The sequence below is a fragment of the Equus asinus genome, chromosome 2 (genome assembly GCF_041296235.1).
Source record: "Equus asinus isolate D_3611 breed Donkey chromosome 2, EquAss-T2T_v2, whole genome shotgun sequence".
NCBI lineage: Eukaryota > Metazoa > Chordata > Mammalia > Perissodactyla > Equidae > Equus > Equus asinus.
The window spans coordinates 168,501,060-168,776,276 of NC_091791.1; the positions used below are offsets into that span (position 1 = coordinate 168,501,060).

Here is a 275,217-nt window from a genome sequence, read left to right on the forward strand (position 1 = left end):
GGCCAGCTGGGCCTGGTGGGTGAGGTGGGAGCAGGGAGAGGGGTCTTCACACACAGATCAGGTCAGGTCACCCCCTGCTCAAAACACTTCAGAGCTCCCCATTTCCCTCAAGCTAAAAATCTGACCTCCTGACTCAGCTCTTTGTGACTGGGCCCTGCCTCATCTCCAGCTTCTTCCCCTGCACTCTCCCTCTTCCTTTCTGTTCCTTGAACTAGGCAAGCTCTTTCCTACCTCAGGGCTTTTGCACCTTCTGTTTTCTTTACCCAGAATGCTTTTCCCCTGACTGGCCCTTATTCATCCTTCAGTTTTGCTTAAGTTTCCCCTTCTCAAAAAGTTCTTTTCTGCAGTCTTCTCCCCAGCCCATTCTGTGTCTGTCTCCACCCACTGTTTCCTTTATAATACTTTACACTATTTGCCTGTTTACTTTTTTATTATCCATTTTGTCCCTGACACTAAGCCCTGTGAGAACAGGGACTGCTGTGTTCCTAGCCCTGCCATAGGGCCTGACTTGGAATCAGTCCCCAATAAACCTACATTGAAAGAACTTCCTCCAAAGCCTCATGAACACAAGGCAGCCCTGCTAAGGTCTCCCACAGAATCTCCTTTACGTTCTCGCTTCCCAGGCAGCATCCCCCACAAGCAAAAGGTTAGATCAAGCAGCTGCAGAGACCCCTCATCCTGAGAGACGGGGAGAAGGCCAGCCCGGACAGTGCCCAGGCCGAGGGAAGAAAACAGAAGCCAAAGCAACTGTTTTGTTCTCAGTCTGAGCAAATAAGGTTCTACCGGAAGAAGTTGAGTTTACCATGGAGAAGAGAAAAGTGTATATGCCTCTGTGTGTGTGGGTGTGTGTATGGAGCGGGGCTGGCGGACCAACCAAGAGCATTTACCAGCCTGTTTCCAGTCCTGTCTGGTGGGGACATCTAAGCTTTTACTTTCAAGGGTCATACGCTCAGGTAATAAGTGACAGGTACAAGCAAAGAATATGTATCCAGACACCTTGCAAATCGTTGCACTCATCACCTCATCTCATTTAATCCTCACGACCACCTTAGGTGTGAGGAGCCGTCCTTCTCCCCATTTGGAAAGGAAACTGACCAGAGAGGTTAGTACTTTGCTCAACAACACACAGCTGGAGCAGCGTGATTTCCACCTGCGGCTGTCGGATTCCGAGCCCGCCCTCTCCCTCACTCCTCAACTACTTCTCCACAATCACCAACACAAGGACCTACTTTCTTCTTATCATAGTAACAGAGCTTCAGTCTAGAGGGTCTATGACTCAATCATGACTCAAGCGCATGTGCAGTCTTCATTAAACCCAAGCTCCCTTCACAGGGCTCTGGTCTCACGAGGTCCTTTGGTAGAATCGAGCTTAAACCACTCACAATATCAAAATCTACTCTGCCTCAGTTGTGTCTGTTAATGACCGCCCCTGGCAGCAGGACCTCGGGCAGTGGTGACGGAGAGCAGGAAGGCAGGCAGTACTGTGCAGGTGGCCTTGTGGGCTGACTAATTCAGTAGACATCTCAAGCTAAAGGTCTCGGGCAGGCTGGGTTTGGCCTGCAGGCCCTGGTGGCCACGTGTCGTGTTGCCCTCAGGCGAGAGGCTGTCCGGCCCTTCATGACTGGGTGACTTTAACAACAAACAGACTTCTCCTCTTGCCTGATTCCAAACTCACCAAACCATTTTCTGATTATATTTTGGCTTCTAAAGGATATTGCCCCACAGAAAGAAAACCTGCTAACCAGATGATGCCCATTCCTGGCTAGCTCGGCACCTTGCTTTCTAACTGTAGATTCTAAGCGTTCTGGGTCTGTTCTGCGGTAGACACACGTGGGGTGGGTTTGAGTCCTGGCTCTGCCTCTTTCTAAGTCTCACGGGATCATTCTGAGGACTGGATGAGATAATGTGTCAAACAATAAGGACAACGAGGACGAGGACAAAGCTTAGGGCCAGTAAGCGCTCAATAAATATTGGCTGTTATTAGGATCCTGAGTCTAATTACCATAAATACCTCTCCACACCCACCCTCTGGGTGGAAAGGAAAATCGAACTCCTGGGACTACAAAGCTGACCGGCCCGGCTTCGGAGCCAGCATCTTTCCGTCAGAGTCCCCCCACTATTTTCAGGACCTCTCCTGGCTCCGAGCTAGGGTCTTCTCACCATCACATAGTTTGAGGAACTAAAAGGAGTTCGGTCTGAGAAGGAGTGGAACTCGAACTCGTCCTTGAGGGTTACGGGAGGATGTCAGGAGCTACGCTTCTCTTTCCAGCCTCACAATCCTCCTTCCCAGAATACCCTTCAGAGGGGCCAGAAAGCAAGAGGCAGCCTCGCCTTTCCTGGGAAAGGGTGGAAGGGGGCCAGGATTGCTTGGATTCAGGCTACAAGGAGTGCAGGGCAGAAAGCAGAGGTGGGGCTGTGGAGAGCTCCTCCCTGAGTTAGGTTTGAATTCTGTCCAATGGGGCCAAAGCTGTGCAGCTCACGATGTCAGAACCCAGGCCAGAGCTGCTGTTAGACTGATGGATGTTGGGTGTGGCCATCCCTGCTCTACCCCCTCCTCAGGGGCCCAGCTGACTTGTGAGGGAGTGGCTGCCTTGATTGGGGTGGCAGTGGGCCACAGGCTCTCCGGGAGGCCTCCTCCCACTGTCCCATCTTGCCAGCTGTCTCCTCCCTTTGTCCCCAGTCCCCGGAAAGTGGCCAGAGGCTGGCTGACATCACCTCCCCTCCTCCCTCTATATTCTCTTTCTCCCTGTCTGATCTCCCTCCTGCTCTATTTCCCCCCTTTCCTCCATCCTTCCTCTAGAGAAGGGCCTCTCCCATTTCCCTGGAGCCACCTCTGTTCTTTCAGCTCCCTCCCAACCTTTTACTTGCCTCCCAATCACAAGCCCCTGCCAACCACCAGTGGCCATCTGTTCCCGCCCATAAAAGAGCAGACAGGACTCGGGCTGGTCTCGCCCCCTCCCCTCCATCCAGGGGCAGCCTCTAGAAAGAAAAAGAGGAGAATGGAGAGGGGGGCAGAGAAGGGGGAGCCCAGACCCAGAAGGAGCTAGGGGTGAGGAGTGGGAGGGAGAAGGGGAACAGAAGTGAGAGGCGGGGGACACAGGCTCCTGGAGAAGAAAGGGACCAAGGAGAGAGACAAAGAGAAGGCGGAATAAAAGTGACAGGAGTGCAGGGCAGGCTGTGGAGGTCTCTGCCCGGCAGCCTCCTCTCCCTGGGGGACTCACCGACGTGGCTACCGCCATGGCCTTGGCCTCGCGCGCGGCCTGCTCCGGGCCAGGCTCGGTTTCGCTGACTTCAGCAGCCGCTGCCCCGCACCATGGAGGCGGCCCCCGGCTGCGGCGCCTGAGTCGTGGCCTCCGTGGAGGTTGGAGGAGGAGAAAGAAAACCCACAAAACTCCCCAAATGGGAGGCAGCTTGGCCGGGCAGGAGGAGGAGCGGGGCGGGCCGGGGCGTCGCTGCGGGACCTCATCCAAGGGCGCGCGCTCTACTGTCCCCGCGGCCTCCCGAGGGCCGCAGGGTTGGCCAGGCCCGGGGGGCTGGCTGCCCTAGGCCGCGGGGGAACCCCGGGTCCGCATGGGCCGAGAGCCCCCTTCCAGGGCCGGGGCCGGCGAGGCGGCGGGGGCTGGGGCTGCGCTCGACGTCTCTGCAGGCCGCTCAGGGCGGCCCCGAGGGCAGGGAGAAGCCGCCGGGGCGGTTGGGCCGGACGAGCGAGTTCAGGGCCCACCCCTCCACCAGGGGGCCGCGCCGGCGAGCGGTGCTCCCAGGGCTGTGGTCGGGGCCCCGGGCGCCGCGGCGGCCCCGCTGCGACGGGGGCAGGGAGGGAGGGGGAGCGAGAACTGCGACGCTCGTCCCTCTTCAGACTCGCCCAAGTTGGCGAAGGAGGCCGGGCTGGCGCCAGAAGCCCCCGAGAGCGCGGCCGCTGGGCTGGGCTGCCCGGGGGGCTGCTTTCGGCCCGGACGCTCGCAGCTGCGGCGGAGAGGGGGGTGCGCTCTCACGCACTCGCCCTCGGCCCGCCCGGGGATCCCGGGGCCCCGCGACGGCGCCTCGCAAGTCGCACGCGGCCCGGCTCGAAGGGGCGGGACGGCCTCCCAACGCCGCCCTCCTCCAGCCTCGGCGCGGCGCGCGGGGCCGCGAGCTCCCCCGCCTCACTGCCCTCCCCCAGGCGCCGGCCCCCCGCCCCGCTCACGCGCACCCTCGCAGGGCCCCCCGGCGCGCCCCAGAGCTCAGGGCAGCTCCCCGTGTCCCTGGGAAGGGAGAGAAAGGCCACAAAGCAAAAGGAGGAGCAAAGAGGAGGCGAAGGAGGGGTAGGGGTCAGGGTCCTGCGGACTCGCCTGGAGGTGGGGGGCACTGAGCGGGTTGGTAAGTCTCCAGGGTCGCGCGTGGCCTTCAGGCTCCCCCCACCCCCCGCTCGCGGCTCCCCGTCCCCGCCCCCCGCACCCGCGCTCCCACTCCCTCTCAGTGCGGCTCCTTTCTCCTCCCCCGGGCCCTCTCCGCTCCGGCGCGGGGCTCGGTCCTGGGGATTAAGAAAGGAGGGAGGGGAAAAGGGAGGGGAGGGGAGGGAAGGGGCGGAGGAGAAAGGAGGACGATCCCTCCGAAGGCGGGTGTTGAGTTTCAGCTCGGGACCCTCGGGCCAAACTGCGCGTCCCCTCCCGGCCCCTCTCCTCGGCGCCTTCTTCCTCCCGACGGCGCGGCGGACCTCCCCGCGGTCCGATCCTCTCCCTACTGGGAGCTCCTGTCCCCTGCCGCGCCCCCGCAGCCCCGCGCCTCTTTCTGCCTCCCTTTTATTAGCCCCACATCTGTCTTTCCCGTGGGAGGGAGCGCGCTCCTCCCGCCTTTCTGGGGTCCTCAGCGGAGCCTCTTTTCTCCCTTAGCGTTGTCTCTGCAGGGGTGGCAGGGTTAGCCTGGCCGTTCCTGCCGGGGACAGGCCGGGGGGTCTGGGGCTGGACGGGGACTCTGGCCCTGGCGAGAGAAGGTGAAGCCTGAGCGTCCCAGAGCTGCGGGCGGGCGGGTTGTGCCGCCTCTTACACTCCTCTGCCAGTCTGGGCCTGTCCCCTGCCCTGGCTCTGGCTCACTTCTGCTGTCACGAGCAGGAGTGGGGACTGTGGGCCCATCAGGGCAGGACTCTTTCAGCGGAGCTGGATCTTCGCTCAGGAGTTTCAGCTGGAAAGACAGGCGATCTCGGGTCGCACGCCTTTCCTGCACTCTTAACTTCTTAGTGCGCGCTGCCTGCCTCCAGCTACCCCTCCCCCTGGCTCTTCCTTTGGGGGCACACATCAAGGCCTCCAGAGGCTCTAGGGAAGCCTTCCTTCTTCCGTTTTTGAGGTTCCTGGTGTTTAAAAGTGAGAGGCCAAACAGGATTGAAAAGCTGTAGTGTATTTTCAGTGTTTACATAGAACAAATTAACATTTCAAACACATGGAACAGACAAGGACTCCATGTATAACGTCATTTGGAGATAACATCAGAAGTCTAATTTAAGCCCCTTTGTGAACCTGGGGCCTTGGGCACATGCTCCCCTCCTCCCTCCCCACATTCCACAGGCCTATAATCTAGGCATTTCCAGGAGGGGAGGGGGAACACCTGTCCTGGAGCCTTCCCCTCCCTGCTGCCTGGGCACCTATAAGAGCCCTCTGCAAAGGGGAAGGGTGGAATTTATGGGTGGAATAGAGAGGGATTCTGGGGTGAATATGGGGATGGACAATATTGGTTCTGGGCTTGGCTCAGAGATGGGGTGCAGACATGGGCGTGGGGCTGGGAATCCTGTACAGACCTAGGCTCCCTTAGGACGTAGAGGAACTTTTAAATTTCCAGATGCGTCTGAAGGGAGAGCTTCCCTATTCCAGCTCCATCCTGGTCCAACCTCCTTCAGACCCCAGCCCTGGCAGGCCTGGCTTCCTGCAAGACAGACATTCAGCTGCTGGAAAGTGACTTGATATGATCTCTGCCCAGGGGACTGCCAAGGCACACTGGGGTCCAAGATGGAGGTGGGCGGGAAACCCAGTTCCCAAAGATGAACGCTCTGACTGGCACCAGGGGGAATAGATGGAGGCCAGAAAAGGCTTAGCAGGAAATAATTGCTGGGACCAGGTAAAATGGTGGTTTGGGAGGTGGGTGATGGGGCTCCCTGCTCAGAGCTCAGTGCCTGGAGAAAGGTAGTGGGGGGAGCAGAGAGCAAACCTGACGGAAGACAAGACTGTGCTGCTGGCATGCCCACACATGGAATGGAGCTAGTCGGACTGGGGAGTGAATCCTGGTTTATTAGCTGGGTGACCTTGGACAAGTTATATAACAGCTGAGTCTGATTCCTCATCTCTAACAGTCACTTCGGTGAGGAGTGCCCAGCACAGTGATGCCCTCCTGTCTTTTCAACTTCACCTTGGCTCCACCCCCAACTCCCCCTAATTGTGCTTTCATGAAAGCTGACAATGTTTCTTTGTCCAGGGCAGAAGGAGCCTTTTCCCTGTCCTTATGCTTCATCTCTGCCCTCTCCTTCAGAGGAGTTAAAGGTGATTCTAACCTGTTCAGGGAGAGTTCTGGGCTCTAGGCAAGGTTGGGAAAAAGCCAGGGTGGGCCAGTCACTAAGACTGTGGGTGGGTGGCAGCCTCAGGCAGCCAGGCCCTCAGCTTCGGGTCTTGCCCCTAACGTACTCAAGGGGTAGAAAGGAAAGGAACCCCTCCATCTGGCTTTCTGGGTCCCAGGCTTCTTTCCCCTTCCCAGCAGCGTCCACTGGCTGGTCTCTTCCTCTTCCCCCTGTGCCTTCCTTGACCTGTTCTGGTCTCTCCTGCTAATCAGAATGTCTCAGGTGCTCACAGATTCTCCCAGTTCTCCTCTAGAACTGGGAGTGCCTGGGTTCTAATCCTGATTCCGTCACTAGCCAGTGACCTTGCAGGCTCCATGACCTCTTGGAGCCCCTGCTTCCCTGTCTGTGAAGTGGGACAACTATGGAACCGACCACGTGAGCTTGTTGTGAGGGTTCAGAGAATCCTGAGAAGGTGCCTGGCCCATGATGAGCAGATGTTGGATCAAAGCAACTGTCAGGATTGTTATTTGATGCCAGCGCTGTGCAGGCAGCAGAATGTTGAGGCGAGGGTGCCCGCCCTCGAAGAACTCACATCACGGATATCATGCTTGATTCTGGTCAATACCTTCCCACTGACTTTGGAATAACAACCAAATGCTCCACCGCAGCCTCTAGGATCCTATGTGATCTGGCCCTGCCCACCTCTTCATCTCATCTCATCCTGCTTTCCCCTTAGTCTTTGCTCTCCATCCCCACTGTCCTTTCTGTTTCTCAAATACGTGGAGCTCTTCCCCACCTCCAGGACTCTACGTGCCCTGCTCGCTCGGCCTGGACCACTCTTCCCTTTTCCCTCAAACGTCAAATTCTGCATCCTCAGGAAGGCCTTCCCTGGCTCTCCAAGTTAAAGTAGCCCCTCCGTCTTCTCCCTCCCCCTCATAACTGCTTATCTCCTAACACTGTTTCATTTTCTTCATACCACTTATTATTATCGGAAATTGTCTTGTTTCCATGTTTATCATCTGTCTTCTCCTTAAATGTAAGCTTCACAAGGCAAAGACCTTATCTGGCTCGCCCTCCTCTGCATTCCCAGGTTTTAGAATAGTGCCTGGTGTGTAGTAGGTACTCCATAAATATTTGGTGAATGAATCAATGGACAGGGCTGCTGTGACTGGAGGACGAAGCTGAGTAAGCCGAGGGCTCTCAGTGGGGAGGCACGGGGCACATGGTGGGGGAGGGAGTCGTGGGGCTTCTTGTCCTGTTCACTCTGATTCTCTGGGAGTTTCCCAGGCCAGCCTGGGTTCTCTTTGAAGGTAGGCTTCTGAGCCTCAGCATCTTTGTAACTAAAGGGGATACTACAGGTAACTAGCAACCAGTACCATTTTCACCCACCAATCCTGGGGCATGGGAGCAGTGTTCTGGAGGCCCCCATCTGGGCAGGGCATTCACCCTTTAGTTGCTGGACCACAGGGAGGTTGTGATGGGGTTGCCCCAGGGCTGAGGACAACATCAATGTACCAGCAGAGGCGGAAGTATGGCGGCGTTTTAACCACCGGTGCCTCCATCTCACATCAGGTGAGTGTGATGAGCTTCAGCAGACCCTGCTGAGGCCTGTGGTTTCAGCTCTACCTCAGGAGCCGAGGTCCAGAGCAGCTAAGCTGGTTGGTGCTTTTGTTTTCGTCTGGATTACCCCACTTGCCCCCCAAAAAGCACATACACACTTCTATAAATGAGGAAAGAGGACCAGAGAGGGCCCACAGTCTAAAGCTGATCAGAGGCAGGGTCAGGACTTCCTGGCAGCAGGTGGGGATTTGAATGTCCTTCTGAGAAAGGGCAGGACCCCCATATTCTGGCTTCCTGCAAGCCTCTTGAGCCTTTCGTGGTCGCAGGTGGGAGTGTTTTCCACCCCTACGTCTTCCCTGCCCTTTCCTGCCAGGTGCACGGCGCTCCTCCCAGCACTCCGGGGTGGGACTCCCAGCAGGTCCCCTCTGGTTGCCAGGTCGGGTCCAGGCAGATGAGCTCACAGTGGAAGGCACCCTTGATGTCAGGTGCTGGGCGAACTTTCCTTTGCTTCTGCCTCCACCATTGTCCCCTTCGCCACCCCCGTCTCCCCACACCCCCAGGGATTCTGTGGAAGCCGACGTGACTCAGGGATTCCAAAACTAGTCACCCCAGGAGGAAAACCCTCTGGAAAATGTTTCTCATGGCAGGGAGTCACCCCAAGGAGTTCCACAGAGATGCCACTGAGATAAGGGCAGAGCCTAAGCAAACGGGAGGACGCAGGGGGCGTGTGGCTCAGAGCACAGGTTCCCGGGTCAGGCCTGATCATCACGGGGGGGAAAGGCCAACCCTGGGGGAGACTTGTGCTTGGAGGGGCCCTCCCTCTGCCTTTTGGGGCTTCCTCAGAGGAGGTCCCGGTACAGAGGTAGGGGGACCCCCCAAAGGCCTCTCCTAAGGGCAACATCCTGGGCAACAAATGTGGGTCCTTTTGCAGCATCAGCAAATGAAACAAGTAGCTGGGGTCCCTTCCAGCTCTTTCGAGCACCCCTCCTGGATGGGGGCCAAGATCAGGGGAGCTGGGCCAATGTCAGGCTCTGAGGCTCTGATTGGTTTGGGGGAGACCCATAGGGATCCAGCTCTTCTGGAAGAGCACTGCCCCCTCAGAGGCTTTTCTGGGGTTAGGGTCTTCTCCGGAACAGCAGAAGCCATCCTGGGGCCACATGCCAGACCAAAGACTGGGGAATAGGAAGCTGGAGCAGTGGACCCCAGCCAGCAGGGCAGGACGCCTGAGTGGGCAGGTGAGAGCTGTCCCAGCTCCAGCCCGGGTGAGTGGGAAAACACTTACTGAGGGGGCTTCCCTTTCACATGCAGTCGACCAGGGGTCAGCACAGTGTGGTGCCTCCACGCCAGGAGCTCAGATGTGGAGTTGGTCAGGCTGGAGTGGAAAACTGGCTCTGCCTCTTCCTAGCTGTGCAACCCCGGGGAGGTTGCTAAATTTCTTTGGCGTCTTAGTTTCCTCACCTGTAATATGGGGATAATAGTTTCCATCTCATGGTTTATTGTTAGGATAAAATGAGCTGATGCATGTGCGGGGCTTGGCACCAGCCTGACACATGACACACAGGAGCTGAGGTCGTGGCGCGTGGGAGTGAACGGGCGTGGGGGGCTCAGGGTAGAGAGCAGGGGGCGGGGTGAGGTGTTCCTGACCTCAGGACTCTTCTTGAGTGTCCTGCTCCCCCAGCCACTGTCTGTTTCCCCTATGTCTGCACCCCACCCTCACTTCTGGCCCCCCAAAACTCACCAGAGCGGCTTCTCTCCCATTCTCCAGCATGCCCCCTGACCTCATCCTTCCTCTGCTTTGGGGCCACTTTGCCATAAAACCTTCGAGGGATTCCTCCTCACCCTGCACTCTGGGTGATCCCTGGTTCCCGTTGTTTATGTCCTGAGTCCTTGGTTACCAGAGGAGTATTTTCTAAGGGAAAGCACATGCAAATCAGGAAACAGCGTTCTAGAGACGATGTCTGTGTCTGAGTGTGTTGGGGAGGGGGGTCAGGGTGGGGGTGCGGGGTAACGGGGAAGGATGAAGGGAAGGGAGGGAAGTAGGCTCTGGGCTGCTTTCAGCACTGCGCCTCCCAGGTGAGGTGGCCCCTGGCTGACCGGCGTCTTTGGGGTCAGGCCCAGCTCTGAGCACACATACCTGCTCCTGGCCAACAGTGGCCCATGGAGCTGGGGGGCTGAGGCTGGGTGGGCTCACCCCATGGCCTGAGAGTGGCAGCTTTGCCTGCTATGGCCCTTGTCCCCAAGGCCCTGTGAGTGGGAGTGGGGACAGGCTGGTCTTGGAGCTGGGACCTCCCTGGGTCTGAGGTGAGGCTGCCGGTGCCTCTCCTCTTCCTGGTGTCACCTTCTCATTTGGGCAATGGGACAGTAACCAGATCTTCTTCCATAAGACCCTGTGCATCCAGCCAACAAGCTATGGGGTTGGGGCCTTTCTGTGGTGCTGTGGGGTTAGGCCTATATCTCTAGCCCAGAGGAGGTCAGGAAAAGGGCGGGGATGGGTCGGAGTGGCCACTGGAGAAGACAAGGGGAAGTTAGGGAGTCAGTAAGGGACAGTGGAGAAGAAGTCATAGATGAGGAGGTCATAGAAATTGGGGTCATCCAAGATGAGGAAGGGGGCAGAGAACAGAAGGGTTGAGGGTCAAAGGAGATAGAGGGGAAATGTTCACTAAGGTGGGTGATCAAGGGAAGTCTGAGAAGGGGAATGGTGGAGACAAGGCCCCGGGTGGGAGCAGCAGAGACCACGGAAATGAGGCCTCTTAAAGATAGGCCAGATCTGTTCCCTAATTTTGGGTACCAAGCCAACCAGCTCCCAAAGGCTCCAAATAGCAGGATACTATTGCTTTGACACCTGAAAAAAAATGCAAAGAACAAAAGTTTACCCAATACGCTTCCAGGGTAACAATAACGTTAATCACAACTTCCATGAACATTTTAAGCAGCTTTTGGAAACACTTTCAGCCTTCTTCTTTTTTTTTTTTTTTTTGGTTTTGTTTTTTAATCTCAGGTCACTCCCTCTAAAGGTAGTGGAAATAAATTTGAATAAACAAAACAGGTTTGCTGAAAATAAAACCAGGACTCCTAGACTGCTCCAGTCAGCCTGCTCCCACAAGGCCTACCTGTCAGCCAGTGTGACACCAGGGCTGGACCAGCAGCAGAGCAGCATCCGGCATGTACCAGGTGAGGGTGCAGTGGCCTGGCCAGGCACTGACAGCTCACAGGAAAGGAGCAGAGAGTTGCTGAGGGTGGAGGGAGGCTGGGCTCCTAGTTTTGGGGCTGGGGACCAGGTGGAGGCTCGAAACCAGGATCTCAGGGAACCGCTGGGGGAGCTGCACTGAGTTTAGATGAGAGCGGTTCCCCCCCTGGGAGGAGGAGGGAAGAAAAGGAGAGAACCAATATTTTCTGTACTGAGTACAGATTTTACATATATTATTTCATATGATCTGCCATTTTCCCACAGGTGGTTGTGTTTTTGGCAATGGTCATGGGAACCCCCACCCTCAGTTTGTGGCACAAGGAATGCACCCATTGGCCCAGCTGCTGCCCCAAGAAAGGACAGGACCCCATTGAGGAGTGGCTGAAGTGGAGCACTGCGCACGTGCCTCCCCCAGAGACTGCTAACCTTGCCCACCACCCAGAATCCTGCAGGGCCAGTGAAGACGGACCTCTCAACAGCAGGTCCATCTCCCCCTGGCGATATGAGTGAGTCTGCTGTCCCCTCCTGAATGCCTGCACGTGTGCTGGTCAGGGTGTGTGCCAGGGCCAGGGCGGTTCCACCCAATGCCAGCCTACCTGCCCCCTTTTATCTCGGAGAGGCCATAAATATTTGGGTGTTAGACAAGGCCTAGCCTGGGTCCTAGCTCTGATATTTATTGGGTGACCTTGGGCCAATTACTCGAGGTTTCAAAGCTCAGTTTTCTTTCATCTGGAAAATGAGATAATACCCCATAGGCTAATGTGCAGATCAAATGAAATAATATATGTAAAATCTGTACTCAGTACAGAAAATATTGGTTCCCTCCTCTTCCTCTTCCTCCTCCTCCTCCTCATTTTCCTCCCCTCCTCCCCCTTTTCTTCTTTTGTCCCTACAATGGCCTTGTTTTTCTAACTAAAATATCAGAGAATAATGATATGATACAGTCACGAAGCATCCCAATACTAAACACTACTGCCTGGCCGTGATTGGGTTGTAATGGTGCCAAGATAGGGAAACCGTCAATGCCTGGGGGCAGCTGGGTGGCTGAAGCCTTGGGCTGGTTATCTTTGATCATGAGCAGTCTTATTTTTTCACCCAGTGTGCCACACAAATATTATATTTCTCTATTTGTGCCATGATGTAAAAACTATTAGGAAGCACTGAAATTGGGACAATGACACCAAATATTAAAAATTAGGCCCTTAGGGATCCCAAACATATTTCTCCTTCTGTCTTGTGTCCTCATGGGCAGTGTGTGTTCCCACTCCCCGTTAAGTCTAGTTCTGTGTTAGCCCTGGCTTTGGAGATGGATGGAGAAGCTCAGTGGGGGGCGGGTGGGGGGGGGGGCGTCAGCTCTGATTGAGACTAGATCTGGGGTGGAGACTCCAGGTCACTGTGCTTTGAAGTGGTCTCAGAAGGCTGGCTGAGGGGCCGGCCCCGTCGCTGAGTGGTTAAGTTTGCGCGCTCTGCTTCGGCAGCCCAGGGTTTCGCCGGTTCGGATCCTGGGCGCGGACATGGCATCACTCATTAGGCCATGTTGAGGCGGCATCCCACATACCACAACTAGAAGGACCCACAACTAAAATATACAACTGTGTACTTGGGGGGGGTGGTTGGGGATAAAAAGCAGAAAAAAAAGAATAAAAAGAAGATTGGCAACGGCTGTTAGCTCAGGTGCCAATCTTTAAAAAAAAAGATTTTTTTTAATGTTGGCTGGGTTCTGGGCTAAATTCAAAGAGGTGGGAACCCCTTTGGGGAGGCCGGGTGCTAGAGGGCTGACTGGGCTGAGATCCAGACCTCTTGTTGGGAGGCTGTGAACCCCTGATAACCATTTGGCTGGTCTTCCCCAAAGTGTTTTCTTTGCAACACTCATCCCACAATCTGCTCCTCAGAAAAAAGTGACGATGTCAAGTAAGTGTGGGAAAAGATGCTCCAGCCCTCACCCCTTCAGGATTCACAATGTACTCAGCACATTCAAGTCTGGAAGAAAAGAAAGTCCCAGAAAGGAAACCATTAAACTCAGAGTTTCCCAAACTCATTTGGCCACAGACGCCTTCTCTTGCAGGATACTTATTAGGGAACCCACTTTGGGAAGGGCTGCACTAGCTGAGCCCGGCTTGTGAGGGCTTGTCTGTATGGAGAACAGCCTTACAACCCAGCAGCTGTTTCCTGCCAGCCTTTGGGGGTCCCAGACCTTGGGATCATCTACTTTTCAAGTTGTTTTTGGCCATGAAGTCCTTTCAGAATAAGCCTCACCGTGCACCCTTGTGTGTGCTTATAATATGTGCGTGGGAAGTGTCTGGAAGGATGCGCAGGAAGTGGTTGACAGTGGCTCCCTCTGGGGTCTGGGAGTGGTGGGGAGACACACTGTTAGTCTTCACTTTATACTTTTTAATTCTTGGGTGTAAGAACAGGTTTTACTTTTATAATAATAATAAAAAAAAACCCTGAAACCGTAATAACAATTACAAAAAAGAAGCCTCGTGCCAGAGCCCAGCGTGTGTATCAGATGGAAGGCGAGCTGGTCTGGCGAGGCTCAGCCAGGAGGCTGCTCACCTTCCCCGGCCTCCCCAGGGCTCCCAGGACCAGTTGGAAAGCCGCTCTTCCATTCTCCACATTTGCTTACAGTTGGGGAAAATAAGTCTGGAGAGGAGGGGGTGACTTCTTCAAAGTCACACACAGCTGGGACAAGAAGTCAGCTGCCCCCCCCCCCGCCCCCCACCCCCCACATTTCCTTCCTCTGGCATTTCTCCCACCTCCCCCAGGGCTCCCTGCTTTTGGCCCGTCCCCTGTCTGCCCTGCCAGCCTCCCTCCCGGGCCTGACGAGTGCCACCCCCACAGGTTGGACAGGGACTTGAACCGGCTCCCCCAGGACCTGTACCACGCCCGGTGCCTATGTCCGCACTGCGTCAGCCTGCAGACAGGCTCCCACATGGACCCCCTGGGCAACTCGGAGCTGCTCTACCACAACCAGACTGTCTTCTACCGGCGGCCGTGCCCTGGGAAGCGGGGCGCCCACGATGGCTACTGCCTGGAACGCAGGCTCTACCGCGTCTCCTTGGCTTGCGTGTGTGTGCGGCCCCGTGTGATGGCCTAGTCGTGCCACCCGTGGCCGGTCCCTGGTCGGAACGCTGGAGCTGGGTGTACAACCACCTGCCACGGTGAGCCAGGACGCCTGAACGCTCAGCCCCTCCAAAGCGCCACCTGGTGCAATGGGATCGTGGGACAGGCTGGGGGACTCGGGGGCAACCACACTTTGCACTTTTGGGAGTGGATGGAAATGCAGGGTGAAGCAAAGGGAGCCCAGACTGCTATGGCCTCTGGAAGCTGGTGTCCTGGCATTTCCTCTCGGGAACGGTGTTAAATCTGCCCATTTCTGGAGGCCACCACCTGACTCTCTTACTTTCCTCCCATCCCTGACTGCCCTGGTGTGGCACGTGGACTTTCTTGATATTTTCCCCATTGCTAATGGAGAGCCCCTCATTTCATTTCTTCATTTGTTCATTCATTCATTCATCAACCACTCAGTGAGCATCTACTTTGCACACATCCTGGTGTAGTTACTAGTCTTTTGGCATGGGCAACTCTGAGGAAAAGGCTGTTATTGAGCATGGAGAGACTTATCCAAATAAATAATCTGTATTTAAAAGTGGCCTAATTTGTCTTCGGCATCCCTGGTGCCTGAACAACTTGTGGTCCCCAGCCGGCTCCCTTCCTGTCCCCTCCATCAGCTCTCACCTACTGCCCTCTCCCTCTGCGCTCCCGAGTTTCCGCTGCGGCCTCCCATCCCTCCCCTTCTCTGGCTCCCTGGCCCGCCCCTGAACACCGGGGTGGGGTCCGGCCCCCCTCCTGGCATGCTGGAGGGACAGAGGCCCATTGAGGCACTGCAGCAGGCACACAGCGCCCCCTTGTCCCCCCAACAATCTGCCTTTGTCCTCAGTCTTGGCTGCTACAGCTCGGTCTTGGGGGTGCTGCCTGGGCCGGGCTCCAGCTCCCACCCTCCCTAAAAGGAAAAGAGAGAAAGGACCGGGCCAGGAAGAGGGTTAAGTTTAGGGGAGGGGGACATAAACTTCAGGCTCAGGTCCTTGGGGGGCTCCTACCTAGTCCAGCCCGTTTCTCAGCTTACCTCCCAGCTCCTCCCAGTTTCTCCGTGGATCTCCTCCTCTCCCCTCTCCTCCCTTCTCCCCTTCTCCAGGCTTGGTTGGGCTCTGACCACTCCCCTTCCTTGGCCCTCCCCTCTCCTCCCCATGTGCCTCCTGGGGGGCTGGTGCAGGCCCCGGCAGGGCCACTCTGGGCAGCTGGGTGAAGGCCCATCTGGGTGAGCCTCCCTGGGCGGCCCCACGGCAGGCCTGCCCGCTTCACTTTCAGGTTTCTCAAAGTGCCTTCCTGCTCCTGTCTGCTTCCCCATCCTGCCAGGTTTCCGTCTTCCTGTTTCCCTTCCTGGGCTGGTGGCAGTGGGGGGCTGTGCCTGGTGGGCCCCGTGGAGATGCTCAGTGCTTGGGATCGCCGGGACCGGCCCCCTGAAGAGGGGGCAGCTGCAGGGCTCCAGGGCTTCAGCGTGGACAAGACCTTCCTCTCCTCCCTCAAAGGCATCCTGCTGGAAACTGAGCTGGTAACAGCCGCCTCCCCACCTGGTGCCTCCATCCCTCCCGGGATGACCCGCTGCTCCCCTCCCCCAGGGCTCACCCCTCGGCAGGCTCCCTTCCCAGGCTTTCTGGACCCCTCCTGCGCCTGGCCACCCCGCCCTCGCCCTCGTCTCCTGCCCTGCCTTCTTGCTGCCTCTCCATCTGGAGGCAGTTACTGAAGGCTCAGCAGCAGCAGGAAGGAATGAAGTTAGAAGAGCTTTCTGGGACCCGGGGGGAGTGTGAGGCACAGGGATGGGACGCCAGCCTGTCTTTCCCTGGGCTCTAAGATGGCCACTTCTTGGCCTGTCTAAGAAGTCCAACTATCACAAAGCTTCCTGCAGCCCCATGTTTATCCGTCGTCCACTCCCCACGAACATCTGTCCTCAGGAAAGGAACTTCCCCATGTCACTTAGCAAGCCCTTAGTGTAAATGCCATCCTATGTCGCCAGAGCTTCAGGGACCCCCAGAGTCCTCCGTGGAGCATCTGCCTCCTATGTCTTGTCTCTCCGTATGGAACCAAAGGCCCTTGGTGCTCGTTAGAGGAGTTTTAGGCATCTGGGGGTGGGGAGAGTATTATGGGGCAGCGGGGCTGCTGCGGGCATGACCCTGGGAGCTGGCGTGCACACTGTACTCTGTGCATCAGCGGGAGGGACACGTCCTTCGTGGATTCCTTAGAATGGTGCCCCTGGAGCTGTGCAGCTTGGCCAACGGCTGCGGCTGCTGGGACCCCAGGGCAGGGGCGGCCTGGGCTGGCAGAGGCGGGAGGCTGGAGACGCCCTGGCATGTGGCTCTCACCACAGGGATGGGGAGACCTCCAAGGCGGGTGGGGGGGCCAGCCAGGGGGAGCTCCCGAGGAGGGGAAGGCAAGGCCTGGCTGTGCCTGTGTCCCCTGCCTGGCAAGCTCTGTACACTCCGTCCCGCAGGCCCTGACCTTCATCATCTTCATCTGCTTCACGGCTTCCATCTCGGCCTACATGGCCGCAGCGCTGCTCGAGTTCTTCATCACGCTGGCCTTCCTCTTCCTCTACGCCACCCAGTACTACCAGCGCTTCGATCGGCTGAACTGGCCCTGTCTGGTGAGGGATCCTACCTCCCCCACCTCATTCTGGTCTCTTTCTTCTCTGAACGCCAAGTCTCCCTTTCCTCTCCCAGCCTCTCTCCTTTCCCTGGGTCAGTAGGGGGCCCAGCCCCCACACTCCAGCTGGGCTTCGCCCCAAGCTGTGCCCCACACTCAAAAACTGCTGTGATCTACACTGATCTCACAGCTACTGGGTCACGGACATCGAGGACGCACATCCCTTAGGTCTGCTCTCCCACTCACCAAAGGTCTGGCCTCAGCCCCAGTCCCACCCCAGGCCCCTGGCTTCTCACCCTGGTCGCTCTGCACTTATCTTATCCCTTCCCTGGGGAGCAGTGTGGGCCTCTCTCCTCTTTCTCTCTCAAGTGCTTTACATTGCGTCCAGGGATATCTCCACGTAGAGATTCACAGTACCTGAGGCCCAAGCCACTGACTAGCCTAGAAAACCTCGGGGTGATGCTCCCCTGCCCTCTGACTGCCCTTTGACCCTGCATCCCTGACCCCCTAGGACTTCCTCCGCTGTGTCAGTGCCATCATCATCTTCCTGGTGGTCTCCTTTGCGGCCGTGACCTCCCGGGATGGAGCTGCCATTGCTGCTTTTGTGAGTCCAGCCCCACGCAGCTCTCTAGCCCCCCGAGCACCTCTGCCTGGTGGTTGCACACTTTCTGTTCCTCCCCCAAGTCCAACCAGTGCCCAGGGTTCTGGCTCACATCTTGTCCCATACCACCCGCCTCCCTTTCCCTAATATCTGATGGCCTGATGGCCTTTGTTGTGCCATCCCTGCCCCTACTCCTACAGGTTTTTGGCATCATCCTGGTTTCCGTCTTCGCCTATGATGCCTTCAAGATCTATCGGACTGAGATAGTGCCCAGGGCCACCCAGGGTGAGTGGCTGTGCTCTGGGGAGAGGAGAGGTCCCCTCTACCCCCTGCCCCAGCTACCCTATCCTGACATGCCCTTCCCTGCCTGGCTCCATCTTCACAGCGGACCAGCAGTGACCCTGGGGCTACCTGGCTTCCGGGCTCAGCCAGACAAAGGGGACGATGAAGCCCAGACACATCTTTGGATTTGCTGGCACCCCAGCCTACTGCCCCCCACCCCAGGCCTGCAGAGATGGAGCCTGGTCTGAGAAGTCACCGGGGACTTGTCTGTGGAGCCTGGCGCTCTGAGATCTGGCTCCTGATGAAGCTCAGCCAGGGAGGGGGTGTTGTGGAGGGAGGAGGATTCAGGAGGAAGCTCGTCATTCCCAAATTAAAAGATTCGAATCCTACTGGTGAGTCTTTTTCTTCCCCAGAAATTAGGCAGGTCAGGCATGCCAAGGAGTATTCACGGAACTGTTGCCTGGAGCAGGTCATGGTCCCTTCTCTGGGACCAGGGTGAGCACTGAGGACGTGGGGGCCTAGACTGAAGATGCTGAAGACGTCCCTCAACACAAAACTTCTGTACCGCAACTCTCAATGTACAAGGCCACTTTGTGGTGTGCCTGGTGGCTGGGCATCCGGAGTTCTGTGTCTGAGAAGGCACAAGCCTTCCCGATGTGAGTAAGGGCCCACCACCATACCTGTGCACACACTTAGTGGGTATAAGGCGAGGTGCTTCCCAGGGGCTTGTGTAGAGCGCCCCCTTGTGGTGTGGGGAGGACTTGGCCCACAGGCCACATGGGAGAAGTCAGCCTGTGGCACCAGATGAGGGTGGAGATTCACAAAAGGCCAGCGCTGGAAGAGCCCTTAGACGTCAGCTGGTCCAGTGCCCTCATTCCACGTAAGAGAAAACAGGCCCAGTTAGGGGAAGTGACCTCCTTACTTGTGACAGACCTAGGGCTAGAGCTCAGCGCTCCTAACACCCAAACAGGTGTTCTGGATGCTGTCCTGAGCCCCTCGTAGCTCAGAAAAAATGGCCCAGCCTCATCTCCAGCTCCCTCCACCAGTGGGTCCAGCTTCCCAGCTCGCCAGCACCTCAGCAAGCATTTCCTGAGCATCTCCGGTGTGCAGACCCTGTGCTGGGCCCCAGGAATGCAGAGGCGACAGGCGGGCCTATCTTGAGCACTCACAGACCAGGGAGACAGGCTGGTGAAGGGCAGCCATGGCTCCCCACAGCGAGCGCCATGGAAGAACTTGGCTCAGGGGGTTTGCAGCAGGCACCGCTGCAGCCTGGGAATCAGCCCTGCCTGGCCCATGACAGTCCAGAGCAGCCAGGACATCCCTGCCCCACCCCACAGAGCCCAGCAGGGCCCAGCTCAGGGGCTCATCCAAGCTGACTTGCTGTCCCCTCTCCCCACTGCCTGTGTGTTCCTGCCCTGAAATACCTTCCTTCTTCTGGGGTGCTCCTTCCCAGAAGGAGCCTCAGCCCCCAAGCCCAGCTGAACCTGGAACTTTGGTAGTGATGCTCTGTTCCCATTGGTGACAACCGTGAGTATCTCCTGGTCTTTTTCCTGCCTCCCACTTCCTGTTCTCTTGTCCTCGTGTCCTGGCTCCTCACCAGGCCTGGCAGCCCCTGCAGGGCTAGAACTAACTGGATTTTGTGTTTCTCTGGTCTCCGCTCACAATTCTCAGGGCTTTATGCACAGTCCATTCTCATGACTGGTGACTGACCTTGGAGGAGGTGGAGTCAAGGCCTCTGAGGAGGATAGAAGGAGCTTAGCTGGGGGAGGCCAGGAGACGGGGAGCCAGGTGAAGGGATGAGAAGGTGGTCAGGAGAGCCTGGCTGTAGAGCCCAGCAGGCGGCAGGGAGTTGCTTGGGGCAGAACGGAGTCAGGACCAGCCCTGGCCCCAGAGCAGCTGCGTGATCCGGGCCAGACTGTCCCTGGTGGGAGCTCAGAGACAGCAGAGTGTGATCTGCGTGGTGTGTACCTGCACATACACCTGTGCTCGTCTGTGTCTGTGTGAGAGGTCAAAATGAGACAAGCCATGCCTGGTTTTGGTCCACATTGCACCCGGGTTTTGGCTCAGCATTAGCTGGCCTGAGTCTCAGGATGCTGTTGTGGTGAAGCGCTGACCCACAGAGGCTGGCGTGAGAGCCAGGTCCCGCTGATGTACCTGGGGATGATGGGAAGGGGGACTCCCTGTGGGTTACTTCTAAGGGGCTGACCAGAATGCGACCAACCCCTTTATCTGCACCTCCCTCCCCAGCCAGCCCTGAGCCTCTCTTGGCATCAGTGGGAAATTCATTTTGGAGGGACTGGGTGTCTCAGGACTCCTTTAACCCCTGCAGCCTCAGGTGGGGTACGGCAGCTTCAGCCTCAGCTGTAAAAACCTCTCTCCCGGCGGCTGGAATTGGCCCACCTTCTGTGTCTTTGTTTTCTCCACTTTTGAAACTTCTCCCTCCCTCCATCATATGAGTGACCGAGCAGAACTGGAACCCATGGCTGTGCCGCCTCGGGAAGGACACCTCCCTCCTCTGGACCTGGATTTTCTCCTCTAAGGATGTGGATGCCTCGGCTCCCAGGGCTCTGATACAGGGGCGGCCCCCCCTCCTCCAACTCCTGGCTGGCCGGTGCCGGGGAAGGACAGGAGCTCAGGCAGCGTCTGGCACTCGGATTTATTATGGGTTAGCAAGAGCGAGAGCGGGGTTCTGGAGGCAGCATCACTCCTCGTCGTGCATTTTTTGCTGAGAAAGGAATAAGAGGTGTGAGGGGGCAGCTGGCAAGAGGGAGGAAGGGTGAGGCGAGGAATCTCTAAGGCTTTCGGGGGCCTGGGGAGATGTCTTTAGGGGGAGAGGTTCTGGTCTCAGGGATCTTGGGGTCCCTTTTAGGGGTCTTGTGGTCTGGGCAGTGGGACTGGGCTTTCTGCAGAGGATCCAGTCTGTAGGGGCTGCTCGGAGCAAGATGGGGGATTCTCAGGTCTGGGTGCTATGGGTCCTGCAGGGCTGTCCAAATACAGGGAAAGAAGTGTCCGCTCGGGGGGCACTGATGGCAGGGGGAGGTGAGCTGCCATAGGGGTGACTAGCCAGTCCTGGGGGAGGGACCCACCTTGGCACCGATGTCACGGCTCTTGGCCCTCAGCTTGTTGACCTGGGACTCGGCGATGTCCGCCCGCTCCTCTGCCTCATCCAGCTCGTGCTGCACCTTGCGGAACTTGGACAGGTTGGTGTTGGCCTGCTCCTCCTGCGAGGTCCAGGGAGTGGAGAAGGAGGTGAGACAGGGTCAGGAGGGGGGACTCCCAGCCTCCTAGTGGGTGGGACTCCCTGTCCCTAAACCAGGGGCTCAGAGATCTCACCCCTCACTGATGTTCATGCAAGAGCCTCACCAAAGGTATCCTGCTCCTAGCTTAACACCCTTGTCAACTTGCCCCGCACTCCGAATTCTCCGTGGCTACCCACTGCCCACCATGGATCCCGTGCTGCCTGGTCCAGGCCCCTCAGACTCCAGCTTCACGGCACCTGTCCAGCTGTGACTCTGACAGACCCTCCCCAGCCCTGGGGTTTCCTGCACAGGTGTGCTCATCAATTCCTCACATCCACACTTTTCTGCCCACCCAGAGGTCCTCCCCACTGCCCTAAGCCTGGTCAGGTCCCTTTCCAGGCCCAATTCCACTGCCGCCTTCAGCACTGGCTAGCCACCCATCCTGCATTAGCAGCTGGGCTACCTTCTCTTGGGCTTAATGGTGTACAGATTATAAGCAGATTGTGGGCAGGCCCTGAGTTAAATAAGCTTTGCTTTCGTTAACTCAGAGTGCCTGACGCAGCTCTGAGCCCACTGGACACGTGTAACAAATGTTTGAGAGGTAAAGTGACTCTTTGTCCAGGCCCCACGTGGGGGCAGACACTCGTCAGTTCTCACCCATAGGAGGTGTGTTGATGAAAGAGCGGAGGAAACCACGAACTCACCGCCTCCTCGGCCTGGCGCTTGTAGGCCTTGACCTTTAGCTGCAGCTTGTCCACCAGGTCCTGCAGCCGCAGCAGGTTCTTCTTGTCCTCCTCCGTCTGGGGGTGGATGGGCGGAAGAAGGCAGTTTTGGGGGAGGAGTGAGTGGTATCATCTTCCCCTCCCTCACCATCCACTCTCCTGTGCCTCAGCTGCCCCTCCCTCCACTGGGCCAGGTCAAAGAGGTGGTGGGCAAGAGAACATCTCTGATGCTACTTGTAGGTCAGAGCCAAGGTCCTCAGTCCAGGATCTAAAAAGCAATGAGGGCTGTGGCCCTAGAGCTGGAAGTGGGGGGAGGGGCTCAGAATCAAATGGAATTCCTTCATGTGATAATAAGGAGACATCGGGCTGTTCTAGCTCCAGCCTATCAGCTCCACCACAGATGCTCTTGGCCTGTGGTTCTAGAGTGACCAGAGAGGAATAGTGAGGAATGCAGAAAGAAGGGGTATTAGCATAGCCCAGCTCATTCTAATCTATCATAACCCAATATTCTAACATATTGTGCTGGGCCAGATTTGGGGCATCAAGATCACTGGCTCCCATGTCACTTGATCAGTCTTATCTCCACATTATTGTATGTACTCAGATGCCATTTCCAGGTCTGTCCACAATACATCTGCATCTCTTTCCTGTGCCTCTCATATCCGGCCTTCAAATGGACCATTACCCCTTTCTCTGTCTTTCCTTTCCACATACCCTGTAAAAATAACAGGTCAAGGGCAAAAGCTCTGAGCTATGCAAATAAAGGTCTTAGAACATTCTGGAATCTTCTTTGTCTAAGGCCTTGTATCTGTTGTCCCAGAAGTTCCATGGAAGATCTGCATCTTTTCCCATCCCCAACTTTTATCCCTAAAGTGCCACACCGTGTCTCTCCCTCTCAGGCAGGTGTAAAGTGGAAAGATTCCTTTTTCTGTCTCATGCCTTCATGGTAGCGCTTCAGGTTATTAAAACCCTGGAGAAATGCTGTTAAAAGAGCTTTCAGGAGATACAAGTAGATTCTCCATTTGCTAGAAAAATTCATGGCCCCCAGCCCAACTGACTCCAGAGAACATGAAAGAAAATTAATCTAAAGACAGCTTCTCAAGGAGCAGGTGCCAGGAGGGCGGGGTGGCATTCCTGGAAGGTGGTTCTGGAGGAGCCCGTGTGGGCCAAGAGGTGGGGCTAGGGAAGCGCGTTCACGGCCACTCCCAATCACCCGCACCTGGTAGGTGAGCTCCTTGATGCGCCGCTCGCTCTTCCTCATGCCCTTGACCGTCTCCACGTTGCGTTTCTGCTCAACCTCCAGCTCATTCTCCAGCTCCCGCACCCGGGCCTCCAGCTTCTGCAGCTGCTTCTTGCCGCCCTTGAGGGCGATCTGCTCCGCCTCGTCCAGCCGGTGCTGCAGGTCCTTAATGGTCTGCTCCATGTTCTTCTTCATGCGCTCCAGGTGGGCGCTGGTGTCCTGCTCCTTCTTCAGCTCCTCCGCCATCATGGCGGCCTGTGGGTGGAAGAGAGCTGATGCACCGGCGGGCTAAGTCCTCACGCACTCACTGCCCGATCCAGGGACACCTGGGCCTGGAGCCGGCGGGGGCGGCGGGGGCGGGGCGGTGTGTGCTGGGTGGGGGGACTCACGTCTGTGATGGCCTTCTTGGCCTTCTCCTCGGCGTTCCTGCACTCCTGCACCATCTCCTCCACTTCTGACTGGAGCTGGGTCAGATCCGACTCCATCTTCTTCTTCTGGTTGATGAGGCTGGTGTTCTAGAGATGAGTAGAGAAAACTCTCACATCTATACTTTCTTTCTCACCTGACTCTACACCTCTATCCAGAGAGAATTAAAACTGGTCATTTCTTAAAAACACGCCTTGCTTTTAGCATAGTCCTTATTTTGCATGTGCTTCCCCTTTTCCTGTGAAAATAGATATGTTCGAGATGTTATATCTAAAATTACTCAGCTCTGAAGAAAGACGTGAAGCAGGAAGGGTCTGCAGTTCTCCTGAGCTCTTTAGTAACATATCTATGCAGGAGCATGGAAATATTCTGAGGAAAATGGGAGCAACTTTTTTACCAGGACAATATGCTGGAGATGATTGTAGTTACAGAAAGAATGAGGTGGGGGAAGGAGGAGAGAACCAGGTCAGTGGAGGACATCATTCTCACATATACTAGATCATGGAACTCCTCGGGGCACTGCAAGAGATGGGCACAAAAACTCCTTGCAGAGCGTAGCTAAAGATAGTGTTGATGCGATTGCAGAAAAATGGTCTTCTATTGAGAATCTGGTTTGCAAGTAGATGCAAACTGTACTTCCTTAAACTGCCAGAGTCCCATTTTCACAGAGTGAGCTGGAAGCTGTCTCCTACATCAAGGATATTGAATAATGCAGGCATCCCACTACTTCCAGATTTGTGACTTTGGCAGGCATCACCAATCAATTGTGACACTCTTAGCTTTTCAGTGTAGACCCCCCTTCTCAAGGTGGTGGTTCCTGCAGCCACAAATAACAGATGAGAGTTGGCCTAAGAGATGAAATAATTTGTGATCCTGGTTGGACATGCTCACTCAGAGCATCTGGCTCAGAACAACTATAGATGTCCCGGGCTCTGGCACGCAGCAGGTTATACTGTGGTGGCCCCTGACCTCCTCACCTGGGAGTGCAGCAGCTGCACCCGCTCGCTGGTCTCGATCAGCTCCTGCTCGGCCAGCTTCCGAGACCGCTCCGTCTGCTCCACCACGGCCCGCAGCTCCTCCAGCTCAGACTGCAGCAGGGTGTTTCGCCGCTCCACGATGGCGATGTTCTCCTTCAGGTCATCGTTGGCACGGACTGCGTCATCCAGCTGGATCTGGGTGTCCTGTGGGGAAAAGAGTGATGTAGAGAGGCCTGGACCCCATCCCATCAGGGACTCCCATTCAGGATCTGATGCTCCTTATCCCACACTTACAAACCTCTTGTCAAGTGGAGGGCAAAGGAGCACATTCCCTCATCTCTTCTCTAGGCCTAGAGGCTGGACTGGTCCAGGACATGCTTTAGGGTCTGGTCAGTTCTCCTCCCTTACGCCTCCAAGTCCGGAAGGTAGGTGGCTCCCACTTTCTCATATTTGTTAGCCCAGGACCCTTTTCTCTGGCCCTCACCATTCCTCTGGGCTCACCTTGCTTCTGAGAGCCCCAACTTCTGTTACCTTCAGATGGCCTTGGGCAATCTTCAGGTGCTTCTGGGCCTCCGAGGCTATCCTGTTAGCCTGGCTGAGCTGGATCTCCATCTCATTGAGGTCGCCCTCCATCTTCTTCTTCACCCGCAGCGCCTCGTTGCGGCTGCGCGTCTCCGCGTCCAGGGAGGTCTGCAGCGAGTCCACCACCCGCAGGTGGTTGCGCTTGGCCTGCTCCATCTCCTCGTCCTTCTCTGCCAGCTTCCGCTCGATCTCTCCCTTGATCTGGTTGAACTCCAGCTGTGCACGGAGGATCTTGCCCTCCTCGTGCTCCAGGGAGGCCTGGGAGAGGGGTGGGGAGAGAGGGTCTGAGGCAGGCAGTCAGGGCACAGGGCCAGGGGAGGGAGGCAGAAAGGATGCAGGGTGTCAGCCAGGATATAGCCTGGAGAGGACGAGGTGGGAGATGGGACCTGCCTCCCAGCCCACCTGGGTGCTGTGGGGAGGAAGTGCTGGATGCCATGGGCTTCCTCTGTCAAGGACAGAGTTTACACCTCACAATTGCCAAGGTCCTCCAGCCCCAACATTGCATGAATTCCTGACCCATCTAAAATATCATAGAAAAGGGAGGGATTTTTATAACCACAAATTCAAAGCTTTATCTTTGTTTCCCAAGTCCCTCACCCTTTAGTGAAAAAAGTTAGAAATCCCTAAACTCAAGGCTATCCCTATGTTCTTAAAAATGAACAGTAACAATAGCTAATATGTATTAAGTGCTTAAGGGTGTTACCTCAGTTAATCTTCATAATAATCCTACATAAAAATCTTAGGAGGTATGTACAATTAGTTCCTTTTTTTAAAAGATTGGCACCTAAGGTAACATCTTCTTGCCAATATTTTTTTTCCCTTCTTCTCCCCAAAGCCCCACCAGTACATAGTTGTATATTCTAGTTGTAGGTCCTTCTGGTTGTGCTGTGTGGGACACCACCTCAGCATGGCCTGATGAGTGGTGCCATGTCCACGCCCAGTATCGGAACTGGTGAAACCCTGGGCCGCCGAAGGGGAGTGTGCAAACTTAACCACTCGGCCAGGGGCCCGGCCCCAAGTTAATTCCATTTTACAGATGAGAAAACTGAGGTACAGAGAACTTAAAGAACTTGCCCAATGACACTGTGGAGGTCCAGAAGCCGAGTTTCAAACTTAGGTCTGTTTGACTCTGGAGCCCATGTTCCCACCCACTGTCTGAGGTGTTAAGATGATGGACAGATCTCAACTTTTTTTTTTCTGCTTTATCTCCCCCCTCCCCACCCCCGTACACAGTTGTATATCTTAGTTGCAGGTCCTTCTAGTTGTGGGCTGTGGGACACCACCTCAATGTGGCCTGACGAGCGGTGCCATGTCCGCGCCCGAGATCTGAACCCTGGGCCGCCACAGTGGAGCGCGAACTTAACCACTCGGCCACGGAGCCGGCCCCTCAACTTTATAAACCCGGTGGGAAACAAAACCTATGGCCTGTGATCAGACTATGATGTTTTCCTTTGTGCAGACACTAGCTCTGGAAGTGGTCATGGGTAGTGGGTAAGTGTGTAGACGACCTTGGATTAAGAATAAGGAGCTAACAGAGTCAAGGTCACCCCCAGGTGCAGGAGAGATGGGGAGTCAGAGACAGTAGAGAGGGTGGGCGGGCTGTCCAAGGCAGGGGTGCGCGCAGAGCCAGGCCCTCACCTCGGCCTCCTCCAGGGCCGACTGCAGCTCCAGCTTCTCAGCCTCCAGCTGCTTGCGGACCTTCTCCAGCTCGTGCACAGTCTTTCCTCCTTCTGCCAGCTGCTCAGTCAGGTCAGCGATCTCCTCTGGGGGTCAGAGGGCCAGAAAGCTCAAATCCTGTCTTTTCCCTGCCTCAGTGCTGCCCTCCCTGCTCCCCCCCCCGCCTCTCGGGCCCCAGCGCACCCTGGAGGTTCTTGTTCTCCCGCTTGAAGGTCTCCAGGTGCTCCAGGGACTCCTCATAGGCGTTCTTGAGCTTGAAGAGCTCGGTGCTGAGGGAGCGCGCCTCCTTCTGCGAGGCCTCCAGCTCCGACTGCGACTCCTCGTACTTCTGCTTCCACTCGGCCAGGATCTACAGGGATGGACGGGGCTCACTTGCAGCCTCAGACCCCGTCCCCACCTCCAGGGGCTGCCCAGGCCCCTCATCTGGGCTCAGCCGCCTCCCCAACGGAATGTCCTCCTTGGAGGACACCAGCCCCCCTGCTCTGCCTCCTGGCTGTGGCCCCCGACCCCAGCCCACCTTGTCGAAGTTCCTCTGCTTCTTGTCCAGGGCCGCGGCGGCTGCGTTGGAGCGCTCCACATCCACCATCAGGTCCTCGATCTCATTCTGCAGCCGGTGCTTGGTCTTCTCAAGAGACGAGCACTTGGCATTGACGGCCTCCACGGCCTCCTCGGCGTCCTGCAGCCGCTGTGCCAGCTTCTTCCTGCCCGGGGAGATGGGTGTGTGTGTGTGACTCTACCTGGGAACAGCGGGACCTTGGGACCACCCTCTCCCCACAGCTCCTTGGGACGCTGAGCAGCCCTTCAGGCCCTGGAACCCCATCCTCAAGGGAGCCAAGGCTGCAGGTGCCTAGAACAGTTTCCTCCCTACGTGCAGCAGCATCTGGGTGGCAGACCTCACCTCTCCCCACCCAGGCTGATCGTCGATAGCTCCTCTGACCAACAAGCTTTTTGCTCGTCTTATACGTGAGCATCAGGTATAACCCGGGCCAAAAGCTCGCCCGTCACAGGAAGTGAGTAAGGGCCAGCGGGGTTCACTCAGAGCGCAGGATCCAGGCTTCCTTTCAAGCACCTCTACTGCCTAATACATCTCTTCCACCCTCCGTTCTCCCCCCTCAAACCATCCCATGCCCACTCTGCCTGCCCCACCCCAGGTCCTCTTGCTCCTTCCTCTCTTAGAATCAGGGCGAGGGCTGCCTGGGACTCACTTGGCCTCCTCGAGCTCCTCGGTCCTCTGGATGGCGTCTGTCTCATACTTGGTCCTCCACTGGGCCACCTCCGAGTTGGCCTTGGAGAGGACGCGCTGCAGCTCGGCCTTGGCCTCTATCTCCTCCTCGTACTGCTCCCGCAGCAGGTCACAGTCGTGCCTGGCCGACTGCAGCGCGTGAGCCAGGGCATTCTTTGCCTGCAGGGCAGGCACCGGGAGGTGGGCTCAGCTCCCAGGAAGGTGGGAGGGAAGGCCCTCCCCCCATTCTCCAGGTCATTTTCATGTCTACAAACTTCAACCAAGCCCCAGCCTCTTTCAGGATGAGGGCTGGTGTGGAATCTCAACTGTCCTGGAGTGGCTTCCCAGCTAGCCCCCTCGACCTCCTTACAAATAAGAAAAGAGGCTTTAGATGACTTTCCAGTGTGGCTTAGCTGAAGCGGAGAATGACCTAGCCTGGAGGTCTTTCCATTACAGAGGCCTCTCTCCAGCCTCTGGGCTCCATTGCTGGCATTGATGTTAATGGCCCCAGGGCTGCCATCAAGCCTGCCCTACTGCCCTCTAGCTGGGCCTCACCTTGCCCTCCTCCTCCAGCTGCCTCTTGAGGTCCTCCATTTGCTGGGTGTAGGAGAGCTTGCCTCGGGTCAGCTGGGAGATCAGTGCCTCCTTTTCCTCCAGTTGCCGAGACAGCTCTCCTGGAGGTGGGCATGGGGGTTTGTGGGTCACAGAAGAGGGCAACCAGTGCCCTATCTGGGGCAGGTACAGGGCTGGTTAGAAGCACCCACCGTTCTCCGTCTGCAGCTTGGCTCGCTGGGTGGTGAAGTCGTTGAGGGAGCGTTGGGCCTCTTCCAGCCTCGTGCGGTACTCGTTGGCCTGGTCCTCCAGCGTCCGGGACACCTTCTCCAGGTTTGCCTTCAGGCAGGAAGGGACACAGAAAGGGTGAATGCAGGAGGGGCTGGAGTTGTTGGGGAGAAGGGGCTGGGTTGAGCAGAGGAAGGAAAGAAGGGCTAAGGTGGAGAGAGCACAGAGGGCAGGGGGGTGAAACGGGTCGGTGCTGGAGGGACACAATCTGAAGAGGGCACAGAATTGAGGAAGGGAGGGATGGTGAGGAGACAGACTGGGTGGAGGGTGAGGGAGGGACAAGGGAGAGAGGGAGAGGCTGAGAAGAGAATTCTGAGAGACGGCAACTAGAGAAAGTGGAGGAAGGCGCATTGTGAGGCTGTGAGGGAGAGGAGGGTGAGGAGAGGTGAGTGGGTAGCCCACCTTGGCCTTGATGATCTGCTCCATGTTGGAGGTGACATCGTCCAGCTCCAGCTTGAACTCACTCTTCTCCTTCTCCAGCTTCTGCTTCACGCGCTGCAGGTTGTCGATCTGCTCGCCCAGCTCAGCCACGCTGTCGGCGTGCTTCTTGCGCAGGGCCGCCGCCGTGGCCTCGTGCTGCAGCGTGGCCTCCTCCAGGTCCCGCCTCATCTTCTGGAACTCGGCCTCGCGCTTCTTGTTCAACTCGATCTGCACGGATGTGGCCCCGCCAGCCTCTTCCAGCCGCTCGCTGATCTCCTCCAGCTCCCGGGACAGTTCTGAGCGCAGCTTCTCCACCTTGGCCCTGGCAGTGCGCTCAGCCTCCAGCTCCTCCTCCAGCTCCTCAATGCGTGCCTGGGAGCGGACACAAAGGGCTCAGCCCCACCGCCTGGAACCCTCTCTTGGAGCCCCCTCCCAGGGCTCTGGAAATCTCCTGGCCCAAGCATCAGGTCCTGTAGAGCAGTGTCCCCTGCCAACCCCAGGGGACAGTTGGCAATGTCTGGAGACATTTTTGATTGTCGTGACTTGGGGAGGGGGTGTTGCTGCTGGCATCTAGTGGGCAAGGCCAGGCTTCTGCTAAACATCCTATAATATACAGCCATCAATAGGAATTTGGTTGAAGCCAAATCTTCAAGCACTTCCCAGGGGCACCTTGGACCCAGTCTGAGCATCTACAGCCCTGAATCCTGAGAATCTGCATTCAGAGGAGAATCTTGAGATCCCTGAAACTCAGAGATTCCTCAGATGCACTAGGCTCTCCTCTGCTAACCATAAGGCAGGAGAGCAGGTGCTTTTATTTTACAAGTATTTGCAACAATATGCATCAAATAATCAAAAATTTTTGTAATCTTCTGAGTTAACCGCAAAGTCCACAAAGTCAACCATATTCCTCACTCTCCACAGCTTGCTGTATTGATGCCCAGGGCTGGGTTCCAGCTTGACTGTTCCCTTCCAGGCCAGCCAAGTGCTAGCAAAGTGCTCCCCTCTGCGTCATCCTCTACCTCATTTTTCTGGCCTTAGCCTTGGCCTTGACTAAATTGGGAGAAAGTCTCATCTGCCATCTTAATCTGTTGTCTGACTAGCCAGGAGCCTCAGGGAGGATCACTAAGATCCCTTCATCTGTGGCTGTGGACAGTGTTAATGGAACGTGCAGGGTGGTCCATGCCTCTGCTCCCAGGATGGAGAAGGTGGGATTGTGTGCAAGAGCTTGGGCAGGAAGAAGGAGGAGCCACAGCCCATGGCCAAGCCCTGATGGAGATGACAGTACTATTGTTCTGAGTCTAAGAGTCAAAGTTGCACAGAGCCAGGTAGAAGAACCTGGGGATGTCCTAATATTCTGGCTAAAACCCAGAAGCGGCGCCAACCAGACAGGAGGGCAAATTATCACTGACGGCAGGCCAGCCCCTGAGCAGCCCCCAGGGGAGTGGAACTGTGTTCATGCGTCATTTGCAGCCTGGGCCATGGGCCCTGAATACCGAGAGGAGGTTAGCTCTCTTCCTCAGCCGCAGTCTGATGAGAAAATGACAGGATAAGGCCCTGCCCACAGTAGCTGAGTGTCTGTTGCCCTTGGGGTCATTATGTCCAGTCCTAGCCATGCAGGTTCTGCAGCTAGAAAATGAGGATGACAGTACCTGCCTTCCTTGCGTCCAGGGCACTTTTGACAAACATGGGACCAAGAGTGCATTAAAATTCAGGGTGCATTAAAGGTAAGGGAGACTATGGCTGTTAATTTAATCTCCTTCTGCAGAGGGAGGAGAAAGCTATGGGGAAGACAAAAGAACACCTCTTTGCTAGTGGCTTGCTGACTTCTCTAACCTGGACTATATTAAAATAACGTTTATATAGGGCTTCCTAGTTGACAAAGTGGTTTCCTACACATTATCCCCTCTTGTCCTCTGTAAGGCAAGGGTTATTAATCCCATTTTACAGATGAGAAGAGAATCTGTGGTTCAGGGAGGGGAAGCGAGTTGCTCAAGGTTGTGGGAGTTGACTTAATCATGGGGACTCCATGGGGACTCAGCCTGGGTGAGGGGCTGGGTCAGGACCCGGGAAGAGTATGAATGGAGCACCCCAGAGGACAGTGCTCCATGAAGCTCCTTCTCAGCCCCAGGCAGCGAGAAGTGTCAAAGGAAGGATTAGAAGAGAATCGAACCCTAGCATTTATCCCAGAGCAGAAAACCCATGAAGCAGAGCATAGCTCAAAAAGAGAAGTGCTTTTAGCAGGTATGAGAACCCCCTCTACCCCTGCAATAGCCTTGTTGAAGCAAGACTTTATTGCCCTAATGGGGGAGGGCCGGTGTTCCCAATGCCTGTGAGTCAGGGCTGGGGGATCTCTGGGGCGGCTTGGAGTTCCAGATACTGTCTAGAACCCTAAGCAGCTCCTGCAGCCTCAGCTGACTCAGGGCCACTGAGCTCCCCCTTGGCTGTGCCCCAAAGAACTTCACCTGGTTTTCCTTCAGTTTCTTCTGCAGCTGAAGGGCCAGTGCCTGCTCATCCTCAATCTTACTGTTCAGCTGATTAATTTCAAACTCCTTCCTGGAGGAGAAGGGAGGTGACAAGTGGCCTTCCTTCCTCTGTGCCCATTCTCTTCTCTGGCTTCAGCATGCCAGCACCAGTCGTCGCCCCCTCAACCCACCCTGGCCCAGAGGGTGAAGGTGGAGGGCTGTGATTGACCTCCTCATGCCCACTGTGCCCAGGGCAACCACGGCCAAAGAGGGGCAGAACCCCGGGCTTTAACCCTCAGGGCAGGTGCCTCCATTAGCCCCTCCTGGCCCCTACAGGCTCCTACTTCTTAAGCTTTTCTTCCAGCTGCAGCTTGTCATTCTCCAGGTCCATGATGCTCTCCTGGGTCAGCTTCAGGTCACCTTCCAGCTTCCGCTTTGCTCGCTCCAGGTCCATGCGCACCTTCTTCTCCTGCTCCAGGGACCCCTCCAGCTGGCGGAGAGAAGAAAACAAAGAGGGTGTAGAAAACCTGAGATCCACAGTGCATGCTCTTCTGCTCCCTTCTAAGCTCAGTCCAGTGGGATTGGAAGTCAAACCAGCAGAGAAATCTCTGCAAGCACAAAGAATTCAGAGTCGCAGCCCAGGGAGGAACTGCAGAGAGAAAAAGGCCCCCGGGGTCAGAGAGGTTAATTCTAGGGATCAGGGACCCCTTGGCCATTGTGTTGCCTACAAAATCCTGATCTGAGAGAGATGGAGCTTGGTTTTTACTACTCACATCATCCACCTGCTGCTCCAGCTTGACCTTGGCCTTGGTCAGGGTGTTGACCTTGTCCTCTTCGGCCTGGAGGTCATCCAGGGCCTGCTGGTGGGCCTCTTGCAGAGCTTTCTTCTCCTTGGTCAGCTTGGCGATGATCTCATCCAGCCCAGCCATCTCCTCTGTCAGGTTCTTCACCTGCCGACCAAGAACCCCGTCCCCTTTAGGTTCAGAGGTCACCAGCCTGGAGATATCTATGGGGACCTCCAATGCCAAGGACCAGGGCCACATCCTGGTCTGGGAATACTGGAAAGACCTGGGCTGGAGTCACAAAGAGCTGCCCTCACCTTGTTCTCTGTTGCATGCTTCTCCTTCTCCACCTTGGCCAGTGTCAGCTCCAGGTCATCAATGTCCTTCTTGAGCTCAGAGCACTCATCTTCCAGCTTGCGCTTCTTGGCGGTGAGCTCAGCGTTCATCTCCTCCTCATCCTCCAGCCTCTCGGTCATCTCCTTCACCTTGGCCTCCAGCTGGATCTTGTTCTTGATCAGCTGGTCACAGCGCTCCTCCGCATCATTGAGGTTGTCTTGTTCCTAGAAGAGGAGGACAGAGAGCAGAGCTGGTGGTTAAAGAGATGAGAGATCCAGGGTCTTCTTCTCTGGTGATGAGACGGGCTATAATCTAGGGGAAGGGAGAGGAGAAGTGAAGAGACAATCACGTGGCCTCACCGCCTGCACTTGGAGCTGTAGGTCATTCTTCTCCTGCAGCAGGGACACCATCTTCTCCTCCAGCTCCTTGCGGCGAGCCTCAGACTTCTCCAGCGACTCTTTGATACGCCCAAACTCCTCCTTCATGGTGGCCATCTCCTTCTCTGTCTCTGCGCTCTTCAGCAGAGGCTTGATCTTGAAGTAGAGCTTCATCCAGGGCCAGTTCTTGACCCCCATGAAGGCCCGAATGTTCCACTGGATTACCAGCAGGGCATCCCTGGCAAGGAATCATGGAGGCGGGGAGGAGCATTATCAACGAGCACTTCCTAGTTATGGGGCAACTGCACTCGGTTCCCAGCCTGTCTGAGCAAGTTTGTAGGCACCTGAGGGCAGGAGCCCTGTCTCGTAGCCTTGAGATGCACCCCACCCCAACATTACCACATGGAACATGGAACTGCTCAATAAATATTAATTGATAATTCAAGGGTAGTTTATATCTGCCATACTGGGGCATTAGTAGTAATGGAAGCTACCAGCTATAGAGTGTCTATTGTGTTCAGTGTTTCTAATCTCATAAGAACCTCAAATATGTTAAAAATGGTGGTATTTTATAGATAGGAATATCCATGATATATACATAAGTTGCAAAGCATGAAACAAACTGACTCTCCGTGAACCTATTGCCCAGACAGGAGCTAGAGCATTGCCGCTGCTGGCTCTGCCTGTGGACTCCTCTCCGTCTCCTTTCCTGGTCCCCGCACCAGAATCTTGTGTTTTTCATTTCCTAGCTTTTTCGAAAAATACTTTAACCATATATGTCTAAATCTTTAAACAATACGCTGCTATTTTTTGTTATTATTTCTCAGCTTTATAAAAATGGCATCACATTGTGTGAATCCTTCTGTGACTTGCTTTAGTTCACTCAACAATCTGCTTTTAAGGCTCAAACACACTAGCAGGTAGTCGTAGTTCCCTCCTTTCATTGCTTTATAATATTCCACTTAATGACTATCCTACTATTGACCCATGCCCCTGTGGGTGGAATTTGGGTTATTTCCAGATCTTTGCTATTTTGGCCAATGCTGCTATGAAGATTCTTTTTCATCCCGCATGTACTCTTGTGCACGTGCAGGAGTTTCACTGTGGGAGGGCACTCAGGAGTGGAATCAAAAGGTATGCAATCGTTCATCTTTAACAGATGATAAATTCTTTTCCAAAGAGGTTGCACTAATTTACACACCTGTAAACAGTGGGCCAGACTTGTTGATTTTTGTCAATCTAGTGTCTTAAAAAATAGTATCTCATTGGAGTCTTAATTTGCATTTCACTATGGGAATTTTCTTTTTTTTAAGAATTCAAAATGAGACCCAGAGTGGTCAAGTCACTTGCCCAGACCAACTGGTAAGTGGTGGAGTCAGGATTTGAACTCTGGTCTTCTGACCCACGCCGGTTGGTCCTGCTTGTCTACCTCTGACATCTCCGGGAGTGCCTCTCCCTTCCCTCGTGCCTCACCTGCGCTCCAAGATCTTCTTGAACTCAATGCGCATGAGCTGGCCCCGGGACTGGGCTTGGATGCGGGTGAGGATGCGGCTCAGCCTCTCGTCCCGCATCTCCTCCAGCAGTCCCAGCAGCCCCGCCTTGAAGAACACCTGTGGGCAAAGGGAAGACCAAGGGGCCGCAGCCTCAGAGAAGGGTAGCCAGCGTGTTGGAAGAGGGCAGGAGACCCCGGCTGAGCTCCCAGGGCACCCACCACCTGTGCGTCCTAGACCTGAGAGTGAAATGTGACAGACAGCAGAAGGGAAGCCTGGGCATCAGCCCTTGGGTTGATACAGGAAGCCAGGAATCAGGAGTCTGCCTTCTGAGCTCCCAGCTGCCCCACTCAACATGCCCACACGTTCTGCAAATCCACCCCATGGGGCCCTGGACTCACCTTGGTGTGGCCAAACTTGTACTGGTTGTGGTCAATGTCCAGGGAGCCCAGCAGCTTCTCTGTCCCTTTCCTGCTGTCAATGAACTGACCCTCAGGGATGGCTGCTGGGTTCAGGATGCGATATCTGGGGAGGGAGGTGCCTGGAGTCACCCATAGTTCTGCATTGATCTGCTCTGCCTGCAGAATTTGGGGCCACCTGCAGAGTCCTCTCCCCAACAAGGCCACACAGGCTTCCTACGTTCCCTGAGTTCTGGGACACCCCCTACCCACCTCTGCCGGAAGTCCCCATAGAGGATGCGGTTGGGAAAGCCCTTCCTGCAGATGCGGATGCCCTCCAGCACACCGTTGCAGCGCAGTTGGTGCATGACCAGGGGGTTTTCCATCACCCCTGAGGCAGGAGGGGAAGAGAGAGGTGTCAGCTTCAGGGCAAGTGGAAGCCAAGTGCCCTCCTCAGACTAGACCGTTCTCCATCGCTCACCCGGAGCCTTCTGTTCATTGGGGATGATGCAGCGCACAAAGTGAGGGTGGGTGGTCCTCAGGTTGGTCATCAGCTTGTTCAGATTCTCCTGGGGGTGGATGAGAGTGGGACGTCAGGAGCCACAGGGACCATCCTTTTGGTTCGTGAGCTCTGGGCCCCAGACAGCCTGTTGCCAGCACCCTCCAAGGGAGGGGGAGCTGACACATAATTTACACCTTGAGTTCAGACTTGTGTAGAGTTTATATGCCAAAAACGACCATGTAGCTCTAGCTTCTTTCCTCCCCAGACTCAGAGCTTCAGGTCAGGGTGCTGCAGCCAAGGGGCTGGGCCTGCCCATTGCAGGTCTCCTGGCATCTCTGGGCCCTTCTTACCCGGTGGAGGGCCGACACGGTCTGAAAGGATGAGCCTTTTTTCTTGCCTCCTTTGCTTTTACTGCTGTCCACTAATAACAAGAGAAAGAATGATGAACAAGAGCTTGAAAATGGAGGAGCCCTCGGGCAGGGGCAGGGTTCTGCTGCTCACTGGCTAGGTGATTTCATGCAAGTTATTCTCCAAGTTTAGGTTTTCCCATGAGGAGGATAGGAACTACCTCTAAATGGTGTGAAGAAGATTAGATAAGACCGAGTGAGTAAGGCCCTGAGCAGTGCTTGCCACAGAGCAGGCGCTGAAATAACAGCGTTCTTCCGCCACCCTCGCCTCACCCCACCTTCACTCTTGGCATCTTTCCACCTCCTACTTTTCTTCTTGTGCTTCCTCCTCCTCATTTCAATCCACACCTTTTCCCTTCCTTCTCTGACCTGCAGGCTCCTCTGTTCTACTGTTTCTTCAGCGATCCTCTTGGGGTTTACTGAGACCTCCTGCGGGCACAGCTGTATGCTGTGCCAGGTACAGAGATGCCTATGTCCCCTCACTGACCCCCAGTTGCTCACAGTATGGAGAAGACATGTGACACATGCACCAATATCCATAACCCAAAGTGGAAAGTGGCACTTTCACAGAAGGGGTGCAGATGGACTGCTGTGGGATCTCCTGACCCCCACCCCTGGCCCACGGGCTCCGTCCTGGCTCTAGAGTCATGTGCTTTACAGCAGCGGGACCCTGGCTTCTTATACCTCCAGAAGTTACCTTCTTATACTGGCCCAGTACAGGGGCTGCCCTCTTACCAGAATCAGCGGAAGTATACGTGGAGAAGAGCGTGGCCAAGAGCTTGAGGGAGGACTTCTGGTACAAGCCCACCACTGTCTCATTGAGTGGGTCTTTGTTTTTCTCCAGCCAGCCCAGGATGTTGTAGTCCACGGTGCCAGCGTAGTGGATCAGGGAGAAGTGGGCTTCTGGCTTCCCCTTAATATTACGAGGCTTCTGGAAGTTGTTGGACTTTCCAAGGTGGTTGTCGTACAGCTTGGCCTTGAAGGTCATGTCGGTGGCCTTGGGGAACATGCACTCCTCCTCCAGGATGGACATGATGCCCATGGGCTGAGAGCAGTGTGGGGAATAGAGAGCATCACTCAGTGCACCCCCAGGCTTCCAGTGTCCCACACTCTGACAGAGGAAAGACTACAGCCCACTGGCTGGCGTGCCACAGAGAGCCTCTTGTCCCAATATAGGTAGTCAATATTCCTGGAATTAACCTAAATCCAATTACATTCAGATCTGGCCTATGTAACCTCTTTCTGCCCCAGGGAATCCAGCAAAGAGCCATGTACTCCCAGTCATCCTGCAAGGCCCCCATGGCCTCGCAACACAGCCCCTTCTTCCTGGATGGCTCCCCGCCCCTGAGTGGGGTCAGGGCAGGGACAGATGTGTGTCAGAGATGCCAAACTGCAGGGCAGACCAGACCCCTGACTATATGATAGGCAACACTTCTTCAAGGGGTGGTTCTGCACATCCTGCTCTTCAGAAAGTGTGGGGGTTCTTGACTTTTCTTGGGGGAAGAATCCCGTTGAAAATTTGATGAAGCCAAAGACTCCCTCCCCAGAAAAATGCATGTACACACACACGCATATGCACACGCACACACACACACACACACAAACATACATCCACGTCTCTTTTCCATACAGTTTCAGGGCACTCTGAGGCCTCTGGAAGAGCAGCACCCTGGATAACCACCCAACATTTTCTGAAGGGCAGTGGCTGGACTGAGTGAGGGTCAGCCACTGCAGGCTCTGGCTATTTCAGCAACAAACACAGGTGCCCTGAGAGCAAGGCAGTACTTTGAGGCTTCCGCCAGCTCCATCCTTGTCTCCTGAGTCTACAGGCAAGAGTGGCTGAGGACGGGCTTATTTTCAGAGAACAGGGAGAAGATGGGAAGCCAATGTTTCAGCCTAGGATCTTTCCATGAATCGCCCTTCTCTTGGGGTGTCAGAAGTGCTAGGAGTCCTCTCCTTCACTACGTCCCCTTCTTAAGGCACTATGAGGTGACCACCCTAGAGGACAAGGTCTTAGGTCCTGGGGAGAGAAGGAAGGGGCTCATCCTGTGTAGCCTGTGACTGCACGGTGGGTGGAAGCTGGGCCTGGAGAGAGGCTGGGGATTCTGGGGACTCTAGTTTCTTGGGTGTCGAAGGGGTGGGGCTGCCACTTTGTCTGGGATGGCAGAGGATGGGACGCAGGTGGTGGGGCCAAGGCAACACCTTCTCGATGAGGTCGATGCAGGCCTGCAGGTCCATGCCGAAGTCGATGAACTCCCACTCGATGCCCTCCTTCTTGTACTCCTCCTGCTCCAGCACGAACATGTGGTGGTTGAAGAACTGCTGCAGCTTCTCGTTGGTGAAGTTGATGCAGAGCTGCTCAAAGCTGTTGAACTGCAGGGAGAGGGAGGGAGGGCAGGAGCGGTCAGGTAGGCAGGTGGCTGAGTGGCCAATGGGGTCAGCCCCAGCCCAGCAAGGGGTGTGGCTGGTCCCCTCCCATGTCAGGGCAGGGAGGCAGAGGCCCCCTGAAGACAGGTTAATGACTGCCTCCATCACTGCTGAACCCCCCTGCCTTTCCCACGCCCGGCCTATAGCTGGCTCTACAAACAGTTGTTGCATGTGTGAACGAGTGAGTTACTGTTCTCACCACCCGCGGGGCTCCCCTGACTCACGTCAAAGATCTCAAAGCCAGCGATGTCCAGGACTCCTATGAAGTACTGGCGCGGCTGCTTGGTCTCCAGGGTGGCGTTGATCCGCATCACCATCCAGTTGAACATCTTCTCGTACACTGCCTTGCCCAGGGCCCCGATGGAGTAGTACACCTGCTGGACATTCTGCCCCTTGGTGACGTACTCATTGCCCACTTTCACCCGAGGGTGGCACAGCCCCTTGAGCAGATCCGCTGAATTCAGCCCCATGAGGTAGGCAGCTTTGTCGGCATCTGGTGGAGACAGAAAGGAGTAAGCAAGCACTTTCGACAGACCCTCCTTCCTGGTCCCAGGGCCAGAGCCTTTCGGATGCACTAGGTCCAACCCCCTCTCATTAAAGAGTTGCAGATCAAAGGCCTGGACCAGCACAAGGCTTGCCCAGGGTCACCTTGTGCCCAAGGTCACACAGCCAGTGTGTGCCCAAGTCAGGCTGGAGCCTGGGCCTCTTCATCAGCCCAGGACCTCCCACCACACACAGGTCCTCCTTTATGTCTGCTGCATGTCTCTGGACCAGCCCTTGCCCAGCACTTCTGTAAGCCTGTCCCCTGCCCTCACTGCACCCTCTCGTCTCTCCAGGGCAGGGACTGGCTGATGGGACCGGCTGTGCTCTGCTCCCTGCCTCCTTTGTTCCCCACCCCAGGATGTAGCCCGGGACTGAGCACGCTCTACTCTCAATCCACGACCACCAATTTGACTGGCTGGGAAATCAAGGTTCCCAACAGCATGTTGGCCAGCCACCCTCATCCCAATCCCAGCTCTCCAAAGATGCTGTCCAAATACCATCTCTATTTAGAGGGAATTTACTTGGTTTAATTTGAAGAGTTTTGTGATAATGTGGCATGCTATCATGAAACCCAGGCTTGGCATTTTGATTTGGGCTGACACAGAGAGAAGGGATCCTCGAAGGTAAGTCAAGAGGAATGTTGTTGAGCATTTGTCTAGCACTGTTTACACCTTCACATCTCCTTCTCAAAGGATTGTCGAAACAGCCCTGCCTGGGAAGGACTGTCACTCCATTTCATTGAGGAGGAAACTGAGGCCCAGGGAGGTGGGTGGCATACCAATGCCCTCAGCTGTGTCCTGACCCCTGACCTGCTCCTCCCAAACAGAAGGTGGCACAGAGCCTGCCGGGGGGCTCACAAGGGCTGGGTGGCTCACAAGGGCTGGGCGGCCTCCCGACCCTGCATTAATGACAGGGAGATGCAGAGCTTGGCGTCTGCCCTTTCCTGGACTTGGGTGAGTCTTGGGCACGGGAGGAAAAATCTCCAACTTACTTCTGGTCAGTGCAGCTGGGCTTGAGAAGTTGGTGGGATTGTGGGGGGCCCCTCGGTCTGCCCTCCTCTCCCGTGTTCCTGCACACCCCAACCCTCACCCTACCCATCTACCCCACAAGCCTCAGGTCTTCCGGGAGCCAGCTTGTCTGCGGATGGTGGGTACTCAGAGGCCTGGCTCAGCTCCAAGGGAGGAGAAAGCCTGGAGGCAGGGCCGATGGGGTGGGGTGGGGGCAGAGCCTGGCCCTGGGAAGAGGCCCCGCGCTCTGACCACTGCTTCTCACACTTTTGGTTTCCTCCCACTTTCTCTGTCACGGTCCTGACAACACTGGTGGGAACCTAACTCCTTAAGAATTGTTGAAAGGCACCAGTTTTGGATGCAGCATGGGAGACCCTGCTCCCAGGGGGCTGCCTTTGGCATGACAGGTAAACCAGCACCTCAGGTCTTTCTGGCCCCTGCCTCCTGCCCCTCAAACCTTCGGTGCCGTCTGGCTCAGCCTGCTCCTCCCGCTGCTTCTGCTTGAACTTCATGTTTCCGTAGTGCATGATGGCGCCCGTCAGCTTGTAGATGCCAACTTTCTCCTCCTGAGTGAAGCCCAGCACGTCAAAGGCATTCTGGGATGGGGTGAGAGAGGCAGGGAGGGCGGTTGGAGCGGGTGGCGCATGGGCCCTCGGGAGCCCTCACACTGCCTCCTCACTCACATCTGTGGCCATGAGCTCCTCGGAGTCATCGATGGAGGCCACGGACACCTCTCCCTGAGACACGAAGCCGTAGTCGTAGGGGTTGTTGGTGAGCAGCAGCATGTCTGTCCAGGCAAGGAACAGGGCAGGGGACAAGGGGTGGGAGAAGGCAGGGGATGGGCAGAGAGGGGTCAGGAGAGGGGCGCAGGGAAGGGAGAAGAGGACCGGAAGCAGAGAGAGAGGTGGAGAGTCAGCCAGGACCAAGGAGAGAATCCAAAAGAAATGAAAAAGTAGGAGGTAGGGGGTACCTGGGGCAGGAAGAAGCAAGGTCCTAGGCTGAAAAGCAGAGGGAGGATAGTGGGGGAATGGCCCCTGGGAGAAGGGGAGGCACATATTGAGGAGCAGGAGGAAATCCATACGGAGGAGGAGGAGAAAGATGACAAGGAAGGGTAGAAAGGGAGGAAAGGGGAGCCGCAGGCAGGTCCAAGGTGGGGAAGGAAGAGAGAGGCGCTGAGCAGATGCAGGGAGGATGGATGAGCAGGGCAGGCAGAGTGGGGAGGAGGAGGGCGCCCGCCCTGCACACAGGCGGGCTCAGCGAGGGCAGCGGGGCAGCACGGACATCAGTTCAGCTCACCCAGAAGCTCTGGCTTCTTGTTGGACAGGATCTGGTAGAAGATGTGGTAGTTCCTCTCAGCCTTCAGCTGGAAGATCACCCGGGACTTCTCCAGGAGATCTGAAGAGAGGAGAGAGGAGAAAGGAAAGAGAGTTGATCCAGAAAAAGGGTGCAGATCAGGGGAGAAAGGTTCCTACTGCACGATAGAGAGAACCAGGAGAAAAGACATGGTTTAAAGAAGAAAGGATCCTAAAGCCAAGAGGCTAATGTAGACAAAGAGGATGAAGGGGAAATGATGACATAGGGCCGCCCGGCTGGGAAAGAAGGCAGAGGTGGGGACCCGGAGGGTGGGCAGGGCTCCCTGAGTACTCACAGGTCTCTATGTCTGCAGAAGCCAACTTTCCAGTGGCTCCGAAGTGGATCCTGATGAACTTCCCCTGGGGGCAGATGGGACAAAGTGTGAGGGAACTGGACAGAAGGGACAGAATGGGGATCTTGGACCTCAAGGCAACCCAGAGTGCCCTGGAAATGTGAACGACCTATTTGGCGTCCCAGTTTAACACGAGTCAAACAGGGAAAAGATGCCCATCTCCACATACCACCAGGGTTCTCCAAGCAGACACAGGCTACGGATGAACCCAGATAGAATCCTCCTGTTTGTACTTCTGATAGGATCTCGTGTAATCCTCCCAATAACCAGCAAGGTATATATTACTACTCTGTTTCACAGATGAAGGAACCGGGGCTCAGAGAGGTGTGGGGACTTGCTGGGCAAGTGGAAAGCCAGGAAATTGGCTCCAGTGTTTATGCTCTCTTCCCACTTCCAATGTGGAAGAGCTGTGGTAATAGTCATAAGGAAAAATCTAGAAAGTGATTGAAATCAGTTCCATTACTTGGCTATGGAACAGCTGTGGTGACTCTGGGTCTCTTTTCTTGAGTTCCCAGAACTCGAGGAGCCAGGCTGAGTCGGGAGGGTTTAGAGTGAGAGTGTGTGTGTGTGTGTGTGCGTGCGCACACACACTGATATTCCAAAGCCAAATAAAGTACAATTGACTGGATGTGCTGTCTGTTGGCAAAACAGCACCCTCCTTTTTTTGTCAAGGCCAGACGGGGCCAGTTGGCAGTGGTCAAGGGCACTCACGAAGCGGGAGGAGTTGTCGTTCCGGACGGTCTTGGCATTGCCGAAGGCCTCCAGGGCGGGGTTGGCCTGGATGATCTGGTCCTCCAGGGTGCCCTGTGAAGGGAGCAGAGCAGAGGGGGTTCATCTTCTGTCCACCTCCAGGTGGTGGTGGGGAGGGCAGGGGGCTGCTCTGGTCCTGGGGGATGGGGGTGGGGCTAGATGGCCTGCTGATGGGTCTGAGGCACCAAAGGGCCGTATTTAGACCACAGAGTGCGTCTCCTGCCAAGAAGGTCTTCAGTACTGGGCTCAGTGGTTCTGTGCCCACCTCTCCCCAGGACAGGGCTAGGGATCACCAGGTCAGTCTGCCCTCAGACCCTCTCTGATGAGCCTGTGGCCCACCATGAACCTTGTTTGCATTGACGTTGTCCTTCTTGCTGCGGTCACCTATGGCTGCGATGCTGGCAAAGTACTGGATGACACGTTTCGTGTTCACAGTCTTCCCTGCCCCAGATTCTCCGCTGGAGGCAATAGGGACTGATCAGAACCCAGATTTCCACTGTTCCCCGTTCGGAGCTCAGCATGCACCCTCCTTCCTGAGTGCCCCGGCCATCTGACCTCCTCACTGGGGTCCAGCTCCCTGCGGAATTGGCCCATCATCGTTGGTCACCCCTGCACCCCTCTAATGAGAGCCAGCACACCACACTCCTTGCAATCACAGCCTAAACTTTTCCTCCTCCCTGCCCCCCAAGGACTCAGCCTGGGTCACCCCTAAGCCTCTCTGTGGATGACAGCGCCCACTCACGTGATGAGGATGGACTGGTTCTCCCGATCTGGAGGAGGAAAGAGGAGAGGCTGTGGGTCAGGGCTGTGGGCCCAGGTCCACATGAGCGTGGGGTGAGGGGACACAGGTCGGGGCTGCCCGGCTCACCTGTCAGCATGTACTGGTAGGCGTTGTCAGAGATGGAGAAGATGTGGGGCGGCGCCTCGCTCCTCTTCTTGCCCCGGTAGGCGGCCACCACCTCCGCATTGTACACCGGCAGCCACTTGTAGGGGTTAACGGTGACGCAGAAGAGGCCGGAGTAGGTCTGGATCAGGAGACAGGGCAGGCATGAGAATCAGGAGGGGAGAGCCCAGGATGAGCGGTGGCAGCAGGCAGGAGAGTCCCTGGTCATCCCAGCTGGCTCCTCTCTTTCTGCAGCTGACCAGGAGGGAGGGGTGGGGGAAGGTGGGGGGAGGGGAAAGAGGGAGGGGGGAGGGGGGCTGGCGGGGCGGGTGGGAGGTACTGGGGCCCCTTGGCAGTGTTCTGACTCCTCCCCTTGAGAGAGTTCCCTGGCCACTTTGCTCTCCGTCCAGCACGGGGGCCCTGCGGTGTGCAGGCTGCACTCACATAGATCATCCAGGCCGCGTAGCGGTCCTTGAGGTTGTAGAGCACCGCGGGCTCGTGCAGGAAGGTCAGCATGGCCATGTCCTCGATCTTGTCGAACTTGGGCGGGTTCTGCTGCAACACCTGATCCTCCTTCACGGTCACCGTCTGGGGAGGAAGCATGGGCAGTGGGTCAGGATGACCACACTCCCACCAGGACCTTGCTGGTCTGGCTTGCCAGCCTTGCCCACTCACCTCCTCCCAGAACATGACCCCCGCCCCCACCTTGCTCCCTGGCTCTTCTCTGACCTGTGCCTGGCCTTACCCCATAGTTCCTCCAGGACACTGTCCCCAGATAATTTACCCACCCGCTGTCTCTCCCATCCTGGGGACTGCCCGAGAGTCCCTGTGTCTTGTTAGCACTCCAGATCCTGTGCCCATGAGCATCACCTTTCAGTCTCTGCCTCAAGTGTCTAGGGACAAACTCAGAGGGGCTGGCAGCTCTCCCATCTGCCAGCTTTATCCTGACCCCAAGGCTGTCTCCTGGGAGCAGTGCTTGAGGGCAAACCTTCGTCCCTAGTGGAAAAACATCTCGCCCATCTACTCTATACTCCCCATCAGTCACTGTCGGTGTGGTTTGATTGGCCCCATGGAGTTTTCCATGCCCTGACATCATTAGTTCCTGCAAGTAGGTATTCTAGAATTTTTTTACAGTAGAGGAAGCCGTGGCTTGAAATAATTAAATGAATTGTTGGCACGGTGGTGAGTTAGTGGCAGAGTCGAAGTCCCCGGCAGGTTGTGGCCTGTTATTTCATTCCTCAAAGGGACACGAAATTCAGTCAGTATGTCTGCAAGGCACACGGTTCTGAGCCACTGCTGGTGACCAGTGGCAATTCTCACGGCTGGCGTGAGGGACTGGGGACTGGGCACTTCTGAGTGCCAGTCACCAGCCCAGGACTGAGCATTCTGCTCAAGAGTTCTCTCTCTTTGTGTTCATCTGGGTCTAAGAGTTTGCTCTTGGGTTGGGTGAGGGGGATTTGGGAAAGTTGGTCCATGGAGGAAACCAAGGCATAAAGGAGTGGGGTACAAGTATGATAAGGGAGTTCCATTCGATGATGTGTCTGTGCCCTCTTTATCCACAAGACCCACTGAGGAGGAAACAGGCTGGGGCTCTTGCCAACATCCTCTCTGGCAAGGGGTGTGCTTCTCTGGGGTGGCGCCCTGTTGCACCTGCTCAGGTCCATCTGAGAAATGTCAAGAGTTCACCCTCAGATGCTGGACTCTTTGAGGGGGGCATGTCCTGCACCCCCGATGGCTTTGGCTCTTCTCCAGGGTTCCTCAGATCCCACTGTAAGTGACTCCACTCCTGCACCCTTCTCCCAAAACCTTCCCTCCCCTCCCCGGGGGCTGTGCTCCACGCACCTTGCCATTCTCAGTCTCGGCAGTGACCTTGCCCCCCTCCCGGGACACGATCTTGGCCTTGACAAACTCCTCCTTGTCATCGGGCACGAAGCACTCAGTGCGGATGTCAAAGGGCCGGGTCTGGGCCTCCAGACGCTCCTTCTCTGACTTGCGGAGGTACTGGGCCGCTGCCCCAAAATCGGCCATCTGGCTATCGCCCATCTGGGTATCAGTCATCTTGTCGCTCCTCTGCAGCTGAGACACAAGAACCCAGGTCTTAGTGGGTGACACTGCCCTCCACACCCCATTCCATGCCACATCCCCTCACCACCTGGGTCCTACTGCTCTCTCTGCCACTGAGAAGCACTTGGCCTGGGTCCAGTCTTCCCAGCTCAGGTTCTGCTTCCCTTGTCCTCTGACTGGATGCTGAAGGAGAACCCCTGTGGGGGTCTGTGTAGAGTGGAATTGGCTGGAGTTTGCTAAGGGGAGGCGCTGAGCTGCTCAGAGGAGAGACAGTGGGACCCTGGTCCAGCACCCTGGCTCCTAGGAGGAAATTGGGGTGGTTCTCACCTGGTTATCTCTTCACAGAGAATCCTGAAGACTCTGGACCATGAGTGGAGCCACAGAGGTACAGCCAGGTAGAGAGAGGAACGGAAAAAGAGAATGAAGAACAATGGAGGGAGGCAGTGAGAAGTAAGCCAGCGGGCTTGCCCCAGAGAGCCAGACAAGAGCAGGACAGACCAAAAGGGGGAGGCAGGGAGAGAGAGAGGCAGAGAGGCAGGAAAAGAAAGGATGCAGAGTTAGTAAAAGTGCAAGGGGTGGATGTGGGCTCAGAGTCGGAAACAGAGAGAGGCAGGGAGATTAGAACACACAGCCAAGAAGGACGGGCAAGAGGGAGAGACAGAGAAAGAAGTGTGACAGCGATGAGTGTTGACAAAGACCAAGAGGTAAAAGAAAGCCGAGACAAAGAGAAGTAAGCCGTCCAAGGAGGGAGAAAGATGGAGACAGTGTGCAGAGGATACAGAAAGCAGGAGAGGACAGATGCAGGCAAAGAAACACAGATCAGAGAAGAAAAGAGTGTTCTGGTTTTTCCCTTGGAACCTCCTGTCTGTCAGCAGGAACTCCCGGGGGGCTGGAGAAAGACAGTTCTAGCAGAACCCTTGGGCCTCTGACCGACCTTCCCCCCACTGCTGGTGAAGGCAGAGCCCCTCAAGGTGGGGCCCTGAGGGCTGGCCACAGAGCCTCTGCAGCTAAACCCTCTCTCACCTGGTCCAGAGGAGTGTCTGTCCGTCCTCGAGCCACTCATTTATATCCTGCTGCCCCCACCCCCTGCCTAAATTTGGAGTCCTTCCGGAGGGACCCTCCCTCCCACCTCTCTCCCCTCCCAGCTCCTCCTCCCTTGATCCCTTGGCTCTGGAGGTGACAAGAGGACAGCAGGGCCTCCAGATTTGCCCATGAAAGGTCTGTCGCCCTAGCCCCTCTGGCTCCAGGGCCTTTTTTTAGTCCTTGGGCACATTCCTCCTCTCCAGAGTACTGATGGGCAGAGAGTGGGAAGACAGGGCCTTCTCAAACCACCTCCCCCACCCACCCAGGCCCTTACCTTGGTTATTTTTAACCTGAAGGGTGAGTTGAGCACACTGGGTGAGGGTCACCTTATCCCGCAGGCCAGAGGCTTGTCCTACCCCCTAACGGGCTCCCCTCCCTTCTTCTCGCCTTTCCTTTCCACTCTGGCTTGTCCTCACAAAGCCCCAGGCTGGGAGCATCTCCCCACTCTCTAGGGCCTGGAGTCCCACAGTGTGAGGAACTGAGAGCTGGAGCCAAGATGCCCAGGGAGGGGATCTTCTGCCCAGTGCCATGACTCAGTTTCCTTTTTTTAGGAGAAGAATTTCTGTACTGCCCTCTCTCTCCACAAATTCCGTGCCTGGCTTCCTTCTGGTCCCCATGTCTCCAGGCAGGTGTCCTCCTGCCTGTGCTGAGGCTGTGCTGCTTTGGGCACACATCTGGAACCCCTCTCCTGATGCTCCTGATACAGTGGCCACATCCAACCCCCTCCAATAGGGGAAGGTATTCCCCAGTGCCACAGCCAAGGATTTGCACTCTGACCCACAGTCCAGTACCTTCACATGTCCATTCTCAGCCACACACACGCAGATTTGCACGCACATTCAAGCTTGCGGATTTTCCTGCTTGCTCTTATGCACACTGATAAACACATTTGCACAGTCACATTTGCACACATAAACTTTTACCCTCCCACTGCCACCTTCTGCTCCTGGTGTGGGGCAGAGCGGGGGTGGGCAGAGGCAGGAGGCGTTAATCCGGGGACCTGAGGGAGGAGGGGTGGGGGTAGGGGGCTGTTCCCTCGTGCCTCTCTGGGCTGCCAGAGGGTACAGGTGCTGCTGAGGCTGGCGGGGCTGCCTGGCAGGCCAAGGGATTTACACCAGCTTGGCCCCAGGCTCTGCATTCCATGGGGTGGGGGTGGGCGTGGGGCTCTGCTGCCTGCTCCCCCTCCACAGGTAGAACTCTGGCGTCCCTTCCCCCGAGCCTCCTGGAGCTCGTACTCACATACCCTTCCTTGTGGGTGACCCCAAGTGCCCCAGGCCCTCCCTTAGCCTCCCATGATGCCACCTTTCAGAGGCTGTAGGTGTCCGGTCTTCAGCAGGCCGTGCTTGTTATGACTAAGTGGACATTGTGTTCATGAAACAAAGCCAGACTCCCCGACTCTGGCTTTCCCTCACACCCTCACACCCAGGAGCACTGTCCCAGCTTCCCCCTCCCACCCCATCTACTGTCACCTCTCAATATAGCTCTAGAGTGTGGAGGTGGGTAGGACAGACAGGGGTCAGCTTCTCCGGGTAGAAGAGCTTTCCACTAAATATATGGCTTCTCCCCCAAGGTCTCCAACTGCTTAGCACCCTCCACAGCCCCATTACTGGACTCAGGAACACACATCTCTCTCCAGGGGACTTGTACCCTGTATCCAGTATCCTTGGAGGGACCTGAGTGAACCCCACATCCCCATCTCCTGCAGGTGTCTAGGCCAAATCATTACTCCCAGGGGATGCAGGCCACCTGTCCCCAGCTCCAGGTCACTCGAGGCCCCAGTGTGTAAGCTAGGGGGTTAGCCCATGGCCAGTGCGTCACTGCCTGGTTCCCATTGCCCTGGAGACGTGATAAGGGGCTGAGAACACCAGGTCAGGCTGGGTCAGGTCCAGGTGACAAAGACCAGGCTTTGTCCTCAGGGAACCCTGTGTTCCAAGCTGGCCAGACTCAGTATAGATGGAGAGGGGGTGTGGGGTAGGCAGGCAGTAACCCATACCGCCTGTAGAAGGAGGAGGAGGGATGGGGTTAACTTGGTTCCAGGGCTCTGCCCCCTGTGTGGTCTGGTTTGCCCTCCTCTTCCTTTCTGAGGCCCCCTTTTCTCCCCTGGCTCTCACATCCATCCCTGCTCTCCATCCTCCCTCAGCTGCTCCCAGACAGCTCCTCATTCTGCTGGAAGTCCTGGAGAGCGAGGGCACGGGATGGAGACTCCTGCCGCAGGTGAGGGGACAACGAGGCAGGGGCAGCCTCCTTGGCACCGCGTCGCCTCTCTTTGCCTTGCTCCCTGTATCTCTGTCTGTCTGTGTCTAACCTTCCTTTCCCTCTGCCTGGTTCCCTGTCGCAAAGTCGGACCTGGCCTTCATGTTTCTGCCTGTCTCAGGGTCTGCCATGCCCACATTCCCACTAGCGTCTGCCTTCTCTAAGCCCGATCTCCGCCTGACTGCTCTCTGCCTCTATGTCTTGCTCCAGGGTCTTGTCCACCCCTCTCCAATCAGCTTCCCTGACTTTCCTTGCATCTGAAGGTGACCCAGGATTCTTTCCTTCGCCCAGTATCGCCCCCTCGGCTCTTCCGGCTTCTCTCTCCAAGGCTCACCCGTCTTTATCCTCTCCCATCCCCTCTGGTCACCCTCCTTCTCCTGGGGCTCAGCTGCCAGTCTTTTCTCGCACCCCCCTGTCTGCTGTGTTCTCTCAGTGTCTAGATCTTCTGCTCTGGGAGCTTAGATTCTCTAAGTGTCCCCTGCATCCCCCTTTTCAAGTGTGTCCCTCCCTTTTCTCTACTTATCTCCTCATTGCTTTCCAAGTCCTTGAGAGAAGAGGAGTGTCCTAGGTCGGGAGAGTGGAGGGGGTGTGAGGAGGGAGGTGGGACCGCCTCTGGACCTCTCCTCCTCACCTCCTGTACCTCTTCTCTTTGTGGGTTCCCTTGGTCACCGTCCTCCAGTTTCTCAAGCTCTCTCCCTCTCTCTCCACTGCCACCCTCCCTAGGTCTTTCCTTTTCCCTCCCTCATTTCCTTTGTCCCCCTCTCCTCTCCTCCTGTTCTCTAAGACTGGCATCCCCTCCTTCCTGGGATAGGCCCTCACTCTTGGCTGCTGCTCAGAGTGGGGGATGGAGCACGAGGTTGGTTGGGAGTGGCTGTGTGTGGTGGGGTGGTGGTGGGGAGATTCAGTCCAGGGCTGCACCAGGGTTCCAGGAGTCCCAGGGGGACAGTCCCATTGCCTCCCAAGCCCCTGCTCTCTATGGCCCACAGTCCCAGGCCTTCCCTAAGCAGCCCACCCATGTGTAGTATGACTCTAGGGGAGCTGGGTTTGTTCAGTTGGAGGGGGCGCTTACAATTTCCTCCACTTCCCAGCCCTGCAGAGCCCCTTCCCCAGAGTCCTGCTCGCACCTGTGACTCTCCCCAGTCCCGCATCTGCCTGCCTCCCCTCGAGATGGTCTGCCATAAATGGGCCAAAGAACCCCCATCTTCCAGCAAGCCCAGACGAGAAGGGTCTTGGCAACAGAAGTTACCGTGGGAAGAAACGAGGGAAAGAAAGGAGCACCCTGGACGGAGGGGCCGACCCGAGAGGAGACGAGGAGGAGAGGGAGGTGGGCTAGGGTGCAGTGCCCCGGGCTGTCGGGGGAGGAGGTGCGGGCCTCTCTGGGTGGTTGGAGATGGTGGTGGCCGTGTCTGGAAGGATAGTTGGCCACTGCAAGTCCTCAGCCTCTCAGAGACTTGCCTTGAACCAGGACTTGGGGGTCATTACTCCACCTACCCAGGTGGCTCACACCTCAGAGGGCACCCCTACAAATGTCCTCCCCACAGCCGAGCCCTGGGTGTTATCAGGTGGGGCTAGTGTTCATCAGAGCCAGGGTGCCAGTCGGGGCAGGCTCACATGATCTGGCGAGCCTTAAGTGTTTTCCTAAATTTCCTTCAACCCAGAGTGTCTCTGAGCCAGAGAGGGGCTGGGAGGAGAGGGCTGGGAGGGGGAGGGGAAGGGGAGCACACGGGCAGTGCTGCACCAGGGGTCTCAGAGCCTCACAGGCTCCCCAAGGAGGCCTCCTTGGTCTGGCCTGTGAAGCTGTCCCTCCTCCTCTGGAGCCCCACCTCCTCTCACCCCTGTGTCCCACCCGCATGTCCCTGACCCCATGTTCCTGTGGCTGGCAGGCAGTGAAGAAGAGTCTAGAGGCAGGATCTCACTTCAAGGAAAATTGCTTTATTCTGCTTCCTCCAAAGGGGCTGCTATTTGCGTTCCGGGACTGGAACTCCATTGGCACCCTCAGGACTGGGCAGGTCAAGAAGATGTGGCACAGCTACTCCTCATTCAAGCCCTTTTGAAAGGAAACAAAGTCCAAATTAGTGCCAGAGAGGTGGGTGTGGGGCAGAGCTGGGCACAGAAGACAAAGGGGGGCTGGGGAACCTGACGGGTGGAAGGATGCTGTGTGGCCTGATGGGCCCCCATGGGTGGCGGATGTGCCCTAGGGATCAGTGTAGAGGGAAAGTTCCGGAGGGTAGGGCTCTGGGGCCAGCCGGAGGGAGCTGCCTGGGTGAGGACAACGGGGTTCCCTGGGATGTCCATTTTAGGTTTGAGTTGTGAAGTTGTAAGCCAAAACTGGGGGGAAGAGAAGTGGAGACTAGCAGTTGGGGGAAATTGAGACACCCTGGGTCCTATCAGTTGGGGTCATCGAGGGGAGGGTTCCCAATCACCCGAGGGCTGGAATTCACAAAGTCATTGAGAGCTAGAGCTGGAGGAATCTTCAAAATCCCAGAGGACTGAATTCCCTCCCCTCTGGGGCTTTGCAGTCAGTTCTAGGGATGAATGAAGAGGCACCCGTGGTGTGAGGGGGCTCTGCCTGAGGACACTGATGTTGGGGGGCGGGGATGCTGCCATGGGGGCAACTTGCGAGACCTGGGGTGTGGGACGACCCACCTTGGTGCCGATGTCGCGGCTCTTGGCCCGCAGCTTGTTGACCTGGGACTCGGCGATGTCCGCCCGCTCCTCTGCCTCATCCAGTTCGTGCTGCACCTTGCGGAACTTGGACAGGTTGGTGTTGGCCTGTTCCTCCTGTGGGGCCAGGGAGCAGAGAAGGAGGTGAGACAGGGTCAGGAGAGGGGATTCCCAGCCTCCTAGTGGGCAGGACTCCCTGTCCCAAACCAGGGGCTCAGAGATCTCACCGCTCACCAACATTCATGCAGAGGGGAGCAGAGGAGGAGGTGAGAGGGCACCCAGGGTGCTCAGCCCCCCAGCCTGGGGCACCGGCTCCCCTGTGTCCCTTCTCCAGGTTCAGGCCCCGGCGTGGTCACTCACCGCCTCCTCGGCCTGGCGCTTGTATGCCTTGACCTTCAGCTGCAGCTTGTCCACCAGGTCCTGCAGCCGCAGCAGGTTCTTCCTGTCCTCCTCCGTCTGGGGGTTGGGGTGGTCAGGAATGAGGACAGGATGGCACCGTCAGAGGAGGCAGCATGTCCCCTCCCCCCACCTGTCGTCTTTACCCTGAATGTAATATCCTGACCCAAGTCTACTTTCTGACCCTCACCAAACACTTGGATTCTCGTAATTTCTTACCAAAAAAAAGATGAATATTTTTAATGCTTTGTACCAGGAAAGAGTCTAGGGAGCTTATGGGACTCCTGAAATTGTGCACAAAACCGCATGTGCACACTGTGCCGGGAAGCAGGGGGCACGCCGTTGGGAGTCCTGGGGCCCCATGGAGGATAAGCTCCCCTGTTCTAGAACCCAGGAAGCACTGGTGGTAACTGTGGATGGCAGGCGTGAGGGGATTTCCTTGGCTGCAGGGAAATAACACAGACTGGATGGAGGTTAAGGACAAGTGTGCATAGACAGAGGGTTACTTTCTGGACTGGAAGAGAAACAAAATCGAACTGAGAGTCTGATTCTAGAAAAACACTATGGAAAGCTCAAGCCTACACCTCCCTGGATAACTGAAAAGTTTGGAGATTTGTTTTAATGACTTTGGTATATTTTTGGTGTATTGAGGTGGTGATGGCACCAGGCCAAAGCTTGGCCACATATTTGCTTTCTGGTGATCTGTGCTGGTGAAGGGCTGTCGGAGCTCCGGGTGTGCCCCCAGGGGACAAGCTGAGGGTGAATGTTGAGGTGGAGCTCACAGGTGAGGAGACTCAGAGACTGACCAGGGGACACTCAAGGTAGAACAGGGTTAGGCAGAGTGGAAACCAGGCCACCAGGGGCTGTGCTCCCACCCCTAGCCCTGGAAGAGGCTGAGGGAAAACACAACATTCCTCTGAGGGGGTTGCCCCCCTGGCTTCAGGCCATGATGCAAAGGGCCCGGCCCCAGAGCAGCTGCTGCGCCCGCACCTGGTAGGTGAGCTCCTTGATGCGCCGCTCACTCTTCCTCATGCCCTTGATGGACTCTGCATTGCGCTTCTGCTCAACCTCCAGCTCATTCTCCAGCTCCCGCACCCGGGCCTCCAGCTTCTGCAGCTGCTTCTTGCCGCCCTTGAGGGCGATCTGCTCCGCCTCGTCCAGCCGGTGCTGCAGGTCCTTAATGGTCTGCTCCATGTTCTTCTTCATGCGCTCCAGGTGGGCGCTGGTGTCCTGCTCCTTCTTCAGCTCCTCCGCCATCATGGCGGCCTGTGGGCGGGAGAGAGCTGATGCACCGGCGGGCTAAGTCCTCACGCACTCACTGCTCGATCCAAGGACACCTGGGCCTGGAGGCGGCGGGGGGGCAGGGGGGTGGGTGAGGGGACTCACGTCCGTGATGGCCTTCTTGGCCTTCTCCTCGGCATTCCTGCACTCCTGCACTGCCTCCTCCACTTCAGTCTGAAGCTGGGACAGGTCTGCGTCCATCTTCTTCTTCTGGTTGATGAGGCTGGTGTTCTGAGGAGTGGGGTAGGCAGAGCATGAAAAGCGCTGAGCAGGCTTGAGTAGCTCCCAAACCTCACCTGCTGGGAACTGCCAGTGGGGCTTCCCTCCAGGAATGCCCAGGGGAGCCACTCACCTGGGAGTGCAGCAGCTGCACCCGCTCGCTGGTCTCGATCAGCTCCTGCTCAGCCAGCTTCCGAGACCGCTCTGTCTGCTCCACCACGGCCCGCAGCTCCTCCAGCTCAGCCTGCAGTAGGTTGTTGCGCCGCTCCACGATGGCGATGTTCTCCTTCAGGTCATCGTTGGCACGGACCGCGTCATCCAGCTGGATCTGGGTGTCCTGTGGATCAGGAGGATGGGAATGAGAGAGGGAACTGACCTTTGGGCCCATCAGAAGGCTGTTAACGCCAAACTGGATGCTAGTGGAGAGCCCATTGCAGTGGCTCAGGAGGGTCCAGTGGGTTGTCTCTGCAATGGCCCAGGGGCAGGAGGGATCTGGTGCAGTGAGGGGACACTACCACCTAACTGGGCCACGTGGAGGTCAGTCCCTTCTCTAGGTGAGGACTTCCTGCTTCCAAGAGTCTCCATGTACCTTCAGTAAGCTCTGGAGGCTCTTGACTTGCTTCTGGGCCTCTGCAGCCATGCGGTTGGCATGGCTGAGCTGGATCTCCATCTCGTTGAGGTCGCCCTCCATCTTCTTCTTCACCCGCAGCGCCTCGTTGCGGCTGCGCGTCTCTGCGTCCAGGGAGGTCTGCAGTGAGTCCACCACCCGCAGGTGGTTGCGCTTGGCCTGCTCCATCTCCTCGTCCTTCTCTGCCAGCTTCCGCTCGATCTCTGCCTTGATCTGGTTGAACTCCAGCTGTGCACGGAGGATCTTGCCCTCCTCGTGCTCCAGGGAGGCCTGGGAGAGGGGTGGGGAGAGAGGGTCTGAGGCAGGCAGTCAGGGCACAGGGCCAGGGCAGGGGTCTGTCCATGAATCGTGGATACAAAGCGAGTTCAAGAGTGGTGTAAGTGGTTCAGTCAAAGAAGCAGAAGGGAGAAGAAGAAAAGAGAATTTAAAAGAAAAAAAAAAACAGGCCCAAGAGAAGGTGATTCAGGCCCTCACAGATGAGAGCGAGCTATGAAGACAAAGAGGAAAACGAAGAGAAAGGTGTTGCCAAGGAAACAGAGGCAATCAGGCAGAGAATGTAATCCGAGGAGGGAGGCGGAGGAGGGAAAGGGGAGGGGAGTGGAAGCAGGAAGTCTTGTCTAAGACGGAAGCGGTAAATGTGTGGAGGGAATGGAGTGAGTCGTTCATTCATTCACTCCACAACCTTGTCAAGGGTCTGCTGTGCGCAGGCACTGTTCTAGGCCCTGAGAATGCCACAGTGAATAAAACAGGGGCCACAGCCTGGAGCTCGGCCTCCTCCGCCCCCAGGCCCTGCGCAGACACACCTCAGCCTCCTCCAGGGCCGACTGCAGCTCCAGCTTCTCAGCCTCCAGCTGCTTGCGGACCTTCTCCAGCTCGTGGATGGTCTTTCCACTGGAACCCAACTGCTCAGTGAGGTCGGAGATCTCCTCTGCGGGAGAGGCCAAGTGCCTCAGTTGGGGGCTGCCACTGTCCAAAGGGGGGGGGGGGCACGCCTCTTGGAGCCCCTAGGTGGCACCATATGTGGACACTACCCCTGGCCCCTCCCCGGCCTCTCGGGCCCCAGCGCACCCTGGAGGTTCTTGTTCTCCCGCTTGAAGGTCTCCAGGTGCTCCAGGGACTCCTCATAGGCATTCTTGAGCTTGAAGAGCTCAGTGCTGAGGGAGCGCGCCTCCTTCTGCGAGGACTCCAGCTCCGATTGCGACTCCTCGTACTTCTGCTTCCACTCGGCCAGGATCTACGGGGATGGACGGGGCTCACTTGCAGGCCCAGCCCCCGTCCCCACCTCCAGGGGCTGCCCAGGCCCCTCATCTGGGCTCAGCCGCCTCCCCCACAGAATGTCCTCCTTGAGGACACCAGCCCCCCTGCTCTGTCTCCTGGCTGCGGCCCCCGACCCCAGCCCACCTTGTCGAAGTTCCTCTGCTTCTTGTCCAGGGCCGCGGCGGCTGCGTTGGAGCGCTCCACATCCACCATCAGGTCCTCGATCTCATTCTGCAGCCGGTGCTTGGTCTTCTCAAGAGACGAGCACTTGGCATTGACGGCCTCCACGGCCTCCTCGGCGTCTTGCAGCCTCTGCGCCAGCTTCTTCCTGCCCGGGGAGATGGGGGTTGGGTGGGAGAGGGTGGGGAGGATGGAGGGTGCGGATTTGGACAAGGGGAAACCATGTGAGTCTTCTAGAAAACAATCCTTGAAAACTCAAGCATTGTTGGAGAAGCCTGAGGACAGGTAGGCAGAGGGTCTCCTGACAGACGTGAAGACCCACAGCACCCAAGAGGGCCTTCTTGTGGCGTCCCTTTGACCCTGGGCCTGCCTCTGGTCTGCAGACATGGAGGTCACACGGGCTTCTGCAACTCACCCACCGCCCTCTGCCACAGCGCCCTGCCCCGGGTGGGAGCACTCTGCCCTCAGACAAACCTTTTGTTCGTCTTATATTCGGATGAGAAACATAACGCGAGCAAAAAGCTTCCCTGAGAGGAGAAGGAGGGGGCAGGGCAGGGTCCTCCCGTGCTGTCAAAACCTCGCTGAACCTCCATTCCGGGGGGCCAGATCTACTGAAGCGGGCCGCCCAGGACTCACTTGGCCTCCTCGAGCTCCTCGGTCCTCTGGATGGCATCTGTCTCGTACTTGGTCCTCCACTGGGCCACCTCTGAGTTGGCCTTGGAGAGGACGCGCTGCAGCTCGGCCTTGGCCTCCGTCTCCTCCTCGTACTGCTCCCGCAGCAGGTCACAGTCGTGCCTGGCCGACTGCAGCGCGTGAGCCAGGGCATTCTTCGCCTGGGGGGAGGCGGGCCGTGGGAGGTGGGCTCAGCTTTCTCCATAAGACCACCCTAGCCCTTGCCCATCTCCTCAACCTATTTCAACATCCTCCCCATGGCCTCAGCCATCTCTACCTCCTCAGTGGACCTGGAAGAGTTTCCTGAGTACTAAGAGCTAAGAAGGCCCACGCGGCACCACATGACTTAGGAAACGCTTCATGCCCACCACCCCTGTGCCCCTCCCTGCAGCGGCCATATCACCCTCACCCGCCTTTACAGGGGAGGAGACAGAGGCTCAGAGAGGCTAGGTGATTTCCCTAAGATCATTAAGCTATAAGAGGTCCTGGCCTTTCTAAAGTCATATTCTTTCCCCTTTTTCATGAGCCCAGCAAAGTGCTAGGAATAAGTTCAGTTGAGTTTCTTTCTCCAGTTTTCAGATTGCTCTGCTAATCCCAGGACCCACTTGTGCATCTAGCATCCCGTGCCTGTGCCCAGCCAAGGCCATAACACATCTCCCTCGTTTATTTCCTCTCCTCCACGTCACTTCCCCTCGACCAAGGCACCCTTAGCCCATGCCCTCCCTCTCTGTCCAGGGAGGCAGCAGAAAGGCAGAAGGCCTCGCCTGGGGAATAGACTTAGGAGGTGTGTGGTGGGTTCTGGGATATTATTTCTTTTGGAATTCTGGGAGAATCAGACAGCAAGCCTCATTCTTGGGAAGAGAAGTGATGTGGATCAAGGCCAGCTGGTGTGCTCCTTGCCTGGGCCAAATGGCGTGAGTCTAGGTCTCACCTTAACCTCCTCCTCCAGCTGCCTCTTGAGGTCCTCCAGCTGCTGCGTGTAGGTGAGTTTGCCTCGGGTCAGCTGGGAGATCAGTGCCTCCTTCTCATCCAGCTGCCGAGACAGCTCACCTGGAGAGGCACCAAGGCCCACTCAACTCTTCAAGGTCAGTCACTCGCCTCTCCCTCCAGCCACTCCCCTAACCCTCAGGCCCCATTCTCTGGAGAGGGGTGACTGTGTGTCTACCCAGAGCTGGGGTGGCTCAGGAAGTCAGGGGAAACTGAGGTGGGGCTTACCATTCTCAGTCTGCAGCTTGGCCCGCTGGCTGGTGAGGTCGTTGACAGAACGCTGGGTCTCCTCGGCCTTGCTCCGGTGCTCATTCATCTGGTCTTCCAGGGTCCGGCACATCTTCTCCAGGTTGGCCTGAGAGAGGAAGGAGAGTCATATGATGGCTATAGGGGACACTGAAAGGGGTGCCATTGAAAGAGACAGGAAGAGGGAAGGCATGGAAAGCAGGAGAGGATTGAAGAACCGGGTAGAAAGGAAGCAGGAAAGTGGACCATCAGAGAAGACAGAAAGAAAGTGGAGGTGGGTGGAGGGACATGGAAGAGAGGAGAGGCTGACAGGCTCACCTTGGCCTTGATGATCTGCTCCATGTTGGAGGTGACGTCGTCCAGCTCCAGCTTGAACTCACTCTTCTCTTTCTCCAGCTTCTGCTTCACGCGCTGCAGGTTGTCGATCTGCTCGCCCAGCTCAGCCACGCTGTCGGCGTGCTTCTTGCGCAGGGCCGCCGCCGTGGCCTCGTGCTGCAGCGTGGCCTCCTCCAGGTCCCGCTTCATCTTCTGGAACTCGGCCTCGCGCTTCTTGTTCATCTCGATCTGCACGGATGTGGCCCCGCCAGCCTCTTCCAGCCGCTCGCTGATCTCCTCCAGCTCCCGGGACAGGTCTGAGCGCAGCTTCTCCACCTTGGCCCTGGCAGTGCGCTCGGCCTCCAGCTCCTCCTCCAGCTCCTCAATGCGTGCCTGGGAGCGGACACAAAGACCTATCACCTGGGACCCTCCCTCAGAGCCCCCTCCCAGGGCTCTGGAGTCTCCTGGCCTGTGTGGAACAGCAAGTCAGTTTAGTTCTCCCGGTGGAACTAAGTACTGAGAAATAGAAATAAAAAGATTTAGGGGAGGTGGTTTGGACAGCCAAGGTAGCCTTCCTTTAGGCCAGAACGTCATACTTTTTCTTTATTGGAGGAAAGTGGTTGAGGCTTGCTCTTGAAAAGGGACAGAAAAACCTAGGTTCTATGGATATTTTAAGCAGTAGAGCAGCAAAAATTATAAAAGTTAGAATGAGAGAGCCCTGTTTGTCTGACCAGACAGCTAAAGACCTAACAGTGTCTGCTCTAAAGGTAAGAACTTAAGTCATAGACCATTAGGGATAAAGGGACCATAAAAGCCACTAGGTAGCAGGGGAGGACATGGAGACTCAGAGATCTGGAGCGGGCTCCCCATAGTCACTGGCTAAACCCAAGCTGAGAGAGGAAGCCGGGATTTCTGCCCTCCAGACCTGTGAGGTTTTCAAGGTCTCTTCCTAGGTCATCATTGGATCGCCCACCCCTCCTGGAGGGGCTCCGTAAGGTTACTGTGATGGCGAAGCATCTCCCCCATAGACACATAGCAAGTGCCTGTAATGCTGGGGAGAGGACAGCATGGAGGAGGGGATTGGGAAGTTGAGAACCAGCCTGGACTCCAGTGCCAACCCTGGGCATCTCAGACCTTACCTGAAGCTCTTTGAGCTTCTTCTGCAGCTGGCTGCCCAGAGCCTGCTCATCCTCAATCCTTGCATTGAGGGCGTTCAGCTCAAAGTCCTTCCTGTGGGGGAAGGAGGGAGGGTGAGGCAAGAGAGGCCCATTAGGCTCCAGGGGGCCCACCAGCGATTGGAAATGGTAATAAAACAAACGAAGAGCAGGATTTCATCATAAAAGCAGCTTCCAGGGGTGACGTAGGGTCCCTAAAGGTATATCACCTGCTGGAGAACTGAAATCCAACAGGAAATGTACTGGGGAAAGCACTGTAGGTGGAGCACCAGGCCCTGGGCTCGGAGGGGCTCCCTCTTTGGTCCGTAAACTGTGGGGGCTGGACTAAATGGTTCCAAAAGCCCCTTTAACTCCGATGATCTTTAATTCTGTCACTGTTACTTTGGGCAATTTGGTGAAACTTTCTGAGCCCTCGTTTTTTCTTTGATAAAGTGGGGCTAAAAATACCATCTTTTGAAGGTGGTCTAAGGCTCAGGGGGTCCTATACTTGTTCATCCCTTCAACAATACCGTGTCTGGGGAAGTGTGGAGACTCCTGGGCAGATGCAGGCCCGACGAGGATGGAGACCATGATGCTTCACAGAGCCTTGCAGAGTCCCTGAGCCCAATGAGCTCCTCGGATCATTCAAATATGTCCTGCAGGCTCGCTGTTTACCAAGTCTGGAAAGTGGATCTATACATTTTGGAAGGACTTGCAATAAGAATCGCAACCTTGAGTTCATCGGAACAAAGAAATGGCCCAGCCCCCTGCACTGCTCAGGCTGCGGCTGGCCCAGTTCTCTGTGGCCCTCTGGGCTCTCTGGGAAGGACCCTGAAGGGACTTTCCTGAGAGGCTTTTGTGCGGATGCTTCCTCTGTGTTGAGCAACTAGTCTCCAAAGAGCCTTGTGTACTGAGGGGGCGAGCTGTTATTGTCCATCCCTTTTGAGCGCCCAACAGGAAGAAAGGGCTTGAGGGATCCAAGTTAGACTCTCTCTAGGGAGAACTGCCAGGCCCTGATGTGTGTGTCTGGGGAGGAAGGCCCTCCTCTTGTAGGCCTTTGCCCACTTATCGAGGCTGCATGAGGCTGTTGGCTGTGAGAGGGGATGTCTTGTGTCAGCTTGTTCTGCCCACAGAACAGGCTGCTGGGCCAGGGAGGGGGGAAGGCGAGAGGGAGGGGGAACACACTACTTTTTCAGCCTCTCATCCAGCTGCTGCTTGTCGTTCTCCAGGTCCATGATGCTCTCCTGGGTCAGCTTCAGGTCGCCCTCCAGCTTCCGCTTAGCTCGCTCCAGGTCCATGCGCACTTTCTTCTCCTGCTCCAGGGATCCCTCCAGCTGGAGGAAAGAAGGACCAGCGTGCCCCATGAAGCCAAGTATCTTGTTTTGGTAATCTGGGAGCTCAGTTGCTTGAGGGTTGAGGAATCCTAAGAGATGTCCAGGACTTTGGAAAGCTTCCCCAAAGTGGGCCACACATTACCAGTGAGCTGTGAGACTGCCCAGCACGGAGCAAAGCTCAGTAACTATCTGATAAATGAGGGAACAAATGACTGTAGGATGAAACCCCAAATCTACATGAATTCACTCAGCATCCTCTAAACACCCACTGGGGTCCAGGCTCTGTGCTAGGTGCTGCAGACACAAAATTGAATAAATCCAAGTTCCCACCTAAAGGCAGCTTACAGTCTTATGGCTGAGACAGTTATTTCCATAATGACAACACAGAGAGATACATGATTCAGCAGAGATATGCACAAAGGACTATCTGTGAGAACAACGATCACTGACAATCAGATCATGCCTAAACTCTTAGAAGTCCAGAGATCCTCCTTGAGGAGCCTCACAAAATCCCCAGAGAGATGTATCATGTTCTTATGAGATAACCCTCTAAATTCTGTGTTTGAAGGTAGAGATATACAGGCTTGAACCTAAATCGAAGTAAGGAAGCCCATCTCTGTTGTTGACCTTATCAGTGAGATGAGATACACAACTCAGAATTGACCATCCTTCCACTGTTTTATTCCCCAGCTCCCTTCTAGAAAGGCATCAGAAGTAGCACTCCCCAACTCCATCTCCCAAACACACAGACACACACAAGCACAGATGGACATAGTGTAGTTAGGCCCTGTGATAATCTACTTACATCGTCCACGTGCTGCTCCAGCTTGACCTTGGCCTTGGTCAGGGTGTTGACCTTGTCCTCTTCGGCCTGGAGGTCATCCAGGGCCTGCTGGTGGGCCTCTTGCAGAGCTTTCTTCTCCTTGGTCAGCTTGGCGATGATCTCATCCAGCCCAGCCATCTCCTCTGTCAGGTTCTTCACCTGCCGACCAAGAACCCCGTCCCCTTTAGGGTCAAAGGTCACCAGTCTGGCGATATCTTGGGAGACCTCTAACATTAAGGACCATGCTGCTATCAGGATCTCCTGAGTGGCCTGGCCTGGGTTAAGGTCAGTGTGGTCTTGGAATCTTGAAAAGACCTGGGCTAGAGCCAGAAAGAGCTGCTCTCACCTTGTTCTCTGTTGCATGCTTCTCCTTCTCCACCTTGGCCAGTGTCAGCTCCAGGTCATCAATGTCCCTTTTGAGTTCAGAGCACTCATCTTCCAGCTTGCGCTTCTTGGCAGTGAGCTCGGCATTCATCTCCTCCTCATCCTCCAGCCTCTCAGTCATCTCCTTCACCTTGGCCTCCAGCTGGATCTTGTTCTTGATCAGCTGGTCGCAGCGCTCCTCCGCATCTGCCAGGTTGTCTTGTTCCTAAAGGCAAGGCCATTCAGTGGGTGAGGTACTTGCCCTGGCAGGTGGAGGGAGGGGGAGGCTCAGGGCTCAGGATAGGAGGGGATCTCCAGGATATCCTCAGCTAGAAGAATCTCAGAAGGATGAGGATAGGAAGAGTTCTAGGGAAACATGATGGGAGCACTGGGGGACAGGAGGAGAGAGGAAGGGAAAAAGGAGTCTCTTTATCTGGCCCTCTTCTTCTGGTCTCCCCCATTGAAGGAGGAGAACTGCATCTGTTGATGCAAGCATGTTACATATTTCCAACCGAGTAGGATGGGCAGCTTTATTCCCTGTCTGTCTAGAGATGAGGACATTGAGACTCAAAGATAATGCATGGTTTGCCCAAGGTCACAAATTATTAAGCTGTGGATCCAGATTGAACCCAGATGGAAAGCCCGTGTTTTTAAAAGTTGTTTTCTTTTCCCCCTTCCCTTTCCTTCTCTTGAGGGATTTCTTTGGAGGTCTTTGGAAGTGGTGATTCCAGAATCCTCCGCCTGTGAGGGGCAAGATGGTGAGCCCCTGGGTTGGAGGCGCAGGGTGTGTGGGAGACGCAGGCAGAGCAGGGTGGCAGAGCCAGCAGAGACCCAGGAGCCTCACCGCCTGCACTTGGAGCTGTAGGTCGTTCTTCTCCTGCAGCAGGGACACCATCTTCTCCTCCAGCTCCTTGCGGCGAGCCTCAGACTTCTCCAGCGCCTCTTTGAGGCGCGCAAACTCTTCCTTCATGGTGGCCATCTCCTTCTCTGTCTCTGCGCTCTTCAGCAGAGGCTTGATCTTGAAGTAGAGCTTCATCCAGGGCCAGTTCTTGACCCCCATGAAGGCCCGAATGTTCCACTGGATTATCAGCAGGGAGTCTCTGCAGAGGCCCAGCAGGAGGGGTGGTGAGAGAGCCCTCCTCCCTCTTCCTGTCCCGAGGCCCTGACTCCTAGGTTACGGCCCCTTCCTTCATCCACCTCGCACTCCCACCACCTACCAAGCCCACCCTGTGTCCGTATGAGCTCCTCTTGCCGGTCTTGCTATTGAAGACCAGATGAGCTCTTTCTCCTGCCCCTGACCCAGCCTGGGCCTCAGATGGCTGGGAAGCTCCTTTTGAGATCTCTCACCTGCGTTCTAACAGCTTCTTGAATTCCATTCTGGCGAGCACACCCCGGGACTGGGCCTGGATGCGGGTGATGATTCGGCTCAGCCTCTCATCTCGCATCTCCTCCAGCAGCCCCAGCAGCCCTGCCTTGAAGAACACCTGCGAAGAAGGTGTGTGTGGGCATGACCAGGACGGGGCAGGAGGGGAAAGAGGAAGGGGGTTACCTTAAGGAAGACAACAACCTAGGAAAGAACTATGGGGAGAAGGTCAATGGCAGCTGGGCCTGGGATGGGGGAGTGGTGAGCATGGTCCATGGGGAGGGGTAGCATGTGGTTCAGAGATGTTCCTGAGATGATTGGTAAAAGGAAAGGAGCCATGAGCTGAGGAGTCAAAGGACAAGAGAGGTCTCCCTGTAATCAGCTTGTCTCCTCCTTTCCTCACCTTGGTGTGGCCGAACCTATACTGGTTGTGGTCAATGTCCAGAGAGCTCAGCAGCTTCTCTGCTCCTTTCCTGCTGTCAATGAACTGGCCCTCGGGGATGGCCGCTGGGTTCAGGATGCGATACCTAGGGAGGGAGGTGCCTGGACTCACCCATGTACTGCATTGATCTGCTCTGCCCACAGAATTTGGGGCCACCTGCAGACTCCCCTCTCCACAAAGGCCACCCAGGCTCCCCCTGTTCCCTGAGCCCCAGGGCACCCTGGTACGCACCTCTGCCGGAAGTCCCCGTAGAGGATGCGGTTAGGGAAGCCCTTCCTGCAGATGCGGATGCCTTCCAGCACGCCGTTGCAGCGCAGCTGGTGCATGACCAGGGGGTTGTCTATCACCCCTATGGCAGGAGGGGAGGGGAGAGGAGTGTGTAGAGAGAGCACTGGACTAAGAGCCAAAATTTCTGGGTTCTGCTCTTGGCTCTGCTACTTATTAGCTGGAAATCTTAGCAAGTCTGTTAATATTGATCCTTTATTCTTTTCACTTTTTTCTAGCCATACTTTTAAGAGTAACCAGAAGGTTGTCACATTCTTAATTTTATATGGTTTATGCCTATTATCATAGGCAGTAGCCAGGGCAGATATATCCCATTTTCTAGAGAACAAACTAAGCCCAGAGAGGTTAAGGGACTTGACCAAAGTCACTCAGCTGATCAGAACAGAGCCAGCCCTTGAACCCAGGCCCCTGAGCCTCCATCTCCTTATCAGTCCAAAAGGGATAAACAATGCTTATATGTCTCATTGGGGATTGAAGGGCACTCGTGAGGTAACGTCCATCAAAGTGCTTAAGCATTACCCTGAGTTACACATTCCAAGTGTTAGGTAGCACGTAGGGGGAGGGAGGTATAATCTCTGAGACCTCATGGAGGATGGGGGGAGAAGAATGTGGCTTGGAGAGCACCATGGTGGGAGATGAGGAGAATTTAGAAGGCCTTGTCCCTGGCAGTGCACTTCCAGCAGTGGGCTGGGCCCAAGTCTGGGGCTCACCTGGAGACTTTGTCTCATTGGGGATGATGCAACGCACGAAGTGGGGATGTGTGGAGCGCAAGTTGGTCATCAGCTTGTTCAGATTTTCCTGTGGCCCAAAAAAACAAAAAGGAAAAGTAAAGAAAGTCAAAGAAAGAGAAGTAACAAAGACAGAGCAGAGGAATGAAAGGGAAGAGGGATGAGGAGAATGCAAGGAGCTAAAGAGAGTGAAGGAATGCTGGGGGAGGATAGAGGAGACTGGGCTAGAAGGCGGGAGGGAAAGAGGAGAGGTAAGATGGGAAATTGAGTAAGAAAGGACGTCAGCAGTGAAGCAGAGGAGAATGGAGAGGACGAGAAGCTCAAGAGTGAAGAGGATCAGGAGTGGACTGAGGAGCCAGGCATGCGGGAAGGCAAGGACGAGCAAGGCAGGGAAGAGCCGGGCTGGGCTGGCTTCGGGAGCTGCATGGGGCTGGGGCTGGGTCACACTCACCCTGTGCAGAGCTGACACGGTCTGAAAGGATGAGCCTTTCTTGGCCTTGCCTTTGCCCTTCTCAATAGCTGAGGGGAGGAGAGTCAAGAAAAGGAGCGTGAGTGAGGATGGGGGGGCGCCAGGGCAGGGTGAAGAATCACAGCCTCACTGGCATTAGGCCTCCAGGTGAGGGTTTCACTGTGGGTGCCTTGGCTTCTCCACCCAATTCTATCTCACTGAGAGTATAAAGCTTGGGGCACAGCCTGACATGGAAGTGGTGGGGTATAGCCATTGACCTGCCTCAGAACCATGGCAGAAACCCTGCTCCTCAGTCCCCTGGGTCCCAGTCTCGACTTACGTGCATCAGCCCCAAGATAGTTGGCAAACAGGTTGCTGAGCATCTTAAGGGAGGACTTCTTGTATAAATCCACCACGGTCTCATTGAGTGGATCTTTGTTCTTCTGCAGCCAGCCTAGGATGTTGTAGTCCACAGTGCCGGCGTAGTGGATCAGGGAGAAGTGGGCTTCTGGCTTCCCCTTGATATTGCGTGGCTTCTGGAAGTTGCTGGACTTTCCCAGGTGGTTGTCAAACAGCTTGGCCTTGAACGTCATGTCGGTGGCCTTGGGGAACATGCACTCCTCTTCCAGGATGGACATGATGCCCATGGGCTGAGGGTGAAGGGGAGAGCATCAGTGAGCATGCTTCATGCAGATGGAGATGGATCCTGCTCTAGGGTCAATATTTGCTTAAGGAGATACCCCTTTGGGCATTAACATGTCAGGCTCAGCTCCGAGTACAGTTATCTACAGAGTGGCACCTGTTTAAGCCTTCCCAAGGTGAAAGACTTTGTTTGATTTCAGAGGGACCCTTGTGAACATCTGGGGATGTGGATGCCATAGGTGCCTTACACACCACTCCATCCCCCAGATATTGGGGTTGAAAATAGGTGCACTCTTACGATCTCCTACCCCACCTTCAACTTCCTGCTCCTTGGATGGGTAAACCAGGGCCACTAAACACATTGGTGTGGGAGGTCATCCTGGAGGTGCCCATCCTCCATGTGTCCGCTCTCAAGCCCCTGAGATGGCTCTCCCAGATGCTACTCTGTCTTGGGTGGCCAGAACAAGACAGGGCTCTGGAAACTAGGCCTCTGGATTCTTCTGATATAGATCATGTTCCCCAGAAGGGTGAGGGGCTTCCATTTTGTCTGCAAGATTCCTGTGGGGTGTGAGTGAGGAGTTCAGGTGGTGGGGCCGGGCAGCACCTTCTCAATGAGGTCGATGCAGGCCTGCAGGTCCATGCCGAAGTCGATGAACTCCCACTCGATGCCCTCCTTCTTGTACTCTTCCTGCTCCAGCACGAACATGTGGTGGTTGAAGAACTGCTGCAGCTTCTCGTTGGTGAAGTTGATGCAGAGCTGCTCAAAGCTGTTGAACTGCAGGGAGAGGGAGGGAGGGCAGGAGCGGTCAGGTAGGCAGGTGGCTGAGTGGCCAATGGGGTCAGCCCCAGCCCAGCAAGGGGTGTGGCTGGTCCCCTCCCATGTCAGGGCAGGGAGGCAGAGCCCCCCTGAAGACAGGTTAATGACTGCCTCCATCACTGCTGAACCCCCCTGCCTTTCCCACACCCAGCCTATAGCTGGCTCTACAAACAGTTGTTGCATGTGTGAACGAGTGAGTTACTGTTCTCACCACCCCCGGGGTTCCCCTGACTCACGTCAAAGATCTCAAAGCCAGCGATGTCCAGGACTCCTATGAAGTACTGGCGCGGCTGCTTGGTCTCCAGGGTGGCGTTGATCCGCGCCACCATCCAGTTGAACATCCTCTCATACACTGCCTTGGCCAGGGCCCCTTTAGCATATGCCACCTGGCAGGCAGGGAAGAGACCCAGATGAGCAGAATTGTTGGGAAGAGTGAATTCAAAAGCTCCCACTGCACCATGCCAGCCCCCCACCTTATCTTCTGAAGATGACCCACCTGCTGGACATTCTGCCCCTTGGTGACGTACTCATTGCCTACTTTCACCCGAGGGTGGCACAGCCCCTTAAGCAGGTCGGCTGAGTTCAGCCCCATGAGGTAGGCGGACTTGTCAGCCTCTAGAAGGAAAGGGAAGGTAGCGAAGTGGGTAAAGGGATGACTCCTCTGCAGACATGGCCCCCAGTGACTCCACAGTCGCCCCCCAGCCTCCAAGAGCCCTACCTTCGGTGCCATCTGGCTCAGCCTGCTCCTCTCGCGGCTTCTGCTTGAACTTCATGTTTCCGAAGTGCATGATGGCGCCCGTCAGCTTGTACATGGAGTTCTTCTCCTCTGAAGTGAAGCCCAGCACATCAAAGGCGTTCTGTTGGCAGCCCCGTGTTGGTAGACCCCAGAAAAGGAAGTATGGCAGGTAAATGAGATCCCTCTACAGTTGGAGAGAGAGCTTGTCTCCTGACTCCCTATGGGTTCTGAGACTCCCATACCTGGTGGGGAACTCTAAAACAAAACTTGGAGGTACTGGAGCAGGATGGGGTGTAGACAGCCTCAGCCAGGCATCAGTGGTCACAGCTGTCCTTTGGAGCTGCTCTGGGTTACCCGTTCATGTTTCCTCCTGTTGCCCCCCTTCTAGGCCTTACGCTTGCTTCTCTGCCTGGACTTTCCATACCTGGGTGTATCTGTTCTTCACATAACAGCCTGCCCCAGCCCCATGGCATCTGCATGACCCTCCCCTTCCTCTTTCTCTTGGTGATGCCTTGTTTCTTGTCTTATCTGCTTCTCTGTCCCTGGCTTTCAGCCTTCTCTGGTGAGAATGAACAGCAAATACTGGCTAGCCCCGTCTCATCACACCCATGCCCCAGCACACCCAGGTCATAGGGCACATTCTGGCCCTTGGACAGGGCCATACCACTTTGAACAACAGGCAGCCAGTGTCTTAGCTGTACTCCTGGGCCAGTGAACCGGCCTCATTTGCCCCTCACCACCAATCCCCTCACCTCTCAGCTGTGTCCTCACACACTTACATCAGTGGCCATGAGCTCCTCAGCGTCATCAATTGAGGCCACAGTGGTCTCTCCTTGGGAGATGAATGCATAATCATAGGGGTTGTTGGTGATCAGCAGCATGTCTGTGGGGAGAAGATATGGTTAGGATGTGGGCACAAACCCCTGGCTCTCATTGGGGCTGCCTCCCACAGCACATGGCCTGTGGGAGAGCACATGACAGAACTTAATGGGGTCCTACATCCCCCAGAACTGAATCCAGCAGTGCCATAAACCCAGGGCATGCCAAGAAGCAGCTGCAAGCAGAGGGAACCAGGTTGCCATGGAGATGGTTGGTCTCGATTGGTAGCTCTGACTCACCCAGCAGCTCAGGTTTTTTGTTAGACAGGATTTGGTAGAAAATGTGATAATCTCTCTCTGCCTTCAGCTGGAAAATAACTCTGGATTTTTCCAGAAGGTCTGTGAACAGTAGGGGAGAAGAAAGAGAGAAAGAAAAGGTTAGAATTTAGGTACAAGGAAACAGAGGAAAATGAATGATAAATGTAGCAGCAAAAGGCAGAGAGTGAGGGAGAGACAAAGAGAGAGACTCAGACACAGACACACGGAAATCACACTCAGAGATGGAGATGGAGACAGAGACCAAGGAAGAGAGAAATAGTCTCAGAGAAAATTCCCAGAGAAGGACACAGACATGAAGAGACAGAGGAGAAAGGCCAGAAGGAGTTTCAGAGAGAGACGAATATATAGCCCTAGGGACATAGAAAGACAGAGACAGAAAGAGAGGGAGAGAGACTGAGGGGCAGAGACCTAGAGAGAGATAGAGACAGAGAGGGAGGAGAGAGCGAGAGGTTGAGCTTGAGATAGTTAGAATAAGGGAGAGCTCAGGCTGAGCCCCAGCAGATTCACGGCACTCACAGGTCTCTATGTCTGCAGATGCCAACTTTCCAGTCGCCCCAAAATGGATTCGAATGAATTTCCCCTGGAGAGATGGAGAAGAGTGGTGATGAGTTGAGGGAAGGCTCATATTTGATACCATCCCTTGACCAGCCCAGATCTCAAATCCAAGGTCAGGGACCACTCACGAAGCGGGAGGAGTTGTCATTCCTGACGGTCTTGGCATTGCCAAAGGCCTCCAGGGCAGGGTTGGCCTCGATGATCTGGTCCTCCAGGGTGCCCTGTAGAGATCAAGTAGGATGGTAGGTGGGAGGCCTCCCCCTCCATTTTTCAGTGCAGGCCCTTGGAGGACAACAGGCCTACCTTGCCTGAGGTCTGATCCTTTTTGCTGCGGTCCCCAATGGCGGCGATAACAGCAAAATACTGGATGACTCTCTTGGTGTTGACCGTCTTCCCTGCCCCGGATTCTCCGCTGTTGGAACAGTCAGGGGCTCATTAGGCAGTGAACAAACACTGCTTGAGACCAACAAGCCTCAAGTCAGGAGAGAATGCCTGGCCCTACTCAATAGCGGAAACCCTGACGCAGGAATCTGCCGGGTAATACTCATCCCAAACACACAGCTGGTCTCTGACTTGTGTAGGGTCAGAGTAGCAACCAGGAAGGATGCCACAAGGAGGGGCTGGGTTTGGGCAGGTGGAACCTGGTCTTAGCTGGACCAGGTCAATCAGAGGATATGGGCCAGGGCTGTTTTGGCAAAGAACGGGTGGGGCTGGCAGAATGGGGAAGGTTTCTGAAAGGAAAGACAAAATAAAATTAAGAGGTGAGGAAGACATGGTGATCCTGGGCTTATGGATAAATGAGTGTCGAGTTGGAGGAGAGTGGGTGAAGGAGATAGGAGAGAAAAAATAAGAGAGGGATGGGAAGCAGAAAGGAAGGGGGAGAGCAGACAGAAGGGAAGGGGAAAGGGCAAAGAAGAAGTCGGTGCTGGCATGAAGGTGGAGGGAAAGAGAGCTGTGGGTCTAGGCACAGGGGCCAGGGCCCTGATGGGGGCTGCGTCAGGGAGACTCTAGAAGGGAACAGGGTGGGAGCCACACTCACGTGATCAGGATGGACTGGTTTTCTCTGTCTGTAGGGAGAAAATGGTTAGGGAAAGTCAGGAGCTGCACAGGATGCTCTCCTCTGGCTTCCCCCCACCCCATCTCCTGCCTCTGTCCAGGCATCTCCCAGCTTTCCAAACCCCTTGGGAGGAAGGAGAGAGCTATTGTGTGTGTTCCCTCCAAGGGGGCCCTCAGGAAAAACCTTCGCTTGGGGCCTGTCACCTGTCAGCATGTACTGGTAGGCGTTGTCAGAGATGGAGAAGATGTGGGGCGGCGCCTCGCTCCTCTTCTTGCCCCGGTAGGCGGCCACCACCTCTGCAGTGTACACCGGCAGCCACTTGTAGGGGTTGATGGTGACACAGAAGAGGCCGGAGTAGGTCTAGGGTAGAAAAAAAGGAGTGAGTTGCCAGGGATGAAAGTGGAGGGATGGCAGTTTTCAGAGTTAGAAAAAGATCCCAAGAGAGGAAGGAGAGAAAGGAAAATCTCTGACTGCACTAAATCTGAGTAATCCCAGCTCTGGGGTATTAGAACTAAACCGAGGAGATAGGATAGAGTGCAATACTGCCTGGGCGCAAAGAACAAACTCTTGGCTCCAGGAGGTAGACATGTATACACCAGGAAGCTACCAGAGTCAGAGGGATAGCGTAGGTTTCGCACTCACGTAGATCATCCAGGCCGCGTAGCGATCCTTGAGGTTGTAGAGCACAGCGGGCTCGTGCAGGAAGGTCAGCATGGCCATGTCCTCGATCTTGTCGAACTTGGGTGGGTTCTGCTGCAACACCTGATCCTCCTTCACGGTCACGGTCTGCAACAGCCCACACAGGCCCTCCTGTCAGCCCGAGCTTTCCCTCCTCCCTCAGCAGGGATAGGAGTTAGGAGAGTTATAGGACAACCATGTTCAGGAGAGAAGGAACCAGGTCTCACAGAGAAGATGGACTGAATGTCGGGAATGAGCAGGGCTATTTGGAGAGTTTGGATCCCTACCCAAAGGAAGGGGAAATTGGACGGTCCTCAGGTCTGAGTGGGGTGGATCCTGGTGTGACCCCTCTCTGTCTACACTAGGTGTGGGGTGCGTCGCGGGTGGCCTCTCAAGCCAGCCCTGCCACCTACCTTGCCATGCTCAGTCTCGGCAGTGATTTTGCCACCCTCTCGAGATATAATCTTAGCCTTGACGAACTCCTCTTTGTCATCAGGCACGAAGACGTCCTTCTTGAGGTCGAAAGGCCTGGTCTGGTCTTCCAGCCGCTCCTTCTCTGTCTTGCGCAGGTATGGGGCGGCGGACCCAAACACAGCCAACTCCGCGTCCCCCATGGCTGCACCTGCAGTGGATGGGAGAAGGGGCTGGCTGCCCTCCCTTCCACTCCCCTCCTCTCCCTGGGCTCTCCCCTTCAGTGGGAGCCTCAGCGCCTGGCACCATGCTCAGGAGTCAGGAGGGGTCACTGGCGAGTCCCTCTTTCCTTGAGCTTATCCCTTAACCCAAGAATGGCCTAGAAAACCTGTCAGGGCAGACGGGGAGGCTAACTTTTGTTCCACTTGGGGCTCTCCTGGAGGAGGGAGGAGCATTCTGGGCTTCTTGTGGGAGCAGGAAACTGACTATACCCATCTCTGACCCTCATCCTCCCCGGCCCCTCACTAGTCACAGGTAGGGAACTCTTGGTCACCAAGACATTCTCCCCAAGGCAAGATAGAAACTAGAGTTCCATATCTTCCCAGAATCCCTCACACCCCATCTTCAGCTTTCCTTACCTTGGCTTCTCAAATGTGTCTACAAGAAAAGAAGCTCAAGCCTGCAGGTGACCTGGAGAGAGGGAAGGCTGTGTCAGGGCCACCTCTCTGCTGCTCCCTGGCTCTCCCCCTCAGCAGCCACCCCTCCCCCAGGCCTGAAAATGGGTGGGAAGTGGTGGTCAGCTTCTCTGGCCCTGTCACCTCTCTCAAACACTATTTCCTTTTCCCCCTGAGCACTAGTTCTAACAGTTTCCTGATATCAACCCAACTCTGAGTCCTAATCCTCCTCATTCCTGTCTACCCTCTCCCTACCCTTATCTACACCCATGTAGTGTGACTTGTCTTCTTTGAGCCACCTAAGGAACAACTGATGGTCACATTTGTTCGGGGCTTTACAGCCTACAAAGCAGTTTTATGTGAAATCTCTTACTCAATCCTCACCCCATTCTACAGATGAGGAAATCAAGGTTAATGGGCTTGCTTGTCTAAGAACACATAACTATATGTGGTGGAGCCAGGACTTGAACCCAAGTCTCATGACTCTAAAGCCAGTTCTCTTCCATCCTGTTCCCAGTTGGTTGGCCATCTTGGTGGACATTCTCAGAGAGCAGACCCTGTAGGCATCCTCTCAGAGACACATCCATCACGCAGCTGAATGCTCTCCATGTGTTCTCTGATGAACACCCACACCCACTGCTTGTGCACACAGTTCACGCAGACACGCTTCCTTCCTATACCTCGGCACACACACCTCCCCCAGTGTGCCATTATGCCTCGGCAACAGACTTGCACGTTAAATATGTGTATAGCCTAAATAGGCACACATCGCTGTACATTGTCGAATATACAAAGATCTGGAATTGTGAGCTCCTTTTGCAAGGTGTACATACACTGTGGCAGTTGCGACTCCTAGATGTGTACCCGAGCACCTCCATGGCATGGACACGGGTAGTTACACATTGCAGACCTCACAGAACCAGCTTTAAGCCTACATACTCCCTAAGTAATCTTCTCTGCCATCCTCTTCCTCCTTTCCCCAAATAGGCCTGCTTGTCCTCAGGCATGATCATAAACATGTCTTCCATTTGATATTTCTGTGTCTTGGGCAGTGAGGTACATACCCTCCCTCACCATGCATTCAGACCGTGTGTGCTTGTACACAACACACACACACACACACACCTCTAATGCATTCTGTCCCACACACTCAGATGCAGATACTGCCCCCCCCATAACACACGAGCCCCCTACTCCCACGGCACATACACGCATGTTTAGACCTGCACATGTGTGCTCAATGACCAGACCTGGTAGTCCACATGAAGGCTGCTATTCCTAGAGGAGGCCCTTCCTAAACCTGGGGTCCCCTTATCCCAGAGGAAGGCCTCCAGCTCCACACTCCTACCTGAGAGCGGCAAAGACAGACAGAGCACAGGAGAGAGCTGCGGCGCCAGACCTGGTCAGGGGCTGTATATATGGGGCAGCAGGGCGCCCCCACCCCCACCTGCGCCCAGTCCCCAGCCGGATTTAGAAAGGGCTGTTGTCACTAGAAGCATTTCCCCCAGGCTCCCCCCCCTTCCCAAACAGTGCTCCCCCCGCCCCACCCCAGCTAGGAAACAATTGGAAGTGGTCGTCATTGTTATGGCATGGAGTATGCAGGGTCTGAGTTCCAGGGGGCGGGGATGGCTCAAACCGCAGCCAAAATATCTCCCAGGCCAGGCCTCGCATTCCACAGCTGGCAGGAGAGGAAACTGACCACGACCACCGTGACCTCAGGCAGGCAGGGCCCTGGCCCTTCCCCACGGCTCTCCTGGACCCTAATACTGCTGCCCGGTGGGCCCCCTGCCCCCAGTGCTGGCTTAGTCCCACTCGTACAGTGTCCACTCTGCTCCATGGCCTGGGTCCTACATCCAACTGTGGGATGGGAAGGGGCTCATTGTCAGCAGCAGAGGGATGGGGCAGAGCTGGGGGCATGGCCTCAGGGTGGGGGCTAGATGAGGCAGCTGGGAGGAGGTTTCCCAGCCAAGTGGCAAGAACAACGACTAGGGAGCTTAGAGATGGGGACTCTGTCTCAGGCACTGATTATCTGGAACCAGCCGGGGGATATGTTGAGGTCACTGAGCCTCGAGCCAGACAGGCTGTTAGTGATGGGTCCAAGTCCTTCATTTTATGGAGAAGGGAAGTGCCTTCTTTAAGGTCATGCAGCCAGTCAGGGCAGCAGGATTCAAGGGGGGAAGCTTAGCAGATGGGAAACGGAGCCCAGCCTGTGGAGGGAGTTCTGGGAAGGAGGGCTGGGAGTCTAAGGAGGTGGGGACCCACTGCGTGTGGAGAGCAGGACCCGTCTGCCTGATGGTCCTAGTTTGTAGCCTTTGCTTGGCTTGTTTTCCCAGCTCTGACTGCAGGTACCAAACGCCCTAGTCCACAGTCAGACACTCTCGGAGCCATAGATAATACAGCTCCTCTGAGTAGGAGACTCCTAAGCAGAACAGCTGTGGCCTGGCCCACCCACCCTCTCGTGTTCTGTGGGGCGATCTCTGTCCAGACCTGGTGAGACTGGTGTTCTGGCGAGTGGGGCAGAGGTTCAGGAAAGATCTCCCCCTTTCCTATAAGCCTTAGGAGCAGCCACAGAGGAGGTGAGGAAAGAGAGTTGGGGCTCAGCCTGTGAGCACAGAACATAGCCGACCGATGTCACACTCTTCCAGCAACGGGGTTCCGTGTCCAGGCAACCACTGCGGGGGTTTGGTTTGAAATCCCCCCTCCTTCCTGGGCACAGCTTTTCAGCGCATGCGGGTTAATCCATCTGATTAGCTGACAGCTTGGAAGGAGAGCGGCAGACCTGGGGGATGGGTGCAGAGAAGTTACACTTTGAAGGTGGGGCCAGCACAGCAGGGAAGGGCACATCCAGGTGAGGGCTCAGCAGGGGCCGCTTGGAACCAAGGCGCAGTCTGAGGGCACTGAGCAGATGTGGGGGTGGGGGAAGGACGCACGCAAGTGTGGGGTGGACCAGGAACCGCAAGGGCAGCTCTGTAGTGCCGGGGTACACAGCTGCTGCGGCAGCCCCGTGGGCCCCAATGCTAACACATGTAGCAGAACAAACTCGGGGTGGGGGTGGGAGTCCAGACCAGGCCCTGCCAGGTGCTGAGAAATTAGGCCCACCTTTAGGGACCTCAGGGATTGGCGATGAAGGGCAAGAACTCTTTTCATCTACCCCTTCCAGCTTTCCAAGCTCAAATCTGCCTCTCTCCCTGATTTCCCAGGGCTCAGTCACAGACGCAGGCAACTGAGATGCACAAAGGATGCTTGGGACGTGGCTGAGCCATTTCAAAGCCAGTGTCTTCACCACAGGCCAGCCTCTTTGGCTGTGGAGTTGGGAAGCCACTGAGAGTTCTTCATATTTAGCAAATCCATTGCACTTTGTTCCCTCCTGTCGGGTTTGGGGGTCGCTGGCCTGTTGGTGGTACAGTGTTTCTATTCTTCATGCCCCCTTGCAGAATAGAACTCACCTCCCTGCCCCTAGGCTCCCGCTCCCTGTCTCCAATCTGGAGACAGAATGGAGAGTCTGATGTCCTTAAAGACTCCCACTCATTCCCAGCCTCCGGCTCCTGCTCTTGACTTCACCATGCTTCTCTTCCTTCTACTCGCTACTGTCTGAAGACTGATTCCTTCATTCAGCAAGTATTTATTGGGCCCCTACTGTGTAGCAGGCATTGTTCTAGTCAACAAGAATCTAACAGTGATCAAAATGAAGACCCCTTCCTCTGGGCAGCTCTCTTCAACTGTGTGTAGAAGTGAAATCCAGGCCTGAGCTTACAGCCAGTGCCGTTGCTCACACTCACATTCCTGCGAGGGGGAGTGGGGGGCCAGGGCCCCACTGTGTGGGGGTGGGTGGGGATGGTGCAGAGTGTACTACAGAGTGATAGCAGACAAGACAAAGGAGGGCAGAGCAAAATGCTAAAAATAAAGAGGGGCTGGAGGGAGGGCAGCTTCACCAAGGTAGACCAAATAAGGCCTGGAGTGGAAGGAAGGTGATCCAGCTCCCCTACCCTCGCCTCTCCTCCCGGCATCGTGCCTGCTTTGTCTGGGCTCTGTCACCAACCTGATCAAGTGTCAGGCCCGAACAGGAGCCATTTGCTGTGAACATGCCAGCGGGAGTTCAGAGGAAAAGTTACTAAAATTACTACCAGGAACGGGGGGCGGAGGGTTGCGCTAGGGTGAGTGAGAGGAGGCCTCAGCATGGAGAGAGGGAAGTCAGGAAGGAGCCCCAAACTCAAAGGGGCAGGAGAGAAGAGGGGCGGAAGAAGCAGGGGGCTTGGCCCAGGAAGAGGAATGGGGCACCAGCTCTTTGCTCCCATGGGAGAGGGGACCCACCCTAGAGTGGGGCCAAGCGCTCCCACCAGCCTGCCCCTAGAATCCCTGACCTTGGGGGGGCCCCTACCCTGGCTCCACACGAGCCTGGGATTAGGGCCTGAGCTTTGTGCCTGTCTCAGGTTTCCCTTTACAAACAGCTGCTCCTTCTTGTCACTCTTTTGTCTTCTTCCTGGCTCCAAAATCTTTTGTATCCCTCTGCACCCTGCTCCCACTCCTTAGTCCAGAGTCTCTGCTCTCTGAGGGACAGTGGACAGCTGGAAAGAAGGGAGAGGAGGGGGTGGGGCTGGGACTGGCACCGTTGTTTGGGATGTTTGGGAAGGTTCATCTTGCCTTCAGGGAGTGTTTGGAGGGGCCCAGCTCACCAAAAGGGAGGCCTTGTGTGCGTGGCCATCCTGGATCCAGGGCTAGAGGCCTCAGAGGGCATGCGAGGGGCAGCCTGGTGAGCTTTGGGGTCAGTCACAAAGATCCACTTTGAAAGCCAGTGCCTCTATTCTCCAGCTGTGTGATCTATGTCAGTCACAGAAACTCTCTGAGTCAGTTTTGTCATCTGTAACATGGGGACAGTCACATTTACCTTCTGGGGCTATTAAGCCCACTAGAGTTTGCACAGGTAAAGGGTCCAGCACAGCCCCAGGCACAGTGGGCCCTCACTAAGTGGCAGCCTTTGTTGTTAGGAACACAGACTCGACTGCAGGTGGGCAGGGAGGGTTACCTCAATAAGTTCTTTGCCCCACATCTCCATCAGCCCCACTGAATCAGCCTGGTTCAAGGGATGGTTTGGGACAGGGTGGCTCAGAGATCCAGCAGTCCTATGATCTCTTCTGATCACATCGTGGCTGCTCTTGGGAACATCATGACCAGGAGGCCAAGTCCACAGGCCGTCCTAGGCTCAGTCCAGGCTCACCGCCCTGAGGTGGGCGAGCACCACTGCCTGACTGTGGCCCATGGACTTGCCCTTATAACAGGCCAATGTGCTGAGCTGAGGCCCACCAGGAGTCACCCGGCGTTAGCCAAGGACACCTGACAGGAGCAGAGGCCCTAAGGTAGAGGCTATTTGGCCATTAGAGCCAGACATCAGCTAGATTTTTTGTGTGTCCTGCCTGAAGATCTTAGGGATCCTGGGTGGAGCTTCCTGGTGGAGCTGGGCTGGCCCTAGGGAGTGGGATTTGGGGTGTGAATGGGAGGCAGATTAAACTGAGGCCGTCAGAGACAGGGCTGCCCAGGGTTTATTCAGCAGTACCAACCACCTCTGGGCTGGGGCCAGACTTAGGACGCAGAGGGCCTAGAAACCTCTAGAAGGAGAATGACCAAGGTATTATGTTATGAAATAATTGGGCAAACTGAAAGATAGCGTCTACTAGACACTGTGGTGTCTCGACCTGGAGTCTTGCACACTGCTCTCTCTATGTTGGACCCCAGCGGGGGACCCAGGACAGGCCCCTGCTCCTCTACACAAGGACCTCTGCTCTGTTCACAAGCCTCCCTGGGGCAGTATCCTATGACTGCCAGGCCTGGATCAGCCAGGATATGGAGAGACCATGGGATTTACTAGGAGTGGATGATAATTGCTCAATGAGGAGCCAAGAGGCTGGAGAAGGGATTCTGTACTTCATTCCTTTTGTCAGAGGCCCCAGGTCCTTAAGCAGGCCTCCCTGGGGCCGGCACCTGTCTCCGTACCTCTACCCCCCACCACCAATGCAGGTAAGTGCACACAAGCACACATGCCTACAAACACGTGCACTATGTGCGTACGCAGACATCTCTGCACAAACATCTGTGGCACAGAGTTTGAGCTACCTTCTGCAGCCAGTCTCAAGACAGAGCAGTGGTGTTTGATGAACTTGCCAGAGTGCCTCCCTCCCAGCTTCTAGCCTATCTCATTCTTCCTTCCACCCCGCGGCTGAGTGCCAGTCAGTCACTTAATCAGATGCCTTCTGAGCCTGCTGTATGCCCAGCTCTGTGGGGGCCACAGGAGGATCACAGGGCCTCTGACTCACAGGCATTCCCATTAGCTCGGGAAACCACAGGTATCACACTGGAAACCAGAGGAGGATGGTTCAGGGCTACACAGAGTGGTCCCTGTCCAGAACCACCCAAGGCAGAGAAGCTCTTGTTCAGGGTGGGCTGGATCGGTCAAAGGTTTCTAGATGGGGGCCCGAAAGTGGGGCTTGAAGGGAGGGTAGGGCTTTGAGAAACACGGGGAAGGGGGCTGTCGTTTAGGTGGTGGAATGATAGCATGACCAGCGGCATGGCAGGGGAATGGCATGGTGAGGTAGTAAGGACTCAGGATGTTTGCCTGATTGGACTATGGGGGATCTGGAGATTTCAGGTGGGGCCACATTGTGGAAGTGGGGACAGGGATGCTCACATGCAGAGTGCCTACCTGAGCCCGGCACCTCTCGCAGAGTTTGACGCATATCATCTCCCTAATGCTCACATTGGCCTGTCAATTAAATTGCACTTTATGATTAGCAATGGGGTTCAGAGAAGCTAAGATGTTTGCTCAAGATCAAGCAGCAAGTGTGGTGCTGGGATTTAAACCCAGGTCTGTCTACCTCCAAGGTGCTTTCTATCGACCCTGCTGTGTTTCCCAGATCAGCAAAATGGACAATATCCTGGAGGCACTGAAGAAGGACTCAAGCTCTGGACCAGGGGCAATTGCTGTGACGTCCTGACAGCAGGCTTTGAGGGGCCTCGCAGGGATATTATTGGGCACTTTGAGGGAGAGGAGGCTGGAGGCAGGGAGACTTGAGAGGAGGATAGGGTAGCAGTCAAGGGTCAGAGGAGAGTGCGGCCAGCATATATGAAGGCCTGGAAGGGTCTCTCAGGTAGAGATAAAATGCCTTTCTGACACACCAGACACAGGAAACGAGGAAAGAGGACTCCTGACTGCACAATGTTGGCAAGGATGGGGATGGTGGCAACAGGGAACAAGCTCTTAGGCAGGTGGGAGGAAGCACAGAGTGTTTGGGTTGGGGGGGGGGTTGGAGGTAACAGTGGGCATCTAGGGCAAAACATTTTGCATCCTTGTAGGGAGTTGGACTTATGGGACTGGCAGCCAGGGGTGGTGACTGAGACCAACTGCCTTGGGGATTGTGGAAGCAGCCATGAGATGGGAGAGGAGAGGAAAAGTTCGAGGAGACACCCACGGTACAAAGATGGGAGAAGGAAGAAAAGCCCATAGACAAGGGAGAAGGCAACTCAAAGATAGCCACGGAGCACCAGAAAAGGGCAGTTTCCTAGAAATCAGAAGAAGTGTTTCGAGAGGAGCAGGTGGCCGTAGTGTCAGATGCCAAACAAAGACTGAGTGTTGGGAAGACGGGGAAGAACACTTGGGTGATCTTGGAGCAAGCGCCTTCTGCAGAGTCGCAGGCAGAGCCAGGCTGCAGGGAGGTGCTAAGACAAGGCTGAGTGGACAGGAAGTGGAGGCAGTGGGTGTAAACCATGCCTTGGAGGAGCTTGGCAGTGAAATGAAAGAGATTAGATAGCAACTAGAAGGGGAAGGGGGCCAAGTTGCGTGGTTTGTTTTGTTTTTAAGATCGGGCAACCCTGAATGCGTGAAGAGGGGGTGATAAAAGATGCCCTTGTTTTGTTCCCCATTCCCTTTTACATTTTCTGGTTCTGTTTTCTCCTTCCTGTCTCTCTTTTTTTTCTGTTTTCTTATTTCCGTCTCTCTTTCTGGAAGCCTGAGAGGTGGTTTGGGAAAACTTGGAGAGTTGAGGTGCCCACCACCATAAGGTAGGCTTGCAAACGAGAGACTCAGCTGGCTCCTTCCTCATTTCCAGATTCCCAGTAGGGAGCTTGGAGCAGAGCTTGGGGCAACCATGTGCTCAGCCCTCATCCACCTGCCTGAGAAAAGGTCTTGGCCTCCTGCGTTCCACAGTATGAGGACTAATATAGGGCTGCAGGGCAGGGAGTAGCTCTAGAGAGTGATCTGGAAACAAAACACAAGTGGCTTCTGTGACTCAGCTTCTTTTGCTTGTTTATGCCTCAGTATTTTAATTTTACCTAGAAAGGTGATGTGCCTGGTTTGATGGTGCAGGTGCCTCTACTTGCCCCCAACCCATAACCCTGGGCTTGGGATAACTGCTGGTCTCTTGGAGCAGGGCTCCTGCTGGTGTTCCGAGAGGATGGAGGGTGGAAGGCCGACCCTTCTCTGATGTTCTTGCGCTGGAGCGCCATGCAGCATTCCTGCTGCTGGGTGTGCAAGCCCGGGTTCAGTGCAGGACTTTAATTCGAGTCCTTTGCCACACACGCCCCAAAGTTCTACACAAATATTAGAAACTGATTAAGAACACAAAGAGATGTGCACATTGTTGCAGGTCCTTCTGGCCCTGGAGGAGGGCGTAAATGACCTCCCCGGGTCTGATCTGGAACGGAGGAGCCGGGAGAGCTGGCTGCTCTATTCTCCCAAGGGAGCTTTACAGGGGCAGCAGGCAGCCTGACTGCCAATCGCCTGGGATCCATGGATCAGGCTAGGGACTGAGAGCTGGTCAGGTTTCTCGACGTCTGAAGGGACCAGAGCTGGGGGCTTAGCTTCCCCACCTGCAGCAAGGAAAGAAGGGCCTTTATAAGAGGACTTTGGATTTACTAAATAAAAAGAGCCAGAACCATTCTGAGCAGGAGTGGGAAGGAAGCAAGATGGTGAGGTCGCTGGTTTATTGGGAGTAGGAAAGAGCCAGGAAAGGGTCCTTGGGAAGCTGGAGAGAGGGGCGGGCCAGGAGGTACAGTGGAGTAGCAGGGGTGGGGCTGGCAGAGCTGAGGTTCAGCTGTGGAGTGAATAGGCCAAGACTGAAAAAAGAGTGGCAGAGCTATGTGTCTGTGTGTCGTGGGGGGAGGTGACCTTGCCCCAAGGGCAGAGTCTCATGGTTCTGAGAAGGCAGGGCAGGGGGCACCAGTTCCAGCCCAGCCTCCCCGTGCCTGGGCCCCTTGTCTCTGAGATTACAGCCTTGGCTGCCAAGAGCAGCTCCATGGGGGTGGTGTGAAACAAAGCAAAAGGCCCTTTTGTGGTACCAGGTTCCTAAGAATAGCTGTGGCTGGGCTTGGGGAGGTGTCTCCTATGGCCTACATGTCTTGTTCTCAGAGGTGTCCCTATGTCTGGTGTCTGATAGTGATGATTTCTAGTTATTAGTGGAGCAGAGGCTGTCAGCCCACCTCAACCTCTGTTACTTGTGCTTGTCCAGCTCAGCTTTGAGGGAGGGCATAGCAACTGGATAGAGGGAAGAGTGGACCAGAAACTGGCCCAAATGCGTTAGAAAAGGGGAGACAGAGACCACCAGCCTGGAAAACAAACCAGCGCCTGAAGCTGAAGACAGTGAGGAGCCTGGCAGGAGAGGGGGTGGGGCAAAGGGGCCAGGAGGGAGACAAAAGTGGGGAAGAAGGCTAAGTGGGAAGGACTTGTGGGAAGTGGTGGACAGAAGCAGATGAAGGCAGAGAAGTAGGGAAAATAGCTGCAGAGGACAGGAACATGGACAGAAGAGGGAGGAGAAATTAGGAGGGGCTGGAGAGGAAGAGGAGGGGGAGGGAATGGATGGGGGTAACAGAGAAGAGCAGATGGAAGAAGAGAAAGAAGTGGTGAAAGGCCATGAGCACTCCTGCAGACATGGGCAGAGGAGGGGGTGGTGCAGCTCTTGGAAGAGCTTGGAGAAAAGGCTCTCAAACGCCATTCCTGTGAGATAACAATGCAGTTGAAATCCATCCCTAATCTCCCCTCCTATTATTAGCCCTGCGTCCTCTCAGGGAAGAGGCCACAGGGCTCCGGGCTCTGTCCTTTCCCCCATGCCCTTGGCTAGAATTAGAGCAACGTGCCTACGTGGTCATCTGCTAACCCTGGTCCTTCTGGCCTCTGGCAATGTCAGAGGAGAAGAGCGTGGAGAGGTGTGGCAAGGGCACAGGAAGGTCACACCCTCTGTGGACCAGGCAGCACCCAGACACCCAGAGGGGTAAAGAGGCAGGTCAGAGGCCTCAGAGTTTTCAGATCAACGAACACACAGCCAAATGATCACAGGCCCAGAGTGACAATAGTTAACGTGCAAAATACCTGAAAATTTGAGTATATAACACAGAAAAGCAGAAGCGCAGTCACTGAGGGCAGAGCAGGGAGGGGAGAGGGCAGTTAAGGAAGGTTCTTGTGGAAGGTGAGTCCTGAGAGGGCCGGGTCTTGAGCAACCACATCCATGGCCACTGGCCAATGCCGTGAGCATTCTGGAGGAAATGAGGGCCACCAAGCCTTCTACAGCAGCTTTTCTGGCCCAACCTGTAGGGTACGAGGTTGTCACAGCTTGAAGGAAGAGTAGCAGCCTCCGGGGTTTTTAAGCAGACTGGTATTTGTTGCTATTTGCTTGAAACTGCTGCTTCTTTCTTCCCCACATATTCTTTTTATGTTTTCCACTTGCCCTCCCTCTTGCCTCTAGTCTCCCTAAATATTGTTCATTGTTTTGATATCTCAAATGGGCAAAAGTTATTATGTATATTTTTGTCTTGAGCTCTTTCAACTCTGACAAATCTGAATAAAATAAACACATGATGCATAATGTGCCAAAGGGAGTGAGCAGCTGCTGTTCTGTTCCTCTGAGGGCTCCAACTGCTACTGCAGGATGGGGCATAGATGAGATTCCCTGGATCCTGCTCAGGAGAGGGCGGAGGGAGCTCCTCTTCCTTCCTTTCTCTCTCTTTCTCCCTTCCTTCCTTCCTCTTTCTTTCGCTCTTTGTTTTATTTGTCTTTACTTCTCTCCCAAATCTCTTTCTCCTTCCTTCTTTTCTCCCTTTGTCCTTCTTTCCTTCTTCTCAAATTACAAAAGTAATGCTCATTACTTTAAGAATTCAAACAATGAATCTTCTATAAGGCAAAAGAAGCGAAGCCTGAACTTCTACCATTCACAGTCCCATTCTGCAAAGGTAGCCATGGTTCATAGTTGGAGTGTATCCGTCCAGACCCTTCTATGTGTATGTATAAAATACACATTAAGATGTTTTTCTTTTTACTGGGATATACAAAAATGAAGTGTCCATAGTTCCTGAAGGCTTCTCAGGTCATGGATGATTCCAGCGTCCCTCTTCAAGTAACCTGCATTTGGACGGTTACCAGAGTCTCTAGAGACGAAACAGTAATCAGCTCTCAACAATGAACCAACATGAACTCAAAAATGAATCAAAGAAGCCGAGGAAGGGTAAGAGGATGCTGACAAACACCCCCTTTCTGCTTCAGTTCTTCCTTGCCCCTGGACATCCTCCTCTTGGGAGAAGGTGTCACTCAGACAGAGAGACTCTACCTAGGGGCAGAAGTGACAGTAGGTGGATAGTGGGCTCTCAGTCATGGGGAGTGGGAAATTATCCTAACATAGCAGGGGCTATTATCTGTCTCTGTTGTGAAAAAGAGTTTCTTTCACAACAGTAACATTGACATAATGATGTCTGATTATTTCTTTTGCAAAGCCAATTCTGAATTGTTCCATTTTTCATGCTCAGAAATTTTTCTGGTCATTTATCTGTTTGGAGCTCTGTAACTGATCCTTTAGGTCACATTTGTATCTGTCCTTTGTTGTGGAAGTTCTGAAGTGGGCTTTAGCCAAAAGTCAGTCAAAAGTTCTGACCAAGATCTTAATATAGTTGATGACTCTGATGCAGCCCGAGCTGACAGCTGCTGGAACGTGGATGGCTGGATTCCTGATGTGAAAGCATAGGCCCAGAAGCATCTGAAATAACCCTGCTGCCTACTCTCATCCTGCTCTGTGCTGCTCCTATGGGCTCCTCACTCCCTACTGCAGACCCCAGACTGAGTGAATACTAGTGCCTCTGGTTTCTGCCACTTCCCAGAGACCTATGCCTTGGCCAATTGAAGGGAACAAATCAGGATGGAAGAAGGAAAGAAAAATCTAAGGCAATTGTTGCGGATCCTGACAGAGCAAGGTCAATAGGATAAGGGCCTGAAATATGGGACCATCCTGACAGGCAAACAGGGAGTGTGCATGCGGAGGACTAAGGAGGGAGGAAGGCTTGAAATCAAGTAAACGGAGGGTGGAAAGGAGAGTGCAGGGAATGGGTCTACAGCCCCAAAGGATACGGGTGAGCCCTGGAAGCCCAGCCTCTCCGAGCAGTGCCAAGGATTCTGGGGAGGAGAGTATGTAGGGCAGCCTGCCTCCCAGCCCCTCCATCCGTTTTCTCCTCTCCCCTGCTTCGTCACACGTGCAGGGTCAGTCCTGCCCCCAGGTCTGGCCCATGTCAGGCCCCAGGCAGGAGGAAGAGAAGGAGCTCTTACCCACACCTGGAGTCTCAGCATCAAGTCATCCTCGATGCTGTGCTCTAGAAACTCAGCTTCTATCTGTTTCTAAGACTTTGGTCCCACCCTGTGCCCCAGTCTGGTAACTGAGCCCTGGTCTTTTTCCCTCTGTCAGAGGTCCAGTCTTGGTAACTCTCTTAGTTTTTCTGGCTCCCGTCTATTTCTCAGGGACTAGATTTTTCCCTTAAGTTGGGGGAAGTTGGGGGACCTGTTTCCTGCTAATCGAGGGAGAAAGCATATCTTAATAGCCAAGAGCATAGGTTTTGAAGTCAAATAGACCTGTGTTCAAAAACAGCTGTGGACCAGCTGTGTGACCTGGGTGAGTTACTTAACCTCTCTCAGAAAAAAGAGAAGTATCACGCAGAGTCTTGTGACGCCAAATGTGATCCATGGACTGATGCATCTGCATCAGTGGGAGCCTGTTAGAACTGCAGAATCTCAGGACCCAGCCGGGCGAGTTGAAACTGAATCTGCCTTTAAATAAGACCCCCAGGTGATTTAATACACATTAAAGTTTGAGAAGCACTGATGTAGAGGAAAGAACACAGGCTTTGGAACCAGGAAGATCTTGCTGTGAATGCTCACAATAAACCTCAATCTTATCTGTAAAATGTGGATGGTAATACCTACCCCATATACTTGGCCTAAGAATTATGTATATGGGGGCAGCCCTGATGGCCTAGTGTTTAAAATTTGGTATGCTCTGCTTCGGTGGCCCGAGTTCAGTTCCTGGGCGTGGAAGCACATCACTCATCTGTCACACACACACACAAAAAGTGGGGCTTCCCTGGTGCTGTAGTGGTTAAGTTCGCATGCTCTGCTTTGGTGGCCTAGGGTTCCTGGGTTCAGACCCTGTGTGTGGACCTACACACTGCTCATCAAGCCATGCTGTGGCAGCATCCCACATACAAAATACAGGAAGACTGGCACCGATGTTAGCTCAAGGCCAATATTCCTCACCAAAAAGGAGAAAGCAAAAGAATTACGTACATGAAGTTATAAAGAAAAATTGGTACAGCCATATGGAAAACAGTATGGAGGTTCTTCAAAATATTAAAAATAGAACTAACATATAATCCAACTATTCCACTTCTGGGTATATATCCCAAAGAAATGAAATCACTATCTTGAAGAGATATCTGCACTCCTGTGCTCATTGCAGCATTATTTCCAATAGCCAAAATATGGAAACAGCATAGGTATCCATTGACAGATGAATAGATAAAGAAAATGTGATATATATACACAATGGAATATTATTCAGCCTTAAGAAAGAAGGAGGAGGTGGCCCAGTGGTGCAGCAGTTAAGTTCGCATGTTCTGCTTTGGCGGTGGCGGCCTGGGGTTTGCTGGTTCAAATCCCGGGTATGGACATATGCACTGCTTATCAAGCCATGCTGTGGCAGGTATCCCACATATAAAGTAGAGGAAGATGGGCACGGATGTTAGCTCAGGGCCAGTCTTCCTCAGCAAAAAGAGGAGGATTGGCAGCAGATGTTAGCTCAGGGCTAATCTTCCTAAAAAAAATTTAAAAATACTATTAGGGGCTGGCCCCATGGCTGACTGATTAAGTTTGTGCACTCCACTTTGGCGGCCCAGTGATTCGCTGGTTCGGATCCTAGGCACAAACATGGCACCGCTCATCAGGCCATGTTGAGGCGGCATCCACATGCCACAACTAGAAGGACCCACAACTAAAACATACAACTATGTACTGGGGGGATTTGGGGAGAAAACGCAGGAAAAAAAGAAAGAAAGAAGAAAATCTTGTTATTTGTGACAACATGGATGAACCTGGAGGACATTATGCTAAGTGAAATAAACCAGACACAGAAAGACAAATACTGCATGATTTCACTTGCATGTGGAATCTAAAAAAGTCAAACTTTTAGAAGCAGAGAGTAGAATGGTAGTTACCAGCAGCTAGGGGTGGAGGAAACATTGTTCAAAGTTTCAGGTATGCAGGATAAATAAGTTCTGGTGATCTAATGCACTGCATGGTGACTACAGTCACAGTACTGTATTGCGTACAATCATGCATTCTTAATGACAGGGATACCTTTTGAGAAGTGTGTCGTTAGGTGCTTTCATCATTGTGTGAACATCATAGAGTGTGCTTACACAAATCTAGATGGTATAGCCTTCTATACATCTAGGCTATACAGTACTAATCTTATGGGACCATTGTTGAATATGTGGTCCGTCCTTGACTGAAATGTCATTATGCAGTGCATGACTGTACGTGAAATTTGCTAAGTGAGTAGACCTTAATTGACCAAAAAGGAAGGAAGAAAGGAAGGAAGGAAGGAAGAAAGGAAGAAAGAAAGAAGGACATAAAGAAAAAGGTAAGTAAATGGGATGATAGATATGTTAATTAGCTTGATTTTGGTAATCATTTCACAATGTATACATACATCAAAACATTATGGGGCTGGCCCAGTGGTATAGTAGTTGGGTTCACGTGCTCCATTTCAGCAGCCTGGGGTTCATGGATTCGGATCCTGGATGTGGACCTACACACCGCTAATCAGGCCATGGGGCATCCCACATATAAAGTGGCGGAAGATTGGTACAGACGTTAGCTTAGGGATAATCTTCCTCAAGCAGTCCTCACAGATCACTGTGGAGGGGCAGACAAGCAGACAGGAAGTGACAATATAGTGTGACAGGCACTATGATAGAGGAAGTACCAGGTGCGATGATGGAAGAAGTCATGGAGCATAAAGCAAGGCCACCTAATCTGGACTAGAGATCAGGGAAGGCTCCCTGGAGGAAATGACTTTTTTTTGGTGATGAAGATCATTGCTGAGCTAACATCTATGCCAATCTTCCTCTATTTTTGTATGTGGGATGCCACCACAGCATGACTTGATGAGTGGCGTGCAGGTCTGCACACGGGATCTGCACCTGAGAACCCCAGGCCACTGAAGTGGAACATGTGAACTTAACCACTATGCCACCAAGCCAGCCCCAGAAAAATGACTTTTAAGGCGAGCCTTGAAGGATGAGCTGGAGTAGGTCAAGAAAAGAAGGAGCTGGGCAGAGAGACCAGCATGTCCAAAGGCCTGAAAGGAACAGAAATGAATTCAGTGTGGCTAAAGTATAGGAGTAATTAGGGGAAATATGGCCAGAGAAGAGCCTGGAAGGCAGGTGAGGGCTGGTCATGAAGGACCTTAGGAACCAAGTTAAGGGAGTTTGGACTTTAACCTACAGGCACTGAGCAGTCCTTAACGTATTTTAAGAGAGGGAAGTGCTATGATCTGATTTTACAGAATAGGTTGTATAACCAGTCGTTCTTGGAAAAGTGACATTTAGCTTTCTAATTCATTTGTATAGGGGATTCTAGATTTGTGGTCACAGGTACAGAATGAAGAGTTCGCGCGCTCCACTTTGGCGGCTGGGGTTTCACCAGTTCGGATCCTGGGTGCGGACATGGCATTGCTCATCAAGCCCTGCTGAGGGGGCATCCCACATGCTACAACTACAAGGACCCACAACTGAAAATACATGACTATGTACCGGGGGGCTTTGGGAGAAAAAGGAAAAATTTTTTTTAAATCTTAAAAGAAAATCCCTAGGTTAGGCCCCTTTTCACGTCTGGATAACTGCAACAGCATCTTGACTAGTCTTTTAGCTGCTCATCGCACCAAATGGCTAGCAGACTCAATTTTCTAAAGTACCACTTCTTACATATCTGTCATTCATAGACATTCGCAGGGCTCCCTGTTGTCTCTGAGACAAAGCCTGGCCTCCTCTGGCTGGCATTTAAAGACACTTCACAAACCGGCTGCGGATGGTCCCACCTTATCCCTCCATAAACTCCCACCTCCAGGTCTGGCTGGTCTACTAAAGCCCCCTCACCCCAGGCTGGGCTTTCCTCCCTGACTGACTTGGTCGGGACTTTTCCTGCCTGCCCCTCCAGGCTCAGCTCAGTGGCTCTTCTACGAAAGGACTTTCCAGTTCAACAGGGCTGCTCCTGAAACACAAAAGCAAACAAACAGAACTTTGTTGAAACTCTGCAAGTACAAAAATGACACCCAAGATCTCCTACCCAATCACATTAACTATTCTCATTTCTCTACTTCTTTCCAAGGGGCATGTGTGTGTTACAAGCATCATATATATTGTTTATATAGCTGTAGTGTATAGGTACAATATGTACATAAACTTTTATTCTATCAATGAGCATTCCATATTTCTACAATCTTAGATTTTATCATTTTTATGACTATAGATATTCCACTAATGTCTGTAAAATGGGGACAATAATATTGCCAACCTTACGGGTTTGCTGTGAGAAGTAAATAAGTTCACACAGAGATGTTCAAACTTGACCAGGCTGCCCAATCACGTGGACGGCTTGTTAACACAGTTTCTTAGGCCCCAGCGACAGGGATTCCGATTCAGTAGGTCAGGGTAGGGTGCCCAGATCTGCATACCTAATGCTACTGGTGTGAGGACCACAATCTGAAAACCACTGAGTTAATACACATAACATGTTCAGAATAGTTTCTGGCATATAAATGGAGCTAGGAGGCTATGTATTTGCCATTTCTGAGTTAAAATATGAAAAGTTACTTGTTTGATATTTAGATTGTTTATAGTTAGCATAACATCTTTATTGAGACATAATTCATATGCTATAAAACCCACCCTTTTATAGTGAACAATTCAGTCGTTTTTAGTATATTCAGAGTTGTAAAACCATCACCACTATCTAATTCTAGAACATTTTTATCATCTCCAAAAGAAACCCCATACCTATTAATAGTCACTCTCCAACCACATCGTTGTAGTTTTTTGAACTTATAAATAATGTCTCTGTAAACATATATACACATGGCTTCTTTTTCCTTTGAATGATTTTGTCAGCACAAATTCCAAGAGATCAATTCCTGAGTCAGTGATTATGAGTATTTTATGTATAGTGTGATGGTTAATTTTACGTATAAACTTGACTGAGTCATGAAGTGCCCAGATATTTGGTTAAATACTATTTCTGAGTGTGTCTGTGACGGTGTTTCCAGATGACATTAGCATTTGAATCTGTAGACTGAGTAAAGCGGGTTGCCCTCTCCATGTGCCTAGGCATCATTCAATCTGTTGAGGCTCTGAAAAGGACAAGAAGGTGGAGGAAGGGATGTTGGTATTCTCCTGCCCTCCGACTGGGATTTACATGATTGGCACTCCTCGTTTTCAGATCTTTGGATCTAAAACTATAAAACTTTTAGAAGAAAACATAGGAAAAGTTTTCAGTTAGGCAATAAGTTCTTACATGTGATACCAAAAGCATAATCCATAAAAGAAAAAATTGATAAATTGAACTTCTTAAAAATTAAAAACTTTTGTGCCTCAAAAGACACCATCAAGAAAATTAAAATCCAAGCCACATACTGGGGGAAAATATTTGCGAATCATATTTCTGATAAAGGACTTGTTTTGGGAATATATAAAGAACTCATACAACTCAATAATAAGACAACTGAATTTTAAAGTGGTCAAAAGATTTAAGTAGACATTTCAACAAAGATATAAAATGGCTAATAAGCACATGAAAAGATGCTTGACTTAAATTCAAATTAAAACTTCAATGAGACACCACTTCACATCCACGCTTCACACCCATTAGAATGGCTATAATAAAAAAGACAAAGAGTAATGTCGGTGAGGATGCAGAGAAAGCAGAACCTTCAAACACTGCTGGTGGGAATGTAAAATGGCATAGCTACTTTGGTAGCTTAAAAAATTAAACATAGGGGCTGGCCCTGTGGCCAAGTGGTTAAGTTTGCATGCTCTGCTTTGGTGGCCCAGGGTTTCGCGGGTTTGAATTCTGGGCGCAGACATGGCACTGCTCGTCAAGCCATGCTGAGGAAGCATCCCACATACCACAACTAGAAGGACCCACAACTAAAAATACACAACTATGTACCAGGGGAGTTTGGAGAGGAAAAGGAAAAATAAAATCTTTAAAAAAAAAAAGTTAAACATACATGTACCAAATGCTCTAGCCATCTACTTCTAGACATTGTCCCAATGGAAAAGAAAGCATATATCCACACAAAGACTTGTATGAATATGTTCATGGCAGCATTATTCATAGTAGCCAAACAGTAGAAAAAATCTAAATGTTCATTATTTCATGAGTGCACAAACAAAATGTAGTATATCCATACAATTGAATATTATTCAGCAATAAAAAGAAACAAAGTACTGATACCTGCTACAACATAGATGAAACTCAAAATCATTACGTTGACTGGAAGAAGCTAGATGAAAAAGACTACATCCTGTATGATTCCATTTACATGAAGCGTCTAGAAAGGAAAAATCCATAAAGACAGAAAGTAATGGTTGCCAAAGGCTGAGAGTAGGGACAGTGATAAACTGCAAATGGGTGTGAGAGATTCTTTTGAGATGAAGGAAATGCTCTAAACTGGATTTTGGTGGTGGCCACACAACCTTGTAAATTTTCTTTAAAAATCATTGAATTGTACACTTAAAACAGGTAAATTTTATGGTATGTAAATTATACCTCAATAACGCTCTTTTAAAAAAACTAAAGCAGTGTAAAACACTTTTCTATAAAATACAGCTTTATTATTTTGGTAAGATTATGTTTTACTTTAACCAATCAAATAAGATATTGTTGTAGTTTGGCAAACATATCAAGAGTATGTGTTGTTTTCAGTATTACACATAAACACATCACCAATCCAGCTGGTGTCAAAAGACTGATTTATTCAACGCTTTTTTCTCATACTGATGTAATATTACAATGTATTTATTTGAATATTTTACGCAGATAGCGCAAGTTACAGTGATATCTATGTAAATCATAAATGGTAATTGAATTGAAATATTATTTTAATTATAATACAAATAATTTTTCTAGCTAAAAATACATATAGACAACATTTTTAGTTTAAAATGAAGGCATATTACTGATGTGGAATCTAGTAAATCTTGCAAAACGTAGGGCTTGTAAGTTGTCTCTCCTGTCCTCTCAACAAGAAAAAAGTTGAACTGAAAATCAACAGGTTTTCTTAGATCCACTAGAGAACTGAGGTCACATGACAAACCACCATTCTGAAAAGCGGACAGACAGGTGACTACAGAGAACACAGATCAGCTTACCTGAAGCAGGAGCTGCTGGAGCCAGTAACTGATAGGAACACTTAAATGGTGACTTTGACAAACCACTGGAGGCTGAGTGTGGCCTAGCCTGAGAATTAAAAACTCCTGGAAGCTCCCACACCACTTTTGTGGGTTTTACCTCCAGGAGCCCCACCAGGTTCTCATGGTGAAGACTGGAGAAAAATTCCCTCATGTTTAAGCCGTTGGGGGCGGGGGGTGAGGGGGGTGGGGGGGCGGGGCACAAGGTAACAGAACCATTTTGAAAAAAACCCAGAGCTTTCTCCATAACAAAAGCCTGCCCAGCAAGGGAAAAACCTTCATCAAAGCCATATCTGACTTGGGGGAAGAGAAATTACCCAACTCCAGTCCCCTCTAGGCTTCCTGTCTCACAGAAGGAGTAAAAAAACTGAGAAGCACTCATTAAGGTCACAGCCCAGGGCCACAAGTCCACTAAAATACTGAGACCTAATTGAAGAATGATAGAATGCTTCCTCTCTCCGCACGGCTCACTACCACATCAATAGAGCTCCTGTGTAATCACAGTGGCTTATAGCTGAAAGAACTGCAAGGTTTGGATTCTACTTAAGAAGTTTCTGGGTAAATCCAAAGACAACACGAAAGACAAAAACAAGGATGTCAGAGGAAACTGAAATCTCGAACACCTGCAGCTACAGCAAACAGTAAACACAGTCTAACTCCCACCCAGATAAGCATAAAATTTCACATGAAAGACCTATCTACCTCAGTTCCTATTATCCAATACATCAGGTCTGCTTTCAACAAAAAATTACAAGTCATGCTAAGAGGCAAGAAGGAACACAATTTGAGGAGACAAAGCAGCATCACAACGAGATTCTGATATGGCAGGGATTTTGGAATTATTAGTCTTCAAGTGTACCCACGGATTTTGTTTTAATCAGGTGTGGTAAGATGACAAACACAGACACAGCTGCCTTGAAAGAAGAGTTTATTACTCACAGTTCCCAAGAGGAGGGGGCACACCATACCACACAGGGCCACATGGGGAAGCACCAGAGTCACTCAGGGGGCAGAAGGAGAGGAGAAAGCCTGGGCACCAACCTTTATTGTGTCTTCTGCAGGAAAGGCAAGGCAGGGCAGGATAAACATTTTAGGATTGGTTAGTTTGAATAATTTTAGCAGGCTCTTGGCTATAGGTGGTCTCATTGTTTGGGATCTGGCCCTGGGATCACTTAGGGCAGAAGAAATATTGGCTTGATGCTGAGAGTTACATAAAGGAGGTGGTTGGAGGGGCTGGCCCCGTGGCTGAGTGGTTAAGTTCGCGCGCTCCGCTGCAGGCGGCCCAGTGTTTCATTGGTTCGAATCCTGGGCGCGGACATGGCACTGCTCATCAAACCACGCTGAGGCAGCATCCCACATGCCACAACTAGAAGGACCCACAACGAAGAATATACAACTATGTACGGGGGGGGGGGGGGGGGGGGTGGGGCTGTGGGGAGAAAAAGGAGGTGGGAGGTGGTTGGAGACATGGGCTTGGTATTGGTTGGTTTACATATGAAAGGTGTGCTCACAGAAAGTTGTTTGCTATCTCTAGAATTTAGCTAGCCCTGGGAGGGGCAGTCTCTCCAGGATTAGCAAGGACCTTAAGAAGTGAAAGCATCATAAAATACAGATAACAAAAAGCATGATTAATATATTATTGAACTTGGAATTTAAAATAACTATGATTAATATGCCGAGGGCTCTAATGGAAAAAGTGGACGATATGCAAAACAGATGGGTAATGTAAGCAGAGAGATGGAAACTCTAGAGAAAAGTCAAAAGGAAATGTTAGAAGTCAAAAACACAGTAACAAAAATGAAGAATGTCTTTGATGGTCTTATCAGTAGACTAGACACAGCTAAGGAAAGAATCAGTGAGCTTAAAGATTTGTTAATAGAAACTTCCCAAAGTGAAATGCAGAGAGTAAAAAGAATGGGAAAACCAAAATGGAACAGAATATCCAAGAACTTTAGGACAATTACAAAAGTTGTAACATATGCATAAATATATAATGGGAATACCAGAAAGAGAAAGGAACAGAATAAATATTTGAAGTAACAATGGCTGAGAATTTTCCAAAATTAATGACAGAAACCAAACCAAACCAGAGGCCAGCCCCATGGCCGAGTGGTTAAATTTGTGCACTCTGCTTCTGTGGCCCAGGGTTTCACCCATTGCTAGTTTGGATCCTGGGCACAGACCTAGCACCACTGATCAAGCCACACTGAGGCGGTGTCCCACATAGCAGAGTCAGAAGGACCTACAACTAGAATATAAAACTACGTACTGGGGGGCTTTGAGGAGAAGAAGAAGAAGAAGAAGAAAAGATTGGCAACAGATGTTAGCTCAGGGCCAATCTATAAGACAAAAAAAAAAAAAAAAAAGAAACCAAACCAGAAACCCAGGAAGATCAGAGAACACCAAGCAGAATAAATACAAAAAAAGCTACACTTAGACATATAATATTCAAACTGCAAAAACCAAAGACAAAGAGAAAATTCCAAAAGAAGTTAGAGAAAAAAAAATCTTACTTAACAGAGGAATGGATAGGAATTACATTGAACTTCTTGTTAGAAACCACACAAGCAAGAAGAGAGTGAAGTATTTAAAGCATTGAAAGAAAAACAACAGTGACTGAGATTTTTTAATCTAATGAAATTATCCTTCAAAAGTGAAGAAAAAATAAAGACTTTCTCAGACAAACAAAACTAAGAGAATCTGTCACCAGGAAACCTGTCTTGCAAGAAAGTTAAAAGAAGTTCTTCAGAGAGAAAGAAAATGATATAAGTCAGAAACTTGGATTTTTGCAAAGGAAGCAAGAGCATCAGAGAAAGAATAGTCAAGCTAAAATAAAATCTTTATTTTTCTTATTCCTATTTGATCTAATAGATAACTGTTCAAAATAATAATAGCAACAATGTATTGGGTGATTTTAGCATATGGATAAGTGGTGAAAAGAATGGCAGCAATACCATAAGGGATGCAAGGGAGGAACTGGAAACACTCTGTTACAAGGTACCCCCACTACCTGAGAAGCAGCAGTGTTATTTGAAAGTGGGCTTAGATTAGTTCTAAATGTATACTGCAAACTCTAGGGCAACAATTAAAAAATATTTCTTTTAAGAAGTATAATTGGTATGCTAAGAGAAGAGAGGAAATAGAATCATATAAAATGCTCAATTAAAATCAGAGAAGGAAGATAAAGAGGTAGGAAGAATTAAAAAAAAAGAAATAGAAAACAAGTGCAATGAATTCAAAATGGTTACAAACATGTTAGATATTAATTCAAAAATACCAATAATCACTTTAAATGTGAATATTCTAAACACACCAATTAAAAGACAGACACTTCAGAGTGGATAAAAAACAAGACCCCACTATATGTTATCTACAAGAAACATACTTTAAATATAAAGATACAGATATATTAGGGGCTGGCCCCGTGGCCGAGTGGTTAAGTTCGCGCGCTCCGCTGCAGGCGGCCCAGTGTTTCGTCGGTTCGAATCCTGGGCGCGGACATGGCACTGCTCGTCAGACCACGCTGAGGCAGCGTCCCACATGCCACAACTAGAGGAACCCACAACGAAGAATACACAACTATGTACCGGGGGGCTTTGGGGAGAATAAGGAAAAAATAAAATCTTTAAAAAAAAAAAAAAGATACAGATATATTAAAAGGAAAAAGATAGAGAAAGATATACCATACTAATACCAATCAAAAGAAAACTGGAGTGGGGCCAGTCCGGTAGGACAGCAGTTAAGTTCACACACTCCGCTTTGGCAGCCTAGAGTTTGTGGGTTCAGATCCCAGGTGCAGACACCAGCACTGCTTATCAAGCCATGCTGTGGCAGGCATCCCACATATAAAATAGAGGAGGATGGGCATGGATGTTGGCTCAGGGCCAATCTTCCTCAGCAAAAAGAGGAGGATTGGCGGTGGATGTTAGCTCAGGTCTAATCTTCCTTAAAAAAAAGAAAAGGAAAGAAAACTGGAGTAGCTATATTAATTTCAGACAAAGAAGACTTCAAAGCAAGGAAAATTATCAGGGATAAAGAGAGGAATTACATAATAATAAAGGGGTCAGTTCTCCAAGAATATATAACAATCCTTAATGTGTATACATCTAACAACAGAGCATCAAAATATATAAGGCAAAAACTGATAGAGCTGCAAGGAGAAATAGATGAATACACTGTTATAGCCAAAGACTTCAATATCCTTCTATTAGTAAATAACGGATCCAGCAGGCAGAAAATCTAAGGATATAGTTGAACTGAATAGTACCATCAACCATCTAGACCTACTTGACACCCATAGACTATTTCATCTAAGAACGGCAGAATACACATTCTTCTCAAGCTTGTGTATGGAACATTCACCAAGACAGACCACATTCTGGGCCATAAAACATATGTATTCAAATGTAAAAGAATAGGCATTATATGAAACACGTTCTTAGGCCACAGTGGAATTAAACTAGGAATAAGAAACAGAGAGATAACGGGAAAATCAAAATATTCGGAGGGGCCGGCCTGGTGGAGCAGCAGTTAAGTTTGCACGTTCCACTTCAGCAGCCCAGAGTTCACCGGTTCGGATCCCGGGTGTGAACGTGGCACCGCATGTCAAGCCATGCTGTGGTAGGCGTCCCACATATAAAGTAGAGGAAGATGGGCACGGATGTTAGCTCAGGGCCAGTCTTCCTCAGCAAAAAGAGGAGGATTGGCAGCAGATGTTAACTCAGGGCTAATCTTCCTCAAAAAACTATATATATATAGTGGGAGATTAAGCAACACACTTCAGAATAACAGATGGATTAAAGAGTAAGTCTCAAGAAACAGTTAAAAAATATTTTGAATTAAATGAAAATACACCCTATCAAGATTTGTGGCATGTAGACTCTAGTGGATTTTCAGAAGTTAGTATGATCACAGAAACAGTAAAGAAAAAAGTATGTTGCAAATCTCACCATGAACAGCAATAGCAATTTGCAACAGCAAAGAAAAAAAAGCTGTCGTGCAGGAAACATTTTAAAATAATAAAATGGACAATACTGAGAGACATTTTCAACAAATACATAGTGAATTTGATACGAAGTTTCCCCTTAACAGTCAAAAAAGAATTTATGAAATTGGTCTTTTGAAATCAAAATTAAATGTCTAAAATTTAAAAAAAATTCTTTAACAAGATCTGAGCTTGTCACTTTATCCAGCTATAAAATGGCTTAGATTCTCACACAAAAAAGAAAATCATTTTTAGATGGAGATATGGTAAAAGAATCTATTATTTCAGTTATGGAAGTTTTGTCAGAAAATTATGAGGAAAGGCTAAAAAAAATAAGATATTTTAAAAAACCCCTGAAAGATAGTCAGTTTAAGCCACCAAACAGTTACCCATAGAATTCAAAACATTTCTAACATTATCAGAATTCAACTAATTCAAAATGTCAAAAGTTGCAAGGACCTTTCTCTAGCTTTAGATGAGTCATGCAATATAAAAGACACTGCCCAATAAATACTTTTGGCTTTTTTTGAGTATTTGTGTCTCAAAGACTTCTAAATTTATAAAGAAATGTTGTCAATTTGTGCTCCCCCCCAATCAAGCTCATGGCATAGATGAATTTCTGCTAGATATGAAAAACTTAGTTTCTATCAAGAGGGAAGGTGCCCTTGCCGTGTTAGGTTAACAGCCTGAATTTATTGGAATTTTAAAACAAGAAACTGATGTTTCCGTTATAGTTTTATTTCACCATATGACACATATTTAAAATATTTGTGCTCACTTTTCTGAAGCAGACTCTATGAAAAATGTCATGGATATAGTTGTTAGAAATTGTTCAGCATTTTCCAACTGATTCTATGAGGCCAGTAAACCAAAACTAGTCAAAGACATCACAGGAAAAGGAAAATAAAGAGCAATATTTCTTATGAAAATAGCTTTAAAGATCCTCAACAAAACACCTGCAAACTGAATCCAGCAACATATAAAAAGGATTATATGCCATGACCAAGAGGGACTTATTCCAGGAATACAAGGCTGGTTTAACATCTGAAAATCAATGTAATGCACCATATCAACAGAATCAAGGACAAAAATCACATGATCACCGCAATAGACGCAGAAAAAGCTTCTGACAAAATCCAACACTCCTTCATGCTAAAAACATGCAACAAACTAGATAGAGGAGAACCTCTTCAGCCTGACAAAGGGCATTTATAGAAACCCCACAGCTAACATGATACTGGTGAAAGACTTAATGCTTTCACCCTAAGATCAGGAACAGGATGTCTGCTCTGGCTACTTCTATTCAACACTGTACTGAACTCGGCCAGTAGGCACAAAAATGAAATCAAAGATGTCTAGATTGGAAAGGAAGAAGTAAAACTGCCTTGGTAGACGTGATCTTATAGGGATCATGGACATGATCTTACATGGAGAAAATTCTAAGGAATCCACTAAAAAATACTTTGAACTAATAAATGAGTTCAGCAAAGTTGCTGGGTATACGATTAATATATAAAAATCAATTGTATTTGCATATACTAGCAATGAACAACCTAAAAATGAAATCAAGAATGAAATTCCATTTACAATAGGGCCTGCAGTAGGCTGACTAATGGCCATCCAAAGATACCAGGTCCTAAGCCCTGGAACCTGTAAAAGTTACCTTGTAAGGACTAAGGGTCTTTGCAGATGTAATTTAACTAACGACCTGGAGGTAGAGAAGTTATTCCAGGTATCCAGGTGGGCCTGAAATCCAGTTACAAGTGTCCTTGTAAAATAGAGGCAGAGAAGATTTGACACATGGAAGAGGAAGCAATGTGACCAAGGAGGCTGGAGCTACCAGCTTTGAAGAGGCAAGGAACCCCCTAGAGCCTCCAGAGGGAGTGAAATCAACACCTTGATTCAGACCAGTGAAACTGATTTCAAACTTCTGGTTCCCTGAACAGTGAGAGAAAACATTTCTCTTGTTTTGTTTTATTTTATTTATTTTTCTTGAGGAAGATTAGCCCTGAGCCAACATTGCTGCCAATCCTCCCCTTTTTGCTGAGGAAGACTGGCCCTGAGCTAACATCTATGTCCATCTTCCTCTACCTTATATGTGGGACGTCTAACACAGCATGGCTTGCCAAGCAGTGCCATGTCCACACCCGGGATCCGAACCGGCGAACTCTGGGCCGCCGAAGCCGAATGTGCACAGTTAACCGCTGCGCCACTGGGCTGGCCCCCATTTCTCTTGTTTTAAGCCACTAAGTTTGTGATAATTTGTAAAAGCAGCCACAGCAAACTAACACAACTTGAAAAAGATAAAAATCTTAAGAATGAATTTATAAAAGAACTGCAAAACTTATACTCTGAAAACTAGAAAATACTGTTGAAAGAAATTTTAAAAGACCTAAACAAACAGAAAGACATCTCATGCTCATGGATCAGAAGGCTTAATATTGTTAACATGGCAATACTCTCCAAACTGATCTACAGATTCAACACAACCTCTATCAAAATTCCAGCTGGCTTTTTTGCAGAAATTGACAAACTGATGCTAAAATTCATATAGAAATGCAAGGGGCCCAAAATAGCCAAACAATTTTGATAAAGAACAAAATTGAAGGGCTCACACTTCCCAATTTCAAAACTTATTACAAAGCTATAATAATGAAGATAGTATGGTACTGGTTTAAGGACAGACATATAGATCAATGGAATAGAATTGAGAGTCCAGAAATAAACCTGTATATTTATGGTCAATTGATTTTCGAAAAGGGTGCCAAAACAATTCAATGAGGAAAGAATAGTTTTTTCAACAAATGGTGCAGGGACAACTGGACATTAATAAGCAGAAGAATTAAGGTGGACCCCTACATCATACCACACACAAAAATTAACCCAACAGGGATCAAAGACCTACAAGCAGCAGCAAAACTCAGTAGAAAACATAAGCATAAATCTTCATGCTCTTGTCTTAGGCAATGGTTTCTTAGCTAAGGCACCTAAGGCACAAGCAACCAAAGACAAATTAGATAAATTGGACTTCATCAAAATTAAAAACTTTTGTGCTTCAAATGATACAAATAATACACATCAAGCAAGTTAAAAGACAACCCATAGAATGGGAGAAAATATTTGCGAATCATATATCTGATAAACGACTTGTATCCAGAATATTTAAATAACTCTTACAACCAATGACAAAAAGACAAGCCAATTAAAAAATGGGTAAATGATCTGACCAGAAATGTCTTCAAAGAAGATATACAAATGATCCATAAGCACATGAAAAGATGTTCCATATCATTAGCCATTAGGGAAATGCAAATCAAAATCACAATGAGATACTACTTCATACTCACTAAGGTGGCTATAATTAGGAAGACAAATCATAAGAAATGTTGGCAAAGATGTGGAGAAATTGGAACCTTCGTTCATTGCTGGTGGGAATGTAAAATGGTGCATCCTCTTGGGAAAACAGTCTGGCAGTTCCTCAAATGGTTAAACATAGAGTCTCCATATGATCTGGCAACCCCACTCCTAGGTATATACCCAAGACAAATGAAAACATATTTCTCTACAAACACTTGTATACAAATGTTCATGGCACACTATTCGTAACAGCCACAAAGTGGAAACAACCCAAATGTCCATCAAGCAATGAATGCATAAATAAAATGTGGTATATCCATAGGATGAAATACTATACATCAATAAAAGGGAATAAAGTACTGATACATGCTACAAGATAGATGAACCTTGAAAACGTTACGCTAAGTGAAAGCAGCCAGTCACAAAAGACCATGTATTGTATGATTCCACTCTTATGAAACGTCCAGAATAGATAAATCTATAGGAACACAAAGATTAGTGGTTGCCTAGGGCTGGGGGTCGGGGTGAGGAGAAAAGGGTGAGTAACTGCTAATGGGTAAATTTTTTTAGGGACTGATAAAAATGTTCTAAAATTGATTGTAGTGATAATTGCACAACTCAGTGAATATACTAAAAATCATTGAATTATAGTCTTTAAATAGGTGAATTGCATGGTATGTGTATTAAATCTCAATGAAGAGGTTAAAAATTTTGCTCAGTTAATAAGTGCAAATGTCATGAATGATCACCAGTTTATAGAACCGTTGAAAGAAATAGTAAACAACAAATTTAATGATTTTGTGTTCTTTGCCAATACTTCTTAGTTCACCCCTGGTAGAGTTTTACAAAGATTTACTGTACTGTAAACTACAACATTTTCTTGTAAGGAAAGGAATAGCTGACAAGCATTTACTAATCAAAACAAAACAAGGCAGTGTAATTTGTTTTCTCATCAGTATATTATGATACTGGTACGAAAAGACTACGCATATGAAAAGACTAAATTTCAAGTTTCAAGGAAAGGAAAAGCTTATTTGTGACCTAACTAGACCACTTTGAGAATTCCTGTTGAAACGGAAGCTTTTCATAATACAAATCTTGATAAATGGCACAAAAGCTACTGGTTAATTGACTGAGTAGGTTGTCCAGGCACCCTGAGCTTACATGCTCAGCCTGAAGCAGCAAATCAATGTTAGAGGCCTGGGGACTGGATATCCCCTTCCTTCTTCTTCCTCAGCTCAGCAAAAGATTGAGAGACCAGTTTTTCCCCCACTCTGGCTCCATTTATTCCAGAAGCCCGCTGCAAGTCAGGTCAGATTTCTAGCCCTGGGTCGGCTGGGCAGTTGCAGGGCAAATTCAAGACCATCATCTGCCCTTACAGCGCTTACCTTCTAAGGGAGATGATGGAACACTTAATACCCATCCAACTTATTCACCAGCCTGTGAGAAACAGAGTGAGCTGACATATTTGAAAGTACGAGAAAATATGAGGCGGGTATCATGAAATATGCACAGGCTGGGTTTGAACCAAGGTCTGCTGCAGACCCGTGACTGGGGTCAAGTCACGTAAATCTGAACTGGCTTCCTCCTTTGTAAAACGCACTCCCTTTGACGTTCACACACTGGCAGGAGTGTCGGGGCGGCATCTGGGGGTGTTTCCGCGGTGCCTCCCGGTGCACACGATGATGGCCAGTGCCCTGGTTTTTCCGTTTCTAAACCCTGGCTCTGGGCTTCTCTGGTCTAACTCTCCTATCTGCAGATGAAAAAGCCTCAGAGACCGAGTAGTCACATATGACTACTGTCACAAAATTGACCTAAGAGCACTGAGGTCTACGAGAAATCTCGCGCAGCCCGCGATGGAGCAGCAGCCAGCAATGGCGACTCCGCAACGCGGTCCCCTCAGAACGAAGCCAAAGCCTGTCACCTAGCGGCCGGTTCTGGCCACAGAAGGGAAAAGTCGTGAAAAAGGCTCTGGGTACTGCGGCATCCAGGAGCCAATACGCTCAGTTCACTCAGCTAACTCTTTTCTTCCATTGGGCCCCTTTAACTGTCAATCAACCACCTGCCCCGTTTTCATTGGTTTAGGTTCAATCATTCTACTCAACCTACTAATCACTTGCCTCTTTCCAAGAGCATCTTTACGTCATTAGATCGCCTCCTAAGTCTGACGAATTTAGCCAGTTCTCCTATTCCATTGGCTGGACCCGGCCCCTCCTCTCGAACATCCTGTTCGGGGCGGAAGTGAGGGAGTCCCTATTCCTATTGGCTTAAATTTGCAGACGGCAGTTGTCTATCAAGATAACTTCGCTGTCAGGAAGTACAGCCCCGGAAGGGGCGGGCTCATGCCAAGATGGCGGCGTCGGTGAGTGTCGCGTTTTATTTCTCGCGTTGCTATTGTGGACGTTTCCTTTTCTCTCTGCTGCTAGAGGCATATTATTGGCGCGAGGGAAGGGTAGTGATGAAAGTAGCTTTAGGAAGGCGACTTCCCTGGCCTAGCTGGGCAAAAGCAGTAGTAGGGAGACGGAACTGAAGTTAACGCTCCTCTACAGTAACCAGGAGGCCTGGCCGGCTGTGAGGCGAGGCTGCATGTGCCCCACCCGGAGTGGGAAGGCCGGGAAGTCTGGTGTGTCTGAAGGAGAGAGAGGGATTTCCACGTCAGTCGCCCCGTCTTTTCATTATCCTGGGGGAAAGAATGGGTTTTCTTTACTCTCCTTCTCCCTTCTATAGGGGGTGGTAGAGTCAGACCTGCAAAGTGCCGTGAGACTTCTGAAGAACCTTCAGGAGCAGGTGAGTAATGTTACTCCTTTGGAATGGATCAGTCACGGATGGGCTTTGGCTTTGTGTGCCTCGCCTTCAGACTTTGGTGACTTGGGGGCATATATTTGAATGCTACCAAATACCATAAGAGGAAAATGATTTAAGGAAAACGTTTTTAGGTTAGAATGCAAAGTATTTGATTTCTGCATCCAAAGGAATAGAGACAACTCCGAAAAGAAAACTGAATCCGTTTCCTTCATTCTTAATAGCTAAGGACACCGATAGAGAAAAAGGTGATAGGATTTGCTCTTTGGGTGCTGGAAAGTATACATTTATATAATTCGATGCCTTGTAAGTTCAACCCGTATAGATAAAGTTACAGTCCCCCCATCACCACTGTCCCAGTCCTTAGCCCCTCCCCATGGTTTCTTTAGTTTAAGAAGAGATGGAAGGCTTTTTTTACCTTTTGGAGAAGTATCAGAAACCATCTCTTCTATACTTTCCCAAAACTAGAAAGAAGATAGTACTGTACTTTAGGCAGTGTTTCAGATAACTTTTAGGCGGCATTGTTTAGCTTTTGCCCTTCATAGCTCACAGAGATGACTTGATATATTTTGGTAAGCTGTTTTATTTGGACTGATTTCAGGTGACGGCTGTAACTGCACAAGTGCAAGCTCTGACGAAAAAAGTTCAAGCTAGAGCCTTTCCTACAGAGAAGGTAAGTCATACTTGAAGAGTAAGCATTCCTTGACTTGATGTTCTCAGCCATTCTTTCATCATAGATTTGAGTATCTTGTGTGTCCTAAGTGCTGGAGCTTCAAAGATGAATAAGATCCAGTTGCTGTGCTTAAGTCTAGTGAAGACAGAACAAAGCAATAGGTATAAGCAGTAACAGTCATGTTACAGAGACATGTTGAGTGCTGTGCAAGCCAAGGAGAGAGATTAAATAATTAGCAGAGGAAGTCAGGGAAGGCTTCTCAGAGGAGGTAACAGGATTGTGAAGAATAAATAGGAGTCAGAGGGACAGAAAGAAACAGCGCATGCGTGACACAAATACTTGGAAGCATGGTCATGTTCTGGGGAAGGAGGTAAGTCATTTAGTGTAGTCAGATGTAAATTTTGTGTGTGTGTGTGTGTTTTAGGAGTAGGAAATAAGGCTGGAAAAGTAGTCACTCTGTGAAGGGCCTTGTAGGCCAACTGAGGAGTTAATATTGTATTTCATCTAACCTAAGATGCTGGTAATTAGAGACATACCAGTTGTTTTATATACTAGGAAAAAAATGCAACCTGTTAATCTATTATATAATGCTAAGGTACTGTTGATTAAAAGATGCATCCTGACTTCAGAGATATTAAAATATGAAAATGATGTGCATCTTAAAATTGAAATATGGTAGTTTTCAAATTAAGGTCTTAGAAAACCTTCTAGGGATCATTGGGTGTGGGGCAGTATAGGAGGAGGACTCTGGATCCCTCATATCTGTTTGAACTGGAACACTCTGGTGTTACTCATTTTATTTATTGAGCTTTAGTCCTAAGATACCATTTAAGCAAAACATGCCATCAGCGTGTGTGTGAAAATTAGCAAAAGTGTGAAAATCATTGTAGTAGCTTAATAAGAATCATTGAAGGATTTTTAAGCATGGAATTTACAGCAGATTTGTGCTTTAGAGAGATAGCAAACAGCACTTTAATATCTTCTCTTTTTGCCTTTTCTTTCTCATCATTAAATTTTATTATCTTTTTACTTTTTCTGACTTTTTTTAATCTTTGCTTTTTCTTGCTGCTTTGTTTTTCTTTCATATGCTTGTAACCTAGTTTCAACTTGACAGTGCCCAAGCGTGTCTGAAGAGCCTACTTCTCAAATTCTTGGCTGTCTTTAGTCTGGGTGCCATGCTTTGGCCTATTTTTAATGCCTTTTTTTTTTTTTAAAGATTTTATTTTTTTCCTTTTTCTCCCCAAAGCCCCCTGGTACATAGTTGTATATTCTTCGTTGTGGGTCCTTCTAGTTGTGGCATGTGGGACGCCGCCTCAGCGTGGTTTGATGAGCAGTGCCATGTTCGCGTGCAGGATTCAAACCAACGAAACACTGGGCTGCCTGCAGCAGAGTGCGCAAACTTAACCACTCGGCCACGGGGCCGGCCCCTTTAATGCCTTTTTGAGATGGGCTTCCAGTATCTTAGATCACTGTGTGTTTATTCATTGAACAGATGTTTATTAACTTATCTTTCATGACCAAGACTTTTACAAAGTGTTTTACAGGTTACACGTTGCTCAAGCAAATATTATATAGTATATTCTTTTAAATAAAAGGAAGTAACCTGTGAGCACTGACTTAAGTTGTAGTTACTAAATAAATTTTTAACAAAGAGTCACGTTATCTTATTTGAGCCTCATAATTACTCTTTGGGGCAGGAAAGAAGTACTGTACATATTACAGATGTGAACACTGAGATCATAAGGTTAAGTGACTTCCCAACATTTGACTACCAGATGCCTAATTCAGAACTTAAACTCAATTTGTCTGTTTTTAAATCCTTTGCTCATCCTTCTGTAGCACACTAGTGCTGATCTCAAGGCTTAACATGTTGGTTTAAAGATATCCAGGGCTTAGATGTTGGAGTCAGACTGAGTTTGAATCCCAGCTCTACTCCTATTACTCTGTAATCTTGGGCAGAATATTTAACCGGTCTGAAATAGGTCTTCCCAGGGCTGTGGACTTTTTCAGTTTTATACAGTCACAGTGACTCTTTTCTTCTTTTCTTTATTTAATATCTAACTTAAGTCAATGCTCACACGTGTTACTTTGTTTTATTTAAAAGGATAAACTATAACATTTGCTGGATTTTTCTGCCTGTAAATATAATACACTTTTAATTTTAGAAAGTTTGGAAGATACATGAAAGCACAAAAAAGAAAATTAAGAACTAATATAATCACCATTCTGAGATAACTACTGGGGTACATGTTTTGGAGATTATAGAAATTATATGTGTTTGATGGAAAAACACTTTCACAGTACAAGCACTCCATTTCTTCCTTTTCCTCATCTTGATCCCCAAGGGTAGCAGTTGTTAATTGTGTGTCATACTTCCTTCCCGCTTAATTGGAACCATATTAAGCACACTTTTAAAAAAACCTTGTGTTGACATGGACTGAATTGCATGTCTGCATGTATAGATCATTGTTTTACTTGTATCATGTGGTTCCGTTGTATGGGGATAAAATCATTAATTGTTTTGATTAATTTAATTCAAAATTCAACAATGTGTGGGGACTGTTTTGATTGTCACAATTTGGGGGGGCATCAGTGGGTAGAGGCCCAGGATGCTGCTGAACATCCTCCAGTTCCTGGACTGTGCACCACAACAAGGAATTAATTATCTGTCCCCAAATGTCAGTAGCTCTGAGGTTGAGAAACCCTGCAGTAGTCATTTTGGGGGATACTTTGATTTTCCTACTCTTACTCTCTTCCAGTAATCCTCTCAACTTTGCTTCTCTCGTGTTAGCATAATTTTCTCTCTGGCCATTTTAGGTACAGCCACGTCCTTGAGACTACTCTAAATACCTTATATGAACTGATTGGGAAAAACTGGAAGTTGGAAAAAATTATCCTGTTTCTCCTAGGCTCGCCTCATGATTCTCTGGCTCAAACTGAATTTGCATCTCTTACGGTTTTATTCAACTCAGGGTCTCAGCCTCTTGGAAGTGAAAGACCAGCTGCTGCTCATGTACCTTATGGATTTGAGCCATCTCATCCTGGACAAAGCCTCAGGAGGGTCTCTTCAGGGACATGCTGCAGTTTTGAGACTGGTGGAGATTCGCACAGTATGAAGCATTTGGCATCTTAGAGTTCTAGGTTTCCAAATCCTGAACTCCAGGACTGTCACACAATAGCTCTTATTTAAGTGGGTGTTCCTATGTTTAAGTGAGGAAACCAAATGGAAAAAGTATTTTTCTCTTCATTTGCTGCACTTTGCATATTTTAGGTGCTTTATCTGTCAACTTAATATAGGAACTCTGGTGTGTGCTTAATTTTGGGAAGGGAATGTAATCCTTTTTAACCATGTTGTAGGTTTTAGAAAAGCTTCGTCCCTTGGACCAAAAACTGAAGTATCAAATTGACAAACTGGTCAAGACTGCAGCAACAGGCAGCCTCAGTAAGTGGGGGAAGCTATAAGGTTATGTGGAGACCATCATAAAGATCCAAACCTTAGAAAATCACTTGGGTTTTTTGTTTCAGGTGAGAACGACCCCCTCCGTTTTAAGCCTCGTCCCAGCAATATGATGAGCAAGGTAAGGGGTTGCATTATCCTGGTTTTCCTGAGGAAGCTAAGCCTGAATGAGCCTCCTGGTGATCCTGGGTCTCCTGGGATTCTCTTATTACTATTGATGCCCAGCTTGTGCCTTAAGACATTGAGTATTCCCACCTCCCCAGGTTACTCCAGCTTTGGTTTTTCTTATCACTTGTGTGACTAACACTTCCTTAGTTTGTGGACATTATGTTCCCTTTGTAGTTGAGCTCTGAGGATGAGGAGGAAGATGAAGCAGAGGAAGGCCAGTCTGAGTCTTCAGGAAAGAAATCTGTAAAAGGAACAGCTAAGAAATATGTTCCACCACGCTTGGTTCCGGTACATTATGGTATGAACTGTGAGCAGCTGCCTCCTCAGCATGAATTGTGTTTCTCTTCTCTGTTCTGGGATAACTCTTGCTGATTTTTATCACATAGATGAAACAGAAGCTGAGCGGGAGAAGAAGCGCCTGGAACGAGCCAAGAGACGGGCACTGAGCAGCTCTGTCATTCGTGAGCTTAAGGAACAGTACTCAGATGCTCCAGAGGAAATCCGTGATGCTCGGCATCCTCATGTTACTCGCCAGAGTCAGGAGGATCAACACAGGTTTGAGCCCTTCCAATTAGAAATTGTTTCTCTGCTGTAGAGACCTACCCTTGTGCTTTGGTTGAATTTAATTAAGTATGGTACCAAGAGAACTCACAGTATATAGAAAGTGGAGTGAAAAACTTGGAGTGACAGTTTCTAAGAATTAGGGGTTTGAGGTATAGAATAGGAACTAGGAAAAAAAACTTTTTTTCCTAATTGTTTAAGTTGAGCAACTGCTATATGAAGAAGAACATGCGCAGTTCCACCCAGTAGGGCTTTAAAATTCTGTATTATCACAGCTTTCACTTTTGTGCAGAGGGCAATAAAGGCAGGTTTTTGTGATGGCATCAACAGTGCTAGGTAAGTTCAGGGAAGAAAAGTAGAGAAGCAATTGTGACTCGAGTACAGATTAGTCAGCTTTGCTCAGGTGGCAGTCTCAGCAGTTGATAGATGTGAGTGAAAGGGCGTATATAGGGAGTCCTGTTTATGGAGCTGAAATATGAGAATTTTATGATATAATAGTTTAAATATTCCTTTGGATAGGCTGTAAGTTCGTTTCTAGGGAGGAAGGAAGTTCTGGCACAAAGAACGTTTCATTGAGGAAGCTCAGCATTGAGCATTCAGTATGTCCTTACTAAATACCATATTGATGTGCTATGAAATTTCTTGAGAACTGTCTGAACAAGGGATGAGTAAATACCTGGGCTCAGGTTCTTGGCTGCAGCTTTCTGTCTCTGTGGACTGAGTGTGCTGGAAACAGTGTCTGTATTTCTCTGGCAGGATTAACTATGAGGAGAGCATGATGGTGCGTTTAAGTGTCAGTAAGCGAGAGAAAGGACGGCGAAAACGAGCAAATGTCATGAGCTCACAGCTTCATTCCCTCACGCACTTCAGTGACATCAGTGCTTTGACAGGAGGAACGCCTCATCTTGATGAGGTGAGATTGTGATACAGTGGTGGAAGGTGACGTTCGTGCTTTCAGCCAAGTGTATGAGGGGCTTGTTACCATGAGGAACTTGGGGAGAGACACTAACACTTGGAAGCATATTGCCATTCCTTCACTTTTCCGTCTGTCTCCAGGATCAGAATCCTGTTAAGAAGCGGAAGAAGATACCTAAGAAAGGTCAGAAGAAAAAAGGTCAGTGAATGGTAGGACTTAGGTGGTCAAGTGCAGGGTGGGGAGAATGAACTAGGATGCCAACTCTCTGGATTTGCCATTCTGGGTCCTACCAATTCCAGTGGTTATCTCTTCCGTACTGGGCATTAATCTCTTTAGATGGGCTTTTATTTTTCTTCTTTCTGAAGCTGAAAATCAGCATCATTTACAAAAGAGATTTCTGGATTCCATCTCTCAGGTCCCACCACCCATTTGGGCTTCCTTAAGTACAGCTATAGAAGGATCGCTTGAAGGAACTGTTGTCCCATTTCACTTTCATTCCTACGTCTAGTCTTTTGTCCTGGGAGAACAGAGAGAGTACTGACTAGGGGACCTGCCCTATTGAGCCTTTCTGTGTAGATATCCTTTTTTTCCTGTCCCTTCAGCTTTTCCAGCTCTCTTTTGCCTCATTCTTGGTTTCCCTTCCTTTCAGGTTTTCGGAGGCGGCGGTGATTATGGGTGTACATATTTATATATATTTTTGTCATCCTGGGATGCTTCTAATTTCACTGTATGTAGGTTTTTTCCTTGGAATTCATTAATTGTTTGCCCTGGACATGTGGAAAGTTCTTTATTAATAAAAGTGATTGTACTTACGAATTGAAGGCCTTTTTGCACATGTATTGTATGACTGGAATCACTGGGTATGGGGTATTTCTGGTGAGAGGGTCATGAAAAGGGAAAGATGAGATTTTTGGGGAGTGAGTGAAGTTTGGCTTTATATAGTTTTCTTTGGTAATAGATTTTCCCCAGAAACTAGAAATTGTTATTTAACCAAAAAAATTATTGTGAGATTAGAAAAGTATGGTAATCTCTTTGACCCCACATTCCTCTGAACTTCTGTATGATTTGTTATAATACAGGTATCTCAAATACATGGATGTTAAGTTTTATTAATGTATCTTTCTGGCCACCAGGTGGCATTAGTGGTTCAGGAAACCTTTGGCGCTTGACTATAATTAAAAGTGAGATAGAGCCGTTCCTCATCAGCAAGAGTTATTCTTGTCTCCACTTCTCTGAATGTTTTTCTTTCTAAAATAGCGTGAACGTAGTGCTGATCTTTGGTCAGTAGAGTGTATCTGGAGAGAATAGTACAGCAAATGAGAAGACTAGGTATAGTTTTGTGTTTTTCAGCCTCTTTGACCTTCTTTCAACTAAAGCCTCAGTTTATCAGTCAGTAATGCCAGCCCTTTTACAAAGAGCTTGCAAAAGAATGCCAGAAAATAGGCAGACAGAAGATTCTTAGCTTGAAGACCAAAAGAATGAAAATTCTGCAGAAATACCAGCCCAAGTCAGGAGACTGGTGGGAATTACGAATCTGAGATCCTGTATTTTCCGGAGAATGACCTTCTCTGTTGGTGAGAGATCTCTCAGGCCTTAGATAATACAGGAAGTGAAAAAGGAACGGAACGAGAAGTTGAGGAGTCTGACTTAATTCATTGGAGTGTTTTTAAGGGCGTGGGGTCTCAGGAACACCTAATTTTAGTGTTTGGCATTCCTGATCATTGTCATGGAGAGGGATATGATTTGGGTCATTACATCACTAAAACCTATTGATTCCGAATCCTATGGATCTGGATTTATACTGGTCTTCCCAGTTGGGGCAGGGGTCTTTTCATTCAGCTGCAGCCTGATAGAAAGTAGTTAGGAGACAACTTAGTACTGTCTTCTATTAACTCTGGCCTTTAATTTTTCTCAGCTGAAAAATAAATGTGTTCGACTGAAGCACTGAGATTCCCTCCAAACCAAAGAGCCTAGAGCTGTTTTTCATGGATGACATCAAAATAGGTGTCTGGGGCCCCTAACTTTTGTCCCTGGCAGATCTGAGGGAGCCTGATGTGCCTAGGGCCTTCATACTTCTGTTTCCTCAAGTGAACCTAAGCAAAGAGCCACGAGAACAGATTTAGAGATTCCTTTCCTTTTCTGGCTGAATTAACTGGACAAGAGGTTCAGGTCAAAGGTGCTTTAATTAGTTAGGTCTTCCACATTAACTTCTTATTTAGGAATAGTAACTATTGCCTTTGTTTCTAATTTATTAAGATTTTTGGATTATGGGACCTGCCAAGGGAAAGGAAGTGCCTTTTTTTTAAGATCTTATTTTGTGTTATGTACTGACGTAAGTGCTTTACACTTGGTCCTTGTAAAATATATGCCATCTTTATTTTACTAGTGAGGAAGCTAAAGACTTGGGTTGTTTGCCCAAGGTGACATGGCTGTTAAGTTAGAGAACCAGTACTTGGGGAACACAGAAGATGGAGGACCTCAGGTGGCCTGGGGTTTATGAAAATCTTCAAGGTTTTTCTTTAAAAAAAGAAAAAAAAAACATTGGTAGGTAGATTATAACCCTTAGCTCCCCACTCCCCACTTCCCCATTTCTATTTGAGAAACCCCAAGTTTCAGATACTATTTTGGCCTCTTGGTATAGCAGTGAACTGAACGGACAAAAAATCCCTGCCATTGTGGATCATATAATCATTCAATCCAGTCTTTTATCCCAGGACATTTTGTTACCCCTAGCCTTCTAGGTGACAGGCATTATTTGAAAGAATTTTCCAACAAAAAGAGGAATAATTTCTGAGAATATTTGCACCAGAGTCATCAAACAGTGTTTAAAGTGCACTATTGACAAAGTTTTACATGGATTCTCGATGTTTGAAACAGACATAGAGGCGTGAGTGAGGTTACTTTGGTTGAGTGGGGATGGAGGGTTCTGGAGCTCCATCTTATGGCCCACCTTCTCCAAGATTTCTGAGAAGTGCGAGGGATCTTTATAGAATATAGTTTGAAAACCACTGTTAACAGTAGTAGAGCAAGGGAACTTAAGAATTTCAGGGTTTTTTTATAGCTGGTGGTGTTTGCATTTCTTTCTCCTATTTTTAGGCACAGATTCAGTTCTCTGATCATTTGGATCACATGAATGTCAGATTTCCTCAGTGCATTTCTAACAACAGATCATTTTCAATGTTCACTAAGTAATATCTGTCATTAGTGTACATCAGCACCTGTTTAGTTTTATCATGTAGTGGTAAGAGGAGTCTTGCTTTTGTTCTGGACAAATAATTTAGCATCTCTACCTTAGTTTTTTCATCTGAGGGAGTGGAGAATAGGGTTTGACCAAGGCTGTTTTTGCCTCTAAAGCTTTGTTTTATTGGAATTTTCTGAAAGCTTGGGGAAATGTTTGTCAGGAGTTCACAGCAGTCTTCATGGATACCTTATTAGAAAAATGTTTCATTTATGAGGAAACGATGACTTGATTGTGTCTGTTTTCAGCACCACGGAGAGTTCAAGTTGCCCCATCTCTTTCCTTATGTTGGGTTGGTGGAAGGTACATAGGGCTGTGTGCTGTAGACCTGCCCCTTTACAGAGCCCAGTTTCTCTGTCCAGTCTCCAGTTCTGACTGGTGTGGATTCAGTCAGAGCAACAGTCCTGGGTGTCCCTATCTTCCCTGGGATCTTTTAGGTGTGCAAACCTCAGGTTGATGTTTAGACTTATCCAGAGATTTGGCCAACTTGATGGAGTCATATGAGTGAAATCTGACTTCTGCTCTATTGGTAACAACATTCATATTGTGATGCACAAGATTTTTAACAGCCCTTGAGAAAGACTCAGTCTGTCCCGTACTCATCATTGCTTACAGACCCTTGAGGAGACTTAAAGTTGCTTTTCCATTCTTTGAGCTCAGCCTCTTTTTCTGCTTGTGCCATGGAGAAAGGCATCATTTCTTTGGCTCTCTGCCCAGTCTTGCTTTTGTATTTCTTTGATCTCATTGTTCAGAGGGTCGCAGAGAAGCCCCAAGAGCCATGCCTTTGCATGTTTAAGCTATTGATGCTTTTGAAATAACAGAGCATCGCTGTGTAAGAAGTGTATTAAAGGTCTATCTTGAACAAATTTGGGTCAATAGGTGGCGGTAGTCACCTAGTCCCGAGGCCCTGACACCCCCTGAACACAAGCACATTTGATGGCCATTATATTTAAGGCTGTGAGAAAGGAGGTCACATTGAAATAAAAATGGGGAAAAAAAGTAATCTTTTTTGGTGGAATCCAGGAGATGCTGAAATGTGCTGGACTACTGTGGGGGTGTTGGATGGGGAAGATTACTGTCAGCTGCAAAGGGCACTGGTAGGAGAGAGTGGGGCCTCAAGATTTGGGGGAGTGCCGTGTGGGTACTAGGGCTTCTGAGAGGTAGAGTGAGACTGTTAAATGAGGACCAGTGCTGAAAGGATAGAGTCTAGGGTTGGGGGTAATGGAGAGAGGGAGAGAGGTGGAGGCCAGAGCTGTGTAAAGGGACCATGGGAAGGGTGGGCTGTGATGGGGAGGACTGCAGTTAGAGGGGGAGGAGGAGGCTGCTGCAATACTGAGCCTGTCTAATGGGGGAGGGGAGGGGAGATACTGGTCTTTGCTGCAGCTGCATTGGCTCCCCTCCCCCACACTTCCCAAGGAGCCAGAGCAGTGCTGGCAAATCTGTCTTCATGTATTTATTATTATTAAAAATGTGACGGATCCTTCCTCCCTGGAAGCACAACAAATACCACTGAGCACATTTCTCTCTCCCCTCCCTCTGCAGAGCTTTTGCATTCTCTCTTTCATTCTTTCCACCCTCCCCCCAGGTCTCTTTGACTGGTGGGGGGACCCTTCTCTTTCCTTCTCAGAGCTTGGTGGCTCCCTGGGGGTTTCTAATGATAGTTGGGAGTTTCATGGCAATGCTGAGAGGAAGCAGCTGAGTGAGGGGCATCCATTGCCCCAGGGAGGGAGCTGTACTCCACCATCCAGTGGGGAGAGGAAATCACTTGGAAATAAAGATAAAATCCTTTCTCCAGCTAATGAAAGCAGAAGCAGGTGCACATGCTCATTTCAGTCCCAGCATTCCTCCCCTTTCATACCTTTTCTACTGCCTGGATTCTGAAGGGGAAACCCCCTTGGAATGGAAAAAGCCAGGAGTTCTCTGTCCTCCCTCCCTTACCTTGTTAAGTCCCTCTCTTCCCAGGAGAGCCATATAGAATTTATTCTTCTAGCCTGCATGTTATGTTACGGAGAGGTTTGAAGGGCAGAAGCTGTGGCTTCTCCCTCCCCACCTACACCCCAGACCCCCGTGCCCAGGTGGGGGCCTCTTTTGTTGCTGTCTGTAACCCTTCCCCATGCCCATAGGTGGTGCTGCTGTTGCTCTGTGAGCACGGCCCTCCTCCCCAACCCCATTCCTCCCCACCCCCTGGCAGCCTCCCCCTTTCCCCAGCCCTCCACTGCCTGATTGTTATTCCATCGACGTCTCCTCTACTGTTCCCTTCCTCAAATTAATTTTGTGGCGCTCTTTTTTTCCGCAGTGCCATCGTCCCCTCCCCCCTGCTCCAGCTTTCTTGCTTTCTCTATTTCTCTATTTCTCTCTCTGTCTGTCTGCAGGGTTTCCATCTCACTCCCCTATCTAAAATCTACCCTCTTCCTTACTCCCTTTCTTTTTCTTTATTTCTTCTACCATTGGCATTTTACAGATGACTCTCCTAATGAAAGAGGCTGTGGGTGAGAGGGGGTTAGAGGAGAACAGGGTGAGGGGAACTGAGGGGTCAGTGTGGAGGGCTAGGTCAGGAGCATGACGAGGCTCTGTGAGGGACATGAATGGAGATGGGAAAGCAAAGGTATCCTTTGCTGCCAAATCTACTCAGTTTCTGGATTTGGATAGTGAGAGTTCAGCTGGCAAGGGATACCATGTTATCTGAATCTGCAGAATTTGGTTCCACATGCTGGGAAAATGGGAGATACGGAGTCACAAGAATTCAGATAATAAGGGCTTCGTCCAAAAAGTTTTGGTGTAGATCACTAAGGATAGCTGTGCTTTTGTTATTCTGTATTTTGAAGACTCTGAAGGAAAACCATGCTTTAAAACCTGTTCTCTGGTCCCTCAGGTGATGTCCTGTTATTGATCTTTTGAGTCCTAAGAAGGTCCTTGCCAGGGCAGCTGTGACACCTGTTTGATGGGCATCCTGGCTGTCTGGTAGCTGCTGAGCACTATTCTGGCTGTAGGACCCCAGTTCACTGTTGTAGACTGCTTCCTGCTTCTGTCATTCCATGTCTGTCCTTTATCTCAGCTGAGTTCACGTGGTTGCCCCATTCAGCCATAGCTCCCTTTATTGTTTAGTCTTTCCAGAATGTAGTCCAAACTCATCAGACCATTACCCTAGCTTTTGCCCTACTTTGCTGCTTAACTTTATCTGGAGCCTGCTCATTGTGTGACCAGTATAACCCCTGGGCTACCTCAGCAGTGTTGTTGATTGTAAAGTTATCCAATTTCTAGGATGGCTAGTTTTCGTCTTATTGAGTTATTTTTATGGATTAATAGCATCCTAGTAACTCCTTGGATAACAGTGCTGAGTCTTTGCCTTGTGTATGCCCTAGGAAGTGAATTGTCCACAAGATGGACAGTTGGCCTCTTTCCTTTGTTCCTTGGTGGGAGGAGGTCTTCCTTAGCTTAAGTCCAGCCCCAGAATGACTGGCTTCCATTTCCCTAGCCTGTGTGAGTCAAAGCTGACTCCTGGACTAGGGACAGAGGCAGATTTGTCTGCACAGAAGAGCCCTGAAAAGAGGCACAGTGAAAAATGGGCTAGAAGGCCACACCCTTCATTTTATTGTCTGAGCCTTGGAGGTGCCTGTGGAAACCTCTTGCCTGCTCTTCTGCCCTCCTAAGGTGTGTACGTTGGTTGGAGGCGATGGGCCAGTGGCCTCAGCTGAGTTTCCTACTGCCCTTTTCAGAGGCCTCTTTGTCCTATTCAAGGGACTCTAGATGGAATCGTGGACTCATGTAACATACATGATGATCCCTGTTAAGGTCTCTCTCTTAAAAGCGAGGCTCAATAAATACTCGTTGCAGTGACTGGTAGGGACTTTTCAGCTTTAGTATCCTTTTAGAAGAGTCATTAAGTTTTAACTATTTCTTCTCAAGGTGCTTACGGTGCTGTAGCTAAAATTGGTTGACTTTTGTTTTCTTCCTCTCAGGCCCTATAGGGGGAAGTGAACTGTCCTGAACTGTACAGGTAAATCATTAGCAGAGCTGGCATTAGGATCTATATCCTCTCAGACATCTGAGTCTGACTTTTTGGGTGACTACTCCTTGGAAGCCAGTGTTCCCATTTCATCCCAGAGTCACTGACAGCCTTGAAGCCAGCAGCACAGTTAGCTTTTGTGTCTAAGCCAGCCTTGGTTTGCCTGCTGAGGGAGAGCATCAGCAGTGGGAGAGCTGGGGTGTGCTGGCCTGGTGAGGTGCCTGGCTCCCCGGGGAGGGACTCGCATTCCCCTTGGGGTTCCACAGTCCAGCCTCTCAGAGGGGCCTCGGCAGTGCCAAGGTAGGGAATATCCAAAGCCCTGTTTTCTATTTCCCATTCCAGATTTAATTTGACCTTCCTGCTAACTAATAGACCCCCAAAGCCTTTACCCCCTCAAAAATATTTTGGGGCTGGATAGTACATGGTGGTGGATGCTGGAACCTCTGGAGTCTCCGTTCTCACCTTGCTGCTCATTTGCAACTAACTCTTCAGTCCCAAGACCGCTAGAATAACAAAAGCCTCCATCACCACCTGATTCCTCCTACCAGCACTGATAGTCCTAAATCTAGTGTAAAACCCTCATTGTGGCTATATTAAAATGTTCTTATAGTTCTTACCTGTTAACTAAAACCTAGACTAGAAAACAGGCTCTGAAAGCATTTGTGTATTTCCACTTTGAGCCTGTAGCAACTTATTCTGAGAACTGCTTTATCTCATCTGCCAGCCTTGGGTTTAGCCCCACGGGTGAGCTCTGGAGAATAAAAAGCCCCTGAGTTTCTACTTCCTCTCTCCCAATTTTGATTCACTCACTGCTAGCTCTTATAGGAAGCTCTAGGTGGTAAAGAGATCAAATCAGAATTCCCAGCCAGGAAAACCCTGTCTCTTAGCTACAATGACCCTTGTCTGCCATTGCGTTCAGCTCTATGGCAGTTAACACCAGAAAAGCTTCATCTGGTTTCACACCCTCCTCCTCCATTTCTTTCAGTCAAGTCTTAGGTAATCTGTCACTGATGGCAGACTTCTTCTTGCCCTCCTTTATTCCCTCCTAAGGCTTTAAGCTCCACAGCTTCCTAGATGCCTCCCGCTAAACGGGTACTTTCTGAAACCCAGCCTTTCCTCTCTTTCTCATCCCTCAGATCCTCAAGTCAGTCCCCTAATGTATTTCCCTCAGAGTATCAGATGACACCCTTAGAGAGCCAGCTGGGTGCTGCTAAAAATCCCATTCCTCACCCATCTCCCCGCTGGAGCTCCTGGAATCGGATTCTGCAGCCTCCTGTCATCCTAGCCTCCTTTTCTGTTCATTTGGAAGCTTTTCTCCATTGCTTCTGATAAATTCCTGGTTTGGCAGAAATATCCAGTATTTAGGAAGGTCCTGTGGGACGAGTTCCCTGTCTCCGGCACCTTAGTTGATCCTCCGAAGGATCTGCTCCTGCCCCCTCCCTACAGTGCTGCCATCCCTCTCTGCCTGGCCTAGGCTGGGCGGGGTCAACACGTGGAAGTCCTCTGCACAGACACTCCGGCCCTCTTTATCCATCTTGGGACACAAAGCATGGCTCTGCCCCTCACCTCCTTCTCTTCCTTCTCCTTTATTTATTTCTTCTTCTTTGCTTCTCCCACTTTTCCCTTCCCTTCTCACGTACACCCTTCATTCCTCTTCCTTTAAATCTCCTTCTTGTCCATTTGCTCACCGTCGCCCATCTGTACCCACTCCCTCCGCCCCCCATCTTTTTCAACAGCTGTCTTCCTCATTGGCTGCTCATGCTGAGGAAAAGCGTGGTATGGGAAGAGTGGCTGCAGAGTGGGTCCCTGGTTGTCGGAATAAGCTATCCCTTTTTCTTCAGAAGGATCAGTGGCTATCTTTTCCCATCTTGTCTTCAGTGGTCCTTAGGAGCCAGGGAACCCCAAGATGCTGGCTCTCTTTTGGGATGAACAAGCTCTCCTCTTTGCTTCTTCCCATGTTGAAGAGAAGAGGAGTCATTCGTTGTGATGCCCCCTTGTTTTGCTCTTCCTGAGGGTGGATCTGTCTGTGTTTCTCCCTCCCTTTCTCTCGTTTTCTCCCTCTTTCTGTCTCTCCTCAGCACAAAGCAGCGGCAGGACTGAATGAGCCTGTCTAGAGGCTCTGCCAGTCTATGCCCTTCACTTTTGCCCCTCCCCCCTCGCCGTGCGTGCTGTTGGGGGGGGGGGTGGAGGGCGGTGGCATGGTGCCAGCCAACCCAGAACCATCTGCGGTGCCTTCTGTACTGAGGCGGGCTCTGTCTCTCTCACCCTCCTCTCCCTTTCTTCCTCTCCCATTTTTAATTAGCTGCTGAATTAATTAAATCCCACATGCTAATTAACATTCCTACAGGGAAGGAGGCCAGGTCAGGAAAGAGGGGATGGTAAAGCAAGGCTTGTGTCCAGTTAGGAGACTTAGGGATGGGAAGGTGGGGGAGGGGACAGAGGGTTGATGAGGAATGAACAATCCAAGAGTGGAAAGAAACCTGAGAGAGGGAGGAAGAGATAGAGAAGGGAAATCATGGAGAGTAGAACCTATTAAACAGGAAAATAATTAGAATTATTAACATTGGGGAAATGAAAGTGTCTTGAAGCCTCTAAAGGCTAAAGGTAGAGCTCTGGGTCTCAAACATTAGCATGCATGAATAACCTGAGAAATAACGATACAGAAGATGCTAATTTACTGCCTTGAATGTCTTCTAAAGAAATAAATCTCTATTTTAATAGGAGTGCTTTAGGTTAAAAATGAAGGAGAACTTCCTCCTTGCAAGGCAGTGGCATGCTCTCCTGAAGGAACTCTTTGGGAGATAAATTCTTACCTGTCTAGAATGGTTAAAGTTTGCCCAAAGCCAGGGGAGGTAATGAACTTTGAAAGTTTTCTCTAGATAGACAAATAATAATCCTTAAGTGTATACTGTGTCCTGAAGAACCAAGAAAATCCAGGATGGGAAAATCAGGATTCCTTCTGTTCCCTTTCTTCATTGCATTCAGGGTGAACTTTGAGTTTGCTCTCTGTGGTCGTGTCAACTTTTCAGGGATGAGCCTTCTCTTCAAATCAGATAATTACTTCCCTGGGAGGTTTAGAGCACTGATTCCTAGTGAGGACTTCAGAAAGATGACTGCCTGATGGCTAGCATGGCTTCTGTCCTTGACCAAGGGGTGGAGGGACAGAAGAACAGCTGGAGTTACATACGGAGCAGAAGAAGGGACGTTGGGTGTGAACTGACAAAGGTATGGCTGGCACCAAGGATTCCATTAAGGTCACTACTGTGGCTCAGCCTGGAAAAAGTGGGGCCAGCTTACTTGTCATTGCTTTTCTCCTCTGAAAAGTAATGAAAACTATATTCAGTATGGGTCTAAACCCCCTATCACGCTCCCCACCAAGAACTGAAGTCTGGAAGGAGTCCAATGGGTTAGCAGAGCCTCCTGATTGGCAGCTACCCCAGTGTTCCCCAACCTTTCAGTCTGGAATAGACCAGGAGCAAGTACTGTCTTGTCTACACCCCTAGCCACCATGCACTTAGATGGCATTCCCTGCCTTTACTCGTACTGTAATGATTAATTCACTCAAAGATATTTGCGTATTGGGGCTGGCCCTGTGGCCGAGTGGTTAAGTTCACGCGCTCCGCTGCAGGCGGCCCAGTGTTTCGTTGGTTCGAATCCTGGGCACGGACATGGCACTGCTCATCAAACCACGCTGAGGCAGCGTCCCGCATGCCACAACTAGAAGGACCCACAATGAAGAATATACAACTATGTACCGGGGGGCTTTGGGGAGAAAAAGGAAAAAAATAAATTCTTAAAAAAAAAATTTGCGCATGAACTGTGCAGAGCATAGAGTATCATTAATTTCAGACATATTTATTAAGCACCTACTATCTGCTAGACACACTAGGCATTTGGTTAGATACAACGGTAAGAAATGAGATAGAACTGCTCATCTGAGGGGTTTATATTTTGGTTCAGGAAAAGATGTATACAATGAAGTGCAGTAACTCACTCTGTATGTGTACAAATGCGTGTGAACTCCTCTAGCACTTATTGCCTGTGCTACTTTTGTGTCACCTTCTCTTGTTACTTATTCTTTGTTATGTGTGTGTCTCATTTGTCCACAGAGATGGAGCTCCTTGAAGGCAGGAGCCCAGGGCTGCAGAGTGCAGGACTCACAGCAGTAGCCTAAAGCCTCACATGTTCGCTATTCAGCAAACGTGTTGATTAACATACAGCCGTATATCAGGGCGTAACAGTTGCTTTAGAGTCTGTGACCTTCCTAGCTGTGGCAAATATCTGTCCTCTGAAGGGAGCTCTTATTTTTTAAAGTTACAAAAATATGACAGTGAGTAAGATAATTATGTGATGAGTAAGGTAGGTCACTCAACAGGACAGCAGTGCTTAGACTCCTCAGTAGGATTTGAAGCTGGTTCCTAAAGAGGCACAGGGCTGAGGAGAGGCAATGGAGTGCAGAGAAAAGGGCACAGGCTTGTTTTTATATGTATTGTATTTCGTTTAACTTTTTTATGGACATTTCCCATCATCTTCCCACTCCAAAATTATGATTAGGCCATTGTACACATGTGTACCCTGTTTTGTTCACTTAATATTATGCCAGATTTTCCTATGCTATTAAAAAATCAGATTAAAAAATACTTAACAAATATGTATTATCCCATTGTGGATATACCTTAATTTGTAAAACCATTTCTTATTGTTAGACATTTAGGATGTTTCCACATTTGTTGTTATTGTTGTTTCCTTCTATGATGGACACTCACGTCTTTATATATAAATCTTGCAGTTTTCTGAAATGGAATTTCTAGGGCAAAGGATAAAGACATCCATTCTAGTCTGTGGATCCAGAATGCATTAGATTCACCTGGGGGAGCTTATTTATTTATTTATTTTGAGGAAGATTAACCCTGAGCTAACATCTGCCAATTCCCCTCTTTTTGTTGAGGAAGATTGGCCCTGAGCTAACGTCTGTGCCCATCTTCCTCTATTTTGTATGTGGGATGCCTGTCACAGCATGGCTTGATAAGCAGTGCCTAGGTCTGCACCCAGGACCCAAACAGGTGAACCCTGGGCCACCGAAGCAGAATGTGTGAAATTAACCACTGCGTCACCGGGCTGGCCCCACTTATTATTATTATTTAGTTTTTAAAAAGGATTTATTTTTTGAGTAGGTAAAAAATTCATACACTACAAAGGGAATACAGTGACGTTTCCATCCACCTTTGTCCCTCATTTCCCTCCCCAGAGGTGTTCTCTGCATGTGTAAGCAAGCGCTTATAAAGTATAGGAGGTTTGTAACAAATAGAGATCATTCGATCCCACCTCCCAGAATTCTCATCCAGTCTGAAGTGGAACCTTGGAATGCCTCTTTTCCTCCTCAAGCTCTCTAGCTAATTCTACTGTGCAGCTAGATTTGGGAACCACCAAGTTAGATGAACTCTTGGGATTCTCTCCAGCTAAAATTTAATGACTGAAACTCACAGAATTAGTAATTTAAAAAATAATAATGATAAACGTTAAGACTAAATCATAATCAAGTGTCATAAAGATTCTCTTTGAAATGATCTCAGGGATCCAATTTTTGATACTGAATTTATTATTTTAATACAAATAATGGCTTCCATTTATTGAGTGCTGATCTGTGCCAGGCTCTGTGGAAGATACTTTAGACATTCTCACTTAGACCTCATAGCACCCATGAGCTAGGTAATTCTTAAACCAAGTCTTTGGAAAGATTAAGCAGCTTGCGTGATCAAGGGGCCATTAAGTGGCAGAGTGAAGATTTGAACTCAGGCCACTTACTCCAGGCTGATGTTCATTGCCCCCCACCGCCCACCTCCATCATGAGATTATACTAGGCCTAGTGTTTGGTAACTTGCTTTTTTCAATAAAAACATACCTTGAACATCTTTTGTTTCGTATATAAAGGTGATCTTTATATTTTAGTTCATTTTTAGGCTTTTTTTGAGTTATCATTCATTACCTGTGAATACATTTCTAAAACACATTTCAAACAATACAGATAAGCGATCTGTATCCTTGATCCTCACTCCCCAAATTCTTGTAACCACTGTTATCAAATTTGTGTGTATTTGGGCCCTCTTCTCTATGTTTATGTATATACAAAAATATGTGGTTTGGGAGTATTTTATAGTTATTTTATTTTTACATAAATGGGAGCATACTATACATAGGTTTTCATAACTTGCTTGCTTTTTTTTTGTGAGGAAGGCTGGCCCTGAGCTAACATCTGTGTGAGTCTTCCTCTATTTTTGTATGTGGGTTGCTGTCACAGCATGGCTTGATGAGTGGTGTAGGTCTGTGCCTGGGATCTGAACCCATGAACTGGGGCTGCCGAAGCCGAGTGCGCTGAACTTAACCACTATGCAACCCCTGTGACTTGCTTTTTTATCTTAATAATATATCTTGGAAATCTTTCCATGTCTCTACCTAAAGATCTTCCTCAATTTTTTTTACTGCTGTTAAAATTTAACTATAATGTCTATAGTTTATGTAGGTATTTCCCTAATGATGGGAATTATTATAAACACTGCTATTGTACAGAATATTGAATTATTTTTCTCATCAATTCCTAGAAGTAGAATTGCTGGATAGAATTTTTAAATGTTAATGGAGGCTGAAGTTGCCCTCCAAAAAGACTAACTCAGTTGATACATTCACCGTCAGTGATGAGAGGACCATTTCCCCTGCCAGCAACAGACACACTGCAGCTCTTCCCCTGAATTTGCTTTATGTTAATTGCTTCTCCTGGATGGTCTCTTGCAGAACAAGCCAAATATTGACAGATCTCTTTAGATTAAACTCTAGGGTAACTTTTCCCCTATTATTTCTGACCTCTGTCCTGGGCCTGTTCTCTGAGATACATAGACTTTTTTTTTAAGAGTCTAATTGTCTAAATCTTGTGTCTCTTCTGGAGTATCCTCATACCTGTCTGTATCTCCCTTTTGCAGTCACTAATATGTCTGAAATGATTTAGGCATAACCCTGCGTACAGCCATGGCACAGGGAGAGGCAAGTTGAAGAATTACACAATACTTTGTTTTAACAAATTGCTTATTTTCTGTTTGAACACTTTCTTTGCTTAGTAGCTATTATTTTTCCCTATTTGTTGTTTGTTTTAGAATGTGAGTCAGGCTACCTTGAGTGGTAGCCCCGAAGGGTAGTTCGTCAAGAGCCCTCTTTTTTTTTTTTTGAGGAAGATTAGCCCTGAGCTAACATCTGCCTCCAATACTCCTCTTTTTGCTGAGGAAGACTGGCCCTGAGCTAACATCTGTGCCCATCTTCCTCTACTTTATATGTGGGACGCCTACCACACATGGCTTGACACACGGTGCCATGTCCACACCTGGGATCCAAACTGGCAAACCCCAGGCTGCTGAAGCGGAACGTGTGAACTTAACTGCTGCGCCATGGGCTGGCCCAAGAGCCCTCTTGATTATAGGGCCGCATTGGCTAGCACCCAGAGTGAGAATGGGCTTGCCCTAATGATAGGGGCACAGGCAACTTCAAGCCCAACTGACTTTTGGGTCACATACACAGGATAAATAAACAACAAAGAAAAACAAACAAACAATACTAAAATTAAAGGAGAAGAAATAAACATTGCTGCGTTAGCAATTCAGTTGCCTTAATAGTTATTAGAGAAAAAATAAAGGAGATAGGCGAATTCAGGAAGCTGTTCCTTAAGGCCTTCCTTGATTTTTCTCCTGTGTGAGTAATGGAAGAAGAAATATGTGGAGCGGGTAAGAGGCTTCTTCCAGCCCTGGGGATCTAGGATCCTTGATCAATTTGGAGTGTTTGCCTCTGTGGCCATAGAAAGTACAAGTTGGGCAATTTAGCTTCCAGATCTTGATCTTGATGCCATGAACTGATGAATGAAATAAAAACTGACGATGAGGGATCATTCAACAAATTACAGAGCATTAGAGCTGAAAGGGAGTTTGGAGGTTATTTAACAAGGCATATGGCTTAGTGAGTTTTGGAGGCTGGAGAAAACTGACCTTGAAACTCAACCACTTCCCAGCTGCATAGCTTTTGGCAAGTCACCTGTTCTTTCTGAGCCTCAGTTGCTTCATTTGCAGAATGAAGTTAACAACTACTTCATAGGATTTTTATGAGACATAGAAATAAGTATGAAGGATTTCTTATAGTGCCTAGCATGTGGAAAGTACTTAGTGCATGTGGTTATCACATGGACCAGCACCCTCAGCTGCATCAGGAAACCAGCTCAGGGAAGTGAAGTGGACAGCCCAAGGTGGCAGAGCTTGTGAGTAGCAGAGCCAGGCCTTGGATTTAGATTTCTTGATTTTTTAGCCCAGTTTCCTTTCTACCACTCTACAATGCAGTCTTTTGTCATTCATTCTTTATTTAAAAAAGAAAAAAACATGGCACCACCCCCCCAATACACATTCTTCTTTGTCCTTTGTGTATAAAGAGATAATTGGGACAGGAACCCTACAGAGATACAGGATAGGAAGAAGTATTCAGTTGGAGAGACTTAATTGACCAGCTTATCAAAACTTCTTGCCAAGCTGGCAGTAAACCAGTGATCCTGGATCTAGCTCTGGCTGTAAGCACTGAGGAATGTACTTTGAGCTCCTCCATTGCCTCCCCCTTATTTCCTGTTGTGCTCGCAGACTCTGGTTGGCCAGTATCCTGTTGGCCAACTTTTGTTTCCTCCTAACCAGGAGCTGCTGAGAGAGGAAAATGGCTGGTTGGCCTTTGGGATTTTTCTGTAATCTGCAGAGGGAAGAAGGGAGGAGGAGGTGAAACTGGAAGGTCCAAGGCTGAGAGTCCAGCCTCAGCAAAAAGATGCAAGTATCTGGAATCCTTGGCTCCCTTATTGCTGAATTCCGTGCAGAGATTGCCCTGGATAGGTGCCGTTAGTAACACTTCCCCGCTCTGCTTCCTGAGCTTCCATCAGGGACTGTTGTATCTTGTGCTGACTAGCATGGCTGCCAGATCCCTCTTCATCGTGGCACCCTGTGCTCTGGACCTTTACCTGCCATTCATGATCATATTTTATTTTTTCCTACCCCCATTCCTAAAAGACCTTATTTCTGTCAGGAGACAGTGAATAAATGAAATCAGCTAATCACTGCTAATTAGTTTGATTTCTCATGGTGTCCTTCCCAGGTGACATAATGACTTAGCATGGGTAAGAGAAGCACATCTGTTTGCAGAAGGCCCTGAGGGAATGATTCCAGACCTGGGTAATTTGGGCAGTATGGTGTCTGGAACAGGTAGCATGTGCTAGGCATGCACTAACTCTTTCCAAGCACTGCTTTTTGTATTAGGCACAGTGCTAGGTGCTGGGATAAGACACGAGCCCTCTTATGGAGGAGTTCGCAGTTTGGAAGGCAGTCGGGCGTGTTCAAATAGTCATGATATAGGGTGTACTCTGGAGCAGGCCGTTTGTGTAAGGTCCTATGTAGGATCAATGAGTGGATCCATTAGACATGTCAGGGAGATTTCGGGGCCTCAGTCTGGGCCTGAGTGGTAGTGGTACAGGGCCTGCACTTTCATTGTCTGTGGACTCAGTATCACGTGGAAAGCTGATACTATGGTGGAGGCACAACTCTTCAGGGGAGTTAATACTGGAACAAGCACAGCCTTATGTCTAAGGAATTTTCTTGGTGGAGCAGAAGCCTTGCTAGCATTGTTCAGTCACACCTAGGTGTGCGGACGGTCTTTGTCTGCTTTCATCCACATCTGGCGTGGTGAAGTGGCAAGAACTCTCACAGGGGAATAATAAGTCAAGTCCTAATTTTCTTACCTAGAGCTGGATCAGTTAATCCATAGCTTTGTTGAGTACCTACCATGTGCAAGGGGAGAGTGTGGGAATCAGGCATATAGACTCCTTTCCTGACCCCAAAAGCCCATGGTCAAGGTTCAGGGCAAAGCTTGCATGGCCTAAAAAGGAGGAAGGAAAAGCGATTTAGTAATTATTGTTAAAACAACTTAATGGGAAGAATTGAATTATCTATAATTACATCTTTTTTTTTTAATAGATACTCTGTAGCTCCTTCCTTGGAGTGAGGTACTTAGCAAAGCCCTTGATAAATATTACTTGATTGACTAGGATTTGTCAGTGAAAGGAAAGCCGTTTCTGAGGACCTTGGTGAAGTGATGTTTTATCACTTAAAGAAACAAAACTCCCTCAGCTCTTAAATGTGTCCATAGTGCTCTAGAATCCTTGGAGGGAGATGGTGAACTAAATGCAAAATGCCATCCTTAGTCTGGCTCATGCCATTGGGAAATCCTTATCCTGTTATGAGATATGAGCTGCCCACGGCTTCGGTCCAGGCCATGTAGGGTAGAGAAAAGTACTCTGGACCATGAGTCAGAAGACCTGGGTTCTACTCCCTCTTCTTCCACTTACCAGCTGGCTGAATTTGGGGGAATCAGCCTGTCTTTCAGTCACCTCATCTTTAAGGAGGGAATAATATCTACCCCACATTGTATATAGAACAGGAAATTTCCAAAGCAAAGCTTAAAGTGTAATGTGCTTATATCCACAAAAACACTTTGCTCAGAGGCATTCAACCTCCAACCTTCAGGCAGGTCCTGAAGTATCACTATTCTACAGATGACGTAACTGAGGCCTAGAAAGGCCAAATAACTTGCAGATGATGTTTTGAGCTGATTTTATCTTTGTTTCAGAGAAATGTCTTTACTTAAATGTCACCTTCTCTGTGACCACCCTATTTAAAATTGCCCCTTGCCACTCCCTCTGTACACACCCCTATCCCCCTTCCCTGCCTTGTTTTTCTCCACAGCATTATCACCATTTAACATATTATATATACTTAGAGGTGGCTTACCTACTGAACATTGCCTTGTGGTATGTTGTAGGCTGGCATTTCAGAAGCAAAGGAATGAAGTGTAGCGATTAGAGTGAGCCCTGGACATTGTGGGTCTTGGGTCTTGTCTTCTGGCTGAGAAGGAATTCTGCCAAGTAGAAGGATCTTGGAAATCTGCTTAGCTGGGTTCAGCTTCTAAGTCAAGGATAAAATTAGTAGTAGATAATGTTTGGAAGAAGAGATCTGAGAGCTAGGAGTCAGGTTCCTTTGCTCTTGTGCTTGGTCCTGGGTTCTGTCACGCTGGGGAGGCTAAGAGGGTTCTGAGGGCTCAGGTTCCCTAGAGCAAATTCTCCTATAGGTTTGTCCAGTTAGGAATAAGGCTACTATATTAAAACTTCAGGTTTATGCAAGATATAATGATTAATGATAGAAGGATTATTTACTTATAAAAGGGTTCTGGGCATTGATGTGCTACAGGTGACAAAACCCTGGGCTGCGACTTAGCAGCCCTGGGTTCCAGTCTTGGCTTTGCAGCTAATTTTCTGGGTGTCCTTTGGTAAGGTACTTAACTTCTCTAAGCCTAGCTTTCCCTTTTTCTCTCTAGGTTGTAAGAATTGTGTGAGATCATAGGTTTAAAAGTCTTTAAAGCCCATAAAAGAAGGAAGGAAATGAATATTAGCATTTATTAGGTGACTCTTAAGAGCCAGCCATAGTGTAAGATTTTTTTTTTTAAGATTTTTAAATTTTTTTCCTTTTTTTCTCCCCAAAGCCCCCCAGTACATAGCTGTATATTCTTTGTTGTGGGTCCTTCTAGTTGTGGCGTGTGGGACACCGCCTCAGCGTGGCTTGACGAGCAGTGCCATGTCCGCGCCCAGGATCCGAACCAACGAAATACTGGGCCGCCTGCAGCGGAGCACATGAACTTAACCACTCGGCCACGGGGCCAGCCCCTAAGATGTTTTTTCATCAGGAAAATTAGCTTAGTTAATCCTCACAACCACTTGGACTATTTGGTAACCATTTTGCAGATGAGGGAACTGAGGCTCAGCAGGGACTGTCTTCAGAGAGTCAGTAACTTTTTCAGAGTTTTGGGTCCACGGCATGAGCTTCTTCCTCAGGTGTGAGTCTCTGCCCTCAAGAGACTTCCAAGTGACCCTGCCGTGGCTGCTCTGTGGAACACTGCTGTTTGTCCTGGCGTGATTCTCTACTGAACTTCAAGATGAATAAAGAAGTAGTTTCTGTTGTTCAGTGGCATTAAAATGGGGATCATGAAACGTAGCAGTCCTAGGCAGTGTTCTGGGTCAGCAGCCTGGGTGGGTTAGCTTAGAGTGGTCCCAAGGTCTTGAGCTTTGCCCACACCCAGTGGACCTCAGCATTTGACCTGTTGACCTCTTCTTTTTCAAACTCTTCTCCCTTAGCTTCTGGGACACACTCTCCCATTTGTATCTCTATGTTCCTTCTTGGTCTCTTTTGGCTTAAGCACCTTCTCTACCCCTTTAATGTTAAGAAATCTTAAGAGCCTGTGGTCTTCTTCACTTCTGACTCAGTATTTTCTCCCTGGTTGATGTCATTCATTCCCAAGGTTTCGACTCCACCGATTTCCTAATAATTCCAAAATCTGTATCTTCAGCTCAGATTTCTTCCTTGAGCTTCTGACTCCTATATTCAGCTGCCTGATGGGTACTTCCACCTGGATGATCTAAATAAACTTTAGCTTAACATTTCTAAAGACAACTCATTATTTTCCCATCAAATCTACTTCTTTTGTTTACTCTCCCAGTTGGTGGTTCCATTATCTTCCTGATCACTCAAGCATAGAACCTGGATTTTTTTCTTCACTCACACCTATTTACCATCAGTTAAGGAAAGCTGATATTACTTCCCTTTCCTATTACCACTGTTTTTGTTCAGTTCCTAATCCTCTCTAACCTCAACCAGCCACAACCTCCTGTTATCACCCCTGCCTCTCATTTTGTCCACATTCAAATCTAGCCACCAAAGTAATCTCTCTGAAGCACAAATATTACCATCATTCCCTTGCTTAAAAATCCTTCAGTTGCTCTTGATAGCTTTCAGAGTAACGTTTACATTCCTTAATGTGGTATACACGGAAGGCCCTTCGATCTGCCTCCTGTGTGTCTCTGCCTTATGCTTCATACTGCACAGCAGCAATCTCCTCGTAGTTCCTTGTTCTCACCGTTGCTCTTTTGCAGGCATAGCACAGTACCTGGCATGGAATAGGTGCTCATTAGGTGAACGATGGTGAAATGTATCTAGACCCACTGGACTAGAAGTATCCCAGGTTCAGAGCTTCTAGAATAGGATACTAGAGAACCAACTTAATTAGAGAACCTAGAAGTTCCCTTAACTGAGGGGGTGTGTGAACCTCACTGACATTATAAAATTCTTTTCTGCTCTTGGCTTTTTGGTGAGGGACTTGAACTGCAGCGCTGTCCTCGGGTTCAGGAGACTTAGACTAGTCTTCGATCTGTCACTTGGGGCAACTCCCAGCCCATCGTTAGGCCAAGAACCAGTGGGTGAGCAAGGCAGTTAAGAGAATGGGCTCTGGAGCCAGGCTGCCGGGTTGGAATTCTAGCTGCTCCTCTCAGTAGTTAACCTCTCCTTGTCTCAGTTTCTCTGTCTGTACAATGAGTGTAATAATAGTCCCTGTCTCACAGAATTGTTAAATTAGATCAGTTAACATAGTGCCTCATACAGAGGAAGTGCTGAACTGCCTAGATTCCTCTGCCCCTAGGCTCCCAGAGCCCTCATCTTGCTCCTAGAACTCCTGGACAGCCATAATATCCCTTCTTGCTCCTGGCTTGTTTCCATTCTCCCAGACCTCTATCTTTGAGAATCCAGGTCTGTGCTGAGGTCTGATTGATGATCATTGTGTCATCTCGTGGGAACATCTGCTTAACTGTCACCCTTCCTGGACAGGCAGAGTTGCCCCAAGAAGTTGTGCCCTTGGTAGTTGTAATGTTGAGTCTCTTTCAGTTCTGTCTGTTAGAGCCTGTCTGGGCAAAAGTCTTTTGGGCCCAGCCCTTGGAAGCACTCCAGCTGAGCCCAGGCCCAGGCCACTCCCCTGATTTATGCTGGATTTCCCCATATAAAATGGACAGAGGTAGATACTTCCATCATTCTAGACATGTTCATTTTTATCTGCTTACTTTCCAAGATGACATATTTAAAGTTAGCGCCTAAATGCTAAAGAGGCTGTCAAAAATAGAAGGTGCAGAGTCAAGACACTCTGGGACATGACCTTACCCATGAGATGTGCTTTACCCTAGTGCCACACTGCTGCCCTCCTTCCCTTCCTCAGTTTCTTTCCGTGTTTCTCCAAGTGGTATTTTAATTTTTTGCAACTCTGGTGGAAAAGAAAATGGCAAGCCCACCGCACAGGTCCATTTCTTCTGGTCCTAATCCTGGGCAGAGCCACTTATGTCCTGAAATTAGGTAGATTCAGAGAAGAGACAGCAATAAGGCTCACTTAATAAGTCACTTAGCTATCTGTCTGCACCAAAGTTCCTCAAGGTGTGACCCAAGCAATACCTCTTATTATAGTTACCTTGGGGAGTAGGAGAGTTGTTAAAATGCATATTCCTGCGTCCTTCCCTTATCCTATAGAACCAGTGGCCTGAGATTAAGTGTTGTGAACAAGCTTATTGGGTGACTCTTATGCTGACTGAAGTTGAGAATCATGGCCTTAGAGGTTGGGTTTCAGATTGAGATGGCCTGGATTAGGGACTGCAGTCTGGCGGAGGGCTGAGCAACCTTACTGAGTGCAACTTGGGAAGGTGGTTGGGGTTCAGCCCACAACATCCCACTTAAACATCCAGGTTTTCATAAGTAGCGTGTTCTTGAGACTGTGCTGGAGATGGAGGAGGATGTGGGGCATCCAGCAGCCATCCTGCCGGAAGGTAGAGAGCACAGAAGTAATGACCCGTCTTCCTGCCCCCAGCCGCAAGTGATGGAATTAGTCAGGTGGGTCTGACCCAAACGTGTACCATCCTCACCTTAGCTTCATTCATTCAGCAGATATTTTTTGAGCACCTCCTATGTGTCAGGCAGTTATTGGTGCTTGGGATACATTCACGAGCAAAGCAGGGATCCCTGCCCTTGTGGAGCTTACATGCCAGAGGTAAGAAATGGAAAATAAACAACAGACGTAATAAATAAGTTCAGTTGTATAGTATGTTAGAAGGTAATAAATGCAGTGGAAAAAAGGAAAAGTAGAACAGGGGAAAGGCAGTTATTGGTGCTTGGGATACATTCACGAGCAAAGCAGGGATCCCTGCCCTTGTGGAGCTTACATGCCAGAGGTAAGAAATGGAAAATAAACAACAGACGTAATAAATAAGTTCAGTTGTATAGTATGTTAGAAGGTAATAAATGCAGTGGAAAAAAGGAAAAGTAGAACAGGGGAAAGGGGCGGGGGGTGGGGGCAAGTGTCAGTATTAAACAGGGTGGTTGGGTAGGCCTCCTACCTGAGCACTGAGCAAAGAGCAGGAGCACAGGGAGCTGGCCGTGCCGTTGTCCGGGGAAGTGCCCAGTGGCCCAGAGAACAGAGTGCAGAGGTCTTGGAGTGGGAGCAGGTCTGGTGTGCCCTTCAGTCTGGGGCTCACAGTCCTAAACATTTTCCTAGAAAACTTACTATCATAACCCTACTTCTTTAGTGCTTAGGACCTAAAAAAATCTGACAGTAGCCTTAGCAGACATGTGCTAAGCTGCAGAATTAGAGAAGGTGAGCACTGGAAGGTACCTTAGGCACATTCCCTTCTTTTTAGCAGAAATGCAGGGAAGTGAAGTGCCACACTGAAGGTGTGGCAGAGATGGGACCAGACTAGGCCCCTTCCTCCTCACTAGTATTAGATTTTTCTGGGCAGTTTTGTTTGAGATTAACCCTCCAGAAGGACAGTGTCAGGGCAGTCTGAAGGGTTGAAGTAGGCTGGTTTGTGTAGGGGGCTATAGAAGTGGTGGGCACTGAGGACTTCTCATCTTCCCCAGAGTTCCCTGGCCACCTTTGGTTTTCCCTCTGCCTACTCTCCCTGCCCCCCAGGAGCCATCACCAACCAGTATCTCCCCCTTCTTTGTTGCTAATGGTGGGAGGCTTGGAGAGTGGCTGTCAGGCAGAGTGATGGTTCTGGAAGACAATATACAGTTTATCAATATTGAATTTTGTAGCTCGCCTCTGCCGCCACCGTTGTAGGGAGCCGGCCAGGCTTGGCAATGTTATTTGATAATAGAATAATCATCATTTATATCGCAGCTCTGAGTACCTCTGCTACTGACAAGGGCTCAGTGCCTGGGTATTAGAGAGAGAAAACAGGCTCTCGAAGGGAGAGTGAACTGGGTGGGAATCCATGATCCTGGAAAGCTGGACATTGGCCTCTCTCACTGACCACTGAGGGGGAGTAATTTAGCAAAGATGTGCCCCAGGGATAAAAGCAGCCTTCAACTGCTTTCTTTAAAAAATGCATCCTATGAGAACATTTAGGTTTACCTCTTGCTCCCTCTGGCTGCTCTCTCTCTTAACTCTACTTTGTCCCCTTTTATAAGGTGGTTTCTCAGCTAGAGGGGTAGTCAGCTGGTAGACAGTGGGTCACACTCTGAAGTGGCTCCAACAGCTCAGTGCCAAAGGACTATCCTGTCAGGAGCATGGGAGGGAAGGAGGAGATGGAGTCAGCCAGTGCGCTCATAGACTTCCAGAGCTACAAAGGACTTCATCGTTCCTGGATATTTGGATGTAGATCTCTTTGGCAAATCAAAATTGTATTTCAAAGCTATTCTTTCTTTAAAATAGTGTGGTGAGTTATCTTGTGAAGAGAGTCATCACTTTTGTGAAGTTGTGGGGGGGTCTGTATCCTGGGAGGAAGGGTGTGAAGTGGGGCAGGCTCACACAATAGGACCCAGAAAGCAAAAACAATTCAATAATGTTCTTCAACTTTTGAAATGAGCTAGACTCTACCTTTCTCCTTTGTTCTCCAGCTCCCCAAAGGGCCATGCAAGAAAAGGTGGGCTCACTCTGTGGCAGGAGGCTGAATGTTCAGAAGCTCAGGGAGGCTCTGGGCCCCGGCAGGTCTCCGAGGCTGGCTCTGGGATCTCCTCATACTAGTGAGTCATGTGTGCCTGCATGTTGAAGACAGTCTGTCCTCTTAGACCTCTGACGGAGAGGTTAAGTGACTTCAGGGACTCCAGATGCCAAAGTGAGAAGGACAGGAAAAGGGAAAGTTGCTAGGAAGACAGTAGGAGATATCCCCAGAGACATTTGGGGTTTCCTGACCAGAATGGGATTGAGGCAATGGAGTAGAAGTTTTGGGCTGATAGCAGTGGTATATAGTGGGGGGTAGGGGGCATCCTAGAAGAGAAGTTCTGAATCCAGGTCATCAGGAACACCTAGGAGATTTTGTAAAACATAAATTCTGCCCCCATCCCCACTACTACAGGAAGACAGAATCAACTCTCCAGAGGCATGTAGAGGCTGCAGGGTTCCAAAGGTGGAAATAAAGGCATAAAGCAGCAGTGGAAAAGACCAGGCCCAGGCCTTAGTCAACAGAGGGAAAGGGGTCTGCGTGAAGCTCTTTAAGGGCATATGTAACCGATAAACCCCATGCTGGCCTTGTCCTGGAGTTTTAGCAACAGAAAATAGAGAAATGGAGCTAGGCTAAAGGTCAGGAAATGTTGGTCCTAATGTCAGTGCTGTCATTTAGTGGCTCTGTGACCTTGGACAAATCACTTCACCTCTCTGAGTCTCAGTTGCTTGATCTGTAAAATTCAGGAATTAGACTTATTGGTTGCTAGGGTCTCTTTCCAGCTCTGAAAGCCTGGGTCTGTGACTCTAAAGAGTGATATGGTTTTGCCAGCTTTAGCTGGTGCATTATGTTTGGAGGACCAGAGCCTGGTGCCGCCCCTTGTTTATGGAGTATTGGGACTTAGCTGACCTGGGGCCAGCTAATCCATTTGCCAGCTTCCAGGCCAGAACCACCTCTGATCACTTGGTAGAATTTTCCCCAAAGCGGAACACTGCTTCTGTGGGAATAATGTTAATTAAGTTAGAAAATTTAGAAATGAGAGTTCTGTGGCCCATTGAGTTTGAGTATCAGTGAGTTAGACACATTCAACAGCTTTTTTTTCCAGGACTTCTCAGAGCGTCTCTCACCCCAATATGCATTTTGAATCTCTTAAGAGGGGGGAATACACAGTATTTCCCAAACTAATTTGATTGTGGGATCCATTTTTCTGAGGAGCATCTCATCAGATTAGTGTTTCATAGAGCACCTCCAGAAAGAAGTTTCACCTCTCTTTCTTTAAAAACAACAACAGAAAGTTAGATGGCCCTTACTCACTTTTTCCCAAATTCTTGACCTTCAAAAAGGGTAGAAATGTCCACTTTTTCTACTTGAATCCTAGAGGCTGGCAGTCTTGTCACAGTCTTTCTAGGGCAGCCTTGTAGGCAGTGCCAGTGATTTTGTGCTACTTGCTGTTGAATTCCCATTGAGTTGACACCCCTCCTGGGTCCCCAGATCAAACCCCCACGTCTCCCTGCAGCACATGCTCACCTTGACAGAGAGATGGAGAAGGGCAAGTCAACAGGGGCTCCTCTGAGCCTAGAGCCTTCTCTTGGTGACCTGGTCTGGGGGTCGCTGTGGCTGGACTAACAGGGAGTAGCTGTTGACTCTCTGGTTTGTGGTTGCTTGTCTATAAGAGACAGGAAAAAAGTTGCCACAGTCCCCCAGCCTAGGAATATATACTTCTCAAGGCTGGGCCAGGCTGGAAGGTGAGCTTAGGAATGAGGAATTCGCTGTCTTATTTGGGCAGGAAAGGCTGAGTTGTACTCATTTGGACTCGCACACTTTTTATACCCCATTTCCCATGCCCCAGTCTTGTCGTTCTGCCCTCTTTCTCCTTTGTCCTTCTTCTGGTTCTTACCATCTCCCCCCAGTTCTTCTAAGCAGACAGACTCTCCTTCCTCCTCCCCCATCCCAATCTCCCAATCTCTTCTTCACACCCCCTCTGCCCCCCCAGCCTGGCAGCCAGCCCTGTAGGAATGTTAATTAGCATTCACGATTTAATTAATTCAGTAGCTAATTAATGATTGGGGACTGGGGGGTGGGGAGCTGGGGTGCAAGGGAGATGGGGGCTGGAGGTGGCAGGGAGAAGTAGCGGAGGCTGCAGAAGGCATCGCAGATGGCTGTGCGGTGGCTGGCACGGTGCCCACCGCCATGGATGCACTCACTCACGCGCACGCACACGTACACACACACACACACACAGAAAGGAAAGGGTGATCGAGGAATAAAATAAAAGCAGGGAGAGAAGGGCACAGGGGCCCTGGGAACTGGGGGTGGGGAAGGCTCTAGATCTGTTTGAACCTGCTCCGGAAGTGGAAGAAGAGAAAAAAAGAAACCACCACAGGCGCAGAGAGAAGAGAGCTCTCCCGATACCCCCCCACCCCCCACCCCAGGCACCCCTCCTCTCTGGCATGGGATTCATGGGCACCAGCTGAGGACAGGGGCCCCTCCCTCTTCCTGCCATAAATATTGGCACAGAGGACTCAGTCTCAGAAGGACAGGACATTCCCAAAGAAAATAGTTTTCCTTTTAAGTTGCTTTTTAAAATATATATGTATATATTTTTTTAAAACATTGCACCCGTTTTGGTGTGAGGGCGAAGGCGAGTAAAAGAAGGTGACCGAGCCAGGAGGAGAGAGCACAGATGGCTTGGTGGTGGTATGGTGTGGTGAGTTGTGGGGAGGAGGAGAGGGGTCGGGCAGAGGTTGGGGGTGGGTGGAATGAGGACCCTGTTTTCCTCTTTTCGTTTTGCTGTGGATGAAGGAGAGAGAGTGAAAGAGAGAGAAAGGGGGTGGAGAGAGAAGTGAGACAGATGGCAGAGGGGAGAGGCGGCAGCCAGTGCCGGCACTGCCCAGCTTGGGCGGACCCAGCTCCCCCCGCCTGCCAGCTTTCCAAATGCCACCCTTCCCCCATCCTCCCCTCTCCCCATCCCCCCAGCTTGGCACTGATCTCGGAGAGAGAGGGAGGGAGGCTGGGCAAAGAGCATCTGTTCCCTCCATTCTCCCAGCTCCATCCGCTGCCAACCTAGGGCCATCGTCTGCCTCCATCACCCCTCCGCCCGCCTGCCCGCCCGCCTACCCACCCAATCCCAAATGGGTGCTGGATCAGGTGCCGAACCTGGCTGCCTCCTCGGGTAGACCAGTCACTATGCATTGCTGTGTGTCTGCCACCGCTGCCTGGCACTCATGGGGCCGTGTGTGTGTGTGTGTGTGTGTGCATGTACATGTACGCATAAGTGCGTGCTGTATGTGAGCCTCCTGGGCATGGGTGGGGGTTGGCACTGCGGTTGCCAATCTAGTGTCCAACCAGAAGGACAGAGGGATGAAATGGAAGAAGGAAGGGAGATGTTGAGGGCCTGGGAGGGCAGAAGGGTGCATGAGTTGCTCCACGCTGCCTGCTTAGAGGCATTGGCGTTGCAGCTGCCATCCTCGTGCCCGCGGAGGTGGGAGGAGGTGAACGGGGAGAGGGCGGCGGCAGGAGTCCTGGTGCTCTGGGAGGAAGGCTCAGTACCCGGGAGCCATTGGCATCACATTGCCAGGCTGGTGCCCTGAGCTGGGGCCGTGGCAACAGGGGCCCCAGCAGACAGAGAGGAGGGGCAGGGATGTGTTGCTGATATTGTTGTCCTCCTAGGGCACAGCTTTGAGAACTGGTTGGACTATGAGTAGTTAGTCCTCTTCCAGTTGGGGAAAGTAAAGTGGTGGAAAGAGTAGCCAGGGAAGTGCCAAGCAAGCGCCGAAGAGCAAGGAGGAGGGGTCTTGCCACTGCTCCCCAGGAGAGCGCGTGGGCTGGCAGTCTGGCCCTTTGTCAGAGCACTGAAGGAGAGGAAGGGGCCTGGGTGTGAGGTGTGTGGTGCTGGCACTGCCCAAGGAGCCTGGCACAGGCTCTGGCATTGTGTGGAATGGGGGAGGATGGCAGTGTCTCTTGCCAATCTGCTTGAGAGGGTTGTTGTGCCAGGACTGAGAAGGGAGGGAGCGAGATATTGGGGGTGGGGTGGGGTTTGTGTATGTGTGAGTTGTTTGGGAGAACAGACTTTTTTCTGCCAGGACCTCCTACCCGTTCCCTCTTAGGCATGGGAGTGGAGCGACAGACGGAGAGAGGCGTGAGGACACAAAGGAGGATGCGCGCCATTGCCAAGACCCCAAGGAAGAAGGATGGAGAGTGCTGGCAGTCCTGCCTGGCCCCCAGCCAGTTTCCTGCTGAAGATGGCCAAGTCCTCTTCCTGGTCTGTATATGTCACTATGCGGGCGTGGTATGGGAGGGAAGGGCTTGCTTGCTGAGCTGGGATCTAGAATGGGAAGGGCACCTTTCTGGGGATCCCATTCGGACTCTCCACTCTAACAAGTGAGGTGTCTGATTTTCTCCCTGGTGCCTTCCTCTCCTCCCGCTCCCTCCACTCCACCCCTCTTTCATCTCTCTATCACCACCTGGGTCCTACTGCTTGGCACCCAACCAACTAGATGCCGCCACACTTGGCAGTGCTGCACTGGCACGTGAACAGTGTCTCAGATCCTGGTACTGCGGCAAACCCAAAGCCGCCAAACATGCTCACGACCGCCACTTGGTGGTAGAGAGAGAGAGGGGTGGCGCCTCTAAGTGTGCCAGGCACTGGGTGGTGCTCCATGCTGGGAGTGGCATGGGAGGATGCCCTCAACAGCTGGGCTGCATCATTGCTCTCTAGCCAACCCCAACTCTGCCTTCCTCCCAACTAGATGCCCACCTCCCTCCCACCCTCACTGCCCCCAAGAAAGGGATTTAGATGGTACCACACTCAGTGTTTGAGCAGCTAGTCCAAGGGAAGCTGGAGCACAGAGGGACAAGGGCACAGGTGAGAGTCACACCCAAGTCTCCAGGCCAGTGGACTATATACCTCTTCAGGCAGCAGGGACAGAGAAAATCTTGGGAGGGCGAAATGAGAGCCTGGAGAGAGGCCAGCCAGTTGTGTTGTCACAAAGATGGTGGCAGAAGAGATTGGGAGGGAAAATATAGGAAAGAGAGATCTTGAGGCCCTGCTGTTGGGTGGTGGGATGGTTTGTGCTTGTATGTATTTTGTTCTGCCCTGTGCCTTGTGATTAACTGAGCTGTGGTTGAGACAAACCAATTCTTTCTCCCTTGTTAAAAGGCCTATGTTCAATAACAATCCTAGAAAGATGGAGAGGTGCTCTAGGCCTAGAGAGGTGAGCAGGTGTTAGGAAGACAAAGGCACCTGGGACTTGTCCTTCCAGAAAGACTATTCAAGGAGATTTTGTGTTTGGAAATTTCTCAATGGCACCCCAATTAGAGCTGGATAAATTTCCCTATCTTTGAAATCCACCCCCGGAAGGGAGACCATGGATCAGCAGGGAGCCTTGGTAGAGAGGAAGGCCCCTAGGAGGAGAGTCCTCAGCATCTGTGGTGACCAGCCCTATGTTTCCAGAGGCACTGCCATTGGCAGTCCCATAAAACTGGACCTTCAGCCTCCATCTGGAAGGACTTCTAGCAGGTTGGGCTCTCCTTGCTTCCTAGGTAGCCAGAGGCTATGGGTCAGTGACTAGGAAGATCTTGGGATAGAAGATTTGGCTCTGGGTGATGTCGGGGGAGGCTGGGTGGCTTTGAATGGGGATAGGACCTGCCTACAGGGAAGCAAAGCCAGTGCCATGCTGAGCTGAGCTGCTTGGGGCTGGGGCAGTTCTGATTTCAGCATCTCTGGAAGTGGATGGCAGCTTCAGAAGAAGCAGGGTGGTTTCCGCAGCAGAGGAAGCAGGGGGCACGCAGCCAAAGGGTGAGTGGATAAAGTTTGTATCTTCTCCTATTCAAGATCAGCTAGCATAAGCAGAAGACACAGTCAGATTTCCAGAATGTTGGAGGTGGGGGTGATGTCAGCGTAATGAAGAAGAAAATCTGAGGTGATGCCAGGCTCCTGTGTGGCAGCCCCTGGTGTAGCAGGGTGGGGTGCTGGGTGCTGGAGAGTTGGGGCCAGTCACAGATGTATAAGGGCTGAGCAGTCTAGATCAGTGGTTCTCAAACTCCAGAAAGCACAGAATCATTTCAGGGGTTTCCGACTCAGTTGGTCTGAGGTGTGGTCCAGGAATGTGCATTTTAAACAAGCACTCAGGTGACTGTGATACAGGTGGACAAAACTTTAAGAAACACTGTTCTAAGAGACGGCAGTCACCTTGTGGGATAGTTGATCTAGTCTGGATTTCCCATGGCTTTTGCATCATTCTTCTTCCTCCCCAACCATACTCATGTCTTTATGCTGTTATGCATGTGATCTCTGTATGTGTGTTCTGGGTGGGGGCAGCAGGAGGAAAAGGAGAGATCGTGAGGTCCAATCAGGCAGATTTATCTTGTTAGAACAGTGCTTCTCATTGGCAATAGTTATCACAGAAGAATCCTTTAGGGATCACTTTCAAAATTCACTCTTCCTTTCACCCCCAGATTCTGATGGTTGGCTGCCCTATGTTTCTGAAAACTCACCACTGAGAACCACTAGATTAGGAGCATTGCCAGGAGATTGCTCTCTGTGGTTGGGTCAGATTTGTGTGGATTCTGTGGCTTGGTACAGGTTGGGTCTCAGTGACTTCTTCAAGGACACAGGTCTGGGTACTGGGTAGAGGAAGTAGGAGTCAGCAGAGTACATGGCCTAGCCTACTGCCAGCACTTAGCAAGCTGCAGATGATGCTGTGGTTTGAGCACTGGGGGGCTATCCAGGAGTGAGCACAGCATAGGCCATTCTTCAAGTCTAGCTGAGAAGACATGGCGCAGGGTTGGATATCAAGGAGGGACTGTGGATGTGGAACAGTGCTGTGTCCTGCTGATTACTTGTTTCGGTGTTTTAGCCACCGTTTGTGTAAGAGTGTGTGTATAGTTGGATAAGATTACGAGTCAATCCTGGCTCACCTTTCCCTATCACCTTCTGTCTGGTCCAGCGATAATCAACCTGCTTCCCTACTAGCTTCTAGCCAGACCCCTCTCCATGCTAGGAAGCTGCAAGAAACACCAGGCTCAGAATACTGACAGGGAATAATGCCATTCACCCCTTGTCTGTCCTCTGTGTGGAAGGCTGTCTGGGTCCTCCATCTGAAGGAGAATGATGGCGTGGCTCCTCACCCAATTTTATGTTCTTTCCATAAAGTGTAGTCTCTCCCTGGGAGGCTTTCCCTGGGGATCACTTCTCATCTTTCCCCAAACTTGACAAGCCATGGTCTAGGTCTTTCTACAAATGTCCTCTCTCTCACTTTTCTTTCATCTGCCCTTTCACAGTGTCTCCAAGCTGTAATCCTGTAGACCCTGAGGCTGAGTCTATAGCTTTTCTTGTTGTAGCAAGAGCTTCCTTGGTATTGGAGCATTTCTTCCTTACTCAATCCTCTAGAAATGACATCCTTGTGGCTTACAAGTTTCTCACTACAGTCACGTGTCGCTTAACGACAGGGACATGTTCTTAGAAATGCGTCACTGCATGATTTCATCATTGTGCAAACATCATAGAGTGTGCTTACACAAACCTAGATGGTATAGCCTACTACACACCTACGCTACATGGTACTAATCTTATGGGACCACGGTCGTATATGCACTCAGTTGTTGACTGAAATGTCGTTATGTGGTGCATGACTATAGTTGCTACAACTGGTGGTTTGAGCTTCCCACTGCAGCCTGGAGAGAAATGCTCCTCAGTACCTGGCCCTTCCTATAACACAGAGTCCCAGCTCAGTTTACCCCTATGTTTCATAAGAGTTTTCCCCAAAGTTCCTCCTGTTTTCTCTTCTACCTCTCTTCCTTCCCTAGCGTCACACTCCAGAATAATTTAAGGTCCTTTCCCCGTGGATTAATATTCAACATTTGGTCCCCTTTCCTGACACTGGTTACATTTCCCCTGACTTTATCTGTTTATAAGCTTTTCCTATCTACTGTTGTGTGAAGAAAATTAGTATGTATTGGAGAGTGTTTCTACTTATGGGAGTGTGGGTGATGGGTCTGGGAGCATGTCCCTTATGCCTATATGGCCATGGGCCCATCCTTGCTCACATTTGTGTGTCCCTGTAGCTCTCTCTACATGGTTCTGCTGCTGTTTCTGATAGTCTGCTTGTTTGTTTCGTTGGTGTGGTTATATACAGAGAGCTCGTAGTTCAGGTGTGAGTATCTATACAGGAATGAATAATTGGATGAGCGAATGTGTCTTAAAACAGATCAGGGTGGTGGAGATTTGGGGAATCAGTGATCTGGACTATAAGCCCTGAAAGTGGTTAAGGAACAAATAGAAGGAATTAAGCAGGTGGATGCTATTGTGCCTGGAATAATTGGCTTTCTTGGTTCTTGCGCAAGCTTCTTGTACAAGTAAGTAAGTACATTCCAGGGGCTAGAGGATTGGGGGAAGAACAGGGTTTTTTTTTCTTCTTCTCCCCAAAGCCCCCCAGTACCTAGTTGTACATTCTAGTTGTAGGTCCTTCTGGTTGTGCTATGTGGGACACTGCCTCAGCATGGCCTGATGAGCAGTGCTAGGTTGGCATCCAGGATCCGAAACGGTGAAACCCTGAGCCACCAAAGTGGAGCACGCGAACTTAACCACTCAGTCACAGCGCCGGCCCCAGAACAGGTTTCTTTTTGTGGTCCTATTGCAGACTCTGCCCTGTTTGGCCACTAAGTCTTCAGATTTTCTCATGTTGTTCCAGCAGACTTTGATTTTTGTTCCTAGTTGAGAATTGGCTACCTTAAGCCATCCTCACACAGATGCTGCTTTAGAGCAGAGACAGCCCAGCTCATTTACCTCCTGCCTCCTGGTACTGACCCTGGCAGTAAGTAGGTGGACCAGAATTTGGATGCTTTAGGACCCATGTACGTCAGAAACCCTAGGCCTTTGCCCCAAGCCATGAAAGACCAATCTTAAGAGCCACTGATTTGGGCTCACTTCAAAGTTGTCAAGGGGTTAGGGGTGTACTGCAAGATAGGTGTTGATAGGCACTTGAGTTGGGTCTACTATTCCCCGGGAGAAGCGGCATGATGTACCCTGGGTGACCTGGTGTTCACCTCTAGCATTCGGTGTAGGGCCATGCTGACTCAGCCCTGTCCACCAGAATGGCCCATTGTGCATCTCGAGCGGGAGTGCTGCTGCTGAGGACTTCTGGTCTGAGAAAGGGGTTGGGAAGGAAGGCTTCCAGCCGCTGGCACCGTGGAATGGTGCACCCTCCAGCAGCATGTTGATTGACCTAAGTCAGCAGAGTCAGCCAGGCTCTTTTGTCCCCTAAATTACAGGGTTCCCGGTAAGGACAGTTGCTTAGAGTCAGCTCCTGTCTACTACAGTGAATGTACATGCTGTCTCCAGGCCAGGGTATCTGGGTGTAAAAGAGTATGTTGGAAGGCGAGAGGCGGCGGTATTTCTGGCTATATTAACTCCTGGTGAAAATATTCATAGTTTGCACTAAAGCCAACCTACCCTGGCTGTAAATCCCTAAAATGCATGACACCACACCTCTAATCATCCCATGCCGGATGTTTGCCAAAGTTTTCTTGAAAACGTTTCCTCTTTTTCTCGTATGTTTTTCTTCTATTTTTTTTGTTTTCACCTTTTATATACAAGTCACATTCCCAGAGCAGAGAGGAAAAAGCATCTTTCCTCGTACACATGCTGCTAAGAAAATAGCTTTATACACAGAATTTCAACGGGAGAGAGAAAAGGATAGGGAGGGTGGGGCGCAAGAGAGATGTTGAGAGGCTAGGAGAGGTGGCAGCAAGAGCAAGCCCACAGAGGGCAGGTTCCCTCCTCTTGTCTGCATTCATCACTGGCATTTTTGGCATCATCAGTATAACTAATTCCACCCCACCCCAGTTTGCTAGAGTTGGAGCTTTTAATTTTAGAAATGAATGGGACTGGAAGCGAGATTCACAGAACATATGGGGACTGGGGGCTGAGCTGAGCTTTCCCTCCCCCTCTCTGCCTGCCCATCTTCTCTGCACATGAGCCACTGCTTCAGTATGAACACAGTCACAGAGTGGAGTGACACATAGACCAGGAAATCTAAATCCCAGGGCTGGCTGAATTTGTGTGTGCATATGAAGTGAATAATGGTGGTAGAAGAAGCCCGAAGGGAGAAAGTTTGGAAAGAGACTTCCTTGAAAGGGGAGGTCTTAGGGTCAAGGGTAGTTGGAGAAACTATCTGGAGGACTAGGAGATTTTTGCAGGCTTTTCTTTGCCAAAATAAAAGAGATGCTCCTCCACCCTGTGCCACATTAGCTGGGGTTTGGGAGTGCCACAATGACTTGATGTTACAGAAACAATTAGGTTAAAGTAGGGAACCTTCTTCTAGCTCATTTGTCTTCTGTTGGTTCCTTGGTGATGTCACCCTATCAAAGATTCACCATGTGCTTCAGTCATCTTGCCCACCCATCCCCTCAGCCAACATCAGCTCCAGACCCCCATGAACCTCATGGACAAGTCCTGACTCCTTCAGGGGTGCCCCCAGCAGCTGCTACTTACTGGAGGAGCTGGGCTGGGGCAGAGGATGTGGGGGAGAACACAGATAGGAACAGGGGTCCCTGCAAAGGCAAGGAGGTTCCAGAAGGGGCCTCTAGGAAGCGAGACAGGAGTAGGTTGTGAACGGAGCGCATGAGAGGACGTGATTAGCTACTGAAAGGGAAGCATACCCAAGATTCAGAACCACATGCCATGTCTACCCCTTTTCTCTTAGGACCGAGATACTTTTGGTGACAGTGACTTTTCTGACTCACAGCTGGGAATGAAGGGATGTTACCTGTCCTGATAAATACTCAATTCAGGGGGCAAGGATGTGTCTCTCCCCAGTCTCCAGGCTCTTCTCCCCATTCCTGCCTCTGAGGCCGGGCATGGCCAGGGTAGGGCTGCTCTGTTTTCAGTCTCGAGGGTCACCACACCCATGCAAGGAAAAGCCACTTGATCTTCCAAAGATGAGATGGTTTAAAGAAACCCTTAACATGGAGGGGAAAGTGACACAAACAGGAAAAAACCACTTGTTTGATGGGAGAGTTTTCAGGGTTTTTTTTTTTTCTGTATTTTCCAAGTTTATGCTTTTCTTTTTTCTTTAGTTCATTCCTCTGGTCTCTCCATCTTTCTCTTACGTGTACATGTGTGCGCGTGCTCTCTCTCTCTCTCTCTCTCTCGTTTTTTTGGTTGTGTGTGTGTTTCAGTTTTTTTTATTAAAGAACTTTGGATTTGCCATTGGTGGGCAGTGCCATCCTGGAGGCTGGACCCCCATGTGGCAGGGCTGGGACAAGGGGCAGGCCCATGGCTGCTGAGAGGATCTCTGTGTTTAAAGCCTTTGAAAATAAGTTACTGCAGTTCCCAGGGTGCAGGGTGGGGATTGGCAGAGGGATTCCTGGCGGCGGCTTCCCCTAGAGTCCAGGCCGCAGGGGCTCCCCTGTCAGGCGAGGAGAGGGTTAGGAGGAAGGGGTGTGGGGAGAGAGCTGGGAGCCCTTCTCCCCTGCCAACCTCCAGTTTGGTTAGAGTTTTGTGGGCTCCCTGCCCATCCCTGGCTCCAACCTTGGGAGCCAACTGGGTATTTGGAAAGTTTGTGAGCGGTATGGCGCTCTAGACAAGGGGGTAGGAAGGAGAAGGGGAGTGGCAAAGTTTCTTTTCCTTCCTCCTTTGTCTTGGGTTTTCTTTTTCCTTTCTTCTTCTTCTTCTTTTTCTTTTTTTTTTGGTGTTTTCTCAGTCAGTGGAACAGCTTGGGATAACATGTATTTGTGTGTTTATAGGAGTTGGGGGTGACTAGGAATTCAGTAGGGAAAAGGTTGTAGGAAGATGGAACCAAGGATAGATTTTGTATATGGTGGGCAGGGCAGACATGAATAATCAGGATGACAAGATGGGCGTGTCTGTGAAGACTAGGGGCAAGGAGTTGCAGAGGCGGATCAGCGTGTCTGTGGGGGTGGGGAAGAGGCAGGACTCTGCTGGAGGTGGGGTGTGTGAAGCCCACTGAGGGTGGGAATTGAAAGATTCCCATGAGGTGGGCGGAGCCGAGGGCTGGGGTGAGGGATTTGAGCTCCCACCAAACACCCCTTGGGGAAAGAGAGGGAGCCCTGAGGCCCTCCCCTCCCCCATCTTGGTTTATCTGTTTATAAAGCTAGAAGTGTAGAGGTAGTAGTAGTTTTTGGGTTGGAGTCCGTGTGAGGTAATCTTGCTTCCTCTTTGGCAAAAGCCACAGCAGCCGTGGCAGCAGTGGCGGCGTTGGTGACGGTGATGGGTGGGCCCCCTGGGGGCGGGGCCGCCTTGCGCCTGTGGGCCGAGGAGCGCAGGTGGGAGGCCAGGGCTTCACGCCCACTCAGCAGCACCTCACATGCCAGGCAGTGGTAGGTACAGATGGGCACCCGCAGTGGGGGGGGCATGGAACCCCCAGAGCCCCGCCCAAAGAAGCAGAAGGATCTCTGGTGAGCAGTGGCCAGGGCCTCCCCGTCAAATGCCATCTTGCACTGGCGGCACAGGTAGCGGTGGGTCACATCCACGGTGGAGATGCCAGTGCTGCCTGTCAGCAGCTCATCGGCCTCTCCGGCCTCCCCCTCCCCTGGAGCGGGCAGTTCAGGAGGCTTTGGAGGCGCTGTGGCTGTGGGCTCGGGGGGCTGGGATGGTGGCTGGAGGAGGGCATTAGGGAGCAGTCCGATGAGGGTCTGAGGTATCACAGGGTTCACGGGAAATAGCCCCTTCTTCATGCCATAGAGCTGTTGGAAGTAGGTCCCCTGTAACTGGGGGCCAAAGACAGTTGGTGGTGTGGTGCCTCCTGCAGGGGGCAATGGGAAGGGCAGGAATTGGCCCCCCAACAGGGCTGGGACAGTGGCCTTCAATGCTTTGAGGTTCTTGAGGGCATCAGTGGAGGAGTTGGCGGGGGCCGCAACTGGTTTTCGCTCACCAGAGACCTTGTCCCCAGAGGGTTCAGTAGGTGGGCCTGGGGCAGGGTCAGTGGTGCCTGCTGTGGAGGGGTTGGTTTGGTTGGGCACAGGTCTCTGAGGTAAGGGGCAGCTTGGGCCAGCAGTCTGGACCACTGTAGTAGCAGGCAGGACTGAAGTGGCGAGGCCAAGGAGGCCTGAGGACGCTGCAGGGCCTAGGAAGATGAAAGGAGTGATGAGGGATTAGCCACCTCCTGGCCCCATCATCCTTTCTACTATAGGCCACCTCCAGCCACACACTCACCCATTCCTACCACCTAGCCTCCATGCTCCCTTCCCTCCCTTCTCTCCCTCAAGAGCCTGAAACAAAGGAAGTCCACAGGAGGAGACTGGAGATGGGAAGAATCAAGGAAAAAGAAGGAGGGGGATTAGAGGGAGATGTTCTTTCAAGTCCAACTCCTCCCAACCTCCCACTCACCTGAATTGAAAGGAGGTAAGCTGCCCAGTGGGGGCTGGGCCAGAGCTGGGCCAGACAAGAGGACCGGGGCCAGGCGAGGCAGGGCCGGTGGCATAGAGGCAGGTGTGGTGGCAGGTGGGGCCTTGGGAACAGGGGGTGCCTCGGGTGCTGGGGCCAAGTCGTAGCACTTGCTTTCACTCTTCAGCTGGGCTCGGACCGCCTCCTTGAGCTTGGCCAGGTGCTGGCGGGAAAAGAGATGGCCTCGGCAGGAGACATAGAAATCATACTTGACATCACAGTAGGGGCAGTCTGTGCGCTGGGCTCCCAAGGGGCCCTCACTGCTGCCCGCAGCCCCGCCAACTGCTGCCCCCTGCAGTTTGGCCTTTTTTTCCTTGGCACGAGCATTCTGAAACCAGACCTGGATGACTCTCTTGGGCAGCCCAATCTCCTCCCCAAGCACCTCACACTCTTGCATGGTGGGAGTGCGGTAGGCTTCGTAGCAGGCTTTCATGATTTTCAGCTGCAGGCTGCTCATCTGGGTCCTATAGCGTCGCTGCCCCATTCCGTCTGGAACCCCAGCCCCGCCTCCTGGTCCCCCACTGGTCCCTCCAGCCCCAGGGGATTCTGGTTCGGCCAGGCTGGAAGCAGACGAATCACTTAGATCCCCTGCAGATGGACTGCAAGCCTCACTCTCTGGAGAAGCCTTAGATGGTTCCTCTGGGCCCTCATCCTCACTGGGAGGAGGGGGTGGTGGGAGAGGTAGACGTGGCTCTGGTATTGAGGTGGTGGCCTCTTTCCCAGGTGGTAGGAAAGGCAGGGGCCCAGCAGCAGGGGTTACTGTGGGGTAGGGAAAAGCAGGTGCTTCCTTCTTTGGGGCTTCCCTTCCAGGCCCATCATCCACCTTGCCCAACAAAAGGTTGAACTTGGGGAAGGGTGCAGGGGTAGGCGTGATGGGGGGCTTGACTGCTGGACTGGGTACTCCCCCAGGGGTGCTCCGAAACTGGCCTTTCCTCTCCCGGGCCCTGGTATTCTGGAACCAGACCTGTACTACTCGCTTTTTGAGCCCCACCTCCTCAGAGATGCAGTCCAGCATCTTGCGTGTTGGGTTGGAGTCCTGCATATACCAACGGTACAGGATCTCCAGCTGCTCAGGCAGAATAGTGGTGCGCAGGCGCTTGTCCCTGGGGGGTTCACCCTCCCCTCCACCCCCTGCTTCACTACCCGTTGGGGACAAGCTGCCGTCCTCATGCTTCCGTTTGATGGGTGGCCCTGGCACTGGCGGAGTGCCTGCCATCATGGGGTTTCGCTCCCCAAACACCAGCAAGGGCAGATCTAGGAGGTGGGAGGCAGGGCTCGGCTGCACAGATGGCAGGAAATGTAGCCGGCGGTGACTGGTCAGGAGGTCCTGGCTGGGGAAAGACATGGTGCACTGGTCACAGGTGTGGGCTGGGCAAGGTGAGGGAGGGCCCCTCTCTTCAGGCTCTTTGCCTCCTGGCTTCGTTGCCTCTGCTTGGCTCAGCTCTGTCTTGTCTGGGGGTTCTGGTGATGGGCCCTCAGGCCCTGCCCGGGGTTCCAGGCCTTGTTCCTCCTCTGCGTCTTCCTCCTCTCCTTCTTCCTCCTCTTCCCCTCTCTCTGTCTCTTCTTCCTCCTCTTCAGGGGGCTGGTCATCATAGCATTTCTTGAGGTGCCGCACCAACTCAAAAACACAGGAAAAGGTGGCATAGCAGCGCCTGCAGCCTGAGGCTCCCCCAGTGCCTCCTACCGTTGGCATGGGCCCACCCTCGATGGCATTTTTGCGTGCTTTCTGGCGGGCGTTCTGGAACCATACTACTACCACACGGCTAGCCAGGCCTAAGAGACTTGCGAGCCGCTCTACCTCTCCGTCCTTGGGGTAGGCACTGGTCTCAAAGAAAGACTGCAGGGCTTGCGTTTGGAACTCAGTGAACTTGGTTCTGGAGAACCGGCGGCCTGCAGGCACTAGGGGAGGAAGATTCCCTCTGGAGCTTTCTTCCTCCTCTGGGGGCCAGCGTCCTCCTGCCCGGCTTCGCTCCTCCGGGGGATAGCCCCCTGCTGCCTCAGGCTCTGGGACCAGGAAGGGAGGGCCCAGTTGGGGAGCAGGTGCATCCAGAGACCCATCAGGAGGTTTCGAGGGCTCTGCAGGGGGTGGGTATAGGCTGTCATAACTCTTTCGAAACTGAGCAGCATAACGGCTCAGGGCTTCAAAGGGCAGAAAGCGGCGGTGGACATGCTCCTCGTGTGTCTTGAGGATAAGCATATTGGAGAAGAGTTTCCCACAGGCCCTGCAGGCCAGCTTATCCCCAGTGCCCAGGGACTCTGGTGGGGGTGGGGTTGGGGGAGGGGGCACAGCCTGTTTCCCTTCATTGTACTGGATCACCAGCTCAAAGCCGAAGTTTTCTAGGAGGGCTTTGGCTGCAGTGCGGGCTGCTTCATTGGGTGTTGAGTGGGGCGGTGAGGTGGGCCCTGCTTCATTCCCCTCTTCGGCCGTGGGGGGCCGTTCCCACTCTCGTTCAGCTAGGTCAGCCTTAGGGGGTGGGGGCGGGGGAGGAGGGGTGGCAGCTGGCAGGGACAGCAGGGGCGCAGGCCCAGCCAGTGCCAGCTTGGGCCCCACCTTGAGGTCATGGAGGTAGAAGGGCAGGAGAAGCTGCTGCTGCTGGAGCTTAAGCAGTGATTCGGGCACCAGAGGGAAGGGGGGAAGGACCGGTGGAGTGAAGAGGGGGGCTGGGAATCGATGCAGGTCCAAAGGAGGTGGGGGCGGGGACAGGAAGGGCAATCCAGATATGAAGCCACCGGGATCGGGGCCCTTCTTCTCAGTGCCCACCTCCCCCTCAGTCTCGCCTTCCTTGGGCTCTTCTTGGCCACGCTCTGGCCCCTCAGCCTTGGTGTCAGTCTTGGCTCCCCGAGAGCGAGTCTGGTGCAGAACCGAGCGCATGTGGATCTCCAGGGTGGAGCTCTGGTTGTAGGAGACTCGGCAGACTGTGCACTTAAAGGGCTTGTCTGTGGCAGCAGCTGTGGTAGGCGTGGCGCCAGCCTCTCCCCGGGCAGGGCCAGAGGGGTCAATGGCAGCCTTCTTCATCTTGTGCAGGTGGGAGACAGAGTTATAGTGGACCAGGAGGATATTCTTCTGTGTGAAGGACTCCTTACACACTGTGCACTTATAGGGCCGGGCAGGGTCGAGAAACTTGTCCAGGGCAAAGTTGGTGGTCTTCCGATAGGTCAGAGGGTGGCGAGAGTCAACTGGGGCTGGCTCTGCGGGGCGGGGCTCCCCGACAGTCCCCTCTTCCTCCTCAGCCATGGCGGGTGGAGGAGCCATTTCTTCAGCTTGGGCATCAGGTTGAGGGGCTGGAGATGGGGCTGGAGAAGGGGGTTGGTCAGGGCTTCCCGGGGGCTTGTCTGGGGTCTCGGCTGAGGGCAGGGGAGGCTCAGAAAGAGGATCAGGACTGGCTTCCGGGGTCAGGTGAGGGCCTTCTAGGGGAGAGAGGAGGGTGTAGTGAGAACGAAACTTCGTCTAAGGCAGACCCTGCCCCTGCCCCTGCCCCCGCCGCCGCCCCTGCCCAATGTCTAGGGCAACCGATCCTTGCCTCAGTGTCTTCAGACCTTCTTGTCCAGAGCCTAGGTCCCCTTTCCTGCCACCTTGTGAGGTTTCCAGTCCCTTTCCTTACCTAATGCCTGGTCTCTGCTGGGTGCAAACTCTGGCCCGGGAGTGGGGGGCTCTGGGTCATCCCCCAGAGGGCTTAGAGTGGGCCCAGGCACCACTTTGGTTGTGAAGGTCATCTCTACAGTTGTGGCCTGTAAGGGAAGAGACCCAGTGACTTCCCCACCAGCACCCCCGCTACTCCTGACCCCCTGCTCTGCACCTGTGCCCAGCCTCTTTCCAGGGCTCCAGCCTCCTCTCTGGACAAACCTGCCACCTAACTTCCGCTTTTCCCGCAGAGGAGAGGGCCTAGGCTGCCACCTCGCCTGCCTGGCAGCCCGGGCCTGCTGTTGGACAGCTCTTCTCAGGACCTAATGGAGGTGGAAGAAATGCTTAGCTTCCTCGCTGGCGAGTAGAGGCAGCTAGACAAGCTCAGTTCTGAGGTTCCCTCCAACTCTAAAGTCCACCTTAAAATCTGTCAAATGCTGTTTCCCTCACCAACACGTCCTCCTCAACACACACACTTGCTAGACCCCCCTGCCCCTTCCTCCCCTCCTGCCCTGCCCTGGCAGGGCCTCCTGGACGGGTCCTTACCCAGCCTGTACTCACCACAAGCAGCAGCTTCTCAACACACTCAGGCACCACATTGTGCAGGTGGCTAAGGTGGAAGTGCAGGGCAGGCCGGCCCACCAACTGCTCCTGGCACAGTGGGCACCTGTACTTGGGCTGCACTGCATGCTGGGAGAGTGTGTGAGCCCTCACCTGGTCGGACTCTGGGCTCAGGAAGCTGCAGTATGGACAGCAGAATACCTGGGGGCACATGGGCAGTGGAGGAAGGAGGTGTCAGAGAAGGGTTGGACCCACCATCACTCAGCCCTTTGAGTTCCTGGACACAGCACAACCCCCTACTCGCAGTTTAGGGGTGAGCACAAGAGGAAGGCATCACCAGGACCCAGCGAGAATCCTGAAAGCTGGCTCCTCCCCTCTTTCCCTCCGACTGGGACAAAGGCCTAGGCTAGGCCGCCACCCTGCCTGCCTTCTTTGTCTGGCCATCTCCCTCCATCCTGGCCTCTCTGTCTTTCCTTGGTCTGTCTTTTCCTGTCTCTGTTGCCTCCTCAGTTCTCCAGCTGACAGTATGGCCCTGTACCTACCTCCCCGGATTTAGTTTTCTTACCCACCGCTAGTCTCTTCTCTGTGAAATGGCTCCCTTTCCCTCTGGCACTTCCTAGACCCAGAGGCTCCCTCATCCCTGCCCGCTCTGCCTCTCCACGTACCTGAACTGAGTGTCTCCTGAAGAGGGCCCTCCCTACCTGTCTGCTCAGAAGCCAGCTCATTCTCCCTCAGAGGCTCAGCAGCTCCCACTTTCTTTTCCTTCCTTCCTTCCTTTTTTTTTTCCCCTTCCCTTCTTAATGTAAACAAAAGCCACAGCTCCCCCAGTGGCCCAGGAAAATTCTGGCCTGGCTCTTGGCTCATTCCCACCCACACCTCCAGAGGGGTGGGGCTGGGGAGCTGCAGCCGCAAGAGGCCCAGTTCTGCCTTGTCACCTGACTGCCTGACCTCCAGCCGGCATTTCTTGTCTCCCCGGCTCACTTCCTCTTCTGCCCCCTGTGCCATTGGTTCAGGGCGGCGGGCTGAGGCAGGGATAGCCATAAAGGAAAGGTACCCAGATGCTCATCTTAATGCACCTAGCCCTAGGAGCAGACAGCTGGCAGAGGTCTGTAGGAGGGACAGGAGTTAGGCAGAAGGGACTGAGGACACCACTGTTCCTGTAGGAGTGTGCAGGAATGCAGTAAGACTGCAGATTGCAGCCCAGTTTGGAGAGCTCTGAGGCATGGGGTGGCACCTCTAGACCAAAGGCTGGGAATCCCCTCAGAATCAACACTTTCAGGCCAGAGCAAAACTACCCCTGGGTCCTGCCTGGATCAGGCAGAGGCCTGAGTCCTGGAGACCTCGAGATTTGCAGGGCTTGCTGTCTGGGAGAATCATCTGGGGTAGATACCCTCCGGAGGGAGGTGCCAGGACAGTTCCATCCAGGCTAAGGCTTTCTGCAGGAGATGAACACCATGTCTGGTGGTCTCTCTGCTCCTAACAGGAATGAAGAGCTGGGTGGCAGCTAGTTTTTTGTTTTTCCCTTTCTCTTTTTGTTGCTTCACTTCTTTCTTCTCCTCCCCTCCTCCCTCCACCTACTTCCAATCTTTGCTACCCTCGACACTGTTTCTTTCTTCCCCTTTTCCTCTAATTTCTGCCCTCCCTTCCTGTCATCCCCCTCTGTGCTCACCCCTTGGGGCCAGCTCTGCCCCCTGGATGGTGCTGACCATATGTACCGGACCTAGGTGGCATTTCTTAATGTTGAACTCGGAGTGAAATAAGTCACAGCATGACAAAATCAGGTCTACCTTTAGTCTGAAATCTCTGTCTGTAAAGCTCTACTGATTACAATTTCAGCCTTTAGAATACGAGCAGATCTCAGTCAAACTAGACCCCCCTCCGCTCTTCCCAGTGAGCCCAGTTCTGACCGTGGTCTGGGTGGCACTGTCTCCAGGAGGGCCAATCTTGTTCTCTGCCTCTTCAGAAGCTGAAGATGAAAGGAGAGGAGATTAAGAAACTCCAGCAGCCCTCCCTCCTCCTTTCACAGACCCCCAGCCCTTAAGATGACCTGATTTGTAGCAGAGAGCTTCCAGGGTAGGGGGTTGGGCTCTGGGGAAAGGGAGAAAGGGCAGGAAAGCCCAGAGCTGTACTCCATACAGAGAGGCTGGCTGGGCGCAGCAGGGCTGACCCTGGGTTAGTGGGACGGCCAGGTCTGGTCCTCAAAGAGGGCAGGAGCACCCACCTCCCTTCCCTCTGATGAGCCCTTTCGTCCATCAGTTTGGCTCCTTGAGCACAGGAGGCCTTCCTGGGCATCTGGATGACTGCAAGGTCCCATGTGCATCAGAATGTATGAGGATTGGGGGGCGGGGAGGGCAAGGGATGTGGGAAAATGGACCAGATGAGCAACTTACCCAACTGTTCCGTCTTGTTCTGGGCATCTTTCTCAGGGGTGGGTGGCTCAGCTGAGGCGGTGACAGGAGCTTTCCCTGTGTAGGATGAAGGGAGAGTCAGCTTAAACGGATGAAGCATCAGGAAAGGGAGGACATAGGGCAGAGGAAGCAGGACAAGCAGCCAGGAGGGGAAAACGGATGGATGAATCAACAGGCGGGGGAGGACAAAAAGCTGCCAGAAAGAAATACAAAAGATGAGGGGGAAAATGACAGTGTTAGAACTCGTTGGGCCTAAGAGATCATCTCTGCTAGTCCAGCCTCCATCATTTAAAGATGAGGAGACAAGTCCAGCAGTAGGTGGCAGATACAGGACCAAACTTGGCTCCCTGTCTTGACTGATCCTGGAAGCAGGGAGCCCAGAAATGTAGAGGAAGGGGCACTGGGGAAGGGAGGTGAGGCTGAATGGAAGCAGCTAGGAGAGGAGATTACCACTCAAGTAAGAATTGACAGATGTGTAGGAATTTATTTTCGGTGGCAGCCTAATTAAAGTGTTAAAGTTCCTTAACTCTGTTCAGCCCTGCACCAGGATCGTTAGCTATTGATCTGGGCCCCTCCGGCACTTAACTCCAGCCAGCATATTGGCAATTCAATTAGCACCAGTCAATGCTGCCTGTTCCTGGTTCCTGCTGCCCTGCCCTCATCCTCGCCCACTGCTGGCCTCTACAAAGCCTCGATGCCTGTGCCCACCTCTGACAGCCCCTTCCAGGCTCTTCTCCTGTACCCCCTGGATCAATGGCACCTGGCAGACTATTCCCTGTCTCTGCTGGTATAACCTCAGCTGCCTAAGGGGGACCCTAAGCCCAGCCTTTGGGCTGAAGACCTCCTAGGAGACAGGAAGAGGCTGGGGAGCTGTCAAGGGCTTCCCATCCCTGCTGCCTTCGGGCCATGCCCACAGCTCCCAACTCCTTCCCACACGGCCTGGCCCAGCTCGAAGCAGATTCCATTCTGTTTTGTTTTTCTACTTTCTCCTTTCTGACCAGCTCTTGCCACCACCCTACCTAGCGTTGCTAGGACACTGGTCACTATTCAGGATCACTGGATGACTCCTCACTTCTCTCTAACAGCAGCCTTCACTCAGCAGCCCCACAGTTCTGAAACCCAGCTTTCTCACCCCTTCGCAGCTCCTTTCCAGTTGCTATCGATTGCTCACAGGCCTCATTTCTCCCGCCTTGTATCAGGTTCTCATGAGCCCTCAGCTCCCAAACCAGCCGCCCTCCCTGCCCAGCCCTTCCTCTCTAGTCCCCTCTTCCTCACCAGAAGTCCGGAGCTGCCCATGGCTGAAGCTCAGGATGCTCTGAAGAGCTGAGAGCCCTTCCTTGGCTGCTGGGCCACTCTGTAGCAGCTGCAGACGCCGCTGGGCCTGGGCATCCCGGTGGGCAGGGGCACGCAGGTGCTGCAGCACAGCTAGGCGGGAGGGCGTCTCCCACGCACACAGCAGGCAGCGGAACAGCCCCAGGTCTGCCCCAGCTGCTGCACCCTCCATCTCCAGCAGAAACTGGAAGCATGGAAAGAGGCTGTTCAGGTCCAGAAGGGATGGATGCCTCCAGATCTCAGGGGCCTTCCCAAGAAAGCCTGACCAGTAGCACCCCCTCCATCCCTTCCACCCTCTTGAGCCCCCCTTTTTCCTCCTTGGCCAGCTGGGTATTATTGCTTTTTCTCCCCAATCTCCTTCTCTTCCTTCTGCCAATCCTGGACTCTCTCCTAGTTTGTGAATGGAATCTGGTTCCATTCTCTTGAACTTCTGGTGACAGGATGGACTAAGCAGACACGGACCCTTCCCTCCAGCCCCAAACAACAGAAAAGCTGAATAAAGTATTGGATTCACTTCTTTAGAGTCCACACTTTAGTCTCTTTCTCCACGCCTGTCTCCAAATAGTTTATTACCCTGGTGCATACTTGCCTTTGTCCCCCATTCTGCCCCCTTGGGTTTTCCATCACTTCCCCACTTTGTATCTCCTCACTCCATCCTCATCCCTTTCTCTTCTCTCTCCCCAAAGGCTCTGTGCTATGCCCTTCCACTCCAGACCCTTGCTGCCCCACTCTCACCTTATAGATCTGACCGTTTTCTTCATGGGCTGCACCCCGGGCGTGCAGCTGCATCTTCTCCTTGCTGTTGGACTCAAAGTCACAGATGTTGCATCGCAGGTGCAGGGGGGGAACAGACCCATAAGGAGCCCCGTCTCCCAGGGGCACTGGGGAGGGGGTGCCCACGGTCCCGCCCCCCTCCCTCAGGTGGGCTGCCAGCTGGTACTTCTGAGCATGTTTGTCGGTCTTGAGGTGGAGTTGGAAGTTGGCCTTGAGCTGGGTGCCGTAGCAGCAGAGCTTGCAGCGGTGGGTGTCGCCGGCCACCTCCTTCCACTCGGCCTCCGGGAGGCTGCGGCCCACGCTGCAGTGGTAGAGCAGCAGCTCCAGGTTGTCCGTGCTGAAGGCCTGGCACACGAGGCAGCGGAACACCTTCGGGGATGGGCTGTCATCTGGGGGCGGGGAGGTGGGCAGGCCGTCGGACAAGGAGCCCAGAAGCTGACTTTGAGGCAGGTGGGCATCCGGGGAGAGGCTGCCAGGGGCTAGGGGACAGAGATGGATTAGTGGCCCAAGGAAGGAACGGGGCAGGGTCGGTTTGCTCTGTGGGAATGTGGGTAAATGAGGATAGTGCCGAGGGAGCGGGGGTTACCTAGGTGCGGGGGCTGGCCCTGGGGAAAAAGGAGGGAATTGAGTTTGGCCCTGAGGAGGGGAAGGGAAGGGGAAAGAAGAACAGAACCCAGGGAGCTTACCAGGTGTGGGGAACTTCCGGGTAGGCGCTCCAAGGTGGTGGAAGCCGTTGAGAAGCAGCTGGGCTTCCAAGGGCTTGTCTGGCCTCAGCCCGGGGCCAGGCAAGGGAGCCTGAGGCTGCCCGAGGGCCTGCGGTGGGAAGTACTGGAAGAGTTCAGGGGGCGTGGTGGGGGCAGCCCCTGCTGGGGGAGGGGGACCTGGCCCCACCAGCCCAGGTGGCAGGCCCAGTGGCAGCCCCTGGTGCAGCATGAGGACATTCTGCATGTGCTTCTCGGAGGTCATGTGGATGCGCAGGTTGCGAGAGATGTTGGTCTCATAGCTGCACACCTTGCACTGCCAGGATGATTTGGTCTTGGGCTCCTTGTCCCCCGTGGAGGGTGGGAGTGCTGCCTCTGGGGGACTTCCCTGTCCTCCAGGCCCCCCCTGGAAGCCCTGCAGGTTGGCCAGGTGCTTGTCAGACTGCATGTGGATGCTGAGGTTGCCCTTGGTGGTGGTGGAGTAGTTGCAGACGTCGCAGCGGTAGGGCTTGTAGCCGCAGTTGTAGCTCTCTCCGCGGGCGAGGCGGGGGTGGGCGCCACCGGCACTGCAGTAGCTGCACTGACTGTTGCTCTCGGGGTGCTTCTCCCGCATGTGCACGTCCAGGGTCTGTTGGTACTTGTAGTGCCAGTTGCACTTGGGACACTTGAGTGTCTTGCAGGAGTTGCGCGAGTGTAGCAGAGACATGTGGCTGGACAGGCTGAGGCCCTGGAAGGCTGCAGGGGCTGGGGTGTAGTCGTCAGCTAGGCGGTAGGGCTGGGGTGGGTCGCTGGGGTCTTCAGGGGAGCCCACTGGGGCGGGGAGAGTGCCCCCCTCCTTGGGGGTGGGTGAGCTTTGGTTGAGTTGGGGGCAGAGCCCTCCATCCTCTTCTTGCCCCTCAGGGAACCAATCTGGCCCTGCCTCACCTGCCACTGTTGGTGATTCTTTGGCTTGGGTTGGGCTGGGATCCCAGGTGGCTGGGGCTGTGGGTGGGGAGGGTGGGCTGAGGGCCATGACTTCTTCCACAGGCGGGACAAAGGCCTGGGCTTCTGCCTCAGGAGGGCCATCCTTCGTCTGGCCTACATTCACCTCCATGTTCACTGTGCTGCTGTTGTCAAGGGGAATTTCTAAGCGGGGGTGAGCAGGCGGTTTTGGTTCCAGAAAGCTTAGAAGGGCCATGCAGCCTTCGTCCCCCTCCTGGAGCACCGCTGGGTTGCCTGGCAGGCCCTGGTGTTGAGCGTGGGTTAGCTTCACCCCATGAGACTGTGTATGACCCTTAAAGGCCTGGGGCCTGCTGAAACCCAGGCGGCACAGGAGGCAGAGCCAGAAGAGTGCCCTGTGGTCTCCCCCTCTGTTCTCCATGGTGCCATCTTTGGGATCTCCAGGTGGGTTTGGAGCCAGCTGGTAGCTCCAGAAGGCTCCATCCCTTCCCTCACAGGCGGCCGGAGATGGCGCTGAGGTATCATGGGACAGAATTTGGTCAGAAGAGCTAAAGCCTTGGATTGGGTCAAAGCCATGTTGGATGTGAAGGGCAGTGAGGTGTGTAGGGGGCGGGTGGGCAAGGAGGGGCAGGCTGGGCTCTTCCTTGATGCCCGCCTCACCCCAGGGGAAGCCCTTTGGTAACAGGAGTTCACTGCCACCTGGCAGGGACAGCTTGGCCACTAGACAGGCCTCACCGCCAGCTGTGAAGAATAAGTGGTTGCTTAGGTCCACGGGAGGGAGCGCTCCTCCTTCTTCCTCCTGCTCCTTGTCCTCTTCCACCCCCAGGTCCTTTGGTGGGAAGCCACCACAGCCAGGCTCTTCTTGGGGCTCCCCAGTCTCCTTTGGTGGGATGAGGCCACAGCCCGACTCCAGGGGCTGTCCCCCTGGCTCTGAGGGCCTCATGCTCTCAGAGGTGGAGGGGGCAGCAGGGGGATCTTTGGTGACAGGATCAGAGGGGGTCCCGGGGGAGGTGTCCGGAGGTGGGGAAGGGGCATTGTGCCCAGGGGAGGGGGTGGTGCCAGCAGCAGAGGATGAGTTAAGGGTGGCCATGGCAGACGGAGGACTGCTGGGGGTTCATTTCAGCGTGACAGCCAGGACCCTGCGGGGGGAACACGAGAGTGGTGCTGTGAGGTGGCAGGGGAGACACCCAGCCAGGCAAGTGATCTCCAGACACCCCAGCCCCACCCTCTTCCCTGAGCACCAGACTCGGACCCGTGTACCAACTTGAAGCTTCACTTAGTGTCATCAGGCTTCAAACTTAACACGCCCAAAATCAGAACTCTATTTCTCCCCTGAACTGGTTCTTCCCCATCTTTCCTATCTCAAAAATTGGTACACCATTTATCTGGTTGCTTAGGCTAAAGATCTGAAAGTTTTCTCTTGCCCCTACCCATGTGCAGTTTGACAGCAACCTCTCAAACATGTGTCACATCCCTCTGTTTATCTTCATCTCCGCTAGCACCGTCCTGGCCTAAGCCATTATCACCTCTTTCCTGAACTAATGCAATGGATTCCACATTGGCCTCTGTTTCCACCACTGCCCCACAATCCAGTCTCCTTCCACCAGCAACCTGAAGGATCTTTCATTTAATTCTCAATAATGAAAAATGCCAAACATATATAAAAGTAGATCAAAAAATTTGTACTCATCACCCAGCTTCAACAGTCACCATCACAGCCAATCTTGTTTATCTATATCCTCACCCACTTCCTCCTTTTCCTGTATTGTTTTAAAGTAAATTTCAGGCATCATAAAGAATCATCTTTTAAAATGTAAATCACACTACCTTCTGCTTAAAATCCATCAGTGAGGGGCCAGCCTAGTGGCGCAGCAGTTAAGTTTGCACACTCTGTATCAGCAGCCCAGGGTTTGCTGGTTTGGATCCCGGGTGTTGACCTACACACCACTTATCAAGCCATGCTGTGGCAGGTGTCCCACATATAAAGTAGAGGAAGATGGGCATGGATGTTAGCTCAGGGCCAATCTTCCTCAGCAAAAAAAGAAAAAGAGGAAGATTGGCGGCAGAGGTTAGCTCAGGGCTAATCTTCCTCAAAAAAAAAAAAAGTCCGCACTGTGAATAAAACCCAAACTCCTTTCCATCATCTACAGAAGGGCCTATCGGATCTGATGCCTGCCCACCTATTCTCCACCCCCTGGCTGGCTAGCTGCAGCCCGCAGGCCCTCTTTCTGTTCCTCAGATACCCCAAGCTCATTCCCACCTTAGGGCCTTGCCTGACTGTGTCCTCTGCCTGGAATGCTCTTCCCTCAGACCTCTGCATGGTGGCTTCTTGCCATTCAGGTCTCTGCTTAAATATCACCTCTTCCAACAGGCCTTTGCTCTCTACAGAAGCTAACACAGCCCCAGGGGTTACTTTCTTCAGAGATTTATCAGGACCAGCTATTTCCTGGTTTACTTATCTCTCCCTTCTAGAAGGCAAGTTCCATGAGAGCAGGAACTCTGTCTGCTTTATTTATCACTCCATCATCAGCACCGAGGAAGATGCCTGCCACTGTCAATACATGTCTGTTGAATGAATGAACTCGGGGAAAGACCCTCAGATTTTCCACGACCTGAAGAGGTAATTTCCCTAAGTCAAGGTCCTCTTGCCAGAGAGGCCACAGTGAATTTCCACTGGCTTGCAGGCACCTGCTGCTCTCAGCCGTCTTCCAGAGCCATCTCTGGTCACAAGCATGTGGAATGGGTGGGAATTTCCCTGGCCAATTGAAAGACAGTAGCTTGTATGTGATTAGCCTCCTCCTCCCCAAAGAGATAAAAAAATAAGTAACAGTAATAATATTACTGATAGCTATTAAGGTACGTATACCATGGTCCTGGCACTGTGCTAAATGCTTGAATCAATTATCTAATCTGATCTCACAATCACCTTATTTTACAGATGAGGCAGCCAAGAAACAGAGACGTTGAGTGGGCAGCTGATTGTCACACAGCTCCAAGGTGGTAAAACTAGAAAACGACTGGCAGGGCACAGAGCTATACCCCAAAGCTGTGGCATGGGCTCCTCTATCCAGCTGGACTGTCCCTCAAACACAAGTACAGGCAAAAAAAAAACACAGTACAGGGGGAAAAAGACAGTACAGGTGAAGGTCTAGGAATCAGTATTCCTGGGCTGCCTCCAGCTGACAGAAGCCCCAAGCCTCCTATGCTGCTTCCAACTTTTTGATCTTGATCCTCCCCTTCAACTCACCACTGCCCATGCCTCCCCATCACCTGCCTCTCCCAATGTCCCAAGTGGCCTACATCCTCTCCACTTCTCCATATCAGCAGATCTCTAATGACTAAACCTTTTGCCCTCAGGCCAGAGTGCTTCCGGGAACGGCTGAGGGGTGTGGCCTCTCCTTCCTTGGGCCACCTCTAACCCTCACCTTCAGATTCCTGGATTTGGAAGGGGACCTTGGTCTGGCTCCACCCAGCCTGCAGGCCCCCATCTCTACTTCCCTCCTCCTACTGGGGGGCTAGCCAGGCGTGAAGTAAAGCCATTAAGGAGCTCCACGTGGGGCTGGATCAGCATGCTAATGAAAATGCAAATCAGTACCTGGTCTAGGGGTGGAGGGGATGGGGGCACTGGGAGAACCAAAAGGGGAGTAAAGGAATTGGATGGAGTGGGGGGTTACCCTAGATAAGCAGAAAGCAGAAGCCCTGAAGTTGGGAGAGAATGGTATTCCTCCCACGGCGTCCTTGGGGTGGAGGATAAGTGTGCAGGTTTGTGAGGGTCTGACATTCAGTCACCCCCCCCCACTGGGGGCCCACCGCCCTTTTACTGCCCCACCTGGTGGGAAGAGTCGAGGTTGGGCCAGAAGGGTCTTTTTGGGCCCTGTCGCTGAGGGCTGGGCGGCACGGGGGGAAGACCTAAGCTCCAGATCCTCTCTCCAGAGCATCTGCTTCCCAGGACGGGAACCAGACAGCGGATTCCTGGCTAGAAACCCAAGGGGCTTAGCTTTGGGCCAGCACATGGGTGAGACCTAGATCACCGAGGTGGGGTCAGCAGCCCTTTAAAATTGCAAATCTCTTCCCCACCTTCCAACCTACCCCTCCTCCTCTTCAGGGAAGAATTTCAATTGCAAATTTATCTCTGCCTCAGTGCATCCCCCCCAATGCCCTGCCCCTTTCTCTGTGCTTCTCCCATCACCCACTATTTATTACAAACCTTTAACTGCAGCAAATTTTTTTCCCTCCCTCCATTTCCCTTCTCCTCAGTCTTTCCTTTCTTCCCTCTTTGAATCTCTGTGCCCCTTTCTTTGCCCTTCCTAGCTTGAACTCCATCTTTCTGGAGATGATGCAGAACCAGACGACAGCCTAAGCCATCCCCCGCCTACACCCCCAGGCCAGTCTTGTTCTGACCACGGCCATTCCTCCTTTATTCCGGGCTGTCCTTAAGGGCATCCCCTCTCCCTCAAGGCACATCTTAGCTGTGGGAAAAGGGAGAAGGTGACCCCTCAAAGGCCCTGGCATTTCCCCCTCTGGAGGAGGGAAGGAGGAAGGGGGCGGATTGGCTGTAGGCTGGAGGTGGGGGGACAGTCAAAAGCAAGGGCCTGGGTAGAGGCAGGGCTGGGGCCCATAAGCAGAGGGGTTAGGGGAGACAGCAGGCAGTGGCGGTGGGGTGATTAGAGTGAAGATTGATGTGAAGGGGCGCCACAGACGGCAGAGAGAGTCAATAAAACGAGAGGATCACATTAGAGGCGACAGAGAGAGCTTTAAATTACAAGGCTGCTGCCACCGAGGGGGAGGGCAGGAGGCAGGCCTGGAGCCAAGGGAGGGCGGAGAGTTCCGAGGGTGTCGTCATCCCCGGAGATGAATCTTCCAGTTCCAAAATGGCCCTCAGTCTCCAGAGCTCCCTTGCTGCCCCTTCACTCCCTCCTCCCTGCGTAATGCTTCCTTCCCTGACAAGGGTGAGGAGAGGAGAAAGGGGAAGATGGAGAGAAAGCAATGGAAAAACAGGGGTGTTTTTTTGGTATTGCCCTTTTCCTCCTTCCAGATCGGCTCTCTGGTTATCCTCAGGATGGGAGGGAAAGGACGGAAGTGCTACTTTCAAAGCTCAGCTAGGGAGCTGTTCCCCAACAAGCAAACATAATCACTGAGCTGTAAATGTTCTTCCATGGGTGGTGAGAAGAAAGGCACCCCGTAAACAGCTGGACAGGAACTCTGACTTCTCAATATGTGCTCCCTGTTCCGGGGGTAGATGCACAGTATTTAGGACAGGAAGAACTACGGAACCAGGAGGCTCCCAGACAGACAGTAGGACCCAGAAAGCTACGGAGAAGGATGTTATGAGACAGACGGAGAGGCTTGGACTTGAAGTTGTGGAAAGCTGCAAGGCGGGCTTTGTGACCACAGAGACAGGGAGGGCACAGGGAGACTGAAGAAGCAGAGAATTACAGGAGTCAAGGGGCAGGGCAAGGAAAGATCAAAGAAACAGGCCTGAGGAAGGAGAGACTGTCCCATGCCTCGGAGGAGCCAGGGCGTGGGTTCGGTTACCGGGCAGGACTGGAGGCAAGACCGGCAGGGATGCTGCCTCGGAAGCCCCCAGCAGGCCAGGAGTCCCCTTGGGTAGAGCCCCCTCCCACGTCTGGCGACCAGGAGAGAAGCAACACCACTGCTCCCTAGTGGTTACAGAGGGAACATCACCAAGGAGGGGACAGGCCTGACGGGACACAGATTGGCTTTCTCCTTCTGGCTCTGCTCCTTAAAACAAAAAACAGAAACCCCTCTCTCTTTTCTCCAAACCCAACGACACAGCAAGGCTCCTTTCCCAGCTGAGTCTGCCAGAGGGCACCAACACGTCTCCTTAAAGTTTGCATACAATGATTTCCAGATCAGAGCCTTCCACACGTTTTTGCCTTTTACTTTTCCAATTGTTCCGTCTATCCTCTCCCTCACTGAGAGCTGATTTTCTGAACCTTTCCTTTTCTCTTCCCTCTCTAAAGTTCTTGCCCACGGCACTGCTCTCTGCCACACTCATTTTGCCCTCATCTTTCTCCCCTTTCCGTCTCTACCCGTTGCTTTCAAGAGGAGGCAGCCATGGAGAGGAGGGGAGAGACACAGGAAGGATGGAGTGTGTGTGCCCTTTGTAAGGGGGGTTGTTTGGTATAAACAGCCAATAAACTCTAACTAGATGAGCTTTATTCTTTACGGCAGTGGAAGAACATGGGCTTTGGATTCATGCAGACCCAGCTGCAGTCCTGGCTCCCTGCTCACCAGCTGTGCCACCTTGGTGAGTCACCCCTGGAGTCTCTGTTTCCTTATCTGGGAAAATGGGAATAATGAGACCTTTCTTCCCCGGCTGTTGGGAAGTCTGGCTGAGGAAACATCAGAAGTGCTAGTGGCCGTTCAGTCAAGTTGGTTCTTTTCCTTCTCTCTTGGCATCTCTCGCCACAGAGCAGGGTGTTTGCAGGTAGGCTGACAACTTCCTTCTGCCTTGCCCCTTCTTGACCAGGACTCATCCTCCAGTCTCTGCCTTTTCAACTGAGGGCAGATTCTTTGTGGGCAGGAGTTAAATCTAGTCTACCCAGCCTCAGAGCTCATTTCACACTTGGCCCTCTTGGTTGCTGGGCCTAGAGACTCCCCACTATCCCACAGCAAAGACTGAAAGCTTTGCCCGGGCTCACACTTGGCCTGTGTGCAGAAGCAGCTAATACCCGCATCAAAACTAGGATGGCCTCTTTCTGCATTTAAAACTATCATTGTCTCTGTCTCTAAATCTTACCTTCTATATTTAAAAAGAAAGCAAAAAGGTACTCCTATTCCTCCATTTTTATTTATTTATTTATTTATTTATTTTAAAGATTGGCACCTGAGCTAACATCTGTTGCAAATCTTTTTTTTTAATTTATTTTTATATAGGGGCCGGCCCCATGGCTGAGTGGTTAAGTTCACACACTCCGCTGCAGGTGGCCCGGTGTTTCGTTGGTTCGAATCTTGGGCGCGGACATGGCTCATTGAGCCACGCTGAGGCGGCGTCCCACATGCGACAACTAGAAGGACCCACAACGAAGAATATACAACTATGTACTGGGGGGCTTTGGGGAGAAAAAAGGAAAAAAATAAAATCTTTTAAAAAAATAAATAAAAACTAAATTTATTTTTATTTTTTCTTCTCCCCAAAGCCCCCCAGTACATAGTTATACATTCTAGTTGTGAGTGCCTCTCGTTGTGGCATGTGGGACACCACCTCAGCATGGCCTGATGAGCGGTGCCACGTCCGCGCCCAGGATCCAAACTAGCAAAACCCCCAGCTGCCAAATTGGAGTGCGGGAACTTAACCACTTGGCCATGGGGACAGCCCCCTATTCCTCCATTTTACTTCTACATAGCTCTCCTAGACCTCCCCCCACCCAAGTATTTAGGGAGTGCTTACTTTGTGCAAGGTAAGTTTTGTCCAAAAGAGAGCAAATGAGAATGGCAGGGAATGAGATAGACAGGCAGGAAAAGGAGTGTCATAGAGGGTAAAGAAAGAGAAGGCTAAGGCAGAGAAAAGGAGGGAGAGGGAGAGGTAGGGAAGTGGGGGAGGGGATACTGGGTCCTGATCTGCATATGTAAATAGTGAATCACACTGAGGCCTCCCAGCTTTGGCATCAGATTGGGCAAGGGGCCTGTCCCCAGTGAGAAGAATGGAGGAGGCTGTGTCTTCCACCTTACAAGATGCTTAAGGTGGGCATGAGGGAACTGGGTGAGATGAGGAGAAAGGAGAGGCTGAGAGGAAGAAGATGGGGGTGGGTAGGGAGGAGACAGGGATAAAGGGAAGCTGTGGACTAAAACCACAACCAGTGTGTTGAACATCCACCCACATTTGCAGGGCTTTCTTGAGGTGTGCTGCCGGGTGACTGCTGCTGGAGGGGCAGGTGACCCCAAGGGGAAAGGAGCCTCTTGCCCGTGTATCTCCCTCAGTGAGGCCACAAGTGTCAGGATGGCAGTGTGCAGCTGTGTGGTCTCATAGTGCACAGAGAGACTCAGGCTTAGACAACCACACGAGGCCAGCTCTGAACCCTGCTGTGAGAACTTGAGGAGACAGGGAGTTGTGCCCTTGACTTCAGATTCAGGCTCCTATCTGATCCTGGCATGGGAGGGGGACCTCTGGAGAAGACCTTCGATCTCCCTGAACTCGAAAGGAATAACATGCAATTCTTCTAGAATTATTTGGAAGGACACCACTGTAAGGGACTGTGTATATAAATAATCCTTCTGGTTCTTTGATTCACCATGAACCCTTGTGATAGTAGTGACTCCATTTAGATACTAATACAGCAACAACTAATAATAATAAAAATAACATCTTTGAATGTTTACCACGTGCTAGGCACTGCTGAGCCCTCTGCAAGCATCACATCATTTAATCCTCCAGTACAACCTGATGAAGTAGATACAGCTATGCAGTCCCATTTTACAAATGTGGAAACAGACTTACATGGGTTAAGTAATTTTTATGGTCTCACATTTGAAAAGAAGTAGAGTGGAGACTGGACTCAGGTAGCCTGACCCCAGAGCTCTTCTCTCGGGTTAATTTGAGAGCTTCTAAACTCTGACTGGTATGCATTTAGAATGAGGTCTTTGAGTTTGAGTGTGTTACTCTGCTCGTTGTGTGGCCTTGAGCATATGTGCTGTTGTGCTCTTCTTTGAGCGTGAAGGTGTGAGATGGCTGTCTCCCAGTTAGTTTCTTAGTATAACATGGGCGAGAACAGGACCACTGCTTTGTGCAACTCCAGGGGGCGCCATTCACACTGCAGACTATGCAGGGGCCCTGGCCATTGTTTTTGTGTGTGTTGCGGGGTGGTGTGGTGTGGGGTGGGGCGGGGTGGGGGGGGGTGGAGATAGATATCCACGGTTGAGTTATTTGACTGATATGTGTACTCATTTTTCATAATGTCTCTTAAAATGGAAAGTCTACACATGTGTATCCCTAACAGCATATGAACTTCATCAGACAAGTGGGGTTTTTTTTTTTTTTTTTTAAACACCCTATAGAGTCAGACAGACCTGGAATCAAATTCCAGTTCTGTTCCTTATTATGTAGATGACCTCGGGTGGGTTGCTTAAAGCCTCAGTTTCTTCATATGTATATATAGAATGCAGAATAGTTCCTCATGGAGCTGTGTCCATTGAGATGATGGAGACCTGCACTTTGTATGTGATCAATAAATGGAAAAGATAATTATTCATCCACGTGCCTTATTTCCTGACTTGGGGTGTATGTTTACTGCGTGTGGCTGAGGGCCTGCCTGGGTGCAGCCCTGTCCCCACACATCTCTCCGCGGTTAGTGAAGGTGCTTGGCCGCCCCAGGCCCTGGTTATCCCCGCGTGGGCCCTGGGCTGCCCACTCGTCGGCAGGGGTCCCGGGTGGGTGTGATGCCGCGTGCCCGTCTGTGCTGGGCGGCCCGGCGGGCGCGGGCGTGTTTGGGGTGGTGGTAATTACTGGGATGGCCCAGCCCTAATGAGTGTGATCTCGTTACACTCTCGCCGCCTCTAATGGAGCTAACCTCATTTCACAGCCATTAGAGACGGAGATGAGGCCCCGCCCACGGCCCACCAGCTGCAGCTCTCGCAGCCCCGGCTCCGTTCTTCCCCTCCGGCTCGCCATTTCCCCATGCCGTCTCCTTCTCCCTCCTGGTCTTCTGCTCCTCCTTCCAGGCTTCCCTCTCCTGTCCCCATTGTTCTTTTCCCTTCCCGTCTTTCCGCTCCTCTCTCTCCCCGCGTGTCCCTCCTCGCTCCTCTCCTGCCTTCCCAGGCTCCCCTTCCTTCCACTCTGCCTCCCCCTTCCGCCCTCAGGTCTGTCTGTCCTGCACATCCTCACTTCCCCGTCTCTGCCCCGCGCCCCTCCCCCGCCCTTCACTGCGGCTGTCCCTCCCCTCCCCCACGTTGCCCCGTCTGGCCAAAGGACAAATCTCAAGGGGAAACCAGCAAAGACAAACAAGGAGCAGTGACTTCATTATCGTCGTTAATTTGCCACTTCAGTTCCTCCCACAAGGGTCAAAGCCAGCACGGCTTGAACTCAGGACTGACAGGGCGGCTCAGCGGCGGCCTGCCGGGGCCGCTTTAAGCCTCCCCGCGGCCACTCTCCCTGCCTCCTCCTCACCGCCTCCCCTTCCCGGCAGGGGGGCAGGCGCCCGGGGCTCCTCCATTTCTCTCTCGGTCCTCGCAGCCTACCACCCTCCTTCCCTTTTCATTTAAATTGTGGCCTTCTCTCGGGCTCTCTCCCCGCTGGAAGTCACATGGTTTCTACCTTCGACTCCCTCTCTGTCATCCTCAGCCTGTCCCCCTTCTCCCTCACCTCCCTGCCTCATCCATCTTGAACTCCTTTCTTGGCCTTCCCTCGTCTTCTCTTCCTAACGTCAAGCACGCTCGTTTCCCTAGAGCACCAGGATGTAGCTCTAGGTTTTGGAAAGTGCATAGCCTGAAGAAGCTGGAGATGGGGGGAAAAGGCATCTGTGGCCTGCAGGCCAGTGATACAGAAGGTGGAAATGGCTGGAGAGAAAGGAAGTCAACTGCAATGGAGGTGCCAGGCCCCAGTGAAGGGAAGCAACAGAATGAGACTCAGACACACAGGGCCCTGAAGCAATAGCTTCCCTGAGACCAGAGAAAAAGGGCAGAGCCAGAGGCCTTGGGCTTGAGACTGAGGTGCGGGGCAGTCACGAATGAAACAAGGAATGAAAAATTTAAGGATGGAGATGGTGTTTACCCCATCAGTTCCTCAGCGGAACACGATCTGACACTCTTGTCCCACCCTCTGCCCTCCTTCACCGAGAAGCCAAATGACTGGCAATTGACTCTTGACCTTTTGCCCAATCCCAGCCCCAGAGGGAGAGGCTGATGGTAGCTGGCTGTGATTGGGGAACTAGGGAAATGTCCACACATGAGGCAAAAATTTCTGACCCACACCCATCCTGCCCCACTGACTTCATGTCAACACGCCTCCCAGGACCAGACGCTGTGTACATACAGCCTCTCTGCACAGGGCTCTTGCTACTTAGGTCCTCCTAATTGCACAAGCCCTTGTTTCCGGCGGATGGGCCTGCTGTTGATTCCAAGGGCTGGAACCTCAGCTTTAATGTAATCCCATATTCCTGCCCAAATACAGAGGTGGCTCCTGTTCTTTCACTTGACTTTGAAAAGAAATTTTCTGAGGGTTGTTGACCTGTCTCAGGAGGAATTATAAAAAGATGTCTTCCTCCAGGTATACCTGGCCTGCACGCCAGTGGTACAGCTTGGTGACCGGAGAGCAGATGGATCTCAGCTCTGTCACCCCTTAATTGGGCACTCTGAACAACTGTACACAGAGGCCCTGGTCTCTGGACTAGTTCCTACATGAGGGAGACACTGAGAGCCAATGGGAGTACCTCAGGGTGCTGGAAGGCACCTCTAAATCTCTCACCCCTCTCTCACCAGCCTGGGGTAGAGGAGGGTGGGCAGGCGGTCCCCTGGGGCTTTCCCAGAGAGGCAAGGGGCGCTGGGAAAGTGAGTGGGGGGATGACTGAGAAGCCAGAGAAGAAAGATGGAAAAATCAATGAAATGAGTTTCTAACGGTGAGGTAAAGGACCGCCGTGTCGACAGCCTGTCGCCTGCTGCAAAATATGAGCTGCCCAAGTCCATGGCGGCGGCTGACAGTGCATCCAGCCGCTACTGTCCTCCCCTCAGGTCCCCGCCCACCAGCCCTTTCTCCAGCTGCCCTGGCCTTTCTTATTATAGCCAGACTCTCCCCTAGGGCTCCCAGCTCGCTCACTATTTTCCAGAGCTTTCCTCGAGTCCTCAACCCATGCTGGGTGCATCTTTCTCCTCTATGGCGTCTGTGTATTTAGACCTTTCTCTCTCTCTCTCTGCAGATTTCACTCAGAGTTGTGGTGAGCTCTGCATCTCTTGCTTCCCCCTCTTCTCCTAGATACCTCTGGACTCAGTCAACAACAGGCAGTAGACGTCAAGGCCATCCCTCACAGGGTTCCTTCATCCAGGTCTGTGCCTCCTTCTGCCTTTGGGCCTGCTTGGCCAACGCTGACTTCCTTGTAATTGCCTGGATTGGGGCAGGGTGTTTAGGATGGGCCTGGTATTAATTTGTGAACTCTTTATTTGTGATCAGTGTGTATATATATGGGTATGACTGATTCACCTGTGGTTTCATGACTGGGAATGGGGTGAGGTGGGGATGCTACTTCCAATTCAAATCTGCTGATTCTGTCTTTAGAAACAACTCTCAACCTTTTCTGGAAACCACCTCCTTTCTCTACCCTCCTCCGCATCTTCCTGTTGGGCTCCTAAGACAGTTCATTCATGTTTTCCTCCCATTATCTCTATAAAGACTCCCCAGATCAGCCCCTAGAGTCAGTGCTGGCTACCACCAAGTGTGCCCCCACCCAGCCTCTCCTCTCTTCCCTCAGATCTCATGGTTGCTGTTAGCCCCCCTCCAGCCCTTTGCTCCAGTTTCTGATTTCCCAGCTTGCCCATTTAAGCAGACTTCAGCCTGAGGGCTAGGCTGAGACGAAGGTGGGCAACTCTTTTCCTTAGCCTCTCCCTATTAACTCAACATTTGATCAATAGATATTTACTAAGCATCTTCTACGTGACACCACGCTATGTGCTGGAAAACGATCAGAAGCTAGATGGACGCAGCCTGTGCTCATATGGCCATCGTGACTAACCCCAGGTCTCCCACCCGACAGCTTCCTCTCTCCAACTCAGAGTACCTGTTTCCCTTCCTCTACAGCCAATTGCACTGTGCCCTCTGGCATTTCAGAACCCTTCTCTTTTCTCTATCCCTGCATCAGCTTACACTCTCCCACAGCTCTGATCCCCTCTCTTCTGCCTTCTCAGCTTCAGTCTCCACTCCTAAACCCAGAGCCAGGTTCGTCTTACATTTCCCATAACTCTCCTCCCTGCTCACAAAGCCCTTCTCCTTTCACATTCTCTAACTGCCATTCTCTTTCTTCTGCAGTTCTCTTCCTTCTTTGCCTGCCTTTCAGTCCTACCATCCCATCCTCAGTGCCTCCCTGTCTCCCGAGGTCCCTTCCTCTTGCTCCTGCAGGCCCTAGTGATCCTCAGGCACTCACAAATGAGGCCTCATTCTGAGCTAAGAACAGCTCCAGGGAGGCAAGGTCAAGCTACCAGACCAGGAATCCTAGATGTGACCCAGGCCCTGGCCCCCTAAGTGTCGGCTCCCCAGCAGAGCAGCAAATTGTTCCTCTATGGGTCTCAAGGTAACACCAGCTGCTCTGACATCATGGAGGGAGGAACCCTGTCAGGTTGCCAAGGCAACACCAGCAATTTATGACATCAGAGGCTTGAGGTTTTTGGTTCTCAGGGGGCTAGAAAGATTCAAGTTCCTGACAGCTGAAGTAAATGGGAATTCTACTTTTTCATGTCTTTGCTCAAGTCTCCCTGGCTTGGGAATGAAGTGCAAACACCTTTGGTGGGGTAGAGAGTGATTTGGCCAATGGAATGAATGCTTGTGAGCCTCTCCCTCTCCCTTCTCCAGATATCTCTGCACTCTCTCCCTCTCCTTCGGCATCTCTCCCTTTTGGGGCTTCGCCCAGTGGAATTTCTGCTTTCTGCGATGGCTTTTTTCCAAATCACCCCTCCTGTGGCGCTCTCCGCTCTCTTTGCATCACTCACGCTGTGTCCTTCTCACACCAGAGGCATTTGTTTCCTTTGATACCCGTCCTCTCCTCTTTCCCCCCCTCCAAGCTCTATGCTGCTCTGATCTGCTCCAGCACTCCTCCATGCGCCTTCCATTTACCTGCTTTGTACCATACACTTTCCTCCCCATTTTAGGCTTCAATTCCTCCCTTCCCCCACTTTACCATTGTATTCATTTCATATTGCTTTTTCTGTTGACCTCCTCTTTAGGAATAATCTATCATCTCTCTCTTTCCTTCTGTATCGCTATTAACCCATGTTTCATTTCATTCTCCCAATTTTTCATTAATCACCCCTGGTTCCTCCCCTGTCCCCCATTCCACATGGATTTTCCTCCCTTCCTTTGCACGTTGCTCATGACATGCATTTCTCTACCCCACGCATTTATTGCACCTGGCCTTCCTTTCTTTCTGTAACTCTGTTCACCTCTGAAATCTTCCATCTTCTGCCCTGTCTCCCTCCTCCTCTAACCCTTCCAAGCTCCTGAGGTGTGGAAAAAACAGTGATGGGCTTAAAACAAGGTAAACTCTCGACTCTTTATCCATCTTTCCCTTCTTTAGGCTCAATGCACCTGGCCCCTTGCATAAGATAGACAGCTTCTGTCACACTAATGAAAACTACCTTGTAAAGAATCGTGCTGAATCCAAATATGATAATAGGAGGGGCCCAGGAAGAAGATGAACTAGAGAGTGAAAAGCCACTGATATCCAGAATGAACTGAAGGATGAGGGGCAACCAAGCAGGGTGGAGCTCAGAGTCCTAGAGAATGTCCCCTTACAAAATCAAAGTTGACAGTTAACCGACATAATGGCCCTGACTGATGAAGGGGTTATATGCTCCTGGAAGCCCATTAAATTGATTTCTTAGCCTGTTTATGGCCTTCACAAACCATCTTCCCCACCTCTCCCAGTCCCTTGTTCTGGTACCTTCTGCTGCTGCGGTTAAAATGCCGAGTGAAAGGATAAAGGATAAACAGAACTTAGGGTGACCGAGGAGAAAAGGTAGGAAGAGGGCAGATTATGGGAACAAAGGTGAGAACAGGCAAAGGAGATGATGGGAGACAGGGATGGAAAAAAAAAAAGGGGAGAAACAAAATGCGGAAATGAAAAAATATACAATGGTAAAGTGAGGGAAGGGAGGAAAATCCAGTCAGCAAGGAAGAGGTTTGTGATGGGAAGCTCCTAGAGAGGCAGATGACACATAGGGGACCAGAGCTGAGGTCCTGATGGGGAAGACAGGCAAACAGTAAAGAGGACAGTGCACAGTACTAGGAAGTTCCAAAACTTCCCAGGTGAAGGTGGAAGAGGAGGCTGTCCTGGTCATGCTCAAAGGGCACTGAGTCCTGGGGGGGGAGGAGACACATCTGCTCCATTCCTGGACTCTTCCAGGCCCCCAACCAGTGACTACCACAATCATGACTGATGACCAAGCAAACTCCAAAGTAGCTGAAAAGCCAGAGATATCCATACAGACCCTGAAGGAGAGGACATGGAGTCCTAGACAAGCAGCCAAGGCATGACACAGTGACAGGGACACACAGGGAGAGGACCACTTGGATAGGAAGAGTCACATGTGGAGACAGTGACAGACCGTAAGATGGATGGGTGGGGAGAATGAATGAGGTGAAGAATGGCAAAATCAAGAGGCAGGGACACATGGACAGAGATCAGCGGGGCTACAGGCGCTGCGAGACGCGTGGTCGAGTGCTCAAAAACGACAGGGCTACTCAGAGAGAGGGGCAGACAGAGCAGATGGAGAGTCGGGGGCCAGGAGAGACACTTCACCTTGAATGGAGCAGTGGCCTCCCCTCACCTACTCGTACCTTTCCAAAAAAAAAAAAAAAAGCTCAACTTCAGGCAAGATCGAAGATTAAGGGTATCCACGTCTCCTCCCACCCACCCCACCCCCACCCTCACCCCCAGCCCCAGCCCCAGCGCGCTAGCCCATCCATCAGCCCGCTCGCCTGCCACGGTTCCTCCCCCATCCCGCGGCCAGTAGGGGGTCGCCAAGACCCAGGCCCCTCTGGGCTGACAGCTCCGAGCTCCCGCACTCACCCGGCCTCCCCTTCCCTCCAGGACCCCCGCTCCCCGCACAGCTCGGCGCGGTCCGACTAGGCTCTCGTTTCCCTCCGTCGGTCGGGCTGGCTCCCGGTTCAGCCTCGATAGCTTTCCCTTCTCCGTCTCTCCCTCCACCCCTGCATCTCCCTCTTCCCCCCCATCCCCGCTCGCACGCCCTCTCCCTCCCACACCCCTGCCCCTCCTTCTTCTCAGGCTCTCGGTCTGTCTGTCCGTCCGTCCGTGTCCCCTCCCCCAGTCCCTTCCCGTCCCTCTCCATGCCCTCCAGCGGCAGTCTCCGAGCGCCTCCTCTCCCCTCGGTCTCAAGCTTCCAAAGAGCAAGGAAGGGAAGAAGAGAGAGAGGGAGAGGAGAAAAAAAAAAAAAAAAAACAACCCAGCAGCATCGGAAATCGATGCACTTACACCTCAGCTGGAAGCAGGGACGGGAGTCGAACCGCGGCCGCCAGGCAGCGCGAGGCGGGGAGGGGAGGGGGCGGCTCTTGGAAGGGACTTCTCCGATGTGTTGATTCCTTTTTCCCCTCCTCCTCCCTCCCTCCAGCGCTCACTCCGGGGCGTCGGGGACGGAGATGGAAAAAATAAATAAATAAATTCACGGCGGTGAGGGAAGTGAAGGAAAATAATCAATGCTATTTGGCTGCGGCTGAAGTGTTTTCCCGGCTTCGTGAGGGGGTTTCCATTGATTCACCCTGGGCACTCGCACGCTCCCTGCCTCCTCCTCCTCCTCCTCCTCCTCCTCGCCCTCCTCCTCCTCCTCCTCCTCGCCCTCACTCCTCCGCCTCATTCACTGGCTGGAGCCGAGGCGTCCCACACAATGGAATAATCAATACCCAGGCGCCCGGGGCGGCCCCACTGAGCAGGTGCAGCGGCCCGCCCGCCGCGGCGGATGCCGGGAGTTGTAGTCCGCCCTCCCGCGAGCACCGCGTTTGTGCGCCTCGCTGGACCGTGGGCGGGACCCTGGGCCGGAGGGCAGGGGGGCCAGCGGCCAGCGGGCCGGGCCACCTGCGCGAGTCTGGCGCCAGGTCCAGGCCGGGGCCTGCGAAGAGGAAAGCCTCCTTTAAACTCTTTCCCATCTTCTCTTCCTCCTACCTACAGAAAGCTTACATGTGTTTTGTTTTAAACCAGCTCTAGAGCAAGCCCTGGCTTCTCCCAGCTTCCCAGAACTGCCCGAGGCCTCTCTCTCTTTTTTCACTCCCTTCTTCCTGCCTTATGAGTCCCCCTCCCTTCCAACTGGGTACTAGAAGCTTCTCTTCCCCAGCAATTATTCCAAAGTCTCCTAGAGCTTCTATCTCCTCCACGTGGTCACACGTCCCCAGCGCTGGGTGGGGGGAGGGGAGGTTCTGGCTCCTTGTCCTCATCTTCAGTTTATCAGCTCATAAGCTCTCCTGTATTCTAATAATAATTTCTAAGATTTCTTGAGTGCACAAGGACAGTTCCAAGCAGTTTTATATATGTTAACTCGTTTAATCCTCACAACTAGTCCCATTTTACAGTTGCGGAAACCAGCGCACAAACAAGTTAACTGGCAGAAGGACACAGCCAATAAGTGACAGAGCCAGGATTCAAACCTCAATGGTCTGGCTCCAGAGCCCAGATTAGCTCCTGTAGCCTACCAAACCAAACCAAACAAAAACCCCAAAGAACTCTGGAGTCCATGGGAAAGAGAAAGAAACTAAGATGTTGAATTTGTATTTTGTGACAGTTTGTCACTGAATCCTCACACCTATCTATGAAGCAGTCCACGTTTTACCAATGACAAAACAGGTTTAGGGAGGCAGAGTAGTTTGCCCAAAGCCAAACACCTAGAAAGTGAAGCTGGGAGTCAAGCCTGGGTCTGTCTGGCTTCTGAGTCTGGTCTTTCTGTCAAGCTGCTGCCTCCACCCCACTGGACTGGACCTTATAACTCAGGGAAGAGATGAGTTTTCTTTGCCCAGGGAACAAAGCCAAAAAGCAAAGGATGGATGAAAAGCAGGCCAGAGGAGTTAGGGGCTGGAGTACCCGCCCCTCCCTGCCTATTGGTGCTCGTCATGGGGTTGAGGGGAGGGGTGTATCCAAGAAATCCCAAGGTCAAGATGCCATGTCTGTAAACCAGTGCCCTCCCACAGTACTTCCCAGGGGTCACGTGCTTCCAGAAACATACTGGGGAGAGGATAGGTGTTGAGAACCTGGTCCTTCTCACCCATCATAGGAGGGGGCCCAGGAGTTGATAAGAGTCATTGTTCCTCAGCAAAGCTACCTCATCCGGAGGGTCAGACTTACAGGTGACATTTCCAGATAACCACAGGCCTCAGAGGGAGTAAGGAGAAGGAGCCTTCCTTATTTCGTCTCCCAGAGCAGCCACATGGCCACCCCCATGTCTTCCTGTATTTTAAATGAACGTGAGTATTTTTCCTACTCCAGACGAAGTCTGCTCAGGGGCCACTGAAACCTCAGTGACAGATTCCTCCGTCTGGCACTCAAGGCCTTTTCCAACGTGCTCCTCAACTGTATTTCTAGCTTCATCTCCTCCTTACACACTGGCCAGGTGCTTTCCAGCTTCTAGGCCATTGCTCATGCTGTTTGCCTCGATCTCGGTTTCCAACTGCTGAAATCCTATCATGTCTTTAGTTCCATCCAAAATGTTACCTCCTCCTGCCGCAAAAAGTTTCCACTCACCCTTATCCTGGACATTTATACCAGGATGTATTTTCCTCGTTAAAACTCCAGAGTAGCTAAACTCGTCTTAGTTACCCTTTTTGTCAGCCCACTGCCACTGGCCTGCCCTTAGTGGGCGGCCATAGCAGTCAATTATAATATCTCCTGGACAGTGTCTGAGTGAGTAGCTTGTATTCCAGGCCTACCTTTCTACGGAGTGAGGGGGCTGGAGATGGGACTGGGGCCTTAGCTCCTTCCACCCGGCTGTCCCCGCCACCCCCTTCAACTTTAGGTAGAGTCCCACAGACACTAATCGCAGCTTTCCTGTCACCATAGCGACAGGTGGGGAGAGAAAGCAAATTCTCCCTTTGGAACTACATCTCCCATCATGCACCCGGGCCCCAGGGTGCCGGGCTCAGCCTGAGGCCTGAGACCCGGGCCAACCCCGGGAGTCGGGAGGGGTCGGGTATGAGGAGCAGAGCACAGCGGATGGCCTCGCTCCCGGCCTACCGCGGAGGTCGCTGCCCCCTATAACCTACCAGGCCTCTCGGGGCCGATCTGCCCTCGGCACCGCCACATCGGGCCTAATATGGCCGCTCGTGCTGGGACTGGCCGGGTGCGCAGAGAGCCCGACCGAGGTCGGGGCCAGCGACTGCTCCCGGCATTCCTCGTGGGCGTGGCGTGGGCTCCCTTCCCCCATCTCCAGGTCCCGCGAGAGGGAGACCCTCGGGCTTTGAGGTGAGACCCGAGGCTCCACTGGCCCGTGCTGTGGCGGCGAAGGGCGGGGTCACCCCGGGCAGTGAGCCACTGGCCTCCGGGTAGCAAGGTGTGGAGGGGGAGCATTGAAAGGAGGAACCCTGCTACATGGCCTGCTCTATAAGGAGCCCTTTGGATTGAGGACATCATCAGCAGTGGAAGGGATTTAACTGGAGACCTGTCACTGTGGCAGAGCCTTCATTAGAGACAGATGGGGCTATCCATCAAGGAGGCAGGGAGAAAGGGCTGTAGCCCCAACAGAGAGCTCTGCGACAATGCATGTGCCTCATAAGTTCTTCCAAGGGTGTCTTTGCTGAGCTGTCGCCCTGCAAGGCTGATCACCTTTGGGAACTCAGCAAATGTTTGTTGATTGACTGATTGCAGGTAGAATGGCCCAGGGCTTGATTGAGGTGGAGCGGAAGTTCGTTCCTGGGCCTGGCACAGAGGAACGGCTGCAGGAGCTGGGGGGCACCCTGGAGCACCGGGTCATCTTCCAAGACAGCTACTATGACACCCCTGAGCTGAGCCTCATGCAGGCAGACCACTGGCTACGACAGAGAGAGGGTAGTGGATGGGAACTCAAGTGTCCTGGGGCAGCGGATGTCTCAGGACCCCACACTGAGTATGTGGAACTCACAGCTGAGCCTGCGGTTGTGGCCCGGCTCTGTGAGGTGCTGGGGGCTGAGATCCTGGGGGCTGGACATGTGGCTGCTGTGCTGGGCCCACTGGGGCTGCAGGAAGTAGCTAGTTTTGTGACTAAGCGTAGTGCCTGGAAGCTGGTGCTGTCCGGAGCTGATGAAGAAGAGCCGTCGCTCCGGGTGGACCTGGATACAGCCGACTTTGGCTACGCTGTGGGTGAGGTAGAGGCCCTGGTGCACGAGGAGGCTGAAGTCCCAGCTGCCCTAGAGAAGATCCACAGCCTCAGCAGCATGCTCGGTGAGGCAGACAGGCCCTTCTGTGCTGTCCCTGCTTCCCACCTTCCTCTTCTGGATGGACCCGCTGGGCCAATTAGTGGGGCAGGGCCGTAGGGTTATTTCTGTAATAGGAGTCCTGTTAGCAATTTTCTAGAGGACCCAGTTTGCTTAGGGCTCTATCAAATCCAGCTCCCTCTTTCACAGTAGCTGTCTAACCTGGACTTAATCCTTCCATGTGTCTCTAATCTATTCCAGTTGTTCTGTCTCATTTAGCTTTCATACCTTTTGTCACTCCAGGGCCTGTTCAGTTCCATTTGTCAGTTCTCTGCTTCAGTCTTTCAATCCATCCTTCCTTCCCCCATCTCCCAGCCTCTCATGTTTACAACTACCTAGATCCTCATTTAATGTGTCCTGTTGGCTTTGAGTAGAAAGCAAGAACACCGTATTCATGTGACAGACAGCGGGACAAACATTGGTAGATATTTCTTTCCAGGCTTAGCTCCCTTGTAGACAGTTCATCTATACAAGTGTGGTGTTGTGCATCCCATGGGGCCTTACAGCCCTGGAATGCTGTTCTCGCCTCCTCAGCAAACATACTCTGAGTACCCTGCTATAAGCCCAGCATGCTCCCTGCCACGAACAAGATGACACTGGCTTATCGTGCTCCACGCCACAGACAGGCTAGCATTTTGCGTGAATCCCACCCCGTGACTGTAGCTGCTTCTCTCCTCCCTTGGTTTCTCTCCGTGCTTCTCTGCACGTGCTTCATTACCAAGCTAATGAGCTTTGGCCTGCCTAGATGGGCTTTAATCTTGATTGGGGGACAGGAGCAATAATTGAAATGAGTTGATATTGAGGCACCCTCTGTCTTCATGGCGCCTGAGTGCCTCCACCATTTCTCCTTGCTGGAAAAGAGCCTCATGCTTGGCTTCCCAGCCGCCCTCTGTCTGAAATGGCCCTTTGAGGACCCACTTCCGCAGGCCAGGAAGGGAGTGGGCTGGGGGCTTCCAGAAGCTGGATAGGCGCGGTTCAGAATCTCAGTGCTGCCTTGGAAACCGCTGTCAGGTCCTGGCTGGGTGGGCAGGAGCAGAGTCAAAGCAATGTGGCTCTGTCTGGTTCTCCTCATTCTCTGTCTGCCTGTAGGTGTGCCAGCGCAGGAGTCGGCACCTTCCAAGCTGATCGTGTACCTACAGCGCTTCCGGCCTCAGGACTATCAGCGCCTGCTCAAAGCCAACAGCTCCGGAGACAAGCCACCTGGGACTACAGATCCTGACAGTAGCCTGGGCTAGGGTGTCACCTCCTTGATGGGGCAGAGAGCTTGGGGCCTACCAGGCTCATTCCTGGGCTGTGCCGCTTCCCTTCCCACAGTGACTCCCCTCTCCAGCTCTGCCTGTTCCATCCCCCTACCCTCAGCTCTCCTTCCTTCTGGAGCTCTCCTGCTGCCTCCTCTCCCTCATCCGTCACATGCAATCTGTGGGCCGCCCCTCTCCCCTGGCCGCTAAGCAGCCTCCATTGATTTCCGCTCGTGTTTATAGGATTTCCACTTAGCTGTGATCAGTAGTTAAGCACAGGAAAATCCCTTGCCACCCCCCCCTCCCTTGGTCGATGCCATTGATTCTGCCAGCGGCTCCTAAACCGCCTTACAGCTGAGTTAGAGATGAAGGAAGGCAGCAGGGATTTCCCTGCCTTGGGGGGTGGAGAAGAGCAGCAAGTTGGGGAAGTGGGTGGGAATCCCTGTTAGAAATCTACAAATTCTGGGTTGATTTTACCACGGTGCCCTGCTCTGGCTCAGAGGGCAGAGTGCCTCCTGTGGAGTTTAGGGGCACATGTGCTCCTCTACCTGGAGAGGGGTGGAAAGAAAACCCCCCTTGGTTGAAACAAGCTCGTCAGGCTCAGGGGAAGATACATACTTCCTGTGTAAGAAGGCTCTTGCCTTGCTGTTATTCATATACGTTTTCTACCTCAAATATACTCAAATATGGCTTTCTCCCCTCAGACTTTATTGGGCTTTCCTTATTGGTGGGGGAAGGGGCAGGTGTGGCAAGCACAGGACCAGAGCACCACCTGCTGGCGGCCCACGGGTGTAGGCTCCACGACGCTGGGGGCCTCCGGGTTTGGGACACAGGAGGATTTCAGGCTGCGAGTGGAGGCTCAGTTACTGCCACGTCTCCACAGGCAAGTTGTTCACCTCGAAGATCTCCTGCACTGACTGGCCAAAGTGGGTGTAGGTGAGGCGCAGCTTTAGCCGCAGGGGCGCCTAGGAACAGGAGAGCGGAGACCAGACTCAGCACTGGTGACTTCTCCCAGGCGTGGGCCTTACCCACCAGGGTTCCTGCAGCTCACCTTGTTAGGATTGAGGATTCTGAGGAGCTGGGTCATCGGAAGGCCACCCTGAGCTGGAACTGTGTCCCCACTGGGAGCCTGTAGCTGCAGCTGGAAACTCTGAACACAGGAGGTTGGGCAGAACACAGTGAGGCAGCTACCCTTCACACCCAGGAGTTCCAAACCCTCTCCTGTAACCCCGAGTGCTTGTCCCTGCACGTCGCTCCCTCCTCACCTCATTCTCTACCCCACCCACCTCCTCTACTCAGTGGCCTCTTCTGGAGTGCCCAGGCCACCTCCGAATCCTTTACAAACCTTGGGCACAGCAGCTTGGCAGATGAAGTGGGTGACATCACCCCCTGAGGTGTTGGTAGCGGTGACAGTGATTAAGAGCAAAGCAGGGGTTTCAGGGGGTCGAACGAAAGACAGACTCAGCTGTAGTCCTTCACGCTCAAACACTTTGAGATTTGGGATGGGAGCTAGGGTAGGGAGAGAGAAGCCACTCAGCCTAGGGGCTGAAGACAATGAGTTCATCCATTCGTTTGACAGAAGTGAGCACCCATTTGGGTGCAGGGCTCTGCCTGAGATGCTACTGACAAAGTGGACAAGACGAGGTCCCTGCTGGAGCTTACAGTCCAGTGGGGGAGAGAAAAAATAAAGAAGAAAAACAAGATAGCCACCGACTGTGATGGGTGCCATGAAATTAATCACCTATGCCCGAGGAACTGGGAGGAGTGAACTGAATGGAGTGGGGGCCGGCACCTGACATTTCAGCTGAGGCCTGACGAGTGAGAGTGAGCTGGTCATTTGATGTGCTGGGAAATAACATTCCATGTAGAAGGAACATGGATTGCCAAGGGCTTGAGGTGAGGGGGTCTCAGGAGCTGAGAGGGGCAGTGGGGTGGGTAGTGGGAAAGTGTCTGAGATGGGCTGGGGAGGAAGCAGGCCCCACAGGCCAGGTAAGAAGTCGAGAACAAAGGGACGACCTTGAGGGGTGTCCAGGAGGGGCCTGGCACCAGCTAATGAACCCATTTACCTACCAAGACGGGGATGTGATGGGGTGCACACAGCAGGGAAGAGGCCATAGGGACCTCAGTCCTGGCTAAGAAGGAGAAACAGCACATTTCCACCCCTCTTCTCTAATAAGACACCTCCCATCTCCCCTTGGCTGAGGTTTACCGGCTGGTGGAGGAGCACAGGGAAGGTCGAGGAGGTGTACCAGGGCACCTCCTGGGGAGGGGTCCAGAGGGCGTGGATGCTGGGCATCCTCAGAGGGGCCATCCAGGAGATCTAACAGATCCAAGAGCTTTGAGGCCTGGAGGAGAGGGCAGCAAGGTCAGGGCTGGGTATAGAGACCTGACCAAGTCCTCATCCTCCCAGGGCCTCTGGCCTCCCCACCTGGGGCTCTGTGGGGACAGGGGCTGCTTCCAAAAGCCGGGCTTCTTTGCTTTCCTTTGCTTCCTCATCAACCTGAGGGCCACCTCGCTCCACAAGAGGCATCTTTTCCAGGATGGCAGCCCTGAAAGGATGGAATGCAGGTGTGTCCCTCTGGGTGGACCCTGGGCTTCTCATAAGAGGCATGTGGGAGGAGGGGTAAGAACACGGAGAGCCCTAGGTACAGGGTGCGTTGGAAGCGACCCTATGATTTTCTAAGATGGTGCAATGTTGCTGGTTTTCAGATGAGCAAAGAGGGTTGGAAGCCAGCTTAGCTTCAGTGAATTGTGGGTGGGAGGCTCTGAGTGTAGATGAGGAAGGACCCAGGTGAGGACGAGACCCTTGTATCCAGGCAGGGGCTTTGGGGAGAGGGCAGGGGGCTGGGTCCTGGGCTGCAGTAGAGTACCCATCGCACCTCATGTGGTCGTACTTCCGGAAGAGCGTGTCATACTCCACAGCACGCTGCTGCAGCTCCACGTCCAGGCAGCTCCCGTAGATGGACACCACCTGGCGGATTCGGCTGGGCCACAGGGTGGTGTGTGAGTGGGAACGGCCGTCTGCCCCGCCCTTTAACGCCAGGAGGTGGTGGGGAAGGGAGAGGCCCCATGGAACAGGCCCCACGATACTTAGCTCAAAAGGAAGAACCTGAGGCTTGGGGGGTTGGGGTGTGTGCCGAGAGAGAAACTCAGAAACTGGTGGGCACAGCATAGGGACATCTCTCACTGGAGGCACCAAGAAGAGGGTCTCCGGGAGGGGCCGGGGCCCCTTCTTACTTGTTGTCCCCACGGAGCCGGGTGCTGAGCTTCATGAGGGCTGTGAGGGCGTATCCTCGGGTGGCCGGCAGGGACATATGGGACTGCAGCACCCTCTCCAGCAGTGCCAACACCTCCTCTTCCTCCACCTTCAGGAGGACACAGGTAGTGACCCTGGGGCCAGCCCTGCCTCCCCTGCCAAGACCCTCCTCAGTGTCCCCCCAAAGCAGGCTTCACCTGAAGGGGCTCGATCTCCTCACAGCTCCCTTCCAGCAGGAGGTCCCCGTATTCCCCGATGCACCAGGCTGCCACTTGCACCAGCGGTTGCTGCAGGGGATGAGAAACATGCTGGACCAGGGTCTGGGTCCCCTCCTCACCTCCAGACCCTGTGATATCCCTTTAGGCGGTGCAGAGATGATGGATTTTGCAAGGGTAGGGAAAGGGAAGGGCCTTGGCACAGGAGCAGTTAATGTTAGTTTGTGCCCAGGCTCTGTCCTGGCTCCTGGGCTTCCTCTGCTCTCTGGTGGCCAAGTGGCAGAACTACATGGCCTGACCACAAGGGGTGCAGGGAGGGTGAAGTGAGAGGGTTTCTCCCCCGAGGAAAGGGTGGCGGTTTCTGCCCACCCTACTGAGGTAATACGGAGAGGAGGCTATAGACACTGGCTGGCATGTGTTACTTCACTCAGCATTCCAGGTAATAATAAAACCTCATACATGCAGAAAGAGCTTTCATCCATCTCATTTGATCCTCAAGACAGCTCCCGGAGGTAGGCAGGGTAGAAAGCTGAGTGCGCTGAGCATAAAGAAAGTTCAATGGGAACCAGAGCCAAGACAGAAGCCCAGGTGTTCTAACTAAAACCAGGGCTCTGTCTCTGAGTGTCCCTCCACTAAGGAGATAGTTGTGACCTCCAGGGAAGAACAGCTGGGAACCAGGTGTAGGGAGCAGGTGGCCCAGTCAGGGCTGGGAGGGTTGGGTGGCCCTGGGCCTGGGTGGTAGGAGTGGTACCTGGGAGATATCTTCTGCCAGGGCGCAGTAGAGGCGGCGCACAGAGTAGGCGTGTAGCTCCTGGGCCCCTCCAATCAGCTGGGTCAGGTTGGCCACCGCGTCATCCCGCACATGGGCGCCTGCCTGGAGGGGGTGAAAGGGGCCAGGTCAGCGTGGTGAACCCCGCCGCTCCCGCCCGGCTTTCAGACCAGCCCCTGCCTCACCGTTGTCAGCACGCGCAGGATGGTGTCTATGTGCCACCGCTTGGTTGGGGCATACCTAGGGGACGTGGCTCATCAGTCCTGGTGCTGACCCTTCCCAGATTCCACCCTCTCTGTCTTCTGGGCACCTGTCACCTCACCTCTCTGCAGCCAGCAGGATGCCTGAGGCACAGTCGGCCCGCAGATCAGTGGGGCAAGACTGCAGAAAGCCCTGCAGCTCCTGCGTCATGGCTCGCACGTTGGAGCTGTTCACCAGAGCCAGGCTCAGCTCCAGGGCCCGCCTGGTAGGACAAAGACATGTCATCTCCCGACATGCCTCAGGCCTTCCCCTTTCCCAGGTACCTGTTGCCTCAGCCCCTGACTCCAGCTGCTTTGGGCTGGCCTGGGTCTTGGCCCCAGGTGCCGGGCCCTCTGCCCTGCCCTGTCGTTCCTCTGTCCTGCTCACCTGCTGAGGGAGGTGTCAGGTTCCTGCAGACATTCCACCACGGTGGGCCGGTGCCGCTGCACAGCACTGTGATCAGACTGCACCAGCCGCAGCAATGACGTCAGGGCTACGTACCTTGCCAGAGTGGGAGAGGCCCTATCATGCCATGGCTATCAACCCTCTCCCCACAAATCCTGCCCTGGGTATTGGGAGAAGAGGCAGGTGTATTGGGACATTGGGAGGAGGGCAGAGAGCCAGGGGCTCAGTGGCACAGCCCAGCCAGACACCTGGGACTATTACCTAATGTTCTTGTCACTGTTGAGCAGAAAGCGGCCAAGAATGTTGACAGCTAGAACCTACGGGAGGTGGAGGTTGGGGACTGTCAGGGAAGGAGCAACCTGTTCATTCAGGAGTGGGCACTGCATGGTACAGGATGATGGGGTGGGGAGGAGAAACCAGTGCACAGGACCTGTCTGCCTGACTGGGCTGGTGGGTGAGGCTACGGGGGGAGAGGCTATGGGATTATACCCGCAGGCCAGCTGCAGAGCGGATGTCCAGGATGGTGAGCACTGTCTCAAACAGGACTGCGTTGCCCGCATTGCGGCTGGTGTCTGTGTTAGTGGCCACCTGAGTGGATGGGAGAGAAAATGCATCTATAGGGGGCTTTGTCCTCTCTTCAGGTCTTTGAGAGGTCTCCAACATGTCATCCCTCAACCATCTAACAAAGTTCCTGAGCCCCAATCTGTGCAGGGGCTACCACATTGAGACAGAACGTGTAGTCCAAATGGAAATGGAGATGTGATTATACGGCCACTGCATGGTCAGTGGTCATGTGAGGGATGCCCGGGGCTGGTGGAATACAGAGCAACAGACCTAACCAGGGCCTCCTCCCCAGCCCCCAACCTGGGCCAGCAAGTCATTCATGGTCTCACTGCTCTCCTCGTGGTTCCGGCCCAGAATCCGAAGCAGACGAAGTATCTGGACCTAAAGTTGGGTTAAAGGTTGAGGGGTAAGGTAAGGAGTCATGGGGCTAAGGAGAGAAATCCATTAAGGAGAGCATTGTGAGGGACCTGGCTGGTTCCCTAGAGACTCCCTGCCCTGCCCCACCTCCACAGGTCCCTTGGGCCCTGGGAGGGGATTACAGGTGTGTGACACCAGGGGATTTGGGGACAAGCTTTTTTTTAAATTGTTACCAAGCTAGATTTTCTAACCTCTAGGCGTCTCCCTCCCCACACTGGTCCTGAGATGACCTGGGCAGTCCTGTGCCTGCCATCCTCCTTCCCAAGACACTGACTGAGCCAAAGTGTTCTCGGGGAGGTGACCACCGGCCATGGGCTTCTGGCAAAGCTCTCTGTTCCAGGAACACAGCAGGGAAGGGTCAGCCCACCTGCAGGAAGGGGTCACTGACTCCAGATATGCTGTGTTCTGTGGAGTATCCTGTCGTCAGCAGAGTTCGGAGGATCTGCACCAGCTGGGGCACCACCTAGAGGGAGGGCACAGCCTTACCTGGGCATCCTTCTGAATCCTCTCATCCTTCAGCCCCATTCCAACCCCACTGCCCCTCTCTTCTTGGACCAGGGCCTGCCTCTTCATCAGCCCACCTTTCGAAAGTGCTTGAGGGCTGCAGGGCTTCGTTCGCAGAGCTCCATGATCAGTGTGATGGTGCCCAGCAGGATGCCTGGGTGAGGTGGGGGAAGCGAATGGTGGGCCAGGGGCACAGGAGAGTCTACTGTGTGCATGTGTATGCACGTCCTAGCCTTCTCCTATGAGCTGGTGTTCCCGTCCCATTTTTCACTTGTCTGTAGACAGAGCTGAGGCAGGGGATGGGGAGCCCTGTGGCCTTACCATGGTGGCGTTCATGAAGCAGTTGGGCACAGGGTGGGAGGAAGACGGTGGAGAGCTCAGGGACCTTCCGGATCATGTGCACTGCAGTCAGGACAGCCTGCAGAGGTCAGGGGGCTCAGAGAGGGCAGAGGGCTCCCAAGATGGATCCCCCCAACTTCTACCACATGGCAAACACAGGACAGTTTCTGGAGGGGCAAGTGCCTGGAGCCCTACCATCTCACCTTCTTGCGCACATAAGGGCTGGGCTGCAAAAGCAGTTTCTCCACCTCAGTGGCCAGATCCCGGCACATCTCAGCAGAGCCCATGGTGCTCAGAGTGCACAAGGCCAGGCCTTGCACTGCCTGAGTCCCCTGGCTCAGGTCACTGCAGAGTGGGAAGGACGGTCCATCAAGCCTTGGGGAAATGCAGTCTTTCACAGAACCTACAGCAGGCAGCCCCTGGTATTTCCCAGTTCCCCCATCTCCCATCTCCCTGATTCCAAGTGCTTCCCAGAGCCCTCTCACTTCTTGATGCTGTTGGTAATGAGCAGGTGGGCATCCTGCCGCTCATCCAGCAGAAGCATGGCCCCCAGGTAGCCCACCCTCTTGTCTGTGAATCTGGGGGAGGCGATCAGTTTCAGGCACTCCATCTATAGGGAAGGGGGCAGACCAGGAAGGGGCAGGGGTGAAATCGGAGGCACTAACATCCCTTTCTATCTTCCTTCTTAATGCCACATGAACTTATAGGGGCACCATATCCCATCCCCCTCCCTTGAACAAGAGGAGAGGCTTAGGAGATTCAGAGTTAGGGGGTAGTTTAAAGACAATAGGAGTGGAGGAGGATGGGAGAGGAGAGGAGGAAGTGCCCTGGATGAGGCTGGTCAGAGCATGAAGGGTTCAGTCCAGTTGATGACCAACAGGGATTGTAATGGGGAAGGAGGTCTGCGGTGTACGCTGGAGGGTTCAGAAACTTTGTAGAATAAAAAAAAATCGGGGCACAGATACGTGAAGGGGTCCGAGACGCTGCCCCACCAGCCTCTCTCATCAAACTCAGAAGGGAGGCGTCGCTGCCCAGTACCTGTCCAAAGTGGGCGGGGTAGCCCAACATGTGGACGTAGAGCAGTTTGGCCAGCTGGCGGTGCCTGTGCAGAGGGTCCCCATCGCGGAAGGAGGCCCGGATGTGGGCGCACTCCTTTTGGATCACCTCTCGCTCCTGGGCCTGGGTCTTGGCCCCACGAATCTCCTCGATTAGATCTTGAACCTTCAGCGAAGGCACCAACATCCTGGGGGGCAGAGCCCGGGAATGGGGGGCTTTAACTTTCTCAGGCCAGGACTGTCTGGCCTTTCGGCCCAGTCTTGCCCTGGGCCAAGATCCTGAGGGCCTGGGTCCCACACCTGCTCTCAAACTGAGCCTACATTTACCTTTCTCCACGTGGGCCTCCAAACTCCGCCCCCTCCTCGCCGCCAGAGATCTCCATTACGCATGCGTCCCCGCCCCACCCTGCGCCGTTTGCTAGTGAGCATGCGCCGGAACCCCGCCTATTCCCCCTCAGCCCTCCACCTGGTTTCCCATCCCTCGCTTAGCCGTTCTTTTCCTTCCACGGCCCTGTGCTATTTCTTCCGCGGGATTCCTCCTGCGTGCACATGTCAGGCGGCCTCTGCTTCCCCGAACCAGGACGCCATCCCTGACGCCAGCCTCACCTGGCTTCTGGCTCAACTCCGTTCCTCTCCCCCCAGCGCTTCCTGGTACAGGGCCGGGCGGGGCTTGGTGCTTCGTCTGGTCCTTCCCTCTCCCCGCCCCCATCACGGGAACCCGCCCCTCCTCTGCTGCCCTGCTGAGCCTCTTGAATCCTCTGACCTCAGTCCTCTGGCTTTGGAGTTTAGGAGAAGCAGCTACTGATCCGCACTGTGGCGGCGAGACTGTCTCTGAGGCCTGGGGATCCCCAAGAAGGCTCCTCGGACATTCTCAGCACTCGGAGAGCCTCAGAGAGCTTGGGTTTGAAGCCATCGCACCCCAAAGGACATAACAGTCCCCCCCCTTTTTTGAACTTTTTTATTAATATATTTTTTTTTGTTCAATTTCTTTGTATTTTTTTCCTGCAAGACTTGGTGTTGGCGGCACTGTTGTAGTTTAACTTCAATCCCAAATTCCAGGAAATAGAAATCAGAAGTAGAGGTTGAGAGGGGAGGAAGGAGAGAGGCAGGCCAAGGAGTAAACAGACTTTGACTAGAAAAAAAGAAGAGGATGTGTGTGGTGGGCATTCCCAGGCAAGGCCATTCCTTGAGGGAGGGGGTTGGCAGGCAGCTTGCCTCTGCCTCATGCAGGGGAGGGAGGAAAGATCCCCAGGGACCTTATAGTCCCCTCTTCCTTGGGCTTCCTGCCCCCAGGGGAAAAGCTAGAACCAGGGATCAGCCACCACCTCAAACAGGGCTCTCCACCCACCTCTCAGCCCCCTTTGCCGCCCACCTCTGCCCTGCCTGGAAGATGTGTGAGGGTGGCTTCCTCTGATCCCCTCCTTCTGTCGTTTTCCCATTTCACAACATTCCAGTGTGACGTGGGAAGGGACATAACCGACTTAGAGACTACTAAACTTGTCACAGCTCCTGCTGCCCTGTGAGTTCCTGTTATCGTCTGTTTCTGTTCCCCAGAACTGCCCCAACCCCCACTGCCACAACTGCCAGAGTTGGGGAGTGGGGTCCTTGCTCAAGTGCCTCTAACCCTCTGCTGTAGAAATGTCTTCTTCAGGCCCCTTAGAAATTTAATCGAAGGCCACAAGTGAGTCCAGACCAACCAAATAAATGTTTAGGGGAAGAGAGAAGGGTGCGAGAGATCAGTGGGCGGACTTGGCTGCACTGGACGTTTTCTTTCCTTACACATTGCTCTTGACATGGCACGCCGCCCTAGTGGGTTGGATGAGGGGCTGGCTGTTGAGGAAAGAAAGAAGGAGATGCTAGGGAGTCATCCTACTTTCCCTTTCCCTTATCTGCTTCAGGGAAGGATGGAGTTAGGCAAGAACCTAGCTCAGTGCTTGGAGGTGAGATAGGGTCCTCCAAGGTCAGAGATGGAGGCAGCACCTCCTCCAGCTTTTTCACTAGGCCTCAGAGGGACCCCAGGCCCCTTGGGTCAGGCTCCTACCACAGCTCGGCCAGTGCCTCACCCAGCATACAGTCCCCCCTTCTCCATTCTCTTCCTCCTTTCCACTCAGCTTCCAGAAGACTCCTCAGGACACCAAACCCCTCACCCTCATCGAAGTTCAGGTCTAAAGAAAAGGTGGGGAGGGTGTGGGGCAATGGTCTGACTTAGATTTGTGTGTCTCAGAGAAGAGAGCAACTCTGAGGAGAAAAGCCCTTCATATGTAAACAATCTAGAGAGAGAGAAGGGGTGGGGTGGGGAAGGGAGTGAGGAAGATGGAGACAGATCCAGAAGAAATGAGAGAGTCTGAAAGGGGAGAGGGGAAGGAAGAGCAAGAGAGGAAAACCAAGGGGAACAGAAAAGAAAGGAAGGGAAGGGAGAAGAGAAAGAAAGCTAGGAGAAGAAACCAGGAGGAGGAAGGGAGAAAAAGGCAGGTCCAAGGAGTGAAGAGGCAGCAACCGAAGCCAGACTAGGCTGGGCAGGAGCCTCAGGTAAGGAGCTGGGAGAACAGGAACGCCAGGCTGAGGTCCAGGAGGGCCACGGCTCCCACCACCAGGGGATTGGCAGCTCCCTAGGCAGATGGGGGAAATGCAGTCTCAGTCCCTGAGGAAGAGGTCCAGTGACAGCTCCCATCTTCCTGCCCAGGCTGAGGTGGCAAAGCTGAAGGGTCCCAGCACCTCTCCTCAGTCTCAGGCGTGGGAGGATCTCTAGCCTTTGTTTTGGATTGCAAAACACCCCTCTTCTCCCAGGCAGGGCCCCACCTTCCCTCTGGCTCCCTCAAGTCAGGAACAGCCTTTCCTCTCTCCTCTGTCCACTCCCCTCCCACCAGCATGTCACGTGGCCGAGGCAGAAGGTGCCTGGTCTTAGTAGCAGGCGTTGGCAGCAGCAGTGGTACTGCAGTAAAGCGAGAGGGATGAGGGGTGAGGATGTGGTTGCTAGGGAACAGGAGAAGGCCTGAACTCCAATCAGAGTAGAGGGTTCTGGGGAATCTCCGCCCCTCCTGGGTTTCTGTCTTCTTTCCTATTTCCCTTCTTCCCAGGAGAGGGAGGGAGAGACAGGGTAGGGAGGGAACAAGCTTTTCCTTTTTTATTTCTGGGCACCAAAGAGAGAAAGTGTGGAGGTGGGGGTGGGGGTGGAGTAGGAAACTGGTTGCTGAAATGATATGGGAGGAGAATAGGGAACCATGTTCTAGCTCCACCGTTAATTATTAGTTTGTAGCCTTGGGCCAGTTACTTCAAGTGCTCTGGGTCTCTCTCAAATGAGGGAGTTGGACCTGAAGGTCTCTTTTGGGATATGGGCCAGGATTGGGCAGGCAGAGAGGAAGCTGAGTCCAGATCAAAGCTCCTCAGGGGATCAGACAGAGGTCTAGACAGAATGAGAGGCAAGGCTTTGGGAAGAGGGGCCAGAAAGGAGCCAGAAAGGAGCCGAGACTCCGAGGGCACAAAGTGGGGACGGAGGGTGTCTCACCGGCTGGGCGGGCCTCTCGGTTGCAGCAGGCTCCTCAAGCTCTTCCATCAGGCACCTGGCTTCAGGACCCCTTGAAGACGGGCCCCTCAGGACTGGTGTGGCCCTGGGCTCAGGCTCCGAGCCCCCTGGGGTCCTCAGCTGGGGCAAGGGCTCTTCATCTTCCCCCTCCTCCTCTCGAAGACTTCCAGAACTGTCGCTGCGGCCTCCAAGGAGTGGGGAACTGTCTCTGGGCCCTGGCCCCTGCATCCCAGCCTCATCCTCGGCCTCATAGCCAGCTAGTTCCTCTGCCTGGTCACCTGGGCCCCCCCACTCCTCAGGCCAAGCTTTGGGGCTGGAGAAGGGACCCCGGTCTCCTCCAGGAGGCAGTGGGCTCCGGCAGGCAGGGTGTCGCCAGGGTTGGCGGGAGGAGGCAGGACTGCTGGGCAGTTCAGGGGAGCCCTCTGAAGGGGTCAGTCCATTCTCGTATACCCCAGGGCTGTCCTCATCCAAGGGCTCTGTGTCGGAACCTTCTGAGTCCTGTCTCGGTCTGTGGCCTGGGGCAGGGATAGCTAAGAATCAGAGGGGCCTAACTGGCCTTGAGCTGCAAAAGATACAGCTTTATCCCCCAGTCTGGGCACCTCCCAGAACTTTGATGTCCCCAGGCTTACAGCCTCTCATTGCAAGACCCCAACCCCCTAGTCATTCTTGCCCTGTTTCATAAATTCCCAGGTCCATTCTCCAAACAACCAGGCCCGACCCCCACCCTCCGTCCCCTTGGAGCCTCATTCTGTGGCTTTCCCATCCCCAGTCCCCTGCAGGGATTGCCCTCCCCTTTCCATGCCAGAGCCCCCACCAGCTCCCCAGGGACCCACCCCTGCCCCAGGCTGCCCATGCCTCACCTGGGGCCTCTAACATGGGTTGCAGGTCCTGGGCTATCAGTTTGGCCATTCGAGCTGCCTCCACAGCCTTCTCGGCGACACTGCTGGCTGCCACCGCCTTTAGAAGGGCATCTGCTGCCCTGTTGGGTTCCAGGGACAGGGACTTAGCAGACCAGCCCCCACTTCAAATTAGCCCCCCTCAGATACCCCAGCCCCCTGGCCCATGTCCCCACCACAATCCCCTGGATCTGAGCTCACCCCTGGAGTGCTCACCCTTGCTCACACTCTGCCAGCTGCTCTCCTTCCTGGCGGGCAGGGCCACTGGCTTTTGGCTTCTTCTAAAGCTGGGCTGAGCCTATGTCATCACCCCCCCTTCACCCCCCCGGCTCCTCTCACACCCTTCCACCACTGCATCCTGTAGTAACACTTCTTCCAGCTGCAGGGGCCAGGCCCTCCCCGGCTGCCCGCCACTGTCGTTCCATTCCTGTCATGCTCCCTTCTCAGTGACAAATGAGACTTCACTCTCTTAGCACATCCCTCTGCAGTCACACCTGCTTGGTGCTTACAGGTTATGCCTGCCTGTCCTCTCTGCTGTCTGTACCTCCTGTTGTCATCAACTCCTCTCACACTCCCTGGGGGTGCACAGCCATCTCTGGGGTCCAGGGCATCTTCCTGGACCTTAATCCTGCCCTCCTGGCAGCCTTGCCCGGCCCTGCCCCTTGTTCTGGGCTGCCCTCTCCCTCTGCTGGGAGCCTTTGCCTCCCTTTCCCTTACTGCTGCTAGCCCTTCTTATTATTTGTCCCTGCCTCCTCCACTGCAGATTTCCTGACCTGAGAATTTCACCTCTTGCTTGTCTTCACCCCTTCTGTTATCACACTGTCCTCCCTGCTTGGTCACTGCCACTGTCCCCTGTCCCGCCCCCTCCTTTCTGAGCGCTGGAACTGGAGTAAGGGTGGGTCCCGCCCTTTCTCCTATGATCTATTCCCTCTCCTGATAACATGCATACTTTCTCAGCATGGTGATTAGACCTTCTGGGTAAGCTCTTAGTCTCCCTTCCACAACCTCCTCCCATCCTGCCCTGCTCCATAGGTACAGGTCGCCTAGAAGCATTATCGATCCTTTCCCCACTGGGGTTTCCCAGTTCTCCTTCTGATGTCAGATGCTTCCTCAATTTTCCCTTCCCTTTCAGCCTCTGCTGTTAATCGTAGGTGCCTTGTAATCATTCATTCAGGTCTGTGATCTTGACTGAAGGTGGGGTACAAAGGAGAAGGAGATAGAGGTAATCAGACATCCTTGTCACGGGCTTGAATGGATCCAGACCAATGACTCCCTCTGGCCCCAGACCTGGTTTTGTCTGGCCTAGGAAGGCAGTCTGGGTATGCATGTAGGGAGAAGGGTGGTGGTGTCCACTATAGTCTTTGGTCCACCTCTTCTCTATGTACCTTGGGAGATATGGTCAGCCTCCTCCCCTCAAACTTGGTGAGTCAAGGACGTTTAGAGCCTCTTTGGAGGGACTTCAGATAATGCTGTTCTTAGGGCTTTCAGAGTCTATATGCTAGCCCTGTCCTGAAACTGAGCTGGTCTCAGGATTTAGGGCAGGGGATGAGGGTCACAGTCTTGAGTTGCACTGAGTTCTACTGCAATACTGCCCAGAGCCTGTGTTTTTCAGTTTAGATGGTATGAATGATCAGGTCCTAGGCAGTAGACCCAGTCTGTGCTCAGGCATCAGGCCAGGCTCAGGCTACCTGGCAGAGGCACCTGCTGCTGAGGCTCTGCTGTATCCATGGCAGCTAGCAGCCAATCAGATTTGCCAGGCCTGTTGCTGGGGAGACCAACCAGCCTCCTCCCACTGCCTGATCCTCCAGCTACTGAGATCAGTTGTTCCTGCACATGCCGGCTCCCCATCTTTCTAAAGTGCTCCCTGGTGCTTGGCCCTCCCCCTTCCCGGGCTTAAGGCCCTGGACTTTAACCACCCACACACTCAGATATATCTACAGATAGACAGTCTCTGGCTCAGGCATCTACTCTGGATATGACATGTTCACACACACACACACACATTGTCACCCATTATACAAACTCACTGAAGCATATTTGGATGTATTTTGACCTCTGATCCTCTGAAACAGACTCAAATTTAAACAAAATCCTGTGCCCTCTCCTTTAAAGAACATCCAATCTATAAAAATTCATATATGTGAGTTGTATAAATCAGGGCCTGTGAATCTAATGGATTTTTGGCTTTCTTTAGGTCTTTGCTATCTAATCCAATAGTCACAAGCCGTATGTTAAGCACTTAAAATGTGGCTGGTCTGAATTGAAATGATGTGCTGTAAGTATAAAATACATATTAGATTTCAAAGACAGAAAAAAAAAGGGAATGTAAAATATCTCATTAATAATTTTATATTGATTATAGGTTGAAATGATAATATTTTGAATATATTGGTTTAAATAAAATATATTATTTAAATTTGTGTCATCTGTTTCTTTTTATTTTTTCCTATGGCTACTAGAAGATTTGAAACATGTATCTCACTTACATTATATTCCTACTGGATATTCCTGCTTTAAATAACACGGTTCCTGATGCACGGACATGTAATCTGATTTACAGAAGGGAAATTTCATTTACTGGCAAGCCTCCTTTCCTCAAACCTTTTATTAGTTGACTAAAGGGAGCAGAGGAGGCCAAGCTGAGAGGGGCTATCTTTTCAGGTGGATGGGTCAGCTGTGCAAATTAGACCTCCCCAAGGCCCAAGGCTGAAATGGTCACGGGACTGTGGGCAGGCTGAGATGTGGTTAGGAATGCACACTCCCTGTCTCTCTGCTCAGAGCTTCTGCTCCAGACTTGAGGCCTGGAGCCTGGATCAGGTGCAAGAAGAGGAAGACTAGGGACAAGTCTGAGGTCCAAGAGGTTTCTTGGGCCTGCACAAGACAGTGCTCATTGTTACTCCTACACACAGCAATGACACACATCCCCACAAAAGACACACTTACAGTCTAAGACGGCTTGCCTCAAATACCCAGCCACCCACATCCACCTGTAGCCTCAGATATAAACACCCCAAATATCCGAGGCTACAACTGCCTGGCCCTAGGCCTGTGCTTCCCCACCAGGCCCTAGGCCTTGGCTTTGGGTCTTGGTCCTCCTTTAGGCATTGTCTCCCTTCCCTGTCCCCAGGATACCTTCTCCCCTTAGCCCAGCTTTGGCCTCTGCACGGATGCCCACCTGGCAGCGGCGATCTCCTGGCGCTGGCGGGCAGTGCTCACAGCTCGACGGGCGCCCTCGACAGCCCGGTCCACCTTCTCCTTGACTTTGCCCCGCCGAAGGGCCAGAGGCAGGAGGCTGCGCACTCGCCCCCCGTGCACCAGCCGGTTGCGCTTGTACTTGCCCTCCTCTCGGGAGCCGTCGGGCCGGGTGGTGCGCCCGTAGCCGTGCCGCCGGTTGCCCAGCCACTCGCCCTCGTAGCGCAGCCCGTTGGAGCGCTGGCTCACCCCGTAGCCGCTGCGCCGGTCTGCGCACCATTCGCCCGCATACACCTCAGTGGCTGAGCCCTCGATGAGGGCGGGCGGCGCTGGGGCCGGGGGCCCGCTGGCCTCGGAGCCCGGGGGTCCTGTGCTGCCCACCTCGCTGCTCACCTCGCTGCGCAGGGAGCCCCGCTTGCTGCCCAAGGAGCTGCGGCGCCCGCCCGCCCGAAGCCCGCTGAGCAGCAGGGAGCGGCGGAAGAACCCGCCGGCCGCGGGGGTGCGCTTTCGGGAGGACGCGCCGTCGGCGTCCCCGGGCCCGGCCAGCACGAAGCCGCCCCGGGAGCCCGAGGCCGGGCTGCCGCCCTCGTCACCTGGCAGGGGCAGGGGCGGGGGCGGCGTCGGGGGGTCGCTGTGGCCCGAGTCCAGCGAGGTGCGGCGGGGCGAGCGCAGCAGCGCCGCCTGATGGTAGGGCACACTCTGGCGCACCCCGTAGCCGTGGCGCTTCCCAGCCTGCCACTGGCCCTGGTAGGTGCCTGCGGGCGGGGTAGGACCGGGAGAGACAGTCAGGACCCGCTGCTCCTTGCACCCCAGGCCCCAAGCACCCCTGGAAGCCTACGTGTCGGGTTGGAGAGGTGGGGGCAGTTAGCATGGAGGTTGGGGAAGGGCACTAGGAGCGGGGGACAGGCCAGGCTGGGTGGGAAGGCGTGGAAGAGCAGAGTGAAGACAGACAGGTAGCAGGAGATAGGTAGACTTGGGCAGTGCAGGTAGACAAGGGGAAGAGGGAGGGCCAGGCAGGCTGGTGTGTGTGAAGGACAGACAGTCCAGAGGGTGTGAAGGACAGGTTGACGGGGGTGTAGGAGATAGTCACGTGACAGGCAAACAGCACTAAGAAGGGCAAGCTGACTGAGGAAATGTGGACAAACAGGTAGAGCAGAGGTGTTAGGGACAGGCAGGTGGAGAGGGGAGGTGTGGGGGGCAGGCAGACAGGGGGTGTGTAAGGGTCAGGTAGATGGGAGGTGGGAGGACCAGGTGAACAGGGGAGGGGTGAAGGCAGGCAGATTGGGAGATGGAAAAGCAGGCAGGGGGCAGACAAATGAGGAAGGCGTGTGTGATGGTGGGAGGAGAGGGAAGAAAGATGGGCGCCGGGTTGCAGATCGCTGGGGAAGGCGTCTAGGAAAGCAGCGGGCAAGGGGGCCCATGGCTGGGGAAGGCGCAGGCGGGACAGGCCGACGGGGAGGCGCACGCGGACAAGCAGACAGACAGTAGTGGGTCGGGCCCCGCACCTCCGTCGGAGTAGGTCTCGGTGCCGTAGCCGTCCTGGAAGCCGTCCTTCCAGAGCCCGGCGTAGCGCAGGCCGGACACGCTCTCCCACACGCCGCTGCGCCCCTTCAGCCCGCCCAGCCACTCGCCGCGGTACGTCCAGCGGCTCTTGCGCTCCACGCCCAGCCCTTCGCGCTTGCCGTGCTGCCAGTGGCCCTGGTAGCTGTGTCCGCCGGGCCCCGTGAAGACGCCCAGTGACTCGAAGCCGTGCGCCCAGCAGCCGCTGTACTCGCCCTGGGCGCCGGGCCCCGTGCACACGCCGTAGCCATGTGCCCGCCCCGCCTCCCAGCCCCCCACGTAGCAGCCCCCGTCGTCAAAGTCGAACTTGCCCCCGGGGGACATGCACGTAGTTGGCGCGGCCTCAGCCCCCCGGCGGCTCACCGCATCCTGGGGCTGGAGAGCCGGCTGGGGGCCTGGGAGCCGGGCGAGGCCTGGGGGCGGGGGCAGTTAGACCGGGGCCGGGCGGGGGGGCCCCAGCGCGGGCTGGCAGGGCCGGACCCTCATCCTGAGTGGCTGCGGAGAAAGAGGGGGGAAGTGGCGAGCGAGGCCCCTCCTCTTCGCCCGCCGCTCCTTGGCCCAGTGGCTCAGGGGCACCAGAACCGCCCCCAACCCCCCCACCCTTCGCCAGCGTCTTCCAGCAGCTCCCAAGCTTTGGAGGCTCCCTCACCCCTCCCTTCTTGTAGAGGGCCCCTCCCAGGACTTGGGGTCCCGATCCCAAGCGGGAGTCCCACTTCTCCAATCTGGAACCCCAAAGTGTCGAGTGTGGATGGCAGTTTGGGGGTTGCTGAGAGGGGGGCTGGGCAGAGTCGTAGGCCACCCGCTTCCCTAGCTGCTGTCAGGAGCCCTCTGCCCCGGGGTCTTTGGCTTCCCAGGCAAGGAGGGGTGTGAAGATGTAGGGGGAGATCGGAGCAAGGTGGGCAGAGGGTTTGGTGGGGGAAAGGATGGGGATGGGGAGGCTCTGCTGGGGAAAGGCAGGGGTGAGGATGGGCAGACAGGCGGAAAGGATGGGGCAGGTTACTCACCATGTGGGCTGGGGCTCAGGCTGCCTCCCAGGCACAGCATCCATGGCTGGATAGCTCCACTCCCACCTCGCCCGGGCAAGCCAAGCCCCCTCCCCTTCCGGAGAGACTGCTCCAACCCAGAGAGCTAAGGTGGGGGAGCCGCAGGAGAGTCCCCTTTCTCCCCAGCTGGGAGAACAGGCGGTGGAGGGGGGGCGTGAGGTAGTGACAGGGGTGGGGGGAGACGAGAATAGCGTAGGGGAAAAAATCTGCCTTGGATAGGGAAGAGGAGCTGGGAGCTGGATGGGAAGGGAGAGGGGGCTATCAAGAGGGGGTGTTTTTATTATTTTTTTCTTCTTATGGTTGGGAGAGGAGAAAAAAAATCAAAATTCTGATTCCATCCCAGCACAAATCAATGTTTGCTCCATCCCAGCATCACGGGGGAGGCTGGGCCAGGCAGATTTAAAGGGGCAGGGAGAAGAGAGGAGAGGAGAGGATGGAGAGAGGAGGAGGCGATGAAGAGCCAGTGGCGATGATAGTGGTGGGGGGTGGGGGGAGAGCCCAAGCAGAAAAGCAGGGGTGCCTGCTGAGCCTACGGGGAGGGAGGAGGCAGGTAGGAAGGAGAATGAGAGGCACAGGGACCCCCAGAGTGCAGAAAAACCCTGGGAAGCAGGCAGGGAGTGGGGTGAGGCCGAGGGGAGGGGAGGGGAGAGGAGCAGAGCCAGGGGGAGGAGACTGAGCTGAAGATGGGGAGGCTGGGGGAGGCCGAAGCCAGGCGGGGGAGGAGAGATGCTGGTGAGGCCGGGAGAGGGCGAGAGGAATACAAAGAAAGAGGTGCAGGGGTGAGAGCTAAGGAGGGAGGAGATGCTGCTGGAGAGGGAGGGAGACCCATTCTGGGGTTGGTGAGGGATAGCAAGGAGGAGAGAAGCAGGGGAGGAGAAGGAGGGAGGAAGAAATAGATATGGAGACTGAGCACAGTAAGGGCTGTGAAGGGAGAGAGAGAGCTCTGCACAGGGAAGGGCAGGCATGGGCATAACAATCCCGGCAGGAAGAGCCCTAGCAGAGGCAGGAGGGCCGGAAGGGGTATTTATAGGGCTCTGGGGAGAAGGATGAACCTGCCAGCTGCTTGGACTGAAGCCAGGGAGCCTTTGGGCGTGGATGCTTGTGTCTACTGAGTCCACCATGCTCCCTAAGAAAATGCTGCAGGGGAACCAGGAGGCTCCCCCACCTGCACTTTCTGGGGGAGCTTGAAATGCAGCCTAGCCAGGAAGTCTGGCCCCAGCAGTGCTTTCCCAGGCCTTGCCGTCCTCCACCCCCCACCAACTCCTTCTCCCTGGGTTGTCCCTCTGAAAAGGAGGGGTGGCATGAGGAGTATATTGTTTGTGAATGGGGAAGAAGGTCATGCCTGGAGGGACCGTAAAAATCCTGTGGGTTTGGGGTTTGGAGTCACCTCTTTTGCAAATCTAGAGGCAAAGACCATACGCATCTTTGGGTGGACCCTTATTGCCTAGGACTCCTTCAGCCTGCACCCGTCCCCAACCACTCACCAGAGGGGCGGCACATCCTGGGCCTTGCTGTTTACAGACAGAAGTAGGCAGAGACTGGCTTCCCGGCCCCTCAGCTTACTTACATGCTGCCTCCTCACTGCCTCTAAGCATATGGGAAGGAGGTCGCTGTCCAATGACACACCACGGGGTGAATAGTCAAATGCACTCAATTGCTTTTATTTTCATACAAGGTCTGGTCCACCCCATCCTTTTACAAAGAAGAGAACTGAGGCCCACAGGGGAAAGTCACTCACCAGAGGCCACACAGCAGAGGTGGCAGAGCTCAGATTAGAACACTAGACTTCAGTTTTGAGCCTCGTAATTCCTCCCAAGAGTCCATGTACTTGGGAACCTCCCTTCGACTCAGGAGCTCCATTTTGAGTAGTGTGGTGAAATAAAGAGCATGAGGTTTGGCATAAAAAGGAATTTCCCTTGCACTTTGTTTTCCTAAAGGTGGATGCGAGGTTGGAGAAACATGTAAATTTTAAGCCTCCTGGTCAGGGACCACATCTTCTAAGTGCTTAGCATGGAACAGGGCATCTATGGGCCCACTTGGGACAAGACTGGTGGTAGAGAAGACCTTCTTTCCTTCCTTCCTCCATTTCTTCATTCACCCAACATTTACATAGTTTACTGTGTACCAGGCATGTTTCCAGGGGCTGGAGATGAACCCTGTGAACACTGTGGTGCCTGCCCTCACAGAGCTTACTATCTAGTAGAGAAGACAGACAACCAACAAGCAATTCTAGTGTCATTAGTGCTATGACAGGTTCATGGGATAGAAACAGGGAATAGGGATGGGGTCTAACTGAGGCTGGCTTCCTAGGGAAAGAGGCACTTAAGATGAATCCAGAAGGGAGTTCTAGGACAGACCCAGCTGCATCAGGTCGCTCACCCCTAGATATTCAGGCCTGCCTTCTCGACACAGTGCCTTGTCCTACTCAGTCCCTAAGGTCCCCTTTTTCCCCAAGAAAGGAGGAAAACAAGAAAAGAAAAACCAAGTTATGGGCCTGGGGAGACCTGTGCCCAGTTCTTTAGGGAGGAAGGGTGGCAGGGGTAACTGGAAGGTGGGAGTGATGCCTTGTTGGTGGAGTGACTCCACGTGGAATTCTAAGTTGCAAGTCAAGCTGTGGGGTCAGATGAAGCCCTGAAGAAGTCGCTGATGGAACTGCCCTGGAACACGTGGGACACACAGCCCCAGCCCCCAGGCCTTCCTGGGGAGGCAGCCTTCCAGCCCCTGTCTGGTCTGTCTCTACAGGTCCTATAATATCTTCTCTTAGGAAAGAAGGTGCACTGGTTTGTTTCACCACAAGTTACCAATGTCTGGCGGTCATAGAAAAGGGAACCAACATGACGAGGGGCAGCTCTGCGCTTGGAGCCAGCAGTGTTTGGCTTTCCACGTGCATTGCTTCATTCAGTCCTCACAACAGAACTGAAACTGTGAGCAGTCCAGGCTGGAAGCCAAGAGCTGGGCTTTCAAAGCTGGACAGACCTCTGTCTGAATCCTGACTCTACTGCCCTCTCGCTGGGTAAACCTGACACATTCGCTAACTTTTCTGGGCTGCAGTTTGCATGTCTCTAAGATGGGAATACCGTAACCTACTGCAGAACTTATTGTGAGGGTTGAAATGACCATGGATGAATAGTTTGTGATAATATATGGTGGGAAACCACTTGGCAAAGCACCTCATGCCTAGTAAATGGCCAGTAAATGGTGGTTGAAAATTAGGTCGGCATCATGCCAGTTTTATAGGTGAGGAATCTGACACCCAAAGTTAATCTGCTCAATGTTGCAGAGCTAATATATGGCGTCCTTGGAGTTGAATGTATATCAGACTCCCAAGTTGGCATACTTTAATAAATGTAATTTTTGGGGCCTATTTATAAAAGTAAAACATGCTCATTGTAGAATTAGGAAAATAAAGCACAATATTAAGAATAAAAATCACCTATACTCTCACTGCATAATGAATACTTTGGTGTATTTTCCTATAGTCTTCTCTTCTATGTACTTTCTATTTAACATAATTAGTTAAATGCTGCATATACAATTTTGTATCCTCCTTACTTGCTTTGCCTTATATTGTAAGCATTTTTCCATTTCATTAAAACATTCTTGAATTTTTAATGGCTGCATAATATTCCACTGTTTGGACGCAGCATAATTTGTTTAACGATTCTCGCAAAGCACTTTTATGCCGTTTGCACAGTTTTTGCTATTAAAAATTAACATCTTTTATACAGATCTTTGAATCTCTGATGCTTTCTTTTAAAAATGTTTTATCATAGAAAATTTCAAACATGTACCAAAGTAGACAAAAAATAAAATAAAGAACGCCCATGTACCCATCAGCCAGCTTCACCAATGATCACTTTGGACTAATCTCTCCTCTGCCATTTATTTCAAATTCCAGGTATCATGTTATTTCAGTCTATTGATTTCTTGAAGTTGGATTCTTTTTTTTTCGGTAAGGAAGATTGGCCCCAAGCTAACCTCTGTTGCCAATCCTTCTCTTTTTGCTAGAAGAAGATTGTCACTGACCTAATATCTGTGCCAGTCTTCCTCCACCGTGCCTGTGGGATGCCACCACAACATGGCTTGATGAGCGGTGTGTAGGTCCATGCCAGGGATCTGAACCCATGAATCCTGGGCTACCAAAGCAGAGGGCATGAACCTAACCATTATGCCACTGGGCCAGCCCCTATGGATTCTTAACAGTAGAATTACTGGATCAGAGGACAGAGACACTTTGTAAGATTTTGGATTTATTTTGCTAGAATCACTTACAGAAAGGTTGTACAAACTTATACACTCATCAATTGCACTTGAGAGTGTTGGTCTTATTGCATCCTGACCTGCATTGACCTTTAGTTGTAACACGCATACACACACACACACACACACACCCCTTTTGCCAGCTTGGCAGGTGAAAAGTGCTTTCTTCATATACATTTGTTTGACTCATTGCTGGGCTTGTACTGAGAAGGCACTGGTGACTACGTTGGAGCAGAATCTCCTGAAGAACCCCTAGGAAATGTGCTGATACCTCCTGGGGACTCCATTTGGGGCCTGTGGGGTGGGGAGTTCATCTTCCAGCTGTGCTGGGAGCAGCTAGCTTCCCACAGCCGCCAGAGCAGAGAGCAACTTGGAAAGATCTCTTGCTTCATCCATGGGCAGCCACCAGGGGGCAGGATGGGGCCAGAGAGCCTAACGGTGGGAATGAGGGTAAGAATGGCCGCAGCCAGACTGCATTTCCTCTGTCTGGCCACTGCCGGCTGGACACACATCTCCCCTTTGCTCCTCAGATCATGATTCCAGAATGTTCTGTCCTGCTGTCCTGCCCTGCCTGACCACCCCCGCCTCTCACTGCTTCCAGGTTTGGCTTGCTTAAAAGGGAACGGGGGTTGGAGAACTCGGTTCTCTACCCTCTCTGTGGGACAGGACTCACTATGTAGCAGGATTTTTAACCTGAGGTCCATGGACTGTGGGACTCAAGGACGGGCCTTAGGGACTGTGAATCCTCTGAAAATGGGCAAATGGGGCATGGATATCCATTTTTCCCTCTGGGGAGAAGACAGTAAATTTTGTGAGATTCTGAAAGGAGGATCCATGCTCCCAAAGTCCAGTATCTTCTGGTACCTCCCCCTCCCTCCTAAGCCCATCTACTTCCTATGGTGGCTGCGAAGGGAGCAGCTTGGTGTTGGAAACAGGGCGATCTTGGTGGCTAGGCTAAGGGATTGGGCCTTCAGCATCCTCCAAAGATGCTCAGAGAAGGAGCCTGGATCTTCCCTGGGTGGGACGGGTGGAGAAGGGGAAGTGGGCAGTACTCTATCACCTGCACAGACAATGGGGTGCTACTAGATTTGGGTGCACATATGTGTGGTTTAAATGACTGGCTCGGGGAGCAGAGGGGATGGGGAAGGCACTCTGATCCCCGGCCGGTGGTCTTGGTGCCTGTACCTCTGAGCCATGGGTGGTGGCAGCAGTAAGATGCCCAAGAGGGAGAGACACCAGCCAGTCTACTTTCTAGTCAGGCACTGCTCAGTCTTATTTCACCACAGCTTGCTCTAAGTCGTAGCCCCTGTGCACGTGTGGCTGGGCGGTGGGGTTAGGATTTCCGGATTCTCAGAGCAGTGTAGATTGGCCCTAGGGCAGAAAGAGGAGCTGGGGGCTTGCACAGGCTGAGAGTCAAGGCTAGAGGCATCCAGCACAACAGATTTGAAGGAAAAAGCCTGAGCATTCCTGAATCCTCTACTAGTACTCTGGTTTCTCTCCTAACAATGGTTTATATTTGTACGTAAAGATAACCTGAAGATACAGCCAATTGCGATAGGTACCCACATCCCTGTTTGGCAGCTGCATGAAGAGAAGGAGGCAGCCAGAGACTTAGTGATTCAACTACAATTATCACACGTATGTGAATACAGGACACTCGGCTTTAGGCTTCTTAGTTTCTTTTTTTAATTTTTTATTTATTTTTATTTTTATTCTTTTGAGGAAGACTGGCCCTGAGGTAACTACTGCCAGTCCTCCTCTTTTTTGCTGATGAAGCCTGGCCCTGAGCTAACATCTGTGCCCATCTTCCTCTACTTTATATGTGTGACACCTACCACAGCATGGCTTGCCAAGCATTGCCACGTCCGCACCCGGGATCTGAACCGGTGAACCCCAGGCCGCCAAAGAGGAACGTGTGAACTTAACCGCTGTGCCACCGGGCCAGTCCCTAGGCTTCTTCGTTTCTGATGCTGCCTCTGGATTCAGTAGTTCACCCATCTTATTTTCCAGGGTGGAATTTCACCTCGTGCGGCTGTAACTTGCAACTTCTCACGGAACCTCCTTATTAAATGGGAAATTAGCACATGTTAAAGACAGATAAACATCTAATTGGCTCTTTCTCTCTGATGCAAACAGAAAAATTGAAAAAATATTTTGAAAGTGACATCTTCAAAGAAAAATGAGAACGACTGTTCAACATGCTGTGTGTCAAGGATAAATGCAGGGAGATTTCCGTATCTGTGAAATTCCCTTCCAGGTAAAGATGCTTCTCATTCTGCCCCATGGAGCTGGCAGGTCCCCACCCCTTCCCTCCCTTGCCCTGTGAGATCCCTCCTTCCAGACATGGCCACCACGGACTCAGTTCCTGCTGTCTACCCTCCAGGTCCCCCTGGGCAAGGCTGCTGTTGGTAACCACAGAGACCAGGACATGTCCTTGCACAGTGTTAGGTGGGAGAACAAGGGCGTTCACACCATGAGGTTAGCCCCCAGCCCCACACTTCCCTACCAAGTCTGTTTGCACAAGCACATTTACCTGTCCAATCTGTTATTTGATTGACAGCTGTCCAACAACCCTGGAATAGGCGGTGGTGGTGCAGGCCGATCGTCATGTGAGACCCGGAGAAGACCGGGTGGATCTGACCCCCAGCAAGGACTGAGCAGCCAGCATGTCCCCCGTCCCCTGGTGTGGGAGATACAAAGGGAACTATGACTCCTGACAGCTTCCCACAGCGAGTGGCTCCTGAGCTGCCTCACTGAGGTGTACCAGGTGTCCTCCTGTCAGCCCTGGGGTGCTTGACAATGAGGCAGCCTCGGAAGAGAGCAGCACGAGGCCCTGGATTCTTTTTGTTTTGCAGCTTAGGTGGGCGATAACAGCACTAATGACTGACTTTCACTGAAGGCTTTCTGTGTACCATTCTCTGTGCTAAGTTCTGTCTCATTTCAGCCTCGCCATAACCCGCCAAGACCGCCACTATTATCCCCATTTCACAGATGAGAACACAGGGCATTAGTAAGGTTGGTCACTATGTCCTAGGTTAGTGGTTGTCAAACTTTAAGCATGCAGCAGAATCACCTGGAGAGCTTGATCACACATAGTGGGTGGGACCTCATCCCCAGAGTGTGAATCAGAAGTGTGGGGAGGGGCCCAAGAATTTGCACTTCTTTTTTTTTTTCTAAAGATTGGCACCTGAGCTAACAACTGTTGCCAATCTTCTTCTTTTTTTTTTTTTTTCTGCTCTATCTTCCCAAACCCCCCGTACATAGTTGTATATCTTACTTGCAGGTCCTTCTAGTTGTGGGATGTGGGATGCTGCCTCAATGTGGCCTGATGAGTGGTGCCATGTCTGCGCCCAGGATCCGAACCCTGGGCCGCCGCAGCGGAGTGCGTGAACTTAACCACTCGGCCACGGAGCCAGCCCCCTGCATTTCTTTTCTTTTTTCTTTTGAGGAAGATTAGCCCTGAGCTAACTACTACCAATACTCCTCTTTTTGCTGAGGAAGACTGGCCCTGAGCTAACATCCATGCCCATCTTCCTCTACTTTATATATGGGACGCCTACCACAGCATGGCTTTTGCCAAGCGGTGCCATGTCCACACCCAGGATCCGAACCGGCGAACCCCGGGCCACCGAGAAGCTGAACGTGAGAACTCAACTGCTGTGCCACTGGGCCAGCCCCCAGAATTTCCATTTCTAATAAGTTCTCAGGTAAGGCTGATGCTGCTGGACCAAGGACCTCACTTTAGAACCACTGTCTGAGGCCACACAGCTATCAAGTTTAGAATCCTGTCTTTAGAGCAATTCCTTGGGTCTCTAAAGCCTGTGTTTTTTTTTTCTTCTCCCCAAAGCCCCCCACTACGTATTTGCATATTATAGCTGCAAATCCTTCTGGCTGTGCTATGTGGGACGCCACCTCAGCATGGCCTGATGAGCAGTGCCACGTCAGTGCCCTGGATCCCAACCGGCGAAACCCTGGGCCACTGAAGCAGAGCCCGTGATCTTAGCCACTTGGCTGCGGAGCTGGCCCCCTAAAGCCTGTATTTTTTAATCACTGCGTGTACTGCCTCATTACAGACTTTTCCATGGAGATTTCCCCAAACTCTGCCCTTAAGAGAGATGAACTGGGTGAGGAGGGCAACCAGTCTCTTTTCACTCACCCAAATCACGCCCATGGCTTTCTCCCCGTCTGGGAAGACTTGTTCCAGCCTCCCATCTCTTTTTCCTTGTGGCCGTGTCACCCTGTCAGGAGCTCTGCCTAACACCTCCACCCCATCCTCCCCTCTGCCCTTGACTCTGGGGGCCATCTTTGTCCTCCCCAGCAGAGGGAAGAGTGACAGTCTCATTGGTATGGCTTCCAGGCCATGTGGCCCCTGGCCTCACTGTGATCCTGTTGCTCTGGGGCTCCTTCACGCCTCCAGGTCTGATCTTGGCTTCATGCTCCAGACCACAAAGTGATCGAGGACCTGCCATGGGGTCCCTGATGGGGACCCCCAGACCTCTCTTGTGCTGACCACCTGCTTATTGGATCTGGGGACAGGTGTCCCTTCCTACTTGGGTCAACACCCTGTTTGTGCTAGGCACAAGCTACCCTGAATATGTCAGAGTGACTGGACGTTCATCCCCTGGGGTGTATGGCTAAGGTCATAATCCCATCCTTGGAGATGGGCTGCCCTTCACCTCCAGTCACCCTTGTGTCCCCTTGTGGATAAGCTACAGGAAAAGGAGAATAAATTAACTTTTAATCCCAGCACCCCTGCCCTGCCAGAGCAAAGTCTTGGGGCGGGAGTGAGGGGGCGGTGTGACCTTGTTGTATAGCAGAGAGCACCATGCAGGCAGAATGTGAGCGCTGGGACCCAGACACCACATCCAGCAGCTCCAATGCCCAGTAATGTTACTGTAGAAAGGGCATCATCTGCTCACAGCGAGACAAAAGCCAATCGTCAAGAGGCAAGCTGGTGGCAGAGAAAGGATGTTTTATTCCAGCTTGTTAGCCAGAGGGAAGATGGCTGACCAATGCCCAAAAGAACCATCTTAAGGTGGGCACAGAATCTTGAAGCAGTTATATAGGCCAGTGGGCTATAGGGGAGGGGGTTAGGAATGTAACACCAGAGGGTTACAGACTGGGAGTCGCCACACCCGATCTTTCAGTTTTCATTGATGATGACTATCAGCATAGACTCTCTGTTCAGGGGTCATCACATTCCTAAGAAACTCAAAAGAATGAAGTTATCGTCTTATGGTAGCTGGGAGGCACATGCACAAGCAGGCATCGTAAAATCTACAGAGCAGGTAGATCTCCTGGCGGGTGCTTATCCAGCTGGGTTAGTTAAGCAGAGGTCATTCAAAGTGACAATATGGTGTCTTTTCTACAATACAGCTTCCCTTACGTCAGCCTTGTGTTGAGCCGGTATCAGTAAGGCTCCCACTGCAGAAAGCCTCTGTTTCATCTTTAATAAATCGAGCATTAGATTGAGCACATTAGAAGCCCAAGTGACTCATTTCTATTTCTGGCCTTCAGACACCAGTGACAGTGGTGACCTCAGGCTGTGGACAAGAAGGATGGTCTAAGGGTTGGTAGCAATGGGATGGGCTGCAAATGCTACCCAGAAGACCCCTGAACAACTCTGGAAAGACTCTGACAGTTTTTGCCATGACTGATGACACGCCAGTCCCTCTGGTCCTTGCCCCTGGTTCAGATTTGATTTCTGGGCTTTTGTCTCCATGAGCTTACCCTTGAATAGCCCCCTCTTTGTCCCATTCAGAACACAGGAATCGTCGCATTCCTGTTCCCAAGCAGAACAGAGGAATCACTTCCTACAGCAGCTCTGGAATTTCTTACGCTGTCTGATCTGTGGTTGTGCTGCCCCCACCCCCACGTGTAGGCTCTAGAGGACAGGAGCCCCTTTCCAGTGCTCAAAAAGCCTGACAAGGAGCAATCAGAAGCGAAGGCTGTCACCTGACCCCGTGGGCTGCTAGCTCCTTCCCAGGTCCCATTAGGCCACCAGAGCCTGGATTTCTGGACTTGTTCTGAAATTCAAAACTCAAGCTGCTCCAGCAAATCACCACCCTGGAGAGGAGGAGGCAGGCAGGGAGAGCAGGGATGGGGCGTGGGGGCTGCAGAACTGTAGTGGGAGCTGGGGACTCTTCCTTATGCTAGGCTCAGGCATGGGAATCCGGTGCAGGTGCAGGAAGGAGAGGAGATGGTGGTGGGAGGGGAACAAGGAAGCCTGGAAGCACTAGAGGCTGGGGCGGGCCTCTGGCAGTTGTGGGAAAAGGAAAAGGGAAAGTGCGGGCCATCCCACCTTGGAAAGCATTCATGCTAATTAATGCCGTTATCTGATGGTGTTCTGGGACCCTGAAGGCAGAGGTGAAGTCACTTGACATTCAACTTTCTAGTAACCCATCCCCTCCTCACCACAGACACAACTTCAGTGTCAGGCTTGACCATGACCACAGGCTCTGCACAGGCCACCAGGGCCCTTGAAGAGGCTGCAGGGGGCTCTGCCCTTTAGCATGGGTGTCTGAGCAGGTTCTGGAGTCTGTAGTTTGTGGGTCTTTGGAAAAGTTGCATAACCTCTCTGAGACTCGGTTTTCCTTTTTGTTAAATCAGGTGCAGTCATAAATCACAGGTTGTGAAGAGATTTATTTATTTATTTATTTTTAACTTTTTTTTAAAGATTTTATTTTTTTCCTTTTTCTCCCCAAAGCCCTCCAGTACACAGTTGTATATTCTTTGTTGTGGGTCCTTCCAGTTGTGGCATGTGGGACGCTGCCTCAGCGTGGTTTGATGAGCAGTGCCATATCCGCGCCCAGGATTCGAACCAGCAAAACACTGGGCCGCCTGCAGTGGAGGGTGCGAATTTAACCACTCAGCCACAGGGCCGGCCCCAGATTGTGAAGAGGTTTAAATTGCACCACCTGGGACAGTACCTGGCAGAGTGTGTGCCACCAGTAGCTTTTGGACCTGGCTTCCCCTTGTCCCTTCTTCCAGCTCCAGGTAGTTGGGGGTTGTGGTGCTACCAAGCGGCTCTGCCACAGTTTCTGGGCCAAGAGCCTTGTCGCCAGCCACTGTGGTCTCTCAGAGCCTTTGGCTGTTGTGTCCAGACCCCAGGACTCTGCCTGGGCTTCTGGAGCAAGAGACTGGATGCAGAGCCACAGATCCCTTGGGAATCCTCAAGGCTGGTGTCATTGACTGGTTCCAAGGAACTCAAGGGTGGGTTTGGATATTTTAACTGTTTTTCCAAATGGTTCTTTTTCCTTTTGTTATGTTAAGGAGATGCAACCATCAACTACCCTGAACCCGACCAAGCCCCACTGGAGAGCTCTGCCCATGACCTTGGCCTTATTTTTAATGCTAAGATCTCTCCAGGAGGAGCTTAGGCCTTGTTACTGAAACCTGCAGTGTCTGTGGAAGCATGTTTTCCAGCTGAGCCAGCTCAAGCGAATACCCACCTCTCCCTTTTGAATATTCACTCCCCATCTGAAAGAAATGTCCCTGCTTCCCTTTGTTCGGGGACACCATGACTCTGGAAATGATTCCTCATGGTCTCCTATTTGCCACAAACATACTTTACTTTGTGAGACAACTACTTCTGGTGTAGAGTCTGATTTACTCGCCAGGAGGGAACCCACTTTGGTTTCGGTAGCAGAAGGTCTCATGGCTCTTCCTGGTCCTCTAATCATTGGCCTTTTCTCCGTCTTCCTCCTTTCTCAGCTTCTCCAGCTTCCTTCTCTCTCAGCAGCCATGGCAGCTGCTCACTTCTTCCTGAACTTCTTTTTCCTTCGGTTTCAAGATGCTCCTGGTTTGCCTTCTACCTCTCTGACTCCTCCTTTTTGGCTTCCTTTTCCTCTTCTCATCCCTAAAATGGAAGGATTTCTGTGTCAGTGTGGGTCCAGCCAGGAAAACAATTCTATGCAAGGCATTTCAAACAGAGGGATGTGTATAGGGAAGAGGGTACCCCTGTGTAGGAGGGTGGGAAGACCAAATGGAGGCGTCGCAGTGACCAGATATAGTAACTACAGGAAGCACTTCTACCCCAGGGCTGGAGGAACAGAGTGAACAGGTGGTGTCACCAGAACCTCTAAGCTCAGAGGAGCAGCCCCCCATGGCTCTTGTTCAGACCTCCAAATGGGGACAGACGCACCGTGACTGGTGTGTGGGCCTCTGGGGGTGAGAACGGCATGGCCAATGCTGGTATCTCCAGGAGGTGCGGTTCAGCAGCTGCTGGGCGACTGAAGAATCGGGAGGTCAACGCGGGGCCCACTACAGCCCATCAGCCAAATCGGCTGCCACCTGTTTCTCTGTGGCCTATGAGCTAAGGATGTTGTGTTACATTTTTAAATGGTTGAAAAAAAGAAAAAAGAAAAAATCTGTCATGACACATAAAAAATATTAAAAAAAATCCAAACTTTAGTGTCCATAAGTAAAGTTTTACTGGAACACGGTCACACTTGTTCACCTGTGTATTGTCTGTGGCTGCTTTCACGCTGCCATGGCAGAGTGGAGTGGCTGTAAGAGAGACCAGAGAGCCTGCACAGCCTAGACTATTTAATATCCCTCCCTTTACAGAAAGAATTTGCCGATCTCTGGACTAGAGTCCTCCTGAAGTGACCCTGACAGGAGCTGGAAACAGGAAGGCAGTTCCTTCTTTCACCCAACTTTATTCAGGCTCTCACTGGCAGAATTTAATAGGAAGCTGGCAGACAAGAGTCTTGGAAAGGTCATTTGCAGACCAGCATCCCAGAATAGGGTGGCTATAGTGCTGAGAGACAACAGGTGAATACCAGCACAATTTCCAAGCATTTTATCTTGGCCTCTTCCTCTCCTGTCTGTGTATTTTCTCCCTTAGCAACCCCATCCACACCCATGGCTTCAATAGTCACATCTCCACAGACAATACCCAAATCCCATGCGTGGACTTCTCAGACTGACATTTCTAGCTGCCAGCTGGGCAACTCCAATTAGAAGCCTTCCCTTCATCTCAAAACCATGGTATCCAATAGGTGGAATTCATATTTCCTTTCAAACTCCTTCCTTCTCCTCTGTTCCCCATTTCTGTTGCTGACACCACCCTTCTCCCTTAGAATAGGCTAGAACCAAGCCCTGACTCCATGTTTGGATCCAATCTCCTGCCTCCTACATCAAAGCAACCAGAAAGACTGAGTCCTTCTTTGCAAGACTTTGTTACTGTTTCCTTTGTTCTCTTCCAGAACCACCCCCTGGGTTGAGCCATCTTTACCTCTTGCCTAGACTATAGATTTGGCCTTAGAGTGGGTGGTACCCCACACATGTCTCAATCCAACTAGTCCCACACATAGTTAACAGACAACCTTCTGACCCACTATGTTCAAAGGTCCTCCCAGCTTCTCCTTTTATGGGTTGGCTAGACCTTTAAAGCTTTCCAGAGTCCACATAACCACAATTTGTTTTCCATTTTCTCTGTTTCCATTGCTTCCTTTTCTGTACTTTCATATACACCCTGTTCTCCCAGGTTCTGTGCACTTTATGCTCTTCCCTCTGCCAGGAATGGTTCTGTTACTTGTAAGCATAGGTTCTGCTACGAGTGATGGAAAACCCAGTGCAGGGATCCCCTTTGACTGTTTATCACTTCCTGCAGCTTCTGCACAAGCTGAGGGTCTGGGGCAACCTTTAGCTGAACCGGGGAGGAAGAATGAAAGCCTGGTCCCTTTGTCTCAAATTAGGACCAATGCTGAGGTGTAATTTGCACTCAGAGCTCCCCTTCGGGATCAGGCTGCGGCTGGGCCTTTGCTGAGAGCACATCCGTGTCCACTTCCCCTGCTGTGTTGCCTTCCACGTTCCCTTACTGGTTTCTCCTGGAAGCGTTTGTATAATAAATCTCTTGCAAATGATGGCCTGTCTCGGGATCTGCTTCTAGCAACCCCAATCTAAGACACTAACGTAACAGCGGCTTACACACAATTGCAGTGGGCCTCATACGGTGTCTTCATGATCGTCAAGGACCCAGACTGCTTCAGCATCGTAGTCCAGCATTCTCAACATGTGGCTTCCTCTTGAGGTCAGAGATAGCTGTGACAACTCCAGTCATTAAGTTTACATTCCAGCTAACAGGAGGGAGAAAAGAAGCGGTGGTGGTGGGCGGGGGGAGGGTTGCTGCTCCTTGCATTTAAGAATACTTTCTGGGAGTTGCATATCCCACTTCTGCTATATCCTTTTATCCAGAATTTGGTCATATGGGCATGCTTGTTTGCGAAGGAGGCTGGGAAAAGTAACCTTTATTCTGGGTGGTCACTTGCACAGCTAAAGTTGTGGGTTACGAGTTCTGAGGGAGAAGAGGGAACAGGTGTTAGGGGACAACTGATCGTCTCAGCTACGCTCTCCTTCTTCTCATCTCTGCCTGTCCACATTCTTCAAAACCCTGTACAAACGCCACTTTCTCCATCAATCCTTCCTTGACCTCCCAGTTAAAAGTTATCAGTCCCTGACCAGAACTCCCACGGCACTTTTGTTTTGTTTTGTTTTGTTTTCTGGAAAGGATTCACCCCGAGCTAACACCTGTTTCCAATCCTCCTCCTCTCTCTCTCTTTTTTTCCCCTCCCTGAAGCTGTGGTACATAGTTGTACATTCTAGTCGTAAGTCCTTCTAGTTCTTCTACGTGAGCCACTGCCACAGCATGGCCACTGACAGCCAAGTGCTGTGGTCCCATGCCCGGGAACTGACCCCGAGCTGCTGAAGTGGTGAGAACCCCGAATTTTAACTACTAGGCTGTCAGGGCTGGCTCCCCCATGGCACTTTGTGTCCCCCTCACTTGTGGCACTTAAATTTTCCTATCTTGTGTTATAGCTATTATTTACAGATGCATTTCCCACCAGACTGTGAGCATCTATAGAGAAGAGGGCAAGTTTCAATAAATTTCTTGTTTGAACCTCACAATCCTCCAATGCCCATAGTCTGGAGAGCATGGGTTTGCAGTCTGACCAGCCTGACTCAGAGGCAGGCTATCTCTAAGCCAGTTATGCAACATCTATTTGTTTATTCTATAAATATTTATAAGTGTCCCCTCTCTGCCAGGTATAAAGCAGGAGGAGGAAGAGCACACTCTCCACAGTCAGATGCCTGCATCTGAAGCTTGCATCCCAGCTTCACTGCTTGCAAGCTGTGTGACACTAGGTAAGTTACTCTGCCTCACTGTTTCTGAGCTTTATCCTTTGAAACATGATGCTCCTGGTGCAACTTTTTTGATCATGGTGAGGATTAAATGAGTTTACATGTGTAAAAGTGCTTAGGACAGTGCCTGGCACAGAATAAGAGCTGCATAAGTGTTACTTATTATTATTAGCTTATGGAGCTTACGTTCTAACAGGGGAGGTAATAACCAAAGAAACAAGAGGGAAATATTAGGCAGAAATTAGTGCTACGAAGAAAATGAAAGAGGATGGTGGGAGAGCATGCTCCTGAGGGTCTATCTTGTACCAAGTGGTCAGGGAAAGACTCTAGGAGGAGGGGACATTGAGTAGCCGTGAAATATTTGTGGGAAGAGCTTTCAGGGAACAGCAAACGCAAAGGCTGTGAGGGCAGCCTGGAGCAAAGAAGCCAGAGGGCTGGAGCATGTGGGTCAAGGGGAGAACGAATGAGGCGGTCTGAGAGGGACTTGGGGGCCAGATCCCACAGGGCTTTGCAAGACGGGGAAAGAATTCAAGCTTTGATTCTAAGGGCAATGGAAAGCCATTGGAGAGTTTTAAGCAGAGGAGATTTGCATTTAAAAAGTTAATTCCAGCTACAGGGTGGCGGGAGAATGGTTGAGGGGGGTTTGGGAGTGGAATGGAGGTCAGCCAGGGGGCCACTACAGCGACAGTGTAGATGGGAGAGGACAATGGAGAGGGAGAGAAGGGGAGGATTTACACACGCTTTAGAGGAGAAATACAATTATGCGCTTCATCAGCTGTCAGAACAATGACATAGTCTCCTGCTGTGGAGCCTCTGGAAAGTTCCACAGTACACTGTGTTCCAAATGTTCCAAAGTACATTTGTGAACCAGTGAGGATGCAAAAGGCAAATAACGTCTTACTATTATTATGAAAATAATGTTGACCTCATAGAGCCCCTGAATGGGTCCCCCAAGTGTTCTCAGACCACACTGCAACCTGCTAAGCTAGGGTGACCTTTATTCTGTGGAATATTATGCAGCATTTAAAAACAATGAAGTAGATCTATTTGTATTGTCATGTAACAAGTTACAGAACAATGGAACAGTGTTTACAATAGGATACACACAAGCACACAAAGCAAACCTAAGTATTCTCTATTTACATATATTTATGCAAATGCATGGAAAAAGTCTAGAAGAACATTGTTAGCTGGCTGCTTTTGGGAAGGATACAGGAATTTAGTGGCTTCATAGTGGAGAACTTTTGCTTTATCTTTTTTTTTTTCTTTTTAGTGGTTACAAGGAGAGCATATGTCCAGGTATTACTGGTGTTATTTAAATATATTTTATAAATAATAGTTTGTCTTCCTCTTTCACCTGAGTGATGTGTAAAATTTGCAGAATTTTGATTTTTTTCAGATCAGTTAATAAGCTGACAGTTGTCACTGTTCTCTGGAGAATCATTATCACTAGGGTAAAGGGGTCTGCTTGCTAGATAAAATACAGGATGCCCAGGTAAGTTTGAATTTCAAATAAACCAGGAATAAGTTTTTTAACCTAAGTATGTCCCATGCAATATTTGGGACATGCTTGTACTGAAAAATTGATTGATGATTCTCTGAAATTCAAAGTTAACTGGGCTTCCTGTTTTTTTGATTTGCTAAGTCTGTCAACCCCATAAAGGGGATAGGAGGAGGACCCTAAGGAGGCAAGATGTGGAACAGAACCCAGATCCATGGGCAGCTTGCTGATGGTGCTGGAGGGCGCTGTGTGACACCTTTGTGAGCTACGGCTCACAGAGGGTGAGCTAAGAAGCTCTGACAGGAGGGTACTGGGGACAAAGTCATGCTGGCAAGCTGACCCTTCTCTTGATAAATGCCTCTGAGGCTTGTTGAGGTTGTGAGATGTTTTGATGAAGAGGATGAGCAGGGAATGAATTGGAGGGAGGTTGTAAAACCTTACCCTGGGAGAGTTTGTTTTTGTTTTTAAACATCTGTAGGCCTTCCACAAAGGGAAGGCTTTGTAGCTAGGCTTGTATAACTCTCCTGTGGCAACCGAGAGGCTGATAAAATTTCCTGTGCTTCTGGGCTCTAGCCAGGTCCCTGTCTTTCAACATTACCCCATGGCTACCAAAGGCCATGGAATGAAGGCGGTTTCCTTGAGGTGATAACAGGTCATTGCCAGAACTTTCTTCTCCACCATCTTTTCTTCCCCTTCAGGGGGGTGTACATATGCCACTTTCCCCATTTCTTCTTTTCCCCACTTTTGTCCTAGGAAATTTCACCATGGTCAATATCTTCCTCAAATGTACAAACCTTTCCTCAAAACCTCTTTCAGATTTTGCTCATAGAGAAATCTTTCTTGCTTTTTTCATCTCCCCAATTTGTGAACCAACCAACCTTCCAAACAACTAATCAACCAACTACTAACCCAACTGACTAACCCGTCTGTCTTACTCAGCTCGGGCTGCTATAGCAAATGTACCATCGACTGGGTGGCTTAAACAAAAAACATTCATTTCTCATCTTTCTGGAGGCTGGGAAGTCCAAGATCAAGGTGTCAGTAAATTTGGTATCTGGTGAGGGTCCATCTTCTGGTTCACAGACAGCTCCTTCTCTCTCCATCCTCAGATGGTAGAAGGGGCTAGGGGTCTCTCTTTTGTAAGGGTATTAATCTCACTCATGAAGAGACTCTCATGACCTAAGCACCTCCCAGAGGCCCCACCTCCAAACACCATCAACTTGGGGATTAGGTTTCAACAGATGAATTTTTTGGGGGAAAAACAAACGTTCAGTCTATAGCACCATCCCAGAAACAAAGAGTGGAGGATGCTTCAACCTGGCATAGAGACCAAAACAAAGTGATGCTGCGCTGCATGGAGATCTCAATTCTGTGAAGATAGTCTCTCATTCTGTAGGAAATCAGCTTTGAATCATCCACGCCTAGGAGAGGCTGGGAAAGGATCACTACTGGAGAAGAAAGCGGTTGGGTGTGGGTCAGGATCTGGGGCTATCCATCTGCATGGAGAAATCTTGCTTTTTTCAAAACATCAGACCTACTGGTGTTCGCCTCACTTTGCCCTTTTTTTTCCCTTTGTAAAATGAACTCTATTGAAGTACACAGTAGAGAGAGTACAATGCACACAATTTCAGTGTACAGTCCTTGGAATTTTGACAAATGTGCGTATCTGTGTATCTACTACCCCAATAGAGATATAGAACATTTCCCTTACCCTAGAAAATTCCCTCGTGCCCCTATACTCAGACAACCATTGATCTGACTTCTATCACTATGTGTATATTAGCTTTGTCTATTCTAGAACTTTATATAAATTGTACTTTTCTTTTGACTTTGCTTAGGCAGGTTTTTTTTTCCGTGCAGAAGTAAAAAGAATTATTGTAGTTTTTATGGTTTCATTTTTTTCATTTAAATCTTTGATCCATCTGAAATTTATTTTGGTGAAAGGCATAGATCTAATTTAGTTTCTTTTCCCCCAGAGATCTACCCAGTTGTCTCAACATCATTTATTGATGAATCTATCTTTTTTCTCACTCATTCGAAATGCCACCTTTATCATACATTAAATTTTCAGATGTGTTTGTATCTATTTCTGAACCTTCCTTTCTGTTCCTTTGATTTATTCATGTATCAATACAATACTCTTTCAATTGTGGCTACGTTATTTTTAAAAATCTTATATTTTAGGATTTTCTGCTCTATCTCATCAATGAGCTAGTTTTCTCCAAGGTTGCTGTATTAATTATTTTTTGTTGCATAACAAGTTACCCTAACACTTAGCAACTTGAAAATTTATGATCTCACACTTTCTGAGAGTCAGGCATGCGAGCAGTGTAGCTGGAGGGTTCTGGTTCGAGATGCCTCGTGAGGTCGGGGTTAAGCCGTCAGCTGGGGCTGCAGCCGTCTCCAGACTTAACTGAGGCCGAGATTTTTGCTTCCATGCTCACTCATATGGTTGTGGGCAGACCTCAGTTCCTCGCCACATGGGTCTCGCCATAGGGATGCTCACAACCTGGCAGCTGGGGTGATCCTAGAGAGAGAGAGACAGCCAGGGCCCAAGACGGAGCACTCAGTTTTGTATATCTTAATCTCAGAAGTGACGTGCCATTACTTCTGTGAACCCTGGTATGATGAGGGAGGGGACTACTCAGCCCACAGGGATCACGGGACCCTCTTAGAGGCTGGCTACCACGGGTCCAGTTTTGGTCCTCCTCTCTTCACTTTATTCACTTTCTTGTGGTGTCTCATCTGTTTTATGAGGTTTCTTCTACCTAAGACCAATAGTTTGCAAAACATTTTTCTGGTCTCTAACTTGCTCTCCTGCATGCCAGAATGATTTATCCAACTGCCAAGGTACCTCCTCTGAAATATCCCATGGGCATCTCTACGTGGCTTTTCCTGTGCTCTCCTTGGATGTTACCCGAGCCTCAAGCCTCCTACCACTTCGAGGGGTAGCATTCTGCACGAGATTTATTTGATTTCTCCATTAGACTGTGACCTTATCGAGATAAGGACTGTGCCTCCATTATTTCGCTGTTTGCAGTACTCAACACAGTGCCTGGAATGGAGTAGGTGCTCATCAAACTTTTGGGCCCAGGTGATAGCCTGGGTGATGGATGGACATCTGGACACAGAAGCACACCTGAAGCTCTAGAGGGGCCTGATCCAGCAGGGAGAGGCTCATTCACTGGCTTTGGCAACGGAAGCCTGTGGTCTCTTTTTGGTGCTAGTAAGAATGTCTCTGCAGCTTTGCTCCCCCGCCAGCTGAGCCTGTAGGCTGCCTGTCCCGCCCACCCCACTTCCGCAATGTGGGGTCTGGAGCCTGATTGGACCCATGGGTCTGTCTGTTTCTGTTGTGTGAGGGTCCGCGGACAGCTGGCCTGACAGGTCTGGGTGCCTGGTAAGTGGTACGAGCAGCATTCTGCCACATATTACTCAGACAACAAGTCCTGCCCTGTCCCCAATGCTCCCGCCCTCCCCAAGCCTCCTCCCCAGCTGTGGGGAGGCCTTTTCTCACCACCTCCTTTTTCAATTCTAAGACTTTAAATGCCAGGAATCCTTGAGTGTTTCAGATAGGATCAGCTGTGCCTGAAAGCAGCCTGCTGTCCGTTCACATCCTCACACCCAGCTTCAGACCGCCCATGGAAGAGCTCCTGACCCGCACTCAGGAAAGAGAGGAGCACAGCCAGGTAAGGCTGAGCTGGCCCCACCTCAGCCCAGGGCAGGGACAGATGGTGTCGCCCAAGGCGAGGCTGTGCAGGTTGGGGTCCATGACACCAGAACTGCCCACCTTTTCACTCCTCTTGACTTTTTGTGCTGATGCTTCTGTCTCTCTGGCTCTGTCTTCAGCTCAATCTTTATTTCTTCTCTGATTCTCATGACAAAGCTCTTGGGGCTATCAGAGCCCTTAGGACCACCCAACTCAGTTTCTCATGCTACCAAGGTCCAGACGGAGTCAGAGAGGGGAACTGGCTTGCCCAAGATCACGCAGCTTCTGTTGACATCTCCCTAGTCTCTCTCTTTCCTGATCTTCAGTGTTTCTAACTCTTCCACATCTCTCAATCTCTGCCTGAATCTTTGTTTTCTTTCCTTTTCCCTTCTCTTCTCTCCTTGGACCCTACGATAAGGGCATTCACCTCCAGGATGGGATTAGGTTGAGGTTATGTCCATTTGGCTTCCTCTCTTCCATATTTGGGTGTCTGAATTGATCAGCATGGGAAGGGTCCCGGACTGGGCAGTGCCAGGCTCAGAGGCACTCTAAGCTCCCAGGACCTGCTGGGGTCTACTGCTTTGGAGTAAAGTGAGAATTAAGGGAGAGAGTGAGAGCCTGGGCCCTTGGAAGCCACCCAGTCTCAGGCCCCAGGAAAGAGGGACCTTGAATGGGAAGGGGACCCAGGGGAGAGAGATGGGGGCTGACCGGGCTCTTCACATTTCACCTGCAACAGACCAGAGCTGCTTTTCCTTACAAGGTGGGCAGCGTTCCTGCAGACCACCTCAAGGCTAGTTTAGACCGGCAGGGCTTGGTAAGAACTACTCTAGGCCAGAGTGGGGACAGCCACAGACTTGCTGAGATAGGAACAGCTTCTCTGAGATGCTACAACTCCAGTCTTCCAGCAGGGGGTGCCCTCTCCTGACAAAATGCAAGTCCTCTTTTTCCTGCTGCCCTCCCAGCCAAGGAGACGGATTCCCCTCACACTTGATGGGGTTAATCTGTGCTGGCAGCCCCGGGGTGGGGGTATAAGGGAGTCGGGGGGGTAGTCCCCCAGGGGTCAAAACAGTGTTTAGAATCTGGTGTCCCATTTAGGAAAGGTAGAACAATCTGAAGCTGAAACCCCCAATCCCCTCAAATTGAAAGGCTGTAGATATGACCTTGCAGAAAGGAGACGGCGCATGTGAGCTAGCCAGCAGAGTGAAAGCAGCTAGGATAAAAAAGCGAGGAGGTCTAGGACCTGCAAGGGTCATTTTGAAAATATGGTATCAGAAGGGACAAACATTGGAAACCAAGGCGGTCCCTGCCAAAGCAGAGCATATAGTCACCTTCATTATGACACGGATACAGACTGATATTTAGTCTGAAATTTCTCCACAATTCCTGAGCAGCACCCGTTCACTTATCATTTAGAGATACCGACCCCTAACTCAAGGGAACTGGGTTATGCAAGGGTTGCTAAGGAACGAGGGGAGTGCAGTAGGTACTGGCAGAGGTTGCTTAGTAACCAGGAGTCCCTCAGTGATAGAGTGGCCAGAGCAGGTATGGAACTGATAAGGGTCTGCGGACAGTCAGCCCACACTAGAATGTCCTGAAAGGGCATGTCTGTTTGCCCCTCGGCCTAGAGCTACCAGAGCCTCCTCTCTTCAGCTCCCTAGCACTGTCCTGCATGAAAAGTACACGCAAGTCCCTGACTGTCCACGATAACCGCTTGCTCCAACCATTCCTTCCCCACCTCCCTCTGCAGGAAGCTGATCAGATTCCCAGATTCAAGGACTAGCAGGGCTCCCAAGCAAGCAAGTAGGTGTCTAGCACTGGGAGAGGCAGGAGCCTCTGGGTTCACATTGATGTGGAGCTGGGAAATTTGGGGTTTGAGTGAAAGACTGCCCCCTAGACAAGCATCTCTATGTATTTTCAGTTCATGGGGATATGTCTTCACATCTGAGTGTCCCATGCCGGTCCTCACCTCACCTTCACACCTGCACGTATCTACAGTGGCACACACTACCCCCTCCCTTCCTGAGGCTTGTCCAGGCTCCTCACAGCCTCCCTTCAGATAGCTCCACTTCAGCACAACCTGGTGGAGACAGTATGCAGGCTCCCGGAGCCACAGTCTGCTTTCTCCTGTCTAGTACCAACCAGGCCTGACCCCACTTTGCTTCCAAGATCAGAAGAGATGGGACTCATTCAGGGTGGCATGGCCGTAGACCACAGTCTGCTTTCTCCGTCATGAGTCCTCCGTACTCGGCACTCCTGCTGTCTGCCAAAGAGCCTGGACGTTCACACCTGTCCCCTTCTCCTCTCAATCTGTCCCCCTTGGCTAGAACACCTCTCTTGCTGCTTCCCTGTCAGACCCTCCTCCACCTTCCCAGTCCTATTTATCTGCAGCTTCCCTGGTGATTCTCCCCACCTAAGCAGACGGAGCTGTGCACCCCTCGTCTCAAGCCCCGTGGGGCTCTGGGGCCCCAGGGAGGGAGCAAGTGGGGCCGCCCTCAAGGAGCCCACGGACCCTCTGCTTCCTCTGTACCTGGCAGGGGACTCCCAGGAAAGCCTTTGTGAACTGAGTGTTTATACATGGAAAGCTTGTTTAAAACAAAGCTCCTTATGCAGAACATCTCAGAGGAAGTATTCGAGACACTGAAATTTGCCTCTGAGAGAGGCAAACTAGAGGCCACCCCCAGTGGGAGAATTTAGTTGATTAAGTTAAACTGGGAGATTTAGTTTTTGGACTAGTTTTGAACTGCTTGAATGTTAAAATTTACCATGAGCAGGTAAACTTTACTTTTAAAACATTTTTATTGTAAAATATAACACATACCTAAAAAGTATACATGCACACACACACACACACAAGACATACACATCTTAGTGGACACCATGTAGCCATCACTCAGCCATAAAATAGAACAGCACCAGCAGCCCAGAGCCCCTTGGTTTCCCCCTCCCCAATCATCACCCTGCTCTTACCCCAGGCTTATCTCCTGGCTTTTGTGATAACCACTGCTTTGCTTTTCTGTGTGGTTTTATCACCTGTTTGTGTTCTTAAACAACATAGAGTTATTTTGCCTGTTTTTGAAACTTGTATACGTGGAATCACATAATAACATATTTTTTTGTGCCTGGCTTCTTTTCCTCAATGATGTCGTTTTAAGATTCATTTATGTTCCGTGTAGTTTCAGTTCATTAATTTTCATGACTGCATAGTATTCCATTCTATAAGTGCAACACGATTTGTTTATCCATTCTACCATTAATGGACATTTGAGCTCGTTTCCAATTTGAGGTTGTTACAAAGAATTATGTTGTGAATGCTTGTGCACAGGCCTTGTTTGCACACGTGACTGCCCTCTTGCGGGTATGAAACTGCAGTCAGAGGCCTGTATGTTCAAATTCCCAGGATAGGGCCATATGGCTTTCCCAAGAGGTCATGCTTAAACTTCCCCCAGCAGTGAATGAAAGTTTCTGTTGATTTCTACCTTTTCAACTAGAAGCAGTTCATTAAAATTAATAACTGGTGTAATTCTTTGCTTGGTGTCTGGCCTCCTCACTCCACGGACAAGCTCCATGAGTGAGGTCAGGGGGCATCATTCACCAGGATGACCTGGAGTCTGCTGTCCAGTGCCTGACACATTGCAAGTTCCCAGTGCTTGCTTATAGAATGAATGAGAAAATCATCCTGTCTCGTGAATGTTGGGTCTCACATTCTAATTCGTCTGTTTCATAGAGAATTTTCATGGAGAGTTTTCCTGACCTGAGGGCTCACCCGTTTGAAATTCACCCTGACTGGCCCGACTCTCTCCTCCTCTCTGCGGCTGGCTTTGTCTGTCTAGAGGAGCTGGGAGTAGACGACCATCACACTCACTGATGGCCAGTGATAACTGAAGTTGATTCTTTCTCCAGGGCCAAGTTCAGCAAGAAGCAGACCAGGCCATGGCCACCAGGCTCCAAGCAGCGGCCTGGGTCCAACGGGGCCAGCTTCATCACCCTGCTGGGCTCTCTGTGCAGAAGATCAGCAGAGGGATAGACCAAAAGGGCATCCTGGCCAATCGGGTAGCCGTGGTTACGGGGTCCACTAATGGGTAAGTGTCCTGATTGCCCTATGGGTCTTGTCCCCTCACAGGGAAACTCACTTCCACAGAAGGACCTCTGGGTTATAGAGTAGGACACAGACTTGTTGATTTCCAGGGCTGAGTAGGAGGAGAATGATGGTGAGGGGCTAAGGCTGTCTTGTTCCCTCCATCTCTGCCCACAGGATTGGCTTCGCCATCGCCCGGCGTCTGGCCCAGGACGGGGCCCACGTGGTGGTCAGCAGCCGGAAGCAGCAGAACGTGGACCGGGCAGTGGCAGCACTACAGGAGGAGGGGCTGAGTGTGATGGGCACCGTGTGCCACGTGGGGAAGGCCGAGGACCGGAAGCGGCTGGTGGCCATGGTGAGGGGCCACACAAAGATGCTTTCCCTCCCTGCTCGGCCCTTAGAGAGGCAGGGACCAGGATGGAGTCTCAGAGGCCCTAAAGCATGTCCTGAGACCATGATTGCTCACAGCCTAACTGAGCAGAGCTTGCTGTTCACACTGGAAAGTGGCCTGTTCATGAGAGGACCCTCCCCTCCACCTACACCCCACACCCTGGTACCTCTATGATTGAGGAGGGGTCTAAAGGGATTTCCCCATCCCAAGCCCCCAGAGGGCTTCCTGGAGAAGACCGTCCTCCCCTGAGGTCCTCAGCACCGGAGAGCCCACCCCTGGGCCTATCCAGGGCACTTACTATCACCAAGAAGCCTTGTGACCACTCCTGGTTGAGATAGTACATAGTTACGAGCTTTGCCTCAACGCCTCAGCACCCTGAGGCCTCCTCAAGTCATCTCCACACTCACCCCCACTCTTCATGTCACCCTTCCTCCCAGGCCCTGCAGCATTGTGGGGGCATTGACTTCCTGGTGTGCGTGGCAGGGGTCAACCCCCTGGTGGGGAGCACTCTGGGGACCAGTGAGCAGGTGTGGGACAAGGTAAGAGGCCGTTCTCAGACCAGGCTGAGAGGTCCGAAGTGCTTCCCACCCCCACCCCGAGACTTTCCTCTCCCCTCCTGACATTACTGTGAAAACAGGCGCTGGCCGCTCGTCCCTGGAATGTGCTGTGAAGCTGCTTCCTGGTTTGTGTGTTTTTTTTTTTTTTTAAGATTTTTTTAAATTTTTTCCTTTTTCTCCCCAAAGCCCCCCAGTACATAGTTGTATATTCTTCGTTGTGGGTCCTTCTAGTTGTGGCATGTGAGACACTGCCTCAGCGTGGTCTGATGAGCAGTGCCATGTCCGTGCCCAGGATTCGAACCAACGAAACACTGGGCCGCCTGCAGCGGAGCGCGCGAACTTAACCACTCGGCCACGGGGCCAGCCCCTGGTTTGTGTGTTTTTAAAGCTGGTTCCTATACTCTTTCTGCTTTCTTTTTCCTGCCCGTCTCTTTTGCATTTATTCATTCAGCAAATATTTACTGAGGGCTTTCCGTGTGCCAGGCACTCTTCCAGACTCTTGGGAGAGAGCTGTGGGAGGAAGTCTCTGCTCTTGGTAAGAGTCAAGAACAGTAAGGTCTCTGCTCTCTGTCAACGGGTTATATTCTTTACATCCTTTGTGGGGACATATACTGCTGGCTGTGCTCCTCTTGGGTGACCTGTACCTGCTGCTGAGATTCTCCACCTTTCCTGGACTAGGGCTCCTCTCTGTACCTGTCAGAGAGAGGATGGACCCATCCATCAGCTTTCCAAGGGCTTGGACCCACTTCCAACCCACTACAGTCCACTTAACGATCCTGGTCCACAAGGGTCCAGGAGACACCTTTCAAAATGCCTTCGGGTCCGTCTCAGGCTTTGTTATTCTCCTTCGACTCTTATTTGCTCCTGTGTTCTGTTCCCTGGTCCCTCTGGCAGACAAGATGGACTGGGACGGAGTCACATTCTTCCTGCCATGGTTAGCATCCCCCTTGGCCCCAAGTGCTGAGCCAGGGCGTCTCCTCCTGCCCTCCCCAGCTCTCTGCGCTCTGCCGCTCTGCCGTCAGCATTCTCAGGCCGGCCTCTCTGTGTATCTGCTCTTGGCCGGGTGCCCTTCCCTCCATCCTCAGAGGTGACCTGAAATTGGAGCTCCTTGCAGCCACTGCCAGCAGCCTCCACAGGCTCTTCAGCCTCCTTAATGCCTCTGAAGGAGCATCTGTGACTAGGTAGCTAGGGTTTCACCGCTGACAGTCTCCTCACCCTCCTGAGTCATTTTCCCTTTTAGTGTCTCAGTTCACGGGATCATGACTCTTTTCATCAGAACTGTTTGAAATCTTCCCTCCCGCACCTGGGCCGCTTGCCCATGGCCCCCCTTACTTTCTCTGCTGCTCTCCTCTTCTCCAAGGACTCGCTTGCTAACCCCCAAGCAATTCTGCACCACAGGACATAAATTGCCCCTGATCATACCTGCCACCACATTGGAGGTGAAATGGCCACAAAACAAGTTTAGAATTTACCAGTTACTCTGCTTTTACCTGGATGTAATTTTCAGTAGGTGTCCTGTAAGAGGAACTGCTGCTCGCTCATCTTACTCTTGGGCCAGTTTGAGCACCTCCCTCAGGCAGATGCCCCTTCTTTCCGGCTGGTTGGGAAATCTGTCCTCTACCACCCCAACCACCTCTCCTCCATCGCTTCTCCAAGGACTCTCCAGCAGCACCTCCTCAGACCCACCGGTCTGTCCTCAGGACTTCATGGCACACAGAGCTACTCTTCCTTCTTTTCTGATAGGGCGGTTTGCTTCAGCAAGGGAGGGACTCTTACCTTTTCCTTGGCACACGTTTGGCTCCTGAGTCTAGGAGGGGCCTCGTCTCAACCATGGCCTGGCCTGTCACACATGGAGCTTAGGGCCGACATCCAGTGCACTGGTGGGGCTCTCTTTTGTGCAGAGAGTGACCAGAAAGCCCTTAGTCTAACCCTCAATTCCTTCTTATTGGGGACCTCATGATGTCACCCCTTCAGACATCGGAGCCACTTCTTGCAGTCATGGGGGTCATCCTCAACCCTGGTCACCTGTCATCAAATGGGCCTCCCAGCGCTCAGTTGAAGCATTTCCCTGCCCACATCCAAGGAGATGAGTGGGTGTGGGATGAAGCAGTGGGAAAAACAGTGGACAGGCCTGGCCAGTGACAGATATGTAGCCTCATTCCTTAAAGACACAGCACACGGCTGACCTCACTGAAGACAGCGCCTCACAGGAGGGATCCCTGTGTCACTTTAGTCCCAGCTGGCACTCTGTCCTACCCCCCAGCTCACTCTCTGCATCTTTTCTTGCAAATTCCTCTCTTACTTCTCCCCTGTCCCCAGATCTGCCGGACAGAGGTCCCGGTTAGAGAGTCAGGGACCCTAAGGCCATACTCCGGTTTCAGTTGCAGGCAGGGTCAGTGTGGGCGCCTGACTCCCAGAATGGCAATTTTCTGGTGTCTCTCTTTCTGTGTTGGCTGCAGGGAAACTCAGAGCCATGTCTGCAATAAACTGCGTCCATGTAGGCCCTCCCAGCATGCGTTTTTGTGAACGAACAACAGAATAATGCTCAGTTCTTACCACGTGCTGTGAACTGTGGGCACCAACCTCGCTCTTGCTTTTTCTGATTTTTCTACACTTATTTTCCGTATTCTCCCTTTCTTCACACAAAATACCTATTTGGCTTGTTTTATGCTGTTGCATTGTGAGTATGCCTTAAATTCTGTTGGGACAAACCAAGAGCATAGTCAAATAAAAACATGGAGAGATGAAGATGACTCTTCCAGAAATCTCCCTTGCTCCCAGCATCTGCTTTCCCTCCGTCTGTTCTGCCTTCAATATTCTTCCAGTGGTCCCTGCGTGTAGCTTCTATCTGCACAACCAGAATGTAGTACCATTTCTTTCAAAGGCCTGACCGTTTCCTTCTTTCATCCCAGGCCTGAACAAGTCACACTTTCAGGGCTCTGCTCACAGGCCTGTCACTTAGCCTGCCTGTCTATTAAGCCATTAGCAAGCTGGGAACACTTCTTGTCCTGATCAGAAGGGGGATTAATCTCTCAGATCTGCACAAATCTGGGTTTGCTGTGCAAATTATCCTGCTCTAGAGTCTGACCGCCCGTGTCCTTCTCCGCCCTCCACCACGCCCCTGCTTTAATTTCAGATCCTGGACGTGAATCTGAAGTCCCCTGTCCTGCTGCTGAGCCAGCTGCTGCCCCACATGGAGAAGAGGGGGTACGACTACAGGGTGGGGGGCGGGACGGGAGGACTCCAGGGAGACTGAGGCACAAGAGTGGAGTCTGGAGAACCCAGGGCCACAGCAGGGAGAGGGGGAGGACAGAAGAGGTTCCCCTGAGATCTCCACATCCCCCTCCCTCTCTCCTACCGCATCCTTTGTGCAGCTACAGCTGCTAATTCTAGCGGTTTCAGGACGAGGGTGATGTGCCAGGGGCTCTGGCACGCTCTCTTTGGCCCTGACATCACCAGCTTTGGGAAGAGGCTGTGCTTTAGCTCCTTAACCTTGTGGGCTGGCTGTTCTCGCCCAAATCTACTCTGGTTCTCTCACAGCTCGCCAATGCCTTTTTACCAGTCTATGACCTGTCACAGGGTTTGCCCCATTTCTCCGTCCCAGGCCTCTCTTCTTTCCCTGCTTTTCGGTCTCCAGGGACCCTACCTCTGTTCCAGATCCTGCATATCTGACTGCACTCCACACATGTCCCCAGGGCTCTCATGTCAGGGACTTGGGCCACCACCTCCTATGGGACTCAGCTGCTCCTGAGGCTCCTTCTTGCAGACACACGCTTTAAGATCTGGCTGGAGACTGTCTTGGACAGGAGGAAAAGTTCCTGACTCCTTTCTCATCTCTACCTGCCCCATCTGCTCCTCAGAGGCCTCCCTCTGCTAGGCATTCACCATCAGCCCTGGGCGCCTCTTCGCCAAGCTCACTCTGCCCCCTTTCCCAAGCCCCTGGCTTTCTGCCCATCTCTTCCCCAGGAAGAGGCGGAAGAGTATAATGGTTCTGAGTATGGACATTGGGTCCAAGAGATAGGGTTGGAACTCCAGCTCTGCCACTTATTGTCTATGTTACTAACCTCTTTGGGCCTCAGTTTCCTCAGCTGTCAAATGGGACTAATATTAGGACCTGTATCACTGTTGTGAGGATTGTACTATTCAGTGACTATAATAATAAAAATTTTATATCTTTTTAATAATTATAACACCTCAGTCATGGATAAGTTATTGGTTTTCTCTCTCTTCTTGTGTCTGTCTGGTTCCTCTTAGGAGGGGTGCTGTCATCCTGGTCTCCTCCCTTGCAGCTTATATGCCACGTGTGGTGAGTACTTGCTCGTGTGCTCCTGGTTGGGATAGGGTGAGTGGTTTCCCAGGGCCCCACAGGGACTGTGCCCAGGGAAGACCCCCTCCTTACTCTTGCTGCCCTGGGCTGAGCTCCTGCCCATGTGACTGCTGAGTCTCTCAGATCCAGCTTCTGTCCTTAGACCAGGCTGGGGAGAGTGATCTGAGCTCTGGGCTTAGGCCAGGTGTAATCCTCTGCAGGTAAGAAATCCACCTGACACTTTCCTCCACTCATCCACATCCTAATCACTGTCTTGATTCCCCTCCCAGGAGCTGGGTGTCTACAACGTCAGTAAGACGGCCCTGCTGGGCCTTACCAAGACGCTCTCGCTGGAGCTGGCCCCCAAGAACATCCAGGTGAACTGCCTGGTTCCAGGAATAATCAAGACTGACTTTAGCAAACTGGTGAGGACTGGAGTGTGTCCCTTGTTTCCTAGCCTGGCTCAGTGGAACCTCCCCAATGACTAAGGGATAAACAGGTGACTAGTCTCAGATTAGCATCTTTACAGTTGAGGTCCTCACTGTCCTTTGAACTCAGCCGTGACCAGTCCATCAACCCTGAGGAGGGTTAACCTGCCGTGGGCGCTCTACCAGGTGACCCCTGGGGCCCTCCCATCTTGTTTAGCAGCACTGACTCCTTCATCTCTTTCCTTTGCCCAGTTATATGAGAACGAGGCTGTCTGGAAGAAATTCATGGAGTACTACTGGGTGAAGAGGCAAGTAGAGTTTGGAGTTTCCATGGTCTGGGTGTGGTTGGGGAGGGGCAGCTGTGTCCTCCTCAAGAGCAGCCCCTTCCTTGTCTACTGGCCCTTCCCTGTGCTGAAGACGGGGCTCCACAAAGCCTTAGAGGGTGCAAGTAGCCCTCCTGAGTACACTCTGTCCCTCCGTGGAGCCCAGTACCACTGGAGCAGCAGAGCCAGAGTCTGAGATCACTGATGCTGTGTTCTGTCCTTCTCCCATCCAGGATTGGGCAGCCAGAGGACTGTGCAGGACTCGTGTCCTTCCTGTGCTCTCCAGACGCAAGTTATATCACTGGCGAGAGCATCGTGGTGGCTGGCTTCTCCCCTCGGCTCTGACCCTTGGGGGGCCGTGAAGCTGTGGGTCTGGGCTTAGGAGCCTGAGGGTGGGTGGGTGGGCTAGGAGATCATTAGGCCTGGGGACAGAGTCTAAAGCTAGACTAGCAATTTGGGGGCTTGCTCATGCCAGGCTTGAGGAAGAACCCCCAGTATTCTTGTGTGCCTGACTGTTGTTGATTTGGCTGCTGTGATCCAGCCAACATGTGGGTTCTCGGTGTGGGGCTGTGGGGCTGAAGAGGTTCATGGGGCTGGTGCTTTGGAGGAATTGTAAGGGAAAAGAGTAGAGACTCGAGCCCCTGAACGATCCTGGCTCCTTCTCTCTGTCATTTGTTCTTCAAACATTTTTCTCCTGAAATAAACTCAGATTTATCCTCAAGTCTGGAAACTCCTGGTAAGGGTGGAGCCAGGGCAACATGGCTAAGGACAGCCTCTCCCCTCTCCTGCCCTCTGTGGCTTCCCTGTGTCTGTCACAGACCCACATCCACAGTGGTGGGGAGTGAGTGCTCATGGCAGGGTCTGCTGCATTCTCTGAGCTGGGGCAGGTGGAAGGTGAGCAAGGCTGGAGGGAGTGGAGGAGGATGAGGAAGGATTCTGGGCTTCCCCCTCAGGTTCTCTGGGCTAGTGGTTCTTAATGTTTTCTAGACCACACAGGCCTTTGAGAACCAGAAGAAAAAAGTCACACCAAATTTTGAGGGCAATTCCAGGTTGAGAACTCCTTTTTATTTTGGTAAAGAAGATTAGCCCTGAGCTAACACCTGTTGCCAATCTTCCTCTTTTTGCTTGAGGAAGAGTGGCCCTGAGCTAATGTCTGTGCCCATCTTCCTCTTTCGTTTTCTTTCTTTTCTTTTTTTTTTAAAGATTGGCCCTAAGCTAACATATGTTGCCAATCTTTTTTTTTCTTCCTCTCCCCAAAGCCCCTCAGTACCTAGTTGTATATTCTAGTTGTAGGTCCTTCTAGTTCTGCTATGTGGGACCCTGCATCAGCATGGCTTGATGAGTGGTGCTAGGTCTGCACGCAGGATCTGAACCTATGAAGCCAGGCCACTGAAGGGGAGCATGCGAACTTAACCACTCGGCCACAGGGCTGGCCCCTTCCTCTATTTTTTGTATGTGGGTTGCTGCCACAGCATGGCTTGATGAGTGGTGTAGGTCTGCGCCCAGGATCAAAACCCAAGAACCTAGGCCACCAAAGGGGAGTGCACAAACTTAACCACTACACTGCCAGGCTGGCCCCCCTGTTGAGAGCTTCTAATTTAGATAGAAGAGAGTTGTTGGTACTGAGGTCCCCCTGGAGGTTGGCTCCTCTTGGCAAAAGCCCCTTCTATTGTCCTGAGTCATATTCAGGGACACTATCCTTCTGTGTGCACATCTGCAAGACTCAGCAATGTCGAGGAGAAAGAGTGGCCCTGAGGACACCTCTCATCTGTCGCCATCCATAAATCTTGCCCTGAATTGGTCCTGAGGGAGGACCTAAGACAAGGTGTCTGACTTGACCACTGGTCTTCACCTCACTGAAGCCCCTCACCAGTTCTCCCTCTCTGGACCTCCCGGGGATAGGTCCTTGTCTTGAGAATAACTCATTACAAAAGCATTTATTGCTCCCTATTACAAACCATGCGCTGGGCCGGACATCATGGAGGACACAAATATAAATAAGACCCAACTTCCCTCAACTTTCTTCATTGTGGTGGGAAAACAGGGGTAAAACACTCATTGATATATGAGGCAGAATGTGTTCATTCACTCAATAAGTTTATTGACTACCGCTCTATGTCAGGTACTGTTCTAGAAACTCAGGGTGTAACCGTGAATAAAACTAAGACTACTGCCATTCAGAGCTTACATTCTAGTGGGGGAGATATACAATAAACAACAAGCACATTTAAAAAATAAAATATATAGTGTGCTAGTAGGTACATAGGTGCAGAAGGAAAAAGACAAAGAGTAAGGTGGGTAAAATTTGGCACCCAGTTTCGATATGTGTATCTTTCCCCACACCACGCAGTTCTCCAACACCAGCTGGGTGTCCTACAATTCAACTCACTTCTGACACTACCTAACTGGAGATAGGGTTAGATCCCAAAGGTTAAGGGCCCAGTTCTACAAGACTGCCTCCAACCACACTTCAGACACCAATTGCAAATCTAGATTGTCACCTGTGCTTCTGAATAAAGTTTGGAGGTTCCAATGACCCTCTCCTTGCATTCAGTTAATTTGCTAGAGTGGCTCACAGACCTCAGGGAAACATTGTACTTACTAGATTACCAGTTTATTCTAAAAGGATATAACTCAGAAACAGCCAGATGGAAGAGATGCATAGGGCAAGGTATGGAGACAGGGCATGGAACTTCCATGCCCTCTCTAGGTGCACCATTCTCCCTGAATCTTCATGTGTTCACCAACTCTGAAGCTCGCCAAACCCCATCTTTTTCAGTTTTTATGGAGGCCTTGTGACATAGGCACGGTTGATTAAATCATCGGCCATTGGCGATTGATTCAACCTCCAGCCTCTCTCCCCTCCTCAAGGTCAAGGGGTGGAACTGGAAGCTTCAACTCGGCAATCACATAGTTGCCTTTCCTGGCAAGAAGCGCTCATCCTCAGGTGTTTTCCAAAAGTTACTTCGTTAACATAAACTCAGGTGTAGTTGAAAGGAGTTTGTTATGAATATCAAGACACCTTTATCATTCTCATGATTTAGGAAATTCCAAAGGTTTTAGGAGCGGGGACAATGAGGTCTTCTTGGGGTTGGGACTTGTCCAGGACCCAGGTTCAGGGTCAGTGGCCTGACTGAGGAGTCCAAGGTGGGGAATCAGAATTCATCAGTGAACTGAGAGCATAAAGTCTCGGGCTAAAGGCTTCAGTCCGTGTGGGTCCTGCAGGCCTGGAAGAGTTGGGGAAGTGGGGCAGTGGCGCAAGGTGTGGTGGGAAGGTGCAGACAGGCAGAGCAGGAAAGAATTCTACAGGTGAGAAAGGCAGGCCCAGAGAGGTGACTCGCTGGAGGGTTCCACGGCTCTGTAATAGCCGAGGGAGTGGGTAAAAGCTTATCATCGTGTCTCCAGCCCCAGGAACTTCTCCTACACTCTGCAGGGGCTGAGTGCAGAGGAAACAGTGAGAGAAATCTCCAGGCAAGCCAGGACAGTGCCCTTTAGGCCTACAGGGGAAGACACTGAGTGACGCAGAGGGACAACAAGGACCCCCAAGGTGAGAGAGAGGCCACAGAGAGGTGGTGGGGAAATAGCAGCCTGAAAGTAACATGAAGGCTGCTGGCCCCTCTCCCTCCTGCCCTGAGAGTAGAAGAAGGCGCCGCCCTCCTGGGTGAGAGTGGTGAGGGCCTCACCCAGAGGGCAAGCCCCACATCTGTACCCAGTGTGGAAGGCAGGGATTTGAGGCCCGGGGAGAAGAGAACTTTGCTTCCATTAGAGCAATGCTCCGAGGGGTGATTTAGTGTCCTGGGTGATAAGTTGTGTGTTTGTGCATGTTATGTGCGAGTGCACATGCGTGTATGCATGTGTGCGCACATGCATGTTTGTGTTTATGGTAGGGTGGGACTGACCTCAGGGCGGGGAAGGGGCTGAAGAGACAGTTCAGGTGGAAATGTGGGGGTGTGGAGAGAGGGTTTGCACTCCATTTATGGCCCTTGCCCCTTCCTCTGTCCAGAAGTATCCAGAAAAGCCCACCCTGGGCCCAAGTTGCCCACAACCCAGTGAGGGAGGCAGTGCCCCGAATGAGAGGGGAGCGGGGGCAGAGAGGACAGGCCCCTGTGCTCTGCTTCTCATGCTGTCCTGACCGCACAACCTCTTAGATGCACAGGGGCTCCGGGGACTTGCGGCCTGCATGGGCGGGGTGAAGACAAGGGCCAGACTGTTTGAGTCTCCCCATCCCCTCCTTCATTGTCTTTCTCAGGTAAGTTTCCAGCCAGGGGCTGTGGATTGTGGGTGGCTGGACACAAGTGCTTCCTTGGGATAAATAACCTCAGTATTTACTTGGTTCCCATCAGCCCTTGGGCGGGACTGAGACACTTTCACCTGGGCTCATAAGTGAACAACAAAAAAACAACCAAATTTAGCACATCAGAGTCTCTGCTGGCTTAGGGGTATTTGTGTGCTGGGAGGACCAGGGAGGAGGAGGACACGGAGCCCTGCGGGTGAGGGAAGGCAGCGAGCGGCCTGACTCGAGCATAGCTCCCTCAGGTGTGGGCAGGAGAGCCGCAGGACTTCCGACTCTGGGGCTGGAATACTGACTCGCCACTGGGGACCACCTGGTCTGTATTTACACATTTCAAGTTAACTCCCTCACCTCTGATGCCTTAAGAAAGATCTGGAAAGAAGTATCAGGGCATAGGAAAGTCTAGAGTTTCCAGGATGGCTACAGGTGAGGATTGTGATAACCTGGGGTAATGGTGTTCCAGACTGTGGATTCTCTGTCTTACTACCCACTAGGGTCCTCAACCTGGTTTGGATGTTGTAGTCCCCTGGGAACGAAAAGTGACACAAGCTGCAGCCCTGGCCTAGTTTTTTCTAATTTTTTTATAGCCCATTCTGGTGTGGGTCCCTTGTCCCACCACCATGCAGCGCTCACTCCCGCCCTGAACATCTCCAGCTGTCTCTGCCCTGGTCCCACTTGTGGTGGTCCTGGTGCTGCATCACAGTAGAAGGAGTGGTCCCAGGGTGGCCTGAGGCAGTGTAGCTGGGCTGAAGAGTCAAATGTGAGGTTGTACGGAAGCTGCGTTCTGTGGGGCCAGGTGAGGACAAAAATGGGTGAATGTCCAAGGCTGTGCACATTCACCACTGGCTTCACCAGTGAAAAGCCTGGGTCAGATTTTACTGAGAAGATCAACTGTCCTTCCATCTAAAGCAAATGGTCCCCTTGGCCAATTAAACAGTGGGGTAAACATTAGTTGATTAACAGAATAAGTGAAAGATTGGGAATAGGATGAAAATGGAGCAAAGGAGTGAGCAAGAGAAAGGTTCAGAACTAAGGCAACAGGCCCCCAGTGTGCCCTGAGCCTCCTTCATGTAGGGCTGGACACTGCGTGGAGGAGCTGGAGGGACTGAAGGAGCTGTGAAGGCTTGGACTGTTTTGTGTGCTCTGGTGGCTGGCCTCAGGTTTAGAGTTTCTGTCCCTTTCGCCTTTGAAGGTCAAAAGATGCTGTCCCCTATGCAGGAAGGTTCTTATGAATACCAGTGGGTAAGATGACTGCCCATGCTGATCATTCTGTCAGCGACATTTGATGTTTTCCAATTGTTACCTGCTCCAGAGATGTTAATTTGTCTACCTATATGTAGCTTGTAAGAGGCAAGTCTGAGATTTATTATTTTATTTTGCTGAGGAAGATTAGCTCTGAGCTAATGCCTACTGCCATTTCTTCTTTTTTTGCTCTTTTTTTGTGTGTGAGTCACTGCCACAGCATGGCCACTGACAGATGAGTGGTGTAAGTCCACCCCTGGGAACTGAACCCGTCCCGCCCAAGCAGAGTGTGCTGAACTTAACCACTAGGCCACCAGGGCTGGCCCAAGGCTGAGATTTAAATCTCAACCACCCTCCATGAAAAAGTGATGGCCAGGACCCTATCAACCCAATTCTATCTGGCAGGTCTGTCTTAGTTTGGTTTCTCTTGAAGGTAGAGACAGGGGCTTTGGGACAGGAGATCTGAGGGAGCAGGAGTGAGTGGCGAGTGAGCAGGGAAGCAGGGAAAGCCCATACAGGTTTTTGTGGGGAGGGGGCCACTGCAGGCAACAGTCTCCCTTCTGGTCTTCCAAGGAGAGTAGGGAATGCCTCTCAGATTGACTTGTCCGCCCTAAGGACGGCACGTGGAGTGCTTATCCATGGGCTTTTATCTCTCATCTATTGAGGGCTGCTCCTGGGGGTTATCAATGCCCCTATACTCCCAAAGAGGAAGATGCTGTCTGCAGTGCCAGGAGTCAAGGCCCATGGGAAACGGCTCACCCCATGCACATCAGGAATCAGGATGAAGGCAAGAGGGTGTGAGTCAGAGGACCAAAAGCGTCCTCCTCAAGGTCTCAAATATGTTAGGTGACAGAACATTCAACTCATCGCTCCTTGAGGCCCCGGGAAGAAACCCAATCTCTCCTCTTCCCAAAATAACAATTAGTCCACTTCCCCGGGGGAGAGGCTTCAGGAGTTCTCCTTGGAAGCTTTCAAGCCACCAGACCTCAAATCTCCAGTTAATGGGCGGAGCAGTCCACATGGCTGTCCCACGGGGTTCCCAGGAGAAGCGAGAGGATTAAAAGGATGGGAAGGCAGGAAGATCAGAGAGGAAACTCTTAATAAACTAATCACATGCAAGAAGAGCTGAGGTCTTTCACCAACTGACTGTTCTACTTGTCAAAAAAGAGAATTATTTAAAGGCAACACTTCAGACCATAACATTTACATGTTAATTAAAAACTCCCTTTACTTTTCCCTCAGTAAAAAATTAGGACAGTTTTGGGACCTGGGAGGGGAGGCACGCAGGGCCTGGTTTGTCCTATTTCTGGAGACCCAGCTTCTGAAGACAATTAACAAAAGATGCTGGTGGTAAAGGTGGGTCCTCTGTGACTGAAGCACCCGAGGTGTGGGGCTGAGATGTGGGGCCTTAGGGTTTAACGACTGGATACCTCAGCAGGACCCCGACCAGAGCACTGGGCATTTTGGGTCTTGAATGTCCGAGGTCAGATTTTACCATCTAAAGCAGGTGGTCCCCTTGGCCAATGAAACAGCTTACTGAGAGCACAGCTGGCCCACATCTGGAGAGTTTCTTTTAGCAGGTAGAAGAAGGGAGTATGGGGTACCAAATAAAAGTATCGGTGCCAAACCCCACCACCCAGCTACAAAACAAACTCCAACAGCCCACATCAGACAGAGCCATTTCCAGAATCCTCCTCTAACTCCTTTCTTTGCTTCCCCATCCTCCTGAAGCTTATCAGATAACTCCGTGCCAAACCTTTCGGGAAGGCTCAGGTGCCCTGCCTCCTCGCTTCACTTGTTGGGCATTAAGAATTGATGGAAGGGGCTGGCCCGTGGCTGAGCGGTTAAAGTTCCGTGCACTCTGCTTCAGGGGTCGGGGGTTCACAGGTTTGAATCCCAGGCATGGAGCTACTCCACTCATCAAGCCATGCTGTGGAGGCATCCCACGTGAAAAAATAGAGGAAGAGGGGCTGGTTTGGTGGCGCAGCAGTTAAGTTCGCACGTTCGGCTTCTCGGCAGCCCGGGGTTCGCTGGTTCGGATCCCGGGTGCAGACATGGCACCTCTTGGCAAAAGCCATGCTGTGGTAGGCATCCTACGTATAAAATAGAGGAAGATGGGCACGGATGTTAGCTCAGGGCTAGTCTTCCTCAGCAAAAAAGAGGAAGATTGGCAGTAGTTAGCTCAGGGCTGATCGTCCTCAAAAAAGATAGAGGACGATTGGCACAGATGTTAGCTCAGGGTTAATCTTCCTCAAGCAAAAAAAGAGGAGGCAACGGATGTTAGCTCAGGGCGAATCTTCCTCATACATACACACAAAAATTGATGCAGGTGTGGGGAGGTATGGTCCCCTGAGGATTCGTAAGATCCACGCCCACTCGCTTGTCACCGAGCCTGTGATTTTTCCTGCCAAATTTGCTGGTTTCTCTCCAGTGCACCTGGTCTTTTGCCTTTTCCCAAAGAGGTTGAGACCTGTTCATCATTTGCCTTGGGAGCAGCTGTACCCCAGAATCAAGGGAAAGAGAACCAGAAAAGATCATATAAAAGGTCTGGTTCACCTCCACTTTTCCTGTCCCTTGCCATATTACAGACAACAAAACTGAGGCCCATGGAAGGGGAGGGACTTGGCAATATGGTGGGCTGGTGGGAGAAGTGGTCCAGAAATCAGGTTCCTGGATCCTCAGTGTGGGCTTGCCAGTTTCCCTGGGCCGGTTACTTTCTGCGCTGATGGTCTCCTGAGAAGTTCCCTTTTCCAGGGTAGGAGCGTCTGGGTCTCAACAGGGAGTGCTATGGCCTGAAAGTTTGCGTCTCTCCAAAATTCATATGTTGAAACTCTAATCCCAGATGTGGTATTTGGAGGTGGGGCTTTTGGGAGGCAATTCGGGTTAGATTATGTCATGAGGGTGGGGCCTTCAGGATGGGATTAGTGCTCTTAAAAAAGAGACATGAGGGGCTGGCCCAGTGGCATAGCAGTTAAGTTTGCACGCTCCACTTCAGCAGCCCCGGGCTCGCCAGTTCAGATCCCGGACACGGACATATGCACTACTCATCAAGCAATGCCGTGGCAGGTTTCCCACATATGAAAAATAGAGAAGGATGGGCATAGATGTTAGCTCAGGGCCAATCTTTCCTAGCAAAAAGAGGAGGATTGGCAGCAAATGTTAGCTCAGGGCTAATCTTCTTCACCCAAAAAAAAAAAACAAAAAAAACAGTCATGAGGTTTCTCTCTTTCAGCCATGTGAGGATATAGTGAGAGGACAGCCATCTGCAAACCAGGAAGAGTGCCTTTACCAGAACCCAGTCATGCTGGCGTTCTCATCTCGGACTTCAAGCCTCTAGAACTGTGAGAAATAAATTTCTGCTCTTTAAGCCAGTCTGTGGTATTTTTATTACAGCGGCCCAAGCTGACTAAGACTGTGGAGCTGGCGTTAATCTCTGCCCAAGTGACTTCACTGTGCTGTCAATGGATCAGAGAGCGTGACCACCTATCCCAGCCACCAGTGGGCCCATCCTCAGGGCCCTGCCCCAGCTAGGGTTTTAGAATATATTCCATTAAAGGACTCTGGTGTCTGGCAACAAGTTGCTGAGATCCTCTTTACTTGAATCCGTATTTAAAAAAATTAGCTCAATTTCTGTACTACTCAGGCAGCATAGTAAAAGTAACTAATTGAATTAATATCTGTACTCTTTAGTTGAAAGGTGCTGAAAAAGAGCAGTGTGGCCCCGGCAGCTGGCAGCGGAGCTGGCACCAACAGCTAGGCCTTGGTGCTGACGGGAGCTGGCCTGGCCTCACAGCTGGGCCAGCATATTCTGTTGAACACAATCAATTTTAGGAAATACCAGCATCAGACAAGCTCACTCTGTTAACTTGACGGATAAAGACAAAAACAAGATCACTCTGTCATCAGGTCTGAACACAGGCAAAAAAGTGAATGTCCGACTTACGGAAATGGCTGAGCAGGCATCCTTTCTCCATAGCACCTCTAACTCTGCTCCTGTCTTCTCGCCTTCTTCATACAAATTGTTCAGATTCTTACGACTAAGATTCTAATCATAGAATCACCCCAGCATCCAACCCCTGTGTCCTTGCATCCTCCTCAAAGTCACGTAACGCAGGCCTGATCCTACAGTTAGTCCTTTCTAACACGCTCTTCCTGAGACCCCTAAACACCCCCATGGTGAGGGTGCCCCCTCAACCCAGTGAGTCAATAAACCCAGTGTTATTTGACTGCAGTTGTGTTCCTGGTGGTCTCTGGCTGGAGGGTATTGACAGCATTTACATTTATTTAAAAAAATATTTTAAATGAACATGGTAACTAATTTAAGTGCTTCAAATGAGTGACAAGTGAAAGGTAAGTCTCTCTTTGACCTTGAACCCTAGAATCCTGTTCCCTTCCCCAGAGGCAGGCACTCTTCCCAAAGACAGTCTCTCCACGTACAAGCAGATGTGTGTATTTATTGATTTAGGTGCTAATCTCATTTATCATGATTACCATAGTTTGTCCTTTCTTCTATTCGTCTGTCCACCCAGTATTTATCGTACCTGGGACTCCGTAGTCATGCTACGAACCTTCTCACTCGGGGAAATTATAAAGGTGACTCGGGAAGGTGTGTGGACCATTTTTCAATAAGTAAAGGCGGGGAAGAAAGGGTTTGGCGGCTGGTGGGATTTTAAGCAGCTGCCAAAACTTTATTGACACAGAGGTTTATTCATTGCTTTTGGTTCTCCCTTCACTTGTAATATAGGTAGAAATGTCAGTGTTGAGGCAGAAGTTGCAGTTTACAACCACGAGGGGATGCACTGGGGGTTAGAAAAAGTCCTTTGTACAGCTTTCCACCAGCTTTGGGATGAGGGCCAAACTCCTTTGTGTGGGGTGCAGCCCTTCGGATCCTGGCCTCTGCCTCCTTTGTCAGTCTTTTTTTCTTTTTTAAACCACCACTTGCCCTCAGGAGCTTTCTTCCTGCCACATGCCATGTGCCGTGACCCGTCCTATGGTGAGGCCTTTGCACAAGCTGCTGCCTTTGCCAGAACCAACCCTCCAGGTCAGCTGCTGTCACAGAACTTATCACAGTGCCTAGCCTCCTTCAGCTCAGGGAGGGTCCTCCATCTCTGAAGCCCCAGTTTCTAGTAGGGAGCTTGGCATATAGAACCTTCTTACCAAAGGTTTGTTGCCTAAATGAATGAATTGTCAATGAACAAATCCTCTTCTGAAGGGTCGCTCTCTGGGGTCTAGCACTTCCTGCTGCTGGGGACCCCCTTCCTTGACCCTAAGTTCCTGGAAATGGCAGTGGCAAACCGCATAAGAAAATGGTTCCTTCTAGAAAAAGAGCAGAAGATTTGCTTCTAGGGCCACTTGGGAGCAACAGCCCTCTTGGCCTCATGCACACCAGAAAGGTTTGTCTTTCTTTTGGAAATTAAAGGAAAAACTCTTGGCCGAGTTTTCTGGCCCTGGAACTCAGGTCACTTCCTCAGGATCCATCTCCTGCATCACTTCCAGTCCCATCCAATCTGGGTCCTGCCAAAGGGACGCGGGTTGGGTGGGGGATAGACTTTTTAGGGCCTTACAGCACAACAGAGGGGACGCCGATGTCTCCAGTCACAGGAAGAGAATAGTAGGGGCCACTGTTGAGCCTTTATTCTGGGTCAGGCACAGGGCTAAGTGCTTCTCAGGAATTCTCTCTTTTAAAGATTGTAGCAGCTCCGTGAGGCAGGGCGGTTCCTGGCCTCATTTGCCTGTGGAGAACCTGAGATTGAGCAGGGTTCAGGAACATGCCTGAGTGTGGCCGCATCCCCTCGGCCCACCTCAGATGTCAGCCACGGCGCAGGGGGACAGTTCCCGGGAGCCTCAGACACACACCACAAATCGTCAGCTTTCTGCCCTGTGGCTTGTCTGACTCCAGGAAGGCCCGCTCAGGCTGTGCACAGGGAGTCTGCAGTGTAGGGTTGATGAAGTGGGGGGCAGGAGCCGGTGGGGTCCAATTTCGGCCCCGCAGAAGGAGAAATCCCACAGGCATTCTGTACTTTCTCAGTGGGTCCAGGTGGAATCAATCGCCGTTGCCCACAGCAAGGACCGCCACATCGCTGATCTGTGTCTCTGTCCCCACGCCCTCCCTTCTGTGCCCCAAGATCGTATCACAGAGGATTTACCTGTCTTAGGCTGTGCTTTTGGAGCAACTCAAGCGGAGAGAGTCACACGGTGACATAAGTGGGAAAGCAGCTCCTTGAACTGAGGTGTATCTGATAAAGATCTTTTTGATTTGTTTTTAGGAAGTGAGAAGTCTCAGAAGACACCCAGGTCCACTAAGCAGAGGTGAGAAGGAAGCCTGATTCCAGGTGTGCGGGTGTCGGTCTCGAGAGGGACTAGGAGTTTCAGAGAACCCCAGTGACCTCTCTGCTGTACTGTGAGCTTGAACTGTGCAAAAGCCAAGATTCATAAAGAGAAAGACACATACGCGCACAGAGAAGGGCCTCCCGATGAGCTGATGGACCAGCAGAGAGCTGTTTGTTTTGTTATCAAAGGTTCTGTGATAACACACAAGTGTTTGGGGAGAGGAGGATTGTTTCCAGCTGTATCAGCTCACATTTTAGCAGGGAGGAGTGGGCCCAGGGTCCTGCCAGAGGGGGAGAGAGACTAGGGGGAGAAACAGCGTGGGCAGGGTGCTGGCGGTGGAGCCCTAAAAGGGCAGGCGTTTCCCGTCTCAACCACACTCCCTCCACTTGCAGGTTTTCCTGGTGCAGCCAGGAATCTGGAGTTGGCATCCTCTATGGTGACGATGGCACCAACGTTGGAAAGCTGGGCTTCCCAGGCCAGTGGAGTGGCTAAGGGGCTGCATCTCTAGGAGGGGAATCTCTCCTGTACCCCCAAGAGGAGCTTATTTCCCAGGAGTGTGCCTGTGAGTTAATTTCCAAGGCCAATGTCTTTTCTCCACAGATTCTTTTTATTGCCATGGAGACAGTCTGCTGCTCCGTCCAATGGAGAGTCTGAGCAGCGGGCACCATGACAACCTGTGGGGGTGGGAAGGACAGTTCCAAAGCACCTCACAGACCAGAGCAAGAACAGAGACATGTGATTGTCACAAGGGCGGCTGATGAAAGGGGGCACCTTGACTCTTTGCTGCCTTTCTCTCCGGGAGCAGTGAGCTGGGATGGGTGTGATGGGTGAGCCTGGGCCTGGTGATGTTGAGGTCTTGGGCTGCTGAAGGCAGTCAGTCGGCTTTGTTCTTTTTCTGACTCCACATTTTGCTGGTATGTGCCTGGTGCCTGGAGACAGGACAAAGCCAGAGCAGGGCAAATCTGTTTAAGCCTGGGTGGGGAGCAGGGCGGGGAGGAGGAAGCAGCACACCCCTAGGAGATGACCCATGACTAAATAAGGGCTTTTCTGCAGAAACCACCCACCCCTCTCAGGATGATGGGAACAAAGGACTTGCTACCAAGCTGAAGTAAAGCAAGTCGTGATTGCCCTGCTGGGACATCCGGCTTATCCAATGGGTGAGGTTTATTTGTGGTATGAGGCCAAAGGCCTGCCACACCCTCTCTCCTTGTCCCCAGTATTTCCTGACTCCTGCTGAGCCTGCCAGGCATAGATGAATCCAGTGACTTCTGTGTTCAGCCCATAGCTGGTTACTTTGAAGAGCTGGGTCAAGGGCCTCACCCTTCTCCTTCTTTCCTTTGGGGCTCTCTCTCCTCTCCATCTGTCACCTGGCCTGGGCTTCCTGACTCCCAGTCCAGTGCTCTTCCTCCCACTGTTCCGTGGTTGGATTATTCAGAGAAGAGCTGTGTCTCTACCTCATCCCTCCTCCCAGAGGGCCGGGGAGGAGCAGAGTGGTACTGAGATCTGCTTGTTCCTGGAGTGGCTTAGGAAAGTCACAGATATGGCCTCAGGCCTGATCATCCTGCTGGGGGCTATGTTTGTGAAGGATACCTCTTAGGGGGCAGCAGACGACCTGTAAGAGCATCCTGCAGGGCTAAACTGATGGCCAAACTTTGATAACAGATGCAATTTACATGACTCCAGTTCTGGAGGGTCAACCTCTCTGTGACTCAGTTTTCTTATGTGTGAAATGGGGATAAACTTGCAGGACTATTAGGAGGATTAAATGAGTTAACACCAGGGCCTGGTTTACGACAGACATGAGCTGTTATTATGATGTCTTATTGCCAAGTCCTCATACAGAGCTTTGGAACACACATTACTGTTTAGTTATACTTGGTAGAGGCCCCCACCCCTGCCCAGCTGGGCGTTTGCTTGTTCTCATCAACTCCAGGGCAAGGAGCAGCCTCTGCCCTGCTCTTCCACTGATTCTGGGGAGTGGCAATCCCACCCCAGAGCTGTTCATCCTCCTCTCCCAGGGATCCCCAGCTGGTGGAGTTTTCCTTCAACCCATCTGGATAAGAGAGCATCTTCCTCAGACAATCCTTATAGTTGATGGGGTTCCCAGCTTATATTTCTCTCTTGTGGCATCCTCCATCTTCTGTCCACCAAGCACAGAACACACGCCTCCAACTGCCCACCCTAGGCCCTTTATGTTCTCCTATAACCAAAGGGTCAGTTCCGTGTTCAGAGCTCTGGTGTGAGCCCTGCTGGCCTTGCCTCCTTGCCCATCTCCTTGCCTAACACAAGTACGTGCCTCCATTCCCTCCAGCCCTCGACCATCCCAATTAGCCTGCATCTGCTAACAGCGGTTCTTCTGAACCAGCCCACAAGGAATGCCTTACACAAATCACCCATTTTGTCTTCAGAGACACCTCCATCCTGGGTCATCACAGTTTGGTGTGTCCCACCACTGTGTTCGTGTGATGTCTTTCTCCCCTCCCCACGTCAAGACCTGCTCGTAGGAAGTTTTGCCAACTCATTCATTCTGATGGGTAGGTGACTTTTAGGACTTAGTCACTCTGAGGGATAGAAGACTTCCAGGTAGTCATCCTTAATGCTGTGAATTAGCTGCATGCTCATATACTCAGCAACCATATCCTGGCAGTGTGCTACAGTGGATGCTGCTGTGGTTATCATCATCACCATCATCACTGGCAACCATTTACAAGCAACTACTCTGTGCCGGGTAAATATTTGGCCCTAGTAGAGCATAGTGGCCAACATCTTTACTGGACCCCTACCTCATTTGTTAGGCCAAAAATTCCAGAAGGCCCAAGGGTTGACATGTAATATATTATAATAGTGTCAAGACTTACAGACAAGGATACACTTTATAGCCCCATGTATAGTAGCAAAAGATAGCTAACCACCTAAATGCCTGTCTTCAGGGATGATAAATAAGCTATAGTGTATCCATTTATGGAATATTCTGTATCTGTTAAAAAGAATATGCACATGTCTGTAAGCACTGATAATGGAACAAGCTCCAAGATACAAGTTAAATGGGAAGAAAGCAGAGTATAGAACAGTATGTCGCCTATGCTACTGAGTGTGCAGTCAAAGCAAATCTTTAGGGGGGCAGACGCACAGACTATTTTTGGAAAGAAAAAGGAAGCTGACAACAGTGGTTGGTTCTGGGAATGGGACTGTTGACCTGGAGGGTCACTTACTTTTTATCGTTTAATGGAGTTGGGATTCTTCTTATTCCTTGCCATATGCGGGTATTATTTTTGAATTTAAAAAGTTTAAGAAATGAGTAAATGCTGTAGAATCAGACAGACTTGGATTTAAGTCCAGTTTCTATCAGTTTCTACCCACATGGCCTGAGTAGGTTGCTTACCCCCTTCCAGTCTCCTCCTCTGTAGGATGCGGAGCAACAGCACCGACCTCTTGGGTTGTGGTGAGGATTGACGGGTTTGTGCCTGTGAAGTTCTCAGCACGGTGCCTGGCCCAAAGCAAGCCAACAATTGTTAGATGCTTTTCATAATCATCTCTAATCACTTGGGGTTCAGTGCTATTCAGCTAAGCTGTGTTCTGTGTGTCAGTCACCCAGCAAAGTTTGGTGATACAAAAGCAGTGGGAGAGTCAGACAGTGGACTACCAACCATAACAACTCCAGAACGAAGTGGTGTAGGACCTCAGAGGAAAGCACCTTTAACTTCGTCAGGGAATGGAGGGCAGGGGTCCGGGAGGTGTTCACTAAAGAAATGACCTTTGAGATCATGTTGCAAGGATGAGCAGGAGCAGCTCCAAGAGGCCCAGGTATGAGGGCTTGAGGCTTGGAGCCCTCTGTCCCCGTCACAGGAGAGCAGGGTATAAGCAGGGAGGGGCAGGACTCTCAGGTGGAAATAGTGATGAGGACAGAGACAAAGGGTGTCAGTTCCTCTCAACAGCAGTGACCTGCCCCTCCTTTTCCCTGTGGCTACCACCTTGAGACCCTGACCTGTTCCAGTTGCTACAGTGGAGTCTGGAGCAAAAGTACTGGGGACCTTTATGCAAATGTGCTTTGGGGACTTCTCTTCTGGCCACAGCCCTCCCGCCACGATGGCTGGAGAAGTAGCAGTGACATGCTCCTCAGGGCAAGAGTGTTTCTATTCCACATGCTGCTCATATGCAGTCACTTACCTCGAGACATTTTTCTCCCCCAAAATGTTCCTACAGAGCATGTATATGGATGTTCTGTTTTCTCTATCAATTATATATCTGTCTATAAAATATAGATACGTTTCTCCCTTTCTGTTTAAGCAGAGATGGATCAATGGAGGAAACTGTAATTGAACAAGACACTTCTGGAAGGAGGAAGAGCCAGAACAACTGATGGGCTCTGGCGGTCACTCTACAACCAGAGGAGAGAGACCCAACAGTGTATTGTCAGATGACAGGTTAGCCATGCCTGGGAAGACAGCTGAGTGTGCAGACTCCCTCCCTGTTTCCTGGGCGACGAAGCCTCCAGATGACCTGCCAACGATAATGAGGTGAAATGAAGAGCATTGCAGAATAATGGGCATGATAAAAATAGAGACATTGCTGGTGATGGGCCGGCCATGGCTGAGGAGCAGGAGGAGAAAGAGCCAAGCCCAGAAGAGGTGGGCGGGGCCCTCCTGTGTGGTCTTCCAGCTAGACTCCAGGCTGGGTTGCTGTGACTCAACCAGGTCAAGGCTGGTTTGGGCTCCATAGGGTGGCAGGAATGTCAGAGAGGGCTTAAATGGTTGACCTATGTGAAAGTGAAAATCCAGAGCAAAGTTATCCTGGTCACTGTGCCTCTGATGTCCGCAGGGGAGGGACAAGGTGTGGCTGACACACACGCTGATGACGGTTGTGGAATTACTGCTATTAGCCTGAACTCCTACCTTGCCAATGAGTATCAGAAAATGGTCTAAGAGCGGGGCTGGCTCCGTGACCGAGTAGTTAAGTTCCCGCGCTCTGCTTTGGCGGCCCAGGGTTTCCCCGGTTCGAATCCTGGGCGCGGACATGGCACGGCTCATCAAGCCATGCTGAGGTGGCATCCCACATACCACAACTAGAAGGACCCACATCTAAAAAAACACACAACTGTGTACCAGGGGGCTTTGGGGAGAAAAAGAAAAAAAATAAAATCTTTAAAAAAAAAAGAAAATGGTCTAAGAGCTAATGCACCAAGTTCTTTTCAAAATATTGCACCTCTCGTCTGTAGCGTGTAGTGGAAGGAGCCTGTTCATCAGGCCTTTGTTCTTTCTTTCTTTGTTCAGCGGGTGCTTGGAGACTCTGCTGGGAAGGGCAGCCACTCCTGAGGAAGAAGGGATCTGGTGCTGCAGAGACAGCTGCATGTGAAGCCTTTTGGCACTAAGTCCCTCTGTGGTCTTTATTATTTTCTAAAAAATTGAATTAAAATTTATTTTCGAATAAGTAATACACGCATATAGTACAAAATGCAAAAGGAACAAAGCAGTTTACAGTAACGATGGATATCCCTTCCTCTCGCTCCCCACCCCAGCCACCCAGCTGCCTTCCTAGAGGCACCACTGTCAGCAGTTTCTCGTGCAGCTTTCCAGAGATGTTCTAGCCATACGGAAGTGCACGCGTCCCCCTCCTCAGCACACACACTTTATTTTTATGGAAGTGCTAACATAGTGCGTCAGTCAGAGTCCTCACAGAAAACAGATGGCCCACATCAAGTGAGTCATTTGAGTGGAGTTTGTTGAATGGACTGTTTGCCTACGTGCAGGCAGGACGTAAATAAGGCAAAGGGGATAGTGCAATAAGCAGGGCCAGCAACAGTTGCGTGAGATGGCACAGTGACTCAGTGTGAGTGACACGGCCAGCTGGGGCATCCCAGGGAAGATGCCAGGGGCAGAAATTCCTGACTCTCTTCCCTCCCCCTGTTCTGTTGCTGCAGCACCCCAAGGGCTGAACTCAACCTGAGCCAGAGAACAAGACAGTCTGCTGATGGGGTTTACAGAGGTCACTCTCGGGCAGAGAGTGGGGCTGGGGAGAGGGAGGGTGGGTAAGGAGGGTAAGCGATGCTATGGTACCAGCACGTGTACTCAGTGATGCTATGGTACCAGCACGTGTACTCAGCAGCCTGTTCTGCACTTCACTGTTTTCCACTTAACAGTCCATCTGTACATGTAGCCTCATTCTTTCTGCTGGCCTAGAGCATTCTATAGTATTCCTGTGGTGGAATACTCATATACCTATATAGTATATGTAATATATACCATGTATAATATATACCACATACATACATTTATATATATATATAAAACTAATCTCTCACTGATGGACCTTTAAGATTGTTTCCAGTCTTCTTCTGTTACAGACAGTGCTGCCAGGTATATCCTTTTGCTTAGTCATTTCACACAGCAAGGATATGTACAGAATAAATCCCTAAGGAAGAACTTGCTGGATCAAAGAGTATGCTTTTAAAATTTTGATAGATACTGCCACATCGCCCTGCATAGAGTCTGTACGAATTTACACACACATCAGCGATGTATGAGATTCCTATGCAGTGTTTAAACATCTGGGTTACAAAGATGCGAATAAGCTTATTAGAGCATCTTTCTAGCAGTGTCTGTCACTTTCACAAAATATAAACTTCTCTCTTTTTTTGAAATTATGAAAATACACATTTTCCCCTTGTTTCCTGTCATTTCTTTCAGATTTATTCAGCAGCAATGAGAGGATAAAATTCCTCCACTCCTGAATGCAATTCTGCTCATTCTTTGGGAACACTCTTGTGTCACTTTAAGTCACAAATAATAGCTTCATGTTGGAAGTTAAATTTCCAGTTTATCTTTCTGGCCATGAACAAACCAACTACATATATATACAAAAGAAACATCTTGGAGGCAGTTAGGGGAAATATATATGTATCAGGCACCAAGAATCACCATTAACCCTACTAGGTGTGACAGTGTCCCTGTGGCATGCATGAAAACGTCCCTGTTCTCTGAAAAGGCAGCCTGAGGCATCCAGAAATGTGAAATGCCAGATGTCTGCAATCTAGCCGATAATACCTCAGGAAAAAAAGATGAAGCAAGTACATAAACTTTAACAATCATTAAATCTAGGTGATAGGCACCTTCTATATGTGCAAAAACCCTCACAATAAAAAAACTTAATGAAATGCCCAACCAAGATAATAATCAGCTCTTCACCCTCCATTCACAGGTAAGGCTTCTTTCCCTTCCCTCTTTCCCTTCCTCTTCCTCCCCCCCACCTCCCCACCTCCCTCCCCTGGCTTCTGTTGCTCTGGCTGCTGTCCCCCACCCTGCCCCAGCCCCAGTCCGGTGGTCCACAGGACACCAACAGTCGTGGCCTCTTCACTTTCCTCGTGGTCCTCTTGGGAAGAACTTGAGATGCTGCAGCCTGGCTTCCCCTCTGCTGAGCGGCAAACACCTGTTCCGTGGAAAATCCTCAACCCTCCAGCAAGCCCTGGGAAGGCAGGTCCCCTGTCCTGTGGCCACAGGCAGCTTCACTTTCTCAGGCCTGAGTTAGGGAGAGTTGAGGATCTCCCTGCAGCTGCAGAGAACACACACCCAGCTCTCCAGTGTGCCCTGGGAGCCCCTCTCAGGATTCATGGGTTCTGTTGGAAAGTGGCATCCTGTCCTCTCCCTGGAGATGGAGTGAGAAAGGATCGGCGTTCTCCAAAGAAATCGCATAAATCCTCCCAGTACGGCTCTTGGATAATACGCTTCCTCACTCCGTGATATTGAATGTATCTTAGTATTATTAAACATTTACTTTCCATTACATACATTTAGAATTTTGTCCATAATTACGTAGTAGGATTTACCACATTAAACTCCGTTTGTTTACTGTTGTGCTAGAAGATTGTTATTATCTATTGGGGCAGTGGTTTAAAACAACACACTTCTTTGGAGAGCATATTTATTTATATTGGGGTAACATTGGTTTATAACATATAAATCTCATGTGTACATCATTATATTTCGATTTCTGTGTAGATTACATCATGTTCACCACTCAAAGTTTAATTACTATCCATGACCATACACATGTGCCCAGTCACCCCTTTTGATCTGCCCCTCCCTCTTCTCCTCTGGTAATCAACAATCTAATCTGTATCTGTGTGTTTGTTTGTTGTTGTTACTGTTGTTTTTATCTTCTATTTATGAGTGAGATCATATGTTATTTGACTTTCTCTGTCTGCCTTATTTCACTTAGCATAATACCCTCAAATTCCAACCATGTTGTCACAAATGGCAAGATTTCATCTTTTTTATGGCTGAGTAGTATTCTATCGTGTATATATACCACATCTTCTTTATCTATTCGTCCTTGGATGGGCACTTAGGTTGTTTCCAAGTCTTGGTTATTGTGAATAATGCTGCAATGAACATAGGGGTGCATGTATCTTTACATGTGTTCTTTGGATAGATACCCAGCACTGGAATAGCTGGATCATATGGTAGTTCTATTCTCAATTTTTTGAGGAATCTGCATACTGTTTTCCACAGTGGCTGCACCAGTTTGCATTCCCACCAGCAGTGTACGAGAGTTCCCTTTTCTCCACATCCTCTCCAATACTTGTTATTTCTTTCTTGTTAATTGTAGCCATTCTCATGGGCGTGAGGTGATATTTCATTGTAGTTTTGGTTTGCATTTCCCTGACAGCTAATGATATTGAACATCTTTTCATGTACCTATTGGCCATCTGTATACCTTCTTTGGAAAAATGTCTATTCAGATCTTTTGCTCATTTTTTAATTCAGTTGTTTGTTTTTTTCTTGTTGAGATGTATGAGTTCTTTGTATATTTTGGATGTTAACCTCTTATCAGATAGATGGTTGCAAATATCTCCTCCCAATTGTTAGGTTGTCTTTTCGTTTTGTCGATGGTTTCCTTCGCTGTGTAGAAGCTTTTTAGTTTGATGTAGTCCCACTTGTTTATTTTTTCTTTTGTTTTCCTTGCCTGTTCAGACAGAGTATTTGAAAATATGCTGCTAAGACTAATGTCAAAAGGCATACTGCCTATGTTTTCTTCTAGAAATTTTATGGTTTCAGGTCTTACATTCAAGTCTTTAATCCATTTTGAGTTAATTTTTGTTCATGGTGTAAGATAATGGTCTACTTTCATTCTTTTGCATGTGGCTGTCCAGTTTCCCCAGCACCATTCACTGAAGAGACTCTCCTTTCTCCATTGTATGGTCTTGGTGTCCCTGTTGAAAATTAGCTGTCCATAGATGTGTGGGTTTATTTCTGGGCTCTTGATTCTGTTTCACTGATTTTCGTGTCTTTTTTTCTGCCACTACCATGCTGTTTTGATTACCATAGCTTTGTAGTGTATTCTGAAATCAGGGAGTGTGATACCTCCAGCTTTCTTCTTTTAATCTCAGGATTCCTTTGGCTATTCAGAGTCTTTTTTGTTCTACATAAATTTTAGGATTCTTTGTTCTATTTCTGTGAAAAATGTCATTGGAACTTTGATAAAGATGGTATTGAATCTGTAGATTGCTTAGGAAGTATGGACATTTTAACTATTAAAACAACACATTTATTATCAGATAGTTTCTGAGGTCAGGAATCCAGGGCTGGCTTAGCTGGATGGTTCTGGCTTAGGATCTCCCACGAAATTGCAGTCAAGATGTTGCACATGGCTGCAGCCATCTGAAGGCTTGACTGGGGCTGGGGGATTCACTCCCAATAGGGCTTTCTTACGTAGCTGAGCCTCGGTTTCTCTCAGGTTGTTGTCAGGAGACCTCAGTTTCTTATGAAGTAGTCTTTTCCATAGGGCTGTTCAAGACATGGCAACTGGCTTTCCCCTGAGCAAGTGATCTGAGGGAGCAAGGAAGAAGCCATCATGTCTTTTATGACATAGCCTTGGAAGTGACATGCCATGTTCCTGCTGTAGGGGAGAAAGACATTTCCTCTCCCCAAATGGGGGTTCGTCTGGCTGGAGAACGAATTAAATTCACGTGAGACAGAATAGCAAGAGAAAATTAAACAAAGCTTTATGAGGAACCATGGCCCGGGGCCTTTCTTCCCGAAGGAAGAAAGGGCACCGAAGAAGTGGGGTGCACAGAGTGGTTATATAGCCCCCAAACGGGGTGTTTCACATGTGATTGAAATGTCCCTTCCACAATAGTCACAAGATTGCCACAGTGCTTGATGGACACAGCAGGTAGTGGTCTGCTATCTCGGTGGGCGTAGCCGGAGGCAAGTCGATTGTCTGGAGCTGGGTGGTCACAGGTGAGCTCAGCAATCAGTTCCTAGCCTAAAGAAAGATGCTTAATCTTTAAGAAATGCCAACATTGGGAGGGGGAGGGAAGTCAGTTACAGGAGGTTACCAGACTAGCACAATAAAATGCAGATTTTAAGTCTTTGCCTTTGGCATTAATTAAGAGCTTCCAGAGAGAAGGCCATCGCCTTTCTTCTTCCTGGTACAGAGAGGGAGGCACATTTTACAGATAGAGATTTACCTTACAAATGTAAACGTGTCCTAACAAAGGGCAAGTTCCATTCCTCATAGCCTCCTTGCCTGTCCCAGTTTATCAAAAGCAATGAGCCTCAAATAATCCTGATGCCAAAGACACATATCTTGGGGTGGCCAATTCCAGGTCCCCACACTGCCATATGCTATTGGTCACATGAATCAACCATGGTACACGTGGGAGGAGACAAGCACATGAATACCAAGAGGCAGGGACCACTGGGGCCATCTTGGAGGCTGGCCACCACACCTACTGATGTCATCCTGCACGTCCTCTTAGCTGTCAGTGTAAGCTGTGTCTCATGGACACCTTCCCCAAAAGGCTGTACTCTGTGGGGGAGAATCCATCCAAGGTTTTTTTTGTTTTGTTTTGTTTTTGAGGAAGATTAGCCCTGAGCCAATCCTCCTCTCTTTGCTGAGGAAGACTGGCCCTGAGCTAACATCTGTGTCCACCTTCCTCTACTTTATATGTGGGACGCCTACCACAGCATGGCATGCCAAGCGGGGCCATGTCCACACCTAGGATCCGAACTGGTGAACCCCAGGCCGCCAAAGCGGAACGTGAGCACTTAACAGCTGCGTGACCGGGCCGGCCCCCTTCAAGGTTTTGAATGTGGCACTTGGTCACTGGGTACCAGTATGGAGTGAAGTCGTGTCTCCCAGAGGTCATGGTGATAACAGCACCATCACTCTCTGTGGTGAGTCTGAGCGAAAAGATAACTATTCCAGACAGACTCTGCTCTGTGCTCCTAATTCCCTCCCATAGTGCCCAGTGCTCTTTTGTGCCTTTAACATCCAATCTCTTATAAAAGAAGGCCCTAGGTGGCCCCGCATGCCCCGGCATGACTGAATCCTACCAGGGATTAAGCTCAAGTTAGGAGGAATACTCCCAACTGCTCCCTCCCACCCCCAAAGCACATGCATAAGGAGCCCTATCTGCAGTATTCAGTGTGAGAAATGGGGAGGAGGGTGGGGAGATGGGGAGGTTGGGTGGTGGAGGTGGAGCTGTGCTCCGGTTGGGGCACAGGGCGCCCTTCTTTCTGTCACAGGAGAAGTGAATCCTAACACAAAGAGGCTGCACTGGAGGAGAAGACACCAAAAGCAAAGGCACAGAGGTGCCTTGATCCCCTACAGAGGACCTTCAAGGAAACTGTGAATTCAGTGGTCCCGCCACACTGTGAACCTGACGCCCCAGGAGAAGGAGCAGATGAGAGAAAGGAAAATTTCTTGAGTCTGGAGAGAAACTGTCTACTTGGCGCTTATACTACCTTAAAACAAATAAAATATCTTTGGGTTTGCACATCAGTTGCTTGTAATTTTGGTTTTACCAATTTGTTTCCTTGGGGGGAGAAAATGAGTTTCTGGACCATCAGAGTTGAGAACTATGCCCTGGGCTGAGATGGCCCTGAGGCATTGCCCCCTGGGAAGGGCAGTGCAGGGTTATCAGGTTTTATCTTAGTGATCGATACTAGCTGCTATTTGCCAAAGGCTTACCATGTCCAGGCACTGTCATCTCATTCAGTCTTCCCCCGAAATCAGAGGGGTGGCTTCACTGTCTTTATTCTATGGGTGAAGAAACAGGCGTGGTGAGGATAAAGAACTTGCTGAGTTATTCCTAAAACTCAGGAGGAGGTTCATACCCACATAAGACAAAATTCACATCCAAACTGTCTGCTTAATTGTCTCCCACGCTACTGGAGATGGATTTTTGCCAATGCCTGTCATTTTATTTGCGGGCCATTATCAATTGTCCTTCCTCAGCAACACCTTTCGAGTTGCTACACTCTCTTGTCAGAAAAGAAAGCACAGTCTGAACTGACTGACCCACTTTACAGTCATCCACAGTTACTGCCCTGTCCTCCACGAACAATGGGCTTCTTATCTTTGACCTGTTGCTGCAGGTACTGGCATGGTTTCCACAGGGGTCATTCCCCTGGAAGTCACGGGTGAAGCCAAAAGAATCAATGAGCTTTCTGTTTGCAACCTTTCTGAGGGATTTTGTTTAAGGCTTGTCTCTTCAAACAGCATTTAGCTGGATTTTTTAAAAAGCTAATCTGATTCACCTCATTTTTAAATAGGTGACTTAACTTGCTTGCATTTTTTTGTAATTCCTCATATTTGGACTTATTTCTTCTTTACTAAGCTTCTTTTCCCTACTTCTTTTTTTTCCTCTTCTCATTTCTTGACTTCTGCTGGATTAATGAAGTTTTCTTGGTTCTTTTATTGGTTAGAAGTAATACATTCAGTTTCTACATCTGTGTTTGTGGTTAGGTGAAACTTTTTTTTGCTTGAGGAAGATTGTCGCTGAGCTAACATCTGTGCTGATCGTCATCTATTTTGTATGTGGGATCCCAGCAGAATATGGCTCGCTGAGCGGTGTGTAGGTCCACGCTGGGGATCCGAATCCATGAACCCTGGGCTGCTGAAGTGGAGCGTGTGAACTTAATCACTATCCCACCAGGCTGGCCTGGAGGTGAAACTTTTTTAAGATGCATACCTAACTACATTTTTCTATAAAAGTCAAAAGTTAATTAAAATGGTAATTCTCCTCCACTGAAGACATAGAATGTCTTAATTTCCCTCTGCAATCTTTCCTCCTAACTTCCACATTATAGTTTAGTATTTTAATTCCTCCATGCTTTTAACCTGTCAATGGTTAAAATTTACTATCAATCACGGATTAGATTTGCCAACATGTTTTATTGCTCTCTTGGCCCACTGCTGCTTCTTGCCTCTTTTTCCTCCTTTTGGTTCATTTTCGTTTTTGCTGAACTAACGCTTTTGAAATTCTTTCAAGTCGTTCTTTCTCTTTGATGTTCTGTAATTGCACTCTGATCTCTCCAGCTAGGGCGAGGATTTATTTTTAATTATGTTGCTCGATATTTGGTGTATTTCTTCAATTCTGGAAGACTCAGCCTTTAATTCTCAACAGGGCAATGCCATAGAAGTGTCCAGGAGGTGGGGACGACATTATCTAGGATGATCAAGAGAAGGTCTCTTGAGGAGGTGATGGGGGAGCTGTGACTTAAATGATGAGAAAGAGCCAGGCCTGGCGAGAAGAGTGTGCCTGGCAGAAGAAAGAGCAAGTGCACAGGCGTGGGATTCGGGAATTGAAGGAAGGCCCATGAGACTAGGGGTATGGTCAGTGAGAGGCGGTGTGCCAGGAGACTAGGTTAGATCAGAGAGGGAGGCAGGAGCCAGCTGTGTAAGGGTTTGGGTTGAGAGATAAAGGAGTTCAGTGGGAGCTTTTCTGGCAGGGACGCCTAGCTGTTTACCAGAATCCACTGATTCTTTCTTTCCTAGGCTCCAAGCTATATTATCTGCCTTGCAGTTAGATGTGGCCACGTGACTGAGTCCTAAACAATGGGATGAGAGCAGCTGGGATGAATGCTACATTCAATCCCGGCCCGTAAATACTCCCCAAAATTCTCCCCCAGCCTCTTTTTTCCTTCTGCTTGACTGGGATGGAAACAACCACATCAATCTTGAAAGCCACGTGTTGAAGATGGCAGAATTGCCATCAATCTGGGTACCCAAGTGACTTTATGGAGCAAAACTCCCACCCCCATCCTCAACCCAACTGCCCTGAGCTGGAACTACCCTGGAGCCTTACATGGAAACTGTGGAATGTTTGTTATTGCAACATACCCTAACTAACACAGCCAAGAGGACCTTGTCAAAGAAAGCTAAAGTCCCATGGGGCACAGGGGAGAGGATAGAATGTCCAGGGTAAAATTAAATTATACAGATTAATAATGTCAGAGATGGAATGGCTTGCTGAGGGACTATTACTCTTTAAAGATGAAGCAATCATGGCCTAGAGAAATTAGCTGCTCTTCCCAAAGACACTCAAGGGGGAAGACCAGATTCTAAACCAGAACTCCCAATTTCTAGTCCATGGTTCTTTCCTTGGGACTTGGGAAGGGAGATGGGGGGACTTGGAGGAGAAGGGTGAAGGAATCTCCACTTAGGTTTATTGGCCACTTGAGGGCTATGCTCTTTACTGTGGCTTTAGGACACCTCAGCAAGAACTTTGATTAGCTGCCCCTTTCATTCTTTGGACAAGTTCGTTCTCCCCTCCTGTGGCTGAGGATGCTTAAATCCTGGCAAAAATGCTTTGGGCTATGTATCAGTTTAGGGCCTCAGCAGGAAGTGGGTAGGAACTCAAACTGGGTAATTGTAAATAGTGATTTTATTAAACTTGTCAAAGGTATGGTGGGGTTCAGGAAAGTGACTAGGATGGTGCAGTGCTCTGGGGCCTGCAACAGTGGGGACCATTGTCATGGCTAAGTCTGAAGGGACCTACAGTCACACGCTTCATAATGTCGTTTTGGTCAATGACGGACAGCATATCTGATGGTGGTCCCATAAGATTAGTACCATAGAGCCTAGGTGTGAGGGAGGCGATACCATCTAGGTGTGTGTGAGTACAATCTGTGATATTCACACAACGATGAAATTGCCTAACAATGCGTTTCTTAGAATGCATCCCCACTGTTAAGTGACGCATGACTGTACTATTTTCCTATTGGTGCTGTAAAAAGTTACCACAAATCTAGTGGTTTAAAACAACATAGATTTTTTATGTTATAGTTCTAAGGGGTCAGATATCTGAAATTGGTCTCACTGGGCCCAGATCAAGGTGTCCAAAGTACTGCGTTGCTTTCTGGAGGCTCTAGGAAGAATCGTTTCCTTGCCTTTTGTAGCTTCTAGAGGCTGCCTGCATTCTTTGGCCCATGGCCCCCTTCCATACTCAAAGCCAGCAATGGCTGGTCCAGTCTTTCTAATGATGCATTTCTCCACTTCTGACTCTTCTGCTTCCCTCTTCCACATTTAAAGGACCCCTGTGATTACATTGGACAAACCTGGATAATCCAGAATAAGCTCCTTATTTTGAAGTCAGATGATTAGCAATCTTAATTCCATGTGCAACCTTAATTCTCCCCTTGCTATATAACCTAACATACTCACCAGTTCTGAGAATTGGGATGTGGGTATCCTTGGGAGCCATTACTCTGCCTACGATAAAGTGGCAAGGACATGGAACAGTTACAGGAACCCAGAGGAGGGTAGCTGTGTGAGGTCACCTGACAGGAGTGTGACTTGTGGTAGAGAATGGGATTCCCCAGATCAGGAGTGGTAGATATCGCCTGGCCATTTTTCTACCAGGCCACAGTGGAGCAGGAAGCAAAGGAAGGACTTACTGTACTGGTTGGGTGATCAGTCCTGATTGGCATGAGCAAGTAGGGGTACTTTTACACAAGGGGGCAGTAAAGAGAATTTCCAGAACTCAGGGTCTTTATTTCGGTGTCTCTTAGTACTTCTACATCCTGTAATAACCATGGGAATTACAGCAGCCACAAGCCACCAAAGGCAGGGAAAATAGGGGGCCTGAGGGTCAGGGTTACTCTACCAGGCAGTCAACATGGACCAGCCTAAATGCGGTCAGGAGATAAGGGAAATTTAGAAAGGGTGGTGAAGGAGAAAGATGATTATCAGTCGTGACTTGGGACCAACTGCAACAGCAAGGACTCTTGTTTCTAACCCTCGTACCTGATTCTTCCAGGTGATTGCAACTGGCCACCACTTTAAGGGACCGTGCGACTGACTGGATCCATATCTCCCTCTAGGGGAAGTGGGGAGGGCATCTTGCATTCACAAAAAATTGAATGCCAACAATGTAGTATGGGAGTCAATATAACAGGAGAGAACGAGTGAAGTGAGTAGTGCGAGGGGTGGGTTATACTTGATTCAAATCTATGTTCACACTCAGATTTCCTCAGCAGTGACAGCCTTCTGGACTCTGCTGACCCTGTCAAGGGCTGACCACTACTTTTTCTGGGAACAGTAGGTCCTTCACCTTGACCACCACCTTGCAGCTGAACATCCATGAACTCCATGAGCTCAGAGTTTCTGGCTCCTCCCACCACATCCAGGCTTGGAAGATGTGCCACACTGATTCTCACTGCAGAAAGGGCCACCTGACAACACCTGGAGGTGTTGGGGCGTTAACTTCCTGTGGATCGAAATTTCACTAATGGAAAACAGGCGATGGACGGACATTGGCAGATAAATGCCCCTTCCTCCTCCCTCTCATGGACTACTCCAAAGCATCTTTTCTCTTTGCAGTCTGTTTGGAGAAGAACCATATGCCAACCAGACATGCTTGTGGAGTTACCTGCTGTGATCTTTGAGGCTTATCTTGAAGTGTCAGCCAGAATGACAACGTGCCATTTTGAATTTCCTCACGTCTTCCTTTGCCTCACTTCCCTTTCCTCAGCCTTGCTGGTCTCTGTTCGTACTTCCCAAGTGTAATGGTTAGTTCTATGTGTCACCTTGGCTGGGCCACGGTCCCCAGATACGTGGTCAAATGTTATTCTGGATGTTTCTGTGAGGGTGCTTTCTGTGTGAGATTAACATTTAAATCCGTGGACTTTAAGTAAAGAGACCATCCATAATGTGGGTGGGCCTCATCCAACCAGTTGAAGGCTTATATAGAACAAAAGGCTGACCCCATGCAAACAAGAGAGAATTCTGCAGCCGACAGCCTTGGGACTTGAACTGCAGCATCAACTCTCCCCTGGGCCCCCGGACTGCTGGCCCACCCTGCAGATTTTGGACTTGTCAGATCCATAATTGCATGTGCCAATTCCTTAAAATAAATCGCTTTCTATATAAATACACACTGGTTCTGTTTTTCTGGAGAATCTTGACTCATACGTCAAGTAAGGCTTCAGTTCTTTCATCCTTGCTTCAGCCTCTGTTTTAGAGGGATTCAATCTGGCCAAGACACGGTCCCTGCCTTTCATGGACCTGAGGCCTTGTCTCCATCCCCATGTGGATATTAAAACCCCAGGCCCTAAACTCGAAGGGCCTATCTCCGAGTCCATACCCCATTGACTGCCCTAGTTTCATCTTTCTTACCATGCTGGCTTCCAGTTCCCCATTTCTTTCTGGAACTTAAGATTAGCCTTGAGCTAACATCTGCTGCCAATCCTCCTCTTTTTGCTGAGGAAGACTGGCCCTGAGCTAACATCCGTGCCCATCTTCCTCTACTTTTTATGTGGGACACCTGCCACAGCATGGCGTGTCAAGCGTGCCATGTCCGCACCTGGGATCCGAACCAGCGAACTCCGGGCCGCAGAAGCGGAATGTGCGCACTTAACCGCTGCACCACCAGGTCGGCCCCATCAACTACGTATTTTTAATATTACTATAGTTAGTCAGTATCTCTATGTATTTGTAGGGGGAGGGTAACCCTATCTCTGTACAACACATTGACTGGAATTCCTCATGCAATTTGCACGTTGTCCGTATACACATCATATTGTTACACAACAACAAACTCTTCATGTATGGGTGCACGTGTATGCATGTGAGGCTCATAACTTCCATCGAAGGGGGATTGCATTTTCCTGACCATTTCACTAGTGTTGAATATTTAGATTGATTTTCATTTTTACTATTATAAATCATTTTGTGGTGAACGTATTTAGGATAAAGCTCTTCAGGCATTTAGAATTATGCCCGCAGTATAGATTCCAAAAAGTAGAATCACTGCATGGAAGAGTATAAACATTTTAAAATCCAAATCGCTCTCCTCAATTATGCCTCCATGCGATTCACTCTAGACATCTTGACTGAAGTCTGGCATCGACTCGTCTCTCCTGACTTTGATCTGTTCCCTAAGGTGAATTCTTTAGATGGCTACTCTCATCCATTAAAGATTTCTTTTTCCTGGTCTCAGCCTCAGAAAGCAGGCATCTGCAAGTTTTATCTTTCCGGGTACAAGGACACAGTCGTGTCAATGACTAAATATTCCACATACTCATAACATAGCTATGGCTCTGGATTACATCTTAAAGCCACGAGAAGTGTTTGGACGTTTGCTTCACCTTACTGGGAAACACACACTATGGCAGAGTGGTTGAATCTGAGTTCTGGGCTCGAACATGGCTGGATACAAATCACAGCTCCATTGCTTACTTGCTTTGTCACTTTGCAAATTATTTATCCTCACTGAGCTTTACATTTTTCATGTCAAATGGGAATAATAATAGTAGCTAACTCAAACGGCTGCCATGAGAATTAAAGGAGATAATGAACCCGGAGCACCGGAAGCACACGAAACAAGGCACACAGTAAGCCCTCACAAATGTAGCTGTTGTTGGCAAGTGGACACCAGGTTCTGACCGCCTGTCCCCGTGGCCCCTGTATCCTGATGGCAAATAGGAGCCATGGAGAGCCTGGCCCACCCCCCGGCCCCCCAGGGCACGGTTTGCCTTCCTCTCTTCTCTGTTTCTAATAGCACTTTGTAGATTACCTAAGTAATTACCCATTCTATTCTATTTTCATTTTAGTCCTTTAAAAATTGTTTAGTTTAAAAAAAATTAAAACAAAGATACCACTAAAGTCCCTTTCTTTCCACTTTTTAGAAATTATGGTACAACACACATAACATAAAATCCACCTCCACAGCTCTTTTCATCTTGTAAAACTGAAACTCTATACCTATTAAACAACAGCTCCCACTTCTCTCTTCCCCAGGCCCTGGCAGCCACCATTCTACTTTCCGTCTCCGAATTTGACTCCTCTAAGTACTTCATAAGTGGAATCACACAGCGTTTGTGTTTTTGTGACTGGCTTACTTCACACAGCATAATGTTCTCAAGGTTCATCCATGTTGTAGCATGTGTCAGAATTTTCTTCCTTTTTCAGGCTGGATAATGTTCCATTGTATGTGTAGACCACATTTTGCTTATCCATTCACACTAAAGCCCCTTTGACAACATTCCTACTCTCTAATCCCTCTCCTTGGTGTTGGCGTTAACCATGCCCATGAACTTGGTATTTTTCTTCCAGACTTAAAATATTTTTTATTCAAATACTTGTACTTACAAAAAGTGCATAGTATGTATGGTATTTTACATAATATCAGATTGTATTTAATATTTTACATCTTGTACTTTCCCCTTAATGTTTGTGAATTTATCCATGTTGATCCATACGGATCTAGTTACTCTCCTGTAATACTGTATAATTTTCCATTTTATGTATATATTCCAAGTTTTATTTACCCATTTTCCTATTGATCCCCAGGATTTGAGCCTGGTAACTTTTGATAGATTTCTGGTACTTTTAAATATATTAAAAATATTTTGTCTTGTTTTTCTAGTCCTTAGAGGGAGAACTGGTCCTGGCCTTGTTTGCAGGTCTGCATTCTGCAAATCAAACAGACAAGAATATGCCCACAGAATTCTTTATAATATTAAGCTACAGATAAATGTTAATAAAATCTTCTCCTGGCAGTGCAGGGTGGGGGAGACAGAGATAGAGAACCAATTACATTTTTGACTTCAATTTAGCAAGATTAGAAATAAAAATAGCTAACTTGATTAAGTACTTAATAAGTGCCAGGCACAAATCTAGATACTTTAAACATATTAAATTTCACTTAATCAGCACAACAATCCCATGAAGTAGGAGCTATTATTACGGCCATACACAAATGAGGGGATGGCGGTGAAGTGACTTGCCCCAGTCCTCACGGGCGTCACTGGTAGAACAGGCATCCAAAGCAGAGTCGCGGTCTGATTCCGTGGCGCTTAATCACTGCATTGTACTGCCATATTGAAAGCAGAGTGGGAAAAAAGAACAAATACTTGCCAATTAAAAGCCAAGGAGAGGGGGCTGGGCCCATACCTGAGTGGTTAAGTTCACAAGTTCCGCTTCGGCGGCCGAGGGTTTCGCTGGTTCAGATCCTGGGTGCAGACATGGCACCGCTCGTCAGGCCATGCTGAGGTGGCATCCCACATAGCACAACAAGAAGGACCTACAACTAGAATATACGGCTATGTACTGGGGGGCTTTGGGGAGAAGGATAAAAAAAAAAGGTTGGCAACAGTTGCCAGCTCAGGTGCCAATCTTTAAAAAAAAAAGTCAAGGAGAGAATAAGTGAATTGGAAGCCAGTACAGAAGATTCTATAGCACAGAGAGCCAAAAAAGAAAGAGAGAAAGAAACAAAGAAAGAAAGAAAGAACTAGACTGAAAGCCTCAAAATATATTTATTGGAAAACTAAGACTAAATTACCAAGTGAAGATAAACTGAGAGGGAAGATGTAGGAAGCAAGAAGCAATGGTAATTATTGAATTTTGTGAAATATTTTGTTTTGGTAAATGTAATTTTGAATTGACAGCAAATTTCTTGTTAATACACTCTTTGTGTTATTTTTAAAGTGAAATAAAATCTCTTGGCAAGTAGTGTTCAAAATGGGGTACACGCACCCCAGAGGGTTAGCAAAATGATCCCTTTGTGTACAGAAAGAAAATATTTGAATTTTCGTCTTTATATTCTATTTCTTTATTTTTACATTTTTGTTATATTTTATAATTTATGTAAAGTGTTGATACACGATGCATGTCTGTACTTTATAGACAAATGAATACACATATATCGCGGGGGGGCCCTCAAAGTTTGTTAACTGGGTATTTGAACATTTTAGAGGCCACCATTCTACACAAAACAACACAGAAGATTGGGTTGGGGGGTATTCAATGGGAAATGAAAGTTTGTTAACTTTTTTGTGAAAGAATGGAAATACTGAAAAAATTTAGATTTTGTTAGAAAATTTTGTGGCTATACATATGTTAAAATTTAAGGATATCTACTAAATTAATGTAAATATCCACAGCTTCTGAACAAGCAGAGGTAAAAAGATAAAACTTCATCGATCTGACATTAGTCAAGAAAGGAGAAAAAAAAAACCCACAAGGAATAAGGAATAACAATGGTGTGCGGTGGGTTGAATGTTAGCACCCCCAGAAGATACGTCCACATCTCAATTCCTGGAATTTGTGAATGTGACCTTATTTGGAGAACAGTTCTTTTCACATGTAATTAAATTAAGGATCGATCCCTAGGTGAGATCACCTTGGGTTATCTGGGTGGGCCCTAAATGCAACCATAAGTGTCAGACAGAAGAGAAAGACAAGGGAGAGGAGCTGATGGTCGTGTGAGGACAGAGGCAGACTGGAGTGATGCAGCTACACACCCAGGAATGCCAACAGCCACCAGAAACTGGACAAGGCGAGGAATGGGAATCTTCCTTAGAGCTTCGGGAGGGAACTTGGCCCTGCCAACACCGCGATGTCAGACTTCCGGCCTCCCAAGCTGTGAGAAAATAAATTTCAGTGTTTTTAAGTCACCAGTTTGTAGGAATTTGTTCCAGCAGCTCTAATAAATGAATACAGATGGTAAACAGACAACACAGTAAAATACGGTAGAAACAAGTCTGAATTTATCAATAATCACTATAAATAAGAAGTAGGTAAACTCATCTATTAAGAGTAGCAAATTGGACTAAATAAAGGAATACAAAATCCAGTTATATGCTGATCACAAGAGGCAGAGTAAAAAAAGTGCTTGCAAAGGTTGTAAATATAAGGATGGAAAAAGATATACTAAGCAATTATTAACCAAAAGAAAGCTAGAGTAGCAACATTAAATCAGATCATATAAAATTGAAGACAATAAAGAATTAATGAGAATAAAAAGAGATGGCACATAATTATGTAGGGAAGAGTCCACCAACAGGGCTTTATTTATTTGTAAGTAAAGTTAAAAATATAAATAACAAACCAGAGGAAAGTACTTGCAACTCACATTATAGACTAAGGCCTAATTTCCCTCATGCATAAAGAACCTCTACAAATCAATACGAAACAGACAAGAACTCTTAGAAAAAATAGGCAAGGGATATGAATAGATGTTCACAGAGAAGAAAAGAACAAAGGCTCTCAAATGAATGAAAAACGCTCAGCTTCACTAGTAAAGAAAGAAATGCAGCTTTAAACTATGCTGAAATTCCACTTTTAAATTATCAGATTGATAAAGATCCAATAATTTGATTCGGCATTGGGTTAGCCAGAGTTTAGGATGCGAAGAAACAGGTCCTTCCGCACACTGCAAGCAACAGTGCAAATCGATACGTCTATGTGGGACAGTTTGCCAAGATCTAATAAAAAACCAAAGCATATACCTTTTGATCTGCCAATTTCACTTCTCCTAATGTATTCTACAGATACTCACGAACAAGATGATGTATGAAAAACGCTATTAATTACACTATTTATAAAAGCAAAAGATTGATTACATTATAGTAAACACAAATAAAGACAAATACTATTTGTAACTACCAAAAGGAATGAGGGGGGCTGGCCCTGTGTCACAGTGGTTAAGTTCAGTGTGCTCCACTTCAGCAGCCCAGGTTGGCTGGTTTGGATCCCAAGTGTGGACCTACACCACATGTCAGCCATGCTGTGGTGGCAACCCACAGATAAAGTGGAGGAAGACTGGCACAGATGTTAGCTGAGGGCTAATCTTCCTTAAGAAAGAAAAAAAAAAGAGGATGCAACAGAAGTTAGTTCAGGGCTGATCTTCCTCAGCCAAAAAAAAAAAGAAAAAGAAAAAGAATGAGGAATCTCAGTATATAACAATTCATAATGATCTCCAAAATATATTATTAAGTGAAAAAAGTAATGGTCAGGATACGGTGCACAATATGCTGCTTTTTTATAAAAAGGAGTTAGAACTATGTAAGTATGATTTAAAAATGTATGTAGTTGCTCATACATGTGCAAAATCTTTCTGAAAGGATGCATAAAAAACTGGTAAGATTGGTCACCACTGGTGAGGGGAACTGAGAAGCTGGTGGAATGGAGTGGGAGGGAGACTGAAAATCAACTACAAACAAACCAAACGACAACTACAACACCAAAACAAACCGCCACCACCATCCTCCCATCTCTGCAGAAAGAACAAAACTACAGAGATGATCGGCAAAACTATTTTTAAATGACTAATAAAACAGACAAGCTTCTGGGAAAACCCAATGAAAGAAAAGAGAGAAGGTACAAATAATATTTGGTGTGAAGTGCCCAACCTTGGTCCCCACCTGCTGTGTGTCAAAGTTGCAGGTGAATTCCATGTCATCTAGAATGGGTTAAAGAGTAGACTTCCTTGGAAAAGGGATCACTTACAAGGCCGAGTCATCAAGAGAAGGCAGGAGTCCCCTGATCCTCTCCTCCTCCTGTAGAGAGGCCTGTGGGGATAGCTGTGCCCACAGAGTGGGTCTGCATCCCAGTGGGGGTCCTCTTCCCCTTGTTACCCCCCCCTTCTTAAAATGTAGAAGCAACCTTATCAATGGAAGGGCAAACAGATTGTTTGGCATCAACAAAAGTTGAAAAAATTAAAAATCATTAAAGAAAAGTCATCAATTAATCAAATTCTGTCTCCCTGGCCCCTCTCAACAGAAGGCACCAGGACAAGATCGTTTTATAGCTGTGTGTTACTGACTAGAAATGGATCGTCTTTTTTTTTATACAAACTATTTTGGAGAAGAGAGAGAGAGTACCATGATACTCATTTGCATCCTCCAAATTTTGATATATTGTGTTTTTATTTTCATTCATTGAAATATTTTCTAATTTCTCTTGTGATTTCTTTTTCGATGTATGGGTACTTAGCAGGGCTTTGTTTAATTTCCACAAGCTTAGGGATTTTCCAGATATCTTTGTTATTTACTTCTGGTTTAATCCTGTTGAGGCCAGAGAACATACTTGTCTGATTCAAATCTTGTTGGACTTGTTGGGATTTGCTCCATGGCCCAGGATATAATCCCTCACGATGAACGTTTCATAAGTGCCTAGGAAAAAACACGTATTCTACTCTTGTGTGGAGTGTTCCATAAATGTCAAGTAGGCCAAGTTGGTTGATAGTGTTGTCAGGTCTTCTGCGTCCTCACTGATTTTCCGTTGACTTGCTCTATCAGTTACTGAGAGAGGAATGTTGATGTCTTCAACTAAAAATGCAGATTTTCCTATTTCTCCTTCTCATTTTATCAGTTTTTACTTTATCGTCTTAAAGCTCTATTTTTAGATGCATACACATAGTTACATCTTCTTGAAAATCTGATCCTTTTTTCCCGACATAATGTTCCTTTTTATCCCTGGCAATATTCTTTGTTCTGAAGTCTGCTTTTCTGGTAGTAATATAGTTCCTCCAGCTTTCTTTTGGTTAGTGTTTGCTTATATCTCTTTTTTTCATATTTTCACTTTTAAACTATTTATCTCTTTGTATTCAAAAGTGAGTTTCTTGTAGACAATGTATTAGTTACGTCTTGTTTTGTATCTAATCTGCTTTTTAATTTGGGATTCTCTCTGCCCGGTCATTTCCACTAGCAGTTGGTGGAGGCCCACGGAAAAGTACTTGTGAGTGAGTTCAGACTGCCTTGTGCCTTTTTCCATTGTTTTGAACCAGTAGTCCTCAGTCAGCAGCAATTTGTCCCGGTAGGGATATTTGGCAATATCTGGAGACATTTTTGATTCTCATAACTAGGGGAGGGGAAGCTATGGCATCTATAGGTAGAGGCCAGGAATGCTGCCGAATATGCTACAATGTATGGGATAGACTTTCACAACAAATAATTGTCCTGTCCAAAATGTCAATAGTGCCAAAGCTGAGAAACTCTGCTCTAAGTTGCATGGTAGCCTACACTTGGCAAGAGAGGGAAGTCAGAGATGTCAATTTGAGAGCGATCAGTCTATAAATGGTGTCTAAAACCATGGGGCTAGACAAGATCACCTAGTAAACTAGTGTTAATAGAGGAAAGGAGATCTGAGGTCTGAGCCCGGGGGTACTCCAATTTTAGAGTGGGAAGGAAGAGAAGGAACCAGTAAAAGAGAGTGACAAGGAGTATTCGACAAGATTTAAAAAGAGTCAAAGAGAAGAAGGTATTTCAAGATGGGAATGATTATGTCAAATGCTGCTGAGAGGCTGAGTAAGATGAGCACTTATCTTTGGACTTAGCAAAGTGAAGGTCATCTATGACCTTGATGATGGTGTCAGGGGAGTGGTGGTGACGAAAGCCTATTTGGAGTAGGTTCATGAGAGGACAAGAGAAGAGCACGTAGAGAGGATAAGTATAATGATCTTTTTGAGGATTTTTTTCTGTAGAGTGGGGAAGGAAAATGGGATGGTAGTTGAGGGGGATGTGTGTTAAGGGAGTTTCTGTTTTTGGTTTTATAAGATAGGAGCTATACAGAGAGTATGCTGTTGGGAATGATCCAGCAGAGAATAATATTTTCTAGGAGGTGAGAAGCCATGGGACCCAGGGAAAAAGTGGAAGTGTTGGCTTTCCCTGGGAGCACTGACTGTATCCACTGTCACAGAAGGGAAAGCAGAGAACTGGGGACAGATGTAGGGGGTTGGCAATACTCTTTTTGATGCTTCTATATTCTCAGCACAATAAGGTCATCAGCTAAAAGTGAGAAAGTGGGAGCTGTTGGAAGTTTGAGGAAAAAGAAGTTAAGCGATAATTGTCTATAAGAGTATGAGAGAGTGAATCAGGTAGGGAAGTGAAGCAGCATTGAAGGATAGCATGAAAGACCCTCCCAAGGTTAGTGGTCATGAACCGAAAGAGAGACCATTTACCATGCCTATGTGTTTTTCCCTAGCAAATAACATTTGCTGATGTGCTATTGGGGGAGTGAATGGAGAATTATATTTATTCAACGTTGAGGATTTTCCAGAGAAGTTCAAGGGAGGAAGAGTGGGATAAGGGATACAGAGAAGTGACTACAATGGTGGAATGTGGATTCTAAGACAGATAAGATAAGAGGTGAGGACATGAAAGGGTGGGGGATGTAAAAAATTGTCAGGTTGATGGAGAGCAAGTCCTACCAGGGTTGAAGAGTTATTGGAGTCAGGCTATTGGAGGGAGTGTGCTGAAAGATAAGTACAGAAAGAATGGGATGATTGTCATCAAGATAATGGAGGGGATGTTATTATTGGTAATGCCAAGGTCTTGGTATGAAGCAGGCAGCTTGGGGAAGGGGGAAGACAGGGTCACTGGGAGTGAGGGATTCAGGAACTAAGAAGCTCATCTTTGTGGATTTTGAAATCCCTAATAAGTAAGATAAGGCTAGTACTGGAAAGAGACACAATGAACCAGGTGCTAAAACTTTCAAGGCATGAGGAGTGATAACCTGCAAGTCAGATGACTCCAAAAAATAGAGGTTAATCGAGTGGTCTACCAAAAAGGATTAGTATTCAGAGTATGCAAATAACTCTTAAAAATAGATAAGAAACAAACAATCCAATAAACAGTGGAGAGGAACCCTGAATGGCCATCAAACTTGTAAAGAGGACCAGCCGCATTGGTAATCAGGAAAATGCAAAATAAAATGAGATGCTGTTTCACATCCATCAGAATGACAAAAACGGGTGTCTGAGAGCACAAGCATAAGGAATGATGTGGAGAAATGGGAGCTCTCAGATGAGTGTAAATTGGGACAACAGCTTTGGAAAACATATTCGGTAATATATGGTAAAGATCAAGATGTGCCTGTCCTTTGTCCCACCTTCCCCCTTCCAATATTAACTCTAGGGAAAAGCTCACACACGTGTGGTGCAAGGAGATGTGTGCAAGGCTGTTTATGGCAACATTATATGTAACATAAATATTAAAACAATGCAAATGTCCATCAACAGAAAAAGGGACAAGTAAATCGTATATATTTATACAACGAGAATATTCTATGAGGGTGAAAGTGGAAGGGCTAGAGATGCATGCATTGTTGTTCAATTCCAGAAACACAAAGTTGACAAAACCCAATAAACTGCAGAATGATAGATACAATGTGGCATTGCCATTTTCGGTAAAGCTTAAAAACAAGCAAAACAGTATATGTTATTTATGAATGCATATATAGTAAAAATGTAAATACACGGACAAGAAGAATGCACACAAGTTTAGGACGGTGGCCACCTCTGGGGAGGGTGGAGAGAGGGGAGCGGGATCTTGGAGAAGCACAAAAGGGGGCTTCTATTACATTTGTAATGTTTCAGTTTTTAAAAAAACATGAAGCAAATAGGGCGAAATGTTAATACTTGTGAAATGCGGGTGTTGGCTGTATTACGCTGTTCTTTTCCATTCATTCAAAATATTTCACAATAGAAAAGTCCATCGTACATGTAGGATGACAGCACTTTCAGAGATCAGATAAACACAACTGTAAAGCTCACATAATCCCACTGTTCAGCATCAGTCTGTCAACTTGCAAGCATTTTCAGAACACCTAAAAATTGCATAACAGTGCTCTTAGTGTCAGGACACCTGCAGAGAATGAGCAGAATTTCCAAACAGATGTCAGAATAGGAATGTGCCACTCGTGGGAACGCATAATTCATCATGACAAACGTGCATTAAAAGCATTAAGAGGAGCCACAGATGGTGCTGGTGGGCTTGGTCTAGAATGGGTTGAATTTGACAAAAACCAGCTGAAACACATCCCTGTGGCCAAAGCTGTCCTGTGCTTCAGTCAGTACTCTGCTTTCCCCCAGGGTCCCCTTAGGCCATAAAGAGGCATTTGGATACGTGCCTCTCCCTTTTCTGAGTGACATCTAAATATTTATTTAACAAATGAATACTGATGGCCTCCTGTGTCAGCCAGTGCACACGCAGATGCACGTGCCTGTGTGCGGCCCATGTGCTGTTCCCTCCCTTTCCTAGGTCCTCTCCCCCTTACTGCAATCATCACCCCATGCCCCTGTTCGCCCGCTCCTGGGACTGTGAACCCCTCCCTGTCTGCCTCCAGGACCTTTGTTACCAGGAACCCAGCTGGGGCAGGTTTGGAGGCAGAGCACTGCCTCCTGAGGGGTTACTCAGGGATGTCACAGGTGACTCTAAGGACATCACATGTTGCTTAGATGTTTTCCTGACTCAACAAAGGGTTTGGGATTTTGGTGGGGGGGAACGGGGTGAACTTGAGGAGAGCGTCCCCAAAGACAAGAGGGCACGGGATGAAGCTCTTATATAGCAGCATGCTCAGGGCGATCAGCAGAGCTCCATGACCACTGTAGCCCTAGGCTTCTAGTCAAGCATTGGAGAAAAGCACCTGAGTCCATCGCTCCAAGGTAGGCTTGTCTCTTTCCTCCCGGGGTCCCCCTGAAGACAGAGGGCTGGAGAGACCAGAGTCCTCTAGGAGACATATGCTGCTTCTCAGCACAATCCCTGCTTTGCTAGGCTTAAGGTTGGCTCTCAGCAAGACGGAGGGGGCAGTGGTCAGTGACCTACACTGGTCACCACCAGGAGGGCCAGAGGATGGACAGGGAGAGTCTTAAGGCGAGGACCCAAGTCCTGATCAGAGGAAGTGCTAACCACTTATTCCTTTTGTACCCAGAGAGATCAGGTCAAATCTCCATTCCCTGCTGTGGTAGAAAGAATCAGCCACTGTGGGGCCAGCCTGCTGGTTGGGTTCACATGTTCTGCTTTGGCGGCCCCGGGTTTGCTGGTTCGGATCCTGGGCATGGACCTATATGTTGCTCATCAAGCCATCTGTGGCGGCATCCCACATAGAAGAACTAGAAGGACCTACAACTAGAATACACAACTATATACTGGGGCTTCAGGGAGGAAAAAAAAAGGAGGAAGATTGGTAACATATGTTAGCTCAGGGCCAATCTTTCTCACCAAAAAAAAAAAGAGAGAGAGAGAAAATCAGCCACTGCCAGAGACACCACTGAGCCAACTGTCCCCACCCTCAGAGACCCAGGCCAGGAGGGCTCCTACAGGGCTAAGCAGGGGAGAGATGAGAGGACTCTATCTGAGCCCTCTTGTGAATCTCGCTGCCTCGGAAGCATGTCTAGAGATTTCCACAGTGAAATTGGAACATATTATTTCAGAAAATTTAAGAACAGCCCAATTTTCATACAGTTACCTAAAATCTCAATGCACAGCTAATTTAAAGTTGTGAAATTTTAGTAACAGATTTTACTATTCACAACTTTAAGAATCATTGCCAAATTCTAAGTTCAAAGTTTAAGAAATTGTCTCTCAAAATCATCTAAGGTATCTACAGTTGGTCAATTAAAAAAATTAACTTTTAATTTTGGAATAATTTTAGATTTACTGAAAAGTTGCAAAGATAGTGTTACCGAACCTGAAGTGAGTTTCCTCACCCATTGCACAGCAAGCCAATCTCTGACACCGGGTGTGGTGGAAGAAAGTAGGAATTTTATTTTTGCACAGCACTGAGCAAGGAGAGAGGGCAGCTAATGCTCAAATCCCAAACTCCCCGAAAAGCTAAAAGGAAGGGTTTTTATTTGGGGTTTTAGGTAGGGGAGGGGGACCATATGGCCTTGCTGGTCGGAGCTTTCCCACCAGCCTGTGTTTGGCCTTGAGACTACTTGCAGAGAGGAGGGAGCTCATGGCCTTGCTGGTCAGCAGCTTTCCCACCAGTCCGTATCTCTTTGCGGGAGGAGATAGTCCAGATGCTTGTCCTTAACAGTGTCTGTCTCCATGGAGGATAGTGGATTCTGGAGCCAGGAAGCCAGAGAGTAAGCAGGGAATGAGTGTTTTTGGTTTTAACCCCATATACACTGGGTTTAATGTAGGGAAACTGATATCAGGGTCGGTATCAATAGTACATAGAATTCCTGTATACTCATCACCCAGTTTCCTTTAATGTTAATATCTTATATAAAACAATGGCACTTTCATCAGAATGAAGAAATGAACCCCAGTACAATATTACAACTAAGCTACCTAGTTTAGTCATATCTCAGGTTTTTTTCCCACTAATGTCCTTTCACTGTTGCAGGATCCAATCCAGGAGACCCCGTTGCATTTAATCCTCCCGTCTCCTAGTCTCCTCTATCTGTGACATTTTCTCACTCTCGTTTTTCATGAACTTAACAGTTTTGAAGGATATCAGTCAGGATGTTGTAGAAGGTACCTCAGTTTGGGTTTTGTTACTGCGCCGTGTTTGTTTTTGCCCGCTGCCTGGAAAGCCAAATGCCGAGACGACGAGATTGTAGCAGAGAGAGAGTTTACACACAAGGCAGCCATGCAAGGAAGCAAGAGCCCGCATCTCGGATCCCTGAAAATAGGGACTCAGGGGTATTTATGGGATGGGGGCAAGGTGGTCTGAAATGTGGAGATAGGTGATTAGCGGTGTGGAGAGGTGAGGTAATTGACGATCTGCTCAAGTGTAGTCAGACTCCATGCCTCTTCATAGGACCCATGTTCACAAAATGGCAGTGTTAGCATGATCTGAGGGTGCAGTTTTTAGCCTCTTGATGTCAAAAGGTTGCTTATTGGACGTCTGTGTGGCCCCGTTGATGAGTTGTTGGTCTCAACTGGCCCGAAGTGGACAAGTTGTTCTAATTCCTGAAAAACTGCTCACACACCCATTACCATGGCGATCCAGGCTCCAGAGAGACGTTATCTGTAGGAACCTAGTGGGAGTCAGCTAGCATGTTGCCTATACAGCACAGGTAACAATGGGTGGTAAAGCTATGATCAGTAATTGCAAAAAGGAAAAAAAACTTTAGTTCTCAGCTACTTAATCATCAATGGCTAACTGCTTGCTGGTTTCAGTTTGCCTGATGTTCTCCTCATGATTAAACCGGGATGTTGGGCCTTGGGGAAGAATGCCACAGAGGTGAAGTGGCCTTCTTATCCATCATGTCAGGGAGTACACTATAGCAACATGACGTATATGGTGATGTTGACCTTGATCACTCGGTTAGGGCAGTGTCTGCTGAAATTCTCCACTGTAAAGTTACTATTGTTTCCTTTCTACACTTAATTCTTGGAAGCAAGACTCCCAGTCCAGCCCATCCTCATGGGAAGGAGGGATTAAGCTCCGCCTCCTGCAAGAGAAAAAAATCTACACATATTTTTTGAAATTCTCCTGTAAAGAACGTTTATTTCTTCTCCATCATTTAGCTATTTATTCAGACATTTTTTTTTGTATCAGTATGGACACACGTATATTTATTTTAGACTTTAGATTAAAATTCAATGCTATGTTATTATTTGTTGCATGTATTGTTCAAGCTTTGGCCATTGGGAGCTCTCGGCCATCAGCTCTTCTGTCCTTTTGACATTCCTCCATCCCCTCCTCTTTTTTTTTTTTTTTCAGCAGTTGCTTACTTTCTGGCTCTACAAGACGTGCCAGGCTTATCTTGTATTTTCCCTGCTCCAACCCTAGAATCTGCCATTTCTCCAAGGAGTAACTGGGCATTTAAAAATAGTAGATTTTTAAATATAAGAGCAATGTATATCATTTGTAGAAAATTTGGGGAGTGAGAGCAAAAATTCAAGGGGAAAATATCATAAATCATAGTCCCACCACCAAAGGAAAACCATCTTTAGAATTTGATATGTTTCTTTTCCATTTGCTCGTTGATTTTCTTTGTTTTCAATTTCATAATTTCTGCTTTTATTTTTATTCTCTCCACTTTGGGTTTATTAGTGTTTTTCTTTTATTAACTTCTTGAGTTGAAAGTTTATTTCATTATTTTTCAATTGTTTTTCCCTGAAAAATGTGTTTAAGACTGTGCTTTGTTCTCTGAGTATTGTTTCGACCACATCCTGTAGGGTTTTATTCTGCAAAGTTCTCATATTGCTGCTCATGTCTAAACAGTGATTTCTGCTTTGATTTCCTCTTCCAAGTTATTTTATAAGGAAACTTAAAATTTCCAGGTGTATGATTTGTGGGGGGGAGGGAAGTCTATACTTTTGTGTTAATTTCTGTATTTATTGCACATAGGTCAGTAAATGACCCACATGATTTCTGCTCTTCAGAATTTATTGAAATTTCCTTGTTAGTTATTATTTAAAATTCTCTATATTCTTACTTGTATCTTGTCTATTAAAGTGTTGATTTCAGAAGGAGATGTGTTAAAGTTGCCCACCAACTTTGTGGATTTGCCAATTTTAAACTTACATGTTAAGTACATAAAGGTTAGTGACTATTATAATTTTTGTTTCATATGTATTTTATTAATATAAATTACTAATTTTTTCATTTTAATGCTTTTTGCTTTGAATTATAGTTTGTCTAATAATATTGTCATGTTTTCTTGCCTTTTGATATTTACCTGCTGTGTCATCATCTATTTCTTTATTGTCCATCTTCCTATGCCATTTTGTTCTCTTTGTCTCTTGTGAACTATATTTAGCTGGGTTTTAAAAAGATTCAATTTGAGACACTCCATCTTTTAATATATGAATTTAATCCATTCACATTTATTGTGAACATTCGTATACATTTGAACTTATCCTTGAAAATTTATTTTGTAATTTTTTTATGCTTTTTTTCTTCGTTTCTTCCTTTTATTGTATTAATCTAAATTTCTTCTGGCCTTCTTGTGGTTACTGTCCCAGGGGCTGATGCTTTTTCTCAGGAGGTGGTTGGGAAAACAGCAGTGATTTGGAGAAGAGATCTAATGGCCTGGTTTCTCCAAGCGCAAGTACCTCTGTTCTGACAATTGCCCAGCCCCCTCCTCCTTTTTCTATCCTCTGAGCTTAGAGCTGCTCCCACCTGTTACTATTATCCTCCCCTGAAGGCATTTTGGACTGTCATTTTCCCTTGCAAGATGACTCTATCTATCTTTCAATAATTCCTAATAATTTTTATTGCTTTTTTTTTTACTGTATTGCTGTGGATTTGTTTTCTTTCTTTCTTTCTTTAAATATCTTTTTCATCTAGTGATTTGCAGCGAAGGAGAAGGATGAAGCACGTATTTAATCTGTCACTTTTATTCCATCACAGCTTATTGACTTTCAAGAATTCTTCCATGTAGACATTTATGTTAATATAATTTCAGTCCTTCCGTATATAAAAGTTTGTGTTATGATTCTTCAGTTAGCATTTTAACTGAAGCATTTCCATATTTTTACAAACTATTTATAAACAGCATTTTTAATGGCTGCATATACCCCATCAAGTAGTACACCATATTCAGCATCTAAGTTTTATTTCTTTTTTTACCTATTACAAATAAGGTAATAAAGATCTTTGTTCATGAATCTATTTTTGTATGTAAAATGTTTTAGGTGGATGTAAAGATTTTTGTAGATTTCCAGCAAACAAATTAGGTCATTCCAGATCTACTAACATATTACACACAAACACATATCGTACATACACATATATGTATATTTATCTATATATGATGTACATAGCATGCATAAAACATATATACATATTCTCAGAACATACAAGTCTCTATATGTTATTATGGTTTTTTTGGATTATACGTTTTTAAAAACTAAGACAGTCAATCAACTTTATAACAAGCATAGTCCAAGACTGGGAATGTGAACTATCATATCACATGGATGCCTGTGGAAGCAGGCCGGCTTCTCCTTGTTGCATCATTCTCTTTAGAAGGGGGAGATTTAGCAATGGTGACCACTTTTCTGGACCAAACATGAGGACACATATTTTGTTCCACGATCAGTCTCAGAAGATCAGGGATAGAGTACAAAGCCCTAGATATAGTTTTTTTTTTTTTTTTTACCTCCTCTTGCCATATAACTTTGACTTTCTGGTGCTATTCCATACTATAGAAGCACAATTTATTTCATCTGCATTATCAGGGGGCAACTTGGCTCTCTTCAAATTTGTGAATCTGAGGCTCATGGTTTCCTTTCTATTCTCTCTTTCTGGGATTCTTTTTGCTCATCAGAAAACCTCAGCGCATCTTTTCTGTTGAAAGGAAGGTTGAGGGAGATTAAAGGCAGTAATGTAAGGTGTTAAGGAATATTATTGAGATTTCTTTCTTCTTGCTATGGCCACCATAACAAACACCACAGACTCTGGGGCTTGGACCACATAAATTTCTCACAGTTCTGGAGGCTGGAAGTCCAAGAGCGAGTTGTCACAGAGTTGGTTTCTCCTGAGGCCTCTCTCCTTGGCTTGCAGATGGCCACCACTCACTGTGGTTCTTTGTGTGTCTGTTGTGTGTCCAAATTTCCTCGTTTTATAAGGACAGCAGTCAGACTGGATTAAGGCGTCTCTTAACAGCCTTGTTTTAACTCAGTCACCTCCTCAAAGGCCCCTTCTCCAAACACAGTCATACTCTGCGGTAGTGGAGGTTAGGGCCTCAACATATGGACTTGGGGCTGAGGGGACACAGTTCAGTCCATAACACTCCTTGAGATCAGCAAGACTGAACTTGCTTTGAAGCCCAGAGACTTAGGTAGAAAGTGCGTGGTTGTTTAAAGCTTTTATGTTGAGTACAGATGTGAACTTGTCTATTTTCCTTATGATGTTATTCCCTAGGAAGGGTGAGGTTAGCTTTCTATATTAATTCCCTACTTGTGCAGGGGCTTAATGGTGGTAGAAAGACTGGGATAGACACTGAGAAAGCGGAATAAGAATTAAGACAGAAAATGAGCACTAGACAAACGATGATTAGCTATTTTAATCAGTAGGGCCCAGAATGATGTTTATGTCTCCCTCAGTGTGATCATCATTTATTTATGTAAAAGTTATTGATAAATAAATGAAAAGCAATGGTGTATATTGGAGTATACGAGGAAGCCATTTGGTGTAAAACTAATTTGACCTGACCTTGTTTTTGGCAAAAGGGCCTGATGTGGCCTGTTGAGCGTGCATTGTACATCTGCTTTAAGTGTTTACTGTGTCCCAAAGACAAGAATGATACCCTTAAAGAGAGGGATATAAGTTCTCCTATATTGGCATTTCCTTTAGGATAAGCATCTCTCCCTAAACTAAGGATTAATTATTTTTTTTTAAAGATTTAATTTTTTTTCCTTTTTCTCCCCAAACCCCCTGGTACATAGTTATATATTCTTAGTTGTGGGTCCTTCTAGTTGCGGCATATGGGATGCCACCTCAGCATGGCCTGATGAGCAGTGCCATGTCTGTGCCCAGGATTCAAACCATTGAAATCCTGGGCTGCCGCAGCAGAGCACATGAACTTAACCACTCAGCCACAGGGCTAGCCCTAGGATTAATTATTGACCTGCCATGCTCACCTTGTGACTAATCACCTTGTGACCACTGACCTGCTGTGTTCACCAATCTGCTGTGCCAGCAAAGCAATCTCGTGACTATTGTAAAAGGGGCATTCCTTTCATATGTGATGTAAGCTTTTTGTTCCAAGATGGTGTATAACCATTCTGTACACCCCACTTCTCTGGTGCCCTAGGAAGGCAGCAGACTAGTCCTCAGATCTGGCTCACAATAAACTCATCCCAGTTTTGATTTATAGATTACTTATGGATGATTTGTGTCAACATTATTAACTGGTAAAAACCTCCACGAGCTTATTTTTGTTCCTAATAGAAAGTACAAAATCCCATGGCCTTACCACATTATCCCACCTTACCTAGGCCCTCGGCTCTCTCTCTGTCAATCCTCTGTTCCACCCGAGGCCCAGTATTACTAGGCTCTGCGCTTGGAGCATCTCCGCCCTAGTTACCAAAACAGAGACTCTTCTAGCTTTAAGCTCCACCTCACTTCTTTCATAAGTGCTTTCTCACCTCCTCTAGCCCTGGGCAAGCACTCAGTCCTTACAAGCATTTCACATCTGATGTCTTACATCATTTCCTAGGGATGTGGCACCTGTTTTTGTTGCGATAAATGTCTCAACAGCCAAGAGACATCCAGGAGACAGCCAAGAGAAATGAGACATTGTGCCTTATTTCCAAATTCTGTCCAATTTGCAAAGACTAGTGATTAAGAACAAACCACACTTATGAAGAGGCGGGAGTAAATATAACAGAGTAGATGTCTGCTTTAATAAACAGTTGCTTTAATGTGATTCTCGAAATATAATTATTGAGAAGTTTGTTTTATTCTTTTATAGATATTAGTCCAGTTGTGTTCCACAAGTCAAAGCTAAGTGAAATTCTTTAAAATCTTTTAGTAGGAAATAATTTTAAGTTCAGAGAAAGTGGCAAAAATAGTATGGACAGGTCGCATGTACCCTTCATCTAATATTTCATATTTCTAATGTGTAAGATGGGTGCATCCTCCATAGCGATAGTACAATATCAAAACCATGAAGCTGACAATGATACAATCCACAGAACTTACTCAGATTCCACCAGTATCATATGCACTCATTTGCGTGTGTATGTATAATTCTGGACATTTTCTCACACATAGATTTGCGTAGCCACCACCACAGTTGAGATACAGAATTGTCCCATCACCACAAAGATCCCTCATGCTACCCCTTTATATTCACAGCCATCTGCCTTCCCCAGCCCCATCCCTAACCCCTGGCAACCACAAATCTCTTCTCCATATGTATGATTTTTGTCACTTTGAAAATGCTGTATTAATGGAATCACTCTGTATGTAGCCATGTGGGATTGCCTTTTTTCAGGCAGCATAATTCCCTTAAGATCCATCCAAATTGTCACATGCGTCAGTAGTTTGTTCCTTTTTATTGCTCTGAAGTGTTTTCTCAGACCAACCAATTCTCCAGCATCAGCTGGGTGTCCAAAAAGTCAATTCAGTTGTGACATTAACTAGTTAGTGTCAGACGCCACAGGTTTGAGGGTTCAGCCCCACAAGACTGCCCCTACTGCAGACACGAGTTTCAAGTCCCAGGCCACCTGTGCTTCTGACCAACTGGCTATAAATTGTATATTCCCACAAGCTCTTCCTTGGGTTTGGTAATTTGCTAGAATGTCTCGCAGAATTCAGGAAGATACACTACTTACATTTATGGTTTATTATAAAGGACACAACTCAGGAACAGCCAAATGGAGCTGATGTATAGGGCAGAGTATAGAGGGGTGTGTGTGTGTGTGTGTGTGTGTGTGTGTGTAGTTTCCATGCCCCTTCGGATTCTGGAAGCTATCTGAATCTCATTATCAAGAGCTTTAAGGAGCTCAATCTCCAGCTGTCTTCTCCCCGTCCTGAGGTTGGTGGATGGAGATGAAAGTTCCAACTCTCTAATCACTTGGTCTCTCTGGTGACTGGCCCCATCCTTAGGCTATCTGGGATCCCCACCTTAAGTCACCTTATTAGCATAAACTCAGATGTGATTGAAAGGGACTCATTATAAACACCAAAAACACTCCTATCACTCAGGAATTTCTAAGGGCTCTGGGCCAGTTGCCTAGGACAAAGATTAAATATATTTTTGTATTATATTACGGGATGGATTGTACCATAGTTTGCTGAAGGGCATTTGAGTCATTTCCAGTTTTGGCTAATACAAACAAAACTGCTATAAACATTCATGTACATGATTTTGTGTGGACACATGTGTCCACTTCTCCAGGATAAATGCCCAGTAGTACAATTACTGGGTTATATGGTACGTGTACATTTAT

The 275,217-nt window shown here is 50.6% G+C and overlaps 11 protein-coding genes and 4 long non-coding RNA genes across 36 annotated transcripts in view; 7 read left to right on the forward strand and 8 right to left on the reverse strand.

The window, feature by feature from the left end:
• Positions 1 to 3,385, reverse strand: part of EFS (embryonal Fyn-associated substrate) — a 7,857-nt gene extending 4,472 nt beyond the window's left edge. Inside the window, exons 1-3 of one of the 2 annotated variants that reach the window (XM_014856289.3) lie at positions 3,222 to 3,385; positions 2,869 to 2,979; positions 1 to 12 (exon numbers count right to left, since the gene is read on the reverse strand). The exon at positions 1 to 12 is cut by the window's left edge and continues 267 nt beyond it. In XM_014856289.3, coding sequence (XP_014711775.1) covers positions 1 to 12; positions 2,869 to 2,979; positions 3,222 to 3,239 — 141 coding nt within the window. In that variant the 5' untranslated portion in view covers positions 3,240 to 3,385. The remainder of the gene's footprint in view (positions 13 to 2,868; positions 2,980 to 3,221) is intronic. The other variant, XM_014856290.3, reaches the window with a different exon arrangement.
• An 839-nt stretch (positions 3,386 to 4,224) lies between these two features.
• IL25 (interleukin 25) lies at positions 4,225 to 14,916 on the forward strand. Of its 3 annotated transcripts, none has more exons than XM_070504081.1 (4): positions 4,225 to 4,356; positions 11,076 to 11,248; positions 11,529 to 11,770; positions 14,106 to 14,916. In XM_070504081.1, exons 2-4 carry the CDS (start codon positions 11,240 to 11,242, stop codon positions 14,359 to 14,361), a joined length of 507 nt encoding a protein of 168 aa, XP_070360182.1. In that variant the 5' UTR covers positions 4,225 to 4,356; positions 11,076 to 11,239; the 3' UTR covers positions 14,362 to 14,916. The 3 variants fall into 3 exon arrangements, with proteins under 3 accessions (XP_070360182.1, XP_070360181.1, XP_070360183.1); XM_070504080.1 differs by lacking the exon at positions 4,225 to 4,356 and adding an exon at positions 7,953 to 8,089; XM_070504082.1 differs by lacking the exon at positions 4,225 to 4,356 and having other exon boundaries at positions 11,113 to 11,248; positions 11,529 to 11,746; positions 14,106 to 14,499.
• On the reverse strand, positions 5,351 to 15,454 carry LOC139044536 (uncharacterized). Its single transcript, XR_011501515.1, has 6 exons — positions 15,391 to 15,454; positions 11,188 to 11,430; positions 10,866 to 10,919; positions 9,816 to 9,986; positions 9,360 to 9,535; positions 5,351 to 5,892 (listed from the first exon to the last, which is right to left on the reverse strand). It is a non-coding gene; the product is annotated as an uncharacterized lncRNA (long non-coding RNA).
• Positions 15,203 to 18,236, forward strand: CMTM5 (CKLF like MARVEL transmembrane domain containing 5). Of its 3 annotated transcripts, none has more exons than XM_070504085.1 (6): positions 15,203 to 15,306; positions 15,681 to 15,876; positions 16,813 to 16,965; positions 17,476 to 17,568; positions 17,766 to 17,850; positions 17,951 to 18,236. In XM_070504085.1, exons 2-6 carry the CDS (start codon positions 15,751 to 15,753, stop codon positions 17,962 to 17,964), a joined length of 471 nt encoding a protein of 156 aa, XP_070360186.1. In that variant the 5' UTR covers positions 15,203 to 15,306; positions 15,681 to 15,750; the 3' UTR covers positions 17,965 to 18,236. The 3 variants fall into 3 exon arrangements, with proteins under 3 accessions (XP_070360186.1, XP_070360185.1, XP_070360187.1); XM_070504084.1 differs by having other exon boundaries at positions 15,301 to 15,345; XM_070504086.1 differs by lacking the exon at positions 15,203 to 15,306 and adding an exon at positions 15,329 to 15,582.
• Positions 18,237 to 20,489: 2,253 nt separating this feature from the next.
• On the reverse strand, positions 20,490 to 45,791 carry MYH6 (myosin heavy chain 6). Its single transcript, XM_070504061.1, has 38 exons — positions 45,653 to 45,791; positions 45,104 to 45,337; positions 43,706 to 43,849; positions 43,247 to 43,403; positions 43,121 to 43,148; positions 42,725 to 42,836; positions 42,340 to 42,432; positions 41,572 to 41,635; positions 41,220 to 41,318; positions 40,607 to 40,710; positions 40,381 to 40,519; positions 38,598 to 38,866; positions 38,149 to 38,319; positions 36,682 to 36,991; positions 35,890 to 35,960; positions 35,519 to 35,606; positions 35,311 to 35,428; positions 35,041 to 35,164; positions 34,623 to 34,759; positions 33,132 to 33,387; positions 32,754 to 32,996; positions 32,428 to 32,604; positions 31,999 to 32,144; positions 31,655 to 31,745; positions 29,175 to 29,564; positions 28,697 to 28,823; positions 28,488 to 28,606; positions 27,916 to 28,112; positions 27,228 to 27,411; positions 26,894 to 27,059; positions 26,672 to 26,796; positions 24,983 to 25,291; positions 24,452 to 24,655; positions 23,438 to 23,563; positions 23,028 to 23,303; positions 21,791 to 21,886; positions 20,934 to 21,068; positions 20,490 to 20,572 (listed from the first exon to the last, which is right to left on the reverse strand). Exons 2-38 carry the CDS (start codon positions 45,317 to 45,319, stop codon positions 20,549 to 20,551), a joined length of 5,835 nt encoding a protein of 1,944 aa, XP_070360162.1. The 5' UTR covers positions 45,320 to 45,337; positions 45,653 to 45,791; the 3' UTR covers positions 20,490 to 20,548.
• A 4,780-nt stretch (positions 45,792 to 50,571) lies between these two features.
• Positions 50,572 to 72,640, reverse strand: LOC123283050 (myosin-7). Of its 2 annotated transcripts, none has more exons than XM_044765341.2 (40): positions 72,522 to 72,640; positions 71,138 to 71,189; positions 70,502 to 70,710; positions 70,053 to 70,196; positions 69,614 to 69,770; positions 69,393 to 69,420; positions 68,657 to 68,765; positions 68,482 to 68,574; positions 68,315 to 68,378; positions 67,760 to 67,858; positions 67,421 to 67,524; positions 66,624 to 66,762; positions 66,402 to 66,520; positions 66,142 to 66,291; positions 65,693 to 65,863; positions 64,787 to 65,096; positions 64,450 to 64,517; positions 63,981 to 64,068; positions 63,217 to 63,334; positions 62,947 to 63,070; positions 62,528 to 62,664; positions 62,025 to 62,280; positions 61,164 to 61,406; positions 60,800 to 60,976; positions 59,849 to 59,994; positions 58,646 to 58,736; positions 57,510 to 57,899; positions 57,174 to 57,300; positions 56,890 to 57,008; positions 55,923 to 56,119; positions 55,251 to 55,434; positions 54,918 to 55,083; positions 54,653 to 54,777; positions 53,811 to 54,119; positions 53,355 to 53,558; positions 53,108 to 53,233; positions 52,712 to 52,987; positions 51,686 to 51,781; positions 51,308 to 51,442; positions 50,572 to 50,708 (listed from the first exon to the last, which is right to left on the reverse strand). In XM_044765341.2, exons 3-40 carry the CDS (start codon positions 70,700 to 70,702, stop codon positions 50,691 to 50,693), a joined length of 5,808 nt encoding a protein of 1,935 aa, XP_044621276.1. In that variant the 5' UTR covers positions 70,703 to 70,710; positions 71,138 to 71,189; positions 72,522 to 72,640; the 3' UTR covers positions 50,572 to 50,690. The 2 variants fall into 2 exon arrangements, with proteins under 2 accessions (XP_044621276.1, XP_070360188.1); XM_070504087.1 differs by having other exon boundaries at positions 72,424 to 72,565.
• Positions 72,641 to 101,554: 28,914 nt separating this feature from the next.
• NGDN (neuroguidin) lies at positions 101,555 to 108,673 on the forward strand. Of its 3 annotated transcripts, none has more exons than XM_014856281.3 (11): positions 101,556 to 101,637; positions 102,003 to 102,062; positions 102,679 to 102,750; positions 105,723 to 105,860; positions 106,108 to 106,192; positions 106,276 to 106,328; positions 106,550 to 106,673; positions 106,762 to 106,930; positions 107,693 to 107,849; positions 107,993 to 108,050; positions 108,502 to 108,673. In XM_014856281.3, exons 1-11 carry the CDS (start codon positions 101,626 to 101,628, stop codon positions 108,519 to 108,521), a joined length of 948 nt encoding a protein of 315 aa, XP_014711767.1. In that variant the 5' UTR covers positions 101,556 to 101,625; the 3' UTR covers positions 108,522 to 108,673. The 3 variants fall into 3 exon arrangements, with proteins under 3 accessions (XP_044621277.1, XP_014711767.1, XP_070360196.1); XM_070504095.1 differs by lacking the exon at positions 101,556 to 101,637 and adding an exon at positions 101,686 to 101,898; XM_044765342.2 differs by lacking the exon at positions 105,723 to 105,860 and having other exon boundaries at positions 101,555 to 101,637.
• Positions 108,674 to 108,824: 151 nt separating this feature from the next.
• Positions 108,825 to 135,202, reverse strand: LOC139044538 (uncharacterized). The gene is made up of 3 exons (XR_011501519.1): positions 135,111 to 135,202; positions 133,482 to 133,620; positions 108,825 to 126,117 (listed from the first exon to the last, which is right to left on the reverse strand). It is a non-coding gene; the product is annotated as an uncharacterized lncRNA (long non-coding RNA).
• On the forward strand, positions 130,170 to 162,735 carry LOC123283051 (uncharacterized). Of its 4 annotated transcripts, XR_006523494.2 has the most exons (7): positions 130,170 to 130,244; positions 131,911 to 134,661; positions 136,037 to 136,215; positions 137,659 to 137,751; positions 145,182 to 145,317; positions 158,169 to 161,967; positions 162,597 to 162,735. It is a non-coding gene; the product is annotated as an uncharacterized lncRNA (long non-coding RNA). The 4 variants fall into 4 exon arrangements; XR_011501517.1 differs by lacking the exons at positions 130,170 to 130,244; positions 131,911 to 134,661 and adding an exon at positions 134,668 to 135,835; XR_011501518.1 differs by lacking the exons at positions 130,170 to 130,244; positions 131,911 to 134,661 and adding an exon at positions 134,668 to 135,835 and having other exon boundaries at positions 136,061 to 136,215.
• ZFHX2 (zinc finger homeobox 2) lies at positions 143,625 to 172,301 on the reverse strand. 3 transcript variants are annotated; one of them, XM_070504089.1, is made up of 10 exons: positions 171,848 to 172,301; positions 154,743 to 156,835; positions 154,018 to 154,445; positions 153,226 to 153,466; positions 151,933 to 152,007; positions 151,450 to 151,508; positions 149,543 to 149,743; positions 148,962 to 149,088; positions 145,303 to 148,767; positions 143,625 to 145,039 (listed from the first exon to the last, which is right to left on the reverse strand). In XM_070504089.1, the coding sequence occupies exons 2-10, from the start codon at positions 156,784 to 156,786 to the stop codon at positions 144,060 to 144,062; spliced, it is 7,620 nt and encodes a 2,539-aa protein (XP_070360190.1). In that variant the 5' UTR covers positions 156,787 to 156,835; positions 171,848 to 172,301; the 3' UTR covers positions 143,625 to 144,059. The 3 variants fall into 3 exon arrangements, with proteins under 3 accessions (XP_070360190.1, XP_044621282.1, XP_070360189.1); XM_044765347.2 differs by having other exon boundaries at positions 154,018 to 154,535; XM_070504088.1 differs by lacking the exon at positions 171,848 to 172,301 and having other exon boundaries at positions 154,018 to 154,535; positions 154,743 to 158,173.
• Positions 172,302 to 172,415: 114 nt separating this feature from the next.
• THTPA (thiamine triphosphatase) lies at positions 172,416 to 178,854 on the forward strand. The gene is made up of 3 exons (XM_014856278.3): positions 172,416 to 174,814; positions 175,217 to 175,768; positions 176,890 to 178,854. The coding sequence occupies exons 2-3, from the start codon at positions 175,222 to 175,224 to the stop codon at positions 177,033 to 177,035; spliced, it is 693 nt and encodes a 230-aa protein (XP_014711764.1). The 5' UTR covers positions 172,416 to 174,814; positions 175,217 to 175,221; the 3' UTR covers positions 177,036 to 178,854.
• On the reverse strand, positions 177,865 to 185,593 carry AP1G2 (adaptor related protein complex 1 subunit gamma 2). Of its 6 annotated transcripts, none has more exons than XM_070504090.1 (22): positions 185,409 to 185,593; positions 184,786 to 184,990; positions 184,233 to 184,357; positions 183,951 to 184,092; positions 183,730 to 183,826; positions 183,486 to 183,562; positions 183,272 to 183,367; positions 182,788 to 182,868; positions 182,413 to 182,511; positions 182,185 to 182,240; positions 181,906 to 182,019; positions 181,601 to 181,741; positions 181,464 to 181,518; positions 181,261 to 181,383; positions 180,492 to 180,581; positions 180,276 to 180,403; positions 179,918 to 180,022; positions 179,467 to 179,587; positions 179,248 to 179,383; positions 178,384 to 178,547; positions 178,090 to 178,188; positions 177,865 to 178,003 (listed from the first exon to the last, which is right to left on the reverse strand). In XM_070504090.1, exons 2-22 carry the CDS (start codon positions 184,987 to 184,989, stop codon positions 177,902 to 177,904), a joined length of 2,355 nt encoding a protein of 784 aa, XP_070360191.1. In that variant the 5' UTR covers position 184,990; positions 185,409 to 185,593; the 3' UTR covers positions 177,865 to 177,901. The 6 variants fall into 6 exon arrangements, with proteins under 6 accessions (XP_070360191.1, XP_014711761.1, XP_070360192.1 ...); XM_014856275.3 differs by lacking the exon at positions 185,409 to 185,593 and adding an exon at positions 185,130 to 185,257; XM_070504091.1 differs by lacking the exon at positions 184,233 to 184,357.
• A 150-nt stretch (positions 185,594 to 185,743) lies between these two features.
• Positions 185,744 to 195,596, reverse strand: JPH4 (junctophilin 4). Its single transcript, XM_044765351.2, has 6 exons — positions 194,978 to 195,596; positions 193,919 to 194,468; positions 192,397 to 193,168; positions 189,186 to 189,304; positions 188,308 to 188,840; positions 185,744 to 187,411 (listed from the first exon to the last, which is right to left on the reverse strand). The coding sequence occupies exons 2-6, from the start codon at positions 194,295 to 194,297 to the stop codon at positions 187,328 to 187,330; spliced, it is 1,887 nt and encodes a 628-aa protein (XP_044621286.1). The 5' UTR covers positions 194,298 to 194,468; positions 194,978 to 195,596; the 3' UTR covers positions 185,744 to 187,327.
• A 14,703-nt stretch (positions 195,597 to 210,299) lies between these two features.
• Positions 210,300 to 226,429, forward strand: DHRS2 (dehydrogenase/reductase 2). Of its 4 annotated transcripts, none has more exons than XM_044765354.2 (10): positions 210,300 to 210,424; positions 215,484 to 215,608; positions 219,529 to 219,707; positions 219,881 to 220,058; positions 220,532 to 220,633; positions 223,788 to 223,858; positions 224,906 to 224,957; positions 225,248 to 225,382; positions 225,638 to 225,693; positions 225,942 to 226,429. In XM_044765354.2, exons 1-10 carry the CDS (start codon positions 210,367 to 210,369, stop codon positions 226,051 to 226,053), a joined length of 1,068 nt encoding a protein of 355 aa, XP_044621289.1. In that variant the 5' UTR covers positions 210,300 to 210,366; the 3' UTR covers positions 226,054 to 226,429. The 4 variants fall into 4 exon arrangements, with proteins under 4 accessions (XP_044621289.1, XP_070360197.1, XP_044621292.1 ...); XM_044765356.2 differs by having other exon boundaries at positions 210,331 to 210,424; positions 215,492 to 215,608; XM_070504096.1 differs by lacking the exon at positions 220,532 to 220,633.
• Positions 226,430 to 237,159: 10,730 nt separating this feature from the next.
• LOC139046349 (uncharacterized) lies at positions 237,160 to 242,690 on the forward strand. Its single transcript, XR_011506270.1, has 3 exons — positions 237,160 to 237,550; positions 237,964 to 238,133; positions 241,862 to 242,690. It is a non-coding gene; the product is annotated as an uncharacterized lncRNA (long non-coding RNA).
• Positions 242,691 to 275,217: the final 32,527 nt, after the last annotated feature.

Bases quoted from the DNA above. Each gene is read 5' to 3' on its own strand.
- IL25 (XM_070504081.1), top strand. The intron at 11,771-14,105 runs GTGAGTCTGCTG...CCACCCCCACAG, and splicing joins ATCTCCCCCTGGCGATATGA to GTTGGACAGGGACTTGAACC.
- CMTM5 (XM_070504086.1), top strand. From the start codon at position 15,512: ATGTGCCTCCTGGGGGGCTGGTGCAGGCCCCGGCAGGGCCACTCTGGG. The intron at 15,877-16,812 runs GTAACAGCCGCC...TCCGTCCCGCAG, and splicing joins TCCTGCTGGAAACTGAGCTG to GCCCTGACCTTCATCATCTT. The intron at 17,569-17,765 runs GTGAGTCCAGCC...CTACTCCTACAG, and splicing joins GAGCTGCCATTGCTGCTTTT to GTTTTTGGCATCATCCTGGT.
- MYH6 (XM_070504061.1), bottom strand. From the start codon at position 45,319: ATGACTGATACCCAGATGGGCGATAGCCAGATGGCCGATTTTGGGGCA. The intron at 32,605-32,753 runs GTGAGGGCAGCT...CTTGGTCGGCAG, and splicing joins AGCATGCAACAGAGAACAAG to GTGAAGAACCTGACAGAGGA. The intron at 23,304-23,437 runs GTGAGTCCCCCC...TTCCACCCACAG, and splicing joins CCAAGAAGGCCATCACAGAC to GCCGCCATGATGGCGGAGGA.
- LOC123283050 (XM_044765341.2), bottom strand. From the start codon at position 70,702: ATGGGGGACGCGGAGTTGGCTGTGTTTGGGTCCGCCGCCCCATACCTG. The intron at 66,292-66,401 runs GTGGGTCATCTT...CCTGCCTGCCAG, and splicing joins AGGGGCAGAATGTCCAGCAG to GTGGCATATGCTAAAGGGGC. The intron at 65,864-66,141 runs GTGAGTCAGGGG...CTCTCCCTGCAG, and splicing joins CTGGCTTTGAGATCTTTGAC to TTCAACAGCTTTGAGCAGCT.
- NGDN (XM_014856281.3), top strand. The intron at 102,751-105,722 runs GTAAGTCATACT...TATTCAACTCAG, and splicing joins GAGCCTTTCCTACAGAGAAG to GGTCTCAGCCTCTTGGAAGT. The intron at 106,931-107,692 runs GTTTGAGCCCTT...TTTCTCTGGCAG, and splicing joins AGTCAGGAGGATCAACACAG to GATTAACTATGAGGAGAGCA.
- ZFHX2 (XM_044765347.2), bottom strand. From the start codon at position 156,786: ATGGCCACCCTTAACTCATCCTCTGCTGCTGGCACCACCCCCTCCCCT. The intron at 152,008-153,225 runs GTGAGGAAGAGG...CATCCTACACAG, and splicing joins TGGGCAGCTCCGGACTTCTG to GGAAAGCTCCTGTCACCGCC. The intron at 151,509-151,932 runs GTAAGTTGCTCA...TTTCATCTTCAG, and splicing joins GAACAAGACGGAACAGTTGG to CTTCTGAAGAGGCAGAGAAC.
- THTPA (XM_014856278.3), top strand. From the start codon at position 175,222: ATGGCCCAGGGCTTGATTGAGGTGGAGCGGAAGTTCGTTCCTGGGCCT. The intron at 175,769-176,889 runs GTGAGGCAGACA...GTCTGCCTGTAG, and splicing joins CAGCCTCAGCAGCATGCTCG to GTGTGCCAGCGCAGGAGTCG.
- AP1G2 (XM_014856275.3), bottom strand. From the start codon at position 185,185: ATGGAGATCTCTGGCGGCGAGGAGGGGGCGGAGTTTGGAGGCCCACGT. The intron at 178,189-178,383 runs GTTTGTAAAGGA...TCCTGTGTTCAG, and splicing joins GCCAAGCTGCTGTGCCCAAG to AGTTTCCAGCTGCAGCTACA. The intron at 178,004-178,089 runs GTGAGCTGCAGG...TCCTGTTCCTAG, and splicing joins GAATCCTCAATCCTAACAAG to GCGCCCCTGCGGCTAAAGCT.
- JPH4 (XM_044765351.2), bottom strand. From the start codon at position 194,297: ATGTCCCCCGGGGGCAAGTTCGACTTTGACGACGGGGGCTGCTACGTG. The intron at 193,169-193,918 runs GTGCGGGGCCCG...CCCCGCCCGCAG, and splicing joins CGAGACCTACTCCGACGGAG to GCACCTACCAGGGCCAGTGG. The intron at 187,412-188,307 runs GTGAGACACCCT...CCATCTGCCTAG, and splicing joins CCGAGAGGCCCGCCCAGCCG to GGAGCTGCCAATCCCCTGGT.
- DHRS2 (XM_044765354.2), top strand. From the start codon at position 210,367: ATGCCTGCATCTGAAGCTTGCATCCCAGCTTCACTGCTTGCAAGCTGT. The intron at 210,425-215,483 runs GTAAGTTACTCT...GGAATCCTTGAG, and splicing joins TGCAAGCTGTGTGACACTAG to TGTTTCAGATAGGATCAGCT. The intron at 225,383-225,637 runs GTGAGGACTGGA...TCCTTTGCCCAG, and splicing joins AGACTGACTTTAGCAAACTG to TTATATGAGAACGAGGCTGT.